This window comes from Capra hircus, chromosome 3 (genome assembly GCF_001704415.2).
Source record: "Capra hircus breed San Clemente chromosome 3, ASM170441v1, whole genome shotgun sequence".
NCBI classification, from domain to species: Eukaryota; Metazoa; Chordata; class Mammalia; order Artiodactyla; family Bovidae; genus Capra; species Capra hircus.
In genome coordinates, this window is record NC_030810.1 from 10,284,548 (window position 1) to 10,515,946 (window position 231,399).

The 231,399-nt window shown below is 38.0% G+C and overlaps 2 protein-coding genes and 1 pseudogene across 4 annotated transcripts; 2 read left to right on the top strand and 1 right to left on the bottom strand.

Annotated features, from left to right (window-relative positions):
* LOC102168967 (myosin light polypeptide 6-like) lies at positions 23,194-23,820 on the top strand (the record flags this gene model as incomplete). Its single annotated transcript, XM_013963001.2, has 1 exon — positions 23,194-23,820. A coding segment is annotated over one exon (468 nt), but the record flags the coding sequence as incomplete, so codon positions are not given.
* On the top strand, positions 60,807-228,288 carry ZMYM4 (zinc finger MYM-type containing 4). 3 transcript variants are annotated; one of them, XM_018041376.1, is made up of 30 exons: positions 60,807-61,187; positions 113,700-113,745; positions 152,677-153,201; positions 154,888-154,949; positions 155,301-155,471; positions 162,287-162,371; positions 162,610-162,865; positions 166,933-167,107; positions 167,220-167,432; positions 170,913-171,063; positions 171,538-171,653; positions 172,098-172,373; positions 172,547-172,697; positions 173,474-173,646; positions 174,358-174,508; positions 175,062-175,202; positions 175,541-175,578; positions 176,622-176,766; positions 180,829-180,947; positions 181,645-181,816; positions 189,725-189,778; positions 190,182-190,361; positions 190,763-190,857; positions 198,580-198,751; positions 198,937-199,032; positions 201,267-201,418; positions 209,608-209,719; positions 211,175-211,423; positions 224,816-224,945; positions 225,823-228,288. In XM_018041376.1, the coding sequence occupies exons 1-30, from the start codon at positions 61,149-61,151 to the stop codon at positions 226,028-226,030; spliced, it is 4,653 nt and encodes a 1,550-aa protein (XP_017896865.1). In that variant the 5' UTR covers positions 60,807-61,148; the 3' UTR covers positions 226,031-228,288. The 3 variants fall into 3 exon arrangements, with proteins under 3 accessions (XP_017896865.1, XP_017896874.1, XP_017896882.1); XM_018041385.1 differs by lacking the exon at positions 60,807-61,187 and adding an exon at positions 61,243-61,372 and having other exon boundaries at positions 225,823-228,280; XM_018041393.1 differs by lacking the exons at positions 60,807-61,187; positions 113,700-113,745; positions 152,677-153,201 and adding an exon at positions 153,222-153,533 and having other exon boundaries at positions 225,823-228,280.
* LOC102183387 lies at positions 79,436-80,047 on the bottom strand (annotated as a pseudogene).

A 231,399-nucleotide genomic window follows, 5' to 3' on the forward strand; every position in this document is an offset into this window, starting at 1 on the left:
ACCTGAGGTCCCCAAACCCACTCCTCCCAGTGATAAGGGGTTCCTAAGTGAAAGTGTTAGTCATTCGGTTGTGTCTGACTCTTTGTGACCCCATGGACTATAGCCCACCAGGCTCCTCTGTCCATGGGATTTTCCAGGCAAGAGTACTGGAGTGGGGTGCCATTGCCTTCTCCACCTGAGAAGCTGCTACTGCTACTGCTGATAAGTTGCTTCAGTCGCGTCCGACTCTGTGCGACCCCATAGACGGCAGCCCACCAGGCTCCACGCGTCCCTGGGATTCTCCAGGCAAGAACACTGGAGTGGGTTGCCATTTCCTTCTCCAGTGCATGAAAGTGAAAAGGGAAAGTGAAGTCACTCAGTCTTGTCCGACTCTTAGCGACCCCACAGACTGCTGCCTACCAGGCTCCTCCATCCATGGGGTTTTCCAGGTAAGAGTACTGGAGTGGGGTGCCATTGCCTTCTCTACCAGGCAAGCTGCTGCTGCTGCCGCTGCTAAGTCACTTCAGTCGTGTCTGACTCTGTGCAACCCCATAGACGGCAGCCCACCAGGCTCCCTGGTCCCTGGGGTTCTCCAGGCAAGAACACTGGAGTGGGTTGCCATTTCCTTCTCCAATGCATGAAAGTGAAAAGGGAAAGTGAAGTTGCTCAGTTGTGTCCAACTCTTAGCGACCCCAAGGACTGCAACCCACCAGGCTTGGCCATGGTGGATTTTCCAGGCAAGAGTACTGGAGTGGGGTGCCATTGCCTTCTCCGCCAGGCAAGCTAGATAGGCCCAAATGGCAAATTCTAACAGTGTAGTAAAGATACTCACCACTAGGTGTCTCAGTGGCTATGGCACTTCTTCCACCTCCTTGGAAAGCAGCCAGCTGCACAAACTCCAGTACTCTTGTTATTGAACTTTCAAGCAAATATCCTATAGGAAGGGTTGGTTTCAATACCTGAGTAAGTCTTCCAGCAGATCTAATCAGAATCTAGATCGCATCTCTCAATAAGAGAAACATTGGATTAACCAAAGTGTCTCACTCAGTATGGCTTTCCTTTGCTAAGGAAAATCATGCTGTGTTGGTGGAACATTTATGTATTTATTTCTCTATTTACTTGTTCATGGGTTGGGGGAGAGGGAAGGAGACTTGGCTTGAAGTGATTATGATGTTCTACCTGATCTTGGTCACCTCTTACCCCTACAGTGAACTACGTGTCCTTCCAGGCCCTCTCCACAAAGGTACTTGAAGGTGTCATCACTCTGAAGCGAAGCTGAGCCACCAGGGAAGCCCAAGAATACTGGAATGAGTAGCTGATGCCTTCTCCAGTGGATCTTCCTGACCCAGGAATCGAACCAGGGTCTCCTGCATTGCACGCAGATTCTTTACCAACCGAGCTATTAGGGAAGCCATAAATTGACCACTTGGATTGATTTTTAAAAACTAAGGTATAGCTGATTTACAAGGTTGTGTTCTTTCTGGTGTACAACAAAGTGATTGAGTTATAATATACATATATTGTTTTTCATATTATTTTCCTGGATTGATTTTAAACATCAAAAAAGTTAAGAGTTTAAAGAATCATCAAAGGGAGGAAGATAGCTCAGAGACAGAACCATATATATGAATTTTTTCCATAAGGGAACATCAGAGATCAATGAGAAAGGAACAGTCAATAAGTGATATTAAAATAACTAGTTTATGAAGAAATTACCAAACTAATTCTAGATAGGTGGATTAAAGAGGTAAATATACTTTTAAATCAAATCCTGAAAGAAAGAATGAGGAAAAAATCTATGTGAATATCAGATCTTTGTCAGGAAGAGAAATTTCTAATGTTTAATATGATACAAATAAATTACAAAACAAATTATCAATAAATTTCCATCCATGAAGGTTAGAAATCACCATGTGAAAAAAGACAAAAATTAAAAGTTAAACTGAAAAACTTAATTGCAAAGAAAAATAAGTGGTGAATATCTTTAATATGTTAATATAAGTAATTTATACTGTTTTATAAAATCACCAAGATCTCAGTAAAAAATAGCCAAAATAAACAAACAAACATATGGAAAGTATTCATCTTCACCGATAATTCCAAAAATGCAAATAAAAATTAGATACCATTTTTCATCTAAGTTAACACAAATTGTGGACTTTACAGTGGTTAGGACTCTATGCTTCCACTGCCAGGTTTGGAAGAGGTTTGACCCCTGGTCAGGGAACTAAGATCCCATAAGCCATGTAACATGGCCAAAAAGTTTGAAAATAACAATAAAATAAAAAATAATTTAAAAATTTAAAAATTAACAAATTGAAACAGTTTTGATACAACCCTTTTGGAAAATAATGTAGCATACCATTTGGCAAATTCATCCTCTCCTTTCTCCTCCATCAGTCTCAGTCTTCTTCTCCTCCAAGCTTCCTTCCCCTCTTTCTTTCATTCATTTTTATTTAACAAATACCCTCTGTATGCCTGCTAGGCGCTGGAATCTAGCCTAAATTCTAAATACAGTAAAAAACTTTATCTGCAGTTTTGTTCATCTCAAATGATCAGTAATAGCCTCAGATTGAAAACATCCTACATTTTCATCCATAGACAAGGTAACCGAATGTCCTGTTTTGCTCATGACACTCTTGGTTTATGCCTGATGTCCCAGAGTAATTATTAAATGGTGCCCGCATTTAGACAACTGCCTGGCTGATGGTAGTGAAGTATTTTGAGAAAGGGCCAGCTTTTTAAATTTGTACAAAAGCACCACTAAGATTAGCCACTGCCGATCAAGTTACTGAGATAGGGTGATTTCTGGTGTTGCCTCTATTTTTCTATAATTTCTGGATTTTCTGAAATGAAAAGATAAAATATCTTCTGTGCATATGGGGCTTTACATGCATTAACGCATTTAATTTCCTCAACCCGATAAGGCATACCTCATTTTATTGTGCTTCACTTTATTATGATTTTTACAGATTACAGGTTTGTGGCAAGCCTGCCTTGTCAGATAACAGTTAGCACTTTTTAAATTAAGATGTACTTTATTTTAGACATAATGCTATTGCACACTTAATAGGCAACAGACTAGTGTGAACATAACTTTTATATGCATTGGGAAACCAAAAAAATCCTGTGACTGTCTTTGTTGCAGTATCGTGTGTATTGCAGTGGTCTGGAGCCACGCCCATAATATCTCCGAGGTGGGCTTGTCCTTAGTTGCTTAGTTGCATCCGACTATTTGCGACCCTAAGGCCTCTAGCCCATCAGGCTCCTCTCTCCATGGGATTCTCCAGGCAAGAATACTGGAGTGGGTTGCCATTCCCTTCTCCAGTTGATCTTTCCAACCCAGGGATGGAAGCTGGGTCCCCTGCATTGCAGGCAGATTCTCTACCATCTGAGCCACTAGGGAAGTCCATCTACAAGGTATGCCTATAATATTTTTTCCTCTATCTTTAAAGAAACAGTGAAATGAGGCAATTGAAGTACTGAGATATTTCTTACTTAGAGTCACAAATTTACCAAGTGGTGGAACCAAGATTTATACCTAAGCAATCTATCTCCATACCCTTAAACACTACAGTATCCTGCCCATAGGGACAACTATATCCAATTGAGCTTGTTTTTCATTTATGGGGGAATGTTGACTACCTACATAAATGTTATTTGAAAAGTGCTTACAAATAATAGCCCCAAAAGGTCTCTGTTTATTTCTCAGAAACATAATATTTACATTATAAAATAGTTGATTTTTTAGAAATTTAAGATGCAAAAATTTATAAACTGTAAGAATCCCAAACACAAAGTTATGAATGTCCTTTTTAATATATATTTATATTTCCATTTAAATTTCAACACACATTAAGTACACATGATTAAAATACCTGTTTTAAATGTGTTGGTAGAGGGACTTCTCTGGTGGGTCCAGTGGTTAAAACTCCATACTTAAACTGTAGGGGGTGCAGCTCAATCACTGGTCAGGAAACTAAGATTCCACATGCCATGTGGCAAAACAAAAGAAATGTGTTGGTGGACAAATAATATTTTTCTTTCATGATTAATTAATTTAAAGTGAACTAAACAATATGCATTACCAAGTAAGGAAATGTTAAAAAATACTTTATGAGTGTTATTGAGAATTTATAAAAACAACTGTTTCGTGCTAGTTTTAATTATCTGTTAATCTAAATTGTTTAACAACTTCAAGTCACTTTTTAAAAAAATCATATACTACAAAAGGTCAAATTTTAAATTACCTCCTTAAATGGGACCCTGGTATACTGAAGTATCACCTTACCAGTCTGAATAATACTACATTGCTGCTGCTGCTGCTGCTGCTGCTAAGTCGCTTCAGTCGTGTCCGATTCTGTGCCACCCCATAGATGGCAGCCCACCAGGCTCCCCCGTCCCTGGGATTCTCCAGGCAAGAACACTGGAATGGGTTGCCATTTCCTTCTCCAATGCATGAAGGTGAAAAGAGAAAGTGAAGTCGCTCAGTTGTGTCTGACTCTTAGTGACCCCATGGACTGCAGCCTACCAGGCTCCTCCACCCATGGGATTTTCCAGGCAAGAGTACTGGAGTAGGGTGCCATTGCCTTCTCCGATTGGTGCCAATCAAATTCCCTTTCATGGGCTTGAGTGTTTCCAAGTCACCTTGGGTACAGATACATAGCCCATGTTAAAGACTGACTATAGATGCCTCATCCATTATGTGTTGATATTTCCCAGTTTCATTCTCAGATGCTGAATGTAGCATAGGTCAGCTATGGAATGAAGCAGATTCAAGTTTCCATTCCAGTTCCATCTCAGGTCATTTGTCCCCAGGCAAGTTTCTGAACCTCTTTGAGCTTCCATTTCTTCATTTGTAAAAGGATAAGGGTAATAATACCACCTGGGATGAAGTAAAGTGGGTCATAGTCTTAACATAGAGTCTGGCTTCTGGTAAATTCTCAGTTGAAGTTAGTTATTATTATCTATGTGACATCCAAGTTCTGGGAACCCAACTCGGGTTCTTATGTGGTGACCCTGGTTAGACAAGAACAATTTTGAAAATAACCCCTCTGCTTTGAGTACTTCATTGAGTAAAGGACACAATGAAAGCACAGCTTGAGTGACGTTTCCCCAAGAGAATGCAAAGGAACAATCTAGAAGGGTAGGACAAAGCAAGCAAGATCATCAAGGCTGGTTGGTTTTTGACAGGCATGCTGCACACTGCAGGGGTGTATCTGGGGCAAGCTGGAGTGAATTTTAATATCTTTCAGACCACAATATCTTCCGGGACTTTTGACACTAGTGAAAGCCAGTTTGGGCACTGGCCCTCCTGCTAGTCACTGGAACTACAGCATGAGCAGCAAAAGAGCCTTTGTCTCATCTGCCTGCCCTCACACAGGCCCAGAAGGTGGACTTCTCTAGGTTAAGTCCCACTATTCAAGATTCTCTTCTTCTCCCAACAGCCTAGAGTTGGTACCATGGGCGGGAGAGAGCAGGAGGTGGCTGCCTCCATTTCCCTTTGCCGTTTTTCAAAGTTTAACTCAGGCTCAAGGCTATAAGGATTAAATGAGATAGATAATGCATATTTACCACAATGCCCACTACAAAATTTTGGCTGTTATTCCTGTGCATCCCCATGCTCCACGACCTGGAATGCAGCAGACATTGGTTGATTACAGGTCATCTTCCCTGGCCTTTCTCAGGCAGGGCCTGTGACTTCCTCCCTTTTTGTTCCTAAACACTCTGTTCTCGGTCTGTCATTGTGCTTGATCACTCTGCATTGCCTTTCTATGGTCTGCTGACTTGCAGATTTCCTCCCAAGGCTGTGAGGTTTTTGAAGTCTGAGACTACATCCTTTATCTGTGAATTCAGCCTGTGAACTCACATCTTAGATGAATTATGAATGTTTCATGACTGTTAAATAAAGAAAAGTACATTGAAAAAAGTATGCATTGTGGAATTTTTATAGATCTGGATATGAATCCTAACCTTGGGAATAAAGCTGTGTGTCCCTAGTAAGTTACTTTGCTCACAGCTTCCCTTTCCTCACCCCCAAAAGAAGGGTGACCTGTAACTCCCTAACATTGTTGTGAGGATTAAATAGAATAGTATAAGAAAAAATATACCCCCCCCCCCAAAAAAAATCTGGCCAATTTTAGGTGCTCAGTAACTGAGTTCCTACTATAAACTGAATTTACACTAATACACTAAAGAAATGAGAATGCAAATCTGGACTCTTAAGTCTCCTTCATTTGTAAAATTCTCATGGAATAAGGAGGTATGAGATAAATGTAAAGTAATGCAATGATGTCTCTGACTGAACAAGGGGTGTTTAGCTGAAGGAAGAGTCTAATGTGTTATTACTGAGCTTAATTAAGTCTTCTCTGCTATTCTACCATAATGGATGAAAATACATTCTCTTTGGGGTTAATTCAAGAACACTCCTCCCAGGAGGGAAAGCCTGGGCAGGAGCTTCACTCCCCCACTTGAGGAAGCAACATTTCTTCTCAGTTCTCTTCACAGACACTAATAAACCGTGCTAAGTGCGTCCTCCTCCACCCCTGGGGCTTCTCTCTGAATCACCCCAACCAGAACAAGGCTGGCAATACGACTCAAGATTCATCAGGCCTGGCGAATGGCTGCAACAAGGGCTGGGACTCACGGAGGGGGCTGACTCTAAATAAACACGAATCCTATTGGACAGAGGATAAAAGATGAGAAGCGAGGTAAACCTCAGAGGTAAACGGAGAGACATTCCTTGGAATGCTCATGGAAGCCAGATCCCGAGGTTGCTCAGTAGCTCCTCCCCAAGTCTTGTATTACCCACCTGCCACCCCTCCCCCACTGCCTTTTCACGGCTGCTGAATTTAGACCCTGAACCACGTGCTGTGCCGGCAGCCTCTTGAGAACCCTCGCGGGAGTGAGAATCGGATGCTTCTGAAGGAGCCGGGGAATCCACTGCTCGAACAGCCTGCTGCTTCTGTTTTCTACCAGCGGCTCCATTTATTTGGGGGGAAACGAAGCAGTCACGCAAGAGATGATGCTTGGAGGAAATGGGCTAAAATTCTGAACAGTTTATTCACGAGACTGGATTAGATCCGCCACCCTACTCCAACCCCTGTGAGTTATCATTCTGGGACTCATCTGCCAGTGCCCACTCCCCCCTTTCCCTTTCCCATCGCCTTCCCACTGCCCTTCAGGGGAGAATGGCCTCTTCTACCCTATTGTCTTTTACAAAGTTATAAAGATTTTCAGGGGACTTCCCTGGCAGACCAGTGGTGAAGACTACATGCTTCCAATGTAGGGGCCTGAGTTCAGTCCCTGGTCGGGAAACTTAAGATCCCACACACCCATAGCCAAAATAAATAAATAAATAAAACTCAATTTTTTTGTTTTGTTTTGTTTTTCAGAAAGTTACCTCAGTCTCACAAGTCTGAAACAGTGATTTTGAAAAAAGTTCAGAACTCCTAGTTCTTATCTGAAATATTAGCATCTTTTCTTGGGAAGGTTTGTCCAACTCCATAAGGAAATTGCTCTATCCCTTGTTTCTCATTCTCTTAAAATTTGCAAGGAATTGTCTACCCTAGATGTCTTTTGTATATGTCTTTTAAAAGAAATCAGTTCCTTTTTAATAAAAGAAAAACAACAACAAAACCAAAAATGTTTCAGGACAGACAAAACTCACTCCTGAGAGGTCAGCATAGCTTTTAAGCAGTACATAGAATTCTAGGATCACACTGTGTGTTTGAATCCTTGGTCTGCTGCTAACTAGTTATATGCCTTTGTCAAGTCTCTTAACCTCTCTAGGCCTTGAGGGAGATTTCCTTATCTGTAATACAGGGATGATAATAATGGTATTGATACTTACTTTTAGAATTAGGAGGATTAAGGGAGCATTTAAAGCATATAGAACAGCACATGAGACCTGCTATAAAGACGTAGTCTATGATTTTACTAGAAGGTAGCTTTGAACTCCGTTATATAGATGACAACTGGGACTTGTATTCTAGATCTTTAATTGCTCAGCCGCTCTGATAGTTTGTGACAAACCATCATTCCCAATTCATACAAACCTTTTACCATTCTCCTACTTGGCCACCTGAATGCTTGTTCTTTCAAGAGTCAAGTACCTCCCACCCTTGAAAGAAGAGAAATGAACCCCTCTGGTTAGAACTTCTGTTTTAATGAACCTGAAGTGGCTCCATTTCTAGGTTTGAAGAGATTTCAATTTATGGAAATGAGATCGTTAGTAGAGTTGAATGAAGAGCAGCTCTCAAAAGGAAGACAAAAGGACTGACCTGTGAATTAGAAGCATCCACAGAATCTATAATCATACAAGCAAAAGATGGGTTTCAGTGCCTTGAAATTCAGGTTCTGGTACTTTGAAAAAGTTACTGATGTCCCTTTTGAGGCAGTCCCCACCTTTCTTTACTTCTTATCCTTCCTCATTCTTTGTAATTTCTTCCTGGCTCTGCACCAAAGCCTTCAAGCTAGGGGACAGTGGCAAGGACACTGTTTAGGGGATACAAGCAAGGGGAAAGCCCTTGGCAGTCCAGTGGTTAGGACTCAGCACTTTCACTGCAGTGGCTAACCTCGATGTGAGGTCAAAAAAAGAAAGAAAGGTTACACAGTAAAAGTTCTCATCATAAGAAAAAAAATTCTAAGTGTGGTGATGGATGTTAACTAGACTCATTGTGGTGGCCATTTCAAAGTATATGTGTGTGTAAAGTCGCTTCATTCATGTCCGACTCTTTGTGACCTCATGGACTGTAGCCTGCTAGGCTCCTCTGTCCATGAAATTCTCCAGGTAGGAATACTGGAGTGGGTTGCTATTTCCTTCTCCAAGGGATCTTACCAACTCAGGGATGAAACTCATGTCTCTGATGTCTCCTGTATTGGTGGGCAGGTTCTTTACCACTAGCACCACCTCACAATAGATACAAAAATCAAATTATTATGTGTACATGAAATTAATATACTGTTATATGTCAATTATATTTCAATGAAAAAAAAATTTAAGGTTACAAAGAAGCTTTACTAAAACAGAAAACAATGGAGATAATATATAGGCCAGAAAAGACGGAGTGAAAGGGATGAAGTCTACCAAAAGCTGCTGGACCAGACTTATTTTCTCCACCCCACCCCCTTTTTGTTTTTCTATTTGCTTTAAAAAATTTTATTTTATTTATTTGGCTGCTCTGGGCCGTTGTTGCAGCCTGTGGGATCTAGTTCCCTCACCAGGGATTGAACCTGGGCTCCCTGCATCGGAAGCATGGAGTCTTAGCCACTGGATCACCAGGGAAATCCCTGCTTTTTTTGTTTGTTTGTTTGTTTGTCAACTGAAATATAGTTGACTTACAAAGCTGTGTTAATTTCTGCTGTACAGCAGTGTGACTCAGTTATACCTATATGTTTTTTCATATTCTTTTTCCTTATGGTTTATCTCAAGGTATTGAATATAGTTCCCTGAGCTATAAAGTGGGTCTTTGTTGTGTAAACTACATTACAAAGAGGAGAGACCTTTCTGGGGAGGAGGTAACAGATTTTAAATATGAAGGAAAGTTAATAATGTTTTTTGTTTCTTTCATGATGCATATCTAATTTAGCTTTTTAGCAATTGGTCTCTTAGCTTCGTCCATTACTCCCCTACAATATAAGCTCCAGGAGGGCAAGGAACAGACCTTCAGTCTTGGCTTATCTTTGTATCCATGGCAACCAACACAATACCTGGCATGTTGTTACAGATTTTAAACATAGAAAGCAATCTATAAAAATAATACAAGGAAATATTGGGAAACATTAATTTTTAAATTCTTGGGGGTATGAAACCTTTCTATACAAAAAAGAAAATCAAGAAGCCAAGACTGACTATACACACACACTATTTTCCACCTGAAAAATAATAATAACTAGCACTTATATGTCACTTAATATGTTCTAGCTTCTGTTCTAAGCATTTTATATCTCTTAATGCATTTATGCATCCTAATAAACCTTATGATGCAGGCACTATTATCATTTCCCTTTTACATATAATGAAAATGAGGCTCAACAAGATTAAATACTTTGCTCAAGATCAGCTACTAAATTGTGAAGCCTCAGATTAGATCTCATGCAGCCTAGTTCCAGGGTCCATGTTCTCAACCACTATATTACAGTTACCCTTAAAAACGATTGTAAATAAATTTTTTTAAATAACCAAAAGACTGGAAGAAAAATTTTGCAACATATGTAGCAGACAAAAACCTTAATATTTATAACAATTGAGAGTTTCTAGATGAAGGATGGATTTGGAATGTTCAGATGTTCAAGCTGGATTTAGAAAAGGCAGAGGAACCAGAGGTCAAATTGGCAATATCCGTTGGAGCATCGAAAAAGCAAGAGACTTTGAGAAAAATATCTACTTTTGCTTTATTGACCATGCCAAAGCCTTTGACTGTGTGGATCACAACAAACTGTGGAAAATTCTTCAAGAGATGGGAATACCAGACCACCTGACCTGTCTCCTGAGAAATCTGTATGCAGTTCAAGAAGCAGCAGTTAGAAATGGACATGGGGGAATTCCCTGGTGGTCCAGTGGCTAAGACTCTGTGCTCCTGATACAGGGGTGCTGGGTTCGATCCCTGGTCAGGGAACTAGTTCCCATGTGCCACAACTAAGACTCAAATAAATTAAAATACAGCCAAATATTAAAAAAAAAAGAACTGGACATGGAACAACAGACTGATTCCAAATCAGGAAACAAGCACATCAAGGCTGTGTATTGTCAAAATGCTTATTTAACTTATATGCAGAGTACATCATGTGAAATGCCAGGCTGGATGAAGCATAAGCTGGAGTCAAGATTGCCAGGAGAAATATCAGTAACCTCAGATATGCAGATGACACCACCGTTATGGCAGAAAGCGAAGAACTAAAGAGCCTCTTGGTGAAAGTGAAAGAGGAGAGTGAAAAAGTTGGTTTAAAGCTCAACATTCAGAAAACGAAGATCATGGCATCTGGTCCCATTACTTCATGGCAAATAGATGGAGAAACAATGGAAACAGAGATTTTTTTCGGGCGGCTCCAAAATCACTGCAGATGGTGACTGTAGCCATGATATTAAAAGATGCTTGCCCTTGGAAGAAAAGCTATGACCAACCTATACAGCATATTAAAAAACAGAGACATTACATTACCAACAAAGGTCTGTCTAGTCAAAGCTATGGTTTTTCCAGTAGTCGTGTATGAATGTGAGAGTTGGGATATAAAGGAAGCTGAGTGTCGAAGAATTGATGCTTTTGAACTGTGGTGTTGGAGAAGACTCTTGAGAATCCCTTGGACTGCAAGGAGATCAAACCAGTCAATCTTAAAGGAAATAAGTCCTGAATATTCATCGAAAGGACTGATGCTGAAGCTGAAATTCCAATACTTTGGCCACCTGAGGCGACAAACCAACTCATTGGATAAGACCCTGATACTGGGAAAGATTGAAGGCGGGAGGAGAAGGGGACAACAAAGGATGAGATGGTTGGATGGCATCACTGACACGATGGATATGAGTCTGAGTAAGCTCCAGGAGTTGGTGATGGACAGGGAAGCCTGGCATGCTGCAGTCCATGGGGTTGCAAAGAGTAAGACACTGAACTGGCTGAGACGAAGGCTAAGTGCTGAGGAATTTATGCTTTCGAACTGTGGTGTGGGAGAAGAGTCTTGAGGCTCCCTTGGACAGCAAGGAGATCAAACCAGTCAATTTTAAAGGAAGTCAACCCTGAATACTCATTGGAAGGATTGATCACATAGCATGAAGCTGAAGCTCCCATACTTTGGCCACCTGATGTGAAGAGCTGGCTCATTGGAAAAATCCCTGATGCTGGGAAAGATTGAAGGTAGGATGAGAAGGGGGTGACAGAGAATGAGACAATTAGATGACATCACCAACTCAATGGACATGAGTTTGAGAAAACTCCAGGAGACAGTGAAGGACAGGGAAACCGGGCGTGCTGCAGTCCATGGTATCACAAAGCCTCACACATGACTTAGCAACTGAACAACAGCAAGAGTTTCTAAAATCAATAAGAAAAATACAGATAATCCAGTTGAAATATTGGCAAAGAATATGAATCAAAAATTCCCTAAATAAATAAACACATATGTTCAGTAAATATTCCTTACTGGTAAGTAGTGATTTCTAAAACTATAATAATAGTGAGCTACTACTTTTTATCCTTTAATTGGCAAAACATAAAATAGTGCTACTATCAAGTACTGGCAAGGGTGTGGGGAAATAGAGAAAACTGTTGGAACTGCTTTCTCATTTTATTCCCTGAGTTATTTTTCATTGCTGTCACTAAAGATGGACTCATCAATGAGTACTGATTTTCAAATTATTCTAGATTTGACCAGGGGAAGCTCCCTCAAGCTGGCTCATGTGTACTTTTGAATATTGCATCGTTCTTTGAGCACTGCTTAGTTTCTGGCACAACAAAACATTTGCAGGCTCATTCTGTTCCAGGCCTGTAATCAGTCATTTCTCTAAGAGTTCCTGGTTCCAAGCATATTCAATGTTCTTGTACTGTCATTGCTTCTGGTGCTCTTGAAGGGCTCGAAAATGAATATGCATAAAAATGCTTAATGATAAATGTTAAGTGAAATAATCAAGACAGAAAACTGTGTATACAGTATGGTAGTTTTCATTAAAAACACACACAAACACAGATACAGCAAAATTTGGGGGATTATTTTCTTGTTTAATTGAAAGATACTTGATTTACAATTTTGCATTAATTTCTCCTGGGCAGCAAAGTGATTCAGTTATACATATACATACATTCTTTTAAACATTCTTTTCCATTATGATTCATCCAAGGATACGCTATGCTCTACGGTAGGACCTTATTGTTTGGGATTTTTTTTTTTTTTTTTTTTTGGTTGTGTTGCATGGCTGTGGGATTTTAGTTCCCCCAAAAGGGATTAAACCCAGGCCTTCCACAGTGAGAATGCAGCTCTAACCCCCGGATAGCCGGGGAATTTAGGATGATTTTAAAATTTAAAATTTCAATTTGTATTTCAAATTTTCTGAAATGTAGCATGTAATTTTTAAAAACATTATAAGGCATATTATCTTTTATTACTTTTTCAATAAACTTTATTTTAGAGTAGATTTAGATTACAGAAAAGTTGCTGACATTGACAAATTCTCTTAGGGCTTCCCTGATGATCTAGCGTTTTAGAATCCACCTGCCAATGCGAAGGACACAGGTTTGATCCTTGGGCCGGAGGACCCCACATGTTGCTGAGCAACTAAGCCCATGCTCTGCAACTACTGAAGCCTGCATGCTTAGTGCCTGCACCCAGCAACAAGAGAAACCACCACTGTGAGAAGGCCGCACATCACAATGAAGAGTCGCCCCCACCATCACTGCAACTAGAGATAGCCTGTGTACAACAATGAAGACCTAGCGCAGCCAGAAAAAAAATTAGTTCTCTTATACTCGACGTAGTTTCACCTATTATTAACATTATTTGTCACAACTAATGAGCCAATATTGATCATTATTATGAATTAAAGTTCATACTTTCTTTAAATGAAGTATTATTTATGCTTTAGTTATACTTTAATTAATTCCATACTAAAAGGACATTAGTTTTTACCTTTTTCTGTTCTAGGATCCTATTCAGGATACCACATACTAGAGTCCAGGACTCCCACAGATACCAAAATCCAACGATGCTCAAGTCCCTTAGATAAAATGGTGTAGTATTTGTGTATAACCTCCACATATCCTCCTATGTACTTTAAATCATCTCTAGATTACTCATAATACCTAATACAATGTATTAGTTAATGTTATGTAATCAGTTGCCAGTGCACAGCAAATTCAAGTTTTGCTTTTTGGAACTTTCTCTAATTTTTAAAAAATATTTTTGATCTGCAGTTGGTTGACTCCATGAATATGGAACCCATGGATATGGAGGGCTGTCTACAGTTTGGGTCATTATGTCTCCTCTGGCTCCTTTCCTTGTTTTTGATGACCTTGATAGTTTAGGAGATAGTCAGTCGTTTTATAAGATTTGCTTGATGTTTTTCTCCCAATCAGACTGAAGCTATAGGTTTTAGGAAAGACCAGAGAAACAGAGTACCATTCTTATCACCTCAAGAGTCAATCAGTTCAGTCAGTTTGGTCGCTCAGTCATGTCCGACTCTTTGCGACCCCATGAATTGCAGCACGCCAGGCCTCCCTGTTCATCACCAACTCCCAGAGTTCACTCTAACTCACATCCATCGAGTCGGTGATGCCATCCAGCCATCTCATCCTCTGTCGTCCCCTTCTCCTCCTGCGCACAATCCTTCCCAGCATCAGAGTCTTTTCCAATGAGTCAACTCTTCACATGAGGTGGCCAGAGTACTGGAGTTTCAGCTTTAGCATCATTCCTTCCAAAGAACACCCAGGACTGATCTCCTTTAGAATGGACTGGTTGGATCTCCTTGCAGTCTGAGTACTTAATCACTTTTTGGTATGTTGTTCAGTAGCTAAGTTGTGTCTGATTCTTTGTGACACCAGGACTTCAGGACACCAGGCTTCCCTGTCTTTCACTATCTCCTGGAGTTTGGTATGTTATTTTTATAATAAAAAAGTAATATGCTTTTTAAAGTTCTAAAAACAAACAATGCATTTTTATATATTTGTTAAGGATGAAAATTTGGCTGTTATAACAGAAATAAAAAATATTAAAACATGATAGAAATTAATTTCTTTCTCTCAAAAAGGTCTAGACAGAGCAGTCCAGAGCTGATGGGGCAGTTTGCTTTACAAGGTTGGCAAAAGACCCAGATTACTTCTGTCTGATAGTTCTGTTTAACAAGTAGCCATCGTGGCTACAATGGAAGTTTTGGTTGTTGTATGACTAAGATGGGTGCCCTAGAGGTTGCCACAACATCCACATTCAGTAGAAAAAGGATAGCATACTCTTTTCTAAAGACATACTTGGAAGTTGCGCAGTTCATTCATTCTGCTCACATTCCATTGGCCAGAACCTAGTCACATGGCCATACCTAGCTGCAAGGGAGGCTGGGAAGTGTAGTCTCATAGTAGACAGCTCTGTGCTCAGCTAAAGTTTCTGTAAAGATTAAAGAAGAGGAGGCTGGATTTTGGGAAGACCATCAGCAGTCTCTGCCAAAGCTGGGGTGCAACCACCGTAAGAGTAGAAGATGGATCTGGGAAGATCCAACACTTTAGTGGGTATTCATCATCATCTTCATTACATTACCACCAAAAGTTTCAGTGAGAACACCAGACATTCATTTTTCTAATGTCATTTGGTTACCCCATCACTAAGGAATTTATACCAGCCGTTTTTACTCCACATACTCTCCAACCTCATAACATTTCCGCATTTCTCTGTCCCATCCCATTCTTCTTTCCTCTCCCTCTCAGGAGGGAAACCAAACTCCCCAGTTTGCTTGAAGTGGTTTATCCAACCACAGTCATCCCCTTAGAGGTTCACCTTCTACTTTAAGAGGATTATCAAGATTTTTTTTCAAGGAAAAACTTTTGCTTAGAAAAGCTGTTAAAATTTTCGCACCTTTACACTAAGAACATCCTTTTCACCAACAGAAGAGATAAAATTCCTTTGTGTCTAGCACCCTTTGAACATTTCTTCACACGACAATCAGAAGTATTAGCTGAAAACCATTGTTCTCAGTCAACTTCCTGGCCCCATATAAGACTGTAATGTTGGAAAAATTTGTTTTCAGGTATCTTCAATTTTTCTTTACACTCTTCCCCTCTCTTTCCTTTTCCTTCATGTCACCCCCAAGAGGTCCTCCTGCCTTTGCTTTCCCCAAACAATCCATGAACCACTTTGACTATGTCATACATAAGAGTGGGGCATCTAGTTACTAATTCCAGGGTTATTTTCATTTTAGTGTAGTAGTGTTAGTTGCTTGGTCATGTCCAGCTCTTTGTGACCCCATGGACTGTAGCCTACCAGGCTCCTCTGTCCGTGGAATTCTCCAGGCAAGAATAATGGAGTAGGTAGCCATTTCCTTTTCCAGGGGTTCTTTCCAACCCTGATCGAACTCAGGTCTCCCACATTGCAGGCAGATTCTTTATCATCTGAGCCACCAAGGAAGCCCCAAGAAAACAAGGACTAAAGGCTGAAGCCTAAGAAAGTGAAAGTGAAGTTGCTCAGTTGTGTCTTTGTGACCATGTGGACTGTAGCCTACCAGGCTCCTCTGTCCATGGAATTTTCCAGGTAAGAGTACTGAATTGTGTTGCCATTTCCTTCACCGGGGGATCTTCCTGATTCAAGGATCAAACCCGGGTCTCCCACATTGCAGGCAGACACTTTACCACCTGGGCCACCAGGGATCTCTAAATGGGAGAATTCCAGGTGTCTCAGTTCTCAGGGGGAAACTCTAAATCCTTGACAGCAAAAAAATGAGACAAAAACTAACTTTTACTGAATAACTGGTCCATACTAGGCATTGTATACAACACTTTCACATAAATCGATGTATTTAATCCTCATATTAATTATGAATAGCAATAGTATCCCTATTTTATGGATAAATCAGGCTCAGAGAGATGTCGCAATTGGAACCCAGATCTGTCCAAATTCCCAAATTTGCATTGTTTTCACTACAGTAGCTGTGAATATTTGCCTGAGGAATAGAAACTGAGGATTACCACAAATCCATGGGCCAAATCTCAGAAACTATCTCCAGAACAGATCTTGGACCAGAATTAGCAATGTAGGGAGTGGTTGTAGGAGATAATTAAATTCTATACCAGCCAGGCCCAGTCCCTTTTACAGCATTTCTCAAGAAGTAGGCTACATCAGAATCACCAAGGGGTCCTTAATCAAAATGTGCCCTCCTGAATCCTTTCCCAGACTACTGATTCTAACCCCCAGGGCCACAGTCCTGGAATCTGCATTTAAAATAAGACTGTAAAACACACTGAGTTTGCAAATAACTGGTTCAGTGAATAAAGACTCCTCCTTCCTACACCTGCCCATATTTTTGTAATTTTATAGCTTGTTTGCACTCTTCTCAGAGACTGAGAGCCAGAAAGCCTAGGATTTGTTCTTCTAAATTATTCATTTAGCACTTATTTGTTGCATGTTTTCAAATGTGCCAGGCATAGGAAACCCAACACATTGCTTTTGAAAGGTATTAGAAAGGAAGGCAAACAACTGGGAGGAGAGAGATTTGAAAACAACGGTCAAAAGAAGAAATTGAGAAATTATTTGAATGATCAGTTACAGAGACTCTCAGTGTCTCCAATGAGATAGCTGTAATAATCTGGGACTACGCAGGAGTCGCTGGTCACCCACATGCTCTGTTTTATGGTAGTGGAGCATGCCTTCCTGGATATGCTGATCAAAGATAAGAAAGCAAGAGAGCCATTTCTCTTCTGCTTCCTATGAAGAAGTCAGATCACTAGCTATTATCTAGCTTGGGAAGGATGTGTGTCTATATGCTCAAAGGATCCAGGTTTTGTAAGAGCTGAGTTTCTACAGGCCCAAAGATCTTCTCCAAGAAAAGAATACAAAATTGTGAGTACAATATTAAGTATGAAAGTAAATGTTTGTTTAGAATGAGAAAAGAAGTCAAGACAAATTATTGAAGACTCAGTTTCAGATCCCTCTTTTCTGAGATCTTTAGGCAATTTTTCAGAAATGTTTCTTGATTGCAAGCCACGTCCTCTTCTCAACTCTCAGACAACAAATCCCAGCAACTCCCACCTCTCATAGGGGCTCCTGCAAGTGAGGGACCCTGAAACTTAAGCCTCATTGCTGCTGCTGCTGCTAAGTCATTTCTGTTGTGTCCAACTCTGTGAGACCCCACAAACAGCAGCCCACCAGGCTCCTCTGTCCCTGGGATTCCCCAGGCAAGAATATTGGCGTGGGTTGTCATTTCCTTCTCCAAGAAGCCTCATTAACTTCACAATAAATCTTATTTCCTTCCTTCTTTCCTTATAGGACGAAGTGCTAATCTTTGCTCCAATGGTCTTTCTTACAGGGTGGCTCCAGCAAATATGCAAAAGGCTCAGTCAGTTCAGTTCAGTAGCTCAGTCGTGTCTGACTCTTTGTGACCCCATGAATCACAGCACATCAGGCCTCCCTGTCCATCACCAACTCCCGGAGTTCACCCAAACTCATGTCCATCGAGTCGGTGATGGCATCCAGCCATCTCATCCTCTGTCATCCCCTTCTCCTGCCTTCAGTCTTTCCCAGCATCAGGGTCTTTTCCAATGAGTCAACTCTTCGCATGAGGTGGCCAAAGTATTGGAGTTTCAGCTTCAGCATCAGTCCTTCCAATGAATACCCAGGACTGATCTCTTTTAGGATGGACCAGTTGCAGTCCAAGGGACTCTCAAGAGTCTTCTCCAACACCACAGTTCAAAAGCATCAGTTCTTCGGCACTTACCTTACTTCACAGTCCAACTCTCACATCCATACATGACCACTGGAAAAATCAAAGGCAAAACCATCTAGCCTTGAGTAGATGGACCTTGGTTGGCAAAGTAATATCTCTGCTTTTCAACATACTATCTAGGTTGGTCATAACTTTCCTTCCAAGGAGTAAGCGTCTTTTAACTTCATGGCTACAGTCACCATCTGCAGTGATTTTGGAGCCCCCAAAAATAAAGTCTGACACTGTTTCCACTGTTTCCCCATCTATTTCCCATGAAGTGATGGGACCAGATGCCATGATCTTCGTTTTCTGAATGTTGAGCTTTAAGCCATTTTTTTCGCTCTCCTCTTTCACTTTCATCAAGAGGCTTTTTAGTTCCTCTTCACTCTGCCATAAGGGTGGTGTCATCTGCATATCTGAGGTTATTGATATTTCTCCCGGCAATCTTGATTCCAGCTTGTGTTTCTTCCAGCCCAGCGTTTCTCATGATGTACTCTGCATAGAAGTTAAAGAAGCAGGGTGACAATATACAGCCTTGATGTATCCTTTTCCTATTTGGAACCAGTCTGTTGTTCCATGTCCAGTTCTAACTGTTGCTTCCTGACCTGAATATAGGTTTCTCAAAAGGCAGGTCACAGTGCTCTGATATTCCCATCTCTTTCAGAATTTTCCACAGATGATTGTGATCCACACAGTCAAAGGCTTTGGCATAGCCGATAAAGCAGAAATAGATGTTTTTATGGAACTCTCTTGCTTTTTCCATGATCTAGCGGATGTTGGCAATTTGATCTCTGGTTCCTCTGCCTTTTCTAAAACCAGCTTGAACATCTGGAAGTTCATGGTTCATGTATTGCTGAAGCCTGGCTTGGAGAATTTTGAGCATTACTTTACTAGCCTGTGAGATGAGTGCAATTGTGCGGTAGTTTGAGCATTCTTTTGCATTGCCTTTCTTTGGGATTGGAATGAAAACTGACCTTTTCCAGTCCTGTGGCCACTGCTGAGTTTTCCAAATTTGCTGGCATATTGAGTGCAGCACTTTCACAGCATCATCTTTGAGGATTTGAAATAGCTCAACTGGAATTCCATCACTTCCACCAGCTTTGTTAGTAGTGATGGTTTCTAAGGCCCACTTGACTTCACATTCCAGGATGTCTGTCTCTAGGTGAGTGATCACATCATCGTGATTATCTGGGTCATGAAGATCTTTTTTGTACAGTTCCTCTGTGTATTCTTGCCACTTTTTCTTAATATCTTCTGCTTCTGTTAGGTTCATACCATTTCTGTCCTTTATCGAGTCCATCTTTGCATGAAATGTTCCCTTGGTATCTCTAGTTAAACTGATTTTGCTGGGGGAGCAATCTTGAAAGAATAAAATCTGATGATGGTGGGGGTCTAGGCTGGGGAAAATAATTTATTGGATCTCACTGCCTTAACCCTGGGGAATCTGAAAACAGCAAAGATGGTCTGTGAGGATTTCGATATAGTTTATTTATTTGCTTCAGCTAGGCTGTGCAAGCTCGCTTAGTCGTGTCTGACTCTTTGCGACCCCATGGACCTTGGCCTGCCAGGATTCTCTGTCCATGGGATTTTCTAGGCAAGAATACTGGAGTGGGTTTCCAAATCCTTCTCCAGAAGATCTTCCCAACCTAGGGATTGAACCCAGGTCTCCTGCATTGTAGGCAGACACTTTACCATCTGAGCCACCAGGGAAGTCTAGGATAATAAAATTCTTTCAGCCTGAATTTGTTAATTAACTTAGCTTGCAAGAGGTATTTCACCCCTGGTATTCAGAAATACTTGCTGACTCTCACACCTTGTATGAGTAGTACACAACAGAACGAGAATAAATAATTTCTTAGTAAATGCAATTTCTTCAGTAGATAAAAACATGGTGTTCAAAGGAAGCATCTTAGTGGAAAAATTTTCAGGAGTACTGTTCTGGTCCAAGCACCTCATTTTACAGATACTAAAACTGAGGTCAGAGAAAGAAAGAAATGTTCAAAACCATGTAGGCAGGCAGTAGCAGATCCAGAATAGAATTGCTGATCCAGGTTTCTCTTTGACCAAACAAACTTCCCAGTTCAAAATCTTGGTTTTTGGACTCCCCTGGTGATCCGGTAGTTGGGACTCACACTTCCAATGCAGCGGGCACAGATTTCATCCCTGGTCGGAGGAAAAAGAATACCATGTGCTATGGAGCATGGCCAAAAACAAAATCTTCGTTTCTAATAGCAGGCATAGGAATGATCTGGGAGGCAGACAATAATAATCTGTTAAATTGTGTTTGGAGCTGCTGACAACCTGTTGGGGAGGTGATAGGCTAGCCTAGCCCTCTTTGACGAGAATGCAAATCAGCCTAGCGCTACCAAAGAGATATTTGGCAACTAGCATCAAGAACCTTGAACATGTGCAATCCCCCCAACCCTTAAATTTTATATTTTGGAACTGACTGTAAGGGCATAATCAAAAATGAGTATAAAGATACATATATTTGGGCTTCCCAGGTGATGCTAGTGGTAAAGAACCCACCTGCCAAAGCAGGTAGATATAAGAGACACGTGTTCCTTCCCTGGGTCAGGAAGATCCTCTGGAGGAGGGCATGGCAACCCACTCTTGAGTACTCTTGCCTGGAGAATCCCATGGACAGAGGAGTCTAGTGGGCTACTGTCTATAGGATCAGAAAGAGTCAAACGTGCCTGAAGAGACTTAGCATGCACGCATGTGTATATGTATAGCAGCATCATTTATAATTTTAAAAAGTTAATATTAAAGTTTTATATTATTTTCATATATTATTATAATTAATTATTTTAATTATTATAATGTAGTATATTGTTATATATATAATAATTTACAATATGATATAATATGATATATAACATATTATGTTATATAATATATGTTAATTATATAATTATGTTATATATTATTATATTATATGAATTATACTAATATAGTTTATATTATGTAATTAAAATATCAGTATGAGCTGGCTTTATGAAACCTAGTCATCCTTTTCCTACCAGTCCCTGCCCGCTAATTCCGCTCCCCAGACCTGTAGACCGTGTTATCTATATTTTTTCCTGATAACTGTTTTCATGTTTTTTAATCATATGCTTCTGTCACTATTCGTTTCTTTTTTCTTTTTTGGCCATGCCATGTGGCTTGTGTGATCTTCCTCAACCCAGGTCGTGACAGTGGAAGCCTGAAATCCTGACTACGAGGCCACCATGGAACTCCCTCATACCATTATTTCTTGATTTTTCCTAATTGCAGACATTCTTCATTGATTTTTACTATGTAAAGTGAGGATTTAGCTCCTTACATGTACCTCCCCCTCTTCCTCTCCTCATTCCCCCAGTATCACAATTGTTTGTTGAATTGGTAAGCAATATTTTACATTATTATAATTTAATAGGCATTATTCACTTCTGTGCCATGTGGTACAGAAGTGAATAATAAATGCTTGAAATTTAATTTTTTTTTTTTTTGGCCATGCTGTACTACTTGCAAGATCTTAATTCCCCAACCAAGGATTGAACCCAGGCCATGGCAGTAAAAGTGCTGAGTCCTTACCACTGGACCACTAGGGAATTCTCTTGTTCTTTTGTTGTTTCTTCCTGCAGTTACTGCTTCATTTTTACATTTGTTTAGTTTTCAATAATCATAAAATGCTTGCTTTGAGTGTTCCATGGAGTCTGCTATATGTCTAACAATATTATTTTTAAACTGGTCAACCATATCAGATAGTTTATCAACTTCATTTTTTCCCCCAGACACCTCATTACTAGAGCCTCATTTCGTTACTCTGTTCTGGAGTAAGATCAAGATTTCTAGGGGCTTCCCTAGTAGCTCAGTGGTGAAGAGTCCACCTGCCAATGCAAGAGACACGGGTTCTATCCCTGGTCCAGCATGCTCCACATGCTGTGGAGCAACTAGCCCCTGCGGCACAACTATTGAGCCTGCGCTTTCGAGCCAGAGAACCACAACTCCCGAAGGCCTGCAAGTCACAGAGTCCATGCTCTGCAACAAGAGAAGACACCACAGTGAGAAGCACATGAGTCACAACCAGAGAGTAGTCCCCGCTCACCACAACTGGAGAAAAAATTTTGTGCAGCAGTGAATACCCAGCACAGCCAAAATATAAAGAGAAAGATTTCTAGATCTGATACAAACTATTTGCATAGCACTCTTTTTCACCATTTTGCTGTATTGTGTCTTCTGTTTCCTCCATCTTATTTCATTAGAAATAAAAGAAATCTATTTCATTAGATTTATTACCTTGTTTTATTGGAACACACCCTCCAGTAGTTTCTCTATTAAGGGGGCATGTAAGGAAAATCTACTGAAAGCTTGTAAACGTCTTAATTTTACTGTTATGTTTCACAGTATGGCAAGGTGAAGAAAACAAGGTTGATACTCCATTTTTTTCCTCTCAGAATCTGGAAAGTCTTGCTCCATCATCTTCTAGCTTCCAGTGTTACATTATGATTTCAGAATGTCATCTGTTTTCCTCCTCTCTCCGGAAACTTTTAGGAATTCCTTTTTATAGTTTGTAATCTGAATAGCTATGGTTTTTCCAGTAGTCATGTATGGATGTGAGAGTTGGACTGTGAAGAAGGCTGAGCGCCGAAGAATTGATGCTTTTGAACTGTGGTGTTGGAGAAGACTCTTGAGAGTCCCTCAGACTCCAAGGAGATCCAACCAGTCCATTCTGAAGGAGATCAGCCCTGGGATTTCTTTGGAAGGAATGATGCTAAAGCTGAAACTTCAGTACTTTGGCCACCTCATGAGAAGAGTTGATTCACTGGAAAAGACTCTGATGCTGGAGCGTCAAGATATGTGACTTCACCAAGGATCAGACCACAGAGTTCAAGGAGGCCTTCCAGCTGTTTGACCGAACGGGGGATGGCAAGATCCTGTACAGTCAGTGTGGGGACGTGATGAGGGCCCTGGGCCAAAATCCCACCAACGCCGAGGTGCTCAAAGTCCTGGGGAACCCCAAGAGTGATGAGATGAATGTGAAGGTACTGGACTTTGAGCACTTCCTACCCATGCTGCAGACTGTGGCCAAGAACAAGGACCAGGGCACCTATGAGGACTATGTTGAAGGCCTTCGGGTGTTTGACAAGGAAGGGAACGGCACCATCATGGGTGCTGAGATCTGGCACATTCTCGTCACACTGGGTGAGAAGATGACAGAGGAAGAAGTAGAGATGCTGGTGGCAGGGCATGAGGACAGCAATGGCTGTATCAACTATGAAGAGCTCGTCCGCATGGTGCTGAATGGCTGAGGATATTCCCAGTGTGCGTGGACACTGCACCTTCCTTGTGGGAGATTGTGTATGTAGCCCGGAGGCTTCCTAGGTTCTCTTGTCACAGTATTTTCCCCAGATTCTCTCTCTTGGATGATGTCTACCATCAGCATTCACCAAATAAACTTGTTCTCTGCTATTAAAAGAAAAAAAAAAAAAGACTCTGATGCTGGGAGGGATTGGGGGCAGGAGGAGAAGGGGACGACAGAGGATGAGATGGCTGGATGGCATCACCGACTCGATGGACGTGAGTTTGATTGAACTCCAGGAGATGGTGATGGACAGGGAGGCCTGGCGTGCTGCGATTCATGGGGTTGCAGAGTCGAACACGACTGAGTGACTGAACTGAACTGAACTGAATCTAAGTTCTTCTTTCTCTCTTTTTTTTTTTTAGACCACGCCATGCAGCATTCAGAATCTTAGTTCCTCAACCAGGAATTGAACCCATGACTTCTGTATTGGGAGGTCGGGATCTTAACCACTGGTCCACCAGGGAAGTCCCTGTAACCTGAGATCTTTAAGAATGTATGCTTTAAGGTGAGCCTCTTTTATTCATTCATTAGGCTTTTTCAATCTAGAGATAATTTCTCTTAACATAGAAGTATATGAACTATCAATTGTGTGTATATTCTTTCTTAACTCACAAATGGTAATAACACAGTTTGAGTCTCTTACACTTTCCTATATTAAATTCTAAAACTTCCCAGAGTTAGAAAATGCAGGGGCTTTCTGGTGGTCCAGTGGTTAAGACTACATTTCCACCGAAGGGGTGGCAGGTTTGATCCCTAGTCTGGGAAACAGGATCCTGTGTTCCACTAGGACAAAGGGAAAAAAAGAGAAAGAGAGAGAAGATGCAGACCAGAAAGGGAGACATTTACTGAAGCTATGAATGACCACAGAAATACTGAACTCTCCTTAAAATTGTTAAATCAGTACTCATTAACTTCAAGTGGAGTATGATAACAAGCCTATGTTAAATATGCACATTTCCTAATTTTTTCTTCTTCAATTAGTTGATTGACTTTTGCATTTCCAGGGCTTTTGAATATGTATATGTCATTTCTTCCTAATTATTAAAACCACTGGATTTGAGGGAACCCAAGGATATATTTTCTTCCATTTAAAATTTTAAGTTTTAAATACTTTGGGACTTGAAGGAATCTTGCATTCCCAGATAACCCTAGAATGAGACAAGTGATACTTTTGAATATCTTAAATATCTCATTTGATTTTTAATACCTCATAGATTTTGTGAAACTTGCAGCCAACAGCCAAAAGCATCATTCTACCAACTTTGAGTGCCCAAGGTTCTCCAGGGAACCCTAAAAAGACTCACGAGACCAAATATGCATAAGGAAAGTCAGAGGACCATGGAGAGAAGACTAGATTTCCCTTGAAATAAAGAATCTGCTCCAGGTGTTCTAACAGCAACTGTTCGGTTCAGTTCAGTCACTCAGTCACGTCCAACTCTTTGTGACCCCATGGACTCCAGCATGCCAGGCCTCCCTGTCCATCACCAACTCCCAGAGTTTACTCAAACTCATGTCCATTGAGTCGGTGATATCATCCAACCATCTCATCCTCTGTCATCCCCTTCTCCTCCTGCCTTCAATCTTTCCCAGTATCAGGGTCTTTTCAAATGAGTCAGTTCTTCACATCAGGTGGCCAAAGTATTGGGATTTCAGCTTCAGCATCAGTGCTTCCAGTGAATATTCAAGACTGATTTCCTTTAGGATGGACTGGTTGGATCTCCTTGCAGTCCAAGGGACTCTCAAGAGTCTTCTCCAACACCACAGTTCAAAAATATCAATTCTTCGGTTGGTGCTTAGCTTTCTTTATATTCCAACTCAGACATTCATACATGACTGCTGGAAAAACCATAGCTTTGAGTAGATGGACCTTTGTTGGCAAAGTAATGTCTCTGCTTTTTAATATGCTGTCTAGGTTGGTCATAACTTTCCCTCCAAGGAGCAAGCGTCTTTTAATTTCATGTGGTCACCATCTGCAGTGATTTTGGAGCCCCCAAAATAAAGTCTGTCACTGTTTCCACTGTTTCCCCATCTATTTGCCATGAAGTAATGGATCCAGATGCCATGATCTTAGTTTTCTGAATGCAACTGTTAGGGCTTCATAATCCTAGTATTATTTATTAATAACCAATGTTAAGATCGCAGACATTTCTCTAAATCCCCTTGTGAACTTTACAATGCTTCCTATCAAATCTGTGGAGTCATCCGTTCCTTCAACCTATACTGAGGCAAGCAAGAGTCTTCTCATTTATTGAAGGGCTACAGTGTGACTGGCACTAGGCCAGGCATCCATAGACATGACCTTACTGAATTTCCCAAGAATTTGCAAGATGGAAATTATTATCTCCTCCTTATGAATGAGGAAACTGAAGTTAAGATAGCAGCTAATTTGCCCAGGTTCTGCCAAGAAGGCACTTTACTGATTACGCTGTGAAAGAAACAGGCTCACTCGGGAAGGTTTACAGTCTAATGGCAAGACAGACATACAAACGACTATAATATAAAACAAAAGAAATAAATGAGAAGATAAAAGTGCCAGCGAAATATCCAGAGAGCACACATGAAGGGGAATTTTGTCTGAGTTGGTAGGGACAGGTATTTCGACTGGAACCCAAAGGATGAAAAGGGTTTCAAATAAAATAAGAAGGTAGTCCCTAGAATATTGCTTGAGCACAGCCAGTGAAGTGTTTTGTGTTTGGGAGATAGCAACTGTCTGTGTGGTTGAAGCACAGAGAAAGAAGCAGAGAAGGGAAGTGAAGCCAGATCATGTATGGTCCTGAAGGCTATAACGTGGAGTGTGGACTTCATTTTGAAGGTAATCAGGAGCCAACAATGATTCAGAGCAACAATTCTCATGATGTGGTCAATGGACGTCCCTGAGATCTTTTCAGAGTGTCCGTAGGATTAAAACTCTTTTAATACTAATAAATATCTTGCCTTGGGACTTTCCTGGTGGTCCTGCGGCTAGGGCCCTGTGCTCCCCATGCAGGGGACCCAGGTTTGATCCCTTATCAGGGAACTAGATCCTAAATGCCACAATTAAAGAACTCACATGCCTGCAATGAAGATTGAAGATCCTGTGTGTTGGAACTAAGACACGGAACAACCAAATAAATAAATTAAAAAAAAATCAGTACAGTTTCTATACACCAACAACTGATTATCTGAAAACTTATAAAAAGTAAATATTTTGCCTTTTTAAAGTGGTGGTAAAGAACACATGCCATAAAATCTACCATCTTAATCATTTTTAAGTGTACAGTTCAGTAAGAAAGAAAGTGAAAGAAAGTGAAGTTGCTCAGTCATGTCCGACTTTTTGCGATCCCATGGACCGTAGTCTACCAGGTTTCTCTGTCCATGGGATTTTCCAGGCAAGAGTACTGGAGTGGGTTGCCATTGTCATTTCCTTCTCCAGGGGATCTTCCTGACCCAGGGATCGAACCCAGGTCTCCTGCATTACAGGCAGACGCTTTACCCTCTGAGCCACCAGGGAAGCCCCAAGTGCTAAGTATGTTCATATTGTTGTGCCACCATCACATCATCCACTCCCCAAACTTTTTTTTTTTCAGAACTGAAACTTTACACCCATTAAATAATAACTTCCTATTTTCCATTTCCACTAGCTCCTGCTAATCACCCTTTTACTTTCTGTTTCTGTGAATTGGACTCTATAGACACCTCATATAAGTGAAAGCTTATGGTATTTGTCTTTTGAGGACTGGCCTATTTCACTTAGCATAATTCTTCACAGTTCATCCATGCTGTAGAATGTGTCAGAATTTCCTTTCTTTTTAATGCTGAGGAATATTTCACTGTGTGTATACCACATTTTGTTTATCCATTCATTCACTGATGGACATTTGGGTTGCTTCCACCTCTTAACTATTGTGAATAATACTGCTGTGAGCATCAGTGTGCACGTACCCCTTTGAGATCCTACTTTCAATTGTTTTGGATATATATCCAGAAGCGAGGTTGATAGAACATATGATAATTTGATTTTTAATTTTTTTGAGGAAACATCATAGTTTTCCATAGTTATTGCACCATTTTACATTGTTGTTTGCCTTTTTAGCTATGTTAACATTTTCACTGACATTGTAAATCAATGGTGGGTTAATGGTGGGTCAGCATAGCCCAGTGGCCCCAGATTGTATCTGTATTCTTTGCACATAATCACAGTAAAACAAGTGTTCTTGATGAAGCAGTAAAAAAAATTCTTAATTTTCATTTTATTAAATTTTGACTCTCGAGCATATATCTTTTTAATATCTTGTGTGGCAAAATGTGATGAAGACATAAAGCACTTTGGCTATGTATCAAAGTATGAAGTTTATTTCAAGGAAAAACACTTGTGAGATTGTTTGAGATGGGAGCAGATCTAGCAGCTTTTTCACATAACACCGTCTTTCCTTGAAAGAATGATTGATGAATGATGTTTATACAGACTTGCGTAATTGGCAGACAAGTCCCCAAAATAGACTGAAATGAGACTTTTACCTCAAGGAAAACAACTGACAATATTTGTTGCCAATAATAAAATTCAAGTTTTCATGTGAAATTATAATTTTGGAAAACTTGTATCTGCTATCATGACCTTGACAGGTCTGCAATACTTGAAGACTTTTACGATAAGGCTGATGGAGACATTAATGAATGAGATCTTTGATATTTTATAATGAAATGTGTCAGTGTTTGGAAGATTAGGGTAATGTGGTGAATCAATATTTTCCACATGACCAATGCCTGATATTATAAAATTATTCATGTGTGGAGTATCTATTCAGGGTATAAGATAGATCAATGAATTTTAATGTAACAGAATACAGAATTCATTGATATGGCTTTAGATTCCACATTGAAAGTAGCCTTTCATAAATTACTCTGTGTATGTTGATTATTGGTGTCATGCCAAAGAAGAATATCCACATCCCAAAAGGCTTTTAAAATACTTCTCCTTTTCCCAATAATACATCTATATGAGGTCAGGTTTTTTCATAGACTTCAACCAGAACATCATATTGCAATAGATTGAATGCAGAAGATATGAGAATACAGCTGTTTTCTATTGAGCCAGACACAAATGAGGTTTGCAAAAATGTAAAACACTTCATTTTTCTCTCTAATTTTTTTTATTTTGGAAAATATAGTTATTTTTCGTAAGTTATATTAACACAGTGGATTTATTGCTATCATCTTAAGTAAATGAAAATATATTTTAATACATTCTAGCTCTAATTTCAAATATGGTAAATATACATAAACAAAAGCTCAATATTTATTTGTTTATTTTTGACGGTGTGGGGTCTTCATTGCTAGTTTGCAGCGAGTAGAAGCCGCTGTCTAGTTGCGGTCCGTGGGCTTCTCATTGCAGTGCAGGACTTCTCATTGCAGTGGCTTCTCTTGTTGTGGAGCACGGGCTCTGGGGCACACGGGCTTCAATAGCCGTGGCATGTGGGCTTAATAGTTGCGGCTCCCCGGTTCTCCAGCACAGTCTCAGTAGTTGTGTCCGACAGACTTTGTTGCTTGGAGGCACGTGGGATCTTCCCAGACAGGGATCGAACCCATGTCTCCTGCATTGGCAGGTGGATTCTTTACCACAGAGCCACTAGGGAAGCCCCCAAAAGCTCAATAATTTTAAGAGTGTAAAGGGGTCCTGATATAAAGAACCTCAGAACTGGTGATTTAGGGGTCTAGTGCAACATGATTAGGACTCTTAGGACTTTTTTTTTCTTTGGCTGTGCCAGTTTTTAGAACTAGGCACGTGGGGCATAGTTCTCTGAACAGGGATCCAACCTGGGCCCCCTGCATTGAGTGTGAAGTCTTAGCCCCCAGACCACCAGGGAAGACCCTAGGACTGTTTTTAAGAATATAATTCTGAAGATGGTGTTTGGAAGGCCTGAAAAAGGTGAAAATTTAGAGGTATTGAAGTCAGTGAGGAAACTATTAAAATAGTTGTACTGAACGTTCCAAAATCTGAATGCGAAGTAAGAAAAGAACAGGGGAAAGGTTTCAACCCAATAGAAACTTTAAGAACACTCAAAATTAAAAGAAAATGCCATTTAAAAAATCTAACTGATTGCTAACTGAATGCTCAAAAAGTTTGATATTAGATGAAAGTAGGTGAAGGTACAGAGATATAGTCAGATTTATACACAGCTGGGGGATGAATTGGGCTTCACAAAATATTAATACCTATCAATATTTAAAGTATCTATGTATGTTGACGCAGACATTTATACTTTTAAGAATTTATACTACAAATATATGCACACTTGTTCAAAATTACACACACCCATATATTTATATGCAATGGAGAGAGTTTAAACGTTTGTAGAGGATGGTTAAATATTTGAATTAAGCTATCCATACAATGTGGAGAAGGGAATGGCAGCCCACTCTAGTATTCTCCCCTGGGGAATCCAGGGGAGAGATCCCTCCCAGCATGGACAGAGTAGCCTGGCAGCCTGCAGTCTAATGGGTCACAAAAGAGTCGGACATGAATTAGTGACTAACACACACAAACAAACCATAAAATGACATAGTATGAAGTCACTGAAAAGAAGGAATCAGTTTTTATGGGTACAAATATAGAACTATCTCCAAAATATATTGTTAGTGAAAATAAAGACTGAGAAAAATGCACATAATGTGCTATCATGTGTGAAAAAAAAGTATGTGTGTGTGTGTGGTAGATTTATAACCTCTCAAAAGGTATACAAGAAACTGTGATAGTAGCTGCCTCTGAAGTAGAGAATTAGATGGCTGAAAGACAGTAGAAGGGAGATTTACTCTTCCCTATATAACCTTTTATATCTTAAAAATTCACGTCAGATATATGTATTATGAGTCCAAATTTCATTTAAATGATTAAGAACAAGAAGATAGTTTCAGTGACAGTAAGAGTCTTATCTATGGTCGTGCATGAAATGGAGAGCGGGAGATAGATAGCACAGTTGTAAAAGTGGCATTGATTGGTTTTTAAATCTGTTTTTGGCTATGATGGATCTCAGTTCCCTGACCAAGGATTGAACCTTGTCCCTTGCTGTGGAATTGTGGAGTCTTAACCAAGCAAGTCCTCAGTTCAGTTCAGTTCAGTCGTTCAGTCGTGTCCGACTCTTTGCGACCCCATGAATCGCAGCACGCCAGGCCTCCCTGTCCATCACCAACTCCCAGAGTTCACTCAGATTCATGTCCATCGAGTCAGTGATGCCATCCAGCCATCTCATCCTCTGCTGTCCCCTTCTCCTCCTGCCCCCAGTCCCTCCCAGCATCAGAGTCTTTTCTAATGAGTCAACTCCTCACATGAGGTGGCCAAAGTATTGGAGTTTCAGCTTTAGCATCATTCCTTCCAAAGAACACCCAGGACTGATCTCCTTTAGAATGGACTGGTTGGATCTCCTTGCAGTCCAAGGGACTCTCAAGAGTCTTCTCCAACACCACAGTTCAAAGCCATCAATTCTTTGGCACTCTGCCTTCTTCACAGTCCGACTCTCACATCCATACATGACTACTGGAAAAACCATAGCCTTGACTAGACGGACCTTAGTCGGCAAAGCAATATCTCTGCTTTTGAATATGCTGTCTAGGTTGGTCATAACTTTTCTTCCAAGGAGTAAGCGTCTTTTAATTTCATGGCTGCAGTCACCATCTGCAGTGATTTTGGAGCCCCCCAGAATAAACTCTGACAATGTTTCCACTGTTTCCCCATCTATTTCCCATGAAGTAATGGGACTGGATGCCATGATCTTCGTTTTCTGAATGTTGAGCTTTAAGCCAACTTTTTCACTCTCCTCTTTCACTTTCATCAAGAGGCTTTTTAGTTCCTCTTCACTTTCTACCATAAGGGTGGTGTCATCTGCATATCTGAGGTTATTGATATTTCTCCTGGCAATCTTGATTCCAGCTTGTGTGTCTTCCAGTCCAGCATTTCTCATGATGTACTCTGCATAGAAGTTAAATAAGCAGGGTGACAATATACAGCCTTGACGTACTCCTTTTCCTATTTGGAACCAGTCTGTTCCATGTCCAGTTCTAACTGTTGCTTCCTGATCTGCATACAGATTTCTCAAGAGGCAGCAAGTCCTAGAATTGATTAATTTTGATGACTGATTTTATTTTGAAGGTATGAGTGGTGCTGGGGCTAAAAAGAAAGATAATAAGGAATTAAAGATGATTTCATTTTCCAGACAGAATGATTGATGGCACCCATAACCCCTGTGTGTGCTCAACTGTGTCCGAGTTTTTGTGACCCCATGGACTGTAGCCCACTGGGGTCTTCTGTCCGTGGAATTTTCCAGGCAAAAATACTGGAGTGGGCTGCCATTTCCTACTCCAGGGCCATAACATTGAAAGAAACACAAAATAAAGAGCTGATTTATGGGGGTGGTAGAGATGGGGTGAAAATTTATGAGTTTCAGACCCAGATGCTCCAATCATTTATAAGAAGACAGCTATAATTTACTAAATATATTTTTCACAAACATAGTCTCTTAAATTCAAACCAATAAACAAAATAAGTATATAAGGTAGGAATTACTATCCCTGCTTGATAGGAACAAAGTAGCCTCTACGATGTTAATACAGTTGCATAGGGCTGAACATCTATTAAGTGCGAGAGGTGGCTTTGAATTAAGTTGTTTTTGTTCTCCAAAAATGTTTTCCTCCCCATCTATCAGATGCCAGATGTTAAACTGGCAAAAAAGGCTAAAAGAACAGGTTGTGGACTTAAATAGACTTGGAGTCAGATCCCAACTCTGCTAATTCCTACCTGTATGACCTTGAGCAAGTTCCCTCAGCTTTCTAGACCTCACTTTCATCTTGGCGTTGTTTGGTAGCTAAGTCGTGTCTGATTCTCAGAGACCCCATGGATTGCAGCATGCAGGCTCCTCTGTCCTCCACTATCTCCTGGAGTTTGTTGAAATTTGTGTCCATTTAGTCAGTGATGCTATCTAACCATCTCATCCTTTACCACCCCCTTGGAAAATATCCTGATGCTAGGAAATATAAAAGGCAAAGGGAGAAGGGGGCGGCAGTATCTATAAATGAGATTTAAATTAGATGACATATGGAAAGGTTTTGGCAGACATGCATGATGACTTAATACACAGCAGATCAACTGTCATATTGATTAGACGTGGGATCTATCAGTAACGGTAAATTGATAGTAAGACTTTTACATCTGGAGTTAAGGGAGGAGTACAGATTTACTTCACATAATGATAACCAGTTTTTGCCATAATGGCTCTTGAAAAATTATTCCACTTTCCAGTCAATGACTTATTTTTCCCAATACTACAGTTTTTTCACTTAAAAATAGTAAAAGTATGCTCTATTTTTATTATGAAATATTTCAATCCTATGGTTTCCAGTAAAAATACACTCACCACTTTACTTGGCACAACAGATTTAGTCAGAGAATATCATATGAACAAATTTGTATTGGACTCTAGATTTAGACAAGCACAAATGTTTTGTTTTGCATATATACACAAAGTGAGAAAAATGAAGCATCTTCTAGGATCAGTTGAATGAGTACTTATGTCATTTCCATTTTTCAAAGCACATTTGGAGTTAGCCTTTATTTTGCTCTAGAGATATTTTTCCCTGTTATAAACTTATTTTTAAGTGCAGTTCAAGTGCAAGAAAGCCATGAGCTTCTAAAAGATTGAAAAATTGATGCAAATGGCCAACAAAAGAATACACCCTCTAGTGAATAATTTTCCTGTACCCATCCTCCACCAACCACCTCTCACAAACAAGTCTTCTCTTCTCTTTTTGATAAGTTTAAAAGATTGATTGAATTATATTTTATGTACAAAAGATATTAACCTTCAAGTAGCTGTTTATTTGAAGATTAATATATATATATATTACATGGTATGGGCTTTCCCTGTGGCTCAGATGGTAAAGAACCTGTCTGTAATGTGGGAGACCAGGTTCGATCCCTGGGTGGGGAAGATACCCTGGAGAAAGGAATGGCAACCTGCTCTAGTATTCTTGCCTGGAGAATTCCATGCACAGAGGAGCCTGGCAGGCTACAGTCCATGGGGTCGCAGCATCAGATATGACCGAGGAAATAACACACACACTGTATACCTCATATAATATTATATTATGCAATGGTATATATTGCATTATAATATTATTATGCAATTATATATTGTATTATATGCAATGGTATATACATGTGATAGATATGTAATATACCACATAATGGTATATATTTATAGTTACATATTATATTACAGTGATGTACCATTATATATATACTATGGTATAACATAATTATGATACTTAAGTGAAAACAATTATATGTTATAAACCATGTTATAGCTATATATGCTATCATGTAATGATATGTGTGCTCAGTTGCTTCAGTCATGTCTGACTCTTTGCATTCCCACGGGCTAGCCCACTCCAGTACTCTTGCCTGGAAAATCCCATGGACTGAGGAGCCTGGTAGGCTGCAGTCCATGGGATCGCTGAGAGTAGGACTGACTGAGCAACTTCACTTTCACTTTTCACTTCCATGCACTGAAGAAGGAAATGGCAACCCACTCCAGTGTTCTTGCCTGGAGAATCACAGGGACGGGGGAGCCTGGTGGGCTGCCGTCTACGGGGTCGCACAGAGTTGGACACGACTGAAGTGATTTAGCAGCAGCAGCAGGCTACTAGGCTCCTCTGTCCATAAGATTCTCCAGGCAAGAATACTGGAGTGGATTGCTATGCCCTTCTACATGGGATCTTCCTGGAACCCATGTCTCCAGCATTGCAGGCAGATTCTTTACTACTGAGCCACTGGGGAAGCTCATAATTGTATACATATCATATATAATATATATAATTTACATATGTGTATTTGCTGTGCACCATTATTTATTATAATTAATATATTATCTACTATAATAGATTATAATATATACCATTATAGTACATAATATATAAACCTATTTTCACTGCTTAATATATATATTTATTTGTTTATTTATTTTTACTTTAGTTGAGATAATTTAATATGCAGAGTTGGGACTCAGATCTTGGTGGAGGAGGCACAGCTGGCTGCTGATAGAACTTCAGGAGGGTGCAAAGAGGTACCATGGAGCTGGGACTCAGACCTCCAAAGAAAGATTGTGTGCTGCTGGTTCTAGGAATATCAAAAAAGCTGGAGGTTGAACCCAGTTGATGCTGCCAAGGTGAAATGATCATTGATGGGAACAGTGAAGGAGCCAGTCCTTTATTCTACCTCCAACATTGCAATCTCCCTCTACATCCTCTATTTCTTTATCTTTAAAAATTGTTTGCAAATCTTGGGTGCTAGGTTGGCTCCCAAAGTTTCCATCTCTTGGTGTACACATTCTATAACATCCCTACCCTCAAGAATGGGTGGGATGTATAAATATGATGAGCTATAATGTGTGATTAGGTTATCTTAAATAGCAAAAGTAAGGAGATTTTTGAGACATAATAAGGTTTCATGTATGGATGTGAGAGTTGAACTATAAAGAAAGCTGAGCACTGAAGAATTGATGCTTTTGAACTGTGGTGCTGAAGAAGACTCTTGAGAGTCCCTTGAACTGCAAGGAGATCCAACCTGTCCGTCCTAAAGGATGTCAATCCTGGGTGTACGTTGGAAGGACTGATTTTGAAGCTGAAACTCCAATACTTTGGCCACCCGATGCGAAGAGCTGACTCATTTGAAAAGACCCTGATGTTGGGAAAGATTGAAGGCAGGAGGAGAAGGGGATGACAGAGGATAAGATGGCTGGATGGCATCACCAACTCAATGGACATGAGTTTGGGTGGACTTTGGGAGTTGGTGATGGACAGGGAGGCCTGGCGTACTGCGGTTCATGGGGTTGCAAAGAGTCGGACACGACTGAGCGACTGAACTGAAACTGAAACTGAAAGGTTTCTATTCAGTTGACTTTCAGTTCAGTTCAGTTAATATACTATCTAGGTTGGTCATAACTTTTCTTCCAAGGGGTAAGCGTCTTTTAATTTCAGTTGACTCTAAGGTAATCAAAAGGGAGATTATCCTGGATGGGCTTGACCTAATCAGCAGAGCTCTTTGAAAAGGGTTAGAGACAGAAAGATCTAAAGCATAACTGTCTTAAAGAAGCAAACTGCCCTGTTGTAGTGTAGTCTATATAGCAGGACATTGTGACTGGCTGCTAAGACTTGAGGGCCTCAGCCCAATGACTGGAAGAAGTTGTGTCAGCCAACAACCAGCAAGTTTGGAAGAGGACCCTGAGCCTCAGATGACATCACAGTCCTGGCTGACATCTTGATTTCAGCAGAGAAAGAACAGAACAGAGGATCTAGCTAACCCATGTCCAGATTTCTGACCCATGTGTGTGCAAGCATGCTTAGTCACTTCAATCATGTCCAACACTGTGCAACCTGTGACTATAGCCCCCCAGGCTCCTCTGTCCATGGGAATTCTCCAGGCAAGAATACTGGAGTGGGTTGCCATTCCCTCCTCCTAGCGATGTTCCCTATCCAGAGATCAAACCTGCGTCTCATGTTTCCTGCTTTGGCAGGTAGTTATTTTACCACTAGGGCCACGTGGAAAGTCCAAGACTGAGATAATGAATGTGTTGTTTTAATCCACTAAGTTTCTGATAATGTGTCATGCAGCAGTAGAATACTGGTATAGATGTGTATAAATGGTCTATGGCAACAATGATTCTGTATAACAAACCATCCCCAAACTCAGAAGCTTAAAGGAACTACTATTTATTACTTCTCAGTTCACCCAGGCTGCTCTTTTGACCTGGGCTGGTCTAGGCTAATCTCACTCAGACTTGTTCATGAATCTATAACACTTGTTGAATTGCCTGGAAGTTGGCTAGTCTAGAAAGACTTTAGGTGGGATGACCTGGCTTCTCTCCACATGGTCCCTCATTTTCCAGCAGGCTAGACTGTGTTTGTTCTCATGGTAATAACACGGTTAGAGAGAGGAATTAAAATTTACAAAAGCGAATTTCAAATTGTTTGCATCAAATTTGCTCAGTTCAGTCCAGTTCAGTCACTCAGTCATGTCCGACTCTTTGCAACCCCAAGGACTGCAGCATACCAGGCTTCCCTGTCTATCGCCGACTCCCAGGGTTTACTCAAACTCACATCCATTGAGTCGGTGATGCCATCCAACTATCTCATCCTCTGTTGTCCCCCTTCTCCTTCTGCTTTCAATCTTTCCCAGTATCAGGGTCTTTTCAAATGAGTCAGTTCTTCACATAAGGTGGCCAAAGTATTGGAGTTTCACCTTCAGCATCAGTCCTTCCAATGAATACTCAGGACTGATCTCCTTTAGGATGGACTGGTTTGATCTGCCTCCAGTCCAAGGAACTCTCAAGAGTCTTCTCCAACACCACAGCTCAAAAGCATCAATTCTTTGGTGCTCAGCTTTATTAATAGTCCAACTCTTGCATCCATACAGGACTACTTGGAAAAACCATCTCTTTGACTAGATGGACCTTTGTTGGCATAGTAATGTCTCTGCTTTTTAATAAGCTGTCTAGGTTGGTCATAACTTTTCTTCCAAGGAGCAAGCATCTTTTAATTTCATGGCTTCAGTCACCATCTGCTGTGATTTTGAAGTCCAAATAAATAAAGTCTGTCACTGTTTTCACTGTTTCCCCACCTATTTGCCATGATGTGATGGGACCAGATGCCATGATCTTAGTTTTCTAAATGTTGAGTTTTAAGCCAACATTTTCACTCTCCTCTTTCACATTCATCAGGAGGCTCTTTAGTTCTTCACTTTCTGCCCTAAGGGTGGCGTCATCTGCATATCTGAGGTTATTAATATTTCTCCCGGCAATCTTGTACTTCATCCAGTCCAGCATTTCTCATGATGTACTCTGCATATAAGTTAACCAAGCAGGGTGACAATACACAGCCTTGACATACTCCTTTCCCAGTTTGGAACCAGTCTGTTGTTCCATTCCCAGTTCTAAATGTTGCTTCTTGACCTGCATACAGATTTCTCAGGAGGCAGGTCAGGTGGTCTGGCATTCCCATCTCTTGAAGAATTTTCCACAGTTTATTGTGATCCACACAGTCAAAGGCTTTGGCATAGTCAATAAAGCAGAAATAGATGTTTTCCTGGAAGTCTTTTGCTTTTTTGATGATCCAACAGATGTTGGCAATTTGATCTCTGGTTCCTCTGCCTTTTCTAAATCCAGCTTGAACATCTGGAAGTTCGCGGTTCACATTCTGTTGAAGCCTGGCTTGGAGAATTTTGAGCATTACTTTACTAGCCTGTGAGATGAGTGCAAGTGTGCAGTAGTTTGAACATTCTTTGGCATTGCCTTTCTTTGGGATTGGAATGAAAACTGACCTTTCCCAGTCCTGTGGCCACTGCTGAGTTTTCCACATTTGCTGGCATATTGAGTGCAGCACTTTCACAGCATCATCTTTTAGGATTTGAAGTAGCTCAACTGGAATTCATCCCATTAACTAAAGCAAGTTACATGAGTAAAGAAATTAAAATGTAGCCATATAGAGTTGTGAAAAAATATTTATAGTAGTTTTAGTCATAAGAGCCAACAACAGGAAACAATCCAAATGTTCATCAATAAGAGGAAGACTAGACCAACTGTGGCATATTCACAAAATGAGGTATTACTCAGCAATAAAAGGATGAACAACTGATGTGATGGCATCTGGTCCCATCACATCATGGCAACAAGTAACAACACAGATGAAAATAAAAAATATTATGTTGAGCCAAAGAGGTCAGACCTAAAAAAGTACATGTGAATAGATCCATTTATTTACCTAGAGAATAGGTAAAGCTAAGGTATGGTGACAGAAATCAGGATAATGGTTAAAGGATATGAAGGTTGAGTGGAAGGGGCATAAGGGCATTCTCTGGGTTCATAGAAATGGGCTTCATCTTGACTGGAGTGCTGGTTACAATTATACGTTAATTTATCAGAATTCACTAAACTTGATATTTTATGTTTTTACTTGTATGCTTTAGATCTATACATTTCAGTTATCAAAATTTTACCTTAAACAAACTGATGTAGTAGTAAGAACATAAGCTTTGGTGTTAAAAAGCCTTGTATTTGGACACCATTTCCAATTCCTAGCTATGTAAAGTCACATAATCTTTTTAAAAATATTCATGTATTTTATTTGGCTGCAGGAGGTCTTAATTTACACATGCTAACTCTTACTTGTAGTGTGTGGGATCTACCTAGACAGCATATTAAAAAGGAGACTTTGCCAACAAAGGTCTGTCTAGTCAAAGCTATGATTTTTTCAGCAGTCATGTATGGATATGAGAGTTGGATTATAAAGAAAGCTGAGCACCGAAGAACTGATGCTTTTGAACTGTGGTGTTGGAGAAGACTCTTGAGAGTCCCTTGGACTGCAAGGAGATCCAACCAGTCCATCCTAAAGGAAATCAGTCCTGAATATTCATTGGAAGGACTGATGGCTGAAACTGAAACTCCAATACTTTGGCCACCTAATGTGAAGAACTGACTCATTTGAAAAGATCCTGATGCTGGGAAAGATTGAAGATGGAAGGAGAAGGGAACAACAGAGGATGAGATGATTGGATCGCATCACCAACTCAATGGACATGAGTTTGAATAAACTCGGGTGATGGAGTTGGTGATGGACACGGAGACCTGGTGTGCTGCAGTCTATGGGGTCGCAAAGAGTTGGACATGACTGAGCAACTGAACTAAACTGAGCCACTGAACTAAACTGAGTTCCCTGACCAGGGATGGAACCCAGCCCCCATTGCATTGGGAGCTTAGAGTCTTAGTCACTGGATTACTAGGGAAGTCTCTAAAGTTAATTAATCTGGATAAACTTTATTTGTTTATCTATAAAACAGGAAAGTTGTTCACTGTTTTTTTAAAAATTGTGGTCAAGTGTATATAACATAAATTTACCATTAAGTGTACAGTTCTATAGCATTAATACATTCATATCACTGTGCAACCATTACCATCATCCATCTCCAGAACGTTCTCATCTTCCCTAACTGAAACTTTTTACTTGTTAAACAATAAATCTCCATCATCCTCTTCTTCCAACCCCTGGCAATCACCTTGTTAATTTCTATGAACTGGGCTACTTTAGATACATTATGTAAGTGGAATGGTACAAAATTTGTCCTTTTGTGATTGGCTTTTTTCACATAGCATAATTCTTCAAGGTTCATCTATGTACTGCATGTCAAAATTTCTATCCTTTTAAAGGTGGAATAACATTCTGTTATATGGATATACCACATTTTGTTTACCCTTTCATCTGTTGATAGACAGTTGGATTGCTTCTGTCTTTGGTTACAATGAATAATGCTGCTATGAATGTGGGTATATAAATGCCTGTTCAAATCTCTTCTTTATTTCTTTGGAGTATATATCTAAAAGTAGATATTTGCAATATATAATAATTCTATGTTTAATTTTTTGAGGCATTGCGATGCCCTTTTTTTCCACAGTGATTCAACCATTTACATTTCTATCAGCAGTGTACATGGGTTCCAATTTGTTTGCAGTCTCATCAACAGTCATTATTTTCTGTTGTTGTTTTTTAATAACAATCACCCTAATGTGGGTGCAATGGTATCTTATTGTGTTTTTGATTTGGATTTCGAATGACCAGTGATGTTGAGCACCTTTTCTTATGCTTATTGGCCATTTATATTTCTTCTTTGGAGAAATAAAATCCCGTACTAACTTTTCTGGGGAGCCGTGCCACATGACTTGCTGGGTTTCAGTTCTCTGACCAAGGATGGGCCATGGCAATAACAGCCTGGAATGTTAACCACTAGGCCACCAGGGAGCTCCCTCATTTACTAATTTTTAAATATTATTTTATTTTTGTTGTTGTGATGAATTCTAGAAGTTCTTTATATATTCTGGATATCAATCCCTTATCAGATACATGATTTGCAAATATTTTATCCTATGCTATGGGTTGCCTTTTCATTCTGTTGACAATGTCCTTTGATGCATAAAAGCTTTGAATTTTGATGAAGTCTAACATCAAACAAAAGAAAAACATTTTTCTCTTTTCTTGCCTGTGTTTTTGGTGTCATGTCCAAACAGTGGTTGCCAAATCCAATATCATGAAGTTTTTCCCTTTAGTTCTCTTTTAACAGTTTTATAGTTTTAGCTCTTGTATTTAAGCCTTTGATCCATTTTGAGTTATTTTTTAATCCAGTGTAAGGCAGGGGTCCAAATTTCTTTCTCTTGAATGTGGATATTGAGTTTTCCCCATACTATTTGTTGAAAAGACTATCCTTTTCCTGTTGAGTGTTCTTGCCCCTTATCTTGCTCCTTGGCTCGTATCTAAATGATTTCACCAGGAATTCCTTGGTGGCCCACTGGTTAGGGATCTGCTTGACAACGCAGAGGACATGGGTTCAATCCCTGTTCTGGGAGGATTCCACATACCTCAGGATAACTAAGCCTGTATGTCCCAACAAGAAAAAATAACTGAAATGAGAAGCCCATGTACCACAACAAGAGAGTAGCCCCTGATGGCCACAACTAGAGAAAGCTGGCATGCAGTAATGAAGACCCAGTGTGGCCAAAAATTAATTAATTAACTGAAAAAAAAATCATTTGACCATATAGAGGAGGGTTTTTTCTGAGCTTTCTATTCTATGCCAACGACCTTTGTGTCAGTATCACATTATTTTTTAATAAATTTTAAAATTAAGAACTATGAGTCCTTCAGGTTTGTTCTTCTCTCTTATGACTGTTTTGGCTATTCCAAGTTGCCTGAGACTTTATATGAATTTTAGAATGGGTTATTTTAGTTCTGCATAAAAGTTCATTAGAATTTTGATAGTGATTGCATTGAATCTGTAGATTTCTTTGGGTAGTGTGAAATTTTGACAATAATAAGTCTTCTAATCCATGACCATGACATGTGTTTCCATTTATCTATGTTTCTTTAATTTCTTTCAGGAATCTTTTATAGTTTTCATTGTATAAGTCTTTCAACACTGTGGTTAAATTAATTTCTAAATCAGTCACACAGTTCAGTTGCCCAGTCATGTCCAACTCTTTGCAATCCCAGGGACTGCAGCATGCCAGGCTTCCCTGTCCATCACCAACTCCCAGAGCTTGTCCAGACTCATGTCCATTGAGTTGGTGATGCCATCCAACCAACTCATCCTCCGTTGTCCCCTTCTTTTCCTGCCTTCAGTCTTTCCTAGCATCAGGGTCTTTTCAAGTGAGTCACTTCTTCACATCAGGTGGCCAAAGTATTGAAGTTTCACCTTCAGCATCAGTCCTTCCAATGAATATTCAGGACTGATTTCCTGTAGGATGGACTAGTTTGATCCGCTTCCAGTCCAAGGGACTCTCAAAGTTTTCTCCAACACCACAGTTCAAAAGCATCAATTCTTCAGTGCTCAGCTTTCTTTATAGTCTAACTCTCACATCCGTACATGACTACCAGGAAAACCATAAGTTTGACTATATGGACCTTTGTTATCAAAGTAATGTCTCTGCTTTTTAATATGCTGTCCAGGTTGGTCAAAGCTTTTCTTCCAAGGAACAAGCATCTTTTAATTTCATGGATAAAGTCACCATCTGCAGTGATTTTGAAGCCCAAAAAATAAAGTCTGTCACTGTTTCCACTGTTTCCCCATCTATTTGCCATGAAGTGAGGGGACCAGATGCCATGATCTTAGCTTTCTAAATGCTGAGGTTTAAGCCCACTTTTTCACTCTCCTCTTTCACTTTCATCAAGAGGCTCTTTAGTTCTTCACTTTCTGCCAGAAAGCTGGTGTCATCAGCATATCTGAGATGATTGATGTTTCTCCCAGCAGTCTCGATTCCAGCTTGTGCTTCATCCAGTCCAGCATTTCTATATACTGCATTCTTTTTAATGCTATTATAAATGGAATTGTTTTTGTAATTTTCTTTTTGGATTGTTCATTGTTAGTGTATAGAAATATAAATGATTTTGTGTAATTTCATATCCTGTTATAAAAATTTGCTAAATTTATTTAGTAATTCTGTATATCTGAAGTTACTAATATTTCTTCCAGCAATCTAGATTCCAGCTTGGGCTTCATCCAGCCAAGCATTTCACATGACATACTCTGCATATAAGTTAAATAAGCAGGGTGACAATACACAGCCTTGATGTACTCCTTTCCCGATTTGGAACCAGTCCCTTGTTCCAAGTCCGGTTCTAACTGTTGCTTCCTGACCTGCATACAGATTTCTCAGGAGGCAGGTCAGGTGGTCTGGTATTCACATCTCCTTAAGAAATTTCCACAGTTTGTTGTGATCCAAACAGTCAAAGATTTTAGCGTAGTCATTGAAACAGAAGTAGATGTTTTTCTGGAATTCTCTTGCTTTTTTGATGATCCAACGGATGTTGGCAATTTGATCTCTGGTTCCTCTACTGTTTCAAAATCCAGCTTGAGCATCTGGAAGTTCTCGGTTCATGTACTGCTGAGGCCTGACTTGGAGAATTTTGAGCATTCCTTGCTAGCGTGTGAGATGAGTGCAATTGTGCAGTACTTTGAACATTCTTTGACGTTGCCTTTCTTTGGGATTGGAATGAAAACTGACCTTTTCTAGTCCTGTGGCCACTGCTGAGTTTTCCAACATTACTGGCATATTGAGGAAAAGAGTAGTGACCCCACAAGAGACTGAACCAGACTTGCCTGTGAGTGTCCAGGATTCTCCGGTGGAGGCGTGGGTTAACAGTGGCCTGCTATGGGATTAGGGTCACTGAATGAAACAGTCCTGCACCATGCTGGTGTAAGTCCTTTTGATGGCGGTCACCATTAACGCCATTAGCCCTACAATAGTTTGACCTCAGGCCAATCTACAAGGAGGGAACACAGCCCCACCCATCATCAGAAAATTGCATTAAAGATATACTGAGCATGGATCTCATTTCCACTGTATAATCGTAAGGGATTTCATTTAGGTCATACCTGAATGGTCTAGTGGTTTCCCTACTTTCTTCAATTAAAGTCTGAATTTGCAAGATGGTGTTCATGATCTGAGCAACAGTCAGCTCCTGGTCTTGTTTTTGCTGACTATATAGAGCTTCTCCATCTTTGGCTGCAAAGAATATAATCAATCTGATTTCGGTATTGACCATTTAGTGATGTTCATGTGTAGAATCATCTCTTGTGTTGTTGGAAGAGGGTGTTTGCTAGGACCAGTGTGTTCTCTTGGCAAAACTCTATTAGCCTTTGCCCTGCTTCATTCTGTTCTCCAAGGCCAAATTTGCTTGTTACTCCAGGTATTTCTTGACTTCCTACTTTTGCATTCCAGTCCCCTATAATGAAAAGAATATTTTTTTGGGGGTGTAAGTTCTAGAAGGTCTTGTGGGTCTTCTTAGAACCGTTCAACCTCAGCTTCTTCAGGATTACTAGTCAGGGACTCAACTTGGATTACTGTGGTATTGAATGGTTTGCCTTGGAAACAAAAAGAGATTGTTCTGTAGTTTTTGAGATTGTCCCAAGTACTGCATTTCAGACTCTTTTGTTGATAATGATGGCTACTCCATTTCTTCTAAGGGATTCTTGCACACAGTAGTAGATACAACGGTCATCTGAGTTAAATTCACCCATTCCAGTCCATTTTAGTTCACTGATTCCTAAAATGTCGGTGTTCACTCTTGCCACCTCCTGTTTGATCACTTCCAATTTGTCTTGATTCATGGACCTAACATTCCAGATTCCTGTGCAATATTGCTCTTTACAGCATTGGACTTCACTTCCATCACCAGTCACATCCACAACTGGGTATTGTTTTTGCTTTGGTTCCATCTCTTCATTCTTTCTGGAGTTATTTCTCCACTGATCTCCAGTAGCATATTGGACACTACTGACCTGGGGAGTTCATCTTTCAGCGTCCTATCTTTTTGCCTTTTCATACTGCGGCTGCACCCTTACGATTATACAATGGACGTGAGAAACAGATTCAAGGGATTAGATCTGATAGACAGCGTGCCTGACTGCCTGAAGAACTATGAATGTAGGCTCATGACATTGTACAGGAGGCAGGGATCAAGACCACCCCCAAGAAAAAGAAATGCAAAAAGGCAAAATGGTTGTCTGAGGAGGCCTTACAAATAGCTGTGAAAAGAAGAGAAGTGAAAGGCAAAGGAGTAAAGGAAAGATATACCCAATGCAGAGTTTCAAAGAATAGCATGGAGAGATAAGAAACCCTTCCTTAGTGATCAATGCCAAGAAATAGAGAAACACAATAGAATTGGAAGGACTAGAGATCTCTTCAAGAAAATTAGATATACCAAGGGAACATTTCATGCAAAGATGGGCAAAATAAAGGACAGAAATGGTATGGACCTAAGAGAAGCAGAAGAGATTAAGAAGAGGTGGCAAGAATTCACAGAAGAACTATACAAAAAAATATCTTCCTCACCCAGATAACCAGTTTGGCGTGATTACTCACCTAGAACCAGGCACCCTGGAATGCAAAGTCAAATGGGCCTTCAGAAGCATCACTATGAACAAAACTAGCGGAGGTGATGGAATTCCAGCTGAGCTATTTCAAATCCTGGAAAATGATGCTGTGAAAGTGCTGCACTCAATATGCCAGCAAATTTGGAAAACTCAGCAGTGGCCACAGGACTGGAAAAGGTCAGTTTTCATTCCAACCCCAAATAAAGGCAGTGCCAAAGAATGCTCAAACAATGGCACAATTGCACTCATCTCACACGCTAGTAAGGTAATGCTCAAAATTCTCCAAGCCAGGCTTCAACAGTATGTGAACCATGAACTTCCAAACGTTCAAGCTGGATTTAGAAAAGGCAGAGGAACCAGAGATCAAATTGCCAACATCCGCTGGACCATCAAAAAAGCAAAAGACTTCCAGAAAAGCATCTACTTCTGCTTTATTAACTACACCAAACCTTTGACTGTGTGGATCACAACAAACTGTGGAAAATTCAAGAGACAGAAATGCCAGACCACCTGACCTGCCTCCTGAGGATCTGTGTGCAGGTTATGAAGCAACAGTTAGAACTGGACATGGAATAACAGACTGGTTCCAAATCGGGAAACAAGTACGTCAAGACTATGTATTGTCACCCTGCTTATTTAAGTTATATGCAGGGTACATCATAAGAAATGCTGGACTGGATGAAGGACAAGCTGGAATCAAGTTGCTAGGAGAAATATCAATAACCTCAGGTATACTGATGATACCACCCTTATGGCAGAAAGAGAACTAAAGAGCCTCTTGATGAAAGTGAAAGAGGAGAGTGAAAAAGTTGGCTTAAACCTCAGCATTCAGAAAGCTAAGATCATGGCATCTGGTACCATCACTTCATGGAAAATAGATGGGGAAATAGTGAAAACAGTGGCTGATTTTATTTATTTCGGCTCCAAAATCACTGCAGATGGTGACTGTAGCCATGAAATTAAAAGACACTTGCCCCTTGGAAGGAAAATTATGACCAACCTAGACAGCTTATTAAAAAGTAGAGACACTACTTTGCCAAGAAAGGTCTGTCTAGTCAAAGCTATGGTTTTTCCAGTAGTCATGTATGGATGTGAGAGTTGGACTATAAAGAAAGCTGAGCACTGAAGAATTGATGCTTTTGAACTATGGTGTTGGAGAAGACTCTTGAGAATCCCTTGGACTGCAAGAAGATCCAACCAGTCTATCCTAAAGGAAATCAGTCCTGAATATTCATTGAAAGGACTGACACTGAAGCTGAAATTTTAATACTTTGGCCACCTGATGCGAAGAACTGACTCATTTGAAAAAATCCTGATGCTGGGAAAGATTGAAGGCAGGAGGAGAAGGGGATGACAGAGGATCAGATGGTTGGATGGTATCACCGACTCAATCGGCATGAGTTTGAGTAACCTCTGGGAGTTTGTGATGGACCGGGAAGCCTGGTGTGCTGCAGTTCATGGGGCTGCAAAGAGTTGGACATGACTGAGTGATTGAACTGAACTGAACCAAACTCATCACATGAACAAAGGCCTTGTCTAATTCAGTGAAACTATGAGCCATCCCTTGTAGAGCCACTGAAGATGGATGGGTCATGGTTAAGAGTTCTGACAAAATGTGGTCAACTGGAAAAGGGAATGGCAAACCACTTCAGTATTCTTGCCTTGAGTGACTCATGAACAGTACGAAAAGGCAAAAATATATGACACTGAAGATGAACTCCCCAGATCAGTAGGTGTCCAAGATGCTACTCGAGAATAGTGAAGAAATGACGCCAGAAAGAATGAAGAGATGGAGCCAAAATGAAAACAACACCCAACTGTGGATGTGACTGGCAATGGAAGTAACATCCAATGCTGTAAAGAACAATATTGCACAGGAACCTGGAACATTTTTTCCATGAATCAAGGTAAATGTGTAGTGGTCCAATAGGAGATGGCAAGAGTTAACATTGACATTTTAGTAATCAGTAAACTAAAATGGACCAAAATTGGCATATTTAATTCAGATGACCATTATAATTGCTACTGTGGGCAATAATCCCTTAGAAGAAATGGAGTAGCTATCATAGTCAACAAAAGAGTCTGAAATGCAGTACTTGGGTGCAATCTCAAAAACGACAGAATGATCTCTTTTTGTTTCCAAGGCAAACCATTCAACACCACAGTAATCCAAGTCTACTCCCCAACCACTAATGCTAAAGAAGCTGAAGTTGAATGGTTCTATATGACTTACAAGACCTTCTAGAAATAACACTAAAAAATGATGTCCTTATCATCATAGAGGACTGGAATGCAAAAGTAGGAAGTCAAGAGATACCTAGAGTAATAGGCAAGTTTGGCCTTGGAGTACAAAATGAAGCAGGGCAAAGGGTAACAGAGTTTTGCCAAGAGAACATACTGGTCATAGCAAACACCCTCTTCCAACAACATAAGAGAAGACTCTACACATGGACATCACCAAATGGTCAATACCGAAATCAGATTGATTATATTCTTTGCAGCCAAAGATGGAGAAGCTCTATACAGTCAGCAAAAACAAAACTGGGAGTTGACTGTGGCCCAGGTGATCAACTCCTTATTCCTGAAATAAGAATTGAATTGAAGGAAGTATAGAATACCACTAGGCCATTCGGGTTGACGTAAATAAATCCCTTACAGTTATACAGTGTAAGTGACAAATACACTGAAGGGATTTGATCTGATAGACAGAATGCCTGAAGAACCATGGATGGAGGTTCATGACATTGTACAAGCGGCAGGGATCAAGACCATTCCAAGAAAAAGAAAGGCAAAATGGTTATCTGAGGAAGCCTTACAAATAGCTGTGAAAAGAAGTGAAGCAAAAGGCAAAGGAGAAAAGGAAAGATATACTCATTTGAATGCAGAGTTGCAAACAACAGCAAGGAGAGATAAGAAACCCTTCCTCAGTGATCAATGCAAAGAAATAGAGGAACACAATAGAATGGGGAGGACTAGAGATCTCTTCAGAAAATTAGGGATAACAAGGGAACATTTCATGCAAAGATGGGCTCGATAAAGGACAGAAATGGTATGGACCTAATAGAAGCAGAAGATATTAAGACGAGGTGGCAAAAATACACAGAAGAACTATACAAAAAAGATCTTCATGACCCAGGTAACCACAATGGTGTGATCACTCACCAGATCCAGGCATCCTGGTGTGTGAAGTCAAGTGGGCCTTAGAAAGCATCACTATGAACAAAGCTAATGGAGGTGATGGAATTCTAGCTGAGCTATTTCAAATTCTAGAAGATGATGCTGTGAAAGTGCTGCACTCAATATACCAGCAAATTTGGAAAACTCAGTAGTGGCCGCAGGACTGGAAAAGTCAGTTTTCATTCCAATCCCAAATAAAGACAGTGCCAAAGAATGCTCAAGGTACCGCACACTTGCACTCATCTCACATGCTAGCAAAGTAATGCTGAAAATTTTCCAAGTGAGGCTTCAACTGTGTATGAACTGAGAACTTCCAAATGCTCAAGCTGGCTTTAGAAAAGGCAGAAGAACCAGAGATCAAATTGCCAACATCCACTGGATCGTAGAAAAAGCAAGAGCATTCAAGAAAACATGTACTTCTGTTTCATTGATTATGCCAAAGCCTTTGACTGTATGGATCACAACAAACTGTGGAAAATTCTTCAAGAGATGAGGCTACCAGACCCCTTGACCTGCTTCCTGAGAAACCTGTATGCAGGTCAAGAAACACCAGTTGGAACCAGACATGGAAGAATGGACTGGTTCCAAATTGGCAAAGGAGTATGTCAAGACTATCTATCGTCACCCTGCCTATTTAACTTATATGCAGAGAACATCGTGTGAAATCATAGACTGGATGAAGCACAAGTTGGGATCAAGTTGCTAGGAGAAATATCAATAACCTCAGATATGCAGATGACATCACCCTTAGGGCAGAAAGCAAAGAGGAATTAAAGAGCCTCTTCATGAGGGTGAAAGAGGAGAGTCAAAAATGCTGGCTTAAAACTCAACATTCAAAAAACTAACATCGTGGCATCTGGTCCCATCACTTCATGACAAGTGGATGCAGAAACAATGGAAATAGTGACAGACTATTTCCTTGGGCTCCAAAATCACTGCAGATGGTGACTGCAACCAAGAAATTAAAAGATGCTTCCTCCTTGGAAGAAAAGCTATGACAAATCTAGACAGCATATTAAAAAGCAGTGACTTTATTTTGCAGATTAAGTTTCATATAGTCCAAGCTAAGTTTTTGTCAGTAGTTACATATGTATGTGAGATTTGGACCATAAAGAAGGCTAATTGTCAAAGAACTGATGCTTTTAAACTGCGGTGCTAGAGAAGAGTCTTGAGAATTCCTTGGACTGCAAGGACATCAAACCAGCCGATCCTAAAGGAAATCAGTCCTGAGTATTCATTCAAGGAATGATGCTGAAGCTGAAGCTTCAATACTTTGGCCACCTGATTTGAAGAGCTGCATCATTAGGAAAGACCCTGATGCTAGGAAAGATTGAAGGCCGGAGAAGGGGACAGAATAGGATGAAATGGTTGGATGGAGTCCCCAAGTCAATGGACAAGAGTTTGAGCAAGCTCTGGGAGACAGTGAAGTACAGGGAAGCCTGGAGGGCTGCAGTCCATTGGGTGGTAAAGAGTCAGACAAGACTGAGGAACTGAACAACAATAACAACAAGGAAGTGCCCATTTTAGTTTTGGTCTCATATGCAGATATCCAAGATTAGAACAATTGAAACTGAGGAGGACAGACAATCAGCGCTTAGGAGGAAATGAATGGTCTTTTCCCTGTGATTTCCTCTTTTGTCTCCCAGGAGTTGGAGCCTGCTGTGCCTTCAGGCTACTCCTGTTGTTCCTGTGATGCTACGAAGGGGGTTAACTGTGTTGACTTGTCAGCTCTGAGCCTGTCTGTGTTTTCAGTGTTCTTTTCCACCCAATGTTTGCCTGAAGTCTTCTCTTATTGCTGTTCCTTATCCTTCACTTTACAGTTAGGTGATAGGTGATATTTATTCGAAGCATTTGGAGACATTACAAATGGTGGGCTTTTTAGGTAGTTTTTCTTAGTTCAGTTCAGTGGCTTATTTGTGTCCAACTCTTTGCAACCCCATGAACTGCAGCATGCCAGACTTTCCTGTCATCACCAACTCCCCGAGCTTGCTCAAACTCACGTCCATCGAGTTGGAGATGCCATCGAACCATCTCATCCTCTGTGGTACCCCCTTCTTCTCCTGCCTTTGATCTTTCCCAGCATCAGAGTCTTTTTTCAATGAGTCAGGTCTTTACATCAGGTGGCCAAAGTATTGGAGTTTCAGCTTCAGCATCAGTCCTTCCAATTTTTGTTAGCGTATGTGGACAGTTCAAAACTATTTGAATTAATTTCAGCACTGAAATATTTGTAAATTTTATGGTGTGTCCATACAGGAGAGTGTTATCTAGCTATATAAAGGAATGAAGTACTGATACATGTTACAACCTGGATGAACTGAAAAAATAGTATGCTAAATGAAAGAAACCGTTCACAAATGCCACATATTATATGATTCCATTCATATGAAATTTCCAGAATATTGAACTCAGTAGAGACTGGAAGTAAGTTAGTAGTTGCTTATGGCCGGTTAGGTTGTGGGAGAAATTGGAGGGTCATAGTGAAAGTGTATTTTGGAGGTGATGCAAACGTTCTAAAAGTGATGGTGATGTTGTTTGTACCTATCTGTGAATATAGTAAAAACTATTGAATTGTATGGTGGCTTCCCAGGTGGTGAAGTGGTAAAAAAAAATCTACCTGCCAATGCAGGAGAGGCAAGAGACTCAGGTTCAATCCCTCGGTTGGGATGATCCCTGGAAGTAGGAAATGGCAACCAGCTCCAGTATTCTTACTGGGATAATCCGAAGGACAGAGGAGCCTGATGGGCTACAGTTGATGGGGTCGCAAAGAGTAGGATACAACTGAGGACTGAGCACACACACACACTGAATTGTATACTTTAAGTGGGTAAATTATATGGTTCATAAATTGTATTTAGTAAAGTTATTTTAAAAAATTGACTTCCAAATATCCAAAAGAGTTGAAAGTAGGGTCTCGAAGAGATACATGTGCATCCATATCCATGGAGACATTATTCATAATAGCTGAAAAGTGAAAACAATTCATGTGTGCATTAACAGATGAATGGATAAACAAAAGGTAGTATATACACACAACGGAATATCATTCAGCCTCTAAAAAGGAAGGGAATTTTGACATATGCTATACTATGAATGAACCTCAAAGATTATGTTCAGTCAAGTTGGACAGAGAAAGATAAATACTTATGATTCTACCTATATGTGGTATCTAAAGTAGTCCAATTTATAGAAACAGAAAGTAGAAGGATGGTTGCCAGAGAAGGAGGAGATAGCTATTTTTTAAGGGGTAATAATAATAATTACTTATTTTTACATTTACATAATTAAAAGTATTTTAAAAGTATATGATTAAGATTATTCCCTCCCCATCTTCCCTCATCTGGTCCCAAATAGGTAACTACTATTCATTTCCTGTGCATCTTTCCAGATTTTTAAATGCATATTTGAGCAAATACATATTCTTTTCAGGGGGTGATTTTTAAATTTAACTCTTTGAAATTTTCCTTTTGAAAAATAATTTCCATATTATTGAGAGCAATGTTGTTATTATCATTACTGTTGTAGAAGAAAATAAGAATATTTCATGATTATTCAGCTGGCCTAAGACAATTATTGTGACTTGCCAAGCTCTGGTCTTTATATTTTCTTCCTGAAATTTTGAAATATCTAACTCATCAGCATTAAATATACTCATCTTTAATATATCCTTATTAATCATGAATTTTACTCTCGTGCTAGGACCTGAAGAACAAGGTTTATAGAAGAAGCAGTACAATGATATTCACCTTCTTTCACAGAAATCAACCAATAACTATGACAACTCTCTTCCCCAGTGGCTCAGCAGTAAAGCATCCTCCTGCAATGCAGGAGCCACAGATTTGATCCCTGGGTTGGGAAGATCCCCTGGAGGAGAGCATGGCATCCCATTCCAGTATTTTTGCCTGCAGAATCCCATGGACAGAGGAACTTGGCGGGCTACAGTCCATAGGGTCGCAAAGAATCAGACACAACTGAAGGGACTTTGGATGCATGCATGACAAGGCTACAGAATGCATTTCCAAAGGATTAACTGTTCAATGGAGCACTGGTTTCTGAAAATGGCTTGGCTCCATGATACATGATTTCTTCTTTTTCACCCACCTCATCATCCACTTCCTGGCCTTCGCCTAATCTTTTAGCCTTGTCTCCAAAGTCTGTGTTATCTTGGAGGCAGAGGTCTTTCATACTGTGTTGTCCATATGATCTTTCCAATATACTTGGTGATGCTTTACTGTTTGTAATATGCTTTAATGATTCCCATCTTTAAAAAAAAAAACAACCCTCTTGACCGGCAATTCTCCTTGTAGTAATATAGGGTTATTTGAAGGGACTTAGGTTCTCACAAGTCATGTCCGTCTCCATAGTTTGCATTTCATCTGTTTTTAGTTTCTTGAAGTATCAGTTTGTGTGGGGACAAAGTTAATGGGTTCAAGTTGAAACACACTGGCATTAACTGGAGTCTCAAAAGCTTCAGTACACTTCCTCTGTGCTCCCTATCATATCAGGCTCATTTCTCTCGTATCACCCGTTTTAATTGTTTAATTACATGTCCATATCAATTCTTATCGTATTTATCTTGGTATCCTTAATTTCTGACAGATGCTAGACTTATAAATAAGTAAATTATGTTAAATCATCATGTAGTGGATATGAGGTTCTAGAGCTCAGAGTAAGGCCTGGACTGAAGATGTCAATAGAGGCAGCCAATGAGTTATGTGATGGATGAAATTTACCAAGGAAAGTTCCCATCTTCCAGGCCTGTGAAGCTGACTCTGATCCAGTCTCTGAGCCTCTCTCACATACCTAGAGAATATTCATACCTTAGTGAGTCACTTTTTAGTGAAGGGAAATGGGGAAAATATCTTCACATGAGGATAATGTAATGTGTACTCATTGTTTGGGTGTTCAGTTCAGTTCAGTTCAGTCACTCAGTCGTGTCCGACTCTTTGCGACCCCATGAACCACAGCATGCCAGGCCTCCCTGTCCATCACCAACTCCCAGAGTCTACCCAAACCCATGTCCACTGAGTCAGTGATGTCATCCAACCATCTCATTCTCTGCTGTCCCCTTCTCCTCCTGCCCTCAATCTTTCCCAGCATCAGGGTCTTTTCAAATGAGTCAGCTCTTCACATCAGGTGGCCAAAGTATTGGAGTTTCAGCTTCAACATCAGTCCTTCCAATGAACACCCAGGATTGATCTGCTTTAGGATAGATTGGTTAGATGGACACTCCCTGGAAAAACTGAATTGAAAATGTGGACATTATGTTAATAAAAGGTACAGTAAACTTGTCATAAGGAATCCAAACAACTTCAAATCAGTAACAACTTCCCTGCAATTTACTGCATGCTATTTTTTTGAAAAAATGACAAACAAAATGTCCCTGTTGCTTCAGTGTACGTCCGTCAAGATGTAAGTCAGGAAAGATTCAGCCCAACGCCCCACACCATCTGTTAGAAAGTTAAGATGCTTGACTTGATAACCCAGCAGCACTACAAAATCATGGACTATCTTCAAACAACCAAAGCAAGATTAAATTCTAATCTGAATAGTTTTTATGTGAATTATATCCTCATATTCTAAATTTTTGAAAATTAATTCGTGCAGAACATATATATTAACTATCAGTTAAACTGAATATTCACCATTTCTCCTATCATTTTTGGCAGATAGTTGCTAATTTTATTTGTATTTATGTGTTAAGTCCTCTGAACCACTCACCTCAGACACACAGGTTCTTGAAGCTGAAAAGCTTTCATGATCCTTCTTACTATTATTTTTTATTTTCTCACAAAGAAACAGAAACATTTTATTATTTGCTTAACTTTAATTTTTTCTATTTCCTCATTTCAGAATGAGAATCTTTAAATTGTTTTTTAGTTTAATTTAAAAAATAATATTTGAAGATCATTCTTTAAGACAATATTTTCTGCACAAAGTTCTGGTACATGAAAAAGAGATAAGTATTATTTTTTCCATATTAGGACAAGAAAAATAAGAGTTATCCTTTAATGAAAGAATCCATCTTCAGTTTTTTTTTGCAGCTAATTAAAAAGCTTTGGTTCAAGAAAAAGCTGTGGACCAGATTTCTGGATCTTCATTACTCAAAGGGCAGTGTTAAATTGGAGGATCAATTCTTTTTTTCCATCCCTTCTCTCCATTCCCATTGACATAATGGAAAATAGTCAAAACAGTGAGATTAAATTGCTACATCTCAACAGCAGTCATGTAAATTTATAGAATCAAAAAAATCTAGAAAGGGGGTAATTAGTAGAGCATTTAGCTTAGGGATGGCCTAAGTAATGGGCAATGTAGCTCCCTCCACCCCTGTCTGATCTGTGGCAGACATCACTCATTAATTACTGAAACTAAATGTGTTTTCTAACATTCCAACAGATGTTTTCTGCACAACACCCCCAGTGGTCATTACCAGGTAATTGGCTCTGCCAGTGAGACCATATCTGAACTAACCACCTTACATTTGAACATTGAGGCTCACGGAGGTAAGGTAACTGCCCTAAGGTCATTCAGTGACTGACATGTGTGCAAGCGTGCTCAGTTGCTCAGTCGTGTCCCACTCTGCGACCCCTTGGACTGAAGCCTGCCAGGATCCTCCATCCGTGCAGTTTCCCAGGCAAGAATACTGGAGCGGGTTGCCATTTCCTGCTCCAGGGGGTCTTTTCCACCCAGAGACTGAGCCCATCTCTCCTGTGTCTCCTGCATTGCAGATGGATTCTTTACCCACTGAGCCATCAGGGACGCCAGTGGCTGACAGAGAATCCTTCTTTGTATAATGTAAAAATCTGCTCTCTTACGAGCCTTGAATCAATTGAGTATGCTTCAGGTCCCAGCAATGGCAAATAAGAGTCTGTATATAGTAGACCATTTCTATCTGGGAAGCAGGTTCCTATGACATTAAGAAACCCAAGGGAGAAAAAAAAAAAAAAGAAACCCAAGGGAGAAGCCAGGGACAAACAATAGATTACTCTTCTTCCTCATATTCTGGTAAAAGCAGGTGACAGAAAGAGGGGAAATTAGGATCTTCTGCAAGTCTTCTATTTGTGGAATTCTTGAAACTGTCCTACCAGGTAGCAGGGAAGGGAGGAAGGTGTCCCTCTACAAGCGGCAGTCCACAAGAGGGGCACCTAATTCCCTTTCTACTTGTTCAGGTTCCCAAAACCAGGGTTTAGAAGTTCTTCAGAAACTAAATAACTGAAGTGGCCCTACTCCATTCACGTTTTATCCCAGCACCCTATTACTTTCTTTCAAACATTCTCAGAATTTATCTAATAGACCCGAGTGTCCAATTTTGTTTAGGACATATTTGAATCTAAAGGATGGGATTCCTTTAGGTAATAACCTCTTTGGGGAAGAAATGCCAAGTACTTCCTGCAGCTTCTCTCCACTTCTGCACATGTCCTTAAGATAGTGTTGTCGTGGTTGTGTAGGAAACATTATATTGCTGAGGAAGGACTTGTACCGTTCTAACTTCTTTGGATGCCCAGCAACCTGCTGCTCACGAGCAGTGTAACTTGTAGCTTGGCCTTGCTAAGCTTGCCGGGAGCCTGGAAGCAAACCACAGTTCTTCCTAAGGTCTGGCTATTACAAATTTTTGTTCCCAGACCGAGCTGTAGAGTTACCTCCTCCTACACTTGCTAGCCAGTTCTCTTGGCTACCTTCCCTATTCTTCTGCAGGGTGTGTGGGAACTTCTGGATAAATTCCGTATCACACTGGAGCTAAAGGGCCACTCACTTGCATAGCTCCTTCAAAAACACAGTATCTAATAATTGTGTCTATGGAATTTTACACAAATTGGGAAGATGTAGACATATATCTCTCAATCATTCTCTCTCTTATCTTTCTCTTCCTTCTTCCCTCTACACTTTGAGTTAGGCTTAATGTCTGAGCATGTCATGGCTTCCTGACTGAACTGTCCTAGCTGGAAGCAGTATCTTTTCTGGAGTGTGGGAGAATATGAGATTCTTAGGAAGTACTAAATTTAACAGGTTAAATGGAATTAAGGAAATTTAGCAAACTCGTTTTCTCTCCACTAAGCCCGTTCTAGGAGAAAAGGAAAGATATAAGCACCTGAATGCAGAATTTCAAAGAATAGCAAGAAGAGATAAGAACGCCTTCCTCAGCGATCAATGCAAAGAAATAGAGGAAAACAACAGAATGGGAAAGACTAGAGATCTCTTCAAGAAAATTAGAGATACGTAGGGAACATTTCATGCAAAGATGGGCTCGATAAAGGACAGAAATGGTATGGACCTAACAGAAGCGGAAGATATTAAGAAGAGGTGGCAAGAATACACGGAAGAACTGTACAAAAAAGATCTTCATGACCCAGATAATCACGATGGTGTGATCACTCACCTAGAGCCAGACATCCTGGAATGTGAAGTCAAGTGGGCCTTAGAAAGCATCACTATGAACAAAGCTAGTGGAGGTGATGGAATTCCAGTTGAGCTGTTTCAAATCCTGAAAGATGATGCTGTAAAAGTGCTGCACTCAATATGCCAGCAAATTTGGAAAACGCAGCAGTGGCCACAGGACTGGAAAAGGTCAGTTTTCATTCCAATTCCAAAGAAAGGCAATGCCAAAGAATGCTCAAACTACTGCACACTTGCACTCATCTCACATGCTAGTAAAGTAATGCTCAAAATTCTCCCAGCCAGGCTTCAGCAATACGTGAACCGTGAACTTCCAGATGTTGAAGCTGGATTTAGAAAAGGCAGAGAAACCAGAGATCAAATTGCCAACATCTGGTGGATCATGGAAAAAACAAGAGAGTTCCAGAAAAACATCTATTTCTTCTTCATTGACTATGTCAAAGCTTTGACTGTGTGGATCACAATAAACTGTGGAAAATTCTGAAAGAGATGGGAATACCAGACCACCCTTGAGAAACATGTATGCAGGTCAGGAAGCAACAGTTAGAACTGGACATGGAACAACAGACTGGTTCCAAATAGGAAAAGGAGTACGTCAACGCTGTATATTGTCACCCTGCTTATTTAACTTATATGCAGAGTACATCATGATAAACGCTGGAGTGGAAGAAACACAGGCTGGAGTCAAGATTGCTGGGAGAAATATCAATAACCTCAGATATGCAGACGACACCACCCTTATGGCAGAAAGTGAAGAGGAGCTACAAAGCCTCTTGATGAAAGTGAAAGAGGAGAGTGAAAAAGTTGGCTTAAAGCTCAACATTCAGAAAACGAAGATCATGGCATCCGGTCCCATCACTTCATGGGAAATAGATGGGGAAACAGTGGAAACAGTGTCAGACTTTATTTTTTGGGGCTCCCAAATCACTGTAGATGGTGATTGCAGCCATGAAATTAAAAGACGCTTACTCCTTGGAAGGAAAGTTATGACCAAGACATTACTTTGCCAACAAAGGTCCGTCTAGTCAAGGCTATGGTTTTTCCAGCAGTCATGTATGGATGTGAGAGTTGGACTGTGAAGAAAGCTGAGTGCCGAAGAATTGATGCTTTTGAACTGTGGTGTTGGAGAAGACTCTTGAGAGTCCCTTGGACTTCAAGGAGATCCAACCAGTCCATTCTAGAGGAGATTGGTCCTGGGTGTTCTTTGGAAGGAATGAGGCTAAAGCTGAAACTCCATTACTTTGGCCACCTCATGTGAAGAGTTGACTCATTGGAAAAGACTCTGATGCTGGGAGGGATTGGAGGCAGGTGGAGAAGGGGACGACAGAGGATGAGATGGCTGGATGGCATCACGGACTCGATGAACGTAAGTCTGAGTGAACTCCGGGAGATGGTGATGGACAGGGAGGCCTGGCGTGCTGCAATTCATGGGGTCGCAAAGAGTTGGCCACGACTGAGTGACTGAACTGAACTGAAGCCAGTTCTACTCACTGCTGATTAGGGAAATAAGTCTCAGAGCTACACTTCAGATAATAGTCTATACTGGAACATAACTTAAAGAAGAAAATTAAGATGATATTCACAAAATACTACACCATTATATTCTGCTCGTTCATAGAGAAGTCAGAAAATTTTATGTGAAATTTGCATGTGAAATAGCCCATTTTAAAGGTTGACATGCAATAAATATTTTAAGTTAGTTTGGAAACGCATGTAAGAATTAAAGATTTTAAAATTTAAAAAATAAAAAACTAAAAAAAAAAATAAAGCAGCTCCTTTAACATTTAAAAAAAAGTTTTTTTTTAAATCTATAAAATGATATGCACTTTTGGTGTTTGAAACCAAAAGTATCCTAAGAGATTTAGAGGTGTTAACTAATTCTCCCAGCAACCTATTTTACAGATGAGGAAAGTGAGGCACAGAGCAGGTAACCTGACTAAAGTGTACTCGGTGAAGCCAAATATGACTATGGGAAAGATGTGTCTGCAAGACTGCCAATTTGCAATCTCTAGGTTATGACATATTTGCATAAGCTAGAAAGAAAAAGGCTTTTAATTCTGAGTTGGTTTCTCTGCTGAATGACCTTGGACTGTCACTTAACCTCTAAAATTCCTTCTACAAAATTTAGATAATATGAGTAACCTTGCAGTGCCCACTAAGTGTTGGTTTTCTCTTTTTTCCTTCCCCCACATGGATGATTGCTCTGAAAATTGATGGTATGCTTGTATTATCATCTGGAATGTACAAATCCCACCTATTGTTCAGGACCCAACACATTCACAATACCTCCAGAAACAGTCAGAGATAAGAAACAGCTTTAGGCTGTCTGTTCCAGTTCTAATGTTGTTCCTAATTCTTTTTGTGATCTCAAGCAAGTCAAATCTTATTTCTGGGCCTCAGTGGCTCCATCTTTAAAAGCGTGGAGGAAATAAATGGCTTTAAACTGTGTTCAGAGAAACACATTTCTCTAACAGTGGGAGAGGGCATGAAAGGAGAACACTGAGGGCAACGGGGAAGCTGGGGAGCAGGCTTATAGGTTCCCCATTTCCTCTTCAAATTTAACAACTTCAACTTCAAATTTAAATCACCAGATTTTATTAGAAGAATGACTAGAACTTTCATGTACCCATATTCCCTGGAATTTTCTTTCCTTGGATGCTCTTTTTAATACCTTCTTGTTCTTAACATGGAACTAAAGGGTCTGACATCTCTTTTTCTTTCGGGCTGAAACATACTTTTATTTATTTAGTCTTTTTCTCCTCTTTCTCATCCACAAGTGAAATTAAAGATGAACAAGAGTGAGCAAAGATCAGCATGGAAACCTAACAATCTTACAGATACTTTTCAGTAAAGTGTGATGGATTAGAAAACTTCTTAGTTTAAAAACATCTATCAAGCAATATATAAAAGTTAAAGTGACACACAAAAGTTACATCCCATTATCCTGTAATTTTGGGAGTTGCTCATTTGCATCTGAATGTCTCTTGTCATGAGGAAAGTCTCTTCGGGAAGCAAATTCTTTGTATTTCTTTCTTATATGATTACTCCTAGCTATAACTCCATTAGGGCAATTTCTCCCCACCTGGGGATGGGACACTGGAATGGATGAAGAAGAATGGATCAAGTCCTCATTTTCTTCAGCGATCTTCAGCTTTGGTTTCAGGGCAAGTTACATCCAAATCTACTTCCCAGTTTTCTGCTTAAAGATGCTCATTCTTTAAGTCAGATTCTCAAAGCTCCTTCAGTGGAAGTGAATGAAGACACACAGTATTTGCAAACCGTCATACATCTTCAGAGGATAATTACAGTGTTCTTGAAAGATCATGAATTTTCACTTTTAATCTTCTAGGTAAGAATGAGTTTATTTCTTGCTTCGAAGACAGCCTGGTGCGTTGAAAAATCTGGAGGATTGTGACTCAAGTCTTGTTCTAATTACACACCAGCCTCTACATGCTTTGGGGCAAATGACTTCCCTTGTTTCGGCGGCAATTTTACCAATGGGAAAGAGTAGATGGTTCCTAAGACGCTTTTCGATTTAGACAAAGGACAAATTTGAGAAAATTGTCTCCAGTTGTTGCTTCAGTCTTCAAAATCACCAAAGGCTTTGCCTTTGAAGTTAGGCTGTCAGAGTTGGCCCTTAATCGTCTATGCCCTGTGCTTCTGATCAGGCTGTCTAAAGGCAAGAAAGGTGGATCTTCTTGAGATGACTGGCTGGTTCTGTCGTTGCTTGGGATTCTTCACATTCAGAGGTCCACGGTGAACTTCAGCCCACCATCATTTCCCCCTTACAATGGTATCACTGCAGTCAGGTCCAAGATGGTGATCTGGACCCCTCACTGACATTTCACCCAATACTCCAGATAGCCCTTTCACTGATTTCTTGCATTCCTCCTCCATCATTGCGTCATGGCCCCTTTAAGGAAGCGGCCATAGTTGAGTAGTGGGACCAGCTGCTGGCAGCAAAGAGACTTGCAGGATTTGGCCTACCCTGGGCTACCCAACGCGCACGCTCGGGACCGGGGGCTTGGTGGGAAAGGAAGGAGGGGCTTAGGGTGCGCCTGCGCATCAAGGGCGCGCGCAAGGGGCTGGTTTGGTGATCCCTTTAAGAAACCGCAGGCGGAGGAATTTCTCTGAGAGAAAATAATCCTACTCACGGGGCCCCTTGGAGGCCATTAACCCCCCGAATCCCGGCCCCCCCAACCCTTTCCCGGGCAGGCCCTACTGCCTACGCTCGCACCCGTGGGATCTCAAGATCTCCGACCCGGCGCGCGGCATCCGCCCCCTCCCACTCTTAAGCGCCAGGCCCGGCCAGGTTCGGGGACGCTGCCGCGAGGCGGCTATTCCTGCAGTGTGGGCGGGGGCCGGGGGCCCGAGAGGTTCCGCCGCCACCGCGCTGGGAGCCGCAGCGGTTCCGAGCGGGGCCCAACATGGCGGAGAGAGAGGTGGAGTCCGGCCCCCGAAAGAGGGTAGGTGAGGTGAGGCAGAACTCGGGCGGCGGGGGGCGGGGCGGGGGCCGCGTCCCGGGGCCCGGGAGAGGAATGGGCCAAGCGTAGGCTCGTGCAGGCGTCGCCGAGGCCCGGCTTGGCCAAGGCTGCGGGCAGCACTGGGGCAACCTTGAGTGTGGAGCGCGTTTAGAGTGGTCCTTCGGCAGGTGGGACAAAGATTTGCTGCTGGTTGGGAGGGGAGGGGGAGGGGCTGTTGTTTTTGTGTTTTTAATTTTTCCAGCACTGTTGGTGGGTTATCTGGGTCGGGAGAGGAAAGGTGTCAGATACTTAAGTGCATCTTTAGTGAACCAGAGTCTGGAAGTTTTAACAGGAGAGAGGTCAGGTGGGGGTGGTGGTGGCGGGAATGAGTTGTGGAGGGGTCTTCTGAGGAATAACCAAGAGGGTTTTTCAGTAGTACCATTGCAAATTCATTTTCCTGCCTTCTTTCCCCTCCCCCCATAACCGTTATCAAGACGAAGGTGGAGGTGGTGCTCTTACCTAAAGAAGAAATGGGTTCGTTGGCTTGTCCTGATTTAGGAGAAAGATGTTGGCAACTATAAATGTCATGTTCTAGCCTAGCCCCTTTAGCAACAATTAAGAATGTGGAAGACTGTGACAAGTTTTGTCATAACAAGGATGTATCCAACCAACCTGCAGAGGTGAAGCCAGTTCTACATAGGAGTTGCTGAGTGCCTTTTAAAGTTTGTCTTGAAACTTTTCTTATTTAATTCTGAGTGATTTTCTTTTTTTCAGATGGAGAACAATACTGTACTGTCAATTGAGCAGTATTTTTTAGATTTTTCTTATATCACTCGTCCCCCTCCCCCTCGCCTCCCTTCTCCCTTAGCGTGCGTGTTAAGCAGTAAGTTTCCTACCAGGAATCTTCCTTTTTGTAAATGGTATCAAAATAGTCAACTCAGTGTTAAGCCAACTGCCTAGAAAATTACTGCTTAAATCCTAATCTTTCGATTTATCATAAAATTAGCAATCTCATTGATACTACAGCTAACATTTTGAGTGCTTTCCATGTGCCTGGCACTGTGCTTTATAGGAAGAATTAAACCTCAACATTTACTGTGGACTTCCCTGGTGTCTCAGCTGGTAAAGAATCTGCCTGCAGTGCGGGAGAGCTGGGTTAGATCCCTGAGTTGGGAAGTTGGGAAGATTACCTGGAGAAGGGAAAGGCTTCCCACTCCAGTATTCTGGCCTGGAGAACTCTATGGACTCTATAGTCCATGGGATTGCAAAGAGTTGGAAAGGACTGAGTGACTTTCAGTCACTTTACTATGTAGACCCATTTTGCACAGGAGGAAATGTAGGCATATAGGGGTTAAGTAACTAATATTAGAGAGCTAGTTAGATTTAGCTGGGATTTGAATCCATGTTTGTCCCAACTACAGTGCCCACACAGGAATTTTTAAAGTCTATGTTTCTCTCCTTAAAAGCTTAAATGATAAATAACCAAAGAGGTGTCAAGTAGTGTTTTTCCCACAATTTATTAGGAAAATATTTTCAACTACTCAGCAAAACTGAAAAAAAAAAATGCAGGATGTGTCCATAGTGATCAACATTTAGATTCTGTCATTGACATTTTACTATACTTGTGTTATTAAATATTTATCCACATCTATCACTGTATCAGTTCTTATTTGCATTTCACTGTAGTATACTGAGCAATCGAAATTTATTGTTAGTCTTAGGTTTAGAAAACTTCAGATCGCTCATGCAATAGTTAGATCTTCCTCATAGGACAAATTAAATTGTATGTTAGTATGCTCAAACAGTTCACTTAGGATTAATATTGGTTATGGAATGCATGCGTTTTGAAAGTTTTAAATTGTTCTTCATACTTTGAGCCAGTTTTAAACTGGATCCTCATTATGCTTCAGTGAAGGCATATGGCATGTGGTCCACCTGTTAAAATATAAAGAGTAAATTATTTTAGTTGAGAATTCAAGATCATCTCTGAACCCAGTTGCTGCTAATGCTGTTGTTATTTTCACCATAGAAGATAGAATGTTCTAGAAAACATCTATGCACTTTGGTAACAAATTCAACTAGATTTTAAATACTCCTTTCTCTTCTAATACACTTAAAAGGTGCTACACTGATATCAGTGTAAACTTAATATTATTTTTAATAGCATGTAGCATACAGAGCACTTGTACAGATTTTCCCTGTTATTTTACCAGTTTCATTGTGGAGGAAGGTTACAGCCAATCTCTTTTAGGCTCCATAATCTATTTTGGTTTTGATATTTGGTTAGAATGTTTAGTAGAGTTGTTTTAAATGGTGCACGTGCTTTTTTTCCCCATATTTTTGTCTCCCTGCACTAAACTCTATATGGGTTCCATGTGTACATTCTGAGCAGTTAATGGGGAGTATGTACAAAAGTATAGTATCTTTTTAAAGACGCTGTGGTACATATATAAAATGGAATATTACTCAGTCATAAAAAGGAACACATTTGAGATAGTCCTAATGAAGGGGATGAATCTAGTAAGTCAGAAAGAGAAAAACAATTATTGTATACTAATGCATATATATGAAATCTAGAAAGATGGTATTGATGAACCTGTTTGCAGAGCAGCAGTGGAGACACAGACATTGAGTACAGACTTAGGGACATGACTAGGTGAGGGAGAAGGAGAGGTGAGGGGAGTATGGCCAGAGTAACATGGAAACATATATTACCATATTTAAAATAGATAACAGAGGGAATTTGCTGTTGACTCAGGGAACTCAAACTGGGGCTGGATAACAACCTAGAGGGGTGGAATAGGGAGGGTGGTGGGAGAAATGTTCAAGCGGGAGGGGACATGGGTAAACCTATGGCTGATTCATGTTGATGTTTGGTAGAGACAAATGTAATACTGTAAAGCAATTATCCTTCACTTAAAAATAAATTTTAAAAGTATATCTTTTAAAATAATCTGTTTGCCTTGAGGTAGTTAAACTACGTAGGCCAAGGTAATAAATTTATTTAATCTGAAATTGTGTTGATGATATGGTGTTTATGATACTTACTGCCTTTGACTTTTATAATCACAAGTCACAAAAAAATTGTTGAGTACCTGTGCCTGTTGGTGAACTGTGTTTTAGGCATTGTGCTATGTATATGGTATGTATGATCATTTAGAATTACATATTCTGACTTGTCTGCTAAATTGTGAACTCCTTAAGGATAGGGGCATCGTATTCTCTTTTGAACCTCTAATATGTATGACCTCCTTGTGATAAGGACTCAAAAATTGACTTTTGGTAGTTTACTTGTATTAGAGGCTCTATATCTTGCGTATCAAGTTGTTTGTAGTTTTGTGACCTTCTGTTAATCTTTCATATCACCCTTTATATTCCAAATTCTCCTCTGTGAATCTAGATTTAAGCATCTTGTGATTGTTTTGGATTACGGTTAGATGGGAGAGTGTGTTTTAAAACCATTGACTTAACAATCTTAAATTCTTTGTAGGTCTGCCTGATGTCTTATTTTTATGTTTATGAGCACTTAGGACAATAGTAATACCTAAGGTAAGACTGATTTAATTGTATTCAGACTATATCTGAATGCCAGTCTCTCAATTTGTAAACGTGGAGAAGCTGAATATGTGGGTGGGTGAGTACCACATCCATCATCTCTGCTGTAGAAAGAACCAAGTTCATATGAAGGCCAGTATTATACGCACACACTCACACACTCTTTAAAGTCAGGATATTTTTCAGATATTATTTATGAGTTTGTTTAAGGTTATACAATTTTTATTTTCTGGAGTAAGCTTTAAAATTCATAAGGTAGGCTTGTAAGCAGTGGATTATTTTATGTATGGTTATTATAATAAACTCTTATGAAGCATGAGCTCTGACTAAATCTGGTGAAATTCCTCTATCTTTTCAAAGGTTACATACAAAATAATAATAACTTTTATAAATGTATGTATTATTACCTGGTCTAGTAGATTGTAACCATTTTCATATTTAAACTTTTCTGTATATTAATTTTGAGATATATGTTTGGCCTATGTTTAAAAGAAAGAGAAAGCATATGTAAGTAAGTAGTATGCTTCCATTTTTGTAAAAACAAACTGATCTTTCTCTCCTCCTTACATATGTGTCTATACTTGTATATGTATGAGCTTGGAGAAAGTTGTGAAGGATGCATGTCAGCTGTTACCATTATCTTCAGCAGGTGGGGATGAGAAAGGAAAAGGGAGACTAAGGGAAAATTTTGCAAAATGGAGAATTTCTTAGGGTATAAAATTAAAGTGAAAATGTAAACTATGTTCTCATTGTAAATAATTTAAAATTGAACATGCATGTAGACAAGGAATAGAAAGTAACATGAACAAATGAAAACATTGGTTTTACTATGCGATGGGATTATGGAGAAGTTTTGTATTTCTGTTATTTTAATATTTTATAATAAAAAATTGCAAAAGGTTAATCCCTCTTAATTCCTTAATGAACTTTTTATCTTTGGTTTTTCTACTAAGTGTGTTGCTTAAGAACATGGTGGTACATATCATTAAAAATATTTGCAGTTCACATGTGCATAGTGTAAGTTATCTACTTACATATTTACTTCAAAATGCTCTTTATATACTCAAAGTATAAAGAGCATTTTGAAGAGGCTATTCTAATGCTGACAGTGATCCTGAATTGTTTTCACAAGGCGCGTCTTGTAACTAGCAGAGACTTCTACAAATAGTGGTAATATTTATAAACATTTACATGCCAGTCATTCTAAAGGTTTTGTATGTAGTGTATTTTTTAATCCTCATTAATTCCATAAATAGTAGTCAACTATTACTGTCCTGTTTTATACATGAGGAAACTGCAGCACAGAGAGAGCTCAAGGTCATGATACATTAGGCTAAAGTAAGATCAAGTGCCACTTGAAAAATTGTACTATTTGATAAGTAGTATAGGTTAGAATTCATTATATTAACATACAGTAATTAATAAACATTGTGCTTAGTCGCTCAGTCATGTCTCTTTGTGGCCCCATGGACTGGAGCCCAGCAGGCTCCTCCATCCATGAAATTTTCCAGGCAAGAATACTGAAGTGAGTTGCCATTTCCTCCTCTGGGGAATCTTCCCGATTCAGGGACTGAACTCGTGTCTCGTGCATCTCCTGCATTGGCAGGTGGAATCTTTACCACTAGTGCCGCCTGGGAAGCCCTTAGTAAACATATGCATTAGTTATTAATATATGTGATACAAGATAATATGTGTACATAATAGTGTTGGTTCAGAATTCATTCTCTGGGATTTTTGGTTTTTAAAATAATATTGTAGTTGAGACTGCACTTCTACTGCAGCAAGCGTGGGTTTGATCCCTGGTTGGGAAACTAAGATTCTGCATGCCCTGTGGCATGGCAAACAAAACATTGAAATATATTTAAATCAAATTGATACACATTGTTTCTCAAGAAGCATCACATTAACTTTCTGCCTGTGGAATATATCTTGCGATAACCTTAAAATATATCTTTGCATCTTACAGGTTTCTTTTTAAGAAATATACACTAAATATTGTAAAGCTACGATTCACTTAAAGATTATGCTTCCTTTGAAAATGGAATGCCTTTATTATGTGGTAAAATATTAGTAGATAAATGTACAGTTGCAATTTCTCTGGATATTTAGAAGATATTTTTGAGTTCTGTGTCAGATCAATCACTTTTTTTTTTAAGATCAACCACTTTTAAAGAAAACTGACATTTCCTTTAAATATTCTGATTATTTTACTATGAGTTAACTGTATGTAATTATTTTTGCAAAAGAAAGAGAAAGGAATTTTAACATAATATTAGGTTGTACCGTACAGAATTGCTAATATTTGACCATTTTAACTACATAGATGCCTTTTCATATGGCTCAACGCAGTAGTAAGACCGTGGACTTTACAAAGTCAGGTTATGTACAACCTCTGGTATTTAGCAATAGTATTCCTATGCCCAGTTTCTTATGCTTAGGGAATACTAATAATGTTATTTCCATTTCATTCTTTCTGGTCTCACAGAAGCTTGAGCTAGCTGCCTTCCTGTCTTTGATGAAAGACAGTACATAAGCAAACCTTTTGTTGTCCAGTATTTAGGCTACCCACTATTTCTTGAGGCCAAGGATCACATGTGTTCATTTTTCTTTATATTTCCCAACATATCTTATAAATATATACAATCACATATATACTACACATTCATAGGCAAGATTAAGAAACTTCACTATATTTCATAATTCCCTATCAATGCAGAATATAAAAAATATATTGGGGCAGTGAATCCCCATCTTCTTAATACCCAACTTTGACAAGTAAACAGTTATAACATTTTGCCATTTTTTTTGTCTCATCTGATTTCTTCCTGCCTGCCTTCTCTCTCTTTTTTTTTTTTTTTGATGTAATAACTTCAAAGAAATCTCAGGTATCACATCATTTAATCTATAAATACGTCCATATGCATTTTAACAGGTAAACAATGCAACCGCAATGCTAAACAAAATTGATTTCCTTAATCCAGTTTAGATTTCTCTGATTATTAATAAGTGTCTTTGTTCTGTTTAAATAACTGTGCAAATGAGATTTACCATTTCATCTGGCTTATATGTATCTTAAGTTTCTGTTAACTTTAACCTCCCCTTCCTTTACGCTATCCCCTCTACCTCCTGCACTTTTTCCTATGCTCTTTATTTGTTAAATATATTCCCTCTTTTGACCAGCAGAGTTTCCCACATTCTGGTTTTGGCTGATTGGATTCTCATGGTGTTTAACCCTTCATATTTCCCAAAAAACAGATATAGAGCAATTGTTCTCTATTTTGGCTGAAACATTAGGATTACTTGGCGAGCTCTTAAATATCTTGATTCTCAGATCAATTAAATCAGAATTCACAAGGTGGATTCTAGGCATCAGTATTTTTAAAAATTTCCCAAGAGATTTCAGTCTGCAGCCAAGGTTGAAAACTTGAATTGGTAGACCTTTATGAGATTTACGTTCAGTTTCTTTGCAAAGAAGAATTCATGAATTGATTGCATATTTCCAATCAGATAATTTTAAGAATGAAAGAGTATGCTCTTTAATAATTGCAGTGGGACAGTAGCGATGAACTGGCACTGTCCTGGACTAATTAGGATGTGTAGTCAATCTATTAGGTGATAATGCAGATTCTTCCTGCATCATTCCAGGAGACACATAAATAGTTGTCACACTTCTAGTGTTACTAAAATTGATCAGTTTTAGGTTTTGTCGGCAGGATCCAAAGGTACTTTCTTAACTTATCACCTAATAGATTTATCAGCCATTGATGATTATTGCCTTGATCCATTATTTTATTAGAATAGTGATTTTCTGTCATTTCTCCTATATTTATTTACTGGAATTCTTTTGTAAAGAGTTGCTTTATTAGTTATTTGGTTACTCTGTAATATCATTTGTATAGGAGAAGCAGAGTAAATGCTTATTTTTTTCCTCTTTATTTGCCAGTTTTCAGACAAATGAATTGTTACCTAAGCAAATCCCAAAGGTGAGGTTTGGGAGGGGCTGTCACTGAACTCAAATTTTAATACAGTTGATATATTTAAACTTACTGTGGTTAGTACACTTTTTGATGTTTAAATTTGTCATATTTTTGATTGATGGCTATCTGTATTAGTTTCCTAAGGCTGCCATAACAAATTACTAAAAATTTTGTTTGAAACTATGACAGTTTGTTCTTTCACAGTTCTGGAGGCTCGATGTCTGAAATCAAGATGTTGGCAAGCAGAGTTCTCTCTGAAGGCTCCAGGGAAGAATCCTTTCTTGCCTCTTCCAGCTTCTGATGGATCGATTTGTGTTCTTTGGTTTGTGGCAGTATAACTCCAGTTTTTCCCTCCATCTTCACACTGCCACCTTCTCTCTGTGTCTTCAGTGTCTTCTAAGGATACTTTTCATTGAATTTAGACCCCATCCTAATTCAGGATGATCTCATTTCAAGATCTTTATCTATCTTCATTACATCTGCAAAACCCATTCTGTACACATTCTGAGCTGAAGCTGCAGTACTTTGGCCACCTCATGCGAAGAGTTGACTCATTGGAAAAGACTCTGATGCTGGGAGGGATTGGGGACAGGAGAAGAAGGGGACGACCGAGGATGAGACGGCTGGATGGCATCACTGACTCGATGGACGTGAGTCTGAGTGAACTCCGGGAGATGGTGATGGACAGGGAGGCTTGGCGTGCTGTGATTCATGGGGTTGCAAAGAGTCGGACACGACTGAGCAACTGAACTGAACTAAAGTGGGTGGACATATATAGGGGCCACAGTTCAACCCACTGTAGTCAGCTATGTGGGACTACTATGGAATGGAAACATCCATTCCGTATGCAAAATACATTCACCGTCATCAAGAGACTCTAGTTCCTCTTCACTTTCTGACATTAGAGTGGTATCATCTGCATATCTGAGGTTGTTGAAATTTGTCCTAGTAATCTAGATTCTACCTTGTGCTTCATCCAGTCTGACATTTTGTATGATTTACTCTGCATGTAAGTTAAATAAGTGGGGTGACAATACATAGCATTGACCTGTGTGGATCACAGTAAACTGTGGAAAATTCTGAAAGAGATGGGAATACCAGACCACCTGACCCGCCTCTTGAGAAATCTGTATGCAGGTTAGGAAGCAACAGTTAGAACTGGACCTGGACCAACGGACTGGTTTCAGATAGGAAAAGGAGAACGTCAAGGCTGTATATTGTCACCCAGGTTATTTAACTTCTATGCAGAGTACATCATGAGAAACACTGGACTGGAAGAAACACAAGCTGGAATCAAGATTGCCAGGAGAAATATCAATAATCTCAGATATGCAGATGACACCACCCTTATGGCAGAAAGTGAAGAGGAACTAAAAAGCCTCTTGATGAAAGTGAAAGTGGAGAGTGAAAATGTTTGCTTAAAGCTCAACATTCAGAAAATGAAGATCATGGCATCTGGTCCCATCACTTCATGGGAAATAGATGGGGAAACAGTGGAAACTGTCAGACTTTATTTTTCTGGGCTCCGAAGTCACTGCAGATGGTGACTGCATCCATGAAATTAAAAGACGCTTACTCCTTAGAAGAAAAGTTATGACCAACCTAGATAGCATATTCAAAAGCAGAGAGATTACTTTGCCAACTAAGGTCCATCTAGTCAAGGCTATGGTTTTTCCAGTAGTCATGTATGGATGTGAGAGTTGGGCTGTGAAGAAGGCTGAGTGCCGAAGAATTGATGCTTTTGAACTGTGGTGTTGGAGAAGACTCTTGAGAGTCCCTTGGACTACAAGGAGATCCAACCAGTCCATTCTGAAGGAAATCAGCCTGGGATTTCTTTGGAAGGAATGATGCTAAAGCTGAAACTCTAGTACTTTGGCTACCTCATGAGAAGAGTTGACTCATTGGAAAAGACTCTGATGGTGGGAGGGATTGAGGGCAGGAGGAGGAGGGGACGACAGAGGATGAGATGGTGGATGGCATCACTGACTCAGTGGACGTGAGTCTGAGTGAATTCCGGGAGTTGGTGATGGACAGGGAGGCCTGGTGTGCTGCGATTCATGGGGTCTGAAAGAGTCAGACACGACTGAGCGACTGAACTGAACTGAATGCTTTCCCGTTTTTGAACCAGTTCATTATTTTATATCTGGTTCTGACTATTGCTTCTTGACTTACATACAGGTTTCTCAGGAGACAGGTGAGGTGGTCTGGTGGTCCCATCTCATAAGAAGTTTCCGCAGTTTGTTGTGATCCACATAGTCAAATGATTTTTATAGTCAGTGAAGGCAAAGTAGGTGTTTTTCTGCAGTTCCCTTTTTCTGTGATCCAGTGGATGTTGGCAGTTTGATCTCTGGTTCCATTGCCTTTTCTAAATCCAGCTTATACATTTGGAATTTCTTGGTTTGTTTACAGCTGAAGCCTAGCTTAAAGTATGTTGAGCATAACTTTGCTACCTTGCGAAATGAGTGCAATTGTCTGGTAGTTTGAACATTCTTTGACATTGCCTTTCTTTGGGATTGAAATGAAAACTGACCTTTTCCAGGCCTGTGTTTGGGATTGAAATGAAAACTGACCTTTTCCAGGCCTGTGTTTGTGATCGAAATGAAAACTGACCTTTTCCAGGCCTGTGTTTCCATTGCTGAGTTTGCCAGATTTGCTGACATACTGAGTGCAGTATTTTAACAGCATCATTTTTTAAGATCTGAAATAGCTCAGCTGGAATTCCATCACCTCCACTAGGTTTGTTTTTAGTAAAGATTCCTAAGGCTCCCTCCACTTCATACTCCAGAATGTCTGGCTCTAGGTGAGTGACCACACCATCATGGTTATCTGGGCCATTAGGAGCTTTTTTGTATAGTTCTTCTGTGTATTCTTGCCACCTCTTCTTAATCTCTTCTGCTTCTGTTAGGTCCATACTGCTTCTGTCCTTTATTGTGCCCATCTTTGCATGAAATGTTCGCTTGGTATCTCCAATTTTCTTGAAAAGATCTTTAGTCTTTCCCGTTCTATAGCTTTCCTCTATCTCTTTGCATTGTTCACTTAAGGAAGTCTTTCTTATCTCTCCTTGCTATTCTCTGGGACTCTGCATTCACTTGGGTTTATCTTTCCCTTTCTCCTTTGCCTTTCCCTTCTCTTCTCTTCTTTGCTATTTGTAAGGCCTCCTCAGATATCCATCTTGGCCTTGTTGCATTTCTTTTTCTTGGGGATGGTTTTGATCACCACCCCGTTAGATGGTATGAACCTCTGCCCATAGTTCTTCAGGCACTCTGTCTATCAGATCTAATCCCTTGAATCTGTTTGTCACTTCCACTGTATAATCATAAGGGATTTGGTTTTTCCCTGGGTAGCTCATACGGTAAAGGTTCTGCCTGCAGTGCAGGATCTGGGTTTGATTCCTGGGTCGGGAAGATCCCCTGGAGGAGGAAGTGGCAACCCACTCCAGTATTCTTGCCTGGAGAATTTTATGGACAGAGGAGCCTGATGGGCTACGGTCCATGGGGTCATGAAGAGTTGAACACTGCTAAGTCACTTCAGTCGTGTCTGACTCTGTGCGACCCCATAGACGGCAGCACCCCAGGCTCCCCCGTCCCTGGGATTCTCCAGGCAAGAACACTGGAGTGGGTTGCCATTTCCTTCTCCAATGCATGAAAGTGAAAAGTGAAAGTGAAGTCGCTCAGTCGTGTCCGACCCTCAGCGATCCCATGGACTGCAGCCTTCCAGGCTCCTCCGTCCATGAGATTTTCCAGGCAAGAGTACTGGAGTGCGTTGCCATTGCCTTCTCCAGAGTTAGACACTACTGAGTGACTAAACACTACCTGAATGGTCTAGTGGTTTTCCCTTCTTTCTTCAGTTTAAGCCTGAATTTTGCATGAAGGAACCTGTGATCTGAGGTCAGCTCTAGATCTTATTTTTGCTGATTATATAGAGCATTCCATCTTTGCTTGCAAAGAATATAATTAATGATTTTGGTATTGACCATCTGTTAATGTCCATGTGTAGAGTCGTTTTTGTCTTCTTGGAAGAGGGTGTTTGCTATGACCAGTGTGTTCTCTTGGCAAAACTCTGTTAGTCTTTGCCCTGCTTCATTTTGTACTCCAAGGCCAAACTTGCCTGTAACTCCAGATACCTCTTGACTTTCTCCTTTTACATTCCAGTCCCCTGTGATGAAAAGAACATCTTTTTTTGATGTTCTAGAAGGTTTTGTAGATTTTCGTAGAACCTTTCAAACTCAGCTTCTTTGACATTAGTGATTGGAGCCTAGACTTGGATTACTGTGGTGTTGAATGGTTTGCCTCGGGAACCAACAGAGATCATTCTGTCGTTTTTGAGACTGCATGTAAGTACTGCATTTTGGGCTCTCTTTTTGACTGCAATGGCTACTCCATTTCTTCTAAGGGATTCTTGCCCACAGTAGTAGATATAATGGTCATCTGAATTAAATTCGCCTGTTCTGGTCCAGTTTAGTTAACTGATTGCTAAAATGTTGGTGTTCCCTTTTGCCATCTCCTACTTGACCATGTCCAACTTACCTCGATTCGTGGACCTGACATTCCAGGTTCCTATGCAATATTTTCTTCACAGCATTGGACTTTCACCACCAGGCACATCCACACCTGAGTGTCATTTCCGCTTTGGCCCAACCACTTCATCTTTCTGGAGCTTTTCTCTGCTCTTTCCTAGTAGCATTTTGGACACTTTCCCTGGGGATTTATCTTCCAGTGTCATATCTTTTTGCCTTCTCATATTGTTCATGGGCTTTTCAAGGCAAGAATACTGGAGTGGTTTGCCATTACCTTCTCCAGTGGACTATCTTTTGTTAGAACTCTCCACCATGATCCATCTGTCTTGAGTGACCCAAACCTGTGTCTCCTGCATTGCTGGCCATTGTTTTCTGAGTCACCAGGGAACCCCCTCAAATTGCACATTTTTAGATATTTATTGCAGCAGCATGGCTCTGTGTTCCAAAGGAACTTGGTGGCTTTAAACAACAGAAATTTATTTCTGCATAGTTCTGGAGGCTAGAAGTCCAAAATGAAGGTGTCAGCAGGGCCATGCCATGTCTGAAGACTCTAGGAAAGAGTCCTTTGTCTCTTCTAACCTCTGGTGGCTCCACATGTTCTTTGGTCCTTTGGCATAGTTCCAGTCTTTCCCTCCATCTTCACACAGCCTTCTCTTTCTGTTTGTTCTTTTCCGTCTAAGGATGATTGTCATCGGATTTAGGGTCCACCCTAAACGAAGATGATTTCGTTTGAAGATCTTTATGTTAATTATATCTGCAAAAAAGTTTATTTCAAAAAGGTCACATTCTGAGATTCTGGGTATACAGATCTTTTGGGGGCCACAGTTTAACCTACAGCATAATCTTTTACTTCCTGAATCCTTTTTAAAGGTGATTATTTTATATTTAAACAATTAGTTTAAAAATTTCTTATGTATTCAGTTCAGTCACTCAGTCCTGTCTGACTCTTTGCAACCCCATGGACTGCAGCATGCCAGGCTTCCCATCACCAGCTCCCGAAGCTTGCTCAAACTCATGTCCATTGAGTTGGTGGTGCCATCCAGCCATCTCATGCTCTGTTGTTCCCTTCTCCTCCTGCCTTCAATCTTTCCCAGCATCAGGGTCTTTTCCAACGAGTCAGTTCTTCACATCATGTGGGTCAAAGTATTGGAGCTTCAGCAGCATTCCTTCCAATGAATATTCAGGACTGATTTTCTTTAGGATTGACTGGTTGAATCTCCTTGCTGTCCAAGGCACTCTGAAGAGTCTTCTCCAACACCACAGTTCAAAAGCATCAATTCTTAGGTGCTCAGCTTTCTTTATGGTCCAACTCTCAAATCCATACATGACTACTGGAAAACCATTGCTTTGACTAGATGGACCTTTGTTGGCAAAGTAATGCCTCTGCTTTTTCATATGTTGTCTAGGTTTGTCATAGCTTTTCTTCCAAGAAGCAAATGTCTTTAAATTTCATGGCTGTAGTCACCATCTGCAGTGATTTTGGAGCCCTCAAAAATAAAGTCTCTCACTGTTTTCATTGTTTTTCTGCATCTATTTGCCATGAAGTGATGGGACCAGATGCCATGATCTTAGTTTTGTGAATATTGAGTTTTAAGCCAACTTTTTCACTCTCCTCTTTCACTTTCATCAAGGGGCTCCTCAGTTCCTCTTTGCTTTCTGCCATCTACATATCTGAGGTTATTGATATTTCTCCTGGCAATCTTGATTCCAGTTTGTGCTTCCTCTGGGCGTTTCTCATGGTGTACTCTGCATATAAGTTAAACAAGCAGGGTGACAGTTTCCCAATTTGGAACCAGACTATTGTTCCATGTCTGATTCTGTTGCTTCTTGAAATGTATATAATTTCCAGTGTATGATTTTAATCATTTAAAATGTATAGGTTCAGTGGCATTTGATACATTAACTGTCACCACTGTTTCATCCCAAACAGAATCTCTGTATATACATTAAGGTGTAAGTCTCCTTTGCCCTTTTCTCCAGCCTTTGGTGTGTTTTCTTCTTGTTTTAGGTATTTCATATAAGTGAAATCTTAAGTATTTGACCTTTGGTGTCTGGCTTATTTCACATAGCATAATGTTGTAGGATGTGCCAAAACTTCATTTTTTAAAATGGCTGAATAATAGTCCATTATATGTATATGGCACATTTTGTTTTATCTGTTCCCCTCTGTTGATACTTTGGTTGTTTCTACCTTTTAGCTGTTGTGAAAAATGCTGGTGTAAACATTGCCATACAAGTATTTGAGTTCCTTCCTTCATTTTTTGGTTGGGGATCTAGAAATGAATTTGCTGGGTCATATAGAAATTTTATGCCTGTCGTTTTGAGGAATCACCGAACTTTTCAACAGCAGCTGCGTTGATTTCCATTCTCACTAGCAATTCATGCCTGTTCTGTTTTCTCTACATCCTCACCAATACTTGTTCTTTTCTTTTGGTAATAGTGATCCTGGTGGGTGTGAAGTGTATCTCTTTGTGGTTTTTACCCCTAGTTTTATTGAGATCTAGTTGACATACAAGATTGTAGAATTTTAAGGTATACAGTATAAGGATTTGACTCACATACATCATGAAATGATTATCATTGTAAGTTTAGTGAACATCTATAATCTCATACAAATACAGACTTAGAAAAAAAGTTTTTTCTTGTAATGAGAACTCTTAGGACTTATTCTCTTAACAACTTCCATATGTAACATATAGCAGTGTTAATTTTATTTATCATGTTGTATGTTCATTGTGGGTTTGATGTTTTTTCCAAGTATAATTTACAGTATTCATTTGTACAGTAGGGTGATTAAATTATACACACAAACATATATATATGTATACATTCTTTTCCAGATTCTTTTCCAATATAGGTTATTACAAGATGTTGAATATAGTTCCCTGTGCCATTTAGCAGGCATTTGTTGTTTACCCATTTTTATATATGGTACTGTGTATCTGTTAATCCCAAATTCCTAATTTATTCCTTATTGTTTGTGTGTTTGTTGTTGTTGTTGTTTTTGGCTTCCCTGCATGGCTTGTGGGATTTTAGTTCCCCAGCCAGGGACTGGGATTGAACCTGGCCCTTAGCAGTGACAGCATTGAGTGTTGAACATTGGAACCCTAGGGAAGTCCCTGTTTTGATTACTGTAGTTTGTAAGAAGTTTGAAGTTGGAAAGTATAAGTCCTCCAGCTTTGTGTTTTTTTCTAGATTGTTTTGGCTTTACTTGGGTTTTTAAAAAATTCATAAGAAGTTTAGGATTTTTGTTGATTTCTGCAGTAAGTGCCATTGAAATTTTGATAGGTATTGGATTCAATCTGTGAATTTCCTGAGTAGTATGTTTCCTCCCAGCACTATTAAATGTTGTAATCAGTGAACATGGGACATCTTCCAATTCATTTAGGTCTTACTTAATTTCTTTCAGCAATGTTTTGTACACGTTCCTCACTGGGTAGGTTTTACACCTCCTTTGCTGCAGTATCAGTCAGAGTAGTAGACCACACTGATAGGATGAAGGGAAAAGCATGGTAAGCTTTGTTGATGTCGGGGAAAAAGGCATTTGAAAAGATCCAACACCCTTTTATAAAAACACTCAAGAAACTAGGAATAGAAGGAAACTTTCTCAATATGATAAAGCTTATATATAAAAAATCATAGCTAACATCATATTCGATGATGAAAGACTGAAAAAATTTCCCCTCAGAATAGGAATAAGACAGAGATGCCCTTTTGGCATTTCTTTCCAGTGTAGTATATGAAGTTTTAGCCAAAGCATTTAGGCAAGAAAGAAATAAAAGATCCAAATTGAAAAGAAAGAAGTAAAACTATGTTTACAGAGGATATGACCTTGTATGTAGAAGCCTCTAAAAATCAAGCCCTCTGAGAAATTTCAGGATACAAAAAAATACAAAGAACTAAGTTTTATTTCTATATACTAGCAATGAACAACCCCAAAAGGAAATTAAAAAAATGATTTCATTTATATTACAATAGAAAATAATAAAATACTTGTATTTATCCTTTTGACTTAATTCCAATAGTCCTCGAGTCTCCCCTTTTGGCCAAAAAGATGTTCCTAGGCTCATTGGCTCATCTTGTATATTACCACTTCAGACTTGGAATTAACTCCAATAACTTATTTTAAGTGGGAAATGGTAGTTACAGACCATAGACTGAACTCAGGCAAGTCTTTTGACTTTGGAGTGTTTTTGAGATTGTATCAGCTGAATATTTCCCATTCACTCCTCAGTCACACCTATGCTTTTCCTTCTGTTTTACCACTGAAATTCTCTTTAAAATCACTGAAATGACCTAATAATCACCAAGTCTAATGGATGCTTTTTCAGAACTTTCCTTTTTTGATCTTTGTTAAACATCTGACCCTATTACCCATTCTTTCCTTGAAACTTCTCCCTTAGGTATAAGATGGCATTCTCATGGTTCTTCTCTTGAATTGATTCTTTTCAAAAGAGTCATCTCTGACTCTTTTTTCGCTTGCCCAGTAGGTCTTGTTCCCTCAGCTGGATTTTTCTTGGGTAATCCCTTCTACAGTGATTTTAGCTGTTACCTATTAAATACATTATGTGATTTCCTTCCTTTGCTTCTCTGTTGTCTCTAGGATTCAAAATCAGTGTTTCTAAATATGAGCTTTGACTCACATTTTGATGTCTTGTGAGTATTGCTAACTCAGTATACCTAAAATGGAATTCTCTATATCCTTGGCAGGTACTTAATCTTCCAAATAGTGCCCTATTCCTTCTGAACCTATTTTTCTTCCTGTATTATCACCCAGCTTAGAGACTTCTGAGTCATCTTGCTTCTTCCCTTTCCTTTATCAATCCAGTTTAAATTGGTAAATCTTGTTGAGATTATATGAAATGATTTTTAAAACTTCAATGCTACTGCCAACACCCTAGTTCTAGTACTTAAAATGCTTTGTCTTTTTACTTTCTATGCCTTTACAATTCTTGTTTTACCTTTCTTTACTGTTTCCTCTTCCCCATTCATTTTATACACTGGAGACTGATTTATCTTCAGAAATGAGAATCTGTTCATCTGTAAGGTAACATGTTGACTCCCTCACTATTCTAATTCCCTTAGATATGCTTTGAATTCGTTGCTTCACAGCTCTTACTCTCATCCTGGAAATTTTCTTTTCCTTCATGGGAGAGTTTCTTTCTGGTTATCTTTGCTGCTATCATGTTACTTGGTAGGGGTTCTGCTTGGGCTCTGCAACCCAAATATGGAGACAAAATCTTTGCTTAATTCCACCCAGTACAGCTGAGACCAGGCTATGATTTTTTACACAGGACTACTAAAAGTTTGTTTTTAACTTTATTAATAGAGGATGAGATGGCTGGATGGCATCACTGAGGCAATTAACATTTACTTGGGCTAACTTTGGGAGATGGTGAAGGACAGGGAGGCCTGATGTGCTGTAGGTCATGGGTCTCACAGAGTTGGACATAACTGGGTGACTGAACAACAGCAGTTAAAAGTGTAGCATAGTAGGAGGAAATTTGAAACAGATATAGCTGGCTTTTACATAGGTTGATCTGGGAGAAATGGGCAACATTTACCTACTAAGCCTTCAGCTTATTGTCTAGTGAGTAGAGGATGTCTTTTCTTTGAACCTGGAAGCAGTTTGAGATCTGAGGGAAAGGACTTATTCCTTGCTCCTTTCTTCTGAGGATCTAGCATCCTGACCTGTAATTTCTTGTCTTTTGGCTGACTAACATTGGGACTAGTTCACTTCAGGAGATTCAGTCTCCTTTCTGCAGAGATGCAGTGTTATGTTAGTCTTTGGCTACAACAGAGCAAACAGACCAACATTTGTGTAAGACAGCTTGGCTCATTCAGCACATATAGAAGATGTGCCACACAGCCAGGGGTTTCAGAGTCGGACACGACTGAGCCACTGAACTGAACACATGGCTTTAGGTGCTGGAGAAATAATGATGAGCGAGAAAGACAAGGTTCATGCTGGTGGTGGGGGTGCAAGACAGAAAATAAATAGATAAAATAATTTCAGGTAGTGAAGAAAATAAGAGAGCATAAGATAATACGATAGTGAGTAATTGGGGTGGAAAGAAGCAATATTAGATATTTCTCTGAGAAGCCAGCTTGTGGTTTTTAAATAAGATCTCTTAATTTTTTTTTTAACGCTTGAAGTACGTTTACTAATTAAGACAACCAACAGTTTTACTTTTATTTGCATTTATTTTTTGTGGCATTTATTCCCGGGCCATAAGTTTTTGTTTCTTCAGTTTCTTCTGGGATATCTTTTTCTTCTGTGCAACCTCCTCTTCTGGTTTAGGAACAATCTGTTCTTTTTCAGTAAGGATCATCTCAATGTGTCAGGGAGAGCTCATGTAGGGGTTGATCCGCCCGTGAGCTCTGTAAGTCCTGCGTCGCATCTTGGGGGCTTTGTTCACTTGGATGTGCTCAATGACCAGAGAATCTACATCTAAGGCCTTAAGTTCAGCATTACTCTCTGCATTTTTGAGCATGTGTAGTAAAAATTCAGCACTCTTTTTGGGCCATCGACCCTGAGTCCAGCCCTGCTGTTTGGCCTGTGCACACCTGCCAACTCCACCGTTGTAGCGGCGGAACGGCACACACTGCTTCTTTAATGTGACGTCCTTCAGATACTTGGTGGCTTTTTGGATATGCATACCCTTTATGGCCTGGGCGGTTTCACAAGTGTTCTTAAAGTGTACACGAAGATTTGAACCTCTTGATTTGCATGATTTTGTGGGGTTTTCTGGGTCAAGTGAATAGCGCACCATTTTTAGGAGTCACCTCAGGCCGCTTACCGGAAAAGGAAGCTAAATAAGATCTCTTAAAAAGGTTCCTTTAGTTCCTGTGTATAGGGTGATCGTCAGGGAGCACGATGGGAAAGAGGATGAATTAGGAGGCTCTTGGTGTAATTTTTGTGTAAAGGTAATCATTGTTTGAGGAAGATAGAGATGGTGAGAATTGGTTGTGATACATTTTGGAGATGGAGGCAGTGGGACTTGTGGATCGATTGAATAGGGAAATAAGACTGCAGACCTCTGGGTTTTCACCTGGATGAGCTAGATATTTGGTGGCACCATCAACTGAGATGGGAAAATGCAAAAGAATATACTTAGTAATGAGGATAAAGGAAGTGAAGTGAAGTGAAAGTCGCTCAGTCGTGTGACTCTTTGTGACCCCATGGACTGTATAGCCTGTCATGCTCCTCTGTCCATGGAATTCTCCAGGCCAGAATACTGGATTGGGTAGCCGTTTCCTTCTTCAGGGATCTTCCCAACCCAGGGATTGAACCCAGGTCTCCCACATTGCAGGTGGATTCTTTACTGTCTGAACCAGCAGGGAAGCCCTGGAGGTTCCACCAAGATAGGAATAAACTTTTATTTCCTTACATTAGATTACTGGTCTAAATTGCTTGTGATTAGTATATAACAGCTTCACTGTAAAGAATACATCAGAGTTTCTCAACTTTGATACTGTTGAGGTTTTGAACCAGGTAATTTGTATGGGGTAGAGCGAGTTGCCCTGTGTATTTTGGATGTTTAGCAGTATACCTGCTCTTTATCAACTGCATGCCAGTAGCACTGACTCCCCATTGTGAGAACTGAAAATACCTCCAGGTATGGCCAGATGTCTCCTGAGGGGCATGATGGCCCCTCGTTGAGTACCATGGCTTTAGATACAGCCTAAAGACCTATCCAAATGGTTCCAGCTACTTCTCATTCCATCCTCTGGAATGAGGATATAAATTCTGTCAATACAGCTATGTTGATTGACATGCTGCTTTTCTTGCTTTTGTGCCTTTTAAAAAAATCATGTTTTATTCAGCCATAATTGTTTCCTGATTTTTTAACCTAAATTTTTATCCTGAGCACTGGTTCTGTTATTAAAAATATGCTTGTAAACATAACTTTAATGGCTTTAAAATTACAATATTTTAAAGTTGTAATACTATATAACTTAAAAAATTTTTAAATTGTAATAATCTGTGGTATAGATAGACCATAATATGAGAATATCCTCCAATTCTTAGGTTGTTTAAAATCTTTTCCTGTTAAAAGTGAGGCTACACTGGCTGGATGAAGCACAAGCTGGAATCAAGATTACTGGGAGAAACATCAACAACCTCAGACACGCAGACGACATCACCCTCATGGCAGAAAGCAAAGAAGAACTAAGGAGCCTCTTGATGAAAGTACAAGAGGAGAGTGAAAAAATTGGCTTAAAACTCAACATTCAGAAAACTAAGATCATGGCCTCTGGTCCCATCACTTCATGTGAATAGATGGGGAAACAATGGAAACAGTGAGAGAATACTTTTGGGGGTTCCAAAATCACTGCAGATGGTGACTGCAGCCATGAAATTAAAAAACACTTGCTTGTTGGAAGAAAAGCTATGACCAACCTAGACAGCATATTAAAAAGCAGAGACATTACTTTGTCAGCAAAGGTCTGTCTAGTCAAGGCTATGGTTTTTCCGGTGGTTGTGTATGGATGTGAGAGTTGGCCTATAAAGAAAGCTGAGCGCTGAAGAATTGATGCTTTTGAGCTGTGGTGTTGAAGAAGATTCTTGAGAGTCCCTTGGACTATGAGGAGATCCAGCCAGTTCATCCTAAAGGAAATTAGTGCTGAATATTCATTGGAAGGAGTGATGTTCAAGCTGAAACTCCAATACTTTGGCCACCTGATGCAAAGAACTGACTCACTGGAAAAGACCCTGATGCTGAGAAAGATTGAATGCAGGCGGAGAAGGGGACGACAGAGGATGAGATGGTTGGATGGCGTCACTGACGCGATAGACATGAGTTTGAGAAAGCTCCGGGAGTTGGTGATGGACAAGGGAGGCCTGGTGTGCTGCAGTCCATGGCGTCACAAAGAATCAGACATGACTGAGCGACTGAACTGAAACTGGCTAAACTGAGTGGGAGATGCTGGGACCAGTGAGGGTTTGAGGTTTCTTTCTGAGATAAGAAAAATATTCTAAAATTGACTGTAGTCATGGTTATTAAGTCTGAGTATACTAATGCTCATTGGGTTGTGTACTTTAGATGTGTGATGTGAATTATATGGCATCTCATTGAAGTTGTTATAGAAAAAGATTTAAAGCGAACAGCCTTATATGTAACTTTTTACAAGTTTTTTTTTTAATTTTTATTTTTGGTTGTGATGGGTCTTTGTTGTTGCTCACAGGTTTTCTCTAGTTGCGACAGGTGGGGTCTGCTCTTCATTGTGGTGCACTGCTTTCTCATTGAGGTGGCTTCTCTTGTTTCGGAGAACGGGCTCTCAGCGCATGGACTTCAGTAGTTGTGGAATCTTTCTAGACCAGGGATCGAACCTGTGTTCCCTGCATCGGCAGGCAGGCTCATATCCACTGTACCACCAGGGAAGTCTGATTGTGTGTAATTTTTGTCTGTAACTCTAGAAGTGAAACTACTGATTGAAGGCAAGTGAAAAATATACTTACGGTTTATTGAGGTATTCTATTACTTTACTAGCATGTGAGATGAGGGCAATTGTGCAGTAGTTTGAGCATTCTTTGGCATTGACTTTCTTTGGGATTGGAATGAAAACTGACCTTTTCCAGTCCTGTGGCCACTGCTGAGTTTTCCAAATTTGCTGGCATATTGAGTGCAGCACTTTCACAGCATCATCTTTCAGGATTTGAAATAGCTCCACTGGAATTCTATCACCTCCGCTAGCTTTGTTCGTAGCGATGCTTTCTAAGGCCCACTTGACTTCACATTCCAGGATGCCTGGCTCTAGGTGAGTGATCACACCATCATAATTATCTGGGTCATGAAGATCTTTTTTGTACAGTTCTTCTGTGTATTCTTGCCACCTCTTCTTAATATCTTCTGCTTCTGTTAGGTCCATACCATTTCTGTCCTTTATCGAGCCCCTCTTTGCATAAAATGTTCCCTTGGTATCTCTAATTTTCCTGAAGAGATCTCTCATCTTTCCCATTCTGTTGTTTTCCTCTTATTTCTTTGCATTGATCACTGAGGAAGGTTTTCTTATCTCTCCTTGCTATTCTTTGGAACTCTGCATTCAGATGCTTATCTTTCCTTTTCTCCTTTGCTTTTCACTTCTCTTCTTTTCACAGCTATTTGTAAGGCCTCCCCAGACAGCCATTTTGCTTTTTTGGATTTCTTTTCCATGGGGATGGTATTGATCCCTGTCTCCTATACAGTGTCACAAACCTCAGTCCATAATTCATCAGGCACTCTATCTATCAGATCTAGTCCCTTAAATCTATTTCTCATTTCCACTGTATAATCATAAGGGATTTGATTTAGGTCATACTGTAAAGTAATGCTCAAAATTCTCCAAGGCAGGCTTCAGCAGTACGTGAACTGTGAACTTCCTGATGTTCAAGCTGGTTTTAGAAAAGGCAGAAGAACCAGAGATCAAATTGCCAACATCCACTGGATCATGGAAAAAGCAAGAGAGTTCCAGAAAAACATCTATTTCTGCTTTATTGACTATGCCAAAGCCTTTGACTGTGTGGATCACAATCAACTGTGGAAAATTCTGAAAGAGATGGGAATACCAGACCACCTGATCTGCCTCTTGAGAAACCTATATGCAGGTCAGGAAGGAACAGTTAGAACTGGACATGGAACAATAGACTGGTTCCAAATAGGAAAAGGAGTACATCAAGGCTGTATATTGTCACCATGCTTATTTAACTTATATGCAGAGTACATCATGAGAAACACTGGGCTGGAAGACACACAAGCTGGAGTCAAGATTGCCGGGAGAAATATCAATAACCTCAGATATGCAGATGACGCCACCCTTATGGCAGAAAGTGAAAAGCCTCTTGATGAAAATGAAAGTGGAGTGCTCGCTTCAGCAGCACATGTACTAAAATTGGAACGATACAGAGAAGATTAGCATGGCCCTTGCGCAAGGATGACACACAAATTCGTGAAGCATTCCATGTTTTTATCCAGGACATGGAAACAACCTAGATGTTCATCAGCAAATGAATGGATAAGAAAGCTGTGGTACATATACACAATGGAGTATTACTCAGCCATTAAAAAGAATACAGTTGAATCAGTTCTAATGAGATGGATGAAACTGGAGCCGATTATACAGAGTGAAGTAAGCCAGAAAGAAAAAGACCAATACAGTATACTAACACATATATATGGAATTTAGAAAGATGGAAATGATGACCCTGTATGCGAGACAGCAAAAGAGACGCAGATGTGTAGAACGGACTTTTGGACCCTGAGGGAGAGGGAGAGGGTGGGAAGATTTGGGAGAATGGCATTGAAACATGTATACTATCCTGTAAGAAACGAATCGCCAGTCTATGTTCAATACAGGATACAGGATGCTTGGGGCTGGTGCACGGGGATGATCCAGAGAGATGATATGGGGTGGGAGGTGGGAGGGGGGGTTCATGATTGGGAACTCGTACACCCGTGGCGGATTCATGTCAGTGTATGGCAAAACCAATACAGTATTGTATCACCGCAGATGGTGACTGCAGCCATCAAATTAAAAGACGCTTACTCCTTGGAAGAAAAGTTATGACCAACCTAGATAGCATATTCAAAAGCAGGGACATTACTTTGCCGACTAAGGTCCGTCTAGTCAAGGCTATGGTTTTTCCTGTGGTCATGTATGGATGTGAGAGTTGGACTATGAAGAAGGCTGAGCGCTGAAAAATTGATGCTTTTGAACTGTGGTGTTGGAGAAGACTCTTGAGAGTCCCTTGGACTACAAGGAGATCCAACCAGTCCATTCTGAAGGAGATCAACCCTGGGATTTCTTTGGAGGGAATGATGCTGAAGCTGAAACTCCAGTACTTTGGCCACCTCATGCAAAGAGTTGACTCATTGGAAAAGACTCTGATGCTGGGAGGGATTGGGGGCAGTAGGAGAAAGGGACAACAGAGGATGAGGTGGCTGGATGGCATCACAGACTCGATGGACATGAGTCTGAGTGAACTCTGGGAGATGGTGATGAACAGGGAGGCCTGGTGTGCTGCGATTCATGGGGTCGCAAAGAGTCGGACACTACTGAGCGACTGAACTGAACTGAAAGTAAAATAAAAATAAAAATTTAAAAAAAAAAGAAAGTGAAAGTGGAGAGTGAAAAGTTGGCTTAAAGCTCAACATTCAGAAAACGAAGATCATGGCATCTTGTCCCATCACTTCATGGGAAATAGGTGGGGAAACAGTGGAAACATTGTCAGAGTTTATTTTGGGGGGCTCCAAAATCACTGCAGATGGTGACTGCAGCCATGAAATTAAAAGACGCTTACTCCTTGGAAGGAAAGTTATGACCAACCTAGATAGCATGTTGAAAAGCAGAGACATGACTTTGCCAACAAAGGTCCATCCTGTCAAGGTTATGGTTTTTCCAGTAGTCATGTATGGATGTGAGAGTTGGACTGTGAAGAAAGCTGAGTGCCAAAGAATTGATGCATTTGAACTGTGGTGTTGGAGCAGACTCTTGAGAGTCCCTTGGATTGCAAGGAGATCCAACCAGTCCATTCTGAAGGAGATCAGCCCTGGGATTTCTTTGGAAGGAATGATGCTAAAGCTGAAATTCCAGTACTCTGGCTACCTCATGCAAAGAGTTGACTCATTGGAAAAGACTCTCATGCTGGGAGGGACTGGGGGCAGGAGGAGAAGGGGACAACAGAGGATGAGATGGCTGGATGGTATCACTGACTGACTTATGGACGTGAGTCTGAGTGAACTCCAGGAGTTGGTGATGGACAGGGAGTCCTGGCATGCTGCAGTTCATGGGGTCGCAAAGAGTCGGACACAACTGAGCGACTGAACTGACTGAACTGAGGTATTCTATATAGAGTAACATTTATTCTTTTTACTGTACAATACATTCTGTAACTTACTGAACTATCAACAGTCAAGATCCAGAACAATTCCATCAACCCCCAAATTCCTCATGTCCCTTACAGCCAGCCTTTCCCCTGCCTCTACCCTGATCTGTTTTCTGTTCTGCAATTCTGCATTTTCAGAAAATCATGTAACATCATACAATATGCAGCCTTATGAATTTTGTTTTTCACTTAGCATAATGCATTTGAAATTTATCCATATTGTTGCATGAGTCAGCAGTTCCTTTTTATTGATGACTAACATTCCTTTTTGTGGATGTACCAAAATCTGTCAACTTGCCAGTTGAAAAACAGTTGTATTGTTTCTAGTGTTTGGTGATTATGGGTAAAGTCATGATAAATATTTGCCTATAAGTGTTTTTTATTTGGCTGCCCTGGGTCTTTGTTGTGCTGTGTGGGCTTCTGTTTGTGTAGTGCGGGCTCCTTGTGTTGTGGAGCTCAGGCTCTAGAGTGCGTGGAGTTAATTGTACCATGCATGTGAGATCTTAGTTCTTCAACCATGTCCCCTAATTGGAAGATGGATTCTTAACCACTGGAGAACCAGGAAAGTCCCTGCCTATAGATTTTTTTTTTTTCCTAAGCACTGTATTATTGCAGGGATATACTATAACACTTAGCTTTTTCAAAAAAATTTAAAGCAAAGTATACAAATGGGGAAAACCCCTTTTTTTCCCAGAAGGAATTAATGAGGAAAAAGCTTGTTATGTTGAGTGTAATTTCTTTATACTTGTTCATAATGAACAATGAATTTGAGGCAGTTTATAAAAAGATGTATGGGGAGAAAAGATTAAAAGAAATAAAAACCATAGTACGAAAATGTAGATAATTCTAATGTGATTGATGAGAGAATACGATTAGGTATGTATGTGCCATTATTAAGTGGAGCAGACATTATTGAATCTGCTAAAAAACCGGTATCTTCTAGCACTGATTCTAAAAGTAATATCAGATGTGAATCTTCAGTAGGAGACACTGAGTAAAGGAACAATAACATTTCCTTTTCAATAGGAAACAACAGTCTGACCTTCTTGCTTATAGGTTTTTGTATACACATACATTTTCATTTCCTTTGGGTAAATAGGTGTGGGATTGCTGGGTCATATCGTGTTTTATGTTGCATTTTAAGAGTTGTTTTTGTATTTTGGATGCAAATCTTTTACTTGATACGTGTTTTGCAAATATTTTTTCCTAGTCTGTGGCTCAACTTCATATTCTTAAGCATTTTTCAAAGAGTAGAAATTGAGATTGAAGTGGGTGAATACACACACAGACACAAATTTAATTTTTTGAATAAGGACGTAGATCGTGTCAAAGGACCCAAGAGAACACATCATGATGAATTTTTTTTGTTGTTGTTGTTTCAAAAAAAGCAACTTGTTATTGAATTATAGTTGATTTACAGTGGTGTGTTCGTTTCAGGTGTATGGCAGATCGACTCAGTTATACATGTATTTATCTATTTTTTCATATTTCTTTTCCACTATAGTTAATTACAAGATATTGAACATAGTTTCACGTGTCATACAATGAGTCTTAGTTGTTTATTTAATATAGAGAAGTGTGTCTCTGTTAATCCCACTTTCCTAATTTATCATTCCTCCCTTTTCCTCGTTGGTAACCATAAACTTGTTTTCTATGTCTGTGAGTCTATTTCTGTTTTGTGAATAAGTTCATCTGTATCATCTTTCCAGATTGTAAGTTTCTAGATCATTCATATTGCTGTAGATGACATTATTTCATTCTGTTTTATGGCTGAGTAATATTCTTTTATGTGTTTTTATATACACGCGCACACACGTACACACACAGGCGCACATGCACACATCGCATCTGGTTTCTGCATTCATCTGCCAGTGCACATTTAGGTTAATTCCCTCTTTATGTCAAAGAGTGTTCTGCCTGAGTCTTCCTCTAGAAGTTTATAGCATCCCATCTTACGTTTAGGTCTTGAATCCATTTTGAGTTTATTTTGTGTATCGTGTTAGGGAGTGTTCTGATTTCACTCTTTCACGTGTAGCTGTCCAGTTTTCCCAGCATTACTTGTTGAAGAGGCTGTCTTTTCTCCACAGTACATTCCTGCCTCCTCTGTCATAGATTGGTCGGACGTAAGCATATGAGTATATTTCTGGGCCTTCTGTCCTCTTCCATTGATCTAGTGTCTGATTTGGTAATTTGAGTTTGATTACCATAGCTTTGTAATATAGCCTGAATTAGTCTGATTCCTTCAGCTTTATTCTTCGTTCTCAAGATTGTTATGGCTATTCAGGATCTTTTGTGTTTCTGTACAAAGTTTAAAATTATTTGTTCAAGTTCTCTGAAAAATGCCATGGTAGTTTGATAGGGATTGCATTGAATCTGTAGATTGCCTTGGGTAGTTTGGTTATTTTTAACAGTATTGATTGTTCCCATCCAAGAACACAGTATATCTTTCCATTTGTGTTGACTTCAATGTCTCTCATCAGTGTCTTACAGTTTTTGGAGTACAAGCTTTTTGCCTCGTGAGGTAGATTTATTCCTAGGTATTTTATTGTTTTTGATGCAGTGGTAAGCAGAATTGTTTCTCTATGTTTTTGATAATATGTTGTTAGTGTGTAGAAATGTAAAAGGCTTCTGTATGTTAATTTTGTATTTGGTAACTTTACCAAATTCACGGATGAGTTCTAGTAGTTTTCTGATGGCATCTCTAGGATTTTCTGTCTATACTATGCTGTTACCTGCAGACATTGATAGTTGTAGTTCTTCCTTCCCATTCGGATTCCTTTATTTTTCTTTTCTGAGTGCTGTGGCTAGGACTTTCCAAACTGTTGAATAACGGTGGTGAAAGTGTCCTTCCTTGTCTTGTTTCTGGTCTTGGAAGGAATGCTTTGAACTTTCCATCGTTGAGTGTAATGTTGGCCATAGGTTTGTTATATGTCACCTTTATTATGTTGAGATATGTTCCCTCTGTGCCTGCTTTCTAGAGAGTTATTTTCAGTGGATATTGAGTTCTATCAGACACCTTTTCTGCATCTATTGAGATGATCTTATGGTTTTTATTCTTTAGTTTGTTAATATGATGTATCATATTGATCTTTGGATATTGAAAAATCCTTGCTTTCCTGGGATAAATCACACTTTATCATGATGTATGATCCTTTTAATGTATTTTTGGATTTGGTTTGCTAGTATTTTGTTGAGGATTTTTGCATCTGCTGTTCGTCAGTGTAAGTTCAGTTCAGTTGCTCAGTTGTGTCTGACTCTTTGCGAACCCATGGACTGAAGGATGCTGGGTTTCTCTGCCCGTCACCGGCTCCCAGAGCTTGCTCAAACTCGTGTCTATTGAGTCAGTGATGATATCCAACCATCTCATCCTCTGTTGTCCCCTTCTCCTCCTGCCTTCAATCTTCCCAGCATCAGGGTCTTTTCTAATGAGTCAGTTCTTTGCATCAGGTTTCCAAAGTATTGGAGTTTCAGTCATCATCATTCCTTCCAATGAATATCAGGGCTGATTTTATTTTAAGATTGACTGGTTTGATCTCCTTGCAGGCCAAAGGACTCTGAAGAGTCTTCTCCAACACCGCAGTTCAAAAGCATCAATTCTTTTGTGCTCAGCTTTCTTTAGAGTCCACTCTCACATCCATACATGACTACTGAAAAAACCGTAACTTTGACTATATGGACCTTTGTTGGCAAAGTAATGTCTCTGCTTTTTAATATGCTGTCTAGGTTGGTCATAGCTTTTCCTCCAAGGAGCAAGTATCTTTTAATTTCATGGCTGCGGTTACCATCTGCAGTGATTCGGGAGCCCAAAGAAATTCTGTCACTGTTTCCATTGTTTCCCCATCTGTTTGCCATGAAGTGATGGGACTGGATGCCGTGAACTTCGTTTTTTGAATATCAGGTTTTAAGCCAGCCTTTTCCCTCTCTTTGACTTTCATCAAGAGGCCCTTTAGTTCTTCGCTTTCTGCCATGAGGTTGGTATCATCTGCATATCTGAGGTTATTGATACTTCTCCCAGCAATCTTGATTCGAGCTTGTGCTTCATCCAACCTGGCATTTCTCATGATGTACTCTGCATATAAATTAAATAAGCAGGGTGACAGCATACAGCCTTGACATACAACTTTCCCAATCTGGAACCAGTCCATTGTTCCATGTCCGGTTTTAACTGTTGCTTCTTGACCTGCATGCAGATTTCTCAGGAGGCAGGTAAGGTGGTCTAGTATTCTCATCTCTTGAAGAGCTTTCACAGTTTGTTGTGATCCACACAGTCACAGGCTTTGGCATAATCAGTAAAGCAGAAGTTGATGTTTTTCTGGAACTCTCTTGCTTTTTCTATGATCCAGTGGATGTTGGCAACATGATCTCTGGTTCCTTTGCCTTTTCTAAATCCAGCTTGAACATCTGGAAGTTCTCGGTTGAACCCTAGCTTGGAGATTAGAATCAGTGATATTGGCCTGTAATATTTTTTGTGTGTGATATCTTTGCCTGCTGTTGGCAGAGGTGTTCCTTCCTCTGCGATAAAAAGCAGTAGAGAAGATAAATGAAATTAAAAGCTAGTTCTTCGAAATGGTAGACAAAGTTGATAAACAGTTACCCAGACTCATCAAGAAAAAAAAGGGAGAGAGCTCGAATCAGTAAAATCAGATGAAAAAGGTGAAGTTAGAACAGACTCCACAGAAATACAAAGGGTCCTAAGAGACTACTGTGAACAGCAGTACGCCAGTAAAGTGGACAGCTTAGAAAAGGTAGAAAAGGTGGACAGATTCTTAGAAAGATACAAGCTCCTGAGACTGAAACAGGAAGAAACAGAAAATATGAACAAACCAGTTATCAGTACTGAAACTGAATCAGTAGTTAAAACAAACAAGTCCAGGATCAGATGGCTTCACCAGTGAATTCTACTAAACATTTAGGGAAGAGTTAACATCTGTTCTTCTCAAAGTCTTTCAAAAAATTGCAGAGGAAGGAACATTTCTGAAGTCATTTTATGAGGCCGCCATCACCCTTATACTCAAAGCAGACACATTTATCACACCAAAAAAACAAAATTCCAGACTAATATCACTGATGAGCATAGATGCAAAATAGTCCTCAACAAAATACTTGCAAGCTGAATCCAACAATATATTTGAGAGATCATACACACTGATCAAGTGGGATTTTTCTCATGGATATAAGTATTTTTCAATATCCAGAAATCAATCAATGTAATATACCACATTAACAAATTGAAGAATAAAAACCATGGTGTATTTTTCAGAATCCCCTGAAGGAATTCACCCTCCTCCCCTCTTTACAATACACAAATAGTCATCTAGTTTCTGTCTGTCCCAGACCTTTTGAAGTAGAATATGGGGGAGAAAGTGGAAGATTGCAGAATAGGAACCATTGGCAGTGGAATTTGCCCCTGGTCCTTAGCAGTAACAACAGTTTGTGTTTCCTTATGGATAGAATGGAAAGAAAGACAGTCTAACTCTGTTAGTAGGTTTCAGTAGGTTAGTGCACATGAAGTACATTAGGTGGTGATTTCTAAAAGCAAAGGAAAGAGTAAGAGCAAAGATCTTGTCATGGAAGGCTTTCAAATCATTGCCAGAAACTAGTAGTGAATATTACTCTTTTCCTTTCCATTTCTGTGTGGTGCTTGAATTATTTAAGAAGCAAATGTTTGTTTTAGTTTTTCTCTGGTTCAGTCCATTTATTCTCCTGAAATTGATTATGATGTTTTCAGAAGTTCTTGAATTCCAATATAACATAGTAAATTTTTTGCTTTTTTATATGCTCTTCATATGAGTTTTGATGAATTTATGTCAAAGTTGAAATGCTCCACTAAAGATACTTTAAAAAAACTATGCATGTTTACTGACCTTCAGTTATTCTTCATGCTTGATGTTCTAACATATGTATTGGAGAAGTAAATACTTTTCTTACTGTGATTTTTATATATGAAAAATAATTTCACTTTAATTGAAAGAGTATTCAACCATGATAAAAAGGAAAAAAGGGTCCTCTGCCTATTACCAAAAGAAGATGTGCTTTGTTTTGTTGCCATTTGTTGGATGAAAGGAATAACAAAAGGCCCCCAAATAGTTATTTTTCAGTTCAGTTCATTTCAGTGGCTCAGTCGTGTCCGACTCTTTGCGACCCTGTGGACTGCAGCACGCCAGGCTTTGCTGTCCATCACCAACTCCCGGAGCCTGTTCAAGCTCATGTCCATCAAGTCCTCCAACCATCTCATCCTCTGTCATCCCCTTCTCCTCCTGCCTTCAGTCTTTGCCAGCATCAGGGTCTTTCCATTGAGTCACTTCTTCGCATCAGGTGGCCAAAGTATTGGAGTTTCAGCTTCTGCATCAGCCCTTCCAATGAATATTCAGGACTGGTTTCCTTCAGGATGGATGGTTGGCTCTCCTTGTAGTCCAAGGGACTCTCAAAAGTCTTTTCCAACACCGCAGATCAAAAGCATTAATTCTTTGGCACTCAGTTTTCTTTATAGTCCAACTCTCACATCCGTACATGACCACTGGAAAAACCATAGCTTTGCCTAGACAGACCTTTGTTGGCAAAGTAATGTCTCTGCTTTTTAATATGCTGCTGAGGTTGGTCATCGCTTTTCTTCCAATGAGCAAGCATCTTTTAATTTCATTGCTGCAGTCACAATCTGCTGTGATTTTAGAGCCAAAATAGTAAAGTCTCACTGTTTCCATTGTTTCCCCATCTATTTGCCATGAAGTGATGGACCAGATGCCATGATCTTAGTTTTCTGAATGTTGAGTTTTAAGCCAACTTTTTCACTCTCCTCTTTCACTTTCATTAAGAGGCTTTTTAGTTCTTATTCGCTTTGTACCATAAGGGTGGTGTCATCTACATATCTGAGGTTATTGATATTTCTCCCACAGTCTTGATTCCAGCTTGGGCTTCTCCCAGCCCAGCGTTTCTCATGATGTACTCTGCATATAAGATAAATAAGCAAGGTGACAGTATACAGCCTTGACATACTCCTTTCCCGGTCTGCAACCAGTCAGTTGTTCCATGTTGGGTTCTAACTGTTACTTCTTGACCTGCATACAGATTTCTCAGGAGGCAGTAAGGTGGTCTGGTATTCCCATCTCTTTAAGAATTTTCCACAGATTGTTGTGACCCACACAGTCAAAGGCTTTGGCATGATTAGTGAAGCAGAAGTAGATGTTTTTCTGGAACTCTCTTGCTTTTTTGATGATCCAGTGGATGTTGGCAATTTGATCTCTGGTTCTTCTGCCTTTCTAAATCCAGCTTGAACATCTGGAAATTCATGGTTCACGTACTGTTGAAGCCTGGCTTGGAGAATTTTGAGCATTACTTTTCTAGTGTATGAATGAGTGCATTTGTGTGGTAGTTTGAGCATTCTTTGGCATTGCCTTTCTTTGGGATGGGAATGATAAGAAACCTTTTCCAGTCCTGTGGCCACTGTTGAGTTTTCCAAATTTGCTGCCATATTGAGTGCAGCACTTTGACAGTATCATCTTTTAGGATATGAAATTGCTCAACTGGATTTCCTTCACCTCCACTAGTTTTTATTTGTAGTGATGTTTCCTAAGGCCCATTTGACTTCACACACCAGGATGCCTGGTTTTAGGTGAGTAATCATGCCATCCTGGTTATCTGGGTTGTGAAGATATATTATTGTGTAGTTCTTCTGTGTATTCTTGCTACCTTGTCTTAATATCTTCTGCTTCTGTTAGGTCCATACCATTTCTGTCCTTTATCGAGCCCATCTTTGGATGAAATGTTCCCTTGGTATCTCTAATTTTCTTGAAGAGATCTCTAGTCTTCCCCGTTCTATTGTTTTCCTGTATTTCTTTGCATTGATCGCTGAGGAAGGTTTTCTTATCTCTCCTTGCTGTTGTTTGGAACTCTGCATTCAGATGAGTATATCTTTCCTTTTCTCCTTTGCCTTTTGTGTCTTGTCTTTTCTCACTATTTGTAAGGCGTCCTCAGACAACCATTTTGTCTTTGCATTTTTTTCTCTTGGGGATGTTCTTGATCACTGCCTCCGGTACAAATAGTTTGTTAAAAGAAAAAATGGCTTGTTTAGTGTGAGTGTTAAAAGAAAAAATGGCTTGTTTAGTGTGAGTGTTAAAAGAAAAAATGGCTTGTTTAGTGTGAGGAATACAACTTTTAAGAGATTTCTACTTGATTACTACTTTGCTTAACCTTTGTTATGAAAATTTTCGAACATAAATGTGAGTAGATAAACTAATGCTCATGTATTCATCATTCATCTTTTTAAAGATTCATCAGCTTTTTGCCTTATTTTTCATGTATTCCTCCCACATTTCTTTCCCTATAATTTACATGTGTGTAAATGTGTGTGTATATATATATATAAAGTAGTTGGTTACACCGGGTCTTAGTTGCAGCACACAGGATCTTTGATCTTCATTGTGGGCATGTGGAATCGAATTATCCAACCAGGGATCAAACCTGGGCCTCCTGCATTCAGAGCACGGAGTCTTAGCCACTGGACCACCAGGGAAGCCCCTCCCTGTCATGTTTTAAAGCAAATCCTGGATATACTTCTTTTTACCTATTAATACATAAAATATGTATCTCTGAAAGATGAGTCTCTTTTTTACAGAAAATAAGCCATAAATACCATTATTGCACTTAACAAAATCGTTAGTAATTTTTCAGTTTCACTTAATACCCGGTTCAACTGTTGAAACTGTTTCAGAAAGTTAGTAGCTAAAATAAGATTTGTGTGTTGCTAAAACAAAGTCTGTGGGTTGTTGTGTCTTTTCAGCCTCTTTTCATCAGTAAATCTTTTCTCAGTTAAAAAAAAGCCATTTATTTTTAGAAGATACTGTTTGATTTGTTCTACGGCATTTCCTACATTCTGTTTTGCTGGTTATATCCTGGTGTCATTGAACACATTCCTCCATCCCTTATGTTCCTTGTAAGCTGTTAGAAGTATGATTAGATTCAGGCTTAATTTTTTTTTTTTTGCAAAGACTTCTTCATAGGTGGTACTGTGTTCTTTCTATGACACCAGTAATGGTAGCACTTCACTATTCATGATGTTCATCCTAGGTCAGGTAATACCAGCCTAATCCAGATATTAAAAAGTTCTCCTTCAGTTTTGACCTAATGGTTTTATCATTCATTGATTAGTTCTTGATTCACTATTCAATTAGTAGTTATAAAATGATAGTTTCCTGATTCTTTTATTTCTGTAGTATCTGTTAACTGTAATAGTTCCTTGTCAGTTAACTCTCTTGTTTTCTTATTGCTTTGAAATATTGTTAATGCAGGAAAGACAAGATAAATGCTTAATTCTTTTTTTTTTGTCATTAAAAAAAATAAGTTGATACCCTCACAGGCTCTACAGATGGCAAGTAAAGGTTGTTTTTTGGGTGGGTGGGGGAATGAGGGGGCTATCCTGGTAAGTCATCACAAATGGGTTTCTGTATTGTTTATTGTGCTGTGTTATACTTCATGGCAAATAGATGGGGGAACAGTGGAAACATTGATGGACTTTGTTTCTTTGGGCTCCAGAGTCACTGAAGATGGTGACTGCAGCCATGAAATTAATAGACACCTGCTCCTTGGAAGAAAAACTATGACAGACCTAGACCGCGTCATTAAAAAGCAGAAACATTACTTTGCCAACAAAGGTCCATATAGTCAAAGCTGTAAAGCTATGGTTTTTCCAGTATTTATGTATGGCTGTGTGAGTTGGACCTTAAAGAAGGCTGAGCTCTGAAGAATTGATACTTTTGAATTGTGGTGTTGGAGAAAACTCTTTGAGAGTCCCTTGGACAGCAAGGAGATCAAACTAGTCAATCCTGTAAGAAATTAGCCCTGAATATTCATTGGAAGGACTGATGCTGAAGCTGAAGCTCCAATACTTTGGCCACCTGATGTGAAGAACTGACTCATTAGAAAAGACACTGGTGCTGGGAAAGATTGAAGGCAGGCGGAGAAGGGGACGACAGAGGTTGAGATGGTTGGATGGCATCACTGACTCAACGGACGTGAGTTTGGGGAAGCGCTGGGAGTTGGTGATGGACAGGGAAGCCTGGCATGTTGCAGTCCATGGGGTTACAAAGAGTTGGACACGATTGGGCGACTGAAATGAACTGAGAAGAGCTGGCGTACGTCAGTTGTACCATCTTTGGTCAGTAAAATCTTCAGTTAGCCCTTGAGTCATTCTGTCATGACTTCAGTAGTCTTTGGTAATTTACTTGCTTTTTGATGCAACATGAAGCACCTTGATGCTGGGAATGATTTAAGGCAAAAGGAGAGGAGAATAGCAGAGAATGAGAGGATGAGATGGTTAGATAGCATTATCGACTCAATGGACATGAGTTTGAGCTAAGTCTGGGAGATGGTGAAGAACAGGGAAGCTTGGCATGGAAGGAGTCAGACATGACTTTGTAGCTGAACAATGAAGCAGCATCATGTTGAAATCAACCATTTCTGCCTGGAGTCCTGATCCCTCTTAGTGGGAAATAGTATTTAGAGAACATAACACTTGATAATCTTTTTTTCGACTGTGCTTGCGAGATGATAGTTCTCTGACCACAGGTTGAACCCATGCCTTTGGCAGTGAAAGTGTGGAGTGCTAACCACTGGGCTCCCAGGGAATTCCTAGAACTTTTTAAAGTTATATCTTAGTTTGTAGATTTAGGAGAGTTCTCTGAAGTTTCTACTGAGTGTGGGAATCTGTGTCCTAAGCATTTTGCGCATTCATGGTTGGACTCCTTTGGAGACCATTTAAAAAGGTTAGGTGATAAAGATTCTCTTGTTCAATATGAGCTCTACTTGATGTTGCTCATAAGAAATCTAAAAAATTTTAAAATAAAACTGTATATAAAGCATATGCAGCAAAATCAGAATTTTAATATTAAAGGAAAACTATGTAAAAAATGATTATCTGCCACAGATTTCTGTCTTTATTCATAACAAATATAATTCACTTTGAGAATGTAATTGCCATGAATTTTTATGTATCGAAAAGCCTTGAAGTATATGAAACAAGAATTTAAATGGTTTAGAGGCTTATAATTTAGAGGTTTGTAGTTTAATTGAACCTGGTACAGAATGGGGAGACATTGCCTTCTTTTTACACTCTCATGGAACGTTTATAGAAATCAATCATAATTTATACTTTGAAGAAGATTGCAAATTTTAAAACCTTAAAATTTAGAGATTACATTCTTTGACCATAATGCATTAAAACTGAGATGAGTAGAGTGTCAATTAAAACAGTCCAACTGTTTGGAAATTTTAAAACTTTTAAACAACTCTTGGGTTAAATAAGTTATAACTAACTTCAGTTGTTTAGAGAGTATAATAATGGTGTTATATGTTAATTACACCTTAGTAACAAAAAGAATATAGCAATGAGAACATGCCATATCACAGCTTGGGATATGAGCAGAGCTATACTGTAAAGACGGAGAAGGCAGTGGCATCCTACTCCAGTACTCTTGCCTGGGAAATCCCATGGACAGAGGAGCCTCGTAGGCTACAGTCCATGGGGTCGCTAAAAGTCAGACACGACTGAATGACTTCACTTTCCCTTTTCACTTTCATGCATTGGAGAAGGAAATGGCAACCCACTCCAGTGTTCTTGCCTGGAGAATCCCAGGGACAGAGGAGCCTGCAGGGCTTCTGTCTATGGGGTCATGCAGAGTTGGACACGACTGACATGACTTAGCAGCAGCAGCATACTGTAAAGAAAATATTTAGAGCAATTCCTTGGCAATCCAGTAGTTAGGAGTTTGTGATCTCACTGCCAAGGGCCCATGTTCAGTCCCTGATTGGGGAACTAGGATCCTATAAGCCACAAGATGGGGCCAAAAAAAAAGAAAAAAAGGAGTGGGCAGTCCTAACTACTGGACTGCCAGGGAAGTCCCTGTAACCACTGTGCTTTGATGACTCTTGGAAAAAATAGAGTAATATATCATGTTCCTGGATGGGAAAACTCAATGTTATTAAAATGGGACACAGTATGCTGTAGTGGAAGGGGCATTACAGTTTTAAACAGGGGCATTTAAGCAAAAATCTGAAGTAAATGAGAAACCCATGCAGATCTCTGAGAGGAAGAACATTATGAGAGAGGGAAAGCGAACGAGGGCAGTCGCTCTGAGGCAGAGGAGTACTGTGCGTGTTTTATGAACATCAGACAGGCAGTTGGAGGTGAGAGAGCTAGGTGGTGAACAGTCAGGGAAGAGATCAGGGAGAGAACTGTCTAGATCATGTAGGGTCTTTTAAGCCCAGGTAATTCTTTGTTGTGGTGGCTGTTGTATACATTGTTGATGTTTTGCAGCATCCTTGACCTGTACCCACTAGGTGTCAGTTGAACTCCCTAGTTGTGATAACCAAAAATGCCTCCAGACACTGCCATATTTTCTAGATTTGGGAAGGGAAATTGCCCCTGATTGAAAACCACTCCTTTACTAAGTGGCTGTGCATCTATCTGAGGGGAGGCTTGGAGGAAGATTTATGGTTGTGTTAGGGGCTTCCCAGGTGGCTCAGCGGTAAAGAATCCACCTGCCAAGCAGGACACATGGATTTGATCCCTGGGTTGGGAGGATCCCGTGGATTAGGAAATGGCAACCCACTCAAGTAATGCTGGGGAAATCCCATGGACAGAGGAGCCTGCTGGGGCTTTAGTCAGTGGGGTTGCAAAGAGTTGGATATGACTTAGCCACTAAACCACCACCACCACCACTTGTGGTAATGGTGCCGAGTCCTTCCTCAAGAGAACCAAATCTCCCCACAATTAAGAGGCAGTGGGGGACTTCCCTAGTTTTCCAGTGGTTAAGGATCTGTCTTACAATGCAAGGGATACCAGTTCAACCCCTGGTCTGGGAAGATCCCACCTGTGTTGGGGCAATTAAGCCTGTGTGCCACAACGACTGAGCTTGCGCTTTGGAGTCTGTGAGCCACAGGTTCTGAGCCCATGTGCTGCAGCTACTGAAGCCCCATGCCCTAGAGCCCGCACTCCACCAGAGAGAGTGTGTGTTCAGTTGCGTCCAACTCTGTGAGACCCTGTGGACTGTAGCCTGCCGGGCTCCTCTTTCCATGGAATTTTTCCGGGCAAGAATACTGGAGGGGTTTGCCATTTCCTAATCCAGAGGATGTTCCCAACCCAGGGATTGAGCCTGCATCTCTTGTGTCTCTACATTGGCAGGTGGATTCTTTAGCACTGTGCCATCCGGGAAGCCACAATAAGAGAAGCTGCCAGGTTGAGAAGGCACAGTGAAGAGTAGCTCCTGCTCTTCACAACTGGAGAAAGCTTGCCTGCAGCAACAGAGCCCCACTGTAGCCAAAAATCAATCAATAAGTCTTAATAAAAAAGAGCCAATGAGTCTGTTAACTAACTTGGTCTGGAAACTGGACACATGTCCTTAACTTCCACTCTGATGCCTTAAGTCAGTTTCTGGCCACCAGATTTAGACATTTTTCTGGTAGGTAGATTACACTGCCAGTGTATTTCATTGCTAGAATCATTGTGACCAGTTAGCCACTGCCAGGCTCCTGCAGGCCAGGCACTCTGATTACTGGTGCCTCACTGCTGCCCTTCTCTTGGGGTTGAGTGTTGCCACGTGGCCTTTGCTGCCTGGGGCCCCATCTCAGTGGGCTGGCTTCCATATCTGACTTCCAAAGGAGAGCCGCCACGCAGCTTCTCCAGGTGCTGAGCTCCTCTCACTGGTGTGGTGTCCTCTGGGCCTCCTCAGAGAATGTAGTTGGGTAATAGGTGTGTAGGTTGCAGAGGATAAATGCATGATGTTCCTGTCTCCCTGAGCCTTTGGATTTCCTCTCCTACATAATGCCAGTGGAACTTTGATATCTCAGTCTCTTTAAACTGTATTACATCTTCATTGTTAGTGTAGTTTTGATTTGTATTTCCCTAATGATTATCAGCTGTTGTTGAGTATAAGTTTAAACCAACAACTAAGCCAGTAGAGCCACCTCCAGCTGCACAGCTAGCACATTACATTCTGAATCTGTAGTCATCTCAGTCATTTTAATGCATTATATAATCTCCTTGGTCTAATACCTTTAGCATCTATTTTCACACAGTCCCAGGTTTTTGCCTTTATATGTTAGCAAAGTCTTGGCATTTTGGACATGTAATTTCTTCCCTGTTGGGTCATAGTGTGTATGTGTCTTACTGCAACCAACTTGTGGGTCAAGTGACAGCAGGGTTGGTTGTGGTTGATCTTGAAGAAAATTAACATCTTCTTGCAAGTCATTTGTGTCACATAAGGATGTCACAGATATTCAAGAAAAGGAAGGCTGTTCTTACATACAGGATGGTAAGTTATTCTACTAGAGGTTTGAAATTTGTCTTTTTCATTCTGGTTCAATCACATGTTCCCATTCCAGGTTTAAGGATCCATTCTTTTCCTAGTCATTGCCCTTACTTTCACATTAGAATTGGTTTGACTGTGAACTTATGTGATAATTGTAGTTAAGCTGTTTGCACAGTTATATTTTGGATTTTATTTTTAGCAATACCAAGCTAGGAAAGTGAAAGTCACTCAGTTGTGTCTGACTATTTGGGACCCCATGGACCATACAGTCCGTGGAATTCTCCAGGCCAGAATTGTGGGGTGGGTAGCCTTTCCCTTCTCCAGGGGATCTTCCCAACCCAGATATCAGACCCATGTCTCTCAACTTGAATGCGGATTCTTTACCAGCTGAGCCATCAGGGAAGCCCTTCAACCTATGGTTATAAGAATTAAGACTTTTTTAAAAATACCATCATGAAAGTGCTCTGTTTCTCAGACTGTGATTTGATTTGAGAGTTAATGGACCTGAACTTGTTATTCTGTAACTGCTGAAGAGCACTTGGAGAATCCATCTCATAAATCTCTGTTACATGAGATGGATCTAACTCATCATTACTGCCTTAACAGTTAACTACAACAACTCTAATGGCACTGTGTGCCAGGGATTACTAGCCTCCACAATCAAGCCAGTCTCCAGATCTCATCTTTGTGGATCTGTCTACGGTGAACACTGCCATTACCTACCCTGTATTAGTCAGAGATCAGAAACCAAAAAGTAAGTTGAATAGGAAAAGTTTAGTGTAAAGAATTATTAACCAGTAGCAGAGAATTAACTCTTAAGGGCAAAAGAGAATATTAAAGTTTGCAGACTAGCAGGTAACAGGAGCAGCCACTCGCTGCAGGACTGAGGCAAAGTAGCAGTGATGGAAAAATTTGAAGATGCCTTCAGGGCTGAGATTCAGATTTTGGAGAGGGTTGTGTGCTGCTAGATGCTAAAGAAATTTTAGGTGCTGCAGATTTTTGCTGGCAGGGAGGAAGCCTTCCTCGGGTGCTGACAGAAGTCGCTAGAAAACCAATTTCTGAACCTGAGAAGAAGCTGCCTGGAGTATTGGCATAATTCTCTGGGAAACCTGCTCCCTGGAGTACTGCTGAAACGTGCTCCCTATGCTACCCTCTAGGGAGCTGACCAGATCTGATAGGAAACTGCCTGCGGGGGTGTGTGTGTGTCTGAGCAGGAAACCACCAGTGGAGTGGTATGTGTGTCGCTGAGCCTGGCGGGAAGTGGGCACCTGGGGAGAGGGCCATCAACTGTCTCATGGACCACTGGCCTCCACTGGAGCAAGCAGAGCACAGTGCAATGAGAAGAGGACCCGTTCTTTCCAGAGTATTCTTTTGGTGCCATCTGTTGTCAGAAGTTAACACTGCCAGGTGGCAAAGGAGAAGTATTTATAGATAACAAAAACAAGGCAGAGAAAATCAGATTTGAAGTTGAAAGACAGTATGTATATAGTTGGTAACTCAGATATTTACATTTCTTGTGCTCTTCATTCCTTTGAAAGTGAAAGTGAAGTCACTCATTCGTGTCTGACTCTTTGGGACCCCATGGACTGTAGCCTGCCAGGTGCCTCCACCCACGGGATTTTCCAGGCAAGAATACTGGAGCGGGTTGCCATTTCCTTCTCCAGGGGATCTTCTTGACCCAGGGATCAAACCTGGGTCTCCCGCAATGCAGGTAGACTCTTTACCATCTGAGCCACCAGGGAAGCCCTCATTTCTTTGGGTTTACCTTGATTTCCACGTGGTGTAATTTTTCTTCTTTCTGAAAAGTGAAAGTGAAAGTCACTCAGTCATGTCCGACTCTTTGTGACCACATGAACTATACAGTCCAAGAAATTCTCCAGGCCAGAATACTGGAGTGGGTAGCCTTTGCCTTCTCCAGGGGATCTTGACAATCCAGAGATCGAATCCAGGTCTCCCGCATTGCAAGTGGATTCTCTAGCAGCTGAGCCACCAGGGAAACCCAAGAAGACTGTAGTGGGTAGCCTATCCCTTTTCCAGAGGATCTTTTGGACCCAGGAATCAAACCAGAGTCTCCTGCACTGCCGGCGAATTCTTTACCAGCTGAACTACCAGGAAAGCCTTCTTTGTGTAGGACATGCCATCTTTAATATTCTTGCTGTACTGGTCTGGTGGAGATGAATTCTTTAGCTTTTGTATATCTGAAAAGCTCTGTTTTGCCTTAAAAAATAGTGGCGAAATATACATAAAATGTACCATCTTACGTATTTTTAAGTGTACAGGTCAGCAGTGTTAAATACATTTAAAATGTTGTACAACCATTATCCATCTTCATAGCTCTTTTCATCTTGTAAAACTGAAACTATATCCAATAAACTGATTTTCTTCTCTCCTAACCCCAACTCTTGGCAACTATCATTCTACTTTCTGTCTCTATTTAGTTTACTTAGTATAATGTGTTAAGGTTTCATATGTGTTGTTACCATGTGTCAAAATTTCCTTTCTTCTAATGGGTGAGTAATACTCCATTATATGTAAACACCATGTTTTGCTTATTTATCTGTCTGTGGTTACTTGGGTTGCTCTCACGCTTTAGCCTTTGTAATGTTATTACGAACGTGGGTATACAAGTATCTCTTCAAGACCTTGCTTTCAGGTCTTTTGAGTATATACTCAGAAGTGGAATTGCTGGATCACTTGGTAATTCTATTTTTATTTTTTGAGGCACCAGTATAGTGTTTTTCATAACAGTTGTACCGTTTTTCAGTTCAGTTCAGTTCAGTCGCTCAGTCGTGTCCGACTCTTTGAGACCCCATGAATCGCAGCACGCCAGGCCTCCCTGTCCATCACCAACTCCTGGAGTTCACTCAAACTCATGTCCATTGAGTCGGTGATGCCATCCAGCCATCTCATCCTCTGTCGTCCCCTTCTCCTTCTGCCCCCAATCCCTCCCAGCATCAGAGTCTTTTCCAATGAGTCAACTCTTTGCATGAGGTAGCCAAAGTATTAGAGTTTCAGCTTTAGCATCATTCCTTCCAAAGAAATCCCAGGGCTGATAGCCTTCAGAATGGACTGGTTGGATCTCCTTGCAGTCCAAGGGACTCTGAAGAGTTTTCTCCAACACCACAGTTCAAAAGCATCAGTTCTTTGGTGCTCAGCCTTCTTCACAGTCCAACTCTCACATCCACACATGACCACTGTAAAACCATCGCCTTGACTAGATGGACCTTTGTTGGCAAAGTAATGTCTGTGCTTTTGAATATGCTATCTAGTTTGGTCATAACTTCCCTTCCAAGGAGTAAGCGTTTTTTAGTTTCATGGCTGCAATCATCATTTTTACATTCCCACAATTTCAATTTCTCCACATCTTTGACTACACCTGTCTTCTGTTTTTTTGATAAGAAAGAAAGTGAAGTTGCTTAGTCGTGTCCGACTCTTTGCGACCCCATGCTGCCAGGCTTCTCCATCCGTGGGATTTTACAGGCAAGAATACTGGAGTGGTTTGCGATTTCCTTCCTAATGAGCTTGAGGTCATATCTCATTGTAGTTTTGATTAGCATTTTTCAAATAATAAGGGGCATTGAGTATCTTTTCTCATGCTTATTGGCCATCTATATATTTTCTCCGGAGAAATGTCTGTTCAAGTCCTTTGCCCCTGTTTTTTTAAATCTAATTTTTGGTGACACCACATGGCATGTGGGATCTTAGTTCTCCAACCAGGAATTGAACCCACACCCCTTGCAGTTGAAGCATGGAGTCTTAACCACTGGACTGCTAGGGAAGTCCTGTTTTTGAATTGGGGTGGTTTTCTTGTAGGTTTTAAGAATTTTCTATATATCCTCAGTATCCTTTATCAAATAGATTTGTAAATATAGTTGACCTTTGAACAGCATCAGGGTTAGGGGCACCAGCCCTACATGCAGTGGAGCACCCACATGGAATTTATAGCTGGCCCTCTGTATCTGTGGTTTTTCCATATCTGTGTAGTACTGTAGTATGTACTGTTGAAAAAATGCAGATATAAGTGGACCCATACAGATCGTATCTTTATACATCATGTACCTAAAAACAGAAAGAATTTAAAAAGTTTCATTAATGTCTCAAATTATGTAGAAAAATGATGAGTTATAAACCAAAGTTACAGTAATTCTAACTTTTATAATTGCCCATATATTTACCTTTATTAAGATCTTTATTTTTTTATATGGCTGTGAATTACTATATTATTTTTTTAAATTATTTTTAAAATTTATTTATTTATTTTTAATTGGAGGACAATTGCTTTACAATATTGTGTTGGTTTCTGCCATATATCCACATGAATCAGCCATAGGTTATGTATGGCCCCTCCCTCTTGAACCTCCCTCCCACCCCATTCCCACCCCTCTAAGGTATCACACACAGCATTGGATTTGAGCTCCCTGCTTCACACAGTAACCTTCCGCTGACTGTCTAGCTTCACATATGGCAGTGTATACGTGTCAGTGCAACTCTCTTAATCTGTCCCACCCTCTCCTTTCCTGCTGTTTCCACAGTCTGTTCTCTGTGTCTGCATCTCCATTGCTGCCCTGCAGGTAGCTTCATCAGCACTGTCTTTCTAGACTCCATATGTATTCATTAATATATAATATTTGTCTTTCTCTTTCTGACTTACTTCACTCTGTATAGGTTCATCCATCTTGTTAGACCTGAGTCAAATGTGTTCCTTTTTATGGCTGAGTAATATTCCATTGTGTACATGTGTTAGAACTTTTATTTTTTCAAATGAACAAGAGATTATTTAATTTTTGAAAATGACACACAAGAAGGACAGAAGCATGAATTCACTACAGTTACTTTTATCATCTCTTCCATCATCAACATTACTGCTAAGTAAGCTCACTTTTCCAAAACAGTCCTAATTCCAATTCTGTTGCATCCTGTTCTTCTTTATCCATTCATCTGATGATGGACATCTAGGTTGCTTCCATGTCCTAGCAGTTTGAAATAATGCTGCGATGAACATTGAGGTACATGAGTTTTTTTCAGTTATGGTTTCCTGAAAGTATATGCCCAGTATGTGAATTATTTTCTATTGCCCTTTCATTTCATTGTGCTGAACTTCCTTCAGTAGTATGAACTTCCTCAGGCTTTATTTATTTGGTAATGTCTTAATTTCTCCTTGAAGGAGAGTTTTACCAAATATAATAATCTTGGGTATCTGCTTTTTCTTTTACCATTTTGAATATATCAGCATGCTGGCATACAGTCTTTCTAGTGAGTTCAGTTCAGTTCTTTTACTCAGTCGTGTCCCACTCTTTCTGTCCCCAGCAGACTGCAGCATGCCAGGCCTCCCTGTCCATCACCAACCCCTGACGTTTACTCAGACTCATGTCCATTGAGTCAGTGATGCCATCCAACCCCGCTTATATACTTACTGAGGACGCCTTGTGTGTGATAAGTCAGTTGTGTCTTGCTGCTTTCAAGATTTTCTCTTTATCTTTGGCTGTTCAAAGTGTCTTTATGTGGATCTCTTTGAGCTTACCTTTACATGGTGTTTGTAGAGCTTCTTGGACATTTAAGTTCATGTTTTTCATCAGATTTGGGGAAGTTTTCAGTTATTAGTTTTTCAGATACTCTGTCTGCCTCATTTTGCTCTTTTCCTCCTCCTGGGACTCCCACAGTGCGTATGTTGGTACACTGGTTTGTGTCCTATAGGTACCTTACTGTGTTTATTTTTCTATCAGTTTTCTTCTTTTCCTCAGACTTGATAATTTCCCTTGTTCTGTCTTCAAGCTTGATGATTCTTTCTTTTGTTTGCCTAAATCTGCCTTTGAATCCATTTAGTGAATTCATTTTAGATATTGAACTTTTTGTCTCTAGAATTTCTTTTTTGGTTTCTTTATGTATTTTCTCTTTATTGATATTTCTGTTTTGTCTATATAACATTTTATTGATTTTCTTCATATCTCCATATTAGTTTTTCTTGCTAAGTGTTGACCACTCATCATTCTGGTTTGTGAACCATTGACTCAGGTCATTAAAAAAATTCTGAAATCAGACAGTTGATAGAAATGATAATCACAGATAGTTAATAACTATATAGAAAGATTCTTCAAAAATGAAAATGAAAACAACTGAATGTAAATAAAACAGTGAAATACAAACTTAAATGAAATAACATCTTTTTCCTACCAAATGGAGGATGATGAATAAAACTTTATGCCAAGTAGTGGAAGAGTTCTATAATACTATATTTGGAAAGAGTATCTGACCATAGAACTCTTTTTTTCACTTAGGGCCTCTTGCAGGTTTTCTATAACAAACATTGAGAGATGCAGCGTTATGGTATTCAGTTAATAAAAAAGATACAGAGAGGAGATATAACACAATATGCTAGGGCCTGTAGGTATCCCAAGATGAAAAAGATTTATCTAGAAAGTCATACTGACACATATATGTTAACTGTGCCACAAGTAACTGTAAGTGAAATATAAATGTAGTGCTACAGTGGAGTCAAGACTTCTAAATGGTTTATCAGAAAAGGCCTTATCAAAGAGCTTTATTTAAAATAAACATTGGAGAGAATTCCCTGGCAGTCTAGTGGTTAGGACTCTGGGCTTCCACCATTGGTGACTTGGATTCAGTTCCTGGTTGGGGAAGTAAGATCCTGAAAGCTGAGTGGCACCTCACGCCCCCCCCCCCCCAAAAAAAAAGTAAGCTTTGGAATTTCATCAGGTAGAACTCATTCCCAGTTGGAAGACAATAGTATGAGAATAGTATGATGAGAACTTTAGTGAGGAATAATAAATAACCTTACTCTATAACCATAGTAATTGTTTTCAGAACTTAGATCTCCTTTCTAATATCTCCTTCAGTGTTTTTGCTTAGGAAAAAGTCCAGCGTCTAAACATGACTAATACTTTGGGTATTTGAGAGGAAACAGAGCATGTTAATGATTACGTGGGGATAGTAGGCATAAGCTGAGATGCTTTGGGCTAACTGGAATATGTGGTCACCCTTTCCATAAAGAATGTCCATTGTTTGGCCCGTGATTTGCCATCAGCTTTGTCTTAACAGTGCTGACTTGCTTTAGTCCCAGAATTCTTACCCACCTAGCCTTTCTGTTGTTTGAATTCTCTGTTTTTTTCCTGCTAAGAACCTTTACATTTGCTGTTCTTTTCTTGAATCTTTTCTTCTGTCTTTTCATTTAATTCTTAGTTATCCTTCAGAAATTAAATTATGGAACAATTTCCATTTCTTTCTTGACCTCCTCTATAAGTTAGCTAGTCATGGAAAGTTAAGATTTTTTTAAAACTGAAGATGTGTTAGAAATAGAAACAATAGTTCTTACAATCAGTTGAAGGGGGTGGTGGGTTTAGAAGGTAAGTCATGTCCAGCTCTTGCGACCTCATGGACTGTAGCTTGCTAGGCTCCTCTGATCATGGAATTTCCCAGGCAAGAATACTGGAGTGGGTTACCATTTCCTTCTCCAGGTGATCTTCCTGTCTCAGGAATCAAACCTACCATCTCCTGCATTGCAGGCAGATTCTTTATGAATGAGTCACCAAGGAAGCCCAATTGAATGGCAGAAAATATTTTGAGAGTTCTTTGAATTCTGGGGTGTTGGGGCTCCTACTGAAATGAAAAAAAGGAATCAGTGGTGAAAAGAGTAAATTTTAGAGAAGAAGACAGTGAAGGACATTTGACAGTTTTCAGTCTCTACTTAATCACTGAAAAATCCAGGTTCAACTTTCTGAAAATAGAGCTTTTGGTTTAGTTTTCACTGAAGAAGTTTATCATATAAACTCTTAAATTATTGCAGATATTAAAACCAGTTTGAGAAAAGTGTTTATGGTGTTAGGCATTTTAGCAGTTATGTCCAGACAATTTGCAAAGTTGTATGGTGGATTTTCCTCATAGCTCAGTTGGTAAAAAATCCGCATGCAGTGTAGGAGTCTGCCTGCAGTTGAGGAGGTCTGGGTTTGATTCCCTGGGTTCAGAAGATCCCCTGAAGAAGGCAGTGGCTACCCACTCCTGCTTGGAGAATCCCATGGACAGAGGAGTCTGGTCGGCTACAGTCCATGGGGTTGCAAAGAGTAGGACATGACTGAGCAACTAACACACACATGGTGGATAAAAGAGAAAATTAACATTTTAAAATAAAAGTTATTGGTCCAGGATTCAGTAAATTTCTGTGTTTTTTTTTTTGCCCACACCACACTGTGTGCAGATTTAGTTCCCCAACCAGGGATGGAATCTGGTTCCCTTGCAGTGGAAATGCAGTGTCCTAACACTGGACTGCCAGGGAATTCCCTCTGTGATTTTTTAAATGTTTAAATTTTTTCCCACAGGTGGTCGTGGGTGGTATTTTCACAGTATATTGGGATTTTTAGCCCCCTCTAGGGTTAGGGAACTTTAGTGTTCTATTTGGTAAGTAAAAATATGCTTTATTCCCAGTGCTTAATTTTTGGAATAAAGAGGGATAAGTCATTTTCCCAGTGCTTTCCTTTTATTTTAAGCAATGGATACATTTTTACAACCAAATGTTGTAGTGAATCCTAAATTTTAAGATAAGGGAGGATATCTTTTATTAATGTCATCTTATTGCTCCCTGGTGGCTCAGACAGTGAAGAATCTGCCTGTGATACAGGAGATGGGTTCAGTCCCTGGGTCAGGATGATACCCTAGAGAAGGGAATGGCTACCCATTCCAGTATTCTTAGCTGTAGAATTGTATGGTCAGAGAAGCCTGGTAGGAGTTGGACACAACTCAGTGACTGACACTTTCACTGCATATTTATGATTTTCTAATCATATGCTAAATGCTTTTCCTTTAATCATGCTAACAGTTCTGGGAAGTATAGGTATCACTGTTTCTTTATTTTATGGGTAAAGAAATTTGAAAGTAAAAATCCCTTAAAGTTGTAGCATTTATTTTATAATTTAAATATGCAACAGTTACATGTTTTGAAAGGGTTAGAACCCATAAGACTATTTTGGTAACTAAAAATGAACTGTATTTTTTTGTCTTAAGCTAATATCTGTATCATTTGTTTATTTTTTTAATTTTAGGTTTTGTGGTATTGAGAAAATCCTTGCCTATACAGAATAGTTATTACAGATTCTTAAAACCAGCTTGGCTTTTAAGTCCAGTTAAATCTTTTATGAAACTTGAGGATTGAGTAATACATTATTCAAAGCTAAATTACAGTTTATATCTAATTCTTACTTGTAAATATACAGGTTAGACAGGAAGCACCCAAACACATTTAGCAAAACCACCATATGATAGCCAAGCTAAGTCTTACTTGTACCTTTGTTGTCACCCCAGTGTTAGATTTTAGGCCAAGCAGGTGTTCTGCAGTTCTGATGTAGTCCACAATTGAGAGTGGTGTTAGTGTTAAGTAAGCAGTCACCAGCAGATGTGAATGAAAACAAAAGATCAAAAAGGCAAACAACCCAATCACAAAATGAGCAGAAGATCTAAATTAGACATTTCTGCAAAGAATACATGCGGATAGCCAATAGACACGTGAAAAGATGTTCAACATCACTATTATGGGTTTTTTAAAAATTTATTTAGTTTAGTGTTACTTGGAGGATAATTGCTTTACAACGTTGTGTTGGTTTCTGCCATATATCAGCATGAATTAGCCATAGGTATACGGGCATTCCTTCCCTTTTGAACCTCCCTCCTGCTTCCCACCTCATCCCACCCCACAGAGCACCAAGTTGAGCTCCCTGCATCATACAGATCTGTTTCGAAGAGTTGGCTCATTGGAAAAGACTCTGATGCTGGGCGGGATTGGGGGCGGGAGGAGAAGGGGGCGACAGAGGATGAGATGGCTGGATGGCGTCAGTGACGTGATGGACGTGAGTCTGAGTGAACTCCGGGAGTTGGTGATGGACAGGGAGGCTTGGCGTGCTGCGATTCATGGGGTCGCGAAGAGTCAGACACGACTGAGCGACTGAACTGAACTGAACTGAATATATATGTTTCAATGCTGTTCTCTCAGTTCATCCCGCCTTCTTCCCCTGCTGTGTCCACAAGTCTTTCTTTATGTCTGCTTCTCTATTATTGCCCTGCAGATAGGTTCCTTAGTACCATTTTTCTTTTGTTGTTTAGTAGGTAAGTTTTGTCTCACTTTTCTGTGACCCCCGTGGACTAGCCTACCAGGCTCCTTTGTCCATTGGAATTTCTAGGCAAGAATACTGGAGTGGGTTGCCATTTCCTTCTCTAGGGAACCATTTTTGTAGATTCCATATATATGTGTTAATACACATACTTGTTTTTCTCTTTTTGACTTAATTCACTCTGTATGACAAACTCTTAAGTGCATCCACCTCACTAGAACTGACACAAATTTGTTCCTTTTTATGGCTGAGTAATATTCTATTGTATATCACATCACTGCATATTCAGTTCAGTTCAGTCGCTCAGTTGTGTCCAACTCTTTGCGACCCCATGAATTGTAGCACGCCAGGCCTCCCTGTCCACCACCAACTCCCGGAGTTCACTCAGACTCACGTCCATCGAGTTGGTGATGCCATCCAGCCATCTCGTCTTCTGTCGTCCCCTTCACCTCCTGCCCCCAATCCCTCCCAGCATCAGAGTCTTTTCCAGTGAAGTCAACTCTTCACATGAGGTGGCCAAAGTTGCTGGAGTTTCAGCCTCAGCATCATTCCTTCCAAAGAAATTCCAGGGCTGATCTCCTTCAGAATGGACTGGTTGGATCTCCTTGCAGTCCAAGGGACTCTCAAGAGTCTTCTCCAACACCACAGTTCAAAAGCATCAATTCTTTGGCGCTCAGCTTTCTTCACAGTCCAACTCTCACGTCCATACTTGACTACTGGAAAAACCATAGCCTTGCCTAGACAGACCTTTGTTGGCAAAGTAATGTCTCTGTTTTTGAATATGCTATCTAGGTTGGTCATAACTTTCCTTCCAAGGAGTAAGTGTTTTTTAATTTCATGGCTGCAGTCACCATCTGCAGTGGTTTTGGAGCCCAAAAAAAGTACAAACAATAAATGCCAGAGAGGGGATGGAGAAAAGTGAATCCTTCTACACTGTTGGTGGGAATGTTCTCCATTTCACTATAGTAAATCAACTATTCTCCAAGGTAAAATAAAATTCTGTGAATATGAAAAACAAAAACAACAAAATCAAAGTGAGTCAACAGTAGATTCTCCCTTAATTGATGCTCTACCGTAGTAAGAAGTTCGAATACATAGAGAGGCTAACATTAAAAGGAGATAACCATATAACACTGGAAATTGTACTTGAGGGGCTTCAGTGTGTTAAAAATATTATTTATTTAATGTATTTGAATATATATTTTGAAAATTTGTTTAAAAAATACTGGCATATGCTGACATACCATTTCCCTAGTTACTCTTGTTTCAGTTGTGCCTTTTGGTTTTTAATATGCAAGACTTCATGGAAATAGTTTTCTTAATGCATTTTTAGAACAGCTTAATAGTGATGTAGTTCATATGCCATGCAATTCACCCACTTAAAGCACGTAATTCAATAGTTGTATTTTCGCAGTTGTGCAGCCACATCAGTTTTAGATCATTTTCATCACCAGAAAAAGAAAGAGGCAGTGTTGTCCAAAAAACGCATTTTCTTCAGACACTCAAACCCCTTTCAGTGTGGCCCAGTGCTTTCATTCTTCGGCTTGCAGAGTCACATCTCCCATTTCCCTTTTATTCACATAGCTCATTGAGTGGAATGGGAGGTAGAGTGGCCTTTACTGTTTCTTTCCTTTTTCAGTGTTTACATAGTTGAATTCAGTTATGTTAAATGTGTTTAATGAATCATCTGCATGATAATTTTTAAATTTTCTTTTTTAAATTTTGAAATTTCACCAGGATGTGCCTTCCCGCCCCCCACTTTTTCTTTGGTATTTGGTATACCCATTCAATCTCAAATATTTATTTAGTTCAGGGAAGTTTATTTAGTTCAGGGAAATTTTCTTCTATTATTTCATCTGTTTATTGTTCTCTTCCTTGGATTTGCCTTTGAGATTTCTTTTATACCCAATTGCTTAATCTTTCTTGTTTGCATATAAAATATCTTCCAACTCTAACTTTTTGTTTTTGTTTTTTGGAAGTTGATTGAGAACTCTGTCAAAAGCTTACCCAGCAAAATTTTTATTTTCTTATCTCCTAATATTTTCACATGTCTGCTTTTCATGGCCATCTGGGTTTAGTTTTTTGTATAGCCTCTCACATATCTCAGATAGCACTTAAAAGTAGAAACTTCTTTTCTGTAAATTGTTTCCTTCTGGAGTGGTTATTCTTTAATTCACCTTGAACCTTCTCTTTCACATAGTTAATTTCTTTCAGAAACCTGGCATCCTTGGTTGTCTTTGTGTTCAATGAATCTTAGATATTATTGATTTCTATAGCTAGCTGTTGTGTTTCGTTTTTAGTTATGTAGGTAGCTAGGTAGTTCTTTTTCCCTGAACTTTTCCCTTTGAATGGGGAGACTCACCTGTAGTTTAGTGGGTTTATCACGAAGCAGAGTTGCTTCTCTTCTTGCCTCATGGATGAATAGTAAGTAGGGAGGCGGGAGGTTGGAATGCTCACACTTGCCAAAATGAGGAGGCCTTTAAAGACTAGAAGTGAAAAATGCTAGTTGTGTCTCTGTCGGCTTCTGAGTGGAGTTGCCTCTGCTTTACATTTCCCCTCCTCGGTGTCTGTTTTAAAGGTCTGAAATTACTTTATACTTGGCTCTGTTTGTGTCTTGGGCCCAAACATACTCAAAAAGGAATCATTTCTGTAATTTGGTTAACTTTGATTTAAAGAGCAGCAGATTTCTGGCTTTCGCCTGAGAGTAAAACCTATTGATGAGATTGTTCTGTTCAGTTTTGATTAGAAGTTGAACATAGTTCTAATAATAAGTGTTGTTAGTAAGTTCTCAGTAAGTGTTGGCTGTGTTTTATTATTATTACAAATGTATATGGTCTTTTGTGTTATATGATAGAAAAGTGATTTGTAGCTTTTCCGAATCACATTGTTGTATACCTGAAACGTTGTAGATCAACTATACTTCAGTTTTTAAAACAACCTTAAAAAATAGCTTTTTTAATAGGGAGAGTATGTATATATCTCTTAATTTTTGGTTTGGAGGTTTTGGCCTGAGAACCCTTTTAACCATACTAAACTTTTGTTTTACTCTATTTGGTAGTGTTTTTGTTTATATTGTTATGAATTTGCATACTTAGGGTGAAGATTACAGCTCTTAAGGGAGGAAGAGGGATACTAAAAAGTATGAATGAAGAATGATAATAATGTTACTTTTCTTTTTTTGCTTTTTCAGTTTGAACAGAAAACTGGTGCAGTTTTTGATGAAATTGTAGAGAACTGTAAGTACCATTCTAAAAAAAAAAAAAACCCAAAACAATGGTGTCTTAGATAGTAAATACAAGTCTAGAGAAGGCATTTATCTGTAACTGTGATTAGTTAGGGCTAATTAATGTGATGGTCCAATTTGATTTGGTTTAGATCTTATCACACCCTCTTAGTGTTTTAATTAAGTTAATCTGACTTGTAAGAATCTTACTCTTTTCCTTAAATATTCTTGTAGTTATTACTATTGAAATATAGCCATGGTTTGTGTATGTGTGGATCATATTGAACTTATCACTCAAGCTTTGTTTACAGGGTCTCTTAATTCTCTCTTCATAGTTTTTCCATTGTTACATTATTTTCTTAAAAGAAACTTTGTTTCTTAGATTATAAAAGTAATACATTCAATTTTATAATACAAAAATGAATAAAGCAGAAAATAAAAACCTTTATCTTTACCATTCTCCAAAGAGAATCTGGTTTGAAAGTGTAATATATATCTTTCCAGACTTTTTTCTATGAATGTAAATATATGTCTTTATGTGATGGGTGGGAAGAATGTACTGTTCTTGCATTTTTCATACAACTGCCTGGACATCTTCTGTTAGTGTTTATGGACCCATTTTATCCTTTTTAGTGTGTGCTCAGTATTTTATTGTCTCACTGTACTATAAGTTAACCAGATTCTTCTTTTACATGTGTGATATTATTTTCAACTTTTTACTGTTACAGTGTTAAGTATGCATTTCTATTGTCTACTTATTGAAGTGTTTTTGTAGAAAAAATTCCAAGAATAGAATTTTTTCTTCCAGTTTTATTGAGATATAATTGACATGTTTTGCCTAATGTACATCATTAAATGATTACCACAGTACGTTTAGTGAATCTAAGAATAGAATTGATGAATCATCAAAGGATGTTCGTGCACTTGTTTATGATGGATAATTTTCATCATCTAAAATTCCTAAGGCAAGGGAAATGTGCTTTTCTTTTGTTTTGTTTTCTGTTTACCTTCACTAGAGGGATCTGTTAGTACCTTCTTTCTCTTTGGAATTCGTTTGTTAATATTTTTTGAGTGATAACAGTTCTTTAGACTACATATTGAAAAGTAACTAGTGCTCCTGATCTTCAGTGGATTTAATTATTAAATGTCCTTTTTGTTGCATGCAGGTTTCAAAACTAGACTTTTGCTTGCTTGTCTCAAGAAAAAAGATTTAGAAGTATACTGGTGTATTTCACAGAAATCAGGAAGGAGATAAGCACACATTTCCTTCAGGGAACTCAATGAAACGTGATCATGGGCCCACTCTCTAGTACTGCCAAAAAGCAGTTATGCTTCAGTGACTTTTAGTCTTTTTCTGTATCCATTTTAGATTTTAAGTTGCTGGTAGAAAGATTATAATTAGTCCAGCTGGTTCATCTTTGAACCAGTCGTCTGTGGTCGGGGGAACAGGGTCAAAAAGTAAAACATGCTGTTAGAAGGTATTCCTCAGCCATTACTTCTCACTTTCAGCAAGTAATTTTTGATTTCCTACTTCTGGATATGCCTTTGCTCAAGTCTGTATGCCAGAAATAGTAATTAATAGTAATAATAATTAATCAAATAGCTTTCTAATGATGCTTTTTTGATTGGATACTTTTTTTGTGAAAGATGTTGCAGTGACAACAATTTTACAGCAGAAATCTCAAGGCGGTAATAAGCATGCTGCTATATGTGGGTCTTTACACAGAACATGTGGAATTTATGTTTCTGGTGCAGGTAATCTTTTTTGCTCCAGCCCTGCAAACATTTTTAGGCTAGGGGTTTGCAAGCAGGGGATTTTAAACCAAATTTTGAATGCAGTGGTGTGGTAAAGATTACCATTTATCTCCCTCTTTCTGGTAGTTTATAATTAAAGGGGCTGTTGAAGGCAGAGAAGTAACTAGCTTGGAAGAGGAGGCTGCTCTGCCTCCACAAGGGAGCTCAGGAACACAGACCTCTACATACAGAGAGAAGGGCAGACTGCTATATAGATGGTATTCTGGAAGTTTCTGATTCCAAAGATGGTCATCTGAGGCCTACCATTTTGTCTTGATGTCCAGAAAAAAAGGAGACTGTTTCTCAGGCAGGTGCCTGAAAATGTCTTGTGTAATATCAGACCTAACAGTGTGTCATTGCCCAAGACCACTAGGATGGGAACTTCAAATATTTGTTTTATAAATCAAGTTCAGCCCTTCTAGGGTGCAACCTTTTGGCAAACTACAGTGTCTGCTAATGTAACCCCATCAGTGAGGACTTTGGGAAATTTGGTTTAAACATGAAAATAGTTAAATTGGCATGCCAAATATATAGTGTTGTCAATGAAAGAGATTTAAAAGAAAAAAAAAGTCTTCAGTATTTTATGCCAATCAGAAGAGAAAGTAGAGTTGTCCACCTTCTAGTTTGTCATTTGGAGAATTGTGCTGTCGATTTTTTAAGGTAACATGTTGATAGTAGAAATGACTGATGTATAACTCATGTTCCTTTAACCATTGCTTCACATTATTGATGTGCAGTTTGAAAGAAGTTAAATAATTTTTATTGATATATAATTTATTTACAATGTCAATTTCTGCTATACAGTAAAGTGATTGCATTATACATTTTTTTAATATTCATTTCCATTTATAGGATATTGAATATAGTTCCCTGTGTTTATACAGTAGGACCTGGTTGTTGAGAGATTTAAAAAAAAATGCTTTTAGATAACTGCTTCTTTAAATCAAGGACTTTCATCAGTTGAATGGCTCTAAGGTGACCACCAGGGAAGAATCCACTTGCCAGTGCAGTTTCAATCCCTGGATTGGGAGGATCTCCTGGAGAAGGAAATGGCCACCCACTCTGATATTCTCACCTGGGAAATCCTATGGACAAAGGAACCTGATGGGCTACAGTCCGTGGGGTTGCAAAAGAGTCAGACACGACTTGGCGACTAAATGATAACAACAAAGATAACCACCTGGTCATTTACCAGTGGTTAATTTTCTTACTGATAGAAAAAGTTCATTGAATGTAACAGACTCGACAACTTCAAGGGAAAAATAAGAGCATTGTTGAATTTTCATGTGCAGTCTTTGGATTAAAAAACTACTCATAATGTTTTGATCACTTGCAGTATGCCAATTTATTTGTGAAAAACTTTACATGTATTACTTTTTAAAAATCTTGATCATTATATAACTGGTAGATTAGATTCAACTATGTGTTGATATAACAGAAACACAATAGAAAAACTTATTTTCCATGTGAAAAAAGCCTAGATGAAAAAATGCTCTGGATATCAGGAATACAGGGTGTTCTGGTTTTCTTTATCACTTCCTTAGCATATGGCTTCCATTCTCTGATGTTCTGAGATGCCTGCTGTATCTTCTGCTTGTGATGGGTTAGGGAGGAAGGCAAAAAGGCATACTTCTCAATGGAATCAGCCTCTTAAAGAACTTTCCTAGAAACTCTACATATTGGCCATCCTGATTTTGAAGAAAACGAGGATTGTCCTTTAGCTGTGCCTGTTGGTGCCAACAGTAAAATTAAGGATCTCTTAATGAAGGGAAAGGGAATTGTTACCAGGTATGTAATCTCTGCCATAACAACGCTCTAGATGAAGATATTACAGCTGTTTCTGTGTTACTAGGAGGAAACTAAGGTTTAGAGACATCATTTAAAGTGGTACAACCAGGATTTGAATGCAGGTTTATCTTAACTCCCAAGCCCCTCTAAGCTCCTCTTAAATCTCTTGTTACCTATTTCTGAACTGCCCCCTAGTTCACTGGAATCACAGGTTTTGAATAGTAATTATTTGGTAGAAATAAAAGAATATTTTGTAAAGTAATTTAAAGATATTTTAATGAGTGTTAACCATGACAGGTTTTTGGGGCTGTCTATCAGCAGTCAAGAATCCGCTTGCAATTCAGAAGACACAGGAGACATGGGTTCAGTCCCTGGGTTCGGAAGATTCCCCTGGAGGAGAGCATGGCAACCCACTCCAGTGTTATTGCATGGAGAATTGCCATGAACAAAGGATTCTGACAGGCTCCCGTCCATAGAGGTGCAGAGAGTCAGGCGCAACTGAGCACACACACTGTCAACGTCAGTTTGTGTTTGAACCCTAACCCTAACCCTGATTTTACCCACTCCAGTGTTATTGCATGGAGAATTGCCATGAGCAAAGGATCCTGACAGGCTACGCTCCATAGAGTTGCAGAGTCAGGCGCAACTGAGCACACAGTGTCAATGTCAGTTTGTGTTTGAATTATAAAATATCTGTCCTGTCAGTGCAGTTCAGTTTTTAAAAGAACTAATAAGTTGAGCAGTGTTTTTTTTTTAAACCTCAGAGCTACTTAAAAATTTCTGTTTATATGGCCTATTGCTGAGTATTGTTTTTGTCCTTCCAGCATTTGAAGGAATATCTTTGTGAGAATGTTGAAATCAAAACCTAGAGTTGTCTTTAAAGATAAAAACATGGGTATAAAACTGAGATGACTTTAACTTAAAACACCTCACCATTCTTAATAATTTTCTATTGATTAAATAAAAACATACATTCTTTTTGAATTAAGCATTGTATTAAGTTTTTAAACTAATTTTTGCTTTATTTCTATGTTGCTAAAAGGAATATGTATTTGAAAACAAGTTACACTTTTATTTCAAGAGTATTATCTTTAAAACTGAGTGGTGACAGGAAAACTTTGAGACTGAAAGGAAGACATGAGTTGTATATGAATTTTAGTTTATGTTGATAACTAGTAGAAAAGATTGGTAAAGTTGAAAGTATAAAATAAATGTTTAAATATAAGATGATTCAAATACAGGGTTCTCATCTATTTTCCAATGAAAAGATCACAACACTTAAGTTTTTAATATCTACAGTGCATGTTGTCTTAGGCATATAAATGAAAATCAGATGTCTGTTGATCATGTTAATTCAACTATTTGTTAATTTAAATATATACATCTTTAAGCTTCATGTTAAGTAATATTAATTTAGAAAATACTCCTTTTCTCACAGTTATTTTGTGAAAGAATTTTAAGTACCTAACATGCATGTTTTAGAAATTTGACCTTGTTATCACTAGTGTCATTTCTTAAATCAGTTAATAGTTTTCTAGAGCCTACTGTCTAAATTATTTAAGATAAAACATAGTTTGAATTTGCATTCTTGTTACTGATAATGTGCTGCTTAACAGATCACCATAAACTTAGTGGTTTAAAACGACAATTTTATTATGCTTGTCGTTCTGTGGCTCAGATATTCCGGAACGATACATGTGAGATGTCTTGTTTTTGTTCCGCAATATCTTGGTTCTTGGCTAGGAAGATTTGAAAACTCAGTAGGGAGAATCTGGAAGTGTGTTGTGTATCACATTTATCCTTTCATCTGTTGATGGACATTTAATTTACTTCTGTGTCTTAGCTATTCTAAATAGTGCTGCTGTGAACATTGGTGTGCATGTATCTTTTCAAATTAGTGTTTCATCTTTCTTGGATATGTGTCCAGGAATGGAATTGTTGGATCATATAGTAACTTCTTAGTTTTTTAAGAAAACTTCAGATTGTTTTCTGTAGTGACTGTCTCAGTTTACATTCCCACTAACAGTATAGGAAGCTTCCTTTTCCTCTACGCTCTCTCCAGCATTTATTATTTGTGAACTTGTTGATGATGGCCATTCTGACCAGTGTGAGGTGATACCTCATTGTAGTTTTGATTTGCATTTTTCTAGTAATTAGCTATCGGAGAAGGCAGTGGCACCCCACTCCAGTACTCTTGCCTGGAAAATCCCATGTGCGGAGGAGCCTGGTGGGCTGCAGTCCATGGGGTTGCTAAGAGTCTGACACGACTGAGCGACTTCCCTTTCACTTTTCACTTTCATACATTGGAGAAGGAAATGGCAACCTACTCCGGTGTTCTTACCTGGAGAATCCCAGGGACAGGGGAGCCTGGTGGGTTGTTGTCTATGGGGTCGCACAGAGGTGGACACGACTGAAGTGACTCAGCAGCAGTAGCAGCAGTAATTAGCTATGCAGAGCATCTTTTCATGTGCCTGTTGGCCATCTGTATGTCTTTAGAGAAATGTCTATTTAGGTCTTATGCCCATTTTTTGGAGTGAATTGTGTTTTTGATACTCAGTTGTATGATGTATTTGCTTATTTTGGAAATTAAGGCTTTGCCAGTCACCTTGTTAGCAAATATTTTCTTCCATTCTATAGGTAGGTTGTCTTTTTTTTTTTTAATGGTTTTCCTTTGCTGTGCCAAAGCTTTTAAGGTTGGTTAGGTTCCATTTATTTTTGCTTTTACTTCTTTTACCTTGAGAGACTGATGTAAGAAAATTTTATGTCTGAGAATGGTTTGCTTATGTTCTCCTCTAGGAATTTAAAGTTTCATGTCTTATCTTTAAGTTTTTAAGTCATTTTGAGTTTATTTTGATGTCTGGTGTTAGGGAGTGGTTTAACTTCAGTGATTTATATGACGCTGTCCAATTTGTCCAACGCCACTTACTAGAAAGACTGTCTTTTCTCCATTGTATATTCTTGCCTCCTTTGTTGAGGATTAATTGACTGTAGGAATGTGGGCATATTTATGGCCTATTTTGTTCTGTTGATCCATACATCTGTTTTTGTGCCAGTACCTTCATGTTTTGATTACTGTAGGTTTGCAGTATTGTCTGAAGTCTGGGATGTTATTCCTCTACCTTTGTTCTTTTTCCTCTGAACTGCTTTGGCAGTTCTTGGTCTTTTGTGATTCTGTGTAAATTTTAGGATCATTTGTGGAAAATGTCATGGATAATTTGATAGGGATTACATTAAATCAGTAGGTTGTGGTGTATAGTATGACCATTTTAGCAATATTACTTCTCCAAATCTGATATCAGTATTTTATAGTTTTCAGCATATGTCTTTTACCTGCTTGGTTAGGTTTATTCCTATTTTTTTAAAAAACAATTTTAAATGAGATTATTATTAAACTTTCTGTTTGTGACTTCATTGTTAGTGTAAAGAAATGCAACAGATTTCTATATATTGAACTGTGTCCCGTTATCTTGCTGAATTCATTTATTCTAATTGTGTGGAGTCTTTAGGGTTTTTTTATGTAGAATATTGTATCATCTGCGTACAGTGACAATTTTACTTTTTCCCTTCCAGTTTGGATATGTGTTCTTGTTCTTGTCTGATTGCTGTGGCTAAGATTTCCAGTACTGTGTTGAAGAGCAGTGATGAGGGTGGACATGCTTGTACTGTTCCAGAATTTAGCAGGAAGGCTTTTAGGCTTTCACTGTGGGGTGTTACACTGACTGTGGGTTTGTCAAAAATAGCTTTTATTATGTTGAAATATGTTCCCTTTGTACTTGTTTTGGTGAGTTTTTATCATGAATGGGTGTTGAATTTTATCATTTAGAGTTTCTGTTGCCTTATTGGTTTTCAGATTGGAAAATCTGTCCATTGATGTCAGTGGGGTTTTAAAATCTCCTACTGTTGTTATGTTCCCCTCAGTTTTTTTATTTCTGTTAGTACAATGTTTTATGTGTTTAGGTGCTCCTGTATTAATGATCCTTTTGTCATTATATAGTGTCCTTCTTTGTCTGTCTTTATGACTTTTGTTTTAAAATCATATTTTTTCCTGAATGTTGCTCTTTCTTTCTTGTCATTGCCATTTACATGAAATATGTTTTCCATTCCCTCACTTTCAATCTGTTCATCTCTGTTGCCCTAAAGTGGGTCTCTTGTAAGCAGTATAATTGTACATTCTTGTATTATTATCCAGTCAGCCATCATGTGTCTTTTGATTGCAGCTTTTACTCCATTGACATTTATAATTGTTATTGATAAATATGTATTTATTGCCATTTTTCCTTGCCTGTCTTTATAGTTTTTAGCCACATTTTCATTATTGATCAGTATATTGTTTGGTTTTTCTTATTTATGAATTTCGTATTATTTTTGAATCATTCTATATGTTACCACTTTGTTTTTCCTTTATACTTGGTATTTGTCTGTTTTCATTGTTTAGCGCTCATTCATTCATCACTGATGTGTAATTCATTATTACCGCTAACCCTAATAATTTGTTTATTCATTTTTAAATGTGGTAAAAAACACACAATGCAGAATTTACCGTCTTAATCATTTTTAAGTGTACAGTTTCGTAATATTAAATACGTTCACATTTTTGTGCAGCAAATCTCTGGAACTATTTTGTCTTGCAAAACTGAAATTTCTATACCCATTGAACAAAAATACCCTCCCCTCTTAAGGTTTATATGTGTTGTAACATGTGTTAGGGTTTCCTTCCTTTTTAAGAATGAGTAGTACTCTGTTGTATGGCTAATACCACATTTTGTTTATCTGTTTACCTATTGATGGGCATTTGGGTTGCTTCTGCCTCTTGGTCTGTGTGAGTAATGCTGTAAATACCACCTTTTGATATGCTTGTTGGCCATTTGTCTTCTGGCAGAAATGTGTTTTTCAAGTCTTATGACTATTTTTGATTTTTTATTCTTACTGTTGATTTATGAGTTCTTTATGTATTCTGGGTATTATTCCTTATCAGATGTATGATTTGCAAATACTTTATTCCATTCCATGTTATGTCCTTTTACTCTGTTGATAGTTTCTTTGGATGTGCAGAAGTTTTAAAAATTGTTTGTCCCATTTGTTTATTTTTGCTTTTGTTGCCTGTGCTTTTGGTGTCATATACAAAAATTTATTGCCTAATCCAATGTAATGAAAGTTTTTCCCTATTTTTTCTTTTAGGAGTTTTATACTTTCAGGTCTTCTGTTTAAGATATATCACAATTTCAAACTCTACTTTACTGTTTATAGACTTCTTGATATTTCTAGTTTTTCCATCGCGAATCTTTCCTCTGTGAACATCCTTGTATGTCTTTTGATTCATATAAGAAAGTATCATGTATGGAATTCATGTAAAATCTATTACGGTGAGTCTCTGTGAAAAAACAAATTTAGAATTTTTTGGTTTAGGACAGGAATTGGCTAACTGTTTCTCTAAAAGGCTAGATAGTAAATATTTTAGATATTATGCCATCTCTGTTGCAGCTTATTCAACTCTGTCTTTTCAGCATGAAAGCAACCATAGACAATACATGAAGAGGTTAGTGTTTGTTTCCAGTGAAACTTTATTGGCACTGAATTTTGAATTTAGCATTATTTTCATGTGTCTTTTTTGTTTAACTGTTTAAAAATGTGAAAATCATTCTTGGCTCGTGGGTTATGTGGATAGGACGCAGGCGGCTTTTGGATTTAGCATGCGGATAGAATGTATATGCCCCTGCTCTGGAGTGCATATGGAAGGTGATTGCTCAGGCATTGGATGTGTACATTCTCAACTTACTAGAACTGCAAAATTTACTGTTTTCATTTGTTTATATTTCTACCATTGTTTAGAGTTTTGGTCACTATGCATCTGGACAACACTTATTACTACACTTATATATTTTGTAATTATAGTAGGTATAACATGGAATTCATTTTTAAAATATTTATATTTAACTGCTTAATAATTTAGTTGAATATTTTTTCATGTTTTTGGCTCTTTCTGGTTCCTCTCCTGCAAAATCTGTTGCCCACTTGCTGTTGCATTGCTGACCTTTTCTTAACTGCACTGTAGGAGTTCTCTAAGTACCCTAAAGAAGAAACTTATCAGTTATAAATATTAAAAATAAACTTTCCCTCATGACTTGACCTAATAAGTCTTTGCATAAGCTGACATTAATTTTAATATATTTGAATGATAATAAATAGAGTCTTTTATGACTTGATCTTTAAAAAATTTTTATTTAGGTAAACCTTTTCTAGGCTAACATCAGAAAGATATTTCTTGTTGTTTCCTAAAATGTTCATTGGTTTTACCTTTAACACATAGCTCTTTGAATTCTCATCGAGTTAACTCTTTTATGGTTTCGGTTAGGGAACTAATTTATTTCTTGCCATAATACTAACAAATTATCTCATTACCAATCATCAAATACTGTTTTCTTCACACAGTTACTTGAAAAGCTATTCTGTAGTGTATACCTATGGGCTTTCCCCCACATTGTCCAATGGAATTTTTGTTTATTTCTGTGCCATGTTCTTTTAATTAATTTAGCTTTGCAATAAGTCTTGTTTGATAACCTGATAGTTCACATATCCTTGAAAATTTTTCTTCAGGAATGTCTCAGCTATTATTGTCACTGTTCATTTTAGAAATACTTTACCAAGTAGCTAATTGTAAGAGCAGAATTTTGATGGACTGTTTTTCGAGTCTGTCGATCAACAGATAATTGGCATGTTTATGATATTGACTGACGGTGAACTTTGTGTGTCTTTTTATTTATTTAATTCTTTATTGCCTTTCAATAAAATTTTATAATCTATAAAGATTATCTTGTAAGCTTTTTATTTTATATTTTAGCATTTAAGTCTTATTTAATTTGATATTTATTTTTGTATGCAGGATAAGATTGGGATACAGTTTTTTCAGATGAGTAACTAATTGTGGTAACATATGTTAAATAACTTACCTTTTCATCTAAAAATAGTTGATTTCATCAGTGAACTCATTTGGCACTACTGAGATGTATTTAAGTCATATATATGTGGGAATCTTTTTCACATTCTGTTAACATTTACATAGTAATATCTATCATAAACATATTTATTGCTATACTATCTTCACTGATTTTATTAATAGTATATATTATTATAAGAAATATGTTAATACTGTATATTTTTTGGATTTGAGGTATTGGTGTTTCTTTGCTCTGTCAAGCCAGTGTCTTAGTTTTAATATCTGTTACTTTAAAGCTTTTCTTTAGGCTCTTCATCTACTAAATTTTAATATGATTTATTGAATATCCAAAAATAGTCTTTTGGAATTCTGATTGAAAATGTATATATTTACATGTTATTTTTTGGGAGAATCAGTATTTTACTCTATTTTTCTGTTCAGAAACAAACTAGATTTTAATACAGATTTTGATTTATGCTGTTTACTTAATTTTTAGAGTTGCTTTCAAGTAACTGTATTGTGTTTTTCTTCTATCACTTATTTTTAAATATCTTAATTTTTGTTAAGTATAATGGTTTTCATATTTTATCATTTAGGGATAATTATTGTTGGTTTCGGTCACATTTGCTAAGGCTTTATTACATTAAAAACTTCCATTTTACAAGGAATGGCCGAAGAATATTTATGTATTAGTGGACTCAATTTGCTAATATTTCATTAAGGATTTTTTGTGACAGACTTTGTATACAGCTGGAGTTATAGCTTCATTAAATGTTTTATAGAATTCACAGGAAAACCACCTTGGCTTAGAGATTTCTTGGTGTGAGTCTTTTTTTTTTTTTTTTTTTCAGGCATACATTTCCCATTTATTTTAAAATTTTGAGCATAATTGTTTTCCAAAATATTTTTGATGTCAGTTGTGGAACTTCTCGCCACAAAACCTCAGTTCCTGACCCTGAAATGCTACTCTTTTCTGTGAGAATGAATGTGCCTCCAAGGGACCTGGCGCATCATGCACTTTTTACAAGAGTGTGCAAGTGCTAATAAATGAGTCCTTGTGAGATGGAATATGCATTTGGTATGCACTTTAATTTTCCTAGGTATATAGAATACTCTTTGAACTTTGTCCTTTAATACTAAAGGAAAGGAGAAATCCTATACATGAGTACTAAAAAATCTGATCTCCAGAAATCTAAACAGTATCAAACAACAGTTGTCCTTCAGAACCAAATATGTGACTGTGAGCTAGTGATTTTTTTTTTCTTTCTCATTCTTTCTTTTGAAAGTGAAAGTTGCTCAGTTGTGTCTGACCTTTGTGACCTCATGGACCGTAGCCCGCCAGGCTCCCCTGTCTGTGGAATTTTCCAGGCAAGAATACTGGAGTGGGTTGCCGTTTCCTACTCTCTGGTGTGAGGTTTTAAGTTATGAATTCAAAATTTTCAATAAATACAGGATTATTTATATATTTACTCTTGTGTCAGGTTTGTTATATTTTCAAGTAGTTTGTTCAGTTCACTTAACTGGTCCTTTCCTTTTAGGTTATAATTATTTTAAAAGTGGGAAGCAGGCACTTCCCTGGCAGTACAGTGATTAAAACCCTGCCTTTCATGCAGGCAGTGCAGGTTCAGCCACTGCTCAGGGTGCAAGGATGCCACATGCCTAGGGGCCCAAAAACCAAAGCATAAAACAGAAGCGATATTGTATGACAGATTCAAAAAGACACAAAAAAGTCGGTTCCCATCAATAAAATCTTCCTAAAAAATAAGGTAAAGGATGGATACTTTGCTGACAAAGGTCTGTCTAGTCAAAGCTATGGTTTTTCCAGTAGTCGTGTATGGATGGGAGAGTTGGACCATAAGGAAAGCTGAATGCTGAAGAATTGACGCTTTTGAACTGTGGTGTTGGAAGAGACTGTTGAGAGTCCGTTGGACTGCAAGGAAATCAAATCCGTCAATCCTAAAAGAAATCTGTCCTGAATATTCATTGGAAGGACTGATGTAGAAGTTGAAGCTCCACCACTTTGGCCACCTGATGTGAAGAACTGACTGACCGGAAAAGACCCTGATACTGGGAAAGATTGAAGGCAGGAGGAGAAGGGGACAACAGAGGATGAGATGGTTGGATGGCATCCCCAACTCAAGTTTGAGCAGGCTCCTGCAGTTGGTGATGGACAGGGAAGCCTGGCATGCTGAAGTCATGGGGTCGCAAAGAGTTGAACACAATTGGATGACTGAACTGAAGGATGAATAGTGGCAACTGTTTATGGTTTTAATTTACATTTCCCTGCTGACTAATGATTTCAGACATTTTTTCAGTGTGTGTATTAGCCTTTCTTAAAATGTTTCATTTGTAAAGTGTCCCAAGTCTTTGCCCATTTTTTGAATTGTTGGTTTGTCTTTTCTATTATATTGTTATTAGGGTTTTTTACATATTCTGGATACGAATCTTTTGTTTTATAGATGATTAGATAGAAATAGTTTCATTGAGTTAGACAAAGCTGTGGTCCGTGTGATTAGATTGACTAGTTTTCTGTGATTATGGTTTCAGTGTATCTGCCCTCTGATGCCCTCTTGTAACACCTACCGTCTTACTTGGGTTTCTCTTACCTTGGACTTGGGGTATCTCTTCACGGCTGCTGCTGCTCCAGCAAAGCACAGCCGCTGCTCCTTACCTTGGATGAGGGGTATCTCCTCACCACTGCCCCTCCTGACCTTGAAAGTGGAGTAGCTCCTCTAGGCCTTCCTGTGCCCGCACAGCCACCGCTCCTTGGACATGCCATGCCGTGTGGGGCCACCCAATATGGGCAGGTAATGGTGGAGGGGTCTGACAGAATGTGGTCCGCTGGAGAAGGGAATGGCAAAACACTTAAGTGTTCTTGCCTTGAGAACCCCATGAACAGTATGAAAAGGCAAAATGATAGGATACTGAAAGAGGAACTCCCCAGGTCATTAGGTGCCCAATATGCTACTGGAGATCAGTGGAGAAATAACTCCAGAAAGAATGAATGGATGGAGCCAAAGCAAAAACAATACCCACTTGTGGATGTGACTGGTGATAGAAGCAAGGTCCGATGCTGTAAAGAGCAATATTGCATAGGAACCTGGAATGTCAGGTCCATGAATCAAGGCAAATTGGAAGTGGTCAAACAGGAGATGGCAAGAGTAAACATTGACATTCTAAACATTGACAATTAGTTCATCAGTGAACTAAAATGGACTGGAATGGATAAATTTAACTCAGATGACCATTATATCTACTACTGCGGGCAGGAATCCTTTAGAAGAAATGGAGTAGCCATCATGGTCAACAAAAGAGTCCGAAACCCAGTACTTGGATGCAGTCTCAAAAATGACAGAATGATCTCTGTTTGTTTTCAAGGCAAACCATTCAATATCACAGTAATCCAAGTCTATGCCCCAACCAGTAATGCTGAAGAAGCTGAAGTTGAACGGTTCTATGAAGACCTACAAGACCTTTTAGAACTAACACCCCCCAAAAATATCCTTTTCATTATAGGGGACTGGAATGCAAAAGTAGGCAGTCAAGAAACACCTGGAATAACAGGCAAATTTGGCCTTGGAATACAGAATAAAGCAGGGCAAAGGCTAATAGAGTTTTGCCAAGAGAATGCACTGGTCATAGTAAACACCCTCTTCCAACAACACAAGAGAAGACTCTACACATGGACATCACCAGATGGTCAACACCGAAATCAGATTGATTATATTCTTTGCAGCCAAAGACGGAGAAGCTCTATACAGTCAGCAAAAACAAGACTGGGAGCTGACTGTGGCTCAGATTAAGAGCTCCTTATTGCCAAATTCAGACTTAAATTGAAGAAAGTAGGGAACACCACTAGACCATTCAGGTATGACCTAAATCAAATCCCTTATGATTATACAGTGGAAGTGAGAAATAGATTAAAGGGACTTGATCTGATAGATAGACCAGATGGCCATTATATCTACTATTGATGAACTATGGACTGAGGTTTGTGACATTGTACAGGAGACAGGGATCAAGACCATCCCTATGGAAAAGAAACGCGAAAAAGCAAAATGGCTGTCTGGGGAGGCCTTACAAATAGCTGTGAAAAGAAGAGAAGTGAAAAGCAAAGGAGAAAAGAAAAAATATAAGCATCTGAGTGTAGAATTCCAAAGAATAGCAAGAAGAGATAAGAAAGCCTTCCTCAGCAATCAATGCAAAGAAATAGAGGAAAACAACAGAATGGGAAAGACTAGAGATCTCTTCAAGAAAATTAGAGTTACCAAGGGAACATTTCATTCAAAGATGGACTCGATAAAGGACAGAAATGGTATGGACCTAACAGAAGCAGAAGGTATTAAGAAGAGGTGGCAAGAATACACAGAAGAACTGTACAAAAAAGATCTTCATGACCCAGATAATCACGATGGTGTAATCACTCACCTAGAGCCAGACATCCTGGAATGTGAAGTCAAGTGGGCCTTAGAAAGCATCACTACAAACAAAGCTAGTGGAGGTGATGGAGTTCCAGTTGAGCTATTTCAAATCCTAGGGATGATGCTGTGAAAGTGCTGCACTCAATATGCCAGCAAGTTTGGAAAACTCAGCAGTGGCCAGAGGACTGGAAAAGGTCAGTTTTCATTTCAATCCCAAAGAAAGGCAATGCCAAAGAAGGCTCAGACTACTGCACAGTTGCACTCATCTCACAGGCTAGTAAAGTAATGCTTAAAATTCTCCCAGCCAGGCTTCAGCAATACGTGAGCCATGAACTTCCAGATGTTCAAGCTGGTTTTAGAAAAGCCAGAAGAACCAGAGATCAAATTGCCAACATCCGCTGGATCATGGAAAAAGCAAAAGAGTTCCAGAAAAACATCTATTTCTGCTTTATTGACTATGCCAAAGCCTTTGACTGTGTGGATCACAAGAAACTGTGGAAAATTCTGAAAGAGATGGGAATACCAGACCACCTGACCTGCCTCTTGAAAAATCTATATTCAGGTCAGGAAGCAACAGTTCGAACTGGCTATGGAACAATAGACTGGTTCCAAATAGGAAAAGGAGTATGTCAAGGCTGTATCTTGTCACCCTGCTTATTTAACTTCTATGCAGAATACATCATGAGAAACACTGGGCTGGAGGAAGCACAAGCTGGAAACAAGGTTGCCAGAAGAAATATCAATAACCTCAGATATGCAGATGACACCACCCTTATGGCAGAAAGTGAAGAGGAACTAAAAAGCTTCTTGATGAAAGTGAAAGAAGAGAGTGAAAAAGTTGGCTTGAAGCTCAACATTCAGAAAACGAAGATCATGGCATCTGGTCCCATCACTTCATGGGAAATAGATGGAGAAACAGTGGAAACAGTGTCAGACTATTTTTGGGGGCTCCAAAATCACTGCAGATGGTGACTGCAGCCATGAAATTTAAAGACGATCACTCCTTGGAAGGAAAGCTATGATCAACCTAGATAGCATATTCAAAAGCAGAGACATTACTTTGCTGACTAAGGTCCGTCTAGTCAAGGTTATGGTTTTTCCAGTGGTCATGTATGGATGTGAGAGTTGGGCTGTGAAGAAGGCTGAGCACCGAATAATTGATGCTTTTGAATTGTGGTGTTGGAGAAGACTCTTGAGAGTCCCTTGGACTACAAGGAGATCCAACCAGTCCATTCTGGAGATCAGACCTGGGATTTCTTTGGAAGGAATGATGCTAAAGCTGAAACTCCAGCACTTTGGCCACCTCATGCGAAGAGTTGACTCTTCGGAAAAGACTGATGCTGGGAGGGATTGGGGGCAGGTGGAGAAGGGGACGACCGAGGATGAGATGGCTGGATGGTATCACTGACTTGATGGATGTGAGTTTGAGTGAACTCTTGGAGTTGGTGATGGACAGGGAGGCCTGGCGTGCTGTGATTCAAGGGGTTGCAAAGCATTGGACTCGACTGAGCAACTGAACTGAGATGGAAATAAATGTAGATATATCTGTCTCTATATGTTCAGGTATTCTGTGGCTGATGCTTTCATTATTTTTGGTGTCTTTTGAAAAGCACAAGTTTTAATTTTGAAGAAATTCCATGGAGTTCCATTTTTTGTTGTTCAGTCACTCAGTCGTGTTCGACTTTCTGGCCCCATGGACTGCAGCTCGCCAGGCTTCTCTGTCCTTCACCATCTCCCGGATCTTGCTCAAACTCATGTCCATTGAGTTGGTGATACCATCCAGCCATCTTGCCGTCTGTAAGACCCTTCTCCTCCTGCCTTCAGTGTTTCCCAGCATCAGGGTCTTTTCCAATGAGTCTGCTCATTGCATAAGGTGGCTAATGTATTGGAGCTTTAGCATCAGTCCTTCCAATGAATATTTGGGGTTGATTTCCTTTAGGATTGACTGGTTTGATCTCCTTGCTGTCTAAGGGACTCTTCTCCAACACCACAGTTTGGAAAGCATCAATTGTTCAGCTCTCAGCTTTCTTTATGTTCCAACTCATACATCCATACATGACTACTGGAAAATTTATAGCTTTGACTATATGGACCTTTGTTGGCAAAGTAATGTCTCTGCTTTTTAATAGGCTGTCTAGGTTGGTCATAGCTTTTCCTCCAAGGAGCAAGTGTTTTTTTAATTTCATGGCTGCAGTTACCATCGGCAGTGATTTTGGAGACCAAGAAGATAATCTTTTTTCTGATTGATTTATTTTGATACATTTTTGAAGATTAAATGTTTTGTATGTTTGGTTTTATTTTGGACTCATACTGTTCCGAGGATCTATATGTCGTTTGTTATGTCAGTACCACATTGTATTAATTACTTTAGTTTTATATTAGATCACATAATCTAAGCCATTTTTTTCAAAAGTTGTTTTTCCTATTCCAGATCTTTTGGATTTTCATGCAGTTTCATAGAAACACCTTGTTGTTTTTCTATAAAAAACCTTCCTGGGATTTTTATTGTGATTCTCATCTATAGATGAGTTTGGGGAGAATTGACATCTAAAAGGGTTTTCCCGTTGATGAATGTTTTGTATCTTTTAAAAAATTTATTTAGATCATCTTTCCTTTTAGCAGGACTTGGTAATTTTTAAGTATGAGTCTTATGCATATTTTGTTATCCCTATACATTTAAAATTTCTTGTGCTATTGTAAATGAAATTTTAAAAATTATATTTGCTGATGTATAATTTACATATAAGATGTACTCTATCATGAAATCATTTTTAACTTTTTACTTCAAAATAATTATGGGCTTATAAAACAAGTTAGTATAAGCCATCCATCTCTTCTTAAAATTTACTTTGTCTGTTTAACTCCTGTGTATTTACACAGACATTTTAGAATCAACATGTAAAGGTATATAGATAAACCATTGGCTTTTTGATTAGAATTGTGTTAAATTTGTGGATTAATTTGGAGGAGAATTGACATGTTAAATAGGTCCATGAGCATGGCATATTTCTGAGTTAATTTAGTTCTCCTTTAAGTCTGTAAATAGTAAATTATTAAATTTCTAAATAACCTTTTATAGTTTTAGTCTATAGATTTTACATGTATTTAATAAATTAGCATTACTGTTTTTCTTTTGGTCTTTTAAATATTTTGCCTCAATTTTGTGTGTATATGGATAAATTAAGGGACAGTTTTCCCCCATACTAGCCAGTTTTTCTCTTCCAAGTCCGTTAATAACAGTCCATCCTTTCCTTACTAATTTGAAATTTAACATTCCTATTTTTTATTCTATTATAATGATTAAAAAATTTTTTTTTAATTTTCCAGTTGATCTTTATTATCTTTGTAGATGCCTTTTCTCGGGTTGAGGACTTTCTCTTCTCTGTATTTGCGAGATTTTTTTCATGAATGACTATTTTGTCAAATGGTTTCTTTTCATATGCTGAAATGATCATGTTTTTTTCTTTATTGTGTTAATGTGGTGAATTGATTTTTTAATCTTAAACCCACCTTGCATTCATGATATAAATCATACTTTGTCATAATCTATTCTTTGTTTTATATCTTTTAAAAACCAATTTGCTGATATTTTAAGTATTCTGATTTTTTAGCACCTATATTTATGAAGGATATTTGTATGTAGTTTTTTTTTTTTTTTGTCGCATCTTTCTCTGGCTTTGGTTCCAGGGTAATAATGGCCTCATAATATTAGTTAGAAAGTGTTCCTTTCTCTTACATTTGCTGAAAGAGTTCATGTAAGGTGGGTATTAACTTCTTCCTCAAGTATTTAATTTATCAGTGATGTCATCTAATCTTGATATTGTTCATATTTTCTGTTTCTTCTGTGTAATTTACACCTTTCAGGGCATTTTCTCATAAGTCAGCAGTCTGGTAGAACTTTCTCTGAGTATTGAAATGTCTATGTTGTACTACACCATTAAAGTATAGGAGCCACTATCTGTGGCAGTAGAGTACTTGAAATGTGATTAAGTGCAGAACTGAAGTTCTAATTTTATTTAAGCATGTAGCTGGTGAGTTACTGTACTGAATATTATAGATCTAAGTTGTTAATTCATTTCCATAGAATTATTAATAATTTTTAAATGTATTGTCATATACTATGAATAATAGTTTCAGTTTATGTTCATAGTTTTAAAATTTTTTTCTACATAGTTGTTTGTAGGGAATTCCCTGGTGGTCCAGTGGTTATTAGGACTCTGAGCTTCCACTGCAGGGAACCTGGATTTGATCCCTGCTCGGGAAACTAATGTCCTGCAAGCTTTGTACTATGGTAAAAAACACAGACCCAATTGGGAGATATAAGGTTTTTTATAATATTAGCTGATTTTTACTCTAATGAAACGTTTAGTGCTGTCCTCTTTTACTCCTGAGGATTGGTAATTTGTGTCTTCTCTATCCTTTCCTCCTCTTTGTATTTTTTATTAAAATATTTTAAGTGTAAAAATACACAAATTAAAATTTACGATTTTTATAATTTTTAAATGTTCAGTTCAGTGTTATTCATTACATTTAGATTGCTGTCCAGCTAGTGTATTAACTTTTCATCTTGCAAAACTGAAAGTCTGTACCTATTACGCTCCCTATTTATCCTTTCAGCTGTGTCATCTACCTCTTTACTGTCTGTCTCTATGAATTTTACTCTTCTGGGTACCTCATATAAGTGGAATTATACAGTATTTGTCTTTATGGGACTAGTTTATTTCATTTAAAATGATATCCTCAAGGTTCATCTGTGTTGAAGCAGATGTCAGAATTTCCTTCCTTTGTTCAGCGGTAAAGAATCTCCTGCCAATGCAAGAGACATGGTTTTGATCCTTGGGCTCCAAAGATCCCCTGGAGAAGGAAGTGGCAACCCACTCCAGTATTCTTGACTGGGAAATCCCATGAAGAGAGGATCCTGGCGGGCTGCAGTACATGGGGTTGCAGAAGAGTCAGACAGAACTTAGAGACTGAAAGCAACAACAGCGACAATATTTCATCATATGGATATACCACATTTTATCAGTTCAGTCAGCAATGGACACATACTTGAATCGCTTCCATCTTTAAGCCATTGTAAATAATGCTGACTTCCCTGGTGGCTCAGACAGTAAAGCGTCTGTCTACAATGTGGGAGACCTGGGTTCGATCCCTGGGTCAGGAAGTTCCCTGGAGAAGGAGATGGCAACCCACTCCAGTACTCTTGCCTGGAAAACCCCGTGGACGGAGAAGCCTGGTGTTCATGGGGTCGCGAGGAGTCGGACACGACTGAGCGACTTCACTTTCAGTTTCTTTCTTAAGCCATTGTAAATAATGCTGCGTGGTGTACAGGTATAAATATCTCTTACAGACCATGCTTTTTATTCATTTGATATCATGTGGTAATTCCATTTTCAACTCTTGAGAAACCGCCGTACTGTTTTATATAGCAGCTGTGCCACTTTGCATTCACACCAACAGTGTGCAAGGGTTCCAGTTTCTCCACATTTTCACCTATGTGGTTATTTTTGCTTTTTGATAGTAGTTAGCCTACTGAATGTGAGTTGATCTCTGATTTCAGTTTTGATGTACATTTCTCAAATACTTAGTGATGTTGAAGATCTTTTTCATGTATTTGTTTGCCTTTTTAATTTCTCTCTGTTTATGGTTAGTTTGTCTAGAAGCTTATCATTTTTGTTCTTTTTGAAGATCTTGCTTTTGGTTTTTCTTCACTGTTTATTGTCTGTTATATAGATTTTTCTTTTTATCTTCATTGCTCCTTCTGTTTAGTTGGCCAGATGTTCATTTGCTTTTAAGTAAAATTAAAAGACATTAATATTTTCACTTTTACCAAGAACTTTATTGAACAGTGTATTCACCAACCAAATAAAACTTTTTGGCCAACCAAATGAACTTTTTGGCAAGCCCAGTCAATACTTGTGCTTAATTTGTTTTTTTTTCTTGCTTCTAAAGGTGGAAGTTTAAGTCATAGGTTTTAGATGCATAAGTCTGTAAGTTCCCCCTCTAAGGACTTCTTTTATTGCCCTTCTCAAGTTTTCTTGTGTGTTCATGAACTTCATTAAGTTCATGTGCGTGCATGCATGCATGTTAAGTCACTTCAGTCGTTTCTGACTCTTTGCGACCCTATGGACTGTACCCACCCTGGCTCTTCTGTCCATTGGCATTCTCCAGGCAAGAATACTGGCATGGGTTGCCATGCCCTTCTTCAGGAGCTCTTCCATACCCAGGGATCAAATCCGTGTCGCTTACATCTCCTGCATTGGCAGGTGGGTTCTTTACCACTAGCACCACCTGGGTAGCCCCTATTCAGTTTATAATATTTTCTAATTTTCCTTGTGATTTCTTTTTTGACCAGTCACTTTTTTTAAAAGAAGTTTTTTATTTCTAATTATTTGGGGTTTTTCCACATGTGCTTTTGTTACTGAGTGCATTTTAGTCAAAGTAAATATTCTGTATGAGTTCCATTCTTTGATAATTCTTCCGTACAATGTTTCCATCACTTATCATGTGATCTATATTGGTGATTATCCCATGATTATTGGAAAAGAGTATGTGTTTGCCATTTATGGGTTAAGATTTTATAAATGTCAGTTAGGTTCAGTTGGTTGACAGCGTCTTTTTGGGTCTTTAATATTTTTATTGATTTCCTGCTATTCAATTAATGGCAGAGAAGTGTTAAAACTATCCAGATATTACAATAAAGTTATCTATTTTTGCCCTTAAATTTTATTCATTTATTTATTTTATTTGGATACATGGGATCTTCTTTGTTGCACTGTGGCATGGGGGATCCTTAGTTGCTTCATGCAGAATATAGTTCTCTGACCAGAGATCGAACCTGGGCTCCCTGCATTTGAGAGCAGGGAGTCTTAACTACTAGATCACCAGTGAAGTCCCTATTTTTGCTTTTAATTCTGTTTGTTTCCAGTATTCCTTTTCTAGGTCTAGGTTTCCATCCGGTGTCTTTCTTTAGGAAGAACTTTCTTTAGCATTTCTTGTCATATAAGTCTGCTGATAATACATTCTTTCATATATAACAATAATAATACAGTTTTTTTTTACTTCCATCTCCTCCCATTTACTATTTTCATCTGTATAGTCTAATGTGCAGTTAACTCATTCAGTTAAATTTTCATTTCAGATATATTTTTCAGTTTTAGAAGTTTCTTTTTTAAAAATATAGTTTCTACTTTTATTCTCATTAAGATCATGCTTTGCATTGAATCTTTCTACTTTTTTTACAATAACTTTTAAAGTATTTTCTGCTAATCTAATCCCATCATTTATATTCTTTCTGGCCCCATTTCTGTTGGCTGAATTTTCTTCTGGTTATGATTCTCATGTCTTTTTCAAATGTGTTACAGTTTTTGATTGGATGCGGTATATTGTTAATGTTACATTAAGTGTTAGATTATATTTTATATTTCATATTATATTTCCTTTAAGGAGCATTGAGTTTTATTCTGACATGCAGTTTGCTTTGATTCAGCTTGATTGTTGTTTGTTTGTTTGTTTGTTTTTTTGAGATTTGCTTTTAAAGCTTGTTAGGACAGCTCTAGGGTTGGCTTTTGTAGCTCACTCAGTAAAAAATCTGCCTGCAGTGCAGGAGACCAGGGTTTGATCCCTGGGTTGGGAAGATCCCCTGGGGAAGGAAATGGCAACCCACTCTACTATCCTTGCCTGGGAGATCTCATGGACAGAGCAGCCTGGCGGGCTGCAGTCCATGGGGTCGCAAGAGTCGGGCACGGCTAAGCGACTGACACTAATACCAGTCCTACTTTTAATGTGTGACTTTTTGAGGTCTCCCTTGATTCTCCTTGTTGTTTGACAAGGTTTCTTTTTTTTTTTTTAAAGATAGGCTCTAATTTTTAGAGCATATTCTTAGGTTCATAGCAAAATTGAGCAGAATGTACAGAGTTCTCATATGTTGCATTCTCTCACAGAACCATAACCTTCCCCACCTTCTCATGTGTGTCTTACTGTTCAGCCAGAGAATTTCTAGGGCTCTTTCAGTGTATATTTGTCTCTTCTTTTTGGTGGCGTGTCCTCCAAATACAATCTGCTTCAGTTTTCTCAGTCTCTTGTCTCCCCAGTGTACTGAGCCTGATGTGCTCTGCTTGAGTTTTCCCTCTGTATACTGGACCCTGCTAAGTGTCCCCAGGCAGAAGGTGGAGGCTACTCACTCAGTAGTTCATTTTGTTGGAGATCACAGTCTTGTGTTTATTGTTGTCCATACTTTGGGTATATTTGTTTTACATATTTCGTCAAGTGTTTTATTCACAGCAGAAGGGTTATTCTGGTACCAGAACTCTGCTAGACGTGCAGGTAGTTTAGTGATAGTGTATTATACCTAGTGCCTAATTTGCAGTTGCTTGTTCTGAATCATTTTGGCTGTAACTCAGAGATAGGGCTGTAGATAATTGCCCCGAGGGCTTTGCTAAGCCTATTTAGTGCCGTATGTTTTCCTAGCATGATGCAAATTATACTGTGTGAACTACACTCAGCAATATTCCTATAGATAGGGGTCAGGAAGCCTTTTTTATAAAGGGCTCAATGGGAAATATTTAAGCTCTGTAGGATGTAGTCAAAAATAGGGTCTCCCATGTATTCTTCTCTTCCTCCTCTTCCCTCCCCTCTCCCCTACTTCTTTCTTTTACTGTCTCAAAAATGTAACTATTCCTGGTCAGGGGCCATCCTTTGATTAAGAGTTTACCAGCCCCTACTCTAGATAAAGTTGTTCAAGTGGGATTTTTTCTTTCTGTGTTTAAATCTCTATTGACTTTGTTGCAGGTAATATGAGATAGTAGAATTGATGTTTCTGAGTTTAATGAGTTCAAGAGAGTAACAGCATGAAATGGTTCTAAGTTTACTAATGCCTTTGAAGGCAGAAAAGTGAAAGTTACTCTAGTTCTACAGCTTTAAAGCTCTTAAAAATGGCTATTTTACCCTTGCATTTGTTTCCCAGTTAAATTGGTTGGGATAAAAAGTAAGGTTCAGGACTAGAACAGATCCTTGTTTATCTGTATAGAAAAGGATATCAGCTAAATTTGGTGTGGCAAGAAGGGAGAGAAGATGAAAATTAAAACATTGTGTTTTATATATAACAACTGTATCACAGAAATTTAGAATTAGAAGGAATAACAGGGAAGTTGTAGAACTGTAGATTGGGGCACAGTTGGAACTGGCTCCTCATACCTCTGTAGAATTGTGCTTCTGCAGCTATTAGTATGAATTACTTTCGCTTTTATTGTTTTGTTAACATTTCATTGTTTTCTCCTTATAGAAGTAATATACTCTCTGAAATGTTATAAAAATATATAAATATTTTACTGGATTAAAATGTATGATATTCTGTTGTAGTGATATGCTTCAGTTTTAACAGACCCTGGACAGTTTTTAGGTTCATGCTGAATATATCTATTTATAGACATCTCGAATCTTCTTGATCATTGCTTTCAGAGCACTGTAAATATCAATAACCATTCAAAAACAGTAGTCTGCTATATTTGCTTTAGCTGTCCTACAGTAAAGAACAAACAGTTACTTGTTTTATAATGTGTGTTAAATCTTTTTTTAGCTCTAAAAATAGTATACAACTGGACTATTGAAATTGACAAAATCTAACCAATTTATATCAGAGGTGTTAGAAGTGTTCACATTTGTCAGTCACCTTTTAGCAAATTATAAAGTCAAGTTATTCTGGATATTCCCATTTTTCCCCAGTGTGGGAACAAATAAAAGCAAAATTTAGTGAAAAGTTCTGTGAATCTCACTTGGGAGTCTCATCTCTCTTCATTGAATGTATAGAATCATCAATGGCATTCTTTAATAATTCCACAGTAACAATACATATTTAAATGAAAACAAGAAAAGAAAGCAATGATCTCGAGTCATGACTCCCTGAGAAAACTAATTCATTTTCATTAGCACTTAATATGGATTATTTTTGAACTATCATAAATGGTTCATAAATGGTTCATCTCTTGCATGGTGGTAGATCATTCAGTAGTTCATCTTTGTTGATTTAACATTCAGAGGGATGGTTTACCATTTAGGGTTTTGTGAAAGAAATTCAACCATCTGATGAGAGATTGGACTTGATGAAGATTGCTTTTAGCCTCCGGGTATAGTTTTTTATTATCTGAAGTTAATTATGCCTGGTTCAAAAAACTAGAGCCTATTACCTCAAATGTGGTAGGGTATTAGCATCACCTAGAGCTGGGTTAGGAATCAGATCTTTGACTGCCACCCTTGACTTCCCGAGTCAGAATCTTGAGAAGTTAATTTAGGAATCCGTTTCCAAGCTCACCAAGAGAGTCTGATATCCAGTAACTGTTGAGAAGCATTGCTTCAGTTCAGTTCAGTTCAGTTCAGTCGCTCAGTCGTGTCCGACTCTTTGCGACCTCATGAATCGCAGCATGCCAGGCCTCCCTGTCCATCACCAACTCCTGGAGTTCACTCAGACTGAAGTCCATTGAGTCGGTGATGCCATCCAGCCTTCTCATCTTTTGTCGTCCCCTTCTCCTCATGCCCGCGATCCCTCCCAGCATCAGGGTTTTTTCCAGTGAGTTAACTCTTCGCGTGAGGTGGCCAAAGTATTGGGGTTTCAGCCTCAGCATCAGTCCTTCCAATGAACACCCACAACTAGTTTCCTTTAGAATGGGCTGGTTGGATCTCCTTGCAGTCCAAGGGATTCTCAAGAGTCTTCTCCAACACCACACTTCAAAAGCATCAATTCTTCAGCACTCAGCTTTCTTCACAGTCCAACTCTCACATCCATACATGACCACTGGAAAAATCATATCCTTGACTAGACGGACATTTGTTGGTAAAGTAATATCTCTGCTTTTCAATATGCTATCTAGGTTGGTCATAACTTTCCTTCCAAGGAGTAAGCGTCTTTTAATTTCATGGCTGCAGTCACCATCGGCAGTGATTTTGGAGCCCCCAAAATAAAGTTTGACACTGTTTCCACTGTTTCCCCATCTATTTCCCGTGAAGTGATGGGACCGGATGCCATAATCTTCGTTTTCTGAATGTTGAGCTTTAAGCCAACTTTTTCACTCTCCTCTTTTACTTTCATCAAGAGGCTTTTTAGTTCCTCTTCACTTTCTGCCATAAGGGTGGTGTCATCTGCATATCTGAGGTTATTGATATTTCTCCCGGCAATCTTGATTCCAGCTTGTGTTTCTTCCAGCCCAGCGTTTCTCATGGTGTCCTCTGCATAGAAGTTAAATAAGCAGGGTGACAAGATACAGCCTTGACGTACTCCTTTTCCTATTTGGAACCAGTCTGTTTTCCATCGCCAATTCTAACTGTTGCTTCCTGACCTGCATAAAGGTTTCTCAAGAGGCAGATCAGGTGGTCTGGTATTCCCATCTCTTTCAGAATTTTCCACAGTTTATTGTGATCCACACAGTCAAAGGCTTTGGCATAGTCAGTAAAGCAGAAATAGATGTATTTCTGGAACTCTCCTGCTTTTTCCATGATCCAGTGGATGTTGGCAGTTTGATCTCTGGTTCCTCTGGCTTTTCTAAAACCAGCTTGAGCATCAGGAAGGTCACAGTTCACGTATTGCTGAAGTCTGGCTTGGAGAATTTTGAGCATCACTTAACTAGCATGTGAGACGAGTGCAATTGTGTGGAAGTTTGAGCCTTCTTTGGCATTGCCTTTCTTTGGGATTGGAATGAAAACTGACTTTTTCCAGTCCTGTGGCCATTGCTGAGTTTTCCAAATTTTCTGGCATATTGAGTGCAGCACTTTCACAGCATCATCTAGGATTTGAAATAGCTCAACTGGAATTCCATCACCTCCACCAGCTTTGTTCATAGTGATGCTTTCTAAGGCCCACTTGACTTCACCTTCCAGGATGTCTGGCTCTAGGTAAGTGATTACACGATCGTGATTATCTGGGCCGTGAAGATCTTTTTTGTACAGTTCTTCTGTGTATTCTTGCCGCTGCTTCTTAATATCTTCTGCTTCTGTTAGGTCCATACCATTTCTGTCCTTTATCAAGCCCGTCTTTGAATGAAATGTTCCTTTGGTATCTCTAATTTTCTTGAAGAGATCTCTCATATTTCCCATTCTGTTGTTTTCTTCTATTTCCTTGCATTGATCGCTGAGGAAGGCTTTCTTATCTCTCCTTGGTATTATTTGGAACTCTGCATTCAGATGGGTATATCTTTCCTTTTCACCTTTCCTTTTCGCTTCTCTTCTTTTCTCAGTTATTTGTAAGGCCTCCTCAGACAGCCATTTTGCTTTTTTGGATTTCTTTTCCATGGGGATGGTCTTGATCCCTGTCTCCTGTACAGTGTCACGAACCTCAGTCCATAGTTCATCAGGCACTCTATCAGATCTAGTCCTTTAAATCTATTTCTCACTTCCACTGTATAATCATAAGGGATTTGGTTTAGGTCATACCTGAATGGTCTAGTGGTGTTTCCTACTTTCTTCCATTGAAGTCTGAATTTGGCCGTAAGGAGTTCATGATCTGAGCCCAGTCAGCTCCCAGTCTTGTTTTGCTGACTGTATAGAGCCTGTCCATCTTTTGCTGCAAAGAATATAATCAGTGTGATCTCAGTGTTGACCATCTGGTGATGTCCATGTGTAGAGTCTTCTCTTGTGTTGTTGGAAGTGGGTGTTTGCTATGACCAGTGCATTCTCTTGGCAAAACTCTATTAGCCTTTGCCCTGCTTCATTCTGTACTCCAACGCCAAATTTGCCTGTTACTCCAGGTGTTTCTTGACTGCCTACTTTTGCATTCCAGTCCCCTATAATGAAAAGGACATCTTTTTTGTGTGTTAGTTTTAAAAGGTCTTGTAGGTCTTCATAGAACCGTTCAACTTCAGCTTCTTCAGCGTTACTGGTTGGGGCATAGACTTGGATTACTGTGATATTGAATGGTTTGCCTTGGAAACGAACAGAGATCATTCTGTTGTTTTTGAGATTGCATCCAAGTACTGCATTCCGGGATCTTTTGTTGACCATGATGGCTACTCCATTTCTTCTAAGGGCTTCCTGGCCATAGTAGTAGATACAATGGTCATCTGAGTTAAATTCACCCATTCCAGTCCATTTTAGTTCGCTGATTCCTAGAATGTCAACGTTCACTCTTGCCATCTCCTGTTTGACCACTTCCAATTTGCCTTGATTCATGGACCTAACATTCCAGGTTCCTATGCAATATTGCTCTTTAGTTCAGTGATCCTCAAACATTAATGTGCATCAGAAGCAAAATTATGTAGGAGCTCTTGTTTTTATTTTATTTAAAACATTTTTTAAAATTTATTTTTAATTGGTAGGTGATTGCTTTATAATATTGTGATAGTTTCTGCCATACATCAACATGAATCAGCCATGGTAGACATTTTTTAAAATTGAGATAAAATTGACATATAACACTGTATTAGTTTTAGATATATAACATAATGACTTGCTATATGTCTACATTGCAAAATGATTACCATAACAAGGCTACTTAACATACATTACCAGTGCTGTTTTTTTTTTTTCTTTTTTAATTTCGATGCTGTTAGAAATCTGTTTTACGTTGAGATCTACTTGTGTGTGTTACAGTATTTTATAGCGTTACTTATTATGGCAGAAAGTGAAGAGGAACTAAAAAGCCTCTTGATGAAAGTGAAAGAGGAGAGTGAAAAGTTGGCTTAAAGCTCAACATTCAGAAAACGAAGATCATGGCATCTGGTCCCATCACTTCATGGGAAATAGATGGGGAAAAGTGGAAACAGTGTCAGACTTTATTTTGAGGGGCTTCAAAATCACTGCACATGGTGCTTTCAGCCATGAAATTAAAAGACGCTTACTCCTTGGAAGGAAAGTTACGACCAGATAGCATATTGAAAAGCAGAGATATTACTTTACCAACAAATGTCCGTCTAGTCAAGGCTATGGTTTTTCCTGTGGTCATATATGGATGTGAGAGTTGGACTGTGAAGCAGGCTGAGTGCTGAAGAATTGATGCTTTTGAAGTGTGGTGTTGGAGAAGACTCTTGAGAGTCCCTTGGACTGCAAGGAGATCCAACCAGTCCATCTTAAAGGAAATCAGACCTGAATATTCATCGGAAGGACTGATGCTGAGGCTGAAACTCCAATACTTCGGCCACCTCATGTGGAGAGTTGACTCATTGGAAAAGACTCTGATGCTGGGAGGGATTGGGGGCAGCAGGAGAAGGGGCGACAGAGGATGAGATGGCTGGATGGCATCACCGACTTGATGGACATGTGTTTGAGTAAACTCTGGAAATTGGTGATGGACAGGGAGGCCTGGCATGCTGTGATTCATGGGGTTACAAAGAGTCGGACATGGCTGAGTGACTGAACTGAACTGATTGTGACTCTGAGCTATGTTTTCTGTTGTAGTCTATTTAAAAAAAAATTACAGCCCTGACTCATTAATGAATTGACACTTTCAGTTTGAAAGAAGAATGATTTGTTGTATTCTAATTATTATCAATTTCCATGAAAAGTTTTCTGTTGGTTATTGGCCTGTTAATAGCCAATATGCTTTTTTACCTTAGGATCATAAGCTGAGATTACAATCTTTTTGTTACTGTAAGTGTTCCAAATTCTGGGAGATGGTAGGGACAAGGAGGTCTGGTGTGCTGTAGTCCATGGGATCACCAAGAGACACAACTTAGCTACTGAACAGCAATAAATGTGCCCCAATGAGAATGAGGGCCTGTCATTAAGGGAGGAAGCTAGAATGACTGTTGAAGAGCATCTAGTAGTTTCAGAAGAAGACAGCTTCGTTTAGCTTTTGATTAATTGCGTGCTTACAAGAGTCAGAATTTCCTAAGCTTGTTTATTCTAGTGGTACTTTTTATTGTGATTAATTTTAGTTGTACCATTTTTGACAATAATGAAATTTCCTCTGAAAAGTAAAATTGTTTCTGTGAGTATTTTTAATGCTTTAGGAAGATTTAACTCGGTCAAGTCAGTAAAAACGTGGAGGTACCTGTATTTTCTCATTCCATTCTACAGAAACCAAAGTTGCGATCTGAAAGGTTGCATTAGAGCTGTAATTTGTTCAAGGAAGAACTCAAATTAGCAAACCCATTTCCAAAGTCTTACTGATCATCAGTGATAGGTCAATGTGCTTTTTTTATACATACCAAGTAGAAATAAATGTTTAAAGCGTGTATGTTTCATTTTTAATTCCTGACTTTATTGGACTTTTAACTGGTAAACTATATTCCTGATCGTATAGTTTAAAGGGGCTTTTATTACTTTGTTGTTGCTGTTCATTTGGTGAGTCATATCCAGCTGTTTGGAACCCATTGACTGCAGCATGCCAGGCTTCCCTGTCCTTCACTATCTCCTAGAGTCTGCTTATTGAGTTGGTGCTGCCATCCAGTCATCTCCTCTTCTGTCATCCCCTTCTCCTCCTGTGCCTAATCTTTCTCAGCATCAGGGTCTTTTCCAATGAGTTGGCTCTTCACGTCAGTTGGCCACAGTATTGGAGCTTTAGCATCAGTCCTTCCAGTGAATATTCAGAATTGACTTCCTTTAGGATTGACTGGTTTGATCTCCTTGCTGTCCAAGGACTCTCAAGAGGCTTCTCCACACTGCAATTTGAATGCCTCAGTTCTTCAGTGCTGAGCCTTCTTTATGATTCAACTCTCACATCTGTTTATGACTACTGGAAAAACTATAACTTTGACTATATGGACTGTTGTTGGCAAAGTGATGTCTCTGCTTTTTAATATGCTGTCTCGGTTTGTCATAGCTTTACTTGCAAGGAGCAAGCATGTTTTAATTTTGTGGCTGTAGTCACCATCTGCAGTGATTTTGGAGCCCAAGAAAATAAAGTCTGTTGCTCCTTCCATGTTTTCCCCATCTTATTTGCCATGAAGTGATGGGACTGGATGCCATAATCTTAGTTTTTTGTATTTTGAATTTTAAGCCAGCTTTTTCACTCTCCTCTTTCATCCTCAGCAAGAGGTTCTTTAGTTCCTCTTCACTTTCTGCTATTAGAATGGTATCATCTGCACATATGAGGTTGTTGATATTTCTCCCGGCAGTCTTGATTCCAGCTTGGGCTTCATCCAGCCGTACATTTTGCGTGCTATGCTCTGCATATAAGTTAAATAAGCAGGGTGACAATATACAACCTAGACGTACTCCTTTCCCCATTTTGAACCCGTCTGTTGTTCCATGTCCAGTTCTTACTGTTGCTTCTTGACCTGTATACAGGTTTTGCAGGAGGCGGGCAAGGTGGTCTTATATGTCCATCTCTTTAAGAATTTTTCAGTTTGTTCTGATTCACACAGTCAGAGGCTTTAGCATAGTCAATTAAGCAGATATTTTTTTTGAAATTCCCTTTTTTTATGATCCAAGGGATGTTGGCAGTTTGATCTCTGATTCCTCTGCATTTTCTCAGTCCAGTTTATACATTTGAAAGTTCTCAGTTCACGTACTTTTGAAGCCTAGCTTGAAGAATTTTGAGCATTATATTGCTAGCATGTGAAATGAATGCAGTTGTACACTAGATTGAACATTCTTTGGCATTGCCTTTCTTTGGGATTGGGATGAAAAGAAACTTTTCCCAGTCCTGTGGCCACTGCTGAGTTTTCCAAATTTGCCGGCATATTGAATACAGCACTTTCACAGCATCATCTTCTAAGATTTGAAGTAGCTCATCTTGAATTCCATCACCTTCACTAGCTTTGTTCATAGTAATGCTTCCTAAGGCCCAGTTGACTTCACATTTCAGGATGTCTGGCTGTAGGTGAGTGATTATACCATCGTGGTTATCCAGGTTATTAAAACTTTTTTTGTATAGTTCTTCTGTGTATTCTTGCCACCTCTTCTTTTTTTTTAAGTTATTAAATTTATTTGTTTTTAGGTGAAGGATAATTGCTTTACAATACTGTGGTGGTTTCTCCCAGACATGCCGTGGTTTGAAGTCATATAGCAAATTCCCATTGGCTATCTGTTTACATATGGTAGTGTATATGTTTCTATGTTATTCCCTCCATCCATCCCATCCTCTCATTCCTCTCCCTCCCCCTGTGTGCATGAAGCTGTTCTCTATGTCTGTGTCTCCACTGCTACCCTTCAGATAGGTTCATCAGGACCGTCTTTCTAGATCTGTATATATGCATTCATACACAATATTTGATTTTGTCTTTCTGACTGACTGCTCCTTGTTTAATAGGCTCTAGGTTCATCTACCTCATTAGAACTGACTCAGATGCATTTCTTTTTATGTTGCCACCTCTTCTTAATCTCTTCTGCTTCTCTTAGGTCCTTGCTGTTTCTGTGCCCACTTGGAGATGGTTTTGTCACCACCTCATGTATAGTGTTTCATACCTTCGTCCGTAGTTCTTCAGGCACTCTGTCTGCCAGATCAAATCCCCTGAATCTATTTGTCTCCTCTGTTGTATAATCATAAGATTGTATTTTGTTGTAAACAAATATCATCTCCTAGAACTATTTCAGTGTCAAAGCAAAATGCTAATTTAAAAGTTTAAAAGGAACCAAGATTACCTTGCTTTTATGCTTGCTGTTATTTATTTTTGCATTTTGTTGAGTTTGTGTTTTTTCTTTTGATCCTTTGTTTATTAAGAGAGAAAAACAGTGTCAAAGTTATTGGAGAACCATAACTTCTAAGGTTGAAATTACAATTGACAGTATTTTATTTCTGAAAGTTATCATTTATTGAAATAAAAATATATGAAATTAATTGAGTAATACATTGGAAATGAGTAATAGCCTTTTCATAATGTTCATTTATGTAGCTTCCTTTAATGGGTTCTTTAGTTGGTGGTTGTACCTTAAAGTAAAATGATTCTTGTGTATGGTATACAAATAACAATATGCCACTAAATCGAAAGCAAAAAGGAGGACAAGGCATAAAAGCTCATTTGACCTCATGAAATTTATTTTCATACTCAAACACAAATATTGTACTTAAGTGCTTTATATAACTTCATTCTTCTTTCTGAAAATCTTAACAGCCTACCTGCATTTAACCAGTATGCTCATTTTATTTTTTCACAAAGGAAATTTATGTACTGATCACACCCCTGTTGCACAGATTTTCCCTTTTACTAGTTTTTCCCTTTTTTGAAAAAATGTTTGTTTATTTGGCTGCACTGGGTCTTCCCAGGTGGCACTAGTGGTAAAGAACTTGCCTGCCAGTGCAGGAGATGTAAGAAACTTGAGTTTGATCCTTGGGTTGGGAAGATCCCCTGGAGGAGGGCATGGCATCCCACTCCAGTAGTCATGCCTGGAGAATCCTGTGGGTAGCGGAGCCAGTGGGCTATAGCCCGTAGGGTTGCAAAGAGTCGGACATGACTGAAGTGACTTAGCATGCACGGGTCTTGCTTGCAGCTCTCAGGATCTTCAGTTTCTGTTGCATCACACAGGATCTTTAGTTGCATTATGTGAGGATCTAGTTCCCTGATCAGGGATCGAACCTAGGCCTGCACTGAGAGCACGGAGTCTTAGCCACTGGACCACCAGGGAGGTCTCCTCACTCTGTTTTTTTTTTTTTTTTAAATAATTTTTTCTTATTGGAATATAGTTGTTTTACAGTGTTAATTTCTGTTATACAGCGGAGTGAGTCAGTTATATATACACAGATAGCCACTCTTTTTTAGATTCTGTTCCCACTGTTATTCCCTCTTTATTGAATCATTCCTAGGAGTATGCTATAAGCTGTGATAGTCTTCATCTTAAAAAACAAAACTCCCCCCTCCAAAAAACTACCCAAAACAAAGAAAGCAAAAATACAGAGTCAGAAGAACTTTTCAGTCTCTATTTAGTCCAGTTTCTGCTCATTTTCTTTAATTTAGAGCAAAACTCCTCTGTAGAGTTGTTTGTACTTAAAGTTCTCTCCTCTGAGTCTCTTTATGGGATCACCCCACTCCAGCTTTTGTGTATGCATTTTCCACTGATAAAGCTCCTGTCAAGTAAGAAGTTTGTTTCAGCTTTGCCAATATTAATAATCAGTCTTCAGCCTTCATTTTTCTGTGCTAGCTCAGCAGCATTCATTAAGGTTGGCCACTTCTTTCTAATTGAAATATTTTCTTCACTTTGCTTCTATAATATCACCCCCCTAATTTTCCTCCTGCCTCATTGGTTGTTCCATTTTACTCTCTTTCCCTGATTCCTTCCTTTCTACCAGATTTCTAAAAGTTGAATGAAGTATCTCAGGACTCTCAGCTCTCTTCCATCAGTAGTAAGTTCAATCACTAGGTTATCTTAACTAGTCGCATGAACTTGAAGTACCATCATTTCATCTATGACTCCCAAATTTATATATCATTTTTTGACAAGAGTTTCTTCTTTACCTCGTTAATATGTCCAGTTGCCTTCTTGATATCTCCATTTGCAACTTTCATAAGGTTTTCAAAATTAACAGGTCCAAACCAAACTATTCATGCCACCCCTCTCAGTCTCTTCCTCCTTTAGTGTTTAGTCTCAAGACATGGCACCCTTTTCTGCTATTTTTGACTCCTTTCATATACAGCTTCTCGTATACCACGAAATGCCTCTACTTTCAAATTATATCTAAATCTGAGTACTGTTCCTCACATCCACCATTCTATCCTGGTCTGAGCCACCAGTTTTTCCTTGGATTACTGCAATAGCCTCCTACATGATATCCTTGCTTCCCTTCTTCACTCCCTGTAACATTTAACAGCTTTAAAGTAGTCTTGCTACTTTACATCCTGTTCCTTGTAAAACATAAATCATATTATTTCCTTTTTGGGATCTTTTTTATATGGTTTGGAAATTCCTAATATATCTGTCCTGCATTTCCTCTTTTATAACTTTAAAGAACTCTTCCTTACACTTATTCACTTCCAACCATATACCATTTTTTCCCTCAAACATACCGATCCAGTTCAGTGTCTAAAAATTAGGTAGGAATCTTTTGTGAGTAATTTGCTTTCAAGTGTTTCATTATCCACTTGTATCCCCAAATACAATTTAGTGTTGCATTTTTTCTGTAGATGTAGGCTCTGAGAAACAGAACCTATTTCTTTTATTTGGGCCACAAGGATGAGTACAATTCTGTTCTGTTTAATTCTGTATGCTAATATAACTAACATAATTTAATCTCATATGCTTTTATTCAGCCTGTAGATATATTGTGTGATAACTATCAAAATTGCAATTCAAATTAGATAACTTAATAGCAAATGCCACCTCTGAAAATCTTGAGTGCATTCTCAAATGAAAATAAATTTTGTTTTTTCAATAGATAATAGATGTGCTTCAAAACTCAAGATAAAAAAGGATATGCTTTGAAAGTTAGTGTTTCTGTTTCATAGCCACCTGATTCTGGTGTCACAGAAAATCAGTGGAAGGTATATTTAACGTCTACACAAACATACACATAAATTATAAAACATATAGCAGTGATAGCCTAATATATATATGTATATTCTTTCTCAGTTTAGGTATTTTTACTAATTGACTCTGAGAACTCTTATAAAGCTGCCTCATTCTTTTTACCAACTATATAATATTCTGTTATAGGTATGTACTATAGTTAATTGAGCCTCATTGTTGAACAGATAGACAATTTCCAGTCTTTGCTGTTTATTCATGTTCTTTTTCATAGATCTTTTTGAGAAATGTCTATAGGATAAATTCTTAGAAATTGAATTACTGGATCAAAGGTATGTGTAAAGTCTCATAACTATTGCCTGGTTACTTTTTTTTTTTTTTTTTTTTTTACTGATTGTGCCATCTTATACTTTGCCTAATAAGGATTATAATAGGGATTCCCTACTACAGGGATTGGCAAACTTTTTTCTCTTAAGGGACACATGGTAAATATTTTAGGCCTTACAGCTCACATATGGTCTATGCCACACTCTTCTTTGTGTATTTTTTGGCCTCGGGCCATAGTTTGACAGCTTTGGCCAATAGCATAGCTGCCAGGCTGTTATCAAAACCTTAACTGGATTAATAACTTGTATTTCGTTTATGAGCAAAGTTCAACCTTAGTGTTTCCTTTCCTGTGAAATGTTCATTTAGATCCTTTGCTTTCATAAATGTATTTGTTTTTGGTATCTTTCCTGAACTAAGAGTCCGATATTCATCCATTAGGGAAAGGATCTGTTGTGATGTAAAGTGCACTAAAATGTTTTTGACAGCTTTGTCTTTGATCTTTTGGTTTGCCTTATGTTTCCTTCTCGTTAGGAATTTTTTATAATTACACTTGGTCTTTTATTCTTTTACTCAGTCAGTCTTTTATTCTAGGTTTTGTGTCATTCTTAGGCTTTTCCCTAAAAATAATTCTTCCATTTTTTTTTAATATTGGTGTTTCATTTTTTTATGTCTCAAAGGTAAATACATCTGGACATTATTTTGGTGTGAGTTAGAGATCCAGTTCTTTTCAGGTGGTTCCCCTTTCCTCCCAATATCATATCCTGAATTTAAACATAAAGATTTTGGAAGTCTCTTGGCAATATTACTTTTTAGATGATTTCTTATATACTATAGTACTTAGATTAAAATGTTGATCATAAGAATGCATATTCTTTCATTCATTAAACAGTTACTGAGTATATACTGTGTGGTCAAGTAGTAAGGATAAACTTCTGTAGAGAAGGCTGTAACCGTGACCTTTGGTTGCCTTATGATCTGGTAAATTTATCTCACTATGTGTGTGTTTTAACACCCTGCTTCTTTATATTTTCTCCCTATTCTGTTACTGGGAAAATTTTCAAATAAAACAGTCTAAAGAATAAGAATAGTATAGTGAATATCTGTGATGTTGTACATACTTTCTTTTCCCTCCATGCTTTTCTCTGTGTGTTATACTATGTGAAAGTAAGTTGCGGAAATTCCTATGAGTTTACCATCTTTATTTAAAATCAATTAGTTACATGAAAATGGTGATTTTCTAATTTTATTATTTTCTCTGTTTCTCTAGTTGTCTGAAGAGAGGGAATCATAGCTATCTTTTTCATCATCATATCCTTTAGAACCTAGCAGAGTAGTTACCATGAAGCGATTTCCTAATAAATAGGTGCTGAATGAATGAATGAGTACTTTTAGGCCAAGGGATATTTTTGAAGGATTTCAAGTGAAGATAGAATGTGGAATGGTTAATGGTTTCAAAAGATAATTCTGATATCTTTATGAAGGGGGCAACTTGAAGAAAGCTTTCATTTGGACCCTATATTATATAGTTAGGACTTGATTAGAAGTAATCCAACTCAGATCAGTTTGAACAAAAAGAGAAATTTATCCTGGATCGTGGAACTCAGGGAATGATTTGAAGATCCAGCCACATGAAATAAAAGCAAAGCTGTTGGTGCCACTAATATTTTCAGTTTTTGCTTCACTTCGTGTTTTCACCAGTTCTAGTTTGTTTGCTCATGGACCAATTAAATATGGTTTGAGGGCAGGATTTGTAAGAATATGGTTGCCTGCTAGATATCCTGTGGATTGAGTTATAGTGCACTGTCAATAGGAAGAGATGTGAAGTGTTGGAATGGTACCAAAGAAGGAGATGGATTTGAAAGAGATATTAATACAGTTAACAGAATTTGTCCCAAGAGAAAGGAAAATTGGAGTGAGTCTTTTTTTAAAATCTTGATCAGTCTGCTGATTTGGCATTGCTATTAATTAAGTGACAGAAATAAAGTGCAAGAAAGTATTCTTGGAATGGAAACATGATGAATTTGATTTTAGAGGTGTTAAGTTGAAGGTTCTTAGGGGTCCGATAGAAGCTAGTTGAATATAGACATCTGAAGTTTGGAGGAAAGTTCTAAGCTAAAACATTTGGGAAGTCATCAGCAAAAGTCAAGGCTATGATGGTGAATAAAATGGTCTAAGTATATAAAATTAGAAGAGAATTGGAATATTGAACACATAAAGTAGGAAGAGAAGAATGGAATAAATTAATAGAATAGTAAGTGAAGTGAGTGAAGTCTCTCAGTGGTGTCCAACTCTTTGCGACCCCGTGGACTGTGTAGCCTACCAGGCTCCTCTGTCCATGGGATTTTCCAGACAATAGTTCTGGAGTGGATTGCCATTTCCTTCTCCATAGAATAGTAAGGAAAATAGAAAATAGTGCATGTCAAAGAAACCAAAGTATTTTATCTGGGAGGGATATGACACATAAAGATTGAAAGAATAATTGAATTTGGCATGCGGAAATCATTGATCTTAATGAGAGAGGTTCCAGTGTGAAATTGGGAACCAGACTGCAGTAAGTTCAAAGGGTTAATGACTGGGAGATGAAGTAGAAACAAACCAATGTAAACTTTTCCCCTAGCAGTTTGTGAAAGAAAGGTGAATTAGGGCAGGAAAAAGAAATACAGGACTGAGTTTTCTTGTTTGTTTTATTTTGGAATGGGAGAGACTTGAGCATGTAGTTCAAACAGTAAACAATTTTTAATATTTATTCTGGCTTGGATGAATTTTATTTTTATGCTTTAATATTCACCACTGTGAATAGTAACTGCTGTGTTTAAGGGTTAGTGTAGGGAAATTAGGACTCTGAGGTCAGAGAATTGGGTTCTAATCTCAGCTCCCCAGAATAGTCTCTATGATAACTATAATTATCACTTTCATATTCCCTTCTGTGTGTCAGTCTCTGTTAGTAGGCCCTTTATACATACTATCATTAAACCTCACCACAAATTAATCTGCAAGGTGAGTATTATACTGTTTTATAGATAAGGAAGCCTTAGAGGTTCTTCTCAGGATCACATAGATTTTCAGTAATTATGCTATGATTCCAACACACAGATGTCTCATTCTGAAGTTGGTACTCTTTCTTTCTATATTGCGTTGACTTTCTTTCTAACTTAAAATAGTTTCTCAAGTTTTATGTCCCTGTTTCCTTATCTGTCAGATAGGGATATCTGTCACACCTATTGAATACTGCAGTATTATTATCTATATTTTGTTTGAAAAGAAAAAATATATATAATTTGTTAAATGCCAGACAGACCTTATAAATATGGTCATCTTTAGCACTATCATTTGTCTAAACAGTATTTTACTTTTTAAGGTGGTGGTATCATGGATACAGAAATGTCTGAAGATATAGACCACAACTTAACTCCTACCCTTGACAGCATGTCTTATGGAATGCCGAATCAAACAGGATCTGAAAATTCATTGCTGGATGAAGATGATTATTTTTTGAACTCTGGGGATCTTGCAGGAATTCCAGTCGTTGGTAGTGACAATGAGGATGAACAGGATTTTAGTTCAAAGGACAATCTTGTTTCTTCAATTCATACTGATGATAGCTTGGAAGTAGAGAGAAGAGTCACACAGCATGAATCAGACAATGAAAATGAAATACAGATTCAAAATAAATTAAAAAAAGACTTTCCTAAACAATTTGATCAGGTTTCTGTCTTTAAATCAATACGGAAAGATTTTAGTCTAGTAAGAGAAAACAGCAAAGAGACATTTTCTGGAAAGGAGAAAAATAGAGACCTAACTTATCATGAACGTGAAAAACGGTTGGATAAACCCCATAAAGAGTTGGATTCAAGGTTGAAAAGCAGTTTTTTTGATAAAGCAGGTAATAATTGTTGGAATAGAGCCATAAAACACAATAAATAACAACATACTGATAATAATACAGCTTTTATTACTTCTGATACTAAGCAAAGTGTGAACAGTTAAATTCATTGTAAGCTTGTCATTTTTCTTTTATCCTTGTTCTTTGCAGAGTGACTGAATTTCTCCCAGTAACTATTGGTAATGGTATAAATGGTTGAAAAATAGCTCTAAACCTCATTTCTCCCTCCCCTGGTTGCAATATTTTGATGAGAAGGCAAGATACTCGAATCACCTGTTCATTTTCTTTGGTTGAACATTGGAACCTGAAGTTGGATTTAACTTCTTTGTGCTGTAAGCACTAATTCAAACTGCTGTCCCACCAATTAGTCCAATTTAGGGAGGGTTTTCCTTTTTGATATCATTTCTATTTTATGTTTTAAAAGTTTCTTAAGACTCCTCTTGAGCCTCTTTGCCCAGCATAGCCTATACTTTAGCTTCAGTTCCATTCTTGAATATATACATTTTCTTATTTCTATGCCTTTCTTTTCTCTTGCTGTTCCATTTGCTTGCATGTCATTTTCTCTCTTGTATATGTGCCTGTAAAAGTGCTTCTTATCTGACAATACCTAACTCATAAACCTCTTCTACCCTGTGGTCATCCCTAATCTCGCTGCATCAAGAATGTTTGTTTCCGCATCTATATTTCCATAGCATTTTGTTTATGCCTCGTTTGTTTATAGTAATTATCACACAGTATCATAGCTGTTTGTTTTGCCTTTACTTGTTAGTGTGAGAGTTTATTGAGGGCCGGACTGTATCTTACTCATTTTTGTGTTCTTGGGGCCTAACCTGGTGTAGTGAAAATAGTAAAATTTCAATGAATATTCAATAGGTGTGAAAGAAAGCAAGGTTGAATATACTAGTCCTTGTGTTACTATTTCTTCTGACAGTGCTAGGAAAACTATGATAGAACAAATCAGTATCATTATAAAGAACAATTAGTTTAAGTATCTATTATGTACAAGGGTATACTGTATTTTTCAGTATATATTATTTAATGTATTTTCAGTATGCCTAGAAGGAATAAATTATATGGGTACTTATCTTCAGGGAACATAATGTCTAATAGCAGAATGGACAAGTCAAGTAGTTGAAGTGTTAATGACCAGTTGAATAGCATAAAATTTAATTTATAATTGAAGACAATGGTAGAAGAGTTTTTAATAAAGCAGTACAATAATATTTCTTTGAAATAACTGAAACTGTGTTTTAGGTATTCTTAGAAGAGAAATTATTTTTAACTTAGTGGACAAGGGAAGGTTTTCTAGAGGAGAGGTGATTTTTGAACTGAGCTGAATCTGGAAGACTGTGTAAAGATTAGGATAGTGGGGACTTGGAATGATATAAGCAGAGATGGGGAAGAACAAACTTAAGTAATTTTTAGAACATGGTGAATAAAGTAACCACTTTATTTAGGTTTGAGCAAGGAAATAGTGTGAGGTGAAGCTAAAAGCTAGGTGGGGCCAGATTGTTTATTTTGAGTGAAACTGCCTTGTGGGTATTTTTTGGTACCCTTTTCACTCTAATGAGCATCTTTGTTGGAAAGAGAGGTGATTATCAAGTAATAGCTTTGTAGGTCACTCTTTGTAAGATTTGTTATTCATATACATATGTTTGTTTTGTTTTGTTTTTTTTCTTTCAATAGCTAATCAAGTTGAAGAAACATTACATACCCATTTACCACAAACCCCAGAAACAAACTTTAGGGTAAGTTTTCAGTGTGTATGTAGATTGCTGTAACTGTGGCAAGTGTCAAAGTTTTCTTTATGTGATTTTCTAAACTGTAACTGTATGTATTAGGAGGAGCACTGGTTTTTTAACATTTCCTTTATTATTTGGATAAGGACATCTTTGGAGATGTGCTAAGAAGTCTTTGCTCTTAGATTCTTTATTTGTATTTGATATTTGGACATAGATCACATTTACTTGTAAGCATAGGGACTCTTATGAACATCCATAGAGTTCTTCATTTCCAATGAGCTTTTCTTTGGGTGTTAAACCTGAAGAGGAATAATTTAAAAATCTGAATATTTATTAATCCTTTATATTGTGTTTTAGGATTCCAGCTATCCATTTGCCAATAAAGAATCCATTGGTTCGGAACTGGGAAATTCCTTTGCATCAAATATTAGAATTAAAGAAGAACCTTTGGATGATGAGTATGACAAAGCAATGGCACCACAGCAGGGACTACTAGACAGAATTAAAGATGAACCTGACAATGCTCAAGTAAACATTTCACCTTTTTTCCCCTCTTTTTTTGGTTCCACACATGAATTATTCATTCAAGAAAGGAAGTTCTTGATTAAGAAGTGTTTTGTGGATGGGGTGAGAGGAGACTCTTAATGAAGGTTGAGGAAATTGAATTATCTTAAGAATAATACTAAGGAATCAACCAGAGTTACAGGAAACTTTTTCCAAGTAGTAATTAAGGCTTCTAATTCACTTTGTTCCTTAATAACGCTGTTCTGTGATTTTTAACAGTTTCAGTGAAGGATTAGGGAAAGTGAGTCTTCAAGGATTTGAGATTTATAATAGCAGACATGGCTGAAGTTTATGGAGGTTTATGAGTTTATGGTGTGATTGTTTATTTAAGGTAGTAATAAGCCTTTTACAGTTATTGCTAATGAAGTATGTAAAGATTTAAGTGTTTTTCAGGAAGGATTAATGGCCAGGTTATCTTTGGAAGAGTTAATTGATTGAGGAACCAGTTCTGTAGATCAGTGGGTTGAAGATAAAGGAGACTTTGATGGGTGATACAGGATTCCAATTTTGAGGTGTGTGAGTAAAAAGGGTAGGGATAGAGCTCTGTTATTTTAAGGTTGTTCTGGAGATGAAAGTTGGAGAGCTCCTGTAACTGTGAAGTCAGTGAAGTTATCCATGCAGTTAATGACATAGCAGTGGTTGGAACAGAATAAAGACGGTGTAATCATTTAAGAATATAGAAAAGGACCAGGGGATGAATATGCAATAGCAGCAATTGTTTGAGGATGTTCTGTATTTTATACAGATGGTGTGAGTGCAGAAGCTGAGAAGTAAAGATTGCATGAATTAGCTGTTTTTTTGAGATGACATTTGATCTGGAGAAAGCTTACCTTTCCCTTTCTTTTATATTAGGGTGGTTGAGAATGTGAGACTGTGTGGAAGAGATTTTTTTCACTCAGATGTCTCTAAGCAGGGTTTCTCAGCACTGTTGACAGTTTGAGCCAGATAGGTCTTTGTAGTGAGGGGCAATACATCCTAGGCATTATAGGATATTTCGTAGCATCCTTGACCTCTACTTACTAATTGCCAGTAGCACCATGTCCTCAGACATTGCCAAATGTCCCCTGGGGGACAAAATCCTCTGGTATTGAGAGCCACTGTTTTAGACTAGGAAAAGGCAAGCGATATAAGTAATTTATGTGAGTCAGACTGATGCCTCAATTAAACAGGAATTCCATGGTGCCCAGTGGAAGGTAGCTGTATAGGGTAGTGATGATAAAGCTGTAGAGTTGGATGGGTATGAGTGTGGTAGCTACAAAGAAGGTGGTAGAAGTTAGATTGAAAGAATGGTAATAGAAGCAGGCAAAATAGAGATATCTGAATTAGAGATAAAGAAATGTCCTGACACCTAGGCGAGATCCATATGGCAGTGTATATTTCAGAAGACTACAGTTATGTCTGTACAGAGCAGATCTCCATCCTTTTCATGCCCCAATCTGGACACGAGAAATCCATAAGGAATCGCAGTGCTGTCAGGGTACCAGAGACATCAGTTTCTCCCTGTACATGACCCAGTGACACTCCTTGAGATGAAAGACAGTTATGGGAAAGACTACATACATTAAGGGAAGGGGGCATCAGGAAGGGTTATTTGTATTATTGTTTTGAAAACAATCAGATATTCCAGTGACTAGAGAACAGCAATAGGATGGAACTGTCAGGACCCAGAAATACCTACATTTTTATCAACTATTTAGAGTGTAATAATGTGTTATAAAATACCAAATAGGAAGTTTCGTCATGATTTTGGGGAAGAACTTCCGTAAGAGCTCACCACTTGATTGACTGGACTCGAGAACCAAGCAGGAATGTAAGTCCAAGGCATAAGGTCTAGAAGCGTTCTTTATGCTGATCCCAAAATAAGGAAGTTCCAACGCGTGAGTGGGTAAAGCTAGGTTTTCTCTGAGAAGTCCTCTCTGTTTTCAGCTACACCAATCCTTTGGAATCAGACCTTCATCATTCTTCTAGAAATTCCTCAGGGGACCTCATGTTAAACTATGGATACCGGATTCTTTATTTCCCTTTCCCTTCCCTACCCTTCTCTCCCTTTCTTTCCTACTTCCTCTCCCCACTCCTGTTTTCTCTCCCCTTCTCTTGCTTCCTTCTTCATTGTTCTGTTCTTTTAGGTATTTCTCCTCAGTGACCATTGGAAATCTCTATTCATTTTTCAGTACTACCTAATGCTTTATCACTCTTCATTTCCAAAAATAGGTTGGAAGAAGGAGTTCCAATGAATCATTCTGAAACAGTACTATTAACCTAATGCTCATAAAATACTGATAGATTTAACAGCTGTGGTCAGTCTTTACTTTTGACCATCAGTTACTTGTAATAACTTTTCTCTTGACTTAATAAGATCAGAGCTTTAGCTTCTGACACCTTGTAAAAACCTCCCTTGGCTTTTCTCTTTGCTTAACGTGTAGCTTTGTTTCAACTTGCTTCCTTATTCTCCACTTTACACAATTCATTTTAGTCTTAGTATTTTTACTTTCCCATATAACTCACTAAGATATGGAAATATGTTTATATATGTTTATCCACTTCTTCCCAATTGCTCTTGATTATTCTTCAGTTACAATTTTCTGGGTTTGCCAGTTGTCATACTCCTTCCTTTGTTACTGGCATAGCATCGTTTGTCCTCCTGGTTGCATTTCTTCATTCAAATCCTATTGCATGTTACTATATTTTCTATATAATATTCACAATTACAGATACTTTTATATGTACTACATTGTTTCATCCTCCAGAATAAAAAGGCCAGAGTAGATGATATTAAGTCCCATTTATAGATAAGAGAACTGAGGTTTGTAGAGGTTAATAAGTTATTCAAAGCCATATGGCCAGGAAGGAGCCAATCAGGGGCCTTCATCAAGGCCTTATTATTAGTTTACCAGACTTTGTTCTATAAATAAAAGTTGTTTCTCATTTTTTCTTTTCCCCTTTTCTATAGATTCTAAAAACTGGAATTCAGTAAATATTACTTTTAAATAATGATTTTTTTCTTTTTGCTCATAATAAAAGGAAAGCTAATCTATAATCTCATTGAAATAAATGGATTAGAATGGGAAAGCAAATCAGTTAATTGTGATAATAGTGAGTCATAGTTGTGGAAAGTAGGATGCAATAATGTTGTAGCTTGTTTTTTAGCTATGTCAAGTTAACGTGGTTATAGAATCTGGGTTTTTCATTTCTGAAACACTGTCTTGTAATACTGATATATACTTTATGGTAAACAAAGGGAAAGTGAAGATACTAGTAAAGGATTTTTTTGGTTTTGACATCTGTTTTTCTGCTGAGAGCTTTTGTGTCGTAAGATTTTCACTTCTCAAGTTATTAGTCTTTGATTTCTTATTAAATATTTGTGAAATCAGTCATTGTTGGGAGGATGCTAACATAAAGCATTGTGGGGGTACAAGCAGAGTACTTAAGATATATATGTATTTTACTATGTTACATAAGTAATATGTACTTGAGGCTTAAGGAATATATCAGAAGTTTTAAATAACTGTCATAGACTGAGAAAGAGAGCTGATTGGAGACCATTAAAGTATACCCATGAATAGTGATTTTTTCTTTCTGGAATTTTCTGAGATTAGAAAAGATTTTTATTTGTAATATGCCTTAATATACTATATAATGTAGGAATGTTAGAATGAGTCAGTATTAGAAAATCTCTTAATATATAACTTTATCAACAGGTCAAATAAGACTAGATAGATAGATAGATGCCAAAAAAAATTTCAATGTAATTCACTATACATTTCTTAAAATAAATACTCTCTTGATCAGGTAAGGAAATACCTACTTCTGATCAATAACAGTCATTGATTTTAAAAGTAAAATGATGGAAACCTTCTGTTAATAATTACAAAAATGAACACAAATTATAAATGTCAGCATTATTATTTAACTCTTGCTGGATTTTCGACCCAACGCATGTTAAAGAGATTAGGAGAAATAATGGAAAAGGGGAGACAAAATTATCATCATTTGCTGGTAAGGATCTTTATTAGAAAGTTAATAGAATTCATGAAAGTTTAGTTGAGTAGCTAGTTGAATTTTAGTTATGTAAAGCAGAGCAGTATTTCTATAAATCAGTTTCCCACCTAGATAATACAGTGAAAAGATACACTATTTCCTACAGCAAAGTGACTAAACAGTGTTGTATCATACAAAACAACTTGAATGAAAGGATAGACTTTCTTTAAAAAATGAAAGAAATTAGTTACTCCCAAAGTAAAATACAGTTCTGATACAATTCCAATGAAATATCAATGGTTTCTTATGTTTTGAAGAAGAATAAATAGGCATGCACACACACATTGTATTATATGTATATTCTAGTCATTAGAGATATGGCAGACTATTAAATGATTAAGCATCTCACAGTTATTTTCATTAGGATAGTGTGAAATCGTAAGAGTAGTAGCCTGATAATGATGCAGAATAGATTGCCACAAAAGAGGTATTTTTAGAGGAATTTGATATATTAATTGTAAGTGAAAGGAATTCACCAGCTATTCAGAGAAAGAGAAAGAAAAATGTTCATTATATATCAAAATAAATAAATCCTGGATGGGTTAAAATAGGAGTTGGCAAATTATCTTACCAGCAGCCGGCTAAATCCCGCCTGTCCTCTTTGTTTCTGTTTTGTTTTTCTGTATACTCTTTTTGTAAATAAAGCTTTATTGGTTATTGCCACAGTCATTCATTTATATATTATCTATGGGTGCTTTTGCTCTACCAGAGCAGAGTTGAGTAGTTGTGATAGCATGGCTTGAAAAGTCAGAAATACTTCATATCTGGCCTTTTGCAGATAAAGTTTTGCTGACCTCTGGATTAAAGGACTCTATAAAAACAATGAGAGCATTTTCTTAGCATTTTATCATGGAAGTAGAATTTTGTAAGAAATAGAAGTGAAGTGAAGTGAAGTCGCTCAGTCGTGTCCGACTCTTTGCGACCCCATGGACTGTAGCCTACCGGGCTTCTTCGTCTGTGGGATTTTCCAGGCAAGAATACTGGAGTGGGTTGCTATTTCCTTCTTCAGGGGAACTTCCTGACCCAGGGATCGAACCCAGGTTTCCCGCTTTGTCGGCAGACGCTTTACTGTCTGAGCCCCAGGAGAAGCCCTTTGTAAGAAGCAGAAGGAATTGCTAAAGCTAAAACCATCGATTTTTTGGCATAAACATTGGAACTTCAGTATGTAAAATTTTAACTGAAAGAACATATTGAGGAAATATTGATAACAGATGCTGTAGGAGGTTGATATTATTACCTTATAGTGCTTTTTTGTAAATGGATACTGAAAAAATTGGAAATTATAGCAAGAATGGGAAAAGACTAAGTGGCTTTTTTCACAAATTGCTAGAATAAATGTAGTTAAATTTTTAAAAAGGAATCTGTCATTGTGCACCAAGAACCTTTACTATATACTTATCTACCTAGTAATTCCACTTATAAGGTTATTTCCTTAGGCGATAATCCTAAATATGAATGTATTAGCATTCACAAAGATGTACATCATGGCGTTAATGATTAAAGCAAATGTGTGGAAACAAATGGACCAGCACTCGGTTGTGGTTTTGTAATTTCAGTGCCATACAGGACTATCATCAAATTGGAGACTGAGACCAAGGGAAGAATTAGTAATGGTATCCTGTCTTTGCTTATTTAAAGTTTTGATATTTTATCATGGAGTTTTGCATTAAAAAAAAATATGACTGAGAATTGGTGCCTTAATTTATACCTGAGGCAAGGGCCTCACCTTTCTCCAGTCTCATCCTTCTGTAATCTGTTATGTCTGTTAAATAATATATATCAGTATTTCTTGAATTTGAGTAATGTATAGACACCTGTTGCCACAAAAAAGGGAGTATGTTGGAGTTGCCTGAGAATTCCAAGAATACGACATCTTTTGGGGTTTTGCAAGTTTCAGTGTGGTAAATAGTGAATTAAAAAGTCAAAAGTTAAATCTATTACTTAGAGGTTTCACAATGCAATAATATAATTGTAAAAGCTAACAACAGTACTATAAACTTGTAGTATAACTCAGTTATATGTGATTATTTATGACTGAAAATAAGCTTAATTCAATAAAAAATTACTCAAAAACTCAAATTTAATTTTTTTTTAGAGTTTTCATACTGCTTAGAGTACCTTTATATAGATCTCATGGATTCTTGGAATCTGCCTTTAGAAACACTGATACTTAGCCACTAGAAGTTATTTTGGAGTAAAGTGTGGTAATATGCAAATATTCAGTTGATTCAAGTGACAAAAAAAATCACTTTATAAAAATGGTATATTCAATATAATTACAGCTGTATTAAGAAACACATACCGGAGGGGAAAAGACTGGAAAGAAATATACCAAAAGAATAACAGTGGTTGGTTGGTTGGGAGTAATGGAAATATTGTAAGAATTTTTTTCTGATTTCTATTTGTCTAAATTTTGTATAGTAAGTGTGTATTACTTTTATAAGTGTAAATACGTAAAATACTGTAGTAGATTGAGGATTAAACAGTAGTTTGTGAATATTTAGTAGTGCTGTAGGCTAATTAGATAGCTGCTTTGATTTTTTACCTCTTAAACTCTCAGCGTGTATAAACCTGTTATACCCTCATTGTAATTTCAGTTTGCTTGCTGCTATTTCTTACTAATGTAGTAAACATTTTCCAACCTTGTATAGCCTTAGTAAAATGTCTTGAATGTTTCGATTTTTTTAGACACAATGTATTCATTTTTTATTTACATATTTATTTATTTTTCTTTTTAAAAGGAGTATAGTCATGGCCAACAGCAAAAAACTCAAGAGGGGGAACTGAAAATTAGCGCTGTGTTTTCAGTCAGTGGCAGTCCTCTTGGTAAGAAACAACTGAATGAATGAATCACATTTGTTTATTCTGACCAGTGTGAGTGAGAGGAAGTGCCTACTTATATTAGTAAATTGGGCAGTTCTCACTGTCTGTTTAGAATGGCTTTAATTGTGTATTGCATAATTAGTGTTGGATTTCAAAACTAGTTCTAGAAGAGAAAGAAAGGATGCCTACTTAAAATTCATGGTAAAAAGTAAAACTTTTTTTCAATTTTTTTTTTTTAAAGCTCCACAGTTGACTACTGGCTTTCAGCCTTCACTGGCGTCATCTGGCATGAATAAAATGCTTCCTTCAGTTCCAGCCACAGCTGTTCGAGTTTCCTGTTCTGGTTGTAAAAAAATCCTCCAGAAGGGGCAAACTGCTTATCAGAGGAAAGGGTCTACTCAGCTGTTCTGCTCTACATTGTGCCTCACTGGATATACAGTTCCACCTGCCCGCCCACCGCCTCCTCCCACTAAGAAAACTTGCTCAAGTTGCTCAAAGTATAGCAGAATTCTAAATTATCTTCTGTTTCCTTTCTTTCAAGATGCTTTGTTCTAATTTGTGCATTGTTTAATTTTCTACTTTTCTGTGTTTTTTGAGAAATATCACACATTGTTTACTACAAACTTGTTGCTGCTGCTTTCAGTCTTATAGGGTGCGAGGTGCTCAGCTTTCTTTTAACTTTAATTAATGTGCATTTTATATAATAAGAGATTCTTTTGAAACATATTTTAGCATTCCTGTTAGTTGAGATGCTTTATAAAACAAAACTGCATAACTTAGAGTAATATGTGACTGAAGTATTTTATAACTGTAGACAATAGACACTTACATCCAACAAATATTTAATGCTTGTGTGTATTTCTTATTTACATAGTTGGAATTCACTTAATACTTTTCATATTAACTTTAATTAGATTCCAGTATATTTATTTTTATCTTCTCAGTATCTCTGAAGTATCTCAAAGGTTACATTTCAGTGTTTAATAACAAAAAATTATGACCTTAGGATCATTTGAGGAATATGAACTAATTTTGCAGGGTGGTCATTAGACACTGTTTAAATAAGTCAGAAGAAGATGAATAATGCTCTTGTTCTGAAACAATTTGGCTTCTGTTATTAAGCTACTCAAACTATGATTTATTTGTATCAGTACTTAGATCAATACAAGGATGTTGCCCTTTTCTGACTAGAAAGGGAAAAAGATGCTCCCTCTTCTAGTTCAGTTGGAAAAGGCATATAGAAAGAAACTTCTAAAATAAATTTGAGTATGGTTAGATGTTCCAGAAGTTATATTTGCATTCCTTTATGTTTCAAATTAAATTTAGTAAAAGTAGACCTTATTTATACTGTTTGAATTATGAAATATGCTTTAAAAAATGAATACTTACCACATATCTAATTACTGTATTTTAGTGAATTCATCATCTTTCTAAGGTTAATCAACCTGAGAATTAGACTTTTTATGAGGCTTTTTTCAGTTTCCCATTTTGCCATGAAAAAATTTCATGTGACTTCCTCTTATGTTTCTTTATTTAGTTCTTGAGCAATCAGCACTTTCTAAAATTTCAATGATTTCTCCTTTTATAATAATAGTCATAGATATTTATTGCAATGATTTATCAGTGAATTTCAAAATGACCATTCATAGAAGTTTAAAATGTGTGCCCTCTTTTTGTGTTTTTTAATTCTTATCCATACATGTTGTTCTTCTTATCTAAATTCACTTTATCTCTTTGACCTCTGGTATTGACCTCCCATTATCTGGAGATGGTTATTTTTACCTGCATGTCATCCCTTAGCTTTATTTGATCTTATGTTGTTTAATTATTTTTAAGATTACATTTTCTTCTTTTGTAACGTTTGGTCTTACCCAAACATAAATTTCAGCCTGTCATTCTTTGGCTTTAAACTGTTCTACCTCTTCCTTCACTTACTCTGTTACCTTTTTTAAAATCCTTTGCTCTTCCCTTTGCCCCTTTCTGGTCTTTTTTCAGGTACTCATTGCCTGCTTATCACCTCAGGTTTTCTTTTTCATTTTCCGTCTTCATTTCCCCCTTTCTCTTACTACAGAGTGCCTTTTTCACTCAATCTCAATCCAACCATTTTTGTTAGTTTTGTTTTCCTTTGTATTCTGTTTCATTTCGTTTTTTGAACTGCTCTTTCATCTCCGTTTCATCACTTTTCCTTTCTCTTTTTTTCTCTCTTGATTACACAGTTATTACAGCAGTTTGGAATAGTCTGGTTTATCTGATTATAAAATTATTGATATAAATTGTGCCTTAACTATAAGGAAATTAGAGTCAAAGAAGTTAAATGATTTACTCAGTGTCACATTTAAACAGCTTGTTTTGGCACATTCATTTTCCCCCCTTATAGTCCATTTAGTCAAATAGGTTTAATTTGTAATTCAGTCCCTATAAGAAGGATTTTTACTTTAATTTGAATAGGTGGAGATAGAAAAGATTTCCTTTCTGGTAAGCTTACTGCTGTTTTTATGTTGTTGTTCAGTCACTAAGTCAGGTCCAACTCTGTGACCCCGTAAACTGCAGCCTGCCAGGCTTCTCTGTCCTTCACTATCTCCCAGAGTTTGCTCAGATTCATGTCCTTTGAGTTGAAGATGCTGTCTAACCATCTCATTTTCTGCTGTCCACTTCTCCTTTTGCCTTCAGTCTTTCCCAGCATCAGGGTCTTTTCCAGTGAGCGCTTCACATTAGATGGCCAGTAGACTGGTAGAAATAATAGCAGCAGCACTTAGGTTGAAAGAAGCTACATCACTGGAGTAACAGTTTTATTTTTTAGTCTTTTATTAACCAAATCTCTTAGCATCTTGAATTTAACCTAAAGTCTGAATATATTTTGGCTAATCATTTAATCTTTAGATTTCATTAGTAATAAGGATGTAACAATTTCACATCCTACACTTTTATTTTCTTGACATTTACTTCATGTTTTAATTATATAGAGAAACAAACATTACTAGAGTAAGGTGAAATTTTAATCCAACAAATAGGCAGATATGAAAAACATTTTTCACATTCTCCCACATATCCTGTCTTCATTTTTGCCTGTCTTTGCTTTTGTCATCAAATCCAACATTTAAAAGAGATAATTTGGATAAGGATAATTGTGTTAATTAATACCCATAGATCAGTTTTCTAGATATAATGGCACGCAAAGAAGTAACTGTTTCAGGATTGTCTGTACCGTTTCTGAATTTTTGCTATCTGAAATGATGTTGCTCATTCTCATTCTGACATAAGATGTAATCTGTAACAATAAAATGTAATGCAGCTGGATGTTAAACATACTGAGAGCCGGGAGAAATAGCTGCTTTAATGCTTCTATTGCCTTGATCCGTGCTGTTCCCCAACGCTTACCTCCTTAGCCTTCTAGAAAACACCTATTTAAGGTTCAGATAAAATATCATAATTTTCATGTCACATCTTGTCTAATATTTCAGTAGTACATTTTATATATATAAATATATTTGTCAAAATTATTATACTATTTTAAGAATATTTCTGTTACAGTGTTAAATATATCATTTATGTGCTTGTCTCAGTATACAAGCTCCTTGAGTGCTTGTACCATTACTTGGCCTAGGGTTGGGCTAGTCCCTGACTCAATATAACTGCTCATTAAATACCCTTATAAATGAAATATAATAAATTAAAACGTAATTAAAAATAGCTATAAAAGGTTAGAAAATGCAGATAATAGAGCGGTGTTAAGCTCTAAGTATTGAAGATGAGGTGTGGTGTTACGAATTACAGTATTGTGATGAATCCCACTGTGTTTACTGCTTTCCTTTATTGAAGCAGGGATATTTGTAATCTTTTCTAAAAAGTACTATATTAGTATAATCTGTTCAAAATGTAAGCATGAATATAACAGTTTATTTATTATTATGTGAGTGTATACTCATGGGACAGAGACATTGTTTAAAGAACTACTGGTTTTGAAAATGGTTTGCACTTAATCTCATAAACTTCTATGCAGTAAGACTGATTTGGGAGTGGGATAAAGGGTGGAATGGTAGGGAGTCTTAATTATCACAGTTTTAATCTTCATTGTCTTTTACTAATGCCTACAGGTTGAATTACTTAGATATGAAAATGTTCAATATAATCTTGATAGAATATGCTCGGTGTAGTTTGAGATGTATTCTTAATTTTGAAAGATAGTGACTTCAAATTTTTCAAATGTAATGTTATTTCAAGAGTATTTTGAACATACAGGAGACCTGAATAAAGAAAATGAGAATCTCCTATAATTCTTCCTCTTAGAGATAGTAAATGATAACTATTTATCTTAAAACATAGTATACTGATCCTCACAACAGTTCTATGAACTAAGCCATGTATTCGTTTCATTTTATACAACAGAGCTTGAGGATCAAAGAGATTTATCAGTTTATTCAAGAAAACCCAGGTTTCAGGTTTAAACTTCAGTGCCCTTTCCCTATACTTTTAATTGCCCTTGTTTCACTTGATATTTCTAGTTGACAAAAAGGAAAAAAATGAATTATGTTGTGGCTTATTTTATCTTTGTTTTCATTTTTAGAGACATTTTAAATCCAAAGGATGTGATCAGTGCCCAGTTTGAAAATACCACCACTAGTAAAGATTTTTGTAGTCAGTCGTGTTTGTCAACATATGAACTGAAAAGAAAGCCCGTTGTTACCATAAATACAAATAGCATTTCAACTAAATGCAGCATGTGTCAGAAGAATGCTGTTGTAAGTTATCTTTTTTACTTTACTGGGGGAAAGAGTCTGGTATTTGTGCTTGAACGACAGCTTTTGGTGAGCTTTGCCTGTTGTTTCTAAGTTGTTATGTTATAATTTCTAGATTCGACATGAAGTTAATTACCAGAATGTGGTACATAAACTTTGCAGTGATGCCTGCTTCTCTAAGTTTCGCTCTGCTAACAATCTCACCATGAACTGTTGTGAAAACTGTGGGGGTTACTGCTACAGTGGCTCTGGACAGTGCCACCTGCTTCAGATAGAGGGCCAGTCTAAGAAGTTCTGTAGTTCAGCATGCGTCACCGCATATAAGCAGGTATGTGACCACACTTCAGAAGGATCTATTTTGGTAGAAATTACTTATGAAAATGTGACAAAAGTGTTAAGTTCTAATTATTAGCTTAGTTAGTATTTTTGCATCTAAACAGTATTTGTGAAATGCTTGTATGTTAAACACTCTTGTTACGGAGCTTTGTAAGTACTAGTTGTACCCCAGTGTCCATGGGGGATTGCTTCCAGGAACCCTGAGGAAACCAGAATCTGAGAATGCGTAAGTCCCTTGTATAAATTGGTATAGTAATTGTATATAATCTACATACATTCTCCTGCATACTTTAAATCATCTCCAGATTATTTATAATATCTAATACATTGTAAATGCCATGTAAATAGTTGCTGACATGAAGCAATTTCTTTTGCTTTTTGAAACTTTCTGGAATTATTTTCGTTAAATGTTTTTGAACAGTATTTTGAAAATGGCAGAAAAGCACGAAGAAGAAAATAAAATGTATCTCCCAGAAATCCCCAGTCTCATCATTTTGGTTTATGCATTCTAATCTTTGCATCTGCTAATCCCAGACTCCCAATCCATCCCTCTCCTGCCCTCCTCCTGTCTTGGCAACCATCAGTTTATTTTCTGTGTCCCTCCCTCATTCTGTTTCTGGTTGATAGATAGGTTTGTTTGTGTCCGATTCTAAATTTCACATATAAATGATATCATATGGTATTTGTCTTTTTCTTTCTGGCTTGCTTCACCTAGTATGAGAATCTCTAGTTGCATCCGTGTTGCTGCAAATGGCATTATTTTGTTCTGCTTTATGGCTGAGTAGTACTCCATTGTGCACAGACATGTAGGTTGTTTCCATGTCTTGACTATTGTGGATAGTGCTGCTGTGGACAGTAGGGATGCATGTATCTTTTTGAATTATCCTTTTGTTTGGATGTATGGACAGGGGTGGGATTGCTGTATCACATGGTAATTCTGTTTCTGCTTTTCTGAGGAACCGCCGTACAGTTTTCCACAGCGCTGCACCAAGTTATATTCTCACCGGCCGTGTGGAAGTGTTCCCTTTTTTTTTTACACTCTCCCCAGCATTTGTTATTTATAGACTTTTTAATGATGGCAGTTCTGACTGGTGTGAGGTATAGTTTTGATTTGTATTCCTCTGACAATTAGCAGTGTTGGCAGTTTTATTTACACTGTTTGTATTTTGTTGATAAGTTTTGATTTAAAATTCCACTTTAAAATTGATAAGAAAGATAGTAAGAACTTTTTACATTTTTAGTTTTATAATACTTTCCTGTCTCACTGCATTTACTGATCATTCTTTTTCATAGAATAGTAAATTTTTATATAGTTTATGAAAACTGGTGAATTTAATAATGTTGATGGAGAAATTTCTTTCAAATTGTTCTTCAAACTTTTCAATGATCTTGAAATTTTAAACATCCTAGTGTTTCCATTTATTTCTTGTTAATGTGCAAGCATGTTTAAAGGACTTAGTGTTAGTTCCTATTTAATCCTTCCTTAGAAACACTTTGTTTTTGTTCTCACATGGGAAAAAAAATCCAGCATCTTTGTTTGCTTTATCTTTGTCCAAAAGACGGTTTTCCTGGTACTGTGTCAAGTTCTAAAAGTTACTTCTATTCAGTCTACTGGAAGATGGTAGTATGGTCCACAAGAGGAGAAATACTTTGAAATGCCTTAAGTTTATTACTTTCAATTTAGCTGATACCTATTAAACATTTCACTTATTAGTGTGTACTTTAGAGAAAGGATGTGGATTTAGAAGTAAATAGATTTTGATTTGATTTCCAGACTTTCTGTTCAAATAGAATTTTATATTGGGGAAAGTAGTTAAACTCCCTGACTGCGTTTTCTTTTCTGTAAATGAATATGTACTACCAATGTCACTGGGATGTTTTCAGGGTTATGTGAAGTAAGAATGAGAAAACACCTAGTATACAGCCTGAAATGTTGAAGATGGTCATTTCTGCTACTTTTCTTTTCTTCTGTATACTTGTTAAATTTATTTAACAAGCATTAGATGTGGTTCTTGTTTTGAGGTGCTATATGTTCCTTGCGGAGATATGCATATAACTGTGTATAGATGCTATGTAAGTATTAAGGGATTCAGAAGGGCACAGCAGAAGCAAGGTCAGTTCTGCTTGGTAGTTTCAGAGATAACTCTTGACCTAATTCTTACAAATGAAGTTTGTATTTGTAGCCCTGATGGAGGAAGAAAGGAGAAATGGGGTTGGAGATGCTGAAGACATTCCAGAATGCAAGAATGTGCTCACCTGAACATGTGTTTATTTTAATAGCGAGTCTTACATAGGAATCTTAAAATCTTTTAATTGGTGCTAGATATACTGTATAAGTTATCCTGAATGTATGACATGTTAATAGTATCTAGCATTATTTACTACTGATTCACAGAGTGGGAACTTAAGATAACAGATTCTTTCATTGTCTGTATTGGACACTTGGGATAAGTTTCCTCTCACTTTATTGCTGAAAGTGTGCTTTGCTGTTATTATCATTATTTATTTATTTTTTGGCTGTGCCATGTGGCATGTGGGATCTTAGCTCCCTGACCAGGGATCAAACCCATGGCCCCTGCAGTGGAAATGTGGAGTCTTAACCATTGAACTGCCAGAGAATTCCCTGTGCTTTGTTATTGTTAGTGGTAGTCTATTTGAAAATGAATTTTTCTGGTAAGTTTATTGATTTCCTTGGATTCACATGTCATTGCTATATGCAGCACCTTTGGTGCGGAAGTTCTTCCAATGTTTTGAAGAGAGTTAGAGCATGAATTCTCTGTTGTGTAATTTTTAAAATGGTGGGGGGGATTTGTTTGGTTGGAGTTTTGTATGGTATATTCTTATAGCTAATTTACTTTATACATAATGTTGAATAGTTTGTACTTAACCCCTTATGCTTATCTTGAAGTGAAAGAAAGTGTTAGTCACTCAGTGTGTCTGACTCTTTGTGACCCCATGGACCTGTAACCCACCAGGCTCCTCTGTCCATGGGATTCTCCTGGCAAGAATACTGGAGTGGGTTGCCATTTCCTTCTCCAGGGGATCTTCCCAACTCAGGAATCAAACCCAGGTCTCCCACATTCCAGGCAGATTCTTTACAATCTGAAAGGGAAGTCTAAAATAATGATTTTAAAAATGTAGTTGCAATGGATCCCAAAATTAGTTGCTAAAAAGCATTGTTTTTTAATGAAGTTGAGTCAAAAGGAAAAATATCAAGCTTATCGTGATATATATTATCTTATGAAACTTTTCAGTTTTATGTACTGCTTATTTAATACACAAATACAAAACATCAGAAGTGTGTGTTACTGAGTGATTTTCTAAAATTTATTTCTTACTGAGGATTGTAATTATAAAAGTTTGGAAGCCACTAATTTAAAATATTTCAACAGTGTTAAGTATAAACATTTCAAAGAATTATGCTTTCACTTGTAATTTGGTAAAAATGAATGTTATTTTATTCTCTTAATAGAAATCAGCCAAAATTACACCATGTGCACTTTGCAAATCATTGAGATCCTCGGCAGAAATGATTGAAAATACCAATAGCTTGGGAAAGACAGAGCTTTTCTGTTCTGTTAATTGCTTATCTGCTTACAGAGTTAAAATGGTTACTTCTGCAGGTAATATTGGTTTCATAAACTTTATAAATAGTTGAAAAAATTATGATTATTGCTTTGTTTTTATAGTACAGACTTTTGTCCATATTTAATTGGTTTTAATGCAAATTGAAATATTTCAGATCTGTGTTGTAAAATATCACCTATTATCTTGATTGCATACTTGCTTGCCTATTTGTACATCTTCCTTACCAGAAGAATTTAGGGCTTTTTAAATGTACTTATTCACACCTGATTTATTTCAAGATTTGTTATTTTTTAGTTTTAGGGTGTAGACTGTGACAACTTTAAATTATCCGAAATATTTTTAACATTGTTAGTTTTTGTCTACATGTGAGGTAACTAAGTTTAATTTTAGTTCCTGCAACATGACTTGGCCCTTGAATTTTCATGTATTGTATGATACTTATTTACTTTCTCATACATTTGTATACATTTGTATGTATTACTCATTAGCTTTTATTTTGATTTGCTAAGGTGTACAAGTTCAGTGTAACAGTTGTAAAACCTCAGCAATCCCTCAGTATCACCTAGCCATGTCAGATGGAAGTATACGCAACTTCTGCAGCTACAGTTGTGTGGTAGCTTTCCAGGTATGGCTTCAGGACTCTTCCTTTTCTCCAGCCAGTTAGTAGCCTACAATAGTGAAGTAAACTTATTAGGTGTTTGCTAACTGCCTGGATTGCCTACATTTCTGTCTCAGTTTTAGTAAATAAACTAGGGTTCTTTGGTCCACTCTCGATTTGGACGCATGTTATTTAATTGCTTCCTGTGAAATTAAATGATACTATTATTACCTAGATTATCTATTGGGAGGATATTATCTTTAAAGATTATGATTAGTTAAATTATTTTATTTTTTGGATGTAAATAACACTCCCCCCATTCAGTTATAAGCTACTGAAAGGCAGGGATTTTTGCCTGTTCACAAAATATATATTAGGTGCCTAGAACCGTGCTTGATATAGGTAGGTACTCAGTGACCTCTTACTTGAAAAAGTAAGTAGATTGATCTTTTTATTTGTTTCTTCTTTCAGAATTTGTTCAACAAACCAGCAGGAATGAATTCTTCAGTAGTGCCCTTGTCTCAGGGCCAAGTAATTGTAAGCATCCCTACAGGTTCAACAGTGTCAGCAGGAGGGGGTAACACCTCTGCTGTTTCTCCCACTTCCATCAGCAGCTCTGCTGCAGCTGGTCTCCAGCGTCTTGCTGCCCAATCCCAACATGTGGGGTTTGCACGAAGTGTTGTAAAACTCAAGTGTCAGCACTGTAACCGTCTTTTTGCCACAAAACCAGAACTTCTTGACTATAAGGTAAAGTATAGGAACATGATAGAGAGTTTGGGTATAAAATGATCTATTTGTAAACTTACTTCTGGCTTTTCACCTTTCAAAATTACACTATTTGCTTGAAAGTAAGAGAGAGAAAGATTTCCCCAAGATAAAAGCCAAATGTTTAATTAGTACTTAATCTTATTTCTTTGCAGGGTAAAATGTTTCAGTTCTGTGGCAAAAATTGTTCTGATGAATATAAGAAAATAAATAATGTAATGGCAATGTGTGAATATTGTAAAATTGAGAAAATTGTAAAGGAGACTGTGCGATTCTCAGGTGCTGACAAGTCATTCTGTAGTGAAGGTAAAGATAGAAGCTTATCTTCCCTACCAAGCATGTTGGTTGTTTCAAAAGTAGTTGCTAATTTAAGCTGTCACTGTGTAACTTTTATCTATTTCATCATTTGTGTGTAACACCAAAACCTTTTGTTTTGTTTATACTTGTTCACTCTTTTCTGGTATAATCCTTCATATTGTAAAGATGTTAAAATGAAGGAAAAGATCCCCAAAGTATATAGCAAAAGATGATGGTGATGGGAAAAACGTTTAATGTTATTAGATTGATGAGGATCTTTTAGTTCTTATATTTATTTCTGAAGGGAACTTCTTAAATTTTTGTAGCATCCTAAGATGATACTTTTTTTTAAACATCCATTATATTTCTGAATATGCAAATCAGTGTGTCTTCCTTATTTAGATGACTGTAAGTTTAGAATGTTTGGTTTTACTCTAAAACCATGCAGAATTAACCTCCTAGTCTAGTGACTTTCAAACCTCTTGACCACATGCAGAAAACATACATTTTACATTGTGACCCAGTGTATGATCACATTCCCAAAGAAAACAAGTTTTATGAAACAAAACTGACTTTTATTATATATGATGGACTGTAATATTTGCTCTGCTGTCTTATTTTGTATAAAAAGAGAAAATGGTAGCATCAATCCTCTAAATTGATTTCTTGATCTACTAATTGGTGAGAACCCAACTGTGCAAACTTTATCATAGGGCATTTAAATTAAAGATGTAAATACTTATTATTCTCTCTAATGTTAATTTTACCTTCTCTGATTTTTTTAGGTTGCAAATTGCTTTATAAACATGACTTGGCAAAACGCTGGGGAAATCACTGTAAAATGTGCAGTTATTGTTTACAGACATCTCCCAAATTGGTACAGAATAATTTAGGGGGGAAAGTAGAAGAGTTTTGTTGTGAAGAATGCATGTCCAAATATACAGTTTTGCTCTGTCAGGTAAATATGATTCATGTTCCTGGGTTTTTCAAGTTAGGGCACATTTTTCCCTTCTTTTTTTCTTTCAAATAGTATAAAGGGCAATTAATGATTTTCAGTGTTAAGTGTAATGTAGGATTTAAAAAGACTTTAATGTCACTGAAGTTACCTTGCTTTTGTTTTTTAATTTCCTTGTAGAAGACATATGTCTTAAAACATTAAAATATTTAAAATTATAATTATTCACTTATTCTTTAAAATAGTCTTCTGACATGTTTAAGGAAGATGAGACTATTTCCATATCGCTTTTTTAAAATTGCTATTTTTGGCATCTCTATAATGTGACTTTTTAATGTATAAGATTGTTGACAGATAAATAATTTCCAATTTCAGAATCATTAACCTTCATTTAAAAAAAAAGATGAATTATAGTATTAAAGTATTAGGTGTGCAATATAGTGATTAATAATTTGGAAATGTTATACTTCACTTATAAAATATTGACTATATTCCCTGTGTTGTACCATATCTTTATAGCTTATTTTCTGCATAGTAGTTTGTACCTCTTAGTCCCCTACTGTATATTGCCCCTCCCTCCAGGATAGTTAACCTTCCTTTTAGTGATCTAAATTCTAAGCAGATTTCCTCACTCATTACCTGGGACCTTTTATTTCATCAGACCATAGATAATTTGTTTCTTACTTCTTTACTGTCTTCTGTTTCTTTTTTCAGATGGCAAAATGTGATGGTTGTAAGCGACAGGGTAAGCTCAGTGAGTCCTTGAAATGGCGGGGAGAAATGAAACATTTCTGTAACCTGCTTTGTATTTTGATGTTCTGTAATCAGCAAAGTATGTGTGACCCACCTTCACAGAACAATGCAGGTAAATTTAAACTTTAGTCTTAGGTCAATGCCAGGGACTAACTACTGTTCCACAGATTGAGAATTTTAAACAGTTGTAAATAATTTCATGAATTGTAGATTTCATTCTGTTCAAATCACATTAACATTTAGATCCCTTTTTGTTTAACACCTTAGATTAATGCCCTAAATTCTTTCAGTTTTCTCTGAGCATATTTAGTCAAATAAACTCTGTTAGAACTTTATGGGAAAGAATGGCAGTTAACGTTTTATAATTGAAGATACAGATCTTGACTTCTTTAGAAAAGCATTTAAGATTATAACAAAGAACATAGAATCTAAACCACATAGCCTTTTTTATATACCACATGCATAGTTATGCAAGAGAAAGTATATGGAATACTTTTAAGGTTCAGTAATTTAAAAATAGAAAAAAATACAGTTAATCTTAAAATGACTCTTTAATCTATTTTACTGTAACCTAAAAGCATTGTTTAACCATCTTAAGATGTTGGTTTCTATGTATGTTCATATAAATTACATGAGGTTTTCTTATTTTTGTTTATTTTACTCAGCAAGTATTTCCATGGTGCCAGCTGCTTCAGCAGGGCCCCCGTCTCTAAGAAAAGATTCAACTCCAGTTATAGCTAATGTAGTATCATTAGCAAGTGCTCCTGCTGCTCAGCCCACAGTGAATTCTAACAGTGTCTTACAAGGTATGACTTGATTTGACAGCAGTTATTTAGCCTTTTTGAGGTTGACGACAGTGGTCCTCTCCTCTTCCTTTTTTCTATCTATAATAATTTTCATGTGTTTGTCACATTCATATTAGGAACGGTGGTTCTCTATGTGCTACTGTGGCATTAAACAGTGTTTTTGTAACAGTTTCCAAATCTTTTTTTCTTGTATAATACTTTAGATTCTACCCTTCCCCTGTATAAAATAAAATACGTATTTTTATTATAAAACTTTGTGTTTATTTTCTAAGAAATCAGCTTTTAATGCTAGTGTTTAAATAATAAGATCCTAAATTTTATATTTTTATTTATATCAGGTGCAGTTCCAACAGTAACAGCAAAAATCATTGGGGATGTAAGTTTTATTATTTTTACTGTTATTGCCACTGTCTTTTCCATCTTACGTAGAATGAATATGTCTAAGCTGGTTTGCCCTCATTTATTTTTTATTTATTATATAAAATAAATTTCATGAGTTCATTTAATCTTGTTCAGGAACAGGATTTCCTGGTTATTTAACTAGGTCTTTTATGCACTTCAGTTTTTTGGACTGCTTTATGTAGTTACTGAAAATTTTTGTTTTAATTGTATAGAATTACATTTTATAGCACTCATACAAGGATTTGGGGCATTTTGTAATGTAGTCAGATTGTAGATGAAGTATTTGTAGAAAGTAGTTTGTTTCCCATTCAGTGCAGATTATGCCATAAATAAGCATTCTTTTATTTTTTAAAGCTAAATATTTTTGTCTCTTAAAAGGACAAAATCAATGCGAAAAACGTAGGACTAGAACAGTGGCATTTCTAAAGTGTTTCCTAGTCTCTGGGACAATTTTCATATCATCTTTTCTCAAGTTACTTCCAGGATCATGAGTGATGTTATTATTTTTAGTTACCTTGAAACTGGTTCTTCTAAGATTTAACTCAGTCAAGAAAAAACAGTTCTGATTTTAAGCTCAACCATCATTGTTACTGATCAACAATATTTCATAAATGCAGATGGTATTTTTCTTGGTTAACAGAACTGGTAATTAGATACATTCAGAGTCAATATGTAGTTATCAGGGTATTTCTTTGTTGCTGTTAATATTTCAGGAATTTTGTATTTCTTACATATTTAATTGAATATTTATATTCTATGTCTTCAATGTGATTCCAGTATAGCATTTCTTTTGAAATTGTAATGCTTTGAATTATAACATTATAGAGTGAAGTGTTAGTCGCTCAGTTGTGTCTGACTCTGTGCAACCCCGTGGACTAGGGCTCACCAGGCTCTTCTGTCCATAGGATTCTCCAGGCAAGAATACTGGAGTGGGTTGCTATTTCCTTCTCCAATAATATTATACAGTATTTCTCATAATTAGTAAGCTTTTCATTTCTGATGTATTTTTTTTACTAGGCAAGTACACAAACAGATGTCCTGAAACTGCCACCTTCCCAGCCTCCAAGACTTTTGAAAAATAAAGCTTTATTGTGCAAACCCATCACACAGACCAAGGCCACCTCTTGCAAACCACATACACAAAACAAAGAATGCCAGACAGGTATGTTCCTTGTGTTTTCTTTGTTTAATTTTTGCTAAAGGAAAGAAATGTGGTATGTGCTTACATTAATTAAGTGGCTTTTATTTCATACGTGATGTTATTTCATTGTTCATATACATTGCACAATTGAATCCTTACAGTATCCCTGTGGGTTAGGTGTTTTTATTAACTTAATTACTTATGGCAAAGAAAAGGTAGTTGATAATACCATGCCATGAATGCTTCATTTGATTTCCTTATTCATGACAGTGATATATTATGGGAAATATATCCAAATTCCATAGCTTTTGGAATTATATATACAGGGTCTTAGTTAAGAGGAACTATTATTTTCCAGACCACCCTTAGGTTTGGACTTTTCCACACTCTGTTTCAAATAAAGTGAGTTCTTTTGGGAAGAGCTTTAGGGCTTTCTTTTCTTATAAACTGCCTCTTCCCTCTTTGAGCTACTGCTTTTCTGGATTGTGGACACAGTGTGAGCTTCTGATCTTCTTAGCTTCCCTCTGCTAGCATGGAATCTCTGCCCTACAAGTGAACTGGGATGAAGGTATTTCGGACCCCGGCTTTGATAGCCTTGCTATTCCTGTAGTTGTTGATGTTCAGTTCCTCAATCATGTCTGACCCTTTGCAGCCCCATGGACTGCAGCACACCAGGCTTCCCTGTCCTTCACCATCTCCTGGAGTTTGCTCAAACTCATGTCCATTGAGTCGGTGATGACATCCAACTATCTTGTCCTGGGTTGTCCCCTTCTCCTGCCTTTAATCTTTCCCAGCATCAGAGTCTTTTCCAATGAGTCAGTTCTTCACATCAGGTGGCCAAAGTATTGGCGCTTCAGCATCAGTCCTTCCAGTGAATATTCAGGATTGATTTCCTTCAGGATTGACTAGGTGGATCTCTTTGCATTCTGAGGGACTCTCAAGAGTTTTCTCCAACACCGCAGTTCAAAAGCATCAGTTCTTCAGCACTAAGCCTTTTTTTTGGTCCACTTCTCACATCCGTTTGTGACTACTGGAAAAACCATAGCTTTGACTCTGTGGACATTTGTCGGCAAAGTAATGTCACCACATTTGAATATGCTGTCTAGGTTTGTCATAGCTTTTCTCCCAAGGAGCAAGCATCTTTTAATTTTATGGCTGCAGTCACCGTCCACAGTGATTGTGGAGCCCAGGAAAATAAAATCTGTCACTGTTTCCATTGTTTCTGCATCTGTTTGCCATGAAGTGATGGGACCGGATGCCAGGATCTTAGTTTTTTGAATGTTGAGTTTTAATTCCTGTAGTAGGTTTTCTCTTTATGGGTGGTAGTGATACTCATTGGGAAATTAACTTTTCTGTCCTGGAGTTTGAGGGAATAGGAAATAATTGTGGCCTGCCCTTCCTGGTGAGATACAGTAACCTTGAATTGGGAGCTGAAGGAAGAGGAGCCCATTCTTGTTGGTGACATCCATTCCAGAGTGGAGTTTGTGTCACATTGAGCCGGGTGAGGCAGGGATGTGGAGCAGGTGGTAGATCAAATGTCATAGACTCCTACTGTTCTTACTGTATTTAGTAGATTTTCTTAAACATTTCTCCATTTGATGTGTACCCTTTGGACAATTTCGAAAGAATTTAAATGATTATTTTTTAGATTTTCACCAGCTTTGCTTGTTTCCCTAAGGAATGGATTTCTGAAGCTCCTCATGCTGCCATCCGAAAATTGCAGAATTTTTAAAATAGAAAGGAATTTTAGATTCTTAGATTTGGAAGGTTATCCTCTAGGCCAGTACTTCTCAAACATGAATACGCATGTGAATTACTTGAGAATGTTGCTATGTAGATTATGATTGAGTGGAGCTGAGGTTCCGCATCTTTTAAGTTCCTGAGTAATGTCAGTGCTGCTGGTTCATGAACCATGTTGTATAGCAAGGCTATAGATAAGATAGTCCTGTATTTTTATTGTGTGGCTTTTAAAAAACTTATTTTTAATATTTTTTTGCAGTAGGTCCTTGTTGGATATTTATTTTAAATATAGCAGTGTGTACACATCAATCCCAAAATAGTGACCTAGTTTAGCAGCATGTAGCTTGGTTACTGCGTGATAAATAGAAGGGGAAAAGGTGGAAGTAGTGACAGATCTTCCTTTTCTTGGGCTCCAAAATCACTGCGGATGGTGACTGCAGCCATGAAATCAGAAGATGATTGCTTCTTGGCAGGAAAGAGATGATAAGCCTAGACAGTGTGGTGAAAAGCAGAGACATTACTCTGCCAACAAAGGTCCATATAATCAATGCTCTGGTATTCCCCGTGGTCACATATGGTTGTGAGAGCTGGACCATAAAGAAGGCAGAACACCAAAGAGTTGTTGCCTTCGAACTATGGTGCAGGAGAAGACTCCTGAAAGTCCCTTGGAGAGCAAGGAGATCAAACCAGTCAATCTTAAAGGAGATCAACCCTGAATATTCACTGGAAGGAGTGATGCTAAAGCTGAAGCTTCAGTATTTTGGTCATCTAATGCGAACAGACGACTCATTGGAAAAGTCCCCAGTGCTGGGAAAGATCGAGGGCAGAAGGAGAAGAGGGCATCAGAGGATGAGATGGAAGGAGAGGAGGGCATCAGAGGATGAGTTGGCTGGACGGCATCCCCAATGCAGTTGGCATGAACTTGGGCAAACTCCAGGAGATGGTGAGGGACAAGGAGGCTTGGTGTGCTACAATCCATGGGGTTGCAAAGAGTTGGACGCAACTGGGTGACTGAACAACAGCAGCATGGTTATCAGACATCTCTAATCAACGTTTTTTTTATGTCCACTGTACCATGGTAAAATTGATCCCATATTATTCCCCACTTCTAACCCTAGCCAAATTGTCAACTTTTCAGTTCCCCTTTTCTCTTATAGTAATGATTTTACAGCTATCTAGCATGTTTCCGGCCTACAGAAAAGACTGTAGATGGTTGTTAAATAATTGAATGACTCCTACCTCCATCCTTCCCATTTTTTCCTTACTCATGTATAAGTTAGTTTCCAAGTTCTGTTTAATTTTTTAATATCTTAGACCTTCTGCTGTGAATGAAGTGAAAGTGAAAGTGAAGTTGCTTAGTTGTGTCCGACTCTTTGCAACCCCATGGACTGTAGCATATCAGGCTTCTCCGTCCATGGGGTTTTCCAGGCAACAGTACTGGAGTGGGTTGCCATTTCCTTCTCCAGGGGGTCTTCCCGACCCAGGGATTGAACCCAGGTCTCCCACATTGTAGCCAGACGCTTTACCCTCTGAGCCACCAGGGAAGCCTGCTGTGAATACTTAAGTCTTTTTCTACAGCTGTCATAACAACCCTAGTTCAGGCCCTTATTGTCTTAGCTCTATTTATTGTAATTGCTTTGTATACTTTATATTCCATGCAAAGATGGCAGCAAAATTAATCTTTTGAAATGCAACTTTTATACCATTACTTTGTGCTAAACAATTTGTAGTACTTCCCACTGTTTACTAGAAATGATTTTAAATGTATTAAAGCCTTATAAAAAGGGCCCGTCTATATATTCTGTCTCCTCTTTAACATTCACTACTATTCATGTTAAGTTTTCTATACCTCCCTTCTAAGATCACTGTTCCATTTATTCATCGAGATTATAGCCACCATTCGTCTTATTCTTGTGTCATTGATAATTATTGTGTTGCCCACTTTTTGTTAGTGCTTTTATAGTCAAGTCTTTCTTCACAATTTCTCCTTTCTGTGAACTCCTAGTAGCATGGGTCTGTGGGTACATGCTCAGTCACTTCAGTCGTGTCTGACTCTTTGCACCCTATGGACTGTAGCCCGCCAGGCTCCTCTGTCCATGGGATTCTCCGGGCAAGAATACTGGAGTGGGTTGCCATGCCCTCCTCCTGGGGATCTTCCGTACCCAGAGATCGAACCTGCCTCCTGCATTGCAGGCAGAGTCTTTACCCGCTGAGTCACCTGGGAAGCACCCTAGTATCATAGATACTTCTTTTGAAGTACAAAAAAATTTTTTTTATTAAACTGTTGTTTCTAACCCTCTTTGTTTTTGTGTGGGATTTTGCTTTTGTTTTTGTTTTTATTAGAAGACACTCCAGCTCAGCCCCAAATGATTGTGGTGCCAGTTCCAGTACCGGTGTTCGTACCTATGCCTCTTCATCTGTATACTCAGTATGCGCCAGTCCCATTTGGAATTCCAGTTCCAGTGAGTAACCATTTAGAGGTTAGGGCTAATTTAGCACACAGTTTTCTCAATTGAGATTCGGCAGCTCCATAGAAACTTTTCACCTGTTGGTAAAATACACCTGTCTCATGTTGGCTATCATCATATTACTTTAATTACTTGAACATGGAGTATATAAAGGACAGCTTCTGATTGTACCCTGCCTTCTCAGATAAGATTATGATGTTTTTAAAAATATTTTAAACACAATAAGACCACTAACATAGAAAAAGATTGGAAATGGTGTGTGTTAGAATCTTAGATTCTAGCATGGCTGAAAAGAGGAGTACTGTGATTTCCAGGATTCTGACTTTTTATGAAAGAAAAATGTATTCATTTTTTATCAGAAAATACATGTTTTCTTGGTACTGAATTCATATAAGAAACACTTGTGTGAAAATATTAAACAGGAAATATAATCAAAAATAAAAATGAATTGCTTAATTATTCTTTTAAAGGATTCAGAGATACTTTTTTTGAGTGTCTGAAAAGCACTTACTGAATTTTTATTTAAGAGACTGTAGTCTTATAAAAAAAATTAGCAAGCCTGTTTTAATTGTTGGCCATAAAATATCTTGGATTTGTTTATCATTTTTGTATTTAAATGATCTCACAAATAATAGTTTTGATGATAGACTTATTTCCCAAGAAACTCTTCAGTCTGTCCTTGGTCTTTCAGATGCCTGTCCCTGTGCTTATTCCATCCGTAATGGGTAACGAAGATAAAGTCACCGAGAGTATTGAGGACATTAAGGAAAAGCTTCCCTCACATCCTTTTGAAGCTGATCTCCTTGAAATGGCAGAAATGATTGCAGAAGATGAAGAGAAGGAGAAGACTCTATCTCAGGGAGGTTGGTATGATTTTAAAGGAAAAAAAAGAAAAGCACATCTGCAGATTTTCTGGTCAGTGAAAGTGAAAGAGTAATTTTAAGTGTTAGCCAGTCAGGAAGTTTCTAAAAGCTTTTGCTGTTGTTCAGCCACTAAGTCTAAAAGCTTGTGTTTAAATACCAAGCCTGTGGGCTTGTTAAACTTGTTAACTCTGAAACTCTATGCAGTTTAGGAAAAAAATTAAGTTTTGATATAATTTCTGGTTCTTAATGTTTCCAGAAAAGTAATATACAAATCCCTGTTTCCTGATCATATTCTGGTTTTATACTTGTTGTCAAAGCCTGTGTGCTCAGTTGTGCAGTCGTGTCTGACTCTTTGCAACCCCATGGACTATATAGCCCACCAGGCTCCTCTGTCCGTGGGATTTCCCATGCAAGAATACTAGAGTGGGTTGCCGTTTGCATTTCCTTCTCCAGGGGATCTTCCCAACCCAGGGACTGAACCCGGGTCTCTTGCATTGAAGGCAGTCTCCTACATTGCAGGCAGATTCTTTGGTGACTGAGCCACCAGGGCAGTCCCTGGTCCACAGATAAAAATTCCTGTTGTGTAATAGTCAGCTTGTTGGTAGAAGGTAAATAGAATATTAGGATGGAAAACCGTTTAGTTCAAAATAGCCTATAGATAAATCCCATTTTATGAGTGTATAATAATGATAATAACCGTAGTTAAGATTTATGTCCTTGCTGTACCTTAGGCATTGTCCTAAATGCACTTGTATACATCACCTCATTTAATCTTCACAACTACTCCATGAGGAAGGTATTGTTTACTTTAGATTCTTCTTCTGGAAAATAGGCTAGCCATGGTTATACAGTCAGGAAATAATGAAACCAGAAGTTGAATCCAGGTCCGTCTCACTCCAAAGAAAGGATTTTGACTAGAACTCTCTAGTATGCCAGAATGGTTTCCAGCCTTAATTAGCACCTTCTTGATTTATGGGATTTATGGATGAAAGAAGAGATACAATCATAAGAAGAAAAGATAGAGGAAACAGTGTTTAAGGTAGTTGAAATGTACAGGTGAATATTTGTAAAAGCAAAAAAAGCAGAGACATTACTTTGCCAACAAAGGTCCGTCTTGTCAAGGCTATGGTTTTTCTAGTAGTCATGTAGGGATGTGAGAGTTGGACTGTAAAGAAAGCTGAGCGCCGAAGAACTGATGGTTTTGAACTGTGGTGTTGGAGAAGACTCTTGAGAGTCCCTTGGACTGCAAGGAGATCCAACCAGTCCATTCTAAAGGAGATCAGTCCTGAGTGTTCATTGGAAAGACTGATGCTGGAGGCGGAAACTCCAATACTTTGGCCGTCTGACTCATTTGAAAAGACCCTGATGCTGGGAAAAATTGGAGGTGGGAGGAGAAGGGGACAGAGGATGAGATGGTTGCATGGTATCCCCAACTCAATGGAGATGAGTTTGAGTAAACTCTGGGAGTTGGTGATGGACAGGGAGGCCTGGCGTGCTCTGGTCCATGGAGTCGCGAAGAGTCAGATTTGACTGAGTGAATGAACTGAACTTTCACATATCATTGACGAGCCAACAAATTACTCTTTTCTGACAACTTTTTTCCCGTGATGGCTTTTAGAAAGCTAGCCAGTGGGTTCTGATTTTGTATAGTACATTCTAGAGATTTTCTCAACAGTTTAGCATTTGAAAAAACTACTGTCAACTTTTCGGTTGTGTTGCCAGTATATATTTTAAAATATATGAGATGGAGAAAAAGCTTTTTGTCATTATTCCAAAATTTCTTGTCTCATTTTGCTCTTTGGTGTATAATCTGATAGTTGTGACCCATTTATATATGGGTGTTAATGTCTTAGAATATTGCTCCTGTACTTGATCTTCTAATATCTGATACTTATTTTGGAAGTTAAGGCAATTTCTAATGATAAACCTCATTTTAACTTGGCTTCTCCATTCACATTAATAGTCGGCATTTATCAGATATTTCCTCTGTACAAATATTGTGAGTTTGCCTTAACTTGCAATAGAGTCAAACAGAAAAACTTTAAAACTAAGCCTTAAGCCAGTTTTAATCATCATAGCGTAAATAAAATCAAATGGTCTAGAAATATAACAGGGGGAAATATTAATTCCAACTAAAAGCATCTGGCTCATTTATCTTTGATTTCAGGGAAGAGAGACAGTTTTCCTTAGTTTTTAAAATAATCTGACTTTTTAATACTCTGAATCTTAAAACTTTTTATATTTATTTTTAATATATGTATTTTATTAACATTTATATGACTTACAGTGTTTCAGGTACATAGCAAGGTGATTCAGTTATACATATACAGATGTAATATTTTTGAAATTATTATCCATTATAGGTTATTACAAGATGTTGATTATAGTTTACTATTCTATACAGTGAAACTTTTCTTGTTGCATATCTATATTTTTAGTTACAAATCTAGCATTCTATTTATTCATTCTAAGTCAAACAAGTGGAATTAAAATGTCATAAATTTTTTAGTTAGGTGAAAATTCCTAAGATTTCTAAAATATATATATTGTACATATTATTTATATAAAAGTATACAAAAGCTTTTCTACTACACTTGAGAAAGAACGTCCAAAAAACAACCCAGAAGAGGTGGAGAAATTGGAAAACATAAACTAAATGAAATGGGAGCACTGAATATGAAATACAAAAGGTGAAACAAACTAGATAAAGGTAAAAGAGACATCACTGTGCCAACAGAGGTCCATATAGTCAGAGCTGTGGTTTTTCTAGTAGTCATGTGTAGATGTGAGAGCTGGACAATAAAAAAGGCTGAGCACTGAAGAATTGATGCCTTTGTACTGTGGTCCTGGTAAAGACCTTTGAGACTCCATTGGACTGCATGGAGATCAAACCAATCAATCCTAAAATAAACAACTCTGAATATTCATTGGAAGGACTTGATGCTGAAGTGCCAGTGCTATGGCCACCTGATGTGAAGAGGTGACTCACTGGAAAAGACCCTGATCCTGGGAAAGATTGAAGGCAGGGGAAGGGGGCAACAGAGGATGAGATGGTTGGATGGCATCATTGACTCGATGGATGTGAGTTTGATCAAGCGCCAGGAGATGGTGAAGGCCAGGGAAGCATGGCATGCTGTAGTTCATGGGGTCACAAAAAGTTGGACACGACTGAGGAACTGAACATCAACAACAAAAGTTACAGTCCAGTTCTTTTTAAACATGGCTACTCATTAGAAATATATCTGGAGGTCTGGAGGGAAAAAAGCAATACCTGTACATTTGTATTTTTCAAAAAATTCCAAGATAGTGGACTTCCTTGGTGGTCCAGTGGCCAAGACTCTGTGCTTCTGATGCAGGGGGCCTGGGTTCAATCCATGGTCAGGGAATTAGATCCCACATGCCACAAGTCAAGAGTTCCCATGCCACAACTAAAGATCTTCTTGATGCAAGAGAAGATTGAAGATCTACATGCTGCAGTTAAAACCTGCTGCAGCCAATAAATAAATATTTAAAAAATCCAAAGTGAATCTGATAAGCATCTGGATTTTCAAAAGTGTTTACAGGTTTTTCTATTAAATGGTAGTTACGATGATACAGAGTTCTGTTATTTTTCTGTTGACCAATCATGATACAGTGGTATTGAGTGAGTAATAGTTACATAATCACAATAGTGAAAGATGTTTATCAGTTTTCACGATCAATATCCAGACAAAAAATAGAACATAATTACAATTGCAAACCATAATGGGAACATGATTGAACTAACAGTATAAAATAATTACATGCAGTTTGGGGCGTTTAGCAGAGTGATGTAGTAAGTGGAAATGCAAACACACACATATTTTCATCCAGCCAGCCAGTCTCTTTTTTGAATAGTGCATTTGATCCTGTTACCATTTTCTTTATTTTGGGTTTATTTTCTGTAGATGTTTGCCTTCTCTTGTGTTCCTGTCTGGAGAAGTTCCTTTAGCATTTGTTGTAAAGCTGGTTTGATGGTGCTGAATTCTCTTTAACTTTTGCTTGTCTGGAAAGCTTTTGATTTCTCCACCAGATCTGAAAGGAAAGTCTTACTGGATAGAGTTTCCTTGGTTGTAGGTTCTTCCCTTTTATCACTATAAATATACCATGCCATTCCCTTCTGGCTTGTAGAGTTTTTGTTTCGAAATCAGCTGATAGCCTGATGGGAGTTCCCTTGTTTGTTATTTGTTGTTTTTCCCTTGTTGTTTTTTATGTTAATCTTTGTCTTTAATTCTTGTCAGTTTGAGTACTGTGTATCTCGATGTATTCCTCCTTGGCTTTATCCTGTCTCGAACTCTCTGTGCTTCTTGAACTTGGATGACTATTTCTTTACCCTGTTAAGGAAGTTTTCATCTATTATTTCTTAATATTTTCTCAGATCCTGTCCCTGTCTCTTCTCCTTCTGGTACCCCTCTAAAGCAAATGTTGGTGTGTTTAATGTTGTCACAGAGATCTCTTTGGCTGTCCTCATTTCTTTTCATTCTTTTTTCTATATTCTCTTCTACAGCAGTGATTTCCACCATTCTGTCCTCTAGGTCATTATCTGTTCTTCTGCCTCTGCTATTGATTCCTTCTAGCGTATTATTCATCTGTTTGTTTGTTCTTTAGTTCTTCTAGGTCTTTGGTAAACACTTCTTGCATCTTCTCCATTGTTTTCTGAATATCCTGGATTATCTTCACTGTCATTATTCTGAATTCTTTTTCTGGAAGGTTGCCTAGCTCCATTTCACTTAGTTGTTTTTCTCGGGTTTTATCTTGTCCCTTTATCTGGGACATAGCTTTCTGCTTTTTCATCTTGTTTAACTTTCTATAATGTGGTTTTTGTTTTAGCTGCTGTAGGGCTATAGTTCTTGCTTCTTCTGTCTGCCCTCTGATGGAGGAGGCTAAGAGGCTTGTGTAAACTTCTTGATGTAAGGGATTGGTGGTGGGAAAAACTGGGTTTTGCTCTGGTGGGCAGGGCCTCGGTCAGTAAAGCTTTAATCCGATTATCTGCTGATGGGTGGGGTTGTGCTTCCTCTTTGGTAGTTGTTTGGCCTGGGAAGAATTGATGCTTTTGAACTGTGGTGTTGGAGAAGACTCTTGAGAGTCCCTTGGACTGCAAGGAGATCCAACCAGTCCATTCTGAAGGTTATCAGCCCTGGGATTTCTTTGGAAGGAATGATGCTAAAGCTGAAACTCCAGTACTTTGGCCACCTCATGCGAAGAGTTGACTCATTGGAAAAGACTTTGATGCTGGGAGGGATTGGGAGCAGGAGGAGAAGGGACGACTGAGGATGAGATGGCTGGATGGCATCACTGACTCGATGGACGCGAATCTGAATGACCTCCGAGAGTTGGTGATGGATAGGGAGGCCTGGCGTGCTGCAATTCATGGGGTCGCAAAGAGTCGGACATGACTGAGCGACTGAACTGAACTAACTGATGCAACCCTGGGGTCCACAGGCCCGATGGTAAGGTTAATGGTGGCCTCTAAAGGGGCTTATGCCGAAGGAGACCTTCCTGGACTGCTGCAGCCAGTGCCCTGTACCTTTGGGGAGCCCCTGCTGACCCATCCCTCCACAGGAGACCCTCCAACACTAGCAGGTAGTTTTTGGTTCAGGCTCCTGTGAGGTCACTGCTCCTTCCCTCTAGGGCTTGGTGTGTGCAAGATTTTGCTTGTGCAAAATCCTCCAAGACTGGAGTGCTGTTTCCCCCAGTCCTGGAAAGTCCTTTCATCAAATCTCGCTTTCCTTCAAGGCCAGATTCCCTGGAGATTCCCAGACCTTTTGTCAGAGCGCCAGGCTGGGAAGCCTGATGTGGGGTTCAGAACCTTCACAGCAGTGGGAGAACTTCTTTTGGTACTGTTACTCTGCAGTTTGTGGGTCATACCCTGCTGAGTATGGGATCTGATTTTATTGTGATTGTGCCACTCCTTCTCACTGCAGCTTCTTTGTCTTTGGATGTGGCTTATCTTTTTTTGGTGCATCCCTGTGTCCTGTCGATTATTCAGTAGGTAGTTGCAATTTTGGTGCTGTCATAGGAGGAGATGAGCATGCTTCCTTCACCATCTTGAACTGAAAGCCCTAAACTGTTTACTTTTAAAGTAGTTTATAGGGACTTACTTTGCTGGTGTCCAGGGGTTAAGACTCTGTTTCCACTGAAGAGAACAGATTTGATTTTTGGTTGGGGAACTGAGATCCTGTATGCTGTGTGGTACAACCGAAAAAAAAAGGTAGTAATAATAAGGTGGTTTTTAATTGATAGAACTTTGTTCTGTTTAGTTTCATGTGCTGATTGCTAATGTATTTATATCCGTTTTCCATTTCATGGTAAGTCTTTTTTTTCAGGGGGGAAGCAATGTAAAGCAGATTTTTCAACCTGTGAGTAAATAAACATTGTGTGTGTTTGTTATCAAAAAAGGAAATTTCATAGAACACTTGATGACATAAATCAGAGCAAGATCCTCTATGATCCACCTCCTAGAGTAACGGAAAGAAAAATAAAAGTAAACAAATGGGACCTGATTAAACTTAAAAGCTTTTGCACAGCAAAGGAAACTATAAGCAAGGTGAAAAGACAACCCTCAGAATGGGAGAAAATAATAGCGAGTGAAACAACTTGCAAAGGATTAATTTCCAAAATATACAAGCAGCTCATACAACTCAGTGCCAGAAAAACAACCCAATCAAAAAGTGGGAAAAAGACTTAAAAAGACATTTCTCCAGAGAAGACATACAGATGGCTAATAAACACATGAAAAGATGCTCAACATTGCTCATTATTGGAGAAATGCAAATCAGAACTACAATGAGATATCATCTCACACTAGTCACAATGGGCATTATCAAAAAGTCTACAAACATAAATGCTGGAGACGGTGTGGAGAAAAGGGAAGACTCTTGCACTGTTGGTGGGAATGTTAATTGATACAGCCAGTATGAGACCGTATGGAGATTCCTTAAAAAACTAGGAATAAAACCACCATATGACTAAGCAATCCCACTCCTAGGCATATACCCTGAGGAAACCAAAACTGAAAAAGACAAAAATGTATCCCATTGTTCATTGCAGCACTGTTTACAATAGCTAGAACATGGAAGCAACCTAAATGTCCATCGACAGATGACTGGATAAAGAAGTTGAGGTACATATACACAATGGAATATTAGTCATAGAAAGGAATGCATTTGAGTCAGTTCTGATGAGGTGGATGAACCTAGAACCTATTATACAGAGTGAAGTGAGTCAGAACGAGAAGGCTAAATATTGTATTCTAATGCATTTATACGGAATCTGGAAGAATGGTACTGAAGAATTTGTTTACAGGGCCGCAATGGAGAAACAGACATAGAAAACAGACTTACGGCCATGGGGAGAGGGGAGGAGAGGGTGAGATGTATGGAAAGAGTAACATGGAAACTTACATTACCATATGTAAAATAGCCAATGGGAATTTGCTATATTTCTCAGGAAACTCAAACAGGGGTTCAATCTAGAGGGGTGGGATGGGGCAGGAGATGGGAGGGAGTTTCAAAAAGGAGGGGAGATATGTTTACCTATGGTTAATTCATGTTGAGGTTTGACAGAAAACAAAAAATTCTGTAAAGCAATTATCCTTAAATAAAAAATTTTTTTTAATATATTTTAAAAAGTAAAAGCAAAAAAAAGAAATTTCAGATAACATAGAATCCAAAATAAACATCTCTTGTCTTGACTTTTTTCATACTGCTATTTGGAAATATAACCACTGTTACCCAGTTGTAATTTAACTGTATTTATCGCTAATGCTTAATTTTTATTAATGAATCATTCATTCTGCATATGCAGGGTATTTTGCAGTCATTTCATCTGAGATGCACTTTGTTCACATATACATATAAATTGACATTATGTGCTTTTCTTTTTCTTTAGAATCCCAAACTTCTGAACAGGAACTCTTTTTAGACACCAAGATATTTGAAAAAGGTTTGTAAGTGTAAATATATTATGAAACTTAGAAATATTGTATCTCTGTTAGTGATGCAAACCCATAAAGTATTAGCAACCTTGGATTTAATATTTATAATTTAAGCCATTTTTGGGGGGCATCAGAGAACTGTGAGTTTGTGCTAATTTATAAAGAGACTGATAGAAGCTACCTCAGATACTGGTTTCAGGGATTAACTGAACTAGTGTACTAAAGTGTACACCAAGAATATAAATCCATTTCTGTGATTCTGGTGAAAAAGTTGCTTTATTCTTGAGGGTAACTACGGAATTGTCCAGCAGCTATTCCTGACTTTTTGTTATTTAGGATTTCAGGGAGATGTGTGAGCATGTCAGGAGTCTTATTTCATTTTGAGGGCTTGTTTGTTTTTTATTATTTCAGACCAAGGAAGTACTTACAGTGGTGATCTTGAATCAGAAGCAGTATCTACTCCACATAGCTGGGAGGAAGAATTAAATCATTATGCCTTAAAGTCAAATACTGTGCAAGAGGCTGATTTAGAAGTGAAGCAGTTCTCAAAAGGGGAAACTGAACAAGATCTGGAAGCAGATTTCCCCTCAGGTTTGTTCACTGTAACTTGACTGTTGAAAGTCTTTTTTCAGAAGATTGGTACAACTCTGAATCGACATTTTGAAGCAGTTATAATGTGTGATTACTATTTAAAGGCACAAATGGTCCCTGACTTTGAAGGTATTGATTCATACCATATTCTTCTTTACAAAAGTTTAGTTTGTTTTTGTTGTTATTTTTAACTTTCCCACAGTAATCATATAGGAGATTTTCTGGATTGTTAATAAAGCTTTTATTCATGCTATATCTCCTTTGTTTCCTTAAGTATACAAGTAAAATCTGTATTTTAGCAAAACAATATAAATGATTACCTGATATTTCCTCCTCTAGTCTGAGACTTTATTTAACTAAAGTTATTTATCTCACATTATGCTTTCTCCTGGTTATCACAGAATCCTTTGACCCACTGAACAAAGGACAGGGAATCCAGGTACGTTCCCGAACAAGAAGACGACACAGAGATGGCTTCCCCCAGCCCAGACGAAGAGTAAGCAGTAGCTTAATTTTTTTAGCATTTTGTTTTATTTATTATTTCCCAATCTTGAATTTTAATGTTTTTGCTTTTTGAAGTAAAAAACCATATCTTTTTATTTTACATTTCTTTAAGAGGGACTTTTTCCACAATTGAAGGATTTTTCTGTTTTGTTTTTTATAATTCTTAACAGACTTTCCTCTTTTTTTAAAAGTCTCTAAATTTAGCTTTTAAATATATAATAATGAGTTTTTCTGTTTTATTCAGTACAGTTATAATAGTGAAGTACACAAAGACTTTTTCATGGTGACTGGGGTTTCTCATACTAAAATTTAAACAATAATAGCCTTAAAAAAAACTCCATTGAGTTGTAATTACATGTAAAAATTCATAAATTTTAAGTGTACAATTTGATGAGCTTTGATAAATGTATACAGTACGTAACTACCTCCACAATCACAATACTTTCCTTGTGCAAAAAATTTGCCCTGTTACCATTTCCAGTCAGTCTTCATCTCCAGCTCCTGACATCCACTGGCTTATCTGCTTTGTGGATTGCTGTAAAATGGTAGTGCTTTACTTTTTCTAAGATTTCATATAAATGCAGTCACATAATTTGTATTCTTCTGTATCTGGGTTCTTTCAGTTAGCATAGTGTTTTTGAGAGTTATCCATATTGTTTCATGTATTACTAGCTCATTGCTTTTTATTTCTGAGTATTTCATTTTATGGATAAACTATTGTTTATATAATTGTTTAATAGCTAATGGAAATTTGGGTTATTTCCAGTTTGGGTGTTTTTAAATAAAGCTGCTGTGAACATTCTAATATAAACATCTTTGTGAAGAATATATGTTTTCATTTGGGGAAAAATGTCCAGGGATGGAATTGTGAGGTCTGATGTGTATTTTTAACTTTGTAAGAAAGCTGACAAAGTGTGTTCCGAAGTGGGTGTACCATCTTGAATTCCCACCAGCAGTCTGGGAATTCTGTCTGCTCCATGACTTTACTAACAATTATTAATTGTTATTGATAATAACAATTATTATCAGTTGTTATCAGTTATCAATTATAATCAATTATCATCACCTGGTATTATCAATTTTTAATTTTAGTTATTCTAGTAAATTTGTAGTGATATTAATTTATGGCTTTAATTTTTATTTTCCTCATGACTAATGTGTAGGCATCTTTTCAAATGTATATTGGTATTTGTGTATCTTTGATAAAGTGTGTGTTCAAAACTATTGAGCATTGGGGGGTGTTAGGTGTCTTATGGAGTTGTGTTTTTTTTTTTTATGGATATAATTCTTGTATCAAATATGAGTTGCTCCTATTCTGTGACTTTTTCTTTGCTTAATAGTGAAAAACAACTTTTCCCCCCATTTCCATGATTCATTTTATTTTCTTCCAGTTTTACTGAAATATATTCGGCATCCAGCACTGTATAAGTTTAAGGTATATAGCATAATGATATGACTGACTTACATTTCATGAAATGAATATAAGAATAAGATGGTAAACATACATCATCTCATATAGATAAAGAATTAAAGATATTTTTTTAAAAAGTTTTTTCCTTATTATTAGAATTATTAGGGTTTACTCCTAACAACTTTCATATATAATATAGAGAAGTGTTCATTATATGTATCATGTTGCACATTATATCCCTAGTACTTCCTTACCTAAAATTGGAAATTTGTGCCTTTTGACTGCCTTCATCCAATTCCACCTCCCTCTCCCTTGTGCCTCTGCTAACCACAAATCTGATCTCTTTTTCTAAGAATTTGTTTGGTTTTGAAATATAATAGACCCATAACATTATGTCCTTGGAGTGTGACGTAGTGATTGGACATTTGTACATATTTCAAAATGTTCACTAGGTTAAGTCTAGTTACAATATGTCAACATACAGAGATATTACATAAATATTGTGTGACTGTATTCCCCACGCTGTACGTGTCCTAACATGACCATGACTCATTTGCTTTGTGACTGAAGTTTGTACGTCTTAATCTCCCTCACCTGTGTCTCTTATCGCTCCAGCACCCTCCCCTCTGACAACCCCATGTTTATTCCCTGTATGTTTGGTTCTGTTTCTGTTTTGTTGTTTTTGTTCATTTGTCCTATTTTTTAGATTGCAGATATAAGTGAAATAATATAGTATTTACATTCTGTCCAATTTTTTTCTCTTACCTTAATATTCTCTAGGTCCGTTTGTGCTGTCACAGATGGCAAGATTTCATTCGTTTTTTGTGATTGATTAATAATTCCTTTGCATGCAACTGTGTGTGTGTGTTGTGTATACACACCACATCTTCTTTATCCATTCATGTAGGACACTTGGCTGTTCCCATATTTTGGGTGTTGTTGGTAATGTTGCAGTGGACATAGGGGTGCATATATATCTTTTTGAACTTGTGTTTTTGTTTTCTTTGGGTAGAAAATACCCAGAAGTGGAATTTCTGGATCATATGATAGTCTTATTAATATTTTTAATTTTTGAGAAAGCTCCATGCCACTTTCCCCAATGGTGGAACCAATTTACATTTGCACCAAGATTGCACAAGGGTTCCTCATTTTACGCATCTTCATCAACACTTGTTCTTTATTGTCCCTTTCATGACAGTCATTCTGAAAGGTGTGAAGTGATATGTCGTGTTGGTTTTGACTTGTATTTTCCTGATAATTAGTGATGTGGAGGATCTTTCCAAATGTCGGTTGGCAGTCTTTATGGAAAAGAGTCTGTCCAGCTCCCCTGACCATTTTTTAATTGCATTTTTTTCTTTCTATGAGTTCTCTAAGTTCTTTTTATATTTTGTATATTAACTCCTTTCTAGATACGTACCTGACAAGTATCCTCTCCTATTCAGTAGGGTGCCTTTTCATTTTGTTAAGAGTTTCCTTTGGTATGCAAAATCTTTTTATTTGATGAGTCTCCACTTGTTTATTTATTTTTGTTTTGTTTTACTTTGCTTTTGCTTGAGGAGACAGGTCTAGAAAAATATTACTAAAACCATTGCTAGAGTTTCCTGCCTGTGTTTTCTTCTATGAGTTTCATGGTTTCAGGCCTTAAATTTACATCTCTAATCCATTTTGAGTTTAATTTTGTATATGGTGTGAGAAAGTAGTTCAGTTTCATTTTTTTCCATGTAGCTCTCCAGTTTTCCTAATATCATTTACTGAAGGAACAGTCTTTTCTCCATTATATATTCTTGCCTCTTTTGTCATAGATTAATTGACCATATAGTTGATCGTTTGTTTTAGTTCTGTGGATCATGCCATTGGTATTTTGAATTGTTTGCATTGAATCTGTCATTTTCTGTGGGTAGTATCATTATTTTTGCAATATTCTAATTCATGAGGATGATATATTTTTCCATTTACTTGTTTAATCTTCAGTTTCCTTTATCATCTTACAGTTTTCTGAGTCAGGTCTTTTGCCTTCTTTATTAGATTTATTCCTAGGTAGTTTCTTCTTTTTGATGCAGTTGTCAGTGGGATTGTTTTTAAAATTTCCCTGACGGTTTGTTGTTAGTGTCTAGAAATGCATTAGATTTTGTACCAGACAACCTTATTGAGTTCATTGGTGACTTCCCGTAGCTTTTTAGTGGTGTGTTTAGGATTTTCTGTGTGTAGTATTGTGTTATCTGCAAGCACTGACAGTTTTTCTTCTTCCTTTCCAATTTGGATTATTCTGTTTAGATTATCTTAATTTCTCCCAACAGTACTTTTATGTTTCATTGTACAAGTCTTACACTTTGTTAAATTATACTTAGTAAATATTTTAATATATTTTTGATCCTGTTGTGGGTAGCATTGTTTTTAAATTTCCTTGTCTAGTGTTCTTCATTGACATATAGAAATAGAGATGGATTTGTATATTGACTTTATATGTGGTGATTTTGCTCAACTAAAATCTATGGGATTTTTTACCTACACAGTTGTATTATCTGTGAATTAAGAAAGTTTAGATTTTTTCCTTTACAATCTCAGGGTATTTTCTTCCTTTTTTTTTTTTTTAAAATTATTATTTGTTATTTTGCCTTTTTTTTTTTGGCCATGCCATGTGGCATGTTGGATCATAGTTCCCCAAACAGGGATTGAGTCTGTGCCACCTGCAGTGGAAGCAAGAGTCTTAACCATTGGACCACCAGGAAGCTCCTCTTTCTTTTTTTGATTTATTGCATTAACTGGGATCAGTGTTTAATATGAGGGTAGGCTTTCATGCCTCTTCCCAATTTTAACAAAGAGTTCAGCCTTGCAATGTTAAATACAGTGTTACCTGTATATTTCTTGTTGTTGTTCAGTTGCTCATGTCTGACTCTTTTCGACCCTATGGACTGCAGCACACCAGGCTTCCCTGTCCTTCACTGTCAGAGTTTGCTCAAACTCATGTCCATTGAGTTGGTGATGCCATCCAACCATCTCATCCTCTGTCATCCGCTTCTCCTGCTGCCTTCAGTCTTTCCCAGCATCAGTTTTTTCAAATGGGTCGGCTCTTCATATCAGGTGGCCAGAGTACTGGAGCTTCAGCATCAGTCCTTCCAGTGAATATTCAGGGTTGATTTCCTTTAGGATTGATTGGTTTACTCTCCTTGCTATTCAAAGAACTCTGAAGAGTCTTATCCAGCACCACAGTTAGAAGGCATCAGTTCTTCAGCACTCAGCCTTTTTTATTGCCCAGCTATCACATTCATACATGACTACTAAAAAAATCACAGCTTTGACGAGACGGACCTTTGTAGGCAAAGTAATGTTTCTGCATTTTAATATGCTGTCTAGGTGGTCATAGCTTTTCTCCCAAGAAGCAAACGTCTTTTAATTTCATGGCTTCAGTCACCGTCCACAGTGATTTTGGTGCCCAAGAACATAAAGTCTGTCACTGTTTCCTTTGTTTCCCCATCTATTTACCATGAAGTGATGGGACCAGATATCATGATCTTAGTTTTTGAATGTTGAGTTTTAAGCCAGCTTTTTCACTCTCCTCTTTCACCTTTATCAAGAGGCTCTTTAATTCCTCTTTGCCTTCTGCCATAAGGGTGATGTCATCTGCATATCTGAAATTGCTGATATTTCTCCCCACAAGCTTGACTGTAGCTTGCGCTTCATCCAGACCAGCATTCTGCATATAAGTTGAATAAGCTGGGTGACAGTATACAGCTTTGACATGCTCCTTTCCCAGTTTGGAACCAGCCCACTGTTCTATGTCTGGTTCACTGTTGCTTCTTGACCTCCATACAGGTTTCTTGTAGATGGCAGTCTCTCTCATAGATGACCTCTATCAAGGTTAGAAAGTTCTCTTCTGATTTACTCAGCTTTTGTGATCGTGTTTTGAACTTAGTCAGGTGATCTCTTGAGATGATCGTCTGATTTTTCTTTTGTAAGTCTTTTTAAATGGTGAAAAACATTGATTTTTTTTTTCAGTGATAAACCTAACCTTGCATTTATGGGATGAACAGTAGTCTCTTTTTGATGTTTTTATATTTATATATATTGCTGAATTGAGTTTGCTAGTATAAGTTTTTAAGTATGTCAGTTTAAAAGATCTATTGATGTGTCAGTCAGTCAGTCAGTTCAGTCGCTCAGTCGTGTCTGACTCTTTGCGACCCCATGAATCACAGCACACCAGGCCTCCCTGTCCAGCACCAACTCCTGGAGTTTACCCAAACTCATGTGCATCGAGTCAGTGATGCCATCCAGCCATCTCATCCTCTGTCGTCCCCTTCTCCTCTTGTCCCCAATCCCTCCCAGCATCAGGGTCTTTTCCAATGAGTCAACTCTTCGCATGAGGAAGTATTGGAGTTTCAGCCTCAGCATCATTCCTGCCAGTGAACACCCAGGACTGATCTCCTTTAGAATGGACTGGTTGGATCTCCTTGCAGTCCAAGGGACTCTCAAGAGTCTTCTCCAACACCACAGTTCAAAAGCATCAATTCTTCGGCGCTCAGCTTTCTTCACAGTCCAACTCTCACATCCATACATGACCACTGGAAAAACCATAGCCTTGACTAGATGGACCTTTGTTGGCAAAGTAGTGTCTCTGCTTTTTAATATGCTATCTAGGTTGGTCATAACTTTTCTTCCAGGGAGTAAGCGTCTTTTAATTCCATGGTTGCAGTCACCATCTGCAGTGATTTTGAAGCCCCCCAAAATAACGTCTGACACTGTTTTCACCGTTTCCCCATCTACTTCCCATGAAGTGATGGGACCAAATGCCATGATCTTCGTTTTCTGAATGTTGAACATTAAGCCAACTTTTTCACTCTCCACTTTCACTTTCATCAAGAGGCTTCTTAGTTCCTCTTCACTTTCTGCCATAAGGGTAGTGTCATCTGCATATCTGAGGTTACTGATATTTCTCCTGGCAATTTTAATTGCAGCCTGTGCTTCCTCCAGCCCAGCATTTCTCATGATGTACTCTGCATAGAAGTTAAATAAGCTGGGGGTGACAGTATACAGCCTTGACATACTCCTTTTCCTATTTGGAACCAGTCTGTTGTTCCATGTCCAGTTCTAACTGTTGCTTCCTGACCTGCATACAGGTTTCTCAAGAAGCAGGTCAGGTGGTCTGGTATTGATGTGTAGTTTTTTTGTAATGACTCTATCTGCCCTTGGGCAAGATAATAGTGATGTAAAGTGACTTACTGTTCCTCTTCTGTTTTCTGAAATACAATTTATATAGTTACTTTAATTCTTGAGTAGACTTTAGCAGTGAAGTCATCTGGATTTGGAGTTTTTTTGTGGGAATGTTTTAAAATACAATTTGAATTCCTCTGGCTGTTTACATTATCTATGTCTTCTAAAGCAAGCTTTGTTAGGTTGTATTTTTCAAGAAATTTGTTCAGTTTTTCTAAGCTGTCTAGTTTATTGTCATCAGGATGTTCACAGTTTTCTTTTGTTACCCTTTGTCTGTGGAATCAGGTGTTGATAATTTGTATCTTCTCTCATCTCTATAATCATTCTGGCTAGAGATTTACCAATTTTTTTAACCTTTTAAAATTACCACCTTTTTTGTCTTACTAATCTTTTCCTCTATTTTTTAATTGATTTTTGCTGTTATTTTTATTACTAATTTGGGTTTTAATGTAGTCTTTAATCTAGTTTCTTAACATAGGAGCTAGCTTATTGATCTCAGACTTTCTTCTCATATAAGCATTTTAATAAATATAAATATCCTTATAGGCACTGCTTAGCATTATTACATAAATTTTGATATGTTTTGTTTTCATTTTTACTTAAATTCAGAGTATTCTCTAATTGCATTTTTGATTTCTTAACATGTGTTGGTTAATTCTGACTTTAATGGATTTTGCTAACATTATTTTTTTATTGTTTTAATTGCTGAATTCCAGTGTAGTTAGCGAGTTGATTGAGGGTTGTTTTATAGCCATCTGTTCATCTATTCCATTAAATAGACCTGAGTGTAATAACTGTTACTCATACCTCATACCTTATTTTGTAATTCTAGTATCTGGAAGATAGTAAATAAATACTCAAATATTATTGATTATTACAGTATTATTTTCTACACTTCAGTTTTCTCTTTTTTTTTTTCTCCTGTGGATAGGAGTAGGAAACTTCTAAAACTCTAGCTATAAGAACTCTGAATCTCAGGGATGTAATACTGAGGCCATTTTCTGTAAATTTATGCCCATTCTATCTTTGCAAACAATGATTCCTAAAGATCCAAAACTAAATTTATATTCTATAAAATTTTGGAAATTCTTACAGGGACGGAAGAAGTCTATAGTATCTGTGGAGCCCAGGAGTCTTATTCAAGGAGCCTTTCAAGGGTGCTCAGTGTCTGGGATGACATTGAAATACATGTATGGGGTAAACGCCTGGAAGAACTGGGTTCAGTGGAAAAATGCCAAGGAAGAGCAGGGGGATCTGAAATGTGGCGGTAAATACATGGCATGAGTTTGTGTCTTGATTTAGGGGTGGGAGGAATACGGATTAATAAATTCATAAACCTACTCAAAGGGGAGAAATACTAAGTCAAAAATCCCATAAAGCTTTGATTTTGGCTTTGCTTAATTTTTTTCCATCTTTATTTAAACTTCTCATTTACTTTTCTTTTCATGTCAGGAGTTGAACATGCCTCATCTAGCCCGTGTTCTGAGCCGTTAGGAAGTACTCAAGACCATGCACTCTCTCAAGAATCTTCAGAGCCAGGCTGTAAAGGTAAAATGCTTCTCTCCTTATGATCTGAATTGCTTATAATATCATCGTTGATTTTAAATTTATAAATGGAAATTTTAAATTCTTTGAAATTTGAAGTTTATGTTTAAAAAGCGAAATTAGTCTCCACTCTCAGTTTTCAAGAACTTGTTATTAAGGGAAGGTTATTATCTTCAGACATGAGTTTCTTATACAAATATAAGAAATTTTGTGTCTTTTTCTAACACTGTGGAAGTGCCTCAAATCTCTCTCTTTTTTGAGTCCTATATCTGTAGACTAATCCATGTGGAAACCAGTGGAACACTTCTTTATTGTTGTTGTTAAGAAAAGTACCTGGGAAAGCCTTGCTGTTTCTATAGTTTCTCCCATCAAGGAGCTATATATGATTGACCGTGTTTGCAGGTTTCACTTCTGGTGCCAAGAAATTTGGAACCCAATAAACAGTTCAAACAAAGCAACACTGTGTTAGTTTAGAACCCTAATCATTAGATTTCTTCTTTCCAGGATTTTGTTTTATGTTCTAAATTTTGTTTTCAGTTTTTGTTCTGCTTTTTAATTTTGTTTATATATCATTTGTTTATCACAAAGAAATTATTTTATGAAGTCTTTGTGGAATGAGATAGGGCAGGAATGCATGAGTGTGTAACTAAATTTTTCACCCCTTTCCAACTGTACCTTCTCTCTGATACCTGGGTGATTGCATGTATTCTTCGCTTCACCTCAGTTTACCCTCATTGGAGCAGTTAGTTGCTGCTGTGGTCTGTGACTGACTGACTGAGTTCCCACAGATCAAGTGTAATCTCTCTGCTTCAGAGTGATATAAAAATGCTCACGTCATGGGTGTTTACTAGGCCTTTCACTTTGCACTTTGAGCCACAACAGTTTTGAGAAAGGAGGGGTAGTGAGAATGGAGAAGTAATATTGTATTAGACTGCCAGGCCTAAATGCAGTAGCCACACAGGATGCCTACTCATTTCTACTACTCATTCTTCCAGAAAAATACTTACTGTATTTATCTGTCATGTATCAGGCATGGTGGTACATATTGAGGTAAAAAGGTCAAACATGGTCCTTGCCCTCATGAATGACCTGTTTAAATTTGCAAAACCAACTCAGGGAAGCTCAAGTGTACCATTGGAAACATGTAGTCTTTTTTACATGTGGAAAAGCAGGAACTGGAAAGGGTGTTTTAACTCATCCCACAGTGTGGACCAGTCTGTTCCCGTAAGATCTCTAAAAATCAAATTAGATAACTCTCATGCCTAAAACTAATTCAGGTCATATGTGGGTGTGCTCCTTTGCTCTATGTCCAACTCTTTGTGACACTGTGGACTATAGGCCACCAGTCTCCTCTATCCATAGAATTTCCCTGGCAAGAATACTGGAGTGAGTTGCCATTTCCTCCTCTAGAGATCTTCCTGACCCAGGGAATAAACCCACATCTCCTCTGTCTATTGAATTGGTGGGAGGATCCTTTACCCCTGAGACACCTGGGAAGCAATTCAATTCTTAGTTGTCTTCAAAATCTTTATATATAAATATATGAGGCTTACCATGATCTGCCCTCTTTACTTTTCTCCTATATTCCTGAGTCTCCAAACCCTTTCAGTTTTGTGGCTGAGCACATACTGTATTTTCCAGCATTTTCAAAAGCATGAAGTTGTTAATATGTAATCTGAAATGTATTTTATTCAAATAAATATGACTTAAAGTTAAATAGCATTCCTTTTACAGATATCTTCTGAGCCTTTAATATATTAAAACATACTGTGAATTCTTCACAGGCAGATATAATATACTGCTGTTTTCCAAATTTATCAGATCTTAGAAACTCAGTTTTATTGAGCTTTCACATGGTTAGTATTTTGTGGAATATACTTTGGGAAATCTTTTTATATCCTCAAGTTGAAATTCTTAATCTACATGTTTAATTCTTCTCCACCTTTAACATCCTCTGGAATCTAACATGACTCTTCACTATTAGATGGCCTTTATTTGTTTTCATAGAATTTTACTTAAATAAGACATTTTATTTAAATGTTATATCATATGTGCTAAATTATCTTTATTTCTTCAACTAAAAAAGCCTTGAGATGAGTATCTGTCTTTAATCCATGTATTCACTAGTGTATACCACAATACCTGGGGCAGTGTAGTCAGTGTTTATTTAGTGAATTGAGTAATGTTATTATTTTTCTTATAAGTTAGTATTTCAGATGTTTTCTACCTTTCCACAGTCCGCTCTATCAAGCTGAAGGAAGATATTCTGTCCTGCACTTTTGCTGAGTTGAGTTTAGGCTTATGCCAGTTTATTCAAGAAGTGCGGAGACCAAATGGTGAAAAATATGACCCAGACAGTATCTTATACTTGTGCCTTGGAATTCAGCAGGTATGAAATCAGTTGTTATGTAAACTATTACATTTTTAATAATTCTGGTAGAACTTATAAATTAAGCTGAGAAAGTATTGTATATATTGTGTGTTTGGTATTGCTCCTATACTCTCTTCTTAATGAACCACTGACCCTGATTTAAAAGTCTTAGTCACGTAAACCTTTTATAAGTTTAATTAAGACTGTTAGAGTAACAGAAATTGAAGTTGGTTCATTTTATTGCTAAATGGAAAAAAATAGGCCTAATAGCAATTCACAAAAGAAGTGAGATAGGTGACTCTGTGTATATATGTATGTATTTATATGAATTTTGTAGTCTCATTTAAACTTTAAATTCACATTAGAATAGATATGTCAATATTTATCTATCACATTAGCAAAAGTCGAAAAATGAAAATACTCATCGTTGGTACAAGTTCTGTGAGATGGAGGTTCACCTTCATAGTTCATGATAAATAGTACATAGTTTGTAAAAAGCAGTTTTGAGCGTATGTTTCAAGAATACTTTTGAATGTTCATATTATTTCACCAATAATTCATTTTTTGGGAATCTCTCAAAAGTCTGAAGTTCAGACATCATTGCCCAAAACTGGAAATCACTTCAGTGTCCACCAAAGTAAAGTATAGTATATTTATAAAGTTATATATTATGCCCCCAATAAAAATGGTTTACAAAGTGACTTCTAGTAACATAAAAATCTTAATACTAAAGCATTAATGAGCAAAGTAAGAGTGTATGTGTATCACTATATTTTAACATAGTGGTTTATCAGCCATTCACATAAATAACATAGTAAAATGAAATATATGAAAAGTATTTACAGTGGTTATTATTTTGGAATGATGGAACTCTGAATGTAATTGATTATTTTTTCTCTATTTGCCAAATTTTATTCCCTTTGTATTTCAGGGGGTATTATTTAGTCATTTATTTGTTGCTAAAGTTTCCTTTTTTAATTATACAAGTAGTATGGACTCAGTTAACTGTTAAAACAGTAAGCAAAGGCATAATAAGAAAAATTAATATGTCCATTTCCACTCCCTGAGGTAATCAGTGTTTGCAGTGTGATATGTGACCTATATCTTCTCTTTTGGTAATTTTTATTGTAGTGTTGTTGACTTATCTCGTTATCTTCTGTGCAATATATGTTTATACATGTGTGTAGATGTTTAACAGTTTTTATTTTGCTTCGTTTTTTTCAAAATGGGGCCTATACTATACCCAGTTTTTGTAGCTTACTATTCTCAGTCTGTGTATCCCTTGGATGAATATAAATCAGATTCCTTGCTTTAAGAAAGAAAGTCACATAATATTGCAGAATATGAACATAACATTTATTCAGCCTTTCCTCTTTTATATATTCAGGAGTTTCTCCCTCCTCTTCTCTTACTCTTGCAAACCGTGCTTCAGTAAATTTTTTTTTTGCATACCTAATGATCTGGTGCTTTTATTTCTAGGTTAAAGCATATATTTTTCTAATTATAAGATATTTTCAGATTACTTTCCAGGATAATTATGGTAGCTTATGGTTTTACCAGCAGTGTGATGCCTGTTTCTTGAATCCTCTTTACTAGTCCTCTTTCTAATGTTTATTATTCTGATGGAATTTTTGAAAATGTTAACTTGTGGATCCAGCATGTGTTTTTTCCAATTTTTGTGAAGTAAAATGTCTTTTTATGTTGGTCATTTGGATTTTTCCTCCCGATCTGTAGAGTCTCTTTTATATTAGGGATATTGATTCTACTATGAGATTAAATTTTCCTAGTGTATTTTTGTCTTTTGGTCTTTCTGTATGTTACACTATTCAAAAAGTTTTCATTTTTATATAGTCCAGTATGGATATATTTCCCTTTGTAGTTCCTATATTTTCCATGTTGCTTAGAGTGGTCTTTGTATTTAAATATTTAAATTCTCATCAATTTCTAAAATATTTGGAGTTTTTTAGATCGACATTGTTAATATATCTGAAATTCATTTTTATGTATGAAATAAGTATGTTGCTGATGAATAACATATCTGAATTGTAGCTGGTTATGCAAGCAGCGTTGGTTGTTCATGGAATCAAAATGGCACCTGTTAATAAGTTTCCCTTATGTTTTGATCCAGTTTCTAGATGGTAAAAAATATTTTTAAAAGTCACATATAAGAGGATTTTTATGGATTCTTTCAGCAAAATTTGAGAACCTTCTGTGTGTGTCAACATGCATTTTGCTTAGGTAAAAGTTGCAAACGTTCTGACCACACTTCCTTTCTTTGGAGTTTATAATATGAAGAATCTAAAGAACATTTCCTAATTTTATTAATACATATATCAAGAAATAAGGTGTTTTTTGGTATTTATTAATAATCTAATGATTATGAGTATAATCAAAATGTGCTCATTGCTAGGAATTTCAATAAAAAACATTTGAGTACTTTACATGTAGACACTCTGCTGTATATATTCTATTGGTGAGGTGAATCATAAACCTGTTAAAAGTTTTTTCCTAGTATATTTCTCTTGTTATTTGTTTATATTAATAAATGGCTTTCTGTAACAATACTATAGGTTAGCAAATTCTCAGATGACTTACAGAAAGTAAGTAATTACAAACTTGTTAGCAATTTTGGCAAGAAATAAACTTTTGTTAACCTATAACTTATTCCTTTTAGGGAATTTTAAAAGTTTACTTATGTTTACATCTCAAATTTGTTCCCTTTTTTATTTTTTCCTCATTATAAACATATGGTTATACTATAAAAGTTGGCATTATAAACATATGGTTATGCTTAAAAGTTGGCTTAAAACTCATCATTCAGAAAACTAAGATCATGGCATCTGGTCCCATCACTTCATGGCAGATAGATGGGGAAACAATGAGTGATAGACTTTGGAGCCTGCCACCATGAATCTAGAAGACACTTGCTCCGTGGAAGAAAAGCTATGACAAACCTAGACAACATATTAAAAGCAGCATATTACTTTGCCAACAAAGGTCCATCTAGTCAAAGCTATGGTTTTTCCAGTAGTCGTGTATGGAGGTAAGAGTTGGACTATAAAGAAACCTGAGCTCTGAAGAACTGATGCTTTTGAACTGTGGTTTTGGAGAAGACTGTTGAAAGTCCCTTGGACTGCAAGGAGATCCCACCAGTCCACCCTAAAGGAAATCAGTCCTGAATATTCATTGGAAGGACTGCTGCTGAAGCTGAAACTCCAATACTTTGGCCACCTGATGCAAAGAATTGACTTATTGGAAAAGACCCTGTTGCTGGAGAAGGGGACAACAGAGGATGAGATGGTTGGATGGCATCACCAACTTGATGGACATGAGTTTGAGTAAGCTCCGGGAGTTGGTAATAAACTGGGAAGCCTGGTGTGCTGCAGTCCATGGGTTTGCAAAGAGTCAGAGATGACTGAGCAACTGAACTGAACTGAACTGAACTGAACTGATGCTAATTGTAAAGAGTTTTGAAAATACATAAAAATGTATAGTTAAATAACAGCTTTAATATCAATACCTTGACCACCACTGTTAACGTTCTGTAGGAGGGATAATTGGCAAAAGAAACAGTCAAGTATCAGAAGAAAATCAAAAGATTTCTGATAGATAAAGTGTATCAGAAATATTTAATAATCATTTACTTTGTATGTTATATTTTAATATAAGCCCATTTCATATATTAACTTACATAATTGTTAGTACACCCTTATGATGTATAAGAACTAATATCATTTTCTGCTGAAGAATCTGAGGCACAGTGAGTTAAATAACTTGCCTAAGGTCTTAAAGGTAGTAAGTGGCAGGGCCAAGTTGTGAAGTGAACGCAGGCAGCTCAGCTTTAGGGTCCGTGTTATGATTACTGTGTTGGGCTGCCTCTCTAATATAAAATAGTGGTCAGCTGTAATCAGGGAAATTTTTCACCTATCAGATGGATTAAAAAACTTGAAAGATTGAGAAGTTTGATAATGCTAAGTATTAGTGAAGACACATGTGCACTGTTGGAGGCCTTTTCAGAGGGCAAGTTGACAGTGGCTGTTAAAACTTGAAGTGCATATAGATTCTTCAGTCTAGCAAATCTATTGATCAGTATCTTTCCCACAAAGAAGTTACTACAGTTACCTAGGAAAACACATAATGGTGTTTTCATTGTAACATTTTTAACAGCAAAAAACTAGAAACCACCTTAGTGTTCATGAAATGATTCAATCAGATATAGTACATCCATACTATTAAATATCAAACAGTAGTTTTAAAGGAATGAATTGGTTCTATAACTTCTATATGTTTTGACATGGAAAATTCTTGGAGACATACATTTTGAAAAGTAACTTACAAAATTGTATATGGAATATAATATTGATAGTATGGTACAATACGTATAATATAAAATTTACCATTTTAAAGTATATAATTCATTACATTCAGGATGTTGTGGAACCATCATCACTATCTTGTTCTGAAATTTTATTTCTCTAAAGGGAAACCTCTTACCCATTATGCTTTCCCTTCTTACCTCCTCTGTCTAGCCCTTGGCAACCGTAGATGTGCTTTCTGTCTCTATGGGTTTGCCTATTCTAGATGTTTCATATAAGTGGAAAGTTACAGTTTGTGGACTTTCATGCCTTGCTTCTTTCACTTAACACATTTTCAGAGGTCATCCATTTTGTAATATGAATCAGTACTTTGTTCCCATTTAAAACGGTTGAATTATTCTGTGGTTGGGAAAGTGCTGATAGACATTTGAGTCCTGTCCACCTTTTGGCTGCTCTAAATAGTGAGTGCTGCTATGAACATTCAAATATAAGTTTTTGTTTGAACACCTGTTTTAATGTCTTTGGGGTACTATATGCCTAGGAGTGGAATTCTAGAGTCAAATGGTAACTGTTTAGCTTGTTGAGGAACCACCAAACCATTTTCCAAGATGACTGCACCATTTTACATCGCCAGCAGCAATTTCTGAGTGTTACATTATCTCCATATACTTGTCAAGCCTTGTTAATATCCTTAAGAAGAAATAGCCATCTGATGGGTGTGAGGTGGTATCCTATTGTGATTTTGTTTTGCTTTTCCCTAATGACTAATGACACTGAGCATTTTTTCATGTATGAGGCCATTTGTATAGTCTCTTCAGGGGAAATGTCCAAATCTTTTGCCTGTTTTAAAACTGAGTAGTTTGCTTGTTACTGAGTTGTAGAATCTCTTTTTATAGTCTGGATAGTAAACTTGAATTAGATTTGTGAGTCAAATATTTTTTCTGGGTTTTCTTTTCAGTTTCATATACTTTCTTATACTTTCATTTTTAATTTTGATGAAGTTCTGTTTATTTTTTCTATTGTTGCTTGTTCTTTTGGTGATATATCTAAAGAAATCCATTGGGAAGTTCAAGTTCATGAAGATTTGCTTGTGTTTTCTTCTAAAAGTTTTATGGTCTTAGCGCTTATGTATAAGTCAGTGGATCGGTGTTTAGATCACCGATCCATTTTGAATGATTATTCTATCAGGTGAGGTATATCAGGTGGTAAAGAATCTGCCTGCAGTGCAGGAGACCTGGGTTCAATCCTCGAGTCAGGAAGATCCCCTGGAGAAGAAAATGGCAATCCATTCCAGTATTCTTGCCTGGGAAATTCCATGACAAAGGAGCCTGGCAGGCTACAGTCCATGGGGTCACAAAAAGTCAGACACAACTAAGGGAATAACACGGGGATATATTGAATTAGGGCTAACTGGATATGTGGATATGCAGTTCTCCTGGCATCATTTGTTAAAGAGTCCACTCTTTCTTCATTCACTGGTCTTGACATCCTTTCCAGAAATCATCTGACTAAATGTGTATGTGTTTATTTTGCACTTTCAGTTTTTAATACTTCTTGGTCATATGAGTATTCTTGTGGCAATACACACTGTTTTGATTGCTGTAGCTTTGTAGCAAATTGGGAAGTGTGATTCCTCAAGATTCTTTTGACTATTTGAGATTCCTTACAATTTCATAACAGTTTTAGGATTGACTTTTCCATTTCTTCAAAAAAGAAAATCTGAACCTTTGGAATTTTGATAGGATTGCATTGAATCTGTAGTTTACTTTGGGAAGTATTGGTGTTGTAGTAATACTGTCTGTAGTGTAATAATACTGTCTCTAGATCCATAAATACAAGATGTTTTTCTTAGGTCTTCTTTAATTTCAGAAGTTTTATATAGTTATAAGTGTGTAAATGTGTATCTCCTTGGTTGAATTTATTCTTCTCAAGTATTTTATTTCTGATAAGGTTGTAAATGGAATTTTCTAAATATTCTCTTTGGATCATTGATTGCAACTGATTTTATGTTGCTTGTATTCTGCAGCTTTATTGAGTTCATTTATTAGCTCTAATTATATTTTTGGGGTGGAGAAGGCAATGGCACCCCACTCCAGTACTGTTGCCTGGAAAATCCATGGACGGAGGAGCCTGGTAGGCTGCAGTCCATGGGGTCATTAAGAGTTGGACACGACTGAGTGACTTCACTTTCACTTTTCTCTTTCATGCATTGGAGAAGGAAATAGCAACCCACTCCAGTGTTCTTGCCTGGAGAATCCCAGGGACAGAGGAGCCTAGTGGGCTGCCGTCTGTGGGGTCGCACGGAGTCAGACACGACTGAAGCGACTTAGCAGCAGCAGCAGCATATTTTTGGGGACTCTAGAATTTTCTATATATAGGTTCATGTCACTGCAAATAGAGATAGTTTTCCTTCTTCTTTTTGTATCTCAGTGCTTTTTATTTCTTTTTCTTGCCTGGTTACTCTGGCTAGGATTTCCTATCCAGTGTTGAATAGAAGTGGCCTTTTTATCTTGTTCCTGATCTAAGGGAGAAGTGATTTTTTTTTAATATTTCTCTTTATTTTATTGATATATTTATTTGGCTGCTAGTTGCAGCATGTAGGATCTAAATAATTCCCTGACCAGAGATTGGACCCAGGCCCCACACATTAGGACCATGGAGTCTTAGCCACTGGACCACCAGGGAAGCCCTGTGATTTTTTTTTTTTTTAACCATGTATTTTATATGTACTTATATTTGAGTTACTGTATAAAAACTCAACTCTGTGTATTCATAAAGGAAAATATTTTAAAGATTGAAATAACCCCCTGACTGTTGATAGTAGTTGCTTTTGAGTAATGAGTCTGAATGTACTTTTCTTCCACCTTTTCTATATTTTAAACTCTTTTCATAATGAGGATATATTTTTAACTTGTAAAAATAACTTCATTAAAATAAAAAAGGAAATGCATACTTTTCAACAGCAAAACTGTAATCTGGCAATATGATCATAAATTGCCTTTAAAGAGACCTATAAAAGTGTACATTTAAATGGTATATAATCTTTATTAGCCAGAATAAACTTCGGTGGAAATGAAAATTTACAGCAAGTCATATAGATCAAGAAAGCAGGAAACCAACATAGTCATAGATAAATGTTTAAAATACTATATCTTTAAGACACCAAGATTTTTAGCTTATAATTATGCTACTTTGTGTTCGTCTCACATTCTACTGATTTTATTTCTCTGAGTGATTTCATCTGACCTCACCTGCACCCTCAAAATATTTAACAGTAATTTACTCAAGCTATTGCTTGTTTCCTCTCTGAAATGATTCTTGATGGTTATAATTAGCATACTTTTATGTCCTATAATTAGTCTTGAACTTTGTGAAGGCTGGCTTGTGGGGCAGAGAGTTGAGAGCTGTGGTTAGAAGCCTCCAAATAAATAGTTTTACAATTTCAGTACCCTCGGGTCACCTGACACTAGCTAACTGTATTATTTTCAGGGAGTGATCTTATAACTAGATTAAAAAGCAAACAAACTTCTAAGAGTACATCTCAGACGCTGAGAATTAAAAAATGATTTGAGAAATAAGAATTAAGACCAGTTTTTAGTATATCAGTTTTATTAAGTGACTGAAAGGTACTGATTTATTATTATTATTTTAAATAATTGTTTTTAAAAGGAAATACAAAACTTTACCTTACAAGCTCAGTGGTCAAGATAATGTTAATTCATGTAAAAAGGATCTTTAGCCTGAATTCTGCTGTTTTGACTGTATCCTTAAAATATTTCACAGTATTGGTAGGATAGAAACTAAGGGTAAACTATATTCCTAAACATATATTTTTAAAATTTTATGTTTTCTTTGTATCAACATATATGTTTCCATTTTTTTCTCTTGTAGTACCTGTTTGAAAATGGTAGAATAGATAACATTTTTACTGAGCCCTATTCCAGATTTATGATTGAACTTACCAAACTCTTGAAAATATGGGAACCTACAATACTTCCTAATGGTAGGATGATTATATTTTGATTCTTTTCATGATATGCCTTCTTAAATTGCTTAATTTTTATGGTTGTCTTTTGTAAATTGTTCATTTTATATTTGTCTTGACTTATATTTGGACTTTTGAGGAGAAAATCTTTGGTTTATTATCAGTTACTTAATAAAACTATATCTTGCATATAGTACATGAATAGATAATGACTACTAGATATAAAAAAACAACTAAAGGTTACATTTACTTTTTAGAAACCATCTTTGATATGGTCGTATTGGTAAAGTTGTAACCTGTACCAGTAGCTGCCACAGATGCTACTCTGTTAGCAGTGGATCTTTTTCAGTAGTTTGAAAGAAGTACCCTGAACTGGTTGTTAAGAGAGTTAAGTCTTCATCCTTGAATTGTCTATGACCCTATGTCTTTGGACAAGCCCCTAATTCACTCCTGCTCTCATGCTCCTTGCCTGTGGATGGAGAGGTTGAATGTAATGCCCAGAAATGTGGTCCCCTTCTCTTGGGCTACAAAGAACCTTTGAAGCATTAAAAGAAATTCAGTGGCATGATGCATTTAGCTTTCAAAGGAGGAGCTAAGAAGCTATATTTGGAAGTAACAAATAATGTATTTCTGGGCAGTCTCCCAAGAATAGAATGAGAGGTGGTAACAAAGAAGATTGGGGAGAGAACATTAGGAAAGACCTGAGTTTAACGGATATCATGAGAAAGCTGTGTTTAAAAATAGACTAGTTTTAATTCTTCTGACCTCTGCTTTTCAGGAAAAATACAGATAAACTATTGTGAAGTAATTTCTCTTAATATAAGTTTTAAATAGGAGCTTCCTTCTAATGTTCTTAGCCAAATAAAACTGAAGCAGTTAACAGTATTGATGTATTGATGATTAACAGTTAATGATCTCAAACCAGAGTCTGCTAACTGCACCTCATGGCTGGATCTAGCCTTTTGCCTGTTTCTATATAGTTTATGAGCTAAAAATATTTTTTTACATTTCTAAATAGTTGGGGGAAATTAAATTATATTTTGTGACATGGGAAAATTGCATGAGATTCAGATTTGTTTCTATAAATAAAATTTACAAATAGCCATACCTATTTATTTCTGTATTGTGTATACTTCCTTACCTTTCACAACAACAAAGTTGTTTAGAGCCCTTATGGCCCACAATGGTTAATATACTTATCATCTGGCTCTTAACAGGAAAAACTGACCATGCCCTGGTCTAAAATAACAATAGATTAAAACTGTTTGAGGGGAGTGCTCACAGTGTCTGTTTTACTGGAATCATCTGGCCTTTTCTTTGCAGTGCTTTTTCTGTTTTTATGTATGAGGAAGAGGGGCAAAGAGAGGAACAATCAGTGTTTTCCTTAGTATCCTCCTGTCTGAGAATTAAAGAAATTACGTAGTCCCTTTTAGCAGGAGCTTAGTGCTGTTTCTTTTTCCCTGTTCTGTTCAGGTTACATGTTCTCTCGCATTGAAGAAGAGCATTTGTGGGAGTGCAAACAGCTGGGCGCTTACTCACCAATTGTCCTCTTGAACACCCTCCTTTTCTTCAATACCAAATACTTTCAACTAAAGAATGTTACTGAGCACTTGAAGCTTTCCTTTGCCCATGTGATGAGACGGACGAGGACTCTGAAGTACAGTACCAAGATGACCTATCTGAGGTTCTTCCCACCTTCACAAAAACAAGAGTCAGAACCAGGTGTGGTGGAGTTTTTAAGATTCCTTTCTTTTTTAATTGAAATATAGTTGATGTACAGTGTTATGTTAGTTTCAGGTGTGTAACTTAATGACTTGACATTTAAATACATTATGAAATGATCACTATAATTCTAGTAACCATCTGTCACCATACAAAGTTTTTACAGTATTATTGGCTATATTCTGTATGCTGCATATTACCTCCTCATGACTTACTTTATAACTGAAATCTCGTATCTCTTAATCCTTTTCACCTAATTACCCGCACCCTTCTTGCCTTTGGCATCCACCAATTTCCTCAACATTCAGAAAATGAAGTTCATAGCACCTGGTCCCATCACTTCATGGGAAATAGGTGGGGAAACAGTGGAAACAGTGTCAGACTTTATCTTTATGGGCTCCAAAATCACTGCAGATCATGACTGCAGCCATGAAATTAAAAGACGCTTACTCCTTGGAAGAAAAGTTATGACCAACCTAGATAGCATATTCAAAAGCAGAGACATTACTTTGCCAACAAAGGTCCATCTAGTCAAGGCTATGGTTTTTCCAGTGGTCATATATGGATGTGAGAGTTGGACTGTGAAGAAAGCTGAGCGCCGAAGAATTGATGCTTCTGAACTGTGGTGTTGGAGAAGACTCTTGAGAGTCCCTGGGACTGCAAGGAGATCCAACCAGTCCATTCTAAAGGAGATCAGCCCTGGGTATTCTTTGGAAGGAATGATGCTAAAGCTGAAACTCCAGTACTTTGGCCACCTCATGCGAAGAGTTGACTCATTAGCAAAGACCCTGATGCTGGGAGGGATTAGGGGCAGGAGGAGGAGGGGACGACAGAGGATAAGATGGCTGGATGGCATCACGGACTCGATGGACGTGAGTCTGAGTGAACTCCAGGAGTTGGTGATGGACAGGAAGGCCTGGTGTGCTGCAGTTCGTGGGGTCGCAAAGAGTCAGACACAACTGAGCAACTGAACTGAACTGAACTTGTTCTCTGTAGCTGGAGTCTATTTCTGTTTTGTCTGTTAGTTTATTTTTTTAGATTATACATACAGATAAAATCATACGCTATTTGTCTTTTTCTCACTGACTTTTTTCGCTTAGCATAGCACACTCTGTGTTTTCACAAATGGCAAGATTATATTCTTTTTTATAGCTGAGTGAATTAATCCTTCTCTTGATGGACACTTCTATATTTTGGCTATTGTCAGTAATCCTGTATTAGATATAGGGGTGCATTTATATCTTTTTGAATTAGTGTTTTTTGTTTGCTTTGGGTAAAAAATACCCAGAAGCAGAATTGCTGGATCAAATGGTAGTTCAGTTGTCAGTTTTTGAGGACGCTGCATACTGTTTTCCACAGTGGCCCCACCAGCAGTGCACAGGGGTTCCCTTGTCCCTGTTGTGATGGTCATTCTGATAGATTTGAGATGATACCTTGCTGTGGGTTTTGACTTGCATTTTCCTGATGACTAGTGATGTGGAGCATCTTTCCATGTGTCTGTTGGCAGCTTGTATGTCCCTTTTGGAAAAATGTCTATTTAGATCCTCTGCCTATTTTTTAATTGTAATTTTTCTATTGAGTTTTCTGAGTTGTATGATTTGTGTGTATACTTTGCAAATACCCTTACCCATTCAGTAAGTTGCCTTTTCATTTTGTTGAGTTTCCTTTGCTATGCAAAATCTTGTAAGTTTGATTTGGCCCCAGTTGTTTATTTTTGCTTTGTTGTCTTCACCTGATGAGATAGATCCAAAAAAATATTATTAACACCAATGTCAGAGTTTTCTGCCTGTGTTTTCCTCTAGGAGTCTTATGGCTTCAGGTCTTACATGTAAGTCTTTAATCCATTTTGAGTTTAATTTTCTACGTGGTGTGAAAAAGTGGTTCACTTCCATTCTTTTCCATGTAGCTGTCCAGTTTCCCAGTCCATTTGTTTTAGAGTCTGTCTTCCCCATGGTGTAGTCTTGCCTTCTTTGTCATACATTGATCGTAAAAGGATTGGTTTGTGTCTGGTCTGTCTGTTCTGTCCCACTGATTTGTGTGTCTGTCTTCACACCACTACCATACTGTTATGATCACTGTGGCTTTGGGTATGCAGTTGAACCTTAAGCCAGCCAGTTGAAAATCTGCATATAACTTTACAGTCAGCCCTCCTCATTTACCATTTCATGTCTGCAGATTCAAAAGCCATGTATTATATAGTACTATATATTTATTGAAAAAATTCGATGTGTGAGTAGATCCATGTAGTTCAAACATGGGTTTTTAAGAATCAGCAACAGTTTGAAGTCAGGAAGTGTGAACCTCCAGCTTTTTTCTTACTGAAGATACCTTTGGCCATTTGTGGTATTTTGTGAGTTGATATAAATTTTAGAATTACTCGCGGTATCTTTGTGAAAAATGCAAATGGTATTTTCTTCAGTTCAGTTCAGTCGCTCAGTCGTGTCCAACTCTTTGCAACCCCGTGAATCGCAACACGCCAGGCCTCCTTGTCCATCACCAGCTCCTGGGCTTCACTCAAACTCGTGTCCATTGAGTTGGTGATGCCATTCAGCCATCTCATCCTCTGTCGTCCCCTTCTCCTCCTGCCCTCAATCCCTCCCAGCATCAGAGACCTTTCCAATGAGTCAACTCTTCGCATGAGGTGGCCAAAGTATTGGAGTTTCAGCTTTAGCATCAGTCCTTCCAAAGAACACCCAGGACTGATCTCCTTTAGAATGGACTGGTTGGATCTCCTTGCATTCCAAGGGACTCTGAAGAGTTCTCCAACACCACAGTTCAAAAGCATCAGTTCTTCGGCGCTCAGCTTTCTTCACAGTCCAACTCTCACATCCATACATGACCAGTGGAAAAACCATAGCCTTGACTAGACAGACCTTTGTTGGCAAAGTAATGTCCCTGCTTTTGAATATGCTATCTAGGTTGGTCACAACTTTCCTTCCAAGGAGTAAGCGTCTTTTAATTTCATGGCTGCAGTCACCATCTGCAGTGATTTTGGAGCTCCCCAAAATAAAGTCTGACACTGTTTTCACTGTTTACCCAGCTATTTGCCATGAAGTGATGGGACCAGGTGCCATGATCTTCGTTTTCTGAATGTTGAATGTTAAGCCGACTTTTTCACTCTCCTCTTTCACTTTCATCAAGAGGCTTTTTAGATCCTCTTCACCTCTGTCGTAAGGGTGGTGTCATCTGCGTATCTGAGGTTATTGATACTTTTCCCGGCAATGTTGATTCCAGCTTGTGCTTCTTCTAGCCCAGGGTTTCTCATGATGTACTTACTCTGCATATAAGTTAAATAAGCAGGGTGACAATATACACCCTTGACGTACTCCTTTTCCTATTTGGAACCAGTCTGTTGTTCCATGTCCAGTTCTAACTGTTGCTTCCTGACCTGCATACAGGTTTCTCAAGAGGCAGATCAGGTGGTCTGGTATTCCCATCTCTTTCAGAACTTTCCACAGTTTGTGGTGATCCACACAGTCAGAGGCTTTGGCATAGTCAATAAAGCAGAAATAGATGTTTTTCTGGAACTCTTCCTTTTTCGATGATGGAGCAGATGTTGGCAATTTCATCTCTGGTTCCTCTGCCTTTTCTAAAACCAGTATTTTGTTAGGGATTGCATTGAATCTGTCAGTTATTTTGGAATAGACATTTTAACACTGTTCTTTCAGTCTATGAGCATGGTGTATCTTCCAATTTATTTGTATCTTTTTATAGTTTTTAGAGTATAGATCTTTCACCTCTTTGGTTAAATTTCTTCCTAAGTATTTTATTATTTTTGATGCAGTTGTAAATGGGATTGTTTTCTTAATTTCTGTTTCTGATAGATTGTTATGAGTGTATGGAAATCTGAAATATTTCTGCATGTTTAGTATCCTGTAAAATGTATTTACCAGAATTGATTTATTCTTATAATTTTTGTTAGTGTCTTTAGAATATTCTATATATAGTATCATGTCATCTGCAGGTAGTGATGGTTTTACTTCTTTTCCAGTTTGAATTTTTAAAAGTATTTTCTTGTAACCTATGACGTGTCTTTTAGTACTGTTTTTTTAAATATTTATTTATTTTATTTATTTGGCTCCTCCAGGTCTTAGTTGTGGCACCTGGCATCTTCGATCATCGTTGTGGCATGCGGGATCTTTAATTGTTGCAAATGTGGCATCTAATTCCCTGACCAAGGATTGAACCTGGGCCCCCTGCATTGGGAGCATGGAATCTTAGCCACTGGACCGCCAGCAAAGTTCTTGATTTTTAAAATTTCCTTTTCTTGTTTGATTGCTTAGGACTTTATAGGATTGCCTAGGACTTTGTAGATTGCCTCAGTCTTTGTGGGATTGCCATGGCTTGAATTTCATCCAATACTGTGTTGAATAAAACTGTCAGGAGTCAGCATCTTGTCTTTTCTCCAACTTAGAGAAAATTTATTCAGCTTTTCACCATTGGGTATAATGTTAGTTGTGAGTTTATCATATATGATGTTTATTATGTGGGTATCTTCCCTCTGTAGCTGCTTTGTTGAGTTTTTATCAGAAATGGATTTTTTATTTCAAAACCTTTTTCTGCATCTACTGAGATTATCTTATGCTTTTTGTCCTTCATTTTCTTAATGTGGTGTACTATGTTGATTTGTGAATATTGAATCATTCTTGTATCCCTGGGATAAATCCCATTTGTTCATGGCATATGATCCTCTTAATGTACGGTTGGATTCAGTTTGCGAGTACCTTTTTGAGGATCAGTGATATTGGGGTGTCTTTGTCTGGTTTTGGTATCAAGGTTCTGCTGGCCATGTAGAATGAGTTTGGAAGAATTCCTTCCTCTCCTGTTTTGGAATAGTTTGAGAAGGATAGGTATTAACTCTTACCTAAATGTTTGGTAAAACTCATCTGTGAAGCCATCTGGCTCCAGCTTTTGTTTTTTGAGTTTTATGATTACTGATTCAGTTTTATTATTGGTGATTGGTCTGTTCATGTTTTCTATTTCTTACCTGATTTAGTCAGATAGTATGTTTCTAAGAATTTATCCATTTTTCCCCCTAGATTGTCTAATTTGTTGGCCTAGAACTGTTCACGGTAATCTCTTGTGATCCATTGTATTTCTGTGGTGTCAATTGTAACTTCTGTTTCAATTTTCATTTTATTTATTTGAGCCCTCTTGTTTTTGATGAATCTCGTTAGTCAGTTTTGTTCATCTTTTCAAAGAACAGGTTCTCTTCTATTTTTTTGTTTCTATTTCATGTATTTTTACTTTTGATCTTCATTATTACTTCCTTTACTAACTTCAGTTTTCGGCTGTTCTACTTCCTTTAGGTATAAAGTTAGATTATTTGAGTTTTTTTGTTTCCTAAGGTAGACCTATATCACTATAAACGTCCCTCTTAGAACTGTTTTTGCTGCAGCTGATAGATTTTTGTCTCAAAGTATGTGTTTTTTTTTAATTTCCTCGTTGATTTCTTCAATGATCCATTGATTGTTTAATAGCATGTTGTTTGGACTCCACATATTTGTTTTTTCCAGTGTTTTCCTTATAATTGCTGTCTAGTGAGATAGCATTGTGGTTGGGAAAGATGCTTAGTATGATTTCAACTTTGGGGTGACAGAGAATGAGATGGTTGGATGGCATCACTGACTCAGTGGACATGAGTTTGAGCAAACTCCAGGAGATAGTGAAGGACAGGGAATCTTGGTTTGCTGCAGTCCATAAGGTCATAGAGTCAGACATGACTTGGCAACTGAATAACAACAAACTTATTGAGATTTGTTTTGTGGTCTGACGTGATGTATCCTGGAGAATGTTCCATGTGTACTTGAATATTATTTTGTTTGGGGATGTAACATACTGTTTATTAAGTTCATCTGGTCTAATGTGTCCTTTAAGGCTAATGTTTCCTTATTGATGTGTCTATTGATATAATGGGATGTTAGAGTCTCCCTACTGTTACGGTATTGCTGTCACTGCCTCCCTTTGTGTCTGTTAATATTGGCTTATCTAGTGTATTTAGGTTCTCCTGTGTAGGATGCATACATACGTACATACAAGTGTTTTGTATTATTGTTGGAATAGTCCCTTTATCGTTATGCCGTGTCCTTCTTCCATCTTTGTTTTAAAGTCTTTTTAGTCTGAGTATTGCTACCCCAGCTTTCTGTTTCCGGTTACGTGGAATATCTTTTTCTTTTCCCTTGCCTTCAGCCTGTGTGTGTCTTTAGGTCTGGAGTGAGTCTCTGATATGCAGCACATATATGGATCTTACCTTGGTATCCATTCAGGCACCCTGTGTCTTCAGATGGCAGCGTTTAGTTGATTTACATGTAAAGTAGTTATTGCTATGTACAGGACAGGGAAGCCTGGCATGCTGCAGTACACGGGGTCACAGAGTCCAACACTACTTAATGACTGAATGACAAAAATGTATTTATTACCATTTTAAAAATTGTTTTATGATTGTATCGTTCATGTCCGTTTCTTTTCTTCTTGCTCTCTTCCCTTGCAGTTAGATTACTTTTTAGTTTTGTTTGTATTCTTTTTTCTTTTTCGTGCGTGTATCTGTTGTTCAGCTTTGGTTATCATGAGGCTCTTACATAACAACTTAATGTATATAGCAGTCTATGTTAAGTTGATGGTTGCTTAAGTTTGTGTGTATTCTAAAAGCACTACATTTTTACTCTCACCATCCCACCCCATCTTTTATGTTTCTGACAAATTTTATTATTTTAATGTTGTATTTTAATAATTATAGATTATTTGATCTTACTACTTTTGTAATCTTCATACTAGCTACATAGATGGTTGAGTCACTACCTTTCGTATGTGCTTGCCTTTATATTGAGTTGTTTTCTTCCATAATTTTCATATTTCAAGTAATGGCCTTTTTATGTTCAAAGAAGTCCCTTGAACATTTGTTGTAGGGTCAGTTTTGTAATGATAAACTCCTTTAACTTCTTCTTGTTTGGGAAACTTTATTTCACCTTTAGTTGTGAATGATAATCTTGACAGAGTATTCTCTGTATGTAACTAGTTATTTCTCTCTTTTGTTCAGTCATGTCTGACTCTTTGTAACTCCATGGAGTGCAGTGCACCAGGCTTCCCTATCCTTCGCCATCTCCCAGAGCTTGCTTGAACACATGTCCATTGAGTTGGTGATGCCATCCAGCCATCTCGTCCTCTGTCACCCCTTTCTTCTCCTGCTGCTTTAAATATTCTCTATCTTTAACTTTTGACATTTTAGTTATGATGTGCCTCAGTGTAGGTTTCTTTGCGTTCATCTTGTTTGGGACTCTCCATTTCCTGGAATTGGATGACTTTACTTTTTCAAGTTAGTGAAGTTTTCAGCCAGTTTTTTTCTTCAAATAGGTTTTCTGTTTCTTTTCTTCCTTCTTTGGGAATCCTTATAATGCATATGTTAGTATGCTTGATGTTGTCCCCAGAAGTCTTTCAAATGGTCTTTTTTTAAAGTTTTTGCCTATTTCATTTGAAACAATTCCTTTGTCTCTTCCATTTTCCTAGCTCTCTGTGTTTCTATGTACTACATAGCTCAACCACATCTGCCAGCCTTTAATGGATGACTTTATGTAAAAGGGCTGCATGCACCCCTCTCTGGTTAGGCCATGATGGCTGTAGGTTTCCTAGTATGCAGGACTGGACCCTGAGATAGCTGGCTATAATGGTGAGTTGTGACTGTTGGGGGCAGTATGCTTTGTAGGGCCACCTCCTAGGGTGGAGCTGCTTTGGAGGGGCTCTAGTGCTGACCAGAGCCACTTGCTAGGTGTAGTAGGGTAGCTTTGGAGCAGCGCCAGCCTTGATGGGTCTACAGGTGAGCCTGGGATGAGATGGGGAGAGTCAAACTGGTCCCACCAGCCCTGGACCAAGTAGGCGTAGAAGGTGAGCAAAGATCCTGGTGTTCCTCAGTGGCTACAGAACCAGAGAAAATTATGAAAGTCCCTGGCTCTGCTGCACACACCCTAAGATCAGTCAGTGTGATTCTTCACATATGGCCCAGGTCGTCTTCAAACTGCTACCTCTGGGACTTGGGGCAAGAGAGTTTTTGCATGTGCCCTTTAAACTTTAGTTTCCTACAGACCTCTGGATGTAAGTCCCACTGGTTTTCAAATCCAGGTGTTATAGGGGTTTGTCGGTTTATCTTTCTGGTGCTGGTCCTCCCCGGGCTGAGGAGCTCGATGTGGAGTTTAGACACTTTTGCTCCTCAGGAGGACCTCTGCAGCAGTGATGTCCTCTCTGCCTGTGGGTCCTGGCCAGATACCATCTCTGCCTCTCTTACCCATCTTAATGGTGATTTTCTTTTTATCTTTAGTTGTGGGAAATCTTTTGTGCTGGTCTTCAGGTCTTTCTCAAGGATAGTTGCTCTGTGTATAGTTGTAGTTTTGGTGTGTTCATGGAAAGAGATGAGCCCAGGATCTTCCTACTCTTGTGTCTTGTCCCCTCCTTGTAAGATTTCTTTTTGAAATCTTATTAGTATTCAGATAGACACTTATCAGAGTTCAGTTCAGTTCAGTCGCTCAGTCGTGTCCGACTCTTTGCAACCCCATGAATCGCAGCACGCCAGGCCTCCCTGTCCATCACCATCTCCCAGAATTCACTCAGACTCACATCCACCGAGTCCGTGATGCCATCCAGCCATCTCACCTCGGTTGTCCCCTTCTCCTCCTGCCCCTAATCCCTCCCAGCATCAGAGTCTTTTCCAATGAGTCAACTCTTCTCATGAGGTGGCCAAAGTACTGGAGTTTCAGCTTTAGCATCATTCCTTCCAAAGAAATCCCAGGGCTGATCTCCTTCAGAATGGACTGGTTGGATCTCCTTGCAGTCCAAGGGACTCTCAAGGGTCTTCTCCAACACCACAGTTCAAAAGCATCGATTCTTCGGTACTCAGCCTTCTTCACAGTCCAACTCTCACATCCATACATGACCACTGGAAAAACCATAACCTTAACGAGACGGACTTTAGTCGGCAAAGTAATGTCTCTGCTTTTGAATATACTATCTAGGTTGGTCATAACTTTTCTTCCAAGGAGTAAGTGTCTTTTAATTTCATGGCTGTAGTCATGATCTGCAGTGATTTTGGAGCCCCCCAAAATAAAGTCTGACACTGTTTCCACTGTCTCCCCATCTATTTGCCATGAACTGATGGGACCAGATGCCATAATCTTTGTTTTCTGAATGTTGACCTTTAAGCCAACTTTTTCGCTCTCCTCTTTCACTTTCATCAAGAGGCTTTTTAGCTCTTCACTTTCTGCCATAAGGGTGGTGTCATCTGCATATCTGAGGGTTATTGATATTTCTCCCGGCAATCTTGTTTCCAGCTTGTGCTTCTTCCAGTCCAGCGTTTCTCATGATGTACTCTGCATAGAAGTTAAAGAAGCAGGCAATATACAGCCTTGATGTACTCCTTTCCCGATTTGGAACCAGTCTGTTGTTCCATATCCAGTTCTAACTGTTGCTTCCTGACCTGCATACAGATTTCTCAAGAGGCAGGTTAGGTGGTCTAGTATTCCCATGTCTTTCAGAATTTTCCACAGTTGATTGTGATCCACACAATCAAAGGCTTTGGCATAGTCAATAAAGCAGAAATAGATGTTTTTCTGGAACTCTCTTGCTTTTTCCATGATCTAGCAGATGTTCGCAATTTGATCTCTGGTTCCTCTGCCTTTTCTAAAACCAGCTTGAACATCAGGGAGTTCACGGTTCACGTATTGCTGAAGCCTGGCTTGGAGAATTTTGAGCATTACTTTACTAGTATGTGAGATGAGTGCAATTGTGCGGCAGTTTGAGCCTTCTTTGGCATTGCCTTTCTTTGAGATTGGAGTGAAAACTGACCTTTTCCAGTCCTGTGGCCACTGCTGAGTTTTCCAAATTTGCTGGCATATTGAGTGCAGCACTTTCACAGCATCATCTTTCAGGATTTGAAACAGCTCCACTGGAATTCCACCACCTCCACTAGCTTTGTTTGTAGTGATGCTTTCTAAGGCCCACTTGACTTCACGTTCCAAGATGTCTGGCTCTAGATGAGTGATCACATCATCGTGATCATCTGGGTCATGAAGATCTTTTTTGTACGGTTCTTCCGTGTATTCTTGTCACCTCTTCTTAATATCTCCTGCTTCTGTTAGGTCCAGACCATTTTTGTCCTTTATTGAGCCCATCTTTGCATGAAATGTTCCCTAGGTATCTCTAATTTTCTTAAAGAGATCTCTAGTCTTTCCCATTCTGTTGTTTTCCTCTCTTTCTTTGCATTGATCGCTGAAGAAGGCTTTCTTACCTCTTCTTACTGTTCTTTGGAACTCTGCATTCAGATGCTTATATCTTTGCTTTTCTCCTTTGCTTTTTGCCTCTCTTCTTTTCACAGCTATTTGTAAGGCCTCCGCAGACAGCCATTTTGCTTTTTCGCATTTCTTTTCCATGGGGATGGTCTTGATCCCTGTCTCCTGTACAATGTCACGAATCTCATTCCATAGTTCATCAGGTACTCTATCTGTCAGATCTAGGCCCTTAAATCTATTTCTCACTTCCACTGTATAATCATAAGGGATTTGATTTAGGTCATACCTGAATGGTCTAGTGGTTTTCCCTACTTTCTTCAATTTAAGTCTGAATTTGGTAATAAGGAGTTCATGATCTGAGCCACAGAGAGCTCCTGGTCTTGTTTTTGTTGACTGTATAGAGCTTTTCCATCTTTGGCTGCATAGAATATAATCAATCTGATTTTGGTGTTGACCATCTCTTGAGTAACTGCAAATTCTAGACATGGAAGAGTACAGCTTTAGTTTAATATTTAAATGCTTTACTCTATTGTTAGGGTCATATTAAAGGCTTGACTCAAAATTAGAAGAATCAGTTGCTTCAGTATGCTTTTATTGGTGGGGGGCAGTGGTTGCCCCTCTGCATGGCTTGTGGGATCCTAGTTCCCTGACCAGGGTTCAAACTTGTGCCCCCTGCAGTGCAGAGTATTAATCACTTAGAAGTCCTCTTTTATTGTCCTCTTTTATTTAAATTAGAAATTCTAATATAATTGGTTAGGGATGTAACCCAGATAATCTTTATTTTAAAACTTTGTAAGGAATTGAAATATACAGCCAAGATTGGGGATCATTGATTTAGAGGCAACAGATGGGTCAATTACTAGTTAAAAGGAACCTGCATAACTTTTAAATCCAGTGTTTCTAAAAGTTTGGGTTTTTTTTTACCAGAGTACTCCGTTTTAGTTAACTCATTATTGGCCACAGGATTTCTGTAGAGACTAACACCTGTGGCTGGTGGCTTTTATTCTGACCAGCCAGAAACTAACTCTGTTGTTTCACCAACACTTCGTGGGTATTGCGTTCAGCAGTCACACTTGACACACCTGTGAAGTCTTCTCGTTTTCTTGAAATGTTGTCTTTAGTCCACTCTTCTGTAGAAGCAAAGGTACTTTCTCCAGCACCATGAGCTTCCCTGTATGTATCAGAAGCAATTACTACGGCCTTCTGTCTTATTTTTGTCCTAATATTTGCATTGTTTGAATCAGAGGTATATTTTGAAGAACTGTCATCTTCCAGGACACTAGTATACATGTCACTTGGATAATCAGAGAAAGTACCTGTATAAAATTCACCAAAAAATTATTCTTTACTCAAAAATTTTCTGTGTCAGTTTTGAAAATTTTATGTTAATATACACAAGGCTGGTACAAAAACCTAGTGGAGCAAAATGTGAATGATAACAATCATAAGTTACATATTGATGAGTTTTAAACTCTTAACAGCTTCACCTGCTGATGTTAATTGTATCACTGTCTAAAAATGTGTTGATACGTCTCTAGGCAATAATGTGTTAACGTTGTAAAATTCTGAGGGAACTTAAACCTGTCCTAGAGTATACTGCCTTCATACACAGTAGAAAAATATCAGCAGTGTATTAGAAGGTTTATGATCTTGCATTCTAAAAAGTCTGTTAATAATTTGTTTTTAATGTTTAAAAATTAATGTTATTATGGAAGTAGAAATTATATTTATTGATTATGAACTGAATTGCAAGTTCTGAAATTCCCAAAACCAAGCTGTTATTTCCTTGAGATAAGAGTGAATTATATATTTTGAATGTAAGAATTTTAAATTACTGAAACTAGAATCTGTAAAGAGTAATTGTGATGTTCATCTTTGTGTTTAATTTTTTCTCAGTTGCTCATTTACTTTAGAAAATACTAAGATTATCTTGCTTTTCCACCATGCATTCATACCCTTTTTCTTATATTTTGTTTATATATAGCCCACTTTATGCTCTTAATTGATATTAATTCAGCAACTTCCCCGGTGGTCCAGTACCTAATAATCCATGTTCCCAGTGTGGGGGTTGCAGGTGTGATCCCTGCTTGGGGAACTAGATCTCACATGCCATGACTAAACTAAAGAGTTCACGTGCCACAGCTAAAGATTCCACACGTCGCAACTAAGACCTGGTTCTGCCAAATAAATAAAAATAGATAACCTTAAAAATTTATATTAATTCAGGGAGGTAGAGACAATTGGGACAACATTTCCCTGTTTTCTGATTAGGTGCTTGACCAGATCGGTAATAAATTTAGCTTCTTTTATGAATGAGCAGCTAGCACATTTTCTATTTAGAAAACTGGATGACTTATGCCTAATTCAGAACTAATACGGGAAGCTGGGGAAATTTTTGGATCGCTTGTTAAAAGTAGATATAAGAAAAGCAGAAGAAAACCTTTTTCCTAAGGGTTTCCAGATCCATCTAATATTCTCTTGAAGTTTGAAAGGAGAAAGTGGGAAGGAAACAGCCTGCTTTCCATGTCTTTACCGTGGCTTCTTTCTGATAACCCTTGGCCTCTGTACAACTCTGTTGGTGAAAAAGGAATTGATTGTTCTTTCCTTATCAAATGGTCAGCTTTACTGAGAATTCTTTTTCTAACAAAAGATTTCATTTCTCATAATACTGTAACAAATGAAAGAGATCTAAATGCCCAGTGGACACTGGTGCCCCGCAGGAGAACTATTTTCAGAGAAAGAGGTGCCAACTTCTGTTTTGATCTCTACTATAGGAGAAGAACATGCAGAACCCTTTTTTCTCTTTATTTTGCTACGGATTAAGAACCCTATGCCTAATAAAATCACCTAACAAAGTCAGGCTCAGGATTGAGACATACTCTCGAGCATCATGCTTTTTGTCATGCTGCCCCAACTTGGGTAAGGATAGAAACATAAATGCTACAGGACAGGGACTTTGCTTGATTAGCCCAGCACTAGTCTAGTGCTTCCGTAGATCCTTGATGGATGTTTGTTGAACGTGTGAGTAAGTGAAAGGAAGGGAAAGGGAGCCACATAGTGGGTGTCTTAAGACTTGAAGAAAGACTTTTCTAATTCTTTGATTATAATTTTCTGTCTCAAGATAAACTAACTGTTGGCAAGAGGAAACGAAATGAAGATGATGATGTTCCAGTGGGTGTGGAGATGGCAGAGAATACTGATAACCCCCTCAGATGCCCAGTCCGACTTTATGAGTTTTACCTGTCCAAATGGTAAGTGATTGTCCTCTGAACTTGATACAGCACACTTCAAAAAGTAATTATTATGTTTTAGATTTCAGATGCTCAAATCCCAGAAATGTAGCTGGTCTGTGACTTTAAACAAAAATTTACTTACAGTTTCATTTTTTTCCCCACTTTCATATCTGCCTGGATTTTGAACCAAGAAAAAAATTGCTTTATCTTAAGCATTTTTTCCCCCAAAAATCTCTTAAAAAGCAAGAATCACTGTCATTGTTTGATCTTTACAACTGTTGCTTAACTTTATGTGACATCTAAACTGCTGTGAATTTGTTTTTTACATAGAAAACTAGGGGAAAGACTGTACTACTAAGTCTATAAATGAGAAAACAGTTTTTAAAGAATTGACATTTTTTGAGTGGTCTTTTTCTTACAGAAACTTTATGATTTTAAAAAGTTGCAAGATCCACACTAAAGCAATTTTTTTTTCCCAAAGAAATACAGTGACTGGGTTTGCTTTTTAGTAGAGTTGCGTGGAGTATTTTGGGGATTCATTACAAGGTATTGGGTACTGAGGTTGAGTCTCAGCCATAGTGTCACTTGTGAGTTGAATTTCTTTTTGCTCCTGTTAAGTACTAACACTTGTGACAGATTTACATTTTGTCATCTATTAACATTATACTTACTTCAAATCCAGTGTGATTCTTGGGTGTGGGGGAAAAAATATGCAGTTACAGGTTGCTCTTGGAGCATAAATGTCTGTAAACTTGTTTATCTCTGTGGGTACATTGTTTGCAATGTTAGTCATAGTACGAAAGATTGCGGGCCATTATACTCAAAGAGTAATTACATATGTGCTGTACTCTCTGATCCCAGTTTTCTTTCTCTCTCTTTTCTTTCCTGTGGATAGTTCTGAAAGTGTGAAGCAGAGGAATGATGTGTTTTACCTTCAGCCTGAGCGCTCCTGTGTTCCAAATAGCCCCATGTGGTACTCCACATTTCCCATAGACCCTGGGACCCTGGACACCATGTTAACACGTATTCTCATGGTGAGGGAGGTACACGAAGAACTTGCCAAAGCCAAATCAGAAGACTCTGATGTTGAATTATCAGATTAAAGTGGAAGTGGGGTTCCTATTTTCATACATGTTGGTATGCACCAAACTGTGAATGCATCCAGCTTTGGAAAACGATAAGTCCCAGGTCCTCTTGACTTGATTATGAGATAATGGAAAACAGACAACTCGTGAACCACAGTGTGGATGTACAAATGAAAATTGAAGGAAAGAATATGAACTGAGAAACCTTGTTCTTTGGCAGTGATATAGTTCTTAGACATCTTCAGAATGACTAACCAATTTCTCTGAGTGGTGCATAATCTTATTTTGTTTGGGAATAACAAATTGTGGAATATTTTTAAGGAAAACTGTTGTATAAAATTCTACCATAGTAACCTTAGACCTTAGCAAGGTAGCTTTGGAGTGAAACCTTGGCTGCAGTAGGCTACTTGGGCAAGCCCTCTGTAAAAGTCAGGGGAGAAATCAGTACAGAGCTAAGAGTGGCATCAGATGAGGACTGTGGCACCCAGACTTGAAGACCCAATAAAAATACTCAGCTTTTTTTTTCTTTTTTAAGGTAGAGAGTGAAGTGGTCTTGATTTTGATTTTCACTGCCAAGCCAATTGTGTGAAGGATAGAAGCCTCTGGTGCTTTTGCCATAGGGTCCCTCACATTCAGGGAAAAGGCCTTCCCTGCTGTTCATACAGTCATGTGTCCCCTTCACTTTCTGGGTCTAGCCTTCTCAGCTGTGGGTCTGGATGTGGGTAAATTAAGTTAAAGGGGCTGAAACTCTGCAAAATAATTATGCACACAGAAAACCTGTGGCACTTGTTAGACCCCAAGTGTCTTGAAATGTTTGTAGAAAACCCACTAAAATGCCCGCTTCTCTGGGTGTCAGCCTCTATTGCTGCTGTCTCACAGCCTGAGCTGTGGTACACAGAAGTGGGGGTTCTTTTGTTTTTATTTTATCCCCAAATGGCAGCTTTCCTCCCGTTGTTTTATCTTCCCGTTTCCCAAATAATTTGTCTTTTGCACCAGTTTCTGGAGGCCCTTGTCTTTTCAAAAAGAAGAGTCTCTCCTTCTCTGGCAAATCTGTGGGTGATTCCACAGAGACACAGTGTTACTTAGCTATCAGAATTATGGTAGAAGAAGAACTAGTATTTTCCTATATAAAGCATTGGAAGATGACCTTGTTACCCTAAGAAACTTAAAAATAGGATTCTGGGGTTAGGATACAAAGACACTGACGGTCTTGCATATATCCGCAAGGTCTTCTTATAGCATTATTCCAAACTCTAGCTGTTTTAGTAGTTTGATGAGGATCAAGTCATAGAAGTGTTTGGCAAATGGATCCATTTCCTTCTTCTCCATTCTGTTTATTCCCCACAAAATTTTGAATCAAAGCTTCTATAATATTGGCCAATCACAGAATTTCTTTAGCTGAGGTTAATTTGATCCTTTAATAGAAATGAGAGAAGTCTAAAAAGCCTCTTAGAAATTTTAACCTTGAAAGACTTCACCATATGTCCCATTTTTTAGATGGGAGTGGCAGGTGGTTTTTTTTGTTTTTTAATAAATAAATACAATAAAAATTTTAAAGTAGGCCTTTTGACATTGTGTACTTATGGTTCTGTCCCTCTGCCTGTAACAAATCTTGTTTTTGTTACCAAGGACTATGTGAAAGAAGTAAACCTGCCCCAGTTCTGTATGATTAATTCCATCTGTGTTTGTCATTTCTGACTGGAAAACTTACTTCCAGACCTTATTTGATATGGAGGAAAAACAATTGGATTGTCTGATAAGTCTGCCAATAAACTATCCAGGAACATCAGGTGTAATAGTCCCCGCTAAGAAATTTTATGGTTTATATAAACACTAATGTTTCCCCTTCTGTAGAAATGCAAATTTATGGCATAGTAGATAAACTATTATAAAACACTAGAGAGAGAGGAAAAAATTCTGTATCTGTTAATTGAGAACAGCCAATATCCGGGTAAACAACTGTATCAAGATGTCAATTGCATGTTAGTCCACAGAGTTGTCCAGATCCTGGAATAATTTGTAAAAGAAAATATTGATTCATTATTGGTCATTCCTCATAAGCATAGCTGTTGATGTGTGTGTCCAGTTACTTGCTTTTTTAAATTTTATTAAAATTATGTAAAATTGTGTTTTTTTCCCCCAGGGGAGGAAAAAATATCGAACAAGAGAAACATTAAATTATCTGTTCTTCTTTGTTTTTTAAACACTTTCGGGTTTTCACCTTGCAGAAACCACAGAAATATTCCCTTAGAATAAAATAGTATATTTGTATTTGATGGGTGAATTATTCATTTTCTTTATGTCTTGAAAGAATTTTAAATATTTTTTTCTGTTTGACCCTATTGGTATGATCCCACAGATGGTATATTACAAAGAAAGAGATCAGTTTTCAGAAAATAAATTATTTGGTTTTTACTCAGTCCAGAAAACATTGTTTCATTGCAAAATCTTTCAGTTGTTTTTTTTCCCCCATCAAAGACTTGTTCTGGTTTTTAATTTATTACTATTTTCAAAGCCCTGAAAGCTAGAAGCATCAAGTATTAGGTTGGTGCAAAAGTAACTGCGGTTTTGCATTATTGAACTTTGCTATTTGATATTAATGAGTACATTTCTTAAATGTGGTTATATTATACATTATTTTAATGTACATTTCTTTAATTTTTTGCTAATGACTTATTACTTGCTGTTTATTTTATATTTATTTTAGACTAGGGAAATGATGGTGTTAGATAAAAAGCAAGTTCTAGTAATTTTCTTATTTGAGTTCAAAATGGGTTGTAAAGCAGTAGAGACAACTCACAACGTCAACAATGCGCTTGGCCCAGGAACTGGTGATTCAAGAAGTTTTGCAAAGGAAACAAGACCCTTGACAATGAGGAGTGCAGTGCTCGGCTGTGGGAAGTTCACAACAGCAAATTGAGAGGATCATCGAAGCTGATCCTCTTCCAGCTACACAAGAAGTTGCAGAAGAGCTCAGTGTGGACCACTCGATGGTCATTCAGCATTTGAAGCAAATTGGAAAAGTGGAAAAGCTTGGTAAGTGGGTACCTCACTTACCTTGTGGCTGACTGCAAATCAAAAAAATCATCATTTTGAAGTGTCATCTTAATTCTACACAACTACAACAAACCATTTCTTGATCAGATTATGACATGTGATGAAACGTGGATTTATACCAGGCAACAACCAGCTCAGTGGTTGGATTGAAAAGAAGCCGGAAAGCACTTCCCAAAGCTAAACTTGAACCAAAAAACGGTCATGGTCAGTGGTGGTCTGCTGCCCATTTGATTCACTGTAGCTTTCTGAATCCCATCAAAACCATTACATCTGAGATATATGCTCAACAGTTCGATGAGATGCACCAAAAACTGCAATGCCTGCGGCCAGCACTGGTCACCAGCAGGGACCCAATTCTGCATAACAGCGCCTTACTGCACATCACACAACCAGCACTTCAAAAGCTGAACGAATTGGGTATGAAGCCTCATCCGTCACAGTGACCTGGCCTCTCACCAACCATCACTTCTTCAAGCAGCTCAACAACCTTTTATAGAGAAAATGATTCCACAGCCAGCAGGAGGCAGAAAATGCTTTCCAAGAGTTCTTCGAATCCTGAAGCACAGATTCTTAAATGTGATGGGAATAAAACTTGTTTCTCATTGGCAAAAATGTGTTGATTGCAGTAATTCCTATTTTGATTAATAAAGATGGGCTTGATCCTACTCATAATATTTAAAATTCATAGTCCGAAGCCGCAGTTATATTTGCATCAACCTGATCTGTATTTCATTTTAGGCAGACTTTTTTTTAGATTTACGCAGCTTACCTAGTTCAGCTTGAATCATTTTGAAGTCATGAGATTAGAATAAAGAATATATTCTTAAGTATGAATACATAGTTAATTTGGGAAGGTAAGACTAAGTAGCATTTTCCTTAGACTCTAGTTATCTTGGTATTGTGCAAATATACCTTCAGATTCCACATAGATTGTTTTTACCTACCTGCCTTGTGGCATTCCTATTTTTTTAACAAAGTTTTCTGAAAAGTTTTAAGTTGAAATTATGTAAATGAGTCCCAGTTTTTCTATTAAATTAAAATTTTAATTTTCTATGCAATAGAAAAAGTTCTTGTGATTCTGAGTTGAAATAAGCAACAGTACCCCCAATTCCTCCTGTCTATCATCGTCATACTTTATTTCATCATTGAAGAATAATTGTGAACCTTTGTTACAGAGAGGGAAGATCAGAAGCTCTGGAGCCTAGCCTTTCTACTTTACTGTTTGTGTAGCCTTAAGTTAGTTGCCTAACCTCTCTGTGCCTCAGTTTTCTCTTAAACTGGGAATAATACCAACTTCTGTAAGTTGTGCTTGGAACATGCTAGGTTTTCAATGTCAACTCCTTTTTACTATAACACCTGCAAATTCTAGGCATATAGTAAGATTGTAAATAAATGCTAATTCCCCCACTACAGCCTGAATTTTCACTAAATTCAGTGCTTCAGATTCTGTAAGACATAATACCCAGCATCATCAATTCAATATATTGGAATGAACTATTTAGAATAACTAAAGACTATATACACTAAATCTCATATTCTTCACTCATGTGCTTGCTTACATGCATATAAATTGTAATCAAAAAACAATTGTAATCAACATTACAGAAATCCTTAAAAGGTAAATAATACACGGTATATCAATGGATACAAGACGAGCCTGTGATAGTTTACCTTTTTTTAAATTGAAATTCTGAATCTGTTGTGAGATTTCGTTTATTTGACAGTAGTTATGCACCACCACAGAGGAGGAAGGCCGCTGTGCTGTCTGCATCTTCACACTTCTTCCTCTTTTCGGAAGCGGCATCCCCTGCGTTTTGGGTAGGCAGTAGCTTCTGGTAAGTGACTGTTTTCCAGCCTATCTTGCAACTGGATGTAAACAAGTGACTAGGTTTTGACCAATGGGATGGAAACAGAAGTACGTAACAACCAGGCCACATCCTTAAAAGGGAAGAGTTTGCCCTCCTTTCTAATTTTCCTCTCCCCATGCACCAGAATGTGAATGTAGTCAGTCAGTGGTGATGGCAAACCAGTTTTTTTCTGTGGGAACGTGCGATACAGCGAGAGGACGGTAACCATGTGGGATAACCACTTACCCCCTGAATTGCCTACTAGCTCAGACCTTCACATAAAAAAAGAAACCTTCCATCTTAGTGAAGCCATCATTATTTGGTTTCTTCTTCTGTGAAGAAGGCTTAGCACCGAAGAATTGATGCTTTTGAACTGTGGTGTTGGAGAAGACTCTTGAGAGTCCCTTGGACTGCAAGGAGATCCAACCAGTCCATTCTGAAGGAGGTCAGCCCTGGGATTTCTTTGGAAGGAATGATGCTAAA

Excerpts from the sequence above, each read along its gene's own strand:
- ZMYM4 (XM_018041376.1), top strand. The coding sequence starts at position 61,149 with ATGGCGGAGAGAGAGGTGGAGTCCGGCCCCCGAAAGAGG. Across the intron at positions 172,698-173,473 it reads CAAGTCATTCTGTAGTGAAG|GTTGCAAATTGCTTTATAAA; the intron begins GTAAAGATAGAA and ends TGATTTTTTTAG. Across the intron at positions 175,579-176,621 it reads CAGCAAAAATCATTGGGGAT|GCAAGTACACAAACAGATGT; the intron begins GTAAGTTTTATT and ends TTTTTTTACTAG.